Consider the following 288,358-nt stretch of genomic DNA (forward strand, 5'->3'; position numbering starts at 1 on the left):
TCCAGAGAATCTCATTTTATTCTAATGCACAGAATATGTTGGCGCTATACAAATAAAGTTTATTATTATTATTATTATAATATATGACTTTAGTGTCCCACCTCATCCAAACGCGCCCCATAGATTGCTTGCTTGTCGTATGTTAGCAACCAAAGACACACTTAACAGATGGTGCCATGTTTTGAAACACAGGCATTCTGGGATGAGGTAAAGTATTTAACAGCTAGAATTCGGGGTTTGGGCCTGCCATTTGAACCTCGGGTCTCTTTATTCCAATACATTCTGGAGAATATTAAAGGGAACCTTCATGAGCCTGGGACAGGAATGCCCATTGCCATGTGAATGTTTTATTTGGAAACGCTGTGGTGTTTCAAGATTGCCATACTTTAAAGCTCGATTCATTACTAAGCTTCAAGTCATGGAGGTGGCCGCATCGGGTCTCTTCCCACCGACATTATGCAGAGTAACAACTCTCTTCCTATATACAAAAGGTGAGGGAGAGAGTTATCAGTCTACATGATGCGGGTGGCAAGAGGCCTGACTGCTGTGAAGAAGAGTTTAAATAAGGCAAGAGTCAGGCATATGTGCATTCAATGTCTGAGTTATGCAGTATGTAAAAGGCGCGTGCTTGGGACCCATGTTCTAGTGAGCAGTGGGATTCCCAATGGTGCGTCCCCTAGCAATCAGACATTTACCATTGATCTATAAATAGGTAATAAATGTCCTTTGTGCAACAAGCTCTTTTAAGTAGTTTTTTTTTTATAGATTCAGTGTGTCTAATATGGTGTTTTGATCAGAGGTCATAAACCAATGGCTATGACAATTCCAGAATACATGAGGAGTGAAAGAAATTTTTTTTTTAACAGCACTTTCTGGCCATACAGTTTCTTTGTGCCATTTTTTAAAATTTATTTTTTTAAATACAGTTGTATTTCATGAGTTGTTCTCATGAATTTTTCCTCTAATATGAGGTCTATAGGAAAACAGCTGAAAAAATGCTGAGAAAAAAACAAACAAAAAATTACACCTAAAGCATTATGTATTTTGGAAAGAATACTATGGACCCCAAAAAGGTGAGGAAAAATGCTCTGTTTGCAGTGTCTTTTATAACTCCATATTGAGTTAACAACTGGCTGCAGTGCTATTTGTCACGTTTTTTGCTTTTTCTAAAAAAAACACTGTGAAATAACTTTAAGATGTATAACCATAGAAAATACTGAAACAGACAAATCTCCCACAGAAATGAGCATGTTCACATGACTGGTTACATCGTTAGCGCTTGTTAGTTTTGCAGACAAGTATTTGCAGTATCATGATGCTAAAATTAGAATACTCATCTGCTGTATTAAAATTCACTGCTGGTGACATAAGTTCTTCCTCGGCTTCACGGAAGGTTTTTCATTACCACAATTCAAACAGAAGTACATAGACAGGTAGTGCACTCTCTACAAACAAGGGAGGCAATGGTGATGGCACATCTTTAGGTAAAGTGCTTATTACTTGTGGTACGTATAAGTAGTTATTCAGGCTTTAAAAATTCAATATCTGATCAGTGGGTCCCATCACTCAGGACCTCCACGAACACATGAGCACGATCCTGTCAGTGCCCAGAAAGCCATTTTTATAGTGGCCGTTCCGAGTACTGCAGGTTTGTCCCAGTGACTTCAATGCAATATTTCTGTAGTATTCAGAACAGCCGCTATTAAAAGAAAAATTCAATGTTAAAACACTGACAGGATTATGTTCAGGTGTAGACATTGTAAAGGCTGCAGAACTCTTATCCCAGGACAATATATACCAAAAAGTATATTTTAACACAAGGGTACATACACTCTCCTAGCATTCACCAAATTTCATAACTTTCCTTGGTGTAGAAATCATACACATTCACAGTGGCAAGACAGTAACACTCAAAACTGTTCTTTTGTGACAGGTTCACACTACACACACTCTGGACAGCAGTTCACCATCTACACATTTACTTGCAGATTTCTTACCCAAAAACATACTGTCTGTCAGATTCGTTGACACTGCCCTTCTTGGCGAGTGACGGAGACAATCTCAGCCTCAGGGCTTATTCACACGAACGTATATCAGCAGCATTTTCAGGGTCGGACGATATACATGATCATCTGATGCATTGGATTCCTATGCATCAGTTCAGATAGCTGATTTTCCTGTGTGTAAAAGTCGGTGAACCGGAAAGGATTGCGCATACGGTGCGCATTCCAGTCGGCCTTTTTTACGCCGGCCCGGAAAAGATAGTTCTGAACTATCTTCCAGCTGGAATACGGCAGCCAGTCCCATAGACTTCTATGGGAGCTGCCGAAAAAGGAGGTGGGAGGAAGTTTAGCAGAGGCTCTGCTAAACTCCCTCCCACTTTCTGGCTGCAAGCAAGTGAAGGGTGCGGGACAGGGGATTAGCACACTAGCTCCTTCCCTGTCCTGTCCCCATCCCTTGCAACAGCCAGCGAGGTGCGGAGAGGGGGTGGGAGTTTAACATACTAGCTCCTGCCCCTCCCCTTGCTGACAGCTGACGAAGACAGGGAGGCAGTATAGCAGAGCTAAACTCTCTCCACCTGCCCGACGGTATTCTGGATGCAGCATATACTTGCCTCACCTGAGTCATCTGAATGGGCATATAAACTGCAGATGCAGCTGTGACTTGGTCACAGCTGCCTCTTGTCCATGTGATTTTCGGCCGTGAGAATTGCAGCGGCCGTGTAAGGAGCCTTGAGAGAAAGACAAATAATTTTGTAAGAAATAAGGTTTCTTACCTTTTGTTTATAGAGCACTATGTCTGTCCATACTGGAAAAGAGAAAATCACTGCATTCTTCGCTGGGATGTGGAGTGAGATCCGGTCGTGCCTTACGTTGAGTGCCAATTGTTAGAGCAAATAAATATTTGCTAATTGGTATCCCAATTATTGTTTATATTTGCGTTTGAAGAAGCTTACAAATCACACACACATTGGAGGTGATTGGAAGTCATCTGTTTAATTCATTAACAGTCAAAAGTATATATACAAAAACATTTTTGTAACGAGCCTAGAACACGTCTCACTTGTAATAATTAGAATTTATTATAATTCATATAATCAGTTATTAAAACTAAACAAGAGCACTGACATCTTGGTTGTCAGGCAGGACTTCTCTCAGAGCGATTTGAACCATGTCTCATGAGATTTCTGTAAAATGGCCTTCTCATGGAGAACAGGCGATCATAGCATCCAAGGTTGTGTAGTCTAGTTCCCTTGACTCAAAGTATTGAACAGAACGGGATATACTGACCGAGCAAGGTTGGGTACTAGATGTAAATCTGAAAAGTTCTCGTAATGGAAAATGTCAACAATATGATGGGATGGGCTGAAGCATCCAAGATACAATATAGAGACATATTTATTGCTCAAACATATCACAGCCTCTTCAACCAGCTGATCAACAAGGATCCCACTCTCCAGCTGTTGATGGACAATTCTCAGGACATGCCATTCTTTTTTTAAAGCCTTAGGCCTCATGTCCACGGGGAAAATCAAACCCGCTACGGATTCTACATGGAGAATCTGCAGCGGGTCCCTCCTGCCCCGCGGACATGAGCGCTGAAAATAGGAATTTAAAAGAATTTACTCATCCGGAGCGGGCGGGGAAAGTCTTCTCTTCCTCACGGCCGGATCTTCTTTTTCGGCCGGCGGATGAACTCGTCACGCCGACGGCACGTCGCCGGCACGTTGCCGACGTGCCGCGCGCATGCGCCGGGCACATCCGTCGAGCCGAAGCAAGAAAGATCTGGCCGTGAGGAAAAGAAGACCTTCCCCGCCCGCTCCGGATGAGTAAATTCTTTTAAATTCCTATTTTAGGTCTCCCGCGGATCCGGACGGCTTCCATAGGCTTCAATAGAAGCCCGCGGGAGCCGTCCCCGCGGGAGACCTGCACGAAAATGGAGCATGGTCGAGATTTTTTCATGCTCCATTTTAAAAAAAATCACTTTTATTGACCATCCGCGGGTATTTATCTACCCCGCGGGTGGTCAATGCATCCCTATGGGGTGCGGCTCCGCGGGCAGGAGAAGAGTTCAAATCCGCTGCGGATTTTAATTCTTCTTTTGCCCGTGGACATGAGCCCTTAATGCCCCTTTTAATTTTATCTTCCTTGGTGGATATTAACGTTGTTTTCATATGGGTTTTCTTAATTTTTTTTGATGCATGTTAACTGCAAATCAAAAACTACTGCTGAAAAGAGCATGTGTTTTATTGTTCGGTTCCTAGTTGATAGGCTTCTACGGATAAACCGCATTGAACGAACTTGAATTTACTACTTATTTCACTGATAAAAGGTTTGTGATTGCTGACAGTGATGAGCAAATCAGTGCATCACATTGTAGGTTATCTAATAGGGCACGCATCAAACTCAAGGCTTGTGGGCAGAATGCGGCCCACCACATAATTTTATGTGGCCCACGATGAGGTCCAGACGCATTAGTACCAGCTCTCCTCTTTCCCTGGGGGGAGAGGTTAGCGCTTGGCTGAGGAGGCGGCGCCAGCATAGGGAGTGGGTATCATCTTTGATCCTGAGCTCTGGCGCATACCTCCACAACACGCAGTTCAGCAACTCGCAGGCGGTGGTACAGCTCTGACACCCCTACCCAGGCATCCTAGCCCCCCTCCAAGGTAGGAAACTCAGAGCTAAAGAGGTGAAAGGGGGATACCCACTATCATAGTGCATAGAGCGCCATATCTATGTTAAAGAGGTCTTTCAGGGTTTTTTAGGGTCAGCTTCTGGGTACCCCGCCTCATCAGGCGCCCACTGATGGCACCGTATATACATAGGGGAAAGAGCGGAAGCCATGTAACTGCAAGCGCAGCTCCCATTGATTTTAAAGTGTTATTGACTTTAATCAGCAATTTTGGACCAAAATAGGACATGCTGTGATTTTTTCACACATGATAAATACGTGTCTGAATATCCCAATACAAACTGCTTGCATTGCGTGTGTTAAAAAATACAAACATAACATGAACTACAAATACACCCCTGTGAATGAGCCCTTATAAATGGCCCTTTGAAGGCAACCACATAATTCTGATGTGACCCAAGGTAAAAAAAAAAGTTTGCCAACCATGTACTAAGTTGTGTATAGGCAAGTCATATCCAGTGTGGAGAATGGTGTAGGATTTTGGTACAGATTTGTCATGGATTTCTCACTTTGCATTTCAAATGCTGCAGCTACTGTTTGCACACCATGTGGATGAGATTTATTATAATACCATCTAAATAACTTGTACAGTAAATGCTCATTCACAGTACATGTGAATGTGCCATTAGAGTTTCTCCGCTGTACACTGTACTGCCCTCCACATATGCTACGAAAAGTTGTTTCTTTGGACACCAAGTGAGTTTGGCTCAGGTTTTTTTTGGTACACTGTGTGAATTGTACAGGTCACTCACAAAACGGGCTTAAATTAATAAATGGAATAAGAGAACTAGAATACCCAGAGAGGCTATCAAAACTGCGACTATTTACCCTGGAAAAAATATGGTTAAGGGGGCGACCAAATAACTATGTATAAATACATGAGGGGACAATACAAGGGTTTCTCCCAAGATCTGTTTATACCCAGGACTGTGACGGTAACAAGAGGGCATCTGCTACGTCTAGAGGAACGAAGATTTCATCACCAACACAGAAGGGGGTTCTTTACTGTAAGAGCAGCAAGACTGTGGAACTCTGTGCCTGAGGACGTAGTGATGGCAAAAATCGATAGAAGAGTTTAAGAGGGGACTAGACATCTTTTTAGAGCACTATGATATTACGGGATATAGACATTAGGTGACCAGCGGGGTTGTTCATCCGGCTCTTGGAGTTAGGCAAGAACTCAAACATTGATCCAGGGATTACTCTGGCTGCCATAATGGAGTAAGGAAATTTTTTTTCCCCTCCAAATGAGGTCAATTGGCCCTCATCTGGACCAACAAGGGGGTGGTGGTGGGGGGGGGGGTTAATAAAAGGTTGAACTAGATGAACATTGTATTCATTCAGCCTAACATACTGTTATTATAGAAGAAAGCAGCCATGTATTTTTAACCCCAGACAGCCACTCACACACTAGCACATTTTACCGACAGAAGATCACAACTGTAGTGATTGACACAAAACCACCTCGTATTCATGGGGACATCGAACGTGCGAGACATTGGACTGCGTTTCAGAGCCTAATATTGTACTCACCTGCGTGAATTAAGCCTCAGTTGGATATTAACTGATTTGAACTAAGGCTAATTTAAGACAGACGAGTGCGATATTATGCTCGCCAACATGCAATTTCCCAGCGGATACGAGGCATTTTTACATCAAAACTTCCTAGCACCGCTTTGGGGAAGTAGCGACTCTTCAGCACACCTGATGTAGAGGATCATGGAGTTTCCCCCATCATTTTCAATGGGGAAACCTAGCACATGGTGCGACGATGCCGTTGGCCCCATTGAAAACAATGGGCGATGTGGGAGTATGCACAAAAATAGGACGTGCCACGATTTTTTTTTGTACATCGCAGTGCATTGTGGGGGAAAAAGTAAACATTTTAATAAAATAAATCCCTCATGTGTATGACCCCATTCAAAAGAATGGGGTTCTTGCAACGCACAAATCTCACATGAGTTTTAGGTGAGAACGGCCTACGTATACGCTCATACAGAGTTTTCACATGTGTAAATTCTACCTCTAAAAACTGCAGCAACATTCATGGCTTTCTGTTGCGGTTTTTGCCATAGATGCAAACACAGATTGAGCTCTGCCAATGGGCAAAAATCCACATGCGGAATTCTAACACATTTTGTTAGGATTTGTGTATTTAGTGTGTGGCCTTCTTTCACAGTGGCCCAGAAACACCAGAAGGTTGGATACCCCTGCCATAGATTAAAATGAGCAATATTGATCTGTAAATACAGACAAATAGGACTTTCTGTGTTTTTTTATTTTTTTCTATATCTGTCTAAAAAAAATGCTCATCTGGATATTCCAATACAAAAATCAATGGTATTGTATGCTGTCCGTAGAAAATACAGACCAGAAATGCGCCCATATGCATGGACCCTTAAAAGGAGTTTTCCAAGAGTTAAAAACCATAAATAAATTAATTAAATTATATATATATGAATAGACAGATACAGTGAAGCTGCTGAATAGGTGGAGCTGGCTAATTACCATTCAGCAGGGGCAGCCCAGCAATTAGCACAATTACATACCATTAACGCTCGTGTAATAGCGCTGATTGTTGAGCTGCACCTGTGCTTGCAGGTGCAGCTCGGCAACTAGGAAAGCACGAGCGCAAGTAGCTGACAGTAGCACTTGTGTAAAAGCACTCCAAGGAGCTAACCTATCTATTTGAATGCTCACTAACTCTATATTCTAGTGTTAGCACCCAAGAGAAGTGTTAGCTCTTCCCTAAGCTGATGGGATCCTGCAACAATTTTGGTATGAAGTGTGTTTGAGGAACTGGGTAGTAGACCCAGGCTGATAGGGAAGGACACTGTACAAGGCAGTAGTCAAATGTTCGTATGAGAGTTACGCTCGAGCACACACCTATCTTTGTGCTGTCCAATATTCATGGACCCTGTATATTATGAATGCTGTTCTCGCCTGTGAAAATTGTTGAGAATAATACATGCAGCAATTTCTTTCACATGGGACTAGTGGTTTAGTTTGAAGTTCGTGAGGTCATTTGCTTTGCTATGAAGAATAAAAAATAGATTATACCTACCCGATAATCGGGTTTCCAGGAGTCTCCACGACAGCACCAATTGAGATTGCCTCCTCCTGATAGGAGAGGAACATACTGAGAGGTTAAAAGCTCCCCCCCCCTTCCCCACTTTCCTCAGTGGATTCTAACGAATTGCCGGGGTAGGAGCTCAGCTTAAATTTTTTCCCTAACTGGGCTTTTTGTTTTTCTATAATTTCTTTACTACATTCTTAGGGGGGGAAGGTACGGGTGCTGTCGTGGAGACTCCTGGAAATCCGATTATCGGGTAGGTATAATCTAGGTTTTCCCCAGTCATCTCCACGACAGCACCAATTGAGATGTACCAACTAAAGTTTTTCCCTAGGGTGGGATTGCTGCCGAGAGGAAGGCCATGTCCTCGTCCTGCTGCACTTTTACCCTATAGTGTTTAACGAACGTGTGGGGTTTCTTCCAGACTGCGGCCTTGCATATCTGCTCGACCGAGGCTGAGCTATGTTCGGCCCATGAAGATGCCACTGCCCTTGTAGAATGGGCTTTAAGAGCTAAAGGGATTTCCTTCCCGAGGGCCTTATAGGACTCTATGATGGCTAGGCGGATCCACCTGGCTACGGAGCTTTTTGCTGCTTTGCTCCCTTTATTTGGGCCACTGAACTGGACGAACAAGTTGTCGTCCCGTCTCCAGTGACTTGTCGCATCTATGTAGCCTAGGACTGCTCTCCTAACGTCCAGGCAGCTTAGGGTTTTTTCTTCCTCGTTTTAGGTTTACTAAAAAATGAGGGGATTATTATGTCTTGGGACCTATGAAAATGTGATACTACTTTTGGCATAAAAGCAGGGTCTGTTTTAAATACTAATTTGGTGTCCGAGATTTTCAGGAACGGGTGGCGAATGGACAAGGCCTGCAGCTCGCTAACCCGCCTTGCAGAGGTGATGGCTACTAAGAAAATGGCCTTGATCGTAAGCATTTTTATGGGTAGTGCTTCGATCGGCTCGAATGGTACCGCTGTCATGGCCCTTAGAGCCCAATTAAGGTTCCAGTCTAGAAAAAGATTTATGGGCTTAGGCCGTAATCTAGCTGCTGCTGTTGGGAACCTGTTGACCCATCTGTTGTCTGCGAACTTTGTGTCACATATGACGCTAAGGGCTGCGACCTGGACCTTCAGGGTGCTTGGAGAGAGGCCCATCTCTAGGCCCTCCTGCAAGATTAGAGGGATGTCCGGGATAGAATCCCCGCGATCCCTTCCCTGTCTCCATGAGGAAAACCTTCTCCAAACTTTCTGGTAGATAAGGTGTGTCGTCTTTTTCCTGCTGGACATTAACATTTCTACTACTCTCTCTGAGAATCCCTTCCCTCTTAGTGAGGATTCCTCAAGAGCCATGCTGTTAAGTGAAGCTTGTCTAGGCCTGGGTGGTTCAGTGGCCCCTGCGATAGAAGATCTGTCCAGGTAGGAAAGGTGACTGGGTCCTGGACGCTCAATGTTGCTAGAAGACCAAACCAACTTCTCTTGGGTCAGAAGGGGGTCACCAGGATTAGCGTGCATACCTGGGTTCTGAAATGTTGTAAGACTCTGGGGATCAGCGGTATCGGAGGAAAGGCGTACGCCAGCCCCTCTCCCCAGTCTTGGTCTAAGGCGTCTACTGCTGTCGGATGATCTCCTGGCCGGAGGGAGAAGAAATTGCTTACTTTGGCATTCTCCCTGGTTGCGAACAGGTCCAATTGTGGGGACACCCACCGGTTGGTCAGGATTCTGAATGCCTCCAGAAAGAGAGAGACCATGCTCCTGGGTCTATTTGCCTCCTGCTGAGAAAGTCTGCTTTTTGGTTTAGCGTCCCCTTCAAGGGGGTTGCCGTGATCGAGAGGATCCGGCCCTCTGCCCAGTGGAAAATTTTCTGCGCGATGTTTTGCAGGGCGGGAGACCTTGTGCCCCCTTGGTGTCGTATATGGGCGACCGCGGTGATATTGTCTGACAGTATCTTTATATGCTGGTTCCGTAGCGAGTTCCCTAACTGCTGTAGGACCTGCCATACGGCCTGTAGTTCCCTGTAGTTTGAGGACTGTTCTTTTGTCCTTTGAGGCCATGGGCCCTGAAAGAACTGGTTCCCCACATGCGCTCCCCATCCCCAGGCGCTTGCGTCCGTTGTGATGTGAGTGGCTGGGTTTTGTAGCCAATGAACCCCTCTCTGCAGGTTCGCTGGGGATGTCCACCAACGCAGGGATGTTTTCACCGTGCTTGGGATGTACATTCTTGTCCCTAGAGAGGACTGTCTTTTGTCCCACGTGGATAGGACTGAGGCTTGCAGAGCTCTGGTGTGAGCCTGGGCCCATGCTACTCCTGGAATGCATGACGTCAAGCTTCCCAGGAGAGACATGGCTTCCCGAATTGTGCATGATCGTCTCCGTAGGAAGGTTTTGACTAGCAGTCAGATTTTTTTGTATTTTTTCCTCGGGTAGGCAGGAGCATTGCGATTCTGAGTTGAGCGTTATGCCCAGAAACGTCTTTTTCTTGTCGGGATCTAAGCTGGATTTTTCCCAGTTTATGATCCATCCTAAGGACTGGAGAAGTTCTAGCACTATCCCCAGGTGTTTCGTTAGGAGTTCTCTGGACTCTGCTATTATTAAAATATCGTCCAGGTAGGGTATTATTAGGACCGACTTCTTCCTCAGGTAGGCGGCTACCTCTGCCATAATTTTGGTGAAAATTCTGGGTGCTGAGGAGATCCCGAAAGGCAGGCATCTGAATTGATGGTGCTCTATTCCTTTGCCCATATCCACTGCGAACCTTAGGTATTTCTGGGACCCCTCGTGGATCGGTACGTGGAAATAAGCGTCCTTTAGATCGATGGAAGCCATGTAGGCTCCTTTGGGAATCAACTTTATCGTTGAGGAGACGGACTCCATTTTGAATTTTATGTATCTGACGCAGGTGTTCAGAGGTTTCAGATTCACTATCACCCGCTGTTTCCCGCAGGGTTTTCTTACTAGGAAGAGCCTGGAATAATGGCTCTGGGTTGCCTCGTTTCGTGGTACGGGGGATATTGCGTTTAGTTGTTGCAGGTCCCGAACGCTTTGCCTTAGTAGGTGTAACTGTTGTCCTGAGCCTCCCGTGATAAAGAATTTCCTTCTGGGGAGGGACACCAGCTCTATCTGGTATCCCTGCTGTAAGATCTTTGGGATCCATGGGCCTTCGCAAATCGTGGCCCATTGATCCACAAAGCTCCCCAGCCTTGCCCCTACGGGGATGGCGTCAGGGTCTCTGCTTTGGCTCCCCCTGGTGGGGGTTAAAGAGGATATTCTTTCCTCTGCCCCCATGGGGTAACTCCAGCGTCCTGTCTTGCCCTTGCCTCGATAGGCCTTGGGCTGTTGCACTGGGGCCCGGAAGAAGGTCTTCCCTCTCTGTGGCTTTTCTTACGTGAATCCCTTCTTTTTGTCGGCCGCCTTATCTAGGATCTTGTCTAAGTCCGGTCCGAACAAAAACTGTCCGTAGATCGGGAGGGCGCATAGCTTATTTTTTGAGGCTAGGTCGTCTGACCACGATTTCAACCATAACAGTCTTCTGGCTGAGTTAGACCGGGCTGTAGCTTTCGCCGAGAGTTTGACAGTTTCGGCCGCGGCATCCACTAGAAAATTTGTTCCCATACGCAGAATAGGAAGAGAATTTAGGATCTGTTCCCTTGGCGTCTTATTGGTTAGATGCAGCTTCAGCTGTTCTAGCCATACCCCCAGAGTCCGCGCCACGCAGGTGGCTGCGATCCCTGGCCTAAGTATGTTTGCCGCTGCCTCCCATGATTTTTTTTAGAAGGCCCTCAGCTTTGCGATCCATGGGATCTTTTAACTGTGCGGCGTCCTTAAAGGGCAGGGTTGTCGTCCTGGCTACTTTGGCCACTGGGACGTCTACCTTGGGTACCTCCTACCAGCTTGCGCAAACTTCCTCCTCGAATGGGTACCTTCTTTTTACCCCTCTAGCGGAGGAGCCTGCGTCTGGTTTCTTCCACTCTTTTTGGATTATTTTGGTGATATTCTTGTGGACAGGGAAGGTATGCTTGCGCCTCTCCCCTAGTCCCCCGAATATCTCATCGTGTAAGGTACATGGTTCTCTGGGCTCTTTCATTTTTAGTGTAGCCCTGACTGACTCAATCCATTCCGTTAAGTCGTCTTGATGGAATAGGTATCGTTTGTAGTCCTCATCATCGGAGGACTCCTCGGCTGCCTGTTCCTCTTGCTCCAACCCGATAGAACTCTCGGAGTTGGAAGGCTCGTCGGGAACATACGCCTTTTTCTGGCGTTTCGCTGGCGGCGCCAACTGTGACATTAGGGCTGATCTAACCTCCTCTTTTACCAGCTTCCTAACGTACTCCATGAATCCCCCCGATTCCTCTTTGACTAGCCTAGGTACACACGCCTTGCATAGAGGCCTCTGGTATGTAGCTGGCAGTCTCGTCCCACACTCCACGCATTTTTTGAGTTTTGGTCTGGGGGGGGGGGGGGGGGGGGGGGGGGGGGGAGGGAGGGAATGTCTTTTTTATCCCCCTGACAAAAAGAAAGCATTTTTTGCGGGTAAATATGCAATTTTTCCATAAACAATATACTGGATATTTGCATTTGTATTTTTGCCGCACTGGCTACTTACGGCCGCTGAGGTTTCAGCTGTCTCTGGTGCTGGAGCAGTCATTTCTGTATCGGTGCTGCAGACACCTTGCGACCTGTAGTGCTGGTCTCTTCTGGCTTCTCTCAGGTTCCTTTATTTTTGAATTTTCGAACTCCTGCGCTAAGCCCCGCCCCCTCCGTGCGTCTCCTGATGCAGGCGCGATGACGTCATTGCGCTGGAAACGCGACGCCCCGCCGTCAAAGGGCTTCCTGGAGCGCCGCGCTGTAACTCTGCAGGGAGGAGGAGGGGGACTGAGGCTCCCGCTTTGTACCCCCCATAGGCCGCCGCGGGAGGAACCTGGCCTGGGGGTTACCACCCCATGTGGTGTCCCGGGAGTCGTCTGGCTTGGAAGGGAGGACAGGCTGACCCACTGCCCTCCGATCCGCGTGTAAGTAAATCCTGGCTGGCTTCTCCACCAGCCCCTCTCAGAGATCCTGCCTCCTGGCAGGACAGGAAGACACTGAGGAAAGTGGGGGAGCTTTTAACCTCTCAGTATGTTCCTGCCCTATCAGGAGGAGGCAATCTCAACTGGTGCTGTCGTGGAGACGACTGGGGAAAGCAAATTGAGGCCAGTATTGTACCTTAAATCAAGTTTTCCCGAGTCGTCTGCACGACAGCACCACCTGAGATCGCCTCCTCCTGATAGGACAGGAACACACAGAGAGGTTAAAGTCTCCCCCCCCTTCCTCAGTGTTTTCCTGTCCTGCCAGGAGGCAGGATCACCGAGAGGGGCTGGTGGAGACGCCATCCTGAAGAGTCTTACCGCCGGATCGGAGGGCAGTGGGTCAGCCTGCCCTCCCTTCCTGCAGAGCGGCTCCCAGGACGGCACATGGGGTGGTTCCCCCGGGTCAGGTTCCTCCTGCGGCGGCCCATGGGGGGTTCAAAGCGGGGCTGCAGCTCTCCTCCTGCGCCGGCTTAGGACCGAGCGCGGCGCTTCCTGGATCCCCTTAACGTGTGTTGGAGGGGGCGGGGCGCCGCACCTCGTGACTAGCGCGATGACGCCATCGTGGCCGGCTCCGCTGGCGCATGGAGGGGGGGGGGGGCTTAATCTTAAAGGCGCCAAATTTAAAAAATAAAACAGGAACCTGAGAGAAGATGGCGCAGATCAAGTAAAGGCCATTCGGTGAGTGGTTGGCTTACTGCCCCAAGAGTGTCTGCAGCACCAGCAGTAAAACATGAGTGCTCCAGCACCAAAGGTTGCGGAATGTTCAGCCGCAGCGGGAACTGCAAGTAGCCAGTAGGGCAAACAAGCATGCAGATTCTTATATGTTATTGTGAATGTTGCATCCTTATCCGCAAAAATTTTGTTTATCTGCCAGGGGGATAATAGGGATGCCCCTCCCAGAACAAAAGCAAAAAAATGCGCAGAATGCGGCGCAAGACTGCCGGCTACGTATGTGAAGTCGTTATGCAAAACATGCATAGCCAGGCTAGTCAAGGAGGAATTGGGGGGATTCCTCGAGGATGTCAGAAAGCTAGTCCGGGAGGAGGTACGGTCAGCCCTGACAACTCCAAAAACACCACCAACGGGGGCATCCAGGGCGAAACGCCGAAAAAGGGCGTACAGCCCAGAGGAGCACTCAGACTCCGAAGAGAGTTCAGTGTCAGAACCAGAAGAACCAGTGCTTGAGGAGTCCTCAGAAGAAGAGGACTACAAGAAATACCTCTTCCATAGAGAAGACCTAGCGGAGCTCATCAAATCGCTTAGAGCCACGCTTAAAATGGAAGAACCCTATCGTACCTCTCCCACCTTCCCTTGTCTGTTAAGTAACAGAAGAGAATTCATACACAATAACATTGTCTTTCATAATGTTTTTTTTAATAGTTGCAACAATAAGTTTGAGACGTGAATTTCACGCCACTAATCCTACATGTTAAGTAATGTTATACATGCAACATAAAATCAATAAAATATGTTGAAATAAAATGGAAGAACCCAAAGAACCTCGCACCATGCAAGACAAAGTCTTTGGGGGATTAGGGGAGAGATGGAAGCATACCTTCCCGATCCACAGCAACATCTCAAAGATGATACAAAAGGTGTGGAAAAAACCTGACGTGCGATCTTTCTCCTTTAGAGGGGTTAATAGACGCTACCCGTTTGAGGAGGAGGTATGCGCAAGTTGGGAGGAAATACCCAGAGTGGACGTCCCAGTGACTAAGGGTGCTAAGAGGACAACCTTGCCCTTCGAAGACGCCACACAGCTGAGGGATCCAATGGATCGGAAGGCGGAGGGCCTACTGAGAAGATCCTGGGAGGCAGCCGCCAGTACACTCAGACAAGGGGTTGCAGCCACATGTGTCTCTAGAACTCTGGGGGTACGGCTAGAGCAGCTGGAGCTACATATTTCAAATAAAACGCTGAGGGAACAAATCATAGATTCCCTCCCTATCTAAAAATGGACACAAGTTTTCTGGCAGACGCAGCGGCGGAGTCGGTGAAGCTCTCGGCAAAAGCAACGGCCTTAACTGATTCCGCTAGAAGGGTCCTGTGGCTAAAGTCATGGTCAGGCGACTTAGCTTCGAAAAACAAATTATGTTCGCTCCCATTTCATGGCCAGTTCCTCTTTGGTCTGGATCTGGACAAGATCCTCGAGAAGGCATCCGACAAAAGGAAAGGATTCCCGGAGGAGAAACAGCAGAAGGGGGAAGACCTTCTTTCGGGCCCCAGCACAACAGCCGGAACCGTATAGGGGCAAGGGCAAGACAGGCCGCTGGAGTTACCCCAAGGGGGGTAGAGGGAGGAATTTCCAAACAGAAGCCCTGACACCATCCCAGTGGGGGAGAGGCTGCGGAGCTTCGCTGATCAATGGGCCTCAATTTGCAAGGGCCCATGGATCTCGGAGATCCTACAGCAGGGATACCGAATCGAACTGGTGTCCCTCCCCAGGAGAAGATACGTTACTACCAGAGGTCCAGCGCAACAACTGCACCCGCTCCAGCAAGTGGTTCAGGACCTACTACGTCTAAATGCAGTGTCCTTCGTGCCTCAGAGAGAAGAGACCTGGGGGCATTACTCCAGACTCTTCCTAATAAAGAAGCCGGGCGGAGAATCATGCATGAGAATAAATCTAAAACCCCTGAACGTCTTTGTCAAGTACCGGAAGTTCAGAATGGAGTCGATCTCTACAACAGTGAGGTTAATACCCAGGGGAGCCTACATGGCATCTATCGACCTGAGGGACGCCTACTTTCACGTGCCAATCCACAGGGACTCGCAAAAGTACCTAAGGTTTGCGCTAGAGATGGGCAAAAGGACGAGACATCTCCAGTTCAGATGCCTGCCCTTTGGAATCTCCTCGGCACCTCCCATTTTCACAAAAATCATGGCCGAGGTAGCAGCCTACTTGAGGCAAAGATTCTGATCGTCCCCTATCGATTCTGATAGTCCCCTATCTGGACGACATCCTAATTATAGCCGAGTCCAGAGAGCTTCTAGTAGAAAACCTGGCACGGGACTCAACCTGCTTCAATTCTTAGGATGGATAGTGAATTGGAAGAAGTCCAGCCTAGACCCCAGCAGGAAGATGGTGTTTTTGGGCATAACGCTCGATTCAGAAGCTCAATGCTCCTTTCTCCCCGAAGCAAAAGTGCAGAAGATCCGACAGCTAGTAGAATCCTTTCTTCGGAGACGGTCATGCTCAAACCGGGAAGCTATGTCTCTCCTGGGAAGCCTGACATCATGCATCCCGGGGGTAGCATGGGCTCAGGCGCATACCAGACCTCTGCAATTGGCGGTTCTCTCAGCCTGGGACGGCAAGCAATCCTCACTAGGAATGAGAATGCAGATAAGGAACTCAGTAAAAATATCCCTGCGCTGGTGGACATCCCCAGGAAATCTGCGAAGGGGGCTCCACTGGATACTGAATCCGGCCATGCAAGTCACGACAGACGCAAGCTCCTGGGGGTGGGGGGCGCACATCGGAGACAAGCTCCTGCAGGGTCCATGGCCACGGGGGATGAAATACCAGTCCTCAAACTACAGAGAGCTACAGGCGATTTGGAAGGCCCTCCAGCATCTGGGGGACTCCGTAAAAAAACAGCACATAAGAGTGCTATCAGACAATACCACCGCAGTCGCCCATATTCGACATCAGGGGGGCACGAGGTCGCCAGCCCTACAAAGCATCTCACAAAGAATCTTTCGCTGGGCGGAGGGCCGCATCCTCTCACTATCAGCAATTATCTCTTGGAGACAGGAGAAGGACTCCTCGAGCAGCGGTGCTGACATTCCATTAATCCTGGATTTGGGCCTCTCCCCGAGCACCCTAAGAGTCCAGACGGCAGCCCTTAGCGCCCTATTCGACACTAAGCTAGCGGGAGACAAGTGGTTCAGTAGATTCCTGACAGCGGCAGATAGGTTTCGACCGAGACCTACAAATATATGTCCCGACTGGAACCTAAATTGGGTCTTGGGGGCTATGTCTGCGGAACCCTTCGAACCATTTGAGGGGCTCTCAATAAGAATGCTCACAATTAAGACAATTTTTCTAGTGGACATTTCCTCAGCGAGACGGGTCAGTGAGCTACAAGCCCTATCCATCTGCCACCCGCGCCTCAAGATAACCGATACCAAACTAGTCTTCAAAACAGACCCGACCTTTTTGCCTAAAGTAGTGTCACCATCCCCTCGTTCTTTAACCACCCCAAAAACGAGAGAGCCCTAAATTGCTTAGATGTCAGGAGAGTGGTCCTCAAGTACATCGATGCCACTGGTCCCTGGAGGCAGGACAACAATCTGTTCGTCCAGTTCTCAGGCCCTAACAAAGGGAAAAAAGCAGCTAAAAGCTCTATAGCCAGGTGGATCCGCCTGTCCATTAACGAATCATATAGGACCCTGGAGAAGGAGGCTTCCTTGGCTCTTAAAGCCCACTCCACGAGGGCAGTAGCGACTTCATGGGCTGAGTATAGCTAGGAATCCATGGAACAGATATGCAAGGCAGCAGTGTGGAAAAAGCCACACACCTTTGTCAGACATTATAGGGTAAAAGTGCAGCTAGACGAGGACATGACCTTTGGTCGTAAGGTCCTCTCGCCGGCAATCCCACCCTAGAATAACTTTAGTTGGTACGTCTCAGGTGGTGTTATCGTGGAGCCGACTCGGGAAAAGGGTGATTATACCTACCCGATAATCGGGTTTTCAGGAGTCTCCACGACAGCACCCGTACATTCCCTCCCGAAAAAAAAAAAGTTAAAGGGTATATACGTTTAAAAGAAAAAAATAAATAAATACCAGAAAGGTAAAAAAATTTTAACTTGCCCTAGAAGAGGACTTTTCCCTACAGCAAATAAGAGGCAATTCACTCCCTCAAAATAGGCAAAAGCCCGGGACCCAATGGCTATACCCCACGCTTTTTCAAACTTCTGGAGGAAAAATTAGCTGCCCTGATGCTCAATGCATTTAACTCCATATCAAGGTCATGCCCCTTTCCAACACAGGCCCTACAAGCAGTGATCACTGTAATACCTAAACCGGGCAAAGACCCAGCCGCCTACGGTAGCTACAGGCCGATCTCCCTTTTAAATATAGACACGAAAATATTTTCAAAGATTCTGGCCACGCGCCTCCAGGCGTGCATCCCGACCCTGATACATAGAGACCAGGTGGGCTTCGTCGCAGGGAGGGAGGCAGGAGACAGCACAATAAGAACATTGGCCCTAATGTCTAGAGCTCGCAAAAATGGGGAGCCCTTATGCCTACTCTTGGTTGACGCCGAGAAGGCGTTTGATAGAGTGAGTTGGGGATTCATGGAGGCGACACTACAACGTAACGGTCTCGGCCCCAGGATTATGGACTGGGTGATGGCATTATACAGAGACCCCTCAGCCCGTGTCAGGATTAATGGCCAATTATCACACCCAATCCACATCCACAATGGCACCCGGCAAGGCTGTCCCCTGTCCCCCCTCCCTGTACATTCTGGTGATGGAGACATTGGCGAGCGCACTCAGGACGAACCCCAACCTGCAGGGAGTTATAACGGGTGACAGGGAACACAAAGTAGCCCTATATGCAGATGATCTGCTAATCTATATCAGAAATCCAAGAATAGCACTCCTAAACATCCTGGAAGAGTTTAAAAGATTTGGTAGGTTATCTAACTTTAAAGTCAATCTGAACTGATCCTTAACGTGACTCTACCAAACGCAGAGGTTGAAACCTTAAAACCATCTCTCCCATTTTTATGGAAATCTGAAGAGATGACGTACCTGGGAGCAGTTATCACTACAGATCTGGATAAACTTTTCATTAAAAACTACATACCTCTTTTAACTAAACTGGAGTCAGACTTTAATAGATGGAGGGTAGTCTCCTTGTCCTGGTTCGGAAGGATTAGTACAGTAAAAATGAATACCCTACCAAGGTTCCTCTACATCCTTCAGACAGTCCCAATCGCCCTACCGAGCTCCTTTTTAACTCGGATCAGGAAGGCGATCATGAGCTTCATTTGGGGAGGCACCAAACCTAGGCGCAAATGGAAAGCACTAACCAGCCCAAGAGAGTCAGGAGGAATGGGGGGTCCCGAATATATCCCTATACTATAGAGCGACTTTATCCAAACAAATCCTTGACCTTATACACGGTAGATCGCAGAAGTTGTGGGTGGAGACGGAGCAGGACCTGACACTTCCAGGGCAAGGGGATAATATGGCTACCAGGAAAAGGAAAGCACAAAGGGCTAGGACTCTCCCCGTTCATAGAGGACATGGTGACGGCCTGGATAGGCCCGGCGACTAAGATAGGCCTGATCCAAAGGCCAGGCCCACTCACACCCCTGGTAGGAAACCCAGATGTCCCATCTTTTCTACGAGGCTCCACTCTAACTGACATGATCCCGAATACAATCCCAAGGGTGCGGGATATGATATCCAATACCGGCCTCAGACCATTACGCGAGATACTCGGGAAACAGCGGCCCCATCCCGGAGCGTGGTTCCAGTACCTGCAACTATGCCACTATGTTGGCTCACTAGGGGACACACAACACTTGAAACGTCCCATTACCCCTTTTGAAAACCTATGCATCTCAACCCCCACAGACCATGACAAAATCTCAAATCTATACCGGATGCTCATAATTGAAGACACACAACATTGCAATAGAGCGCTGGAGCAGGAATGGGAGAGGGACCTGGGCATAACACCCCCAGAGGAGTCGTGGACAAAGGTCTATACTCTGACCCACAAAATGAATGCTTCTAGCAAGCTACAAGAACTTAACTACAAAATACTGTCTAGATGGTACCGAACACCGGAGAGATTGTCAAGGATGTTCCCCCAGTATCCGGATACCTGTTGGAGATGTAGGACAGGAACCGGAACATTTGTACACATATGGTGGTCTTGCCCGCTGATTTACCCTCTCTGGCAGGAAATTAACTCTTTACACCTCAGTCTGTAGAAACCAAATACGGCTGACCCCTGAGATTGCACTGCTGTCAATGATCCGAGGCTCCCTGGCACAATCAAAACGCTCCCTATTTAGATTCTTTATCCTGGCAATGCGCCAGATAATGCCAAAAAAATGGAAATCTTCCACTCCCCCCTCTAGACTAATGTGGCTAGAGGAATTAGATCACATAAAATACATGAAGGAGCTCTGGGCCAAAGATGAAATGAGACATGATAAGCACCACACTATTTGGATGCCGTGGAATCAGTTCCGCTTCCCGGATAATCTCGACTTGTGGCTCGAAAGGGGGGTACTCCCCAACACAGACTTGACTACTAATCCCTCTGAAACCATAAGCCCTTAATATGCAAACTCCATCTTATAGGATGACACCCCCTCCCCCCCAACACCTATCCCCCACCAACCCTCTTACCTCCACTATATTCTTGCTCTTCCCTTCCCCCTTTCACCTCCCCCTTTTTCTCGTTCTTCCTACCCGCCTAGTGTTTTCTTTTGTTCCTTTTTTTTCTTTATTCTTGCCATAGGATGTTATCATATGAGACTTGTTTGTCTTGTTTACTTTAATTGACTAGTAACTGGAATTTGAGATATCAGAAAACTACTTGAAAGTTACACATTACAGAAATTATTATTACAGTTAATGTTACTGTTTAAAAAAAGCCTGTTTTAGAGACCAGAAAAGTAGGTCAGACAACGCAAGACAATTTTGGTTACTGTAAAAATGTTTATTTGATGGAAATGACACTAGTTTTGTAACTTTTATTTCTACACAACAGACAAAAATAAAAACTTTTGAACCTTAAAAATTTTTAAGTTAGCTCCTACCCTGGCAGTTCGTTATAATACACTGAGGAAGGTGGGGGAAGGGAGGGGAGACTTTAACCTCTCGGTGTGTTCCTGTCCTATCAGTTGGTGCTGTCGTGGAGACTCCTGGAAACCCGATTATCGGGTAGGTATAAATCACCCTTTTTTTTCTTCCCTTTTACACGGGACCATTGCGAAAACTATAGCTGCATGGCTTTTTTTTCCCCCTAAATGTATCACTTGAATGGCCTCTAAGAATATATTTACATGGGCGATTTTCCTGTGCAAGTTCTGTTTGATTCCAAGATCAACAGAACTCACACAGGTAAAGAACCCATTTATTTGAATGGGTTAAGTCACACGCAATTTTTCTCTTGGACAGATACGGATTTTATTTTATGTTTTTTCAAACTTGGACCAAATCAATTTTTTATTTTTGGCATTTCTTTTGCATTTATCCTGTTCATTTTGGCTCAGACTAGCTGCGTTTTTAAAGTTTCAGCCTACTGATCATGCCTACACAATGAAGAAGAGGTGCTGCATAGCCTATCTGTCCCAAGTAGACAAAAGTAGTGTGTATAGTTCTGATATGAATATGCAATAATGTAATGCGCAGAGCAACAGTGAATATTGTCAATGCCCTCACTGAACAAAGCTACACACAAAAACAACCCCCCCCCACCCCCCTCAAAAAAAAAGGCAGGAGACACAAAAATTAGGTTATTAAAAATGTGTGAGAGTACATCAAACTTATCCAAGTTTTGCCTACTAAAAAACATAAAAAAAGAATCCACAAGCAAGACACGACATTTTTAGAAACCCCATTTATTAAACTTCTGTAGGTGTCATGACAGGCGCACAGTACGAGAATGACAGTCTTAGAAAAAAGGAAGCAGTGGCATTAAAAAAAAGCAGAAAAGTTCTGTAATGTATAAAAGTAATTTTTCCAATTTTGAACAGAAAGGTTTTTGATTGTTAAAAGCATTGAATATACTAAACAGATCTGTTGAAATCTCAAATAAACATAAAAAGAAAAACTAAAATCCAGCCTAGCTTCCATAATAACTCCAAAAAGCTAAAATGAAATATTTTGTTTCTATTAACTGCATTGCTTCCTATCTAACATTCCTGCATTATCCATCATTTGCCATTGACATTAAATGGGATTTTTTTTTCTTTTAAACCAGACATGCACAGTAGTTTGAAATAAAATATTAATGGAAAACATTTCATTTAAAAGTGGACTTGTAAAAAACAGCAAATTATTCCAGCCTAAAACAAAGAACACCCAGACATATTAAACAAAAACGCAGCAAAAAGTAAAAATTAAACAATTTAAAAATTTGCTGACATAAGCAATTTAAATTCAGAGCAGTAAGTCTTAATAACCCTTTTCTTAAAGAGGAGTCCAAATACAATGAAATAGGACTTTTACTTTCTTTTAAAGGATATATGTTTTATATCTATTAATTTAATTTATGGGTCAAAAAACAAATACCTCAAAAAGACTCAACCAACTGACAGTGATTTTTTTAATACTCATCAGTAATGGAGCTGCTAAAAATGCATATATCTGTTTATATAAATTGCTGTACATCTATACGAATGCTCTATTCCAATAAACCGGATGATCAAAAAGGGCCATAAGAAAATTACAATTAAAAAAAAAAATTAATAGTTCTGACCTCAGAATTTCATTACATCCCCTTTTTAGTTTTTTGCTGGTTTCGTGGGGAATTTTTCAGGACACCTCGAAGACGAAGGTAAACGCCTGTTGACTCAGACATATTTTCAAATTCAAATGGTGTAATACCTTCTGCAAACTTACTCCTATCTGGAATTCTAGTACTAGACGTGTCAACATATGCAGCCTCTTCTGTGATGGCTTCTGTATCTACGCATTTCTTGTTCTCGTCAATAGAGTCATTGGGCTCTGTAACAACTATCTCCTGGACATCACCGCTTCCATTGGGTTCCTTCTTAAAGGATTCTTCCTCTTCAGTAGTCACAGAGACATTTTCATTAGATGCTTGTCCAAATGATTTGATGGCAAGATTGGAATGCTTTGATCCTTTAATATTTTGGCAAGTCATATTCCTCTCTGTGCCACTGTCCATTTCAGCTCTGCTTGGAGAAGAGGAAACAGAATTACCATTTAATGGTGTATGAATATCTGAATCGCTGTTTGTGCTCTCTGCATTTTCCAGAGCTGCCCTGATTAAACGCTGTTGTTCTTCCAGCTCTTCCAAAGTCAAAGTGTCTTCATCCATGGAATCCAGAGTATTGGCTTGTGAAAAAAAACTATCCCTTGACTGAAGTAGTGGGGAGCCTCTAGAAGGAGTATGAGGAGGTGTTCCTTTTGGAAGAGGTGGGGGAGTTGGTGTCGGTGGAGGAGGGGGTATGAAATTTGGAGGAGTTGAAGGAGGGGTTCCACGAGGTAGTGGTGGTGGAGTACTGTATGGAGATCCAGGGGGAAGAGGTGGCTGAAACTTAAACCCCCGGGAAGGGGAGCAATAAGACGAATCAAGATCTAGAAATGAATGCATAGTAATTCTGTTAGATATTAGAATACACAAACAGTATTATAAAAAGGTGGGTAAATAAATATACATTACTTGTATTCTAAAGGAAAAAAAACAAAACAAAAAAATTAACGTTAAAAGCTCACCTACTCCAGATGACTAAAAGCGCTTCCACACAAAACGATTTATCGTTAAAAAAAAACTGTTTAAATGAGCAAAAACAAACGATAATTGTTCAGTGTAAATGCAGCCAATGATTGAACAAAGAATTGTTTGCTTTTTGTTCAATTTTTGCAGATATGAAGAGTTTGCTTGTTGGATAATCATTTAATACTGATCGTTCAGTTGGTCTCATTTACTTATAAAGCGCATATAAAATGACTGAACTATTTATCGCATGAACGTGCCAACAATGTATCTGCCTCTATAATCAGGCTGCCTTAGCGAACTCTGACATAGCTCGTTGGTCAAACGATAAATCATTTGGTGTAAACGGATCCTCATGCCCAACGTCCACGGGCAGGTCTGAATTGCGGAATCTGCGCGGGCACACCCGCAGTACAAGCCGCCCATGAGGAAACATGGGTGTCCGCCTCTGAATTAAAGCATGCAGATTTCATTTGCAGACCTTTTGGTTCGGAAAACAAATCGCAGCATGCTCCATTTCAGTGAAGTCAATGGAAGCAGTCTGACTGCAGCCAGTCAGCAAGTAACATTGTGGACGGGACGCGGGTTCCACGGTAAAAGCAGGAGATTCAAATAAAATAAAAAAATCTGTACTGTGCATGTCCGACGGCAAGATGTGTGGACCATCCGCAGTACAGATAACCCGGAAGAAAAGGAGTCTGTGTGGACACTGCTGCCTGCACGCACTGGTACAGAGGGTCTCCCACCAAGCTCAGAGGGCTAGATTCTGTTCGCAATTCTGCATGCGGAATCCGACCAACCTGTGGACATGAGACCTTAGAATAAGATGGCTTGTGTGCACATAAGGAACAATACCATATCTGGCCATTATATGACCTGTAAGCTCATTGTTTAAAGAAAAAAAAAAAAAAAAGCACCTGGAAGGAATTGTTGTAATCAAATGAAACTGATTGTAATGCTGCTATACACAAGAGATTACAATAATCAGAGCAAAAGGATAATTTTTTTTTTAGAAGGGAGGCTCTATCTAGTACCCTGTTGGGCTACGCGGATGGAGGCATACAGGTACCGTATGGTATCCTGCAGGATATCGGACCATATTTGCTGTAACTGAGCCTCTAGATCGTGCAAACTTGTAGGCTGTTTAAGTTGGAATCCCAGATGGTCCCATACATGTTCTATTGGTGACAAATCTCGGAACCAGGCAGGTCACAGAAGTGTGAATGTTGTGGGGATATTCCTGTGACATCTGTGTGCGGCTGAGCATAATCCTGCTGGTAAATGCCTCCTGAAAGCCCTGCCATGAGAGGCAACAAGTGTGGCTGCGGGATATCCATAACATATTACTGAGCTGTCATTGTCACTCACACCACTTATAAAAAGGTGACTGTTATATGCGAGGATTCCATAGACCAACAAACCAACAGTGGGGGCAGTATGCAGCTCTACAGCAAAGGCAGGATTAAGGAGCTCATTCCTAGGCCTCCGAACACCAAGATGGTAGTCAGCGCACACACCAAAGCTGGATTAATCGCAGAAGACAACCAGATTCCACTCTGTAGTTCTGTTTAGTCATTCACGAGACCACTACAAACGGAGGCAACGATGTGTGGGTGTCAAAAGGCAGAACACATAATGGGCAGCGTGAGACCTAATGTCTTTCAGCCAAGCGCTTGAAAATGGTTCTGACACCCAAAGGAGCCTATAACGATGGGGCCATTTGTCTCTGCATGGCGGACAACGAAACAATGTTGGTGCTGCTCTTGCTTGTTGGATGATCAGACAATTCGCTCCACTAGTGATCTGTAAAGGGTGTCCTGAGCCAGGTTGCCTTGTGCGCGTGCCTTAAGGCATGCCCTGGCCCCAACACCTGTCAACAGTTTGGTCAGAACAGCTCAGGTGGCGGCAATTCATCGATACGACCATCCAGCTTCTTGCATTCCAATAATGCACCTCCTCTCAAAGTCTGTAAACTGGGTGAAATCTCTTCAGTTGCATCATAGAAGCATGTTTAGTGGTCAACAATCATTACAGAAGCAGAAAAAGAGGTCTACTACACACAAGTAGTCTCTGAGAGGCTTTTTATAGGCCAAGGGTGGAACCACTTTCAGGGCCTGGTGTAGCAAGACCGTTCATCTAATCATTTGCATATCTGCCCGAGATGTAACTGCATGGCAAGTTTTGCAGCAAAACGACAACTCCTTCTAGGTGCTTGATTTTCTGACAAAGTATATATTGAATTTTTAGCAACCTTCCCCTTCTTGTAGGCAGCAAATCTAATTGTCAGATGTCCCTGGACTCTGCTTAGGAGTGATTAGAAAATAGCTGCTATATTGTCTCCCATATACAGTAAACACAGAAGAGGAGATCATTCTCCCGTATCTCTCTGCAGCACACCTCAGAAGCAGCAGCATGGAGGACTGTAGCTGAGCAATGTACATGTGAATCCAGCTCCAGGGTGAAATACAAAACTTACTATAAGCTGCAGCAGCAAGTATGTCTCCCTGTGCTTGGTATTATTGCAACTGCTCTCTCCTCCTACCTTAGAGGTTTTATGTATGGAATTATTCTCCCACTGAGGTTTTGCTACCAGGAAAAAACATTTCTGTACATATTGCACATGACCAAGCCAGAGCGGCTCTATATAAGGGAGTGGCATAGCCTTTGTGTCCTGGGGTATAGGCTTCTTACAAATGGCTATGTTGTGTGCATGAGGCCTTAGGATCAAGACAGAATTGGTTCATAAATATGAGTATTAGGAGAAAGTGGCCAACTTTCAGCTATGTTTTTCAAGGCCCATAGCAAACTGAAAACCCTGATCTTCTAATTCCCAGAAATGTTTAAAATAGGTTTTCCCATACCTGAGGCTACATCCATATCCACTGGTGACCACCCTTGGCTGTTTCCAGATGTCTTTTGTCTTTTCCTGTCAGAGCTTGATTGAGATGAAGATCTTTTCTGTGCGGGATTCTCGGTTTGCTGTGATGAAAAGATATTTTAAATATGGCTGCCATGGTCACAATTAAAATGCAAAGTTAGACACTGAAAATGCCACACCGTTGTGTAGGATTACTCCTGCTCCATGAGAAAATAGGAGTTTTTGTTACTTACCGTAAAATCCTTTACTCAGATGTTCATTGGGGGACACAGCTAAGACCTTGGGTATACCTCCTGCCACTAGAAGGCAGACACTAAATAAAGGAAGAGTTGACTCCTCCTACCAGCTATACCCCTCCAGTAGCCGCTCAGCTAAATCAGTTTCTACATCAGTAGTAGGAGAGGAAAAGCTGAAAGGCTAACTGAATATGTAACTTGAAAACAACACACAAGTTAACAAAGTAGTGAAGGGGGGTGGGAGGCTCAGAACAAAGGGCCAGTTTGGAATCCAGGAGGCATTGAAAAAGGATCGGTAACATGGAGACTTGACCCTTTAATTAGCTGAAGCTCTACCCGATATGCTTGCCCAAGTGGAGGAAGGATTCTGGGAACCGAAAAATGCATGGTTGCAAATGATGCTGCTCAAACATCTACGATTCAAGAGGAAGGTAGTTTCTTGGTCCTGAGCATTGTCCGGATAACTGTGTCTGCGAATGCCCTGGATCTACTGTTTTTCCTGAGAAAGTCCGCTGGACACGGATTAGATGACTGGCCAAAATCTTGGACCAATGAGCCAGGCACAGGTGGATGGCCCACAGTTTTAGAATGTTAATGTGAAGGGACGATTCAGAGTTGGACCCTTGTCTCTGCACTATCAGGGTGCCTAGGATCCTCCCTCCCAGCCTGATGCACTGGCATCCATGGTTATCACTTTCCAGCAGAGGGGGACGAATGAACTCCTCAGAGAGGATGGGTGCCATCTGAGGAGGGAACGACTGAGGTAGAATCAGGGACCGATACAGGGACTCGTGTAAACTGTTGCAGCAAGTTAGGATGGTTTGTTGAAGTGAGCTTGTATGGAACTGTGCATATGGTATGGCTTTGGACGAGGCTACCATGAACCCCAGTACCCACATGCCTTGGCGGATGGAGATGGAAGTTCATAACCATAGAAATCGAATGCGTTGCTGGAGAAGAGATAGCAAGTTGAATTATGTTGAAGTACAGGCCAAGAAAGATGAGCTGCCGTGATGCGAACCAATTGGACTTTAGACAATTGAAGACCCCTCCCTGAATCACTTGAGTGTCAAGTGCCATCTTGAGACTCTCCTCTTGGGCCCTGAAGGACGACGCCTTAATAACTAGATCATCCAGATAAGGGATCACCGCTATGAATAAAGGTAAAGAAGAAGTGCCACAACAGCTGATAGGACTTTTATGAACACTCAGGGGGCTGTTGTCAGACTGAATGGCAAGGCACTGAATTTTAAAAGATTCGACTGGACTGCGACTTGAAGAAAACGCTGGTGTGACTGACGAATTGGGATGTGGAGAGAGATATCAAAAAATGTCCATTGGTGATACATATTCACCTGCTCCATGGAAGCAATCACCTCCAGGATGAATTCCATATGAAAGGGACATACTTTGACTTTATGTTTGATAAGCTTCAAATCTAGGACTGGATGAACCGATCCATCCCATTTGGGGGGCCCTCAAACAGGTTGGAATAAAATCTGGTAAACATTACCAGAGAAAGGGAACAGAGACAATGCCACCTTGGATAAGCAAATCTTGAATGGCTCGAAGGTACTGGGAGAATCTGGTTACATCGGAAGGTGGGGGAAGAGGCGAAAAAGCACTCTGGAGAGGTGGTGCAGAATGAAAATCTATTACGTATTCCGATGAGACGATCTGGAACACTCAAGAATCTTGGATGCGAGTAGCAGGAGACGGCAGCAATATATAATGCACCAATAGTGTATTACTGATGACAGAACTGCATGATATATAAAAGAACATGAGCCATGGTCTAGTAACAGAATGCACTAAGTTACTGTACATCCAGAAAAAGGTTTAATCAAGTGAACATTTATGGTACATAGTCAAACAAACACACACACACACACACACACACACACACACACACACGCACACCTATAAATACTTACATCAGGAAAATTCAAAGACAAGAAACTGGCAAAAACTTCTTTTTGGTGGTCTGCTTGCATTGGAATGGACCCCAAATTCCTCCAGTCCTGAAAAGAGAAGTAAATCAAACTGAAAATATTAAAAAGGGCGCACTCCCTTTGTGAACCCTTTACATGTCGTGATCTACACAGATTGCAGAATGTAGTTGACTAACATCGGGGGATTGCTGTTCCTGTATTGCTGTTCGCTATTGCAGTGGGAGCCTAGCTATCGGTAACAGGCGGCTCCCATTGCGGGGAGGGCACCAGCTGAGCTTCTGATCCCTTGCTGTCCACATGACATAAGTTTACGTTCCATTGTGTTAAATACCCTGCAGCCAAAAATAATCTATTTTTTCTGGCTTCTGTGGTCCCAGGAGAGATCCTTGTTATTGTTTATGCTGAGGATCTGGGGGGCATGTCTGTTTCCTCAGCCAAGCAGATTAGGTATAGAGCTGAGCCCTGCGTTTGTGTGTACAGTCCCTGCCCAAATATTGTATGCTTCTAGCAGAATGTACCTGAGAATCAGTGCCTTCAACAACCCTCGAATAAAGAACAGTAGAGCAATAACTTTATTGTCACAGGGAAGGGGTGTGGAGGTCACTGCTTTAAATAACAGGTGAACAGTGACTACAATCACCATGAAAGAGAAGGGTAGAGAGACCAAAATCAGATGTTAGCTGGAAACATGGACGGGGCTGCTGTGTCTTAGTCCATGTTAATGCAAGGTTACTGGGACTGCTTTACTAGATGACTTTGCCAGTCACGTGACTAGACGAAAACCAGGGAAATTGGCGCATCTGGTACGTAGTAAGTGGACTGAAAAGTTTATGCAAGCATGATAAGGAAACCTTTAAGCAAAGTAAAAGTTAATTTAGACAATCCTTTTGCTTTTGCAATGCTTTTGCTACATTCTTTGAATTAAAGCAGAAAGTCTATACTTCATATCACATATTGAGGTTTCATATCCATTTAAGGGTGTACAGAGGCTAAATTACAAACATTGTGTCACTTTCCAAATATAGCTAGACCCAACTTTATGTCCCAATTCAGTGGCCCTAATCACTAACTCATGTTGCCCATATAAATGCTGTAGAAATAACCTACACTGATTGTAAGACACTGAATATTTTTTCTATAGCACTCTCTGTGGATATGGGTTTTAACTAAATGGTTATAATCCACACCTTAAATTTCTGAGCATAAGATATGTAGGGGCTTAAAGGCCTTTTTACATACGATTATCGCTAAAACGGTCAAATTACTGAACGAATTGCAGACATTTTTGCATAAAATTACACGTACAGATAAGGGTTTTTAATTATCTCTATTTCCCTCATTAGCCAAGTAAACTCAGTATTAGTTTCCTCAGGTGGTTGTGTGTTTATGCCAGGGATTATCTGGCCAGCAGGATTCCATTGTCTTCACCTGGCCTGAGTCTCATTGTGTCAGCAAACTGCTTAAAAAACTGCACAAATTCCATTCAAACAGAAGGTCTTTTGAGCAGCCTGATGACTTTTTATGCCGGCTAAAAAACAGCGCTAAACAACATAACTACAAGTGAGCGAATAGAGCACGACTATCCGTGTTTACACGCAACTATTATCAGATATGCCAGGCGGGCAGTGCGTGATATTGGAAAGGTATATTGCCAGTTCTGCAGAGCTAAAAATATAATCGATCCTTGCCAGCGCACTGTGTCCCGGGGAGTGACAGGTGAACTCCCGCACGTCGGGGTGTTTAAACCGCCAGAGATCGATCCAGCTGACACTTTCGATTAGTTGTGTTAGGGAAGAGCTTTGGGTGGGGGACATACTAGGGGATGTGTGGAATCTATCTTCGGCAGGATCCATTACCATATTAAAGTCACCTAGGCAAATCACCCACGCCGAGGGGTATTGATGTGCATATGTTATGGCGGATTGTAGGAGATGGAGGTTGCTGTGGGGCGGGTTGTAAATAGATAGGATAACATAGGGTTTGGAGTCTATTTTGCCGAATATGAATATAAACCTTCCTTCGGGGTCCCTGCGAATATTGATAGGGTTCCAACGCAATGACCTATGAATGAGCACAGAAACGCCCCTGGAGGAGGAGGTATGAAAGGAGTGGGAAACCCACTGCACCCATGGTTTGGCAAGGGCGTCGGCCTTTTCCTTAATAAGGTGGGTCTCCTGCAAGCTTATAATATGTGGGTTAATTTGCCGAATATAAGTAAAGACCGCGGGGGAATAGGGGAAACAGTTATAAAGACAAAAATGCTATAAAAATATGTAAAAGATGAAAAGTTGAATAAAAATATTTCCAATTAAAAAAAAACAAAAAAAAAACGCTCTTCGCTTGAGCACGGTACCGAGACCCCGGACATTCCAACTAAGACATTTTAAGGTCATTGCTGGCTATGTGGACATATAATTGGTGTTATCTCTGTGGCCCTGGGATAAGGAGGAGGGAGAAGGACCTGCGAGTGTTGGGAAGGGGATTGTGTCAGTACAGACCTGCTAAAAATATTATTAGAGAGCAGATTGCAACAACTTAAACATTTAACCCTTGACATCTTGCTTAATTTCGGCATAAGTGTCAAAAACAACATATGAAAAATAAAACAATTTAGCTACAATCTGTTTGGAAGTAGCAGATGTTACTCTAATAGGGGGGGGGGGGAATATCCCGATGGCCTATAGGGGATCGTGGGTGTCGCCAAGTCCCGTTGGCAATTCAAAGATATCATCACCCCACGTTTTCACCGTCTATAGGTCAGAGGGGTATCGGTCGCATGGATTATGACTGGATTTAAAGTCCTGCCATAGATGCTGCGGGATTAATCGTCCTTCGGCATCTCCGGGTGCATGTCCAGCCACTCCAAGGCCTCAGTAGGAAAACCACCTTTCCTTGGGTTACAATGTGCAGGCGGGCCAGGTACGCCATTGAGTAAGGGATATTTCTTTCTTTAAATTTTCTCTTTGCTTCTATGAATGTGGCTCTTTGCTTTTGTAACTCGGCGGAAAAGTCAGGGAATATGGAAATTGTAGCATTGTTGTGTTTTAATGGGCCCTTTAATCTAGCTTGGCGAAGTGCAGCGTCACAATCTCTGCAATTCAGAATTCTTACTAGGAAAGGGCGCGGGGGGGGGGGGGGGGGGGGGGGCTCCTGGCTGTGGTGGTTTTGCTGGGACCCGGTGGGCTCTTTCCACTGTGAAATGTGTAGAGAAGGCTTCGTCACTCAATAAGGATTTCAGCCAGGTTTCGGCGAATGTTTCTGGGTGGGAGCCTTCTGATTTCTCGGGTAAGCCTATTATGCGTAGGTTATTGCGGCGCGACCGGTTTTCCAGGTCGTCCATCTTGGACTGGCAAAATTCTGCTACCCGTGTGGCTTTTTTAACTGCCATAGAGAGCGGACGTAGGGAGTCTTCTGCATTGGAGATGCGGTCCTCAATTTCTCGCATTCTACCTCTCATGTTCTGTAAGTCCTGTCTCAGTAACGAAACATCAGACTTTATCTCTTCTATTTTATCGGTGAGAGAGGATTTGCAGGTGTTGATTGCTTCAAGGAGCTGTCGCATGGTCGGTTCCGGGGGTTGCCCGCTCTCGCCTTCGGGCTCTCTCATCTGGGTAGGTCGTGTTGATCGCGGCGTATGGTTCGGGGTTTCGGAGCGGGCAAACTCTTAGCTTTTCTGCTGCCGAGCCGCTTTTGGCTCGTGTGCTCATGATGGGGGACGTAGATTGGTGTAGTGGGTTATGGGGGTGAATGTTTTTTCTTCTTTTCCGGCCTGAGATTTTGTAACGGGTTAATGCGCGTCTTACAGAGTTTAGATGTTATCAGCTAGAGTCCTTGTAATTATGTAGTTGCGGTGGTTGTTAGAGGGTAGAAGTCTTTACCCGCTTAATATAGTACGGTGTAAAGAGTATCAAGGGTTATTGATTGTAACAAAGGCCAGGGAGCGATGCCGGCGGTTTGGTGTGACTTTGCCGGGTTTAGATATTGTTGGTTATAGAGTCCTTGTAATTATGCGATTGTACTGGCTGTTAAGGAGTAAAGGTTTCTGTCTTTTCCCGTTTAGTGTAGTATAATATTGAAGGTATCAAAGCTGTTGCTTGTGGTAGGCACCTAACGGCAAAGTCAGCAGTTTGATGCGACTTTTATGGGGTTTAGATGTGATTGACTATCCAGTCCTTGTAATTATACAGTTGCAATAATTGTTAGAGGGCGAAGGTCCCGCGGCCCGGGTCGCAATTATACAGGATTTGGCTAAGCCTGAAACTGTTTGCGGTAGGGGGGTGGGAGATGATGCCGGCCCCTTGCCGCAATAGACGCAGTTTAAGGTGCAGGGAGCGTTTTATTTCCCCCGAGTTCCGCTGCTTGTCGGGTAGATGGAGCCGTGAGCTGAGTCAGTCCGCCCCTCGCGCACTCCCCAAAATGTTGTTGTATAATGGCGCAGGCGGCTAAAGGTGTCTTTCCAAGGGGTGGTGGGAAGTCTATTGTTGTGGACTGTTTGCCCTATGTGTAGCCCCAGAGGGGTCAATGTCCTTTAGCAGGTGTATTATCCCCCAGCCCCCGCTGGCTACTCACAATTTCGCCGCCGACTAAGCAGGGCCGGGTCCGGGAAGGAGGATCCCGCAGCACGAGGTCCTCAGGGTCGCCGGCTGTCAAGGAGCGGGCCGCAGGTAGATGACCGATGGGGTGGTCGGGCCGGTCGCGGCTCCCGGTGGGCTTGTTGCTGTCTGTCTAGCAGCTGTAACGGGTGAGGGGGGTCCCGGTCCGCTGGCGAGGCGGCTCTCAGAGCCGAAGTCGGGGCTCCGTGAGGTGTCTGGCACCGCTGGCAGACAGCGGTAGAAGATTGCAGAGCGGCCGGCCGGATGAGCTGCGGTGTCTGCGCAGCTCTCGGAGCAGAGGAAGGAGTCCAGAGGCTGCCAGCCGAGCAGCCCCTCCCGTCCAGGAAGGGCCAATCTCCCGTTGCTGCAGAAGATCTCCGGGGGCACGGGGACGGGCGGCAGAGCGGGCGGCGGTCCTGGCCGGGACACCGCAGCGGGCACTCCTCGCCGAGGGTTACAGAGCGGGCCTCCCAGCCTGGGAAGGTAAGTCCCGTGCGGACCGCGCCGGTGCAGGCAAGCGGGGGTAGGGGTCTCGGGCGGCGGGGCAGCCGAAGCGGTTTGCAAGTCGCGGTCTGTCCTGCGGTCCCAGCGCAGCGGCTCCTCTTCCAGGGGTGGGTCACTCCGTCCTGCGGGTCGGGGTACAGCTCAAGGGGTCTCACTCAGCTCGGGTGGCGTCCGGTCGGCGGCAGCAGGGAGGGGAGGATCGGCCCAGGCAGGACAGCTGGGTCCCGGGGGGAGACCCGCCGTGCAGGCTGTGTGCAGGTAGGCGAAAGCAAGTCCACGGGTCCCGATCCGGCTCACAGGTAGGAGATTGGAGAGGTCGGCATCAGGCTAGGCGTGGGAAACCAGCAGGGCGTTGGCGTCGCTCCTCTTCCTCCCCGGTCCACAGCCCCGTTATAAGTGTTAGGAGGCTTTAATTGCTTCCAGTCGCCCCCTCAGGGTCTAGAGGTCCTTAGGCAGTGTTTTGGATCTCAGGATCTGAGTATGGCCAGGATTTTTTCAGGATTTTGGATTTTCCCCTGGGGAGCTCTCCTCACATGCGACTGTCCATGTTGGTCGCTGGCCACGCCCCCCACACGCAACTATTATCGTTCAATTTCGGCCATGTGAACGAATTTTCAGCGAGAATAGTTTCATGTTAACGCTACAATTACAGTGTGAATTACTATAAAAGCGTTGTGGGGAGGGACCCTAAAAACAGGTTAATTACAAAAACACACAAAGAAAAACAATCTATATATTACTCACATCTGCAACCCCGGATGAAGGTGGTGTATTAAAGCCTGGATAGCTGATTAATTTAGCTATATCATAAGATACTGGTTTATTCGGTAATGCCTCTTCTACAATCTCCCCATCACTATTATCTACAAAGCAAAAGACATTTTTTATTAAATTTTAGACCAGAAAAGTGTGTTAACAGGTGGAATGCAAATGTACCATTATAATCCACCTGACTGACTGGTAAGTTTGGATGATTGTTTACCTCTTCCATCATAAAGAGATAGTCCAGAAGTCTCCAGCTCTGCATCTTTCAGCCAACCGGGTGGGTAACCTAGTTCACGCATTCGATATATAAATGGAGGCAGATGTCTGTCAGAAATTCCAAGGGCCTCTTGAAGCTCCTCACTATGTATTATAAATATCAGTAAAAAAATGGTTTTGTAGGGAAAAAACAAACACAAAGTTCAACGGGCTCTGTAATGCAGTAGTAAAACAAGCTATAATGAAAGAGGAGGCTTTATTCCTTGGCATTGAAGAAAACATATCTATGCTATGTTTTGGTTTGGCGACAGCCCAGTAGATTTAGAGGAGCTGTTCCACAGTTGGCATTTACCAGCCATTAACGGGATAGGTCTAAACATCTAATCCCTGGAAGCCCCACCAATAACTAGAATAGAGATCCCAATGCAGTTGTACAGGAGTTTAAATGGAGCCGCAGTCAAGTTTATAGGAAAGAATGGGGGACTCGGGAACCCACTACAAAGTGATCAGCAGTGGTCAGACCCTCTGAATAAACTATAAAATGTGGATTGCAGAAAATACTTCTCTAAAAAAGGTTAACATTACTACATATCACAAGAAAGAAACAGTTTTCTAAGAAATTGTCCCTAAAAGAGGAGTCTCAAATTTATCAATTTTGGATCAATCCTTTGAATGTGAGACAGAATGGGTCATCGGGTCCAACCCCCTGCTCAGTGCAGGATTCACTCAATCATCCCAGACAGATGTCTGTCCAGCCTCTGTTTGAACACTTCTATTGAAGGTGAACTCACCACTTCAGCGATCTGCAAATTTCTATATTTCACTTAAATTGTGGACTAGTTAGAAAACCGTTAATATTCTTTAACTGTAAAGCCTAATAACCTACCTAATAACACCAGGCTTAAACTTTCCAAACCTCTCTGCTACTTCTTCAGCATGATAACGTTGCTGGTAGTTCTGGTTACCAGATTCAGCACAGGATTCCATAAACTCTCTTCTTTTCATGCTAATGTGCGCAAAATCACGAGGCTGAAAATAAGATTATAGCAGATGAGGAACACACAGAAAGCACAAATCAGCTTCCAAAATTCTGATTGTAAAATGGAAATAAAAAAAAAATATGGCTGCACTTGAAAAATGGTAGTAACTGAGAAGTGAAATATATGTGCGTAACACCAACATGAGTTAGTAAAAAAACAAAAAGCAGTTTGGCTCCCGTTGATCGAACCTCTGATTAACATCTGTCCCAGTTTACATTTGGAGTGGTAATCCTCTTTGACAGAGGAATCATGAATGTTTTAAATTACTACAGATTCAGCAAAAGTCACAAATCAGCAACTAAAACAATGGTGCAAAAAAAAAAGAACAGGCTTTTCTGAAACACAATTTGGCATCAATTGTTCTAATTGTTTAGCCTATGAAATACTTTAAAGGGTTTTCTAGTTGAAAAAAATAGGATTTTTGTTACTTACATTAAAATCCATTTCTCGTCACATTCATTGGGTGACACAGCAAGACCTTAGGTATAGTTCCTGCCACTAGGAGGTGGACACCAAGCACAAATAATTCATCCCTTCCACCAGTTATACCCCTCTTGCATGCACTGAGCTAAATCAGTTTGCATGAAAGCAGTAAGGGAAGTTGGCTTGTTGATGTTAGCAGTCTACTCTTAGATGAAGGATAGGACAACTGTAACGTGGGACTTAATCTGCCATACTATGCTGGTTCTCTCTGATACGGCAGTGGCAATGTGGGTGTGTTGCTTGGTTGCCAAGGAAGACCATTGCTGCCACATCTCCAAGTGATCCGGAGTGGAGAACTAACTTCCTTGTGTCTCTCTGGTGTCAGAGACAAAACGAAGGCCTGAAGGTACAGGATGATGATGATCAGCAGGAAGAATTCTAGCAGGATCTATATCACAGGAGTCAAAAAAAAAAAAAAAAAAGCCAGAATTCCCTGAAAGGGAAAGTGATCTCACTAGAGCGCAAACAGTGTGGAAAATCAAAGTTAGTTAGGGGGCCCGTTGCAGGTTTTGCATTTGGGCCCAGGAACTTCAAGTTACGCCTCTGCATTAGGCCTAGTGCCCACGGCCATGACAGGCTCCGCAAGCGGAATGCCGCAGCGGAGACCATCACGGTGCCCCCCCCCCCCCCCCCGAGACCCCATACTCACCTTCCGATCCGCTGCCCCACATCCCATGCCCTCGCGCATGAGGCATCGGCAGTGTCATGTGACGTGCTGGCACCGTCATATGACATGCCCACAATGCCACATCATGCGGGCGGGAAAGCGTTTTCACGCTATCTACCGCTGTGCTACAGCGGAAGATAGCATGACGGACGGCTTCCATTGACTGCATTGGAAGCTGTCCGGCTGCGGCCAATACAACATGCCGTGAGTGAATACGGTTGATTTCACTGGGCGTAATTCCATGGTGCAATTCCGCACCGTGAGCTTGCCGCCATTAAGTTCAATAGAACCTAATAGCTGCGGGGCAACGCAGAAGATTACCGCCGCATAATGCGCGGCGGAAATCTGCCCGTGGGAATTAAGCCTAAAGGCGTTAAGAGCAGGGCACCAGCTTAATTGTGCTTAGGTAGCAGCTATAGCTAAAGTCTTGCAGTGTTCCGAGAAACTTGTTTTCATATACTCCATTAGGAAATTCTGAGTTAATTGAGCAGGATCATCCATTCAGGATCCAAATCTCTTTGGCCAGGGAGGAGAGCAAACAAAGCATCTCTCATTGTGGATCCATTGTGTATTACATAAAAACCCACTGATATGAATGAGTGCTATGTAATGCTTTGGGTTGTGGTGGCGCTTTTCACATGCATCTCTTTTACAGGCCAATATCTAACAGCTTTGCACAAACTATTTTACCATGTTATTTTCAGGACACATGAAGCCTTTTTTTGTTAAATTAAATATTTTTCAAAAAAAAGTCTAAAAAAGTGTGGAAAAAAAAATTTGTCTTTAGATTTACTTTTGTACATATAGAAGAAATAGGCGGGCATATTTAATAATTGTAGGGACCACATATAGTTTTTACCATTTAGTATATATTTAATAAATCGGCATGCACAATTGTCAAGGGCATTTTCATATGACTTACTTTATGGCCCCAAAATGTCATTGCAATTAATTAGTACTAAAACTTCAGAATCAGTCCAAAAAAAAAAAGATATAAAAATTCACCATTGAGAAAAATAGGACACCCCTGGGTATTCGATAAGGCATATATTGGTAAATAAGTGCTTTTCAGTTATTGTCTGTTTGTTTTGTACATCAAATCTAAGGATGTGCAGAAGCACAAGTGCACTATGAAGTGTCATAGAGGGGCAGAGTGTAAAATTAAAAGGTTTATTTTTCTTCTTTTAGTTTTGTTTGACAAAACAAAAAGTTCATCACAATGATCCCCCCCTTTCTCTTAAGACCCATGTAGACCCACCGATTCTTGCTCATAAAACGCTCAAAGCCGTCTTTTGAGAGCGAATCGCTGGGTCTAACTGCACGGACATTGTGCAGTTTTTGTTAACGAGTCGTTCAACAGGCTGAAAGAGAACGATGAGCCTCATCAATGCCGCACGGCGAGTTCACAGCGATATACCGCTGATACTATTGTTTCAGCTGGTATCCCGCTCAGAGAACACAGCTAGGAGTATGAAGAAACAGCGGTCCAGCTGTCTTCCACATACCCCGCATGGAGTGCACAGATGTATACCAGCTGAGCACTGCGTGAACACAGCTGGAGTATGAAGAACTGGGTGCTTTGCATACCCAGCATGGAGCGCACAGCTGTATACCAGCTCTGTGCTCCGTGAAGACAGCAGGAGTATACAGAAGACAAGCGTCTCTGCTTGTCTTCTGTATACCAGCTCGGAGCGCAAAGCGATCGCTCAAAACTGTCAAACTGACGTTTGAGCAAATTTTGAGTGATCACCTTGCCCTGGTAAATGCACACAACGATTATCTCACAAAAGATGTCTTGAGCAAGAATTGTGTCTAAAAGGCATTCATTTTAAAACAATTAACATGATCCTGCCTTTATAAACAAAACAGTGAGAAAAGATTCTGGTAAGAAATATTTTTTAAAGTGGTTTATGAAGTCAAATTAAAATTGGGCCTTATTATAATAAGTTTTAAAACCTTTCAGATGTACAGGGTTGGTATGGATACCATTATGGACAAAAATATAAGCTAGCACACTTTTTGCCTTTTTTACTGCAGATATGCCACCTTCTTGAGGGATTTTTGCTCAGAGCCTCCGAACTCTAAATTCAGGGGCAACACTGGACCTAGATTTTGGAACAAGAAGTGTTCATAAATCATTTCCTGGTATGCCAAGAAAAGAATGGGTGCCACCGGTCATCACAAAGGAATAGTATAATATAAATTGACAGTTCTTTGCGCCAAACGTATAATCTCATTATTATGTATGGCTTTAACACCTGGTCTGACAGGTCAGTACCACCTATATATTTGTTGTATTCAATTATGCAGATAAGTTTTTGTTTTTCTGTGGAAAATCATTTACCGATACGGTGGCCTCACTGTGTACAGTACTCAACATACAGAAATCTTTCTTGTCTCTGTAGCGTAGAGCCAGCAAGTTAAAAATGAGGCTGCTGGACTTTGTGTTAAGTCTGAGACTTAGGCCCCTGTCCATGGCTGAGGCAGAATATTGCTAGCCTTACTGGAGATTGTAGAATGCCATTTCTGTCTCTGTGAATAGTGCAACATACACCTGTATTTGCCACTTGTAAGGAGTCAGAACAGAGGGATGTGGGTGCAAACAGTAATCCTCCAGATAATTTTCCCTGTGGTCCCCAGTTGTGACAGGCACCATCGAGCATACATTTTGGCAACTCTGCAATGGATAGCCCGTGATGCTCTTACACAGCTTATACAATTTAATTCCATAGGAATATACTGATAGAATCACAGTTTACCTTTAAATGACTAGAAACTCATTTATGGTAAGATTTTCACCGAGTATGCAGTGTCAAAACTTGATTTAAGAAAAAAAAAAAAAATCTAAAAATAGGATACATTTTCTATGATCTGTCATAGTCAGGGGGATTCGTTGGAGGAGCACTATTAGTCTCAGTGCATCCTCTATGACTGCCGATAAAGAGGGGGGTGCTGTGAATGGGGTTTGCTTCCCAATAAGACCTTACAGTGGGTTTCTTCACAAGACTCATAAAAAAGTGTCAGTTTAACAAATTTGTCCATTCCCTGTATATCAGTGGATATCCATTTTTGTTACCTTGAAATGGTTAAAAGACACGGATTACTTACCGGTAGTCCCATTTCCAGGAGTCATCACGACGGCCCCATTACATATGGAGGTTGCCCTCTGACCCAGGTAGGGACAGGAAGAGTTTTAAAAGCACCTCCCTTTCCACCCGTGCTTCAGTGACTTATAAATTATTACGGTGGACGTTTACTAAACCAAATTTTACCTTTATTCGGTCATATTTACATTTGAAGAACATAAATTATTCTTAAAGGGGAGGGAACTATGGACCGTCGTGATGACTCCTGGAAATGGGACTACCGGTAAGTAATCCGTGTCTTTCCAGAGCGTCATCCCGACGGCCCCATTACATATGGAGTATACCAAATTATACGTGGCCCTAGGGTGGGACCACTGCCTGAAGGACTTTACGTCCGTAACTCAGGTCTTTGTCCGACTGGACGTTAACCCTGTAATGTCGGGTAAATGTATGTATACTCGACCAGGTCGCCGCTTTGCAAATCTGCTCGGCAGACGCCTGGCCTTTTTCTGCCCAAGAGGAGGAGAGAGAGCGGGTGGAGTGGGCTCTAATTTTCCCCGGAGGATCGAGACCCCTGGCTTTATATGCCTCTTGGATGGCGGTCTTGATCCACCTCGCGATGGTGCTCTTAGTTGCCGTCTTTCCTTTTGCCGGCCCCTGAAATTGAATGAAGAGGTTATTATTTTTACGGAAAGAACGGGTGGCCTCTAGGTACGCTAGAACAGCTCTCCTAACGTCTAGGTTATGAAATTCTCTCTCTTTCTCGTTGCGGGGATTTTGACAGAAGGAGGGCAGAGTAATCGTCTGCTCCCTATGAAATTTTGACACTACCTTCGGAAGGAAGGCTGGGTCTAGTCTGAAGGTAATCCTGTCGTCTTGTATTACCATGTATGGTTCAATACAATGTAATGCTTGCAATTCCCCTATTCTCCGAGCCGACGTTATGGCAACTAAAAGGGTAACTTTTAGTGTGAGCAGCCTCAGAGAGTTGTGAGAGGGGTTCGAAGGGGGGGTTGGCAAAAGCTAGTTAAGACTATATTTAGGTCCCAGGTAGGAAAGGTTTCTCTAACAAAGGGTCGAAGCCGTTCTGCCCCTTTGAGAAACCTACGCACCCAGCGGTGTTCTGCCAAGGGAAAATCTAGATAGGACCCTAGTGCTGCTGTATGAACTTTAAGGGTTCTAGGACTAAGGCCTTTTTCTAGGCCTGCCTGCAAAAATTCCAGGATTACGGGAATGTCAATTCCTGGGATTTTCCCTGGCTCTATTTTACAGAACTCTGAATTTTTTCCATATCCTATCGTAGATAGCTGTCGTGATAGGTTTCCGGCTATTTGTTAGGGTAGTAATTACATTATGGGAGAGTCCCTTCCCACGCAGTATCATGCTTTCAGCATCCATGCTGCTAGCTTCAACTTCTCGACCCCTGGGTATGTTAGTGGGCCCTGGAGGAGAAGATCTTCTACGGCTGGTAGTAGGAATGGACCCCGGATCGCCAAGACTTTTAGCAGGGGATACCAGGGCCTTTTGTCCCACATAGGGCCAACTAGTATGACTGACGCCCGGCTGGTTTGGATTTTCCTGAGGGTGCGGGGGATCAGTGGGAAGGGAGGAAAGGCGTAGGCTAGGTCCATGTCCCAGCTTTGGGACAGGGCGTCTACCCCGCGTGGATTGTCTCTGGGGTTCAGCGAGTAAAAGTCCTGGCACTTTGAATTTCTCTTTGTGGCGAACAGGTCTATCTGTGGTTCTCCCCACTGGCAGATTAGTTGGTCGAAGACTCGCTGATTCAGTCCCCATTCTCCTGGATGAATGCTCTGTCTGCTCAGGAAGTCGGCAGCGACGTTTGTGGACCCTTTTAAGTGGATCGCTGAGAGGGACAGCACGTTGGATTCCGCCCAGCGGAGTATCTCTGTTGCCAGTCGTTGCAGGTGCGGGTGTCGCGTTCCCCCCTGGTGACGAACAAATGACAGAGCTGTCATATTATCGGTTAGGATTTTGACATGCCTTCCTTTTATAAGGGGTTCTGCCGCCTGAAGTGCTTCCCAGATTGCCCTTAGTTCTCTGAAATTGGATGAGCGTTTAGCTACTTGGGGGTCCCAGATTCCCTGTAGATTTTGGTCGGCTACTTGGGCTCCCCATCCCGTTTTGCTGGCATCTGTTGTGATGGGTACGGTAGATTCTTGTGACCAAGAGGTACCTTTGCTTAGGTTCCTCTGTGAGGTCCACCAGCGTAGGGACTCTTTGACTCGGACGGACAGGCTCACCTTCTTATCCAGGGATGTCTGCCGTTTGTCCCAGTTGGCAAGGATAAATCCTTGTAGTTGCCGGGTATGGGCTTGTGCCCATGGGACTATCTGAATGCAAGCTGTCAGAATGCCCAGCACCTTCATTGTTTCTCTAATGGAAACCGCCGTAGCCTGACAGAAGGAGTTTACTCTTTGGGTGAGGTCTTCCTTCCTAGATGATGGAAGCCGGGATTCCTGGATGTGGGAGTCTAGTAATACTCCCAGGTACACCTTTTGTGTACCAGGGTTCAAGTCGGACTTCTGCTTGTTAACTATCCACCCTAAACTGTTTAGGGTGGACAAGACCATGGATAGGTCTATACGCATGGTCTTCTCCGTCCTTGACACCAACAAAAAGTCATCCAGATATGGAAATATGCGGATCTGGTTCCGCCTGAAATAGGCTACCATCTCTATTACGATTTTCGTGAATACCCGAGGGGCGGTGGAGATTCCGAATGGAAGGGCCGTGAATTGGTAATGTTGGATCTTGTCTCCCTCCCGCAGAGCAAACCTCAGGTACTTGTGATGGGCTGCCGTTATTGGGACATGGTAATATGCATCTTTAAGATCTATGGTGCACATTACACTATCTCAGTCTATTAGTGGGACGATGGATCTTACTGTTTCCATCTTGAATTTTTTGTACGAGATAAATTTATTTAGGACTTTAAGATTAAATATAGTCCTAATGGAACCATTCGGTTTTTTTATTAGAAATAGGGGGGAATAGAATCCCTCACCCCTTTCGTAATCGGGGACTTGTGTAATGACCCCTAGGTCCTTAAGTTCCTGAACGCCTTTTATGAGGTTCCCTTGTTCCTGTAGGGACCCCGGGGAGGTTATAAGGAATCTCCTAGGGGGTAGCGAGTGGAATTCAATTTGGTACCCTGCTTCGATTATTCGGAGTACCCAGGGGTTAGACGTTACCCCTTGCCACTGGCTTAGATAGCCCGCTAATCTACCCCCTGTCTGTTCAGGGGAGGGTTGGACTTCCTTACCCCGACCTCCCTTGGGGTACGACCATCTTCCAGTCTTCCCTTTCCCTTTAACTTCGGGAGGAGGCTGGCGCGTCCTCTTCGGGAAGGATGGTTTCCTGAAAGGTTGTCTGTCGGGCAGGGTTTTACTCTTGTCGCCGACTTTTTCCAGGATTTTGTCCAGGACGGGCCCAAACATATATTCCCCTTGGAAGGGGATGGCGCAGAGCTTATTTTTTGATGTGATGTCTGCGGCCCAAGTCTTCAGCCATAGTGCCCTTCTTGCTGAGTTGCTGAGGACTCCGGTTTTTGCCCCGTATCTTACCGTCTCCGCTGATGCGTCAGCCAGGAAGGCGGTAGCCATTTTTAAGAGGGGGAGACAGCTGGCCAACTCCTCTCTGGGGGCCCGATCCTTTATGGAGGCTTCTAGCCTGTTTAGCCAGAGCGCCATGGATCTAGCCACTGAGGTTGAGGCTATGTTAGCCTCGATGGTGAGGGATGTTGCCTCCCAGGCCTTCTTCATTAATCCGTCGATTTTTGTATCCATCGGATCGGATAGCTGGGAGGTGTCCTCGAAGGGCAAGAGGGTCTTCTTGGCCACTTTTGCGATTTGGATGTCCACCTTAGGGGTTTCCCTGTACAGGCGGACGTCCTCGGTAGCGAATGTGAGCCGGTTTCGGATCTCTCTTGGAACAGTGATCCTTTTTTCCGGTTCCTGCCATTCGTCTGTGATCACTTGCTGCAGCGTCTGGTTGACTGGGAACATGATCTTTCTTCTAGATCGGAGGCCGCCAAACATCTCATCCTGGATTGTTCTCGGCGGGTTATCTTCCTCAATTTGCACTGTTTCCCTCACCGCCTTGATGAGGTGCGCAATGTCGTTTGATGAGAAGTAATATTTCTTCTCGTCTTCTATGGGAACTGGCGGGTCCTCTAATTCCCCTTCGGACAGGAGCTCCAGTGATTCACCGGAGATCGAACTCGCCGACTCGGTCTGTCTAGGTCTTTTAGGGACCCGTGACGGACCTGGCTGGGCCTGGGGAAGGGACGCCATGGAAGCCTGCAGCTCTTCCCTTATCATGCAGCGGATATCGGATTTGAATGCTGCTTTCTCCTCTGCGAGAATTTTCCCCGTGCATCTGTGAAGGCAGAGCAATTCACTGTTATAGCAGTGCAAGCGTTGGATTCAGGAGCATTACTTGCGGTAATACACTCACTCCTCGCATAGGGTTTTTTTATAGCTCTCCTCGAGCCTTTTGTTGCAGAGGACGCATTTTTTCGATTTTTTCCTCGGGTCCGTTTTCTTTGGACCCTCCTTATCCATCTACCCATGAAAGTGGGGGAGAGGGGAGATAAGAAAGGGAACATATATGCATCCGCTGTACAAGTGACCATTTGCGCATGTTTTGGCGTATAGCCTACTTACAGTTGGTAGGGTGTCAATCTCTCCCTCACGTGCTGAGCTGTTGCGGGTAGACATACTCACATACACTTGTTTGGCAGTCAGCAGGAACCTCCATGGAGTTTAGCCTGCTTTTATGGGGAGGATTTTCAAATTTGGCGCCATTTCCGGGTTTTCGCCGGTAGCCACGCCCCCTACGTTGTGCGCGTGACGTCACCACGCCGGATGACGTCACCGCTATGCGCCCGAGGTCCAGTGCCCGAACATGCGATCCGCGCGAGGGAGACCAGCGCTACTGAGGCGACTGACGGCTCCGTCGGCGGCGCAGGTCGGGGTTGCAGGGACTCTTGAGTGTGCGGCCCCGACCTCTACCCCTCCAGGGGGGGCGCACAGCGTGCGGTAAGTCTTCTTTGCCTCCGCAGCTTCCTATCTCCTGCAGCTCTGGAGCTGCTCCTCTGTCCCACCGTAGGGACAGGAAGACACTGAAGCACGGGTGGAAAGGGAGGTGCTTTTAAAAAAACTCTTCCTGTCCCTACCTGGGTCAGAGGGCAACCTCCATATGTAATGGGGCCGTCGGGATGACGCTCTGGAAATAAGTTTTCACAACAAACTGCGACACATAAGTTTGTCTCCCTTACCAGTAACACAAATTTTCATTGAAAAGAAGGTGAAGAACTTAGCATGTGTAAATAACATTTATCTAACAAGCTTACTTTGGGACAGTCCTTTAGTTGATGCTCCTCACAGCCACAATTGAAGCAACATGGTTTAGGTCTATAACAAATGAAAAACACTCAAGTGAAACATAATATTGGTTGGATTGATGCAATGCCAATTTTAATTGTCCTGCTTCCTAATTCATCTTGAAGGTTTACAACTGTATGTATTAACTGTGGAATAGGCAAATTTCACAAATTGCAGATCCTTAAAAGGCAGCCAATATATATTTTGAATGGGATCCAAAAAACTGACAAATATATAAAAATTTCCCAGACTTGGAAAGTTAGTCTTGGTTTTGGATGCAGAAAACAGCAGCACACATTAAGTAATATAACCAACAGGGTGTTTGAAGATAAAGCTTCCTTTCAAAAGGTGTTTTTTGGGAGGATTTAAAATTTCACAGAAGACAAATAAGTGGATTAAAAACTGAAAGAAAAAAAAACAAAAAAAAAAAACACCAAAAAGACAGCACGAAGAGCACTCATCTCCTAAATGCCACATCTTTCCAGGGTCACTGGTCCTGTCACTCCAGAAAGTTCATACATTGGTCACTTGACTGCTGCAGCCAATTACTGGTTTAGCGGTCACATGAACAACGATTTGGTTGTGACCACTGCAGGAACTTCCAGGACACTAAAGCAGCAAGTGATTTTTACTTTAACCCTCAACTTTTTTTGAGGGAGGTATATTAGAAGGAGCTGCACCAAATATAAAAAAAATATATATGATTTTTGTATTTGCTATTAAATCTCTTTCGTCTAATAGGGGACACAGCCTAATGCCATGGGTATAGCTACTGCGACTAGGAGGTGGACACCACGCAAAAAGTTATATGTTAGCTCCTCCTACCAGCTATAGTCATTCTGCAGACGCCAAGGTAACCAGTTTGTTTGCAAGCAGTAGGAGCAGTAAGTAGGCTAGAAACTGGTCAAAACAATTGTTAAAGAGAAAACCGTGAACATTAAACAATGTAACAGAGCTCAGACCCCTATACATCTCCAAGGAGAACAATTCCAGCTTGAAAGAAGGGCCTGACTTAGTTGCTTAGTCCATTCAGCAGTGGCCCTATTAAAGGCAAATATTGGCCGAAGCGCTGAGCCCACAGCCTGAAAGGGAGCCTTGGCAAGGAAATAAACGTTGTCCTGTACGTCCTTCAAGTATATGCATCAGCCTTAGGCAATAGAGTATGTGTATAGAAATAGGCCACGGGGGGGAATACACCACTGGTAAAGAGGCCACTTCACCAAATCCTCTAGAAAGGGATACATGACATGCAAACTCTTAGGTTTGGTAAAGGGTTTGTCGGGAAGGTTCCATTTCCGGGCTAAAATATCTTTGAATGCCGTATGGGCAGCGAAGACTTTCAGGGTAACATTTTGGGAACCTAAAAAAAGATAGCTTCCGTAGATAAAGTTGGCGGCTAGTCCTTTACCGGAAGGGTCTCTTTCACGGCCACTATCAGACTATTGACTTAAAAAAAAAAAAAAAAGAGCTTGGTAGCCTGTTCCTAATCGAGGTCAGAGTCTGAACGAGACTCAAAGTTTCCCCCAGAGCGACATTAGTGTCTGGAAAAGAGCTCAGAACGTCCTCCTGTAAGACCTGGGTGATATGCTGAAGCTGATGGAAGGCTCTGAGAGACGAAGCCTAGCCCATTTCCTAGATGTACCGTGTGGAGGGTCGTGGTGTGGCAAAATCATCATAGTCAGACACGCTTAGTGGCGGTTGATAGAAATAGTGGTCCAGACGGTCTATGGGGTCGGATGCAGACCAAGAGGGAGTGATCCCATTCAGGTTTGGCAGATGGAGGAGGTTGGACAGGAAAAAAAAAAAAAAAGCTACATAATAACGCCAACTGTCCGCATGACTATTTGGTACTGCAACGAGCGCAACCAAATGCATAGCTCTGGCTGGGCCCTGAAGTCAGACATAGTGCCGAGTACTGCACACTAGCGTGTAGAGCGCAACTGAATATGCTTGCTGCAGAAGGAGCAAAGGAGGATGGGAGCTTGCGGAGCAGTTAAGCCCATCATACACATGAATAGCCATAGGGAGCTCATCAGGTACACTACAGGTCCCAGTTTCAGCAGAGAGCAATGTGCTTATGCAGAGAGGAAACAAACAGGACCTGACGGCAGGAGGGAGGCAAGCAAGAAGATTGTAGGAAGGGCAGGAAGCTGCCCCACCAACAAAAACCCCTATTGGTCCAAGAGGGTAAGGAGCCTTTCCTCACCGGACATGCCCTGCTGTAGGCCGCTGCCTTAATTTGAGGCCTGGAGGCTGCAAGTGCCACAGACACCGCAGTGGGAAGCTGCCCCCTCAGCCCTGAAACACCCCATGGAAGAAAGTGCCTCTTGAGGTCTGAGCATAGATATCGCCAGGTGCATGGCAAAGTTGCACCAAAGAGGAGATGGGGTGCCGCGCTGTCCATAAGACTAAGCCCCCATCGCTGATCCCCTAAAGAACTGAAGAACAGAGGGGCCATTACAACCACCACGTCTGAGTGATTAGCAGCAGACCCTTTCCCAGCAGCAAGCACTAAGCGGAGTCCCTACCAGATGTATGCACCGGAGAAGTAGGTGGTGGATCAAGTAGGAAAGAAGGATACTTACCCATTTGCCAGCTCCCAGTTGTGTTCGCCTGCCTTTGAGTAGGAAGGGAGTGCTCCAATGTGAGGGGTTACCAAAGTTGACCATGCCTGCTTGCCATCTTACTCAGGCATGGTCAATAGAGGTTAAATCCAGTCGGTTCACCCTCCTTGGTGGGGTAAACAGGGACAGTCTACTGCCAACCCTGCTTAGTGTCTGCATCCTAGTGGCAGTAGCTACACAAATTGTCATAGGCCATGTCCCCCAATGTAATGGACAAAACAACTTATCACCTATCCATAAGAAAAGTTATAAAAGTCTAATTGGGGTCTCCCACCGACTGCACCATCAGATTGAATGGAGAGGAGGTAGAACATGCAATGTGCCAGTCCATTCATTTTAATGAGACTCAATGGAAAATATCAAGTACAAGCAACCACTATTATCATTGAATCTCCTCCTCACTGTGGTGGTGGAGTGAGCCTACAGTGAATAGGAGGGGATACATGGGAACGCCTATGGATAGGTGATTCAAGTTGTTTTTGGCACAACACGTTTAACAGGAATAAGCCCTAATCTACCTGCAATCGACAAATGCATTGACAAAAACGCATACAAACCTTTTTGCTTTTACTGGTACTTGAACTTCTTCACCATCTAGAGACAAAATCTGAGCAAAAACTTGCTGATATCTTTATTAGAACATATTAAGGGTTTAATTCCTTGTTTTAAAAGAATAGACAGGCAATGAGATATTGCTATATACATTACTTTGTTTTTTATTGATATGGCAAGTTAAAAGGATATAAGTAAAGGGGATGTCTGCTTTCAGTTAATAGAGAATGTGTCACTTGAGAGGCAACTGCTTTTCGTTCTTATTGATTTAAATGGGCGAATTGTAAACCTCAATATCCTACGCAGGGGAAATTAAGAATCATCAGCTGCTTACCCCTTACAGGTGAAAAAGATTTTTTTTTATTCTTCTGCTGACAGCTGTATGATGACATTTTTTGCAGGATGAGCTGTATTGTTTTTAAGTGACCCTGTTTTGGGGTAATCATACTGTAATGTACAAGGCAAATACAATTGAGAAGTACAAAAAAAAAAAAAACAAAAAAAAAACACTGATTCAATGGAGAACTTTGAAATATATTAAAAGAAGTCAGCCTATGAGAGATTTAAAGAGCCTGTTACCAACTTTTAGCACTAGAAGCTCATGGGCTAAAAGTATGTGAAGCGCAGAGTCCAGAGATGTAAGCTTTATACTTACCTTCCCCACCATTTTCCCGGTGTTAGTGCTGGAAGCTGCCACTAAATGAATTGAGCTGCACTGCCAGGTAGGTCCCCAATTATAAAACTAAAAGAGGCAGACTACTTAGCAGCAAGAAAAACTTGGATCCCCAAACTGTGCGCTTCACCTACTTTTAGCCCATAAGCTTAGCTTATAATGCTGAAGATAGGCGACAGTCTCTGTAAGAAGAAATTGTGTAGTTGACTGATTTGTAGAAAAACTTAGAAGGTAAAACATTAATGCTGCTAAAGCATAAAAAGAGGGAAAAGTGGCTATATCCATCAAGTAGGGGGGATAAAACATTCATCAGGTATATCACTGACAGAAGAAAAACTCTGGAAGTAAAAATGAGGATAATTATATTAATTGAAGTAAGGCCATCCCTGACCATTGGAATAACTACTTTTCTTTGGTATTTTTAGGAGCTAGTTTTCAGAATGATTATACGATTGGGCCTGGCATTATCTCTAGTTGTAAGGGCTTCATATCTAGTGTTTATGGAGAATGTTGCAGGTGAAGGGTTAAAGTTAAAGAAGGCAATGGGTCCAGATGGCATCCACCCCAGAGTTCTTAAAGAACTCTTCAGTTTGCAATTGCTGCACTCTGATTTCTTCAACTTATCCCTTCTAACAGGCGATGTTCCTGATTGCTGGAGGATGGCCAATGTTGTACTCCTCCACAAGAAGGGGAGTAGAAAAGCAGGGAACTAAAGGCCAGTTAGTTTACGTGTGTTATTTCAATTATTAGAAAAGCTCCTGAAAGAGGATATTTGAACACTTAAATACAACCTATTGTATCCTAAGCACCATAACTGTATTGAAGGCATATCATGTTATACTGATCTCATTGATTTCTTTGACTATGTCACAAAAGTGGTGGATGAAGGGGGTGCTGTGAATATCGCCTATCTGGATTTCAAAAATTATAGAGGTGTGGACATTCATAAGTCGTCACCTGATGCAACAACACTTCATAATCAATTTACATACGGCTATCCCATGACTTTTGGCCTTCCAATTTATAATACTCTGTACCATCACAGAATTGGCAGTTATCGCAGGGTGCCAAGCCCTACAAGTCATCACTGTGCCATAATATGGCAGCACACGGGAACTGTGTGGCTTCCGCGATCTACTACAATAGTGCGGAAAGGGGTTAAATAAAATTTAAAAAAAAATAAATAAATTAAAAAAAAATGGTACCACATTAGCCACCCCACTAGAATGGTGTGTATGAGGGGTGAAAAAAAAAATTTGTCTCACGATCACCTGCTTAAATATTTTAGATTTCAAACGAAAATTAAATGAAACACAAAACTCTAGAGCGCTTAAACCACATTTCACGTCCTTAGATCAAAAGCCACAAGTGCATACAAAAAGGAGAAACACAAGTTTTGTTTGCAAGCAGTAGGAGCATTAAGTAGGCGGGCTTATACTCACCTGGTCTGCGGCGTCTTGATGCCTCGTGATGGTCTCAGGCGGCGCTGCGGCAAGCTGACATATCTGTGTCTTTCTGGTAAGTGGGGCTTTGATTACCCCGCCTCCAGCAAAGCAAGTGCTGTGATTGAATCAAGCACCAGCCAATCACAGCTGGCGCTCGATGAGCCAATCACAGCCATTCAGTGAGGTCATTCACTGAATGGCTGTGAATGTTGGGAGCGCTGGTTGTGATTGGCTGGTGCTTGATCCAATCACAGCACTCGCTTTGCCGGAGCGGGGTATTTAAAGCCCAGTCACCGGAAAGAAACTGAAATATCAGCGCGGAGCGCACTGCAGCTTGCTGCAGCGCCGGAGACCTTCGCGAGGCATCAGGATGCCGCAGACCAGACAAGTATCGATCCCCCCGCCCCCCCCCATGTAAGTCAGCTAGGGCTTACTTTCGGTGGAGGGCTTATATTTCAAGCCTCCTTTAGAAACCGGGGTAGGGCTTCTTATCAGGGGAAAACGGTACATGCGGATATACCTGAGGGTTGCTCTATACACACTGCAGTGATCTGCTGTAACCACATACCCTGTGTACTTATTGTTTCAATTGACAAGTGCAGGTGCCACCCGACAATTAGTCATGATCTGCATGTATTTATGGCAGATCACCGTAGAGTGTACTGATATTCTTACGCTTTTGTCATGCTACAGGTAGGAATTGTAACTTGACATGATAATAAGGTGTTTACCACTTAATGCAAATGCAGCTTCATGTTAGAGGATACTTTGGAACTTCCCATCCATCAGTTAACTGTGGGTTCTCATTCAGGAGAGGCTGCCCAAGCTTGTCAAGGCAGAAATTAGTAAAATAAAGAACACTTCCAACAACCTGCAATAAAAAAAAAGGGTAAAAGTCCAGTTAGCCATTTTCATCAAACATCTTTAAACCTACACAGAAATCAAACTTACAGGTTTGCGATTTACTTTCTTTTGGGTTAAGAGGGTTTTTTTCAGCCTCTATCATATTTGCACATAAAGCATTTAAATCACAAATCACCTTCTGCCAGGAATATGTGGACATTTTACAACTCTGGTAGCCAGGGCAAGATTTATACTTTTGACACAAATAAAAACCTTAATTAAAAACAAAACAAAACAAAAAAAAAAAACACATGCTAAAACTCTATATCAATACATTTTCTAACATTAGATACTTGTCAAAATGGCGCTCAGCACATTGACACAAAATTGCATATAAGTGCATTTGTCTATAAAGTGTCACTTTCCATTAAAGAATGCTTAAAAATGTATACTAGTGTCCCAAAATGTCACCCAAGAAATAAATTAGATGCACAATACCTCCTACAAATAAAAAAGTTCAGTATAAGAGTTCAAAAAATTGCCACAGTTGAGCTTCCTTCACACTTTTTCTATATTTATAAACAGAAGTACAATTTGGGAGATTAGAATAGTACCCCTTTCATTACACTTACACTGAAGGCCTCCTTAATTTTCTTAATTGCATCCATACTAGAGATATCACTGGACTCCAAAGAAATACTTGATGGCTGAAAGAAAGGTCAGACTGGTTGAGTATAATTCGAAAATCAGTAGATTGGTTCAACATTTGGCCAATACTACATTGACTCGATGTTCACTACGCAAACAAAAGGTTTGGAAAACTGGTGGTAAATGTCTAAGAATTGTCAAGCTGAGGATTCGGCTTCAACTGCTCGCCGTCCACGGCTTGGTCTTCCACGTTTTGGGGACATGGCAACAGTTAAACTGATAAGCACTTGATGAGAATGTCGCTTAGCAATGCTCGACTCTCCCTAGCGGCGCTGCTGGCTGAAGCACAGCAACGCCGCTAGACTTAACATGGGAACTTTGTCATTGCCTGACCAATCACCTAATGTATCAAACTCATTTTATGGCGGTGGAGAGAAGATCACAAACCTAATGACACCAAAATCATCCACCAAAGGTCACGCAAAGGGGTCAAAGTGTGGTGCAAAAAAAATCCTGTAGGCTTTTATATATTAGAAGTTAGGGGGCTATTATAGGAGTGCTACTAATGCTCATGACTTGCCGTTAATTGCCAGACTAAATCTGGATTTGCGACTTCAGCTCGTCCATTACTGATAAAGCTTGAGTGATAGCAGTGGCTACCAACACTTGGGAAAAAGCACCCTTATCCTTAACCCATTTCCATGTCATAGTAGTACACTGCAGCCGCTACATAGCGCATGCTGTCAAACTATTAAGGTGCAGTGATAGCATGTGCTTAGGAGCCATACGAATGCCATCATTTGCAGGTGACATCTATATTATACAGCTGATAGCCTGCACTGGTTGCCATGGTTGGAGAGGACTCAGATTCCAGCTGTTTAACTCTTTAGCAGTCAACGCTGACCATGGCATTTAAGTTAACAGAAGATGGCTCCTTCTGTCACCCCCCTCAGCCCCCGCAATGTAATCCAGGGTGCTGATGGGTTGCCATGGCAGCCAGAAGTCTAACAATAACCTCCAGGCCGCCTGCCAAATCCACAGTACCAATACACTGCAATACAGAAGTCCTGCTGCACATTATAGGAGCAGAGGATCAAATATTCAAGTTACAAAAATAACTGAAAACTGATGAAAATCCCAAAGATTGGACCTATGCCCCTTACCTCCCTCTCCAATTATAGTCTTATAATATCATAGTATTATGGCATCACTTTTTAAGAAGGAAACCTATAATATATAAATGATTTAAGAAAAATAAGACTTTATGCCAGAAATTGTAAAAAATAGTCTTACCTGAGGCTTAACATTAAATATTGTCTTTTCAGGGTCAGTTTTCTTTTCTTCTTCATGCTTTTGGACGAGGTGTGAAACAAAGTCTTCAATTTCTTGATGATACTGCCTAAAGAAGAGTAATAGTCATACAATTAGGCTGCCTGTCCATGGGCGATGATCCGCCGGCGGATCACGCTGTGTAAAGCTTTCCATAGCGTTGCTATGTGAAGCGCAGGGTCGGCGTCCACGAACGGAGAATCATAGCGATTCCTCGCTCGCGGGATCTAAATCGCGGCATGCTGCGATTGCCGGGCTTCTCTGCGGTGAGCCTATCTGTTAGATAGGCTCACCATTGAAACCTGTCAGCGCTCCCAACTCCTCCCCCGCAGCAGAATATGGCTAGCGATATTCCACCTCGGCCATGGACCGGAGGCCTAAGGCTGCTGATAGGGGCTTTTCCATTGAATAGTTTGTATACAACTCGCACAGTAAAAACTGCAACAAAACAACTTAAGATAAAAGGGATTTCCCAGGTTTAAAAGATTGATGTCCTACAATATCGTGAAGAGAGGTCATCAACATTTAACAAATATGTTAGGGGGAGATTATAGAAGTGCTAATGCTTACGACTTACCGTTAATTGCTGGACTATATCTGGATTTGGGACTTCAGCCCATCCATTATCGATGAAGCGTGAGTGTTAGTGGTGGCTGCCAACACTTGTGCAATATATCAGTGGGAGTCCGCTGCCTGGGACCCCTGGCAATCAGCTGACTGCTGGCGCTGCAGTGTGACGGAAACACAACTCTATGTGCTCAGAATAGTAGTGCAGGCACAGCTCGCATTCAAGTGATCGGGGACTGTGCCTGCAGTACCATTACAGGCCACTGCACAGTGTACAGAGTGGCATTTCAAGCAATGTGCTGATCGCGCGCAGGTAGGGGGGGAGGGGGGGGGGGGGGAAATCCAGACCAGTAGATCTTGTTTACCTATACTGAGGATAGGTCATCAAAAGTTTAAAGTCTCATACAATAGATCAAACAACTTACTTTGAAATGACATGATTCATAAATAAGATCTGCAGTAGTGGTCCATCAAACTTATCTTCCATAGACAAGCCACTAAAAGATAAGGAATAATCATTTTAATTGTGTGAAAGACAAGATGTAAGGGGCTGTTCAGGACATACAGAAGGAGTATTCTGTTGGCCACATTAACCCTTTAGCTACCAGCCATTTTTTTTTATCCCAGCGTTCCAAGAGCTATAATATTTTTTTATTATTAAAAACAAACAAATATAGAAGCATAGTATTTCTCATATTGGTACTCCTGCACAGAATGAAGTGAGCATGTCCTTTTTACTGCAACATGAATGTTGCAAAAGCGCAAAAGGGCGTACCTGCGGTTTACATTTCACCCCACTTGAAAACTTTGGAACAGTTTTCCAATACATTATATGGTGCCATTAAAAATACAACTCATCCTGCAAAATAAGAAACCCACATGGCTATGTACACAGCAAAAAAAAGAAGAAGTAGGATGATGAGTTTTTGAACAATGGTAAATCTGTCCTTGGCTTCCATCTGATCTCACCTGTAGCTCTCCAGCAGTGCAATGGAACTCTAAGGCTGCCCATCTATGGCCGAGGCGTAATATCGCTAGCGATATTCTGCCGAGGGGGAGACCCGTTGGGTCTCTGTGGTGAGCCTATCTGACAGGTGTCTGATAAGCGCGTCTAATGGAAGGAGAAGGCGGCTTTGGTCGGCGCCATGGAGACTGGGACGCCAGCACCGGAGGGGCAAGTGTATAACTTCTGTATGGCCAATATTTAATGCACGATGTATAACCCCACTTGCTATCGCGGGACAACCCCTTTAAAGAGTTAGGATTCTGCTACAACTCCTTAAAGCCAGAACTGCTGGATGTGGCTCTCCAATGTACGTTATGGAGGGATCTTCTATAGCGCCTTTACAGGGCTGACTGGTCTGTCTATGGGGGATTTTACACTGGACAACCTGCAGATGCCAGAGAGGTGGTCCCAGAGATAACCACCATTCCTGTGCTTTTACACAAACGATCATCGCTAGTGAATGGAGGTAGAGGGGGCTGGGAACTGTCCCACCTGCCTCCACACAAACGGATTTTAACTGCCGAATCCGTGATCGGCACCCATGCGTAAGGTCCACTGTAATAGCTGCCCACTGGAAGGCATTGGCTTCCACAGCTTCAAGCAGACAAGCGGATGCGGTTTCCAATTTTTTGCGCAAAACACAAAAAATATATATACACATTTTTTCACACAGACGGGCTCCATTGATCTCTATAGGAGTGTTTGAACTGAAGTACATCCGGAACTGCAATGCGGATGGGCGCAGATTTTAATGCGGTAAGCTTGCAGGTTGCTAGGAGACATAATAAAATTAATGGAAAGAAGCACGAAATTGGCAAAAAGACAGTGCAGGACAGCGGTTCTCATAGTGGAACACCCCGTTGCCCACCGCAGTATCAGGGTATTGGATATCCCAAGCCCACAGGGCAGTATGCCGGTCTGCAGGCGGCTCAAAGCACTCACCACCAGAAAAGCACAAGAATGGCGTCTGGGCATTAACTTTCTGACGTTATCCCCTGCTTGTGATAGTTTTCCGCGGCCGATAGGCTGTGCATCTGTGCAGAAAAACAATTGCATCTGCAATCGCCCGCAAACACTTGCCGTTCATTTCTGCGAAGAATCGCAGGTCTTCCGCGGCGGAAATCAGCTTCGTGTGCAGGCGGCCTAAGCAGGCAGTGCTTCATAGGCGAATGGCTGCCTGTTTAAAAACTGAAGGACAGTTCAGCTCATGTAAGGAAATAGAAACTAAACGGCGAGCGCAGTCATCGATCAGTCGTGCGTACATTTAGACTGAACGCTTCCTTCAGATTGTCGCTGGTGTAGAGGAGCCCCAGGGCAGAGTTCACACCTGCGTTCTAAAGGTCTATTGACTGACTGTCCTAAAACATACAAGTGCTGAACCCAACACGTCGCTGCCGCTGACCAACAGGCACCGCTAACTCCATAGACAAAAATAGCGCAACGTGGGGCATTATTGCGTCCATAGCTCTGAACAGACGCTGTACGTGTATATCCAATATCAGTACATCACTTACGCTGCCGCACATCACCGGGTCCCCCCATTCCTGCAGGGTGGACCCTCCCCTACAGTATATATCAGCTAACCCCGGCCCCGTCCATCCCACCGTGCGGGGGGTGCTCGTGTCCTACCTGGGTCGGGAGAGAATGGTCAGCCTCCTCCGCAGCTCCAGATGTGCGCGGCTGGTTAAGGAAGCAAGCTATAAGTGATAAGCGCAGCGCACACAGCAGCGGCCGCGCTAGCGCCGCGCCGACACTTCCCCTATAAAGGATATTCTCCGCCCGCAGCTGGCTGATGGTTTCTTCGCATCTGGCGAGCTGCTCCTGGAAGCTGCTGGACTCCGCCTCGCTGTCCTCCGTCTGGTCAAACCGCACATGAACCGCTTGAGGAACCGCATCATCGTCCAACTGCTCAAAGAGCTCGCTATCCCCGAACTCCACCTCCGCCATCTTCCAGACCTCCGGTCATAGAGACGTACCATAGAGATAAAGAAAGCACGTCCCGCGACGTCAAATACGTGCCGTGCGCGGCGGCCATCTTTACTTCTGGCATGAGACTGAAGGCCAAATCAGAGAGCGTCAGACTACAGGCCTGATTATAGTCTTCTTGCAGCGCAGTTCACCTCCTATATCAGGGTGGTCGGAGCCTCCATAATTCTGCGTGATTACTTTAATCTTTTCAATGATTTATAAGTTAAAACAACCCTTGTGTTTTGGGGCAAAATTCTGTCCCTGGCTGAAGGAAGCAAGTAGTTCATTATCTGCACTCGTTCTTCTCTGATGTCCGTCCAATCTGCTGGTTTGATGGCCAACGCAATCTTCAAATGACCTAATCCTCACAGTACATTGGTAGGGTAAGGCCACCTGCACACGGACGGATTTGCAATGCCGAATCCGGAACAGGCGTCCGCCTTCAGACTCTGCAGCAAATACTGCCCATAGCATGCTATGGAAAAAAACTCTTTTTCCTGCACACAAGTGGAAATCAATTGCGATTTTCCGCTGGCGGAAGAAAAATTGCAGCATGCTCTGTTTCTGTGCGGATTCTGCATGGACGGCTTCCATCGGGTGTTGGCTGGGTACAGCGTCGGATTCTGCTGCAGACTCCGACCCAGTTGTGTGCAGCTGGCCTTAGACTACCAATGCACTATATCTGCTCTCTGATTGGCCAGTGCTGCTCACATTACCAGCACTAGCCAATAGTGCAGTGTGCATTGGCTGCATAGAAAATGGCAGGGCCATCTTGGATGGCTGTAAAGTCGGGACCAGAACCAGTGCAGGTAATATAGTCCCAACTCTTCCAGTCCCACAACAGAATTTTTCCCTGAACCTAGAGGATCATTTTAAGAAACAATAAATAACAAATATTTGTTCAATATGTGGCATCCATTGTACATTGGATACAGTCAAAGACTAGCGTTCCAGGCCTTCAGCGCTCAGGCTAGGCTCCCAGGCCTACGACTGGCTTCACACGGGCGTATTTGTGCATGCAATAAGCAGAGAATAAGAACCCATTGATTTCAATCGGTCGTTCACATTTCCGTATTTTGCACGCACATTTCAGTCATGCAAAAAAAAAGAAAATGGAACATGCTAGTTTTTTTGCATATTTTCACCCCAAAGGTCCCATAGAAGTCAATGGGTAATGCGCAAATGCATGCACAATACACAAGGAGATGCGTAAAACACTGCACTTGCAAGTAGAACGCATTTGGAACTATTTAGCCATTTTAATCGCTGTGTTTTTGCTGCGCGCAAATGAACATGCCTTATAGGGGCAAAAAGTATAGTGAAATACACCAATGCGCATGCAAAAAAGCATTGTTCATTCCGTATATGCAGCGCTCAGACACACACAAATGCGCTTATGCTGGTGTGAAGCCGGCCCAAGGGTGCTATTACAAGCGTGTATAAAAAAATCTGCACAAAAAAAAAAAAAAATCACACTTAAAAGCTTGTTTTTTTAATACGGCCACTTGTTTTGCATAATTAATAGTAATTATTTTCAGTGATGTTAAACGCATGGAAATTTCCAAGAAACACTTGTTTTTTTTTAATTTGTAAAGGAAAAACATAAACGTGTAATAACCCCCTTAAGGCACCTTTCACACATGGGGATTATTTCTGCAACATGCAGCTATGACCTCTTTTTCATGAGCGACAGCGATACTGCAGCTGTGCTCTGTGCGATATCGCAGCAATATTGAAATTTTGGGGCCCTCTTTTGTCAGGAATTTCGGGGGGCTTGAAGTATAAGCCCTACCGTAAAAATAAGCCCTGGCTACATTTAAAACAAACAGAAAAAACAATACATTACCTAACAGACACTGTCCGCTCTGCTGCACTTCTCCACAGCTCTGGTACTTATTTGTAGTCTTCAGTCACGGCTTCCTGGTTAGGAGGTTCATGATTCCTGCCTTCAGGAAGCGCTGGCTCTGATTGGTTCTCGAGTGCCGCAGCTCAGCCAATCAATGCAGCGCTAGAAGAACAAATCACAACCATTCAATGCCACTGCATTGCGGAATATACCCTCCTGCAGGATATTCAGCACCAAAGCCGCACTGCTAATCTGTGGATTTTGATGCGGAATTGAAAATAGCAGATTTAGGCTGGGTTCACAAGGGATGGATTTGCCATGGAAATTCCGTGTGGAATTTTTGTGCGGCAACTAATCACGGGATTAGCCAGCCATGTGGACGAGATTTTGCAAAAATCTCATCCACACGGGGCAGCCAATCTGTCACGGCAAAGCCGGGCAGAAATGCCGCGGGTTTTGAAGCTGCGGCTCTCCTGTGGAAATCTTGTGGCTTTTCGGTGCGGCCGAGCCACGAGATTTCCACGGAATTTCTGTCCTGTTGGAACCAAGCCTAAGGGCTTCCACACGTGTGTTTTTTAATGCAAATGTCAATTGGGCTTTCTAATGTTAAAAACGTATCGCACAAAAATCTCAAAGCACTAACTTATGGGCCCTCTAAGGCTCCTGGGCTTGGGTGCAACCGCATCCCCTGCATCCCTTATAGTTACACCAGTGGGTCAGGTTTAATGCCAACTATTATGCCAAAGAAAAACTCTTGCCTATAGTAATATTGAAAATGAAAGTTGCTGTGATTGGTTACTATGGCAACAGAAATTGTTTTTCTTTATGGCAGCTGACATAAAGCTGCATCATTAACTGCAGGGCGCAAGTGAGTCAGAGTGCTGGTCATGTGACCTAGAGGCCAGAAGAAAAGTGCAGAATACACAGTCTGGACGGGATCAACTACAGAACTGGATTCTTTGCAGCAGAGGTCAGCGATATTGTGATCGTTTTTCCCCCACCACCCAAAAAATAAAGTTCTTCTTATGGGCATCTTTACACTACCGTGTTTTTGCAGGTGTTTGTGTGCGCAGAATCTATGAATGTAAAACACAGAGAATAGAACCCATTGATTTCAATGGATTCGTTCTTATGAGCTGGTTTTGCGCATATGGAAAAAAAGAAGGCCCTGTTCCATTTTTCTGCATTTTGTGCAGTAAAGGCCCCCATAAAAGTCTATGGGAGGTGCGCAAATACGCAAGGTGTAGCATTAAATACTGCACAAAATGAGAGGAAAAGAAAACACCTGGACCTTATTAAGCAAAATAGCATATTAATCCATGGAAAAATTATCACACATATGAACTGTCCCTGCTTGCACAAAAAGTACAGTACTATGCGCAGACACGTGTGCAAACGTACCTCTATCCAACATCATTCATACGCAAACACATTGCGCTGTGGTGAGCGTATTTAGAACACTTTTCAAGCATCTATTGTAGCATGCTGACAGTTTTCTTTCATAAGGCCCCCTCTCCACGGCCGTGACGGAATATTGCTAGCGGGGGAGCAGAGGGAGAGCTTCCAGGTCTCTGCGGTGAGCCTATCTGACAGACAGGCTCACCGCGGCATGCCGCGATCTGAATCCCCCAAGCGGAGAATCGCTATGATTCATTACTCGTGGATGTCGGGGCTGTGCTTTCCACTGTAAGTCTATGGGAAGCGTTCACTGCGTTACCCACAGCCGGATTATCGCCACGGGTAACGCAATAAACTATAGTCCGTGGACAGGCAGCCTAAGGCCTCATGTCCACGGGGAAAATAAGATCCGCTGCAGATTCTCCATGGAGAATCTGCAGCGGGTCCCTCCTGCCCCGCGGACATGAGCGCCGAAAATAAGAATTTAAAAGCATTTACCTATCCGGCGCGGGCGGGGAAGGTCAGCTGTTCCTCACGGCCGGATCTTCATTTTCGGCCGGCGGATGAATTCCTGGCGCCGGCACGTCGTCGACGTGCCGCGCGCATGCGCCGGGCACATCCGCCGAGCCGAAGCAAGGAAGATGCGGCCGTGAGGAAGAGGAGACCTTCCCGGTCCGCTACGGATGGTAAATACTTTAAATTCCTATTTTAGGTCTCCCGCGGATCCGGACGGCTTCCATAGGCTTCAATAGAAGCCCGCGGGAGACCCGCATGAAAATGGAGCATGGTCCAGATTTTTCCATGCTCCATTTTTTTTAAAATCCCTTTTATTGACGATCCGCGGGTATTTATCTACCCGCGGGTGGTCAATGCATCCCTATGGGATGCGGATCCGCATGCGGGAGATCCGCTGCGGATCTTAAATCATATTTTGCCCGTGGACATGAGCCCTAAAGAAGATATTGCTGTACAGTATTTGCTATGGATTTTCCACAATGCAACTCTACACAGAAAATCTGCAGCATTTACAATACGAGCCCTGTGGATGAAACACGGTACTGTGCAAAAGTTTTAGGCAGGTGTGGAAAAAATGCAGCACAGTGAGAATTATTTTCAAAAACAGAAGGCGTTTGATTGACTTCAAATTTTTCCTGCAGCAGGACAACAATCCCAAAACATACAGCCAATCTTATGAAGTGTAAAGAACAAGGAGTCCTGGAAGTGATGATATGGCACTCTCAGAGCCCTGATCTCATCATCGAGTCTGTCTGGGATTTCATGTAGAGACAGAAGGATTTGAGTAAGGCTGCATCCGCACTGGCTACAAAATCATTGCTGCAATGTGAAACCCATGGTTTCCAATGGGTTCTTTCACATGAGCAATGTTTTGTAAGGATATTTTGTAACCCGTGCGGATGCAGCCTTAGCCTATATAAACAGATCTGTGGTTTATTGTCCACGATGTTTGGCATAACCTCCCTGCTGAGTTTGTTCAAAAACCGTGTGCAAGTCTACCTAGAAGAAGCGATGCGGTTTTGAAAGCAAAATGTCATGTCATTTATTTTCCGTTAATTCACAAGGAATTTAGTTAATTGAAAAAATATATATATATTAGCACTTCTATTTCTGCAAGCATTCTTACTTTGTCGCACTTTTTCCACATCTGTCTAAAACTTTTGCACAGTACTCCATAAGAAATCACAAAACATTCACTGGGGAATCTGCAGCAACATTGCCGCACACTGCAGATTTTAGATCCAATGTCAATTATTTGCTGTGGATTTGAGCACAGATTTCACAACAAACGAGGGTGTGAAATACACCTGTTACATGTGGATTTTGATGAGGCTTCTGGTGAAGATACACACCAAAGTCAACAGTGTAAATATGTTTGTGTATGTAACCTAAATATCCATTAGACCCCATCACACACAATGTTTTCAGTGTTTTAAGGTGCATTTCAAATTTGATTCATGGCACTTTTTAAAATTTTCAAATGCTCATTTTATGGATTTGTTGCACGCTTGAAGGATTGGGCTCACCAATGACGGGCAATGAGATTGACAGGTCCCCAGTGAGTGACTTGACCTGCACTCCAATCACAGAGCTTGCTTATGTAACCAGTATAGGTCCAGGATCAGCCTGCAGGAAGCACTAACAGCTGGCTGGACAAGTGGGCAGAGGATGCAGACGGCTGTGACTGGTGTAGCAGTGATGTGAGAGGAGGCATCACGGACTGCAGCCATGGCAACCCTCATATGTTTATTGCCAATATACTTTGCATGATGAACAAACCATAAATGATGTTCTGTTTAAGGGTGTGTTTAGACAGGACATTCTCTGCATATGAAACACTGAGATGAATCCATGGCAAAATTTGAAGGAATTACGTCCACGGGGAAAATCCGCAGTATAGGTCAATTTACACTGTGGATTGCTTTCCCCAGCGCGTGCATGAGATTTCTGTAAATCTGATCCAAATTTATGGCACAGAAACTATGCCCTGTGTTAATACACCCTTAAACTGTTTATATGCAATCATCACATAGATACTAGCAAGACATTATGCACATGCACTTGAATCTACTACCTAGTTTGCTAATTCATTGTAGAGAACTGTATGGCTTCCACACTCAACCAGTGTGCTGTTAAATGCTCTTGTACCTTTTTTGGCCAAACAGAAAATATATATAGTTATACACAAACTATATTTTTAGTCACATTCAGTTGAACTTTCTTAAAAGGGAATGTATCTCATTATATATAATTAGTATTTTTATAAAAAATAAAAAACAGATAGTGAAACATTCCATTTTTCTAGGCTCTGCCATATCCTTCAAGCCACACGTAAAAGCCCTCGCCATCTCTAATATTTCTCGGATAGGCTCCTTCCTCAACAAAAATGCTACAGCATTCCCTGCCTAGCCTCTTGCAACATCCCTCTCTGTGGCTTTCCATCTAACACCCTTTCGCTCCTCCAGTCCACCCTCAATTCTGCTGCCTGACTAATCCAGCATTGTCCCTCTGCTAGTCCCTTCATTGGTTATGTATTGTCCAGAGAAACCAGTTTAAAATATTTAGAATAGATTGATTCAAAAAATGTTCTCTGCGCTCAGTTTGACAGGGCGATGCTGCGAGGCAAAAAAATCACTGCATGTCCAATTTTTTCACGTCTCTCGGAACACATTGCCCATTGTTTTAAATGGGACAGTGAAACATCGCATACCGTGCGATGTGATGCTTCCTAATGAAGTCAATTGGAAACATTTGCCACACGTGAAACAAGCGCGGAGTTTTGGAATTTCAATGAATTGATGAAAGGCGTTTTTGCAAGGAAAGCACCTTGTGTCCATGGGTAAAACACACGTTGACAAGAGCTATATTGGACTGTGTTTTTCGACCAGATATCGTGCTTGCCCGTGTGAAGGTAACCTTATACTACAGAAGGAAAAGAGGCACTAGAGTATTCTGATATGTCTGTTTATTCTCCAACACTCCTTTTTTGCTTGCTTATGGAATAGAAGATACAAGCAATAGAATGCATGGACAAAAATTATTTGAATTAGTGACAAGCACCTTAGCAAACCAGAGTCTTTGTTAATTGAACAAGATTAACCTAAAACACAAGTATAGTATAAAGGATGTAACGTTTGTATGTATATATAAAATAAAAAAAAATAAAAAAGCCAACCAAAAAGGAAAAAAAAACAGAAACCCCACAGTTTATATGAAGGCCTTTTTTTAACATCTAAATTTACAACTGTATAAATCAAAAGTGTATTGAAACTATGTACTATCTCAACAGGAAACATCTAAACGAAATGTAAACATACCTAAAAACACACAGTAATAAACATCTTTATCAACATCCAGAACTCTTCTGGCACAAATTGTGTTTGTGGAATTTTTTTCACAACATTTGTGTACATTTAGCAATGATATCAGACCTGCTTAAAGAGTCAAAAAGCAGTAAATATTAATGAACAAAGCTTTATGCTTTTAGATGTCCAGATAGTAAAACAAGTAACCTTCTATTGTCATTTAATGGAAACAAAAATCTGATATCACTAACACCAGTATCACTGATATTTACAAAAATCATTTTTTTTAATAAGTTAAAGTCAATGCAACATCCATGCAAGCTAGAAGTCTAGCTTTTTGGTTACAAGAACATGAACTATTGAAAAGTTCCGAGAAGTGAACGTGAACAATCCCTTTTCTAGTTTTTTTTCTAGGCCATATCCATTCCTCGCATTGATGATGTAAAGCCCAAGCCCATGCCTCTTTGTGTATGGGTCTGTGATCTTGCCATTTCATATTGAGCATCTAGGTTTCTAAAAACTTCTTCTTGTTGCTTCAATGTTTTGAAGCTTTCTGTGGTATCTACAGCACTTGGACCAGCTTCTTCTTCATGCTAGTAATAGAAAATAATATATGTATTACATATTGTCAGAATTACCTGTTCATTATATACAACACTACTGCATACATGGTGTGACATCTTTAGGTCTCTTAAACATATAAAAATGAATCTCAAAAATCAAAACAAAAAAACCCCCAAACGTATAACTTAATTGAAAATAAAAAGTTAGGATGCAAAATGCTTTGCAATTTTATTCAACACAAGGGGGCATTTATGTACATTTTTGTATGCCAGATTTCTGGTGTACAAATTTGTGACTTTATTTGAATCTTATACTGGACCTCCCCAAATATTCAAAAGGTGGATGAGGCTTAGCACTAGTGAGGTGTGGCCATGTATAGCCACATTTACGATCAGTTATGTGAGGAACTGGTGTAGAATTATAACTGAAACCTATGTAGACTACTTAGACTGGTGAATGAAATACTGGTTTAAGTAAATATGCCCCAGTGTCCCCCCTTACTACAGACAATGCTGAGTGGTACACGGCATCAGATACATCATCCAGAAGCATTATACATGGCTACATTCCTTAATATGTAACCAACTGTCCATTCACACTTAAATTTTCTCCTACAGCTCTGGATTCCATTTTACAGTGTCTTTTGGAATATTTCCGAATCTATACCCCTGATGGATGCCACTATATAGACACACACTGTGGTATTCATCACCCATAGGCTTCCCTTGTAAAAAAAACAAAACAATATATACCATGCAGTATATCCTTTTCTAGCTGCCTCTGTATGGAATAATGCAGCTATTTTCTCTAAAGCACACACTATAAGGCCATAACTGTGCTAATGAAAACCTATTTAAATCAACCAAGGACTCAACAGTGTTTAGCTGAATTCAGGCGGCCTTATGCGAGCTGCGCCGAGTGCTGTCTGGTTTGCAGGGGCAGTGCACACTGCATGTCCTATTCTCATTTGTGACATAAACAAGAATAAGACAAGCAGTACTTTTTTTTTCCTCCTATGGATTATCAGTCCAAGTAAGAGAAAAAAAATGCTTGTATATAGCCTCATAGGCTATAAATGGACCGTGTGCAGTCAGTGAAATACCTGGACAGCAAATGGATGGAAAATATCCCCGTCTAAGTTCAGCATTAGGTTGGCCATACATACGGATTGGGGAGTTGGATTTCAACTACTCAATCCTTTTGCTCTCAAAAAGAGAAGCCTTTCTAGCAAGCAACACTCTCCTCTCCTTTCATTTAGAACGCTTGCATACTGGCGCAGACCCCTTTATAAATTTGTCGCATCCTTTGTGAGATTTGTATGTTTTGTAACCTATCCTATTGAAAATTTCAATAAAAACGGATTGAACATAAATTTGTCGCATTTTACTCCAGTGGGCATTGTAATAAGACTGGCGTATAAAATGGCAATCTTTGTAAATGTGCCCCATAGTTTTCAATTTACTCATACATTTTTAGCAGAAATGACAGGCACAGCACACTTAAAATAAAAAAGCTAGTAACAGATTGTCATTTCATGGGGAACGCCAAGAGTTTACTTAATCCATAACTTGTCTTCACTGTCCATATTTTATAAAACTAGTCTTAAACACCTGTTTAAATAAAGAAATTCAACTAACCTTTATTCCCATTAGCTTTCTAAATTTTACATTTTGGTCCTTGTTTCCAAAATTGAGTTTCTCCCATACTTCCGCAGAGTGTGACTTGTCCTGAAATTGGAACAAAAAATATAAGCAATCAAAGCAAAAATATAAATGCAAAAAGTTCCATTATTGCAGAGGTTTCCTCCACTGACGTTACAAAGACACTTTCCTTTAGATGGCATTTCTTATTCTATCAAGAAACAAGTTGCCCCTGTTTTTAAACAATATAACTGACTAGTCTTATTGTGATATATAGCTAAGAAGCAACTGACTTACAGATACCCCCTACTTCAGGACAAAATTCTGTCCTGTGACCTGTGGGGTCAGGGTATATTACCTGCACCTGTCCTTCTCTGCCATCCGCCCGATCCGCCTGTAATGGTTCTGGTTTTTGGCCTTTCAAGATGGTCCCTGAAATTTTCCATCTAGAAAATGTGCACACTCTGCACTTGTCTGATTGACCAGTGTTGACCATATGAGCTGCACTGGCAAATCAGAGAGTAGGTGTAGTGAATTGGTATTTTACCATACTAATGTACTATTGGGATTAGGTAATAATATAACATTTGTATGGTGCCAACTTATTCCGCAGTGCCTATTAGGTAGTCTGAAGATTATGTTGGCCATCTTGGACAGATGGAAATGGGACCCAAAAATGGAACATTGAAAGGACACCAGAGAAAAACTGGTAATCTACCAGCTGCCCTCTCTGGTCCAGGACAGAATTTTTTTCCCCACAACCAGAGGGTCACTTTAATAGGGAACAATGCTTTAGTGATCTTAGACAAAAAAAACAAACAAAAAAAAAAAAACGACTAGTAAAATTACAGAAATTATATATTAAAAAATGCAGCCACCTTCACAGGTGCACCTACTAAATTTCTGCCCTTTTAACCGAATTGCTAAAAGTCATCATTGTGACCCAATTAAGTAATTCTTAGGTACACTGTTAGGAGATTTGCATATTTTTGTTTCCCTAAAATAACTTTATGCTATGGAGGAGTTTCCTATTGCTACCGGTAGTTGGGCATTTTCATAAACACTCTTTTCTTACCCCTTCTTTCTTGCCTTGCCAAAGCATTTTCCGCTTTTTCTCCTGCTCTGCAAATCTCATCGGATTTACGGCTGCTGGATTATAATAACTAGGAACAGAAATTCCGGTTTCCGCCAATGCCTTGGCCTGTAATGCAGCCATTTGAGCAGCCATAGCGATTTGAGGAGTCACCTGAGTTCCAGAAGCCAACAATGCTGCTACATTAAGCACAGACCCACCACTTGCGGCAGCAACTGAAAAGACAAAAATTTAGAAGGTATGAAATGTAAAAAGTTGTTACTTGTGTTTGAATATCTTACAGCGCTATGACTTAAGCCAGTGCCGTCTAAAAGTATATTAAAAGTAATGTCAAGCTACACTTACCACAGATACCATAAAACAAACTAAACAAGGTTTTGTTCTTAAAAGGGTTTTCCAGGCTATTTTTGATGAGCTGTCCTCAGGAGAAGTCATCAATAGTTGATCAGCTAGGGTCTGCCACTCAGAACCCTGACCAGTCAGTTGTTAGGGCGCCCGCTGTCAGCAGCAAAATACACAGGGTATGGATTGGAAGCTGATGCTGCAACCCGTGTAGTGGCCAGCGTTTGCAATTTCAGACAAAGTTCTGATTTTAATGGGAGTTGCACCTGCAATTACCAGTACGAGCCACTACAGAGGGATCAAAACATTAGCTTAAGCTCTGTACTTTGTGTGTATTACCTGTGATAACTAGCACCCTCAGCCACAATCAACTACTAATAATCTCCTTAAGCACAGACGTGCCCACGGAAAAGATGTTATGAGTTCACACAACAGAATTGATGTAAAATTTTGGTTGTGGAATGCAAGCCAAAATTCCGCAATCTAAGTGAAGGGAGTTTTAACAAACTCCATTTACTTACAGTGGAAGAAATCTGCAGCAGAAAACAGACACGTTGTGCATTTTAAAATCCACAGCATGTTGCGACATGGAAAAGAGATGAGATTTTCACAGTAGATTTCATGTATAGCAAGGAAGGAAATCTGTACAAAAAAAAATTCCACTGAAAATCTATAATAAAGTCGCCTGCAGATTTACTATGTGATGTGTGATAATAGTCTGAAAAGTGTAACTGGTCTGTCAAACTTTTGTCATGTCATAGAAACATATCAAAAGTTTTGATCAATGGTGATCCGGTTGGTGAGATCGAAATAAAAAGCTAGAATAAAGCAGCACAAACACTCAAGTGAATGCTGTCCCTGCTCACTAGCTGAAGACAGGCTCATGATGGGTCAAAAGATTTTGAAAGTGGAATTACAATTTAAGCTGGAGGTGAGCTACCCAGCAAACACTACACTCAAAGCTAAGCACTTATTTCCCTAAATTCCTCTCTAGGGTTGTGTTCTAAGGAGGAATAGGAGCCTAGTGTCCACTGTACAAATAACTGATAGGAATAGATGCAATTTTATCCAGTCTAGGCAATAGTCTGCAAACTGAATAGTGCAAAACTGATACATTATATCAGTGAAATGCTGCTGATATACATAGCTGACAAAACATTGCCTAGATTGTATAAAACTATCCACTTCTACATTGAGGACAGGACAAGCTATATACAGGACTTCAGTCTTCAAAAGCAATTCAATTACTGTAATTAACTATGAAAATGGTGAGGAACTGAAACAAAAGGATATTAAAAAACCTGTACAAATTTTCATTTATACAGCAAGTATTATTTACATAAAACCTATTTAAATAAAAAGGTATGAAAGTCTGTGAGCACCTAACTACTCAAATATTTTATAGATGCCAGTATGCCAAAACAGTGGAGCTTTAAAGGGAACCTGTCAAGTAAAAGATGCAGGCTGATCTGCAGGCAGCACAAAGAGCAGATTGATATATAGTTCTGTGGGAAAAGATTCAGTATAACTTGTAATTTACATCCCTGCAGGCAGTCCCATCAGCGATTGACAACAGTTATTGTATGATTTGATAGAGATAGCTGGACTGCATACCGGACACCTAAGCATAGAAAATTGAAGGATTTAAATGAATAAAATACAAGTTATACTTAATCTCTACTCCTAAAACTATATTGCAATCTGCTTAGCTCCATCTGCTCTATAACAGGATGTCCACACATAGGATTGCATGTAAAACTTGACAGGTTCACTTTACCTTTTCCATTAAGACATTCAATACACTTAAAGAACATTTTTCATAGAAATTTTAGACGCTGAAATAATGTGCAAATTTCCTTTTTACCTGCTGCTATTTCTTGCTGTTTTTGCTTTTCTACCATTTCTTTTTCACGCTGCTCTTGGAGTTTCTTTGCCCTCTCTAATCTGAAATAAAGGAATTATAGCTGTAAATTTATGTTACGGGAAAAAAATAAAACACACACAAAATACCTTCTTACCTTCTAGCCAGTGCTTCCTGTGCATCCATAGCAGTATTTCTTCCTCGAAATGGAGGTGGACTAGGCGGTGTCCGGCTTCGGCTCCTACTGTGTCTTCTAGGTTTGTCAACTCTCTTCTTTTTTTCGCTACATAAAAAGGAATTGAAAAAATAAAAAATAAAATGATGCAAAAATGGAAAGTTAAAAACTCTACAATCTGGAAGTTAATGAATGAATTCTGAGACCCACCGACTCCTGCTTCTACTCTTACTCCTATGGCGGTGCCTGGATCTAGATCTTGAACGAGAGCGTGGACGCCTTTTTCGATCTCTGCTCCTTGATCTGGACTTTCTCCTGTCACGGCTTTTACTACGATGCCGCCTATAACAATAAAAATTCAAAAGATGCAATTCCTTTAATTACTTTACACAATTTACCTTATGCAGAACAATTTACAAACTTCTAAAGATTATAAAGTTGGCTTCAAATATCCAAACTTGGTCAGACTTTATGCTGGAAACATTTTTACAAACATCTATGTTCTACAGGTTAAACAGAACTGTATATTCAGATTTTACAATGCCAAGAAACGGGCGCAAGTATGCAGAATAAAAATGACAGGTCAAGGACTCTGCAAAGCTTACCTATCACGTGATCTTGACCTGGAATGACTTCTCCCTCTAGATGATCTCTTTTCTTTCCGTCGATGCCTTTCCTCTCCGTTTTCTGAAGAATTAAGCCTCTCCCTCACTTTGTCTGAATGTTCTTTATCAAGGTCATCAGATCTGTGTTTCTTTGAGGATTTTTCTTTGGATTCATATCTTCTTCCCTGTTTTAACAAGAAGTTGGTTCTTTCAGGAAAATAGTGCAACAAAAAGAGTTAGTATGAGTGTCAAATGATTGCCATATGTTGTGATGTAACTTCTGTAACCTTAGTAAAGATTTAAACTAAGGCTTCATATCTGGAAGTTAATATTGGTACCTAATCAGTGTGTGATAGAGATAGACTATATATATTATGTATATAATAAATACATATATACATATGTCTTTAAATTAAATAGCATGTGCTCAGATGCAATGTATCTCAGTAGCACATAAATCAAGATTTTTAGGTAAAACGTTTTTTTTTTCCTATTCTAGTTAATTCTGGTTGATGGTTTTCCCAAGTTAAACATTAAGAACTTTGACTCTGATTCTTGAATTATGAGCTCTACCATCATGCGGGGGGGGGGGGGGGGGGGGGGGGGGGGGGACCTTAACTAAGTATCAGAAGGAGTAACTACATACACTGAACTACTTGTTTGTGTAATCTGAGAACATAATTGTAGTAAGGAATTCTGATATATAATGGAAAACTAACACTTTGGACAAACAAAAGCGTGTAAAAACATAGGGCCTAAAGCCTAGCAAATGAATCCATAAATATCTGTGAAAATAATCTGCATTCTTTTCACAAAGACATTATACATTTGCATGAACCAACAAACTCACAGTCTAAAATGAGAAATCAAATTTGGTAAATTGAAGAGCAAGGTGCAAGGACTATCACCTGAGAGTAGCTGAGGCCAATGATTGGCCGCAACAGTAACTTGCTTAGATTTCATCTGATCAACGGCGCAGATGTAAATGGAGACTTTTGGCGACATTTACAGCATTCCACACTTTTGGGAAAACGTTTTCCTCCCAGTGGACAACCCCTTTAAAATCAGATCTCTATCTCTAATGGAGAAAAAGATGACCATGACAATTAGGTGGGATAAACAAGTTTCTTGCCACTGTTGCATGCTGTCCCCCTATAGGACACCAAGTATATGCAAGAGATCCATGTTAAGCTCTCATTGGGGCAGGATTACATTGGAGATTTTTATGTTTGAAAATTGTCCAATAGAATCCGCAGCAGAAATCAGAGCCAACCTTCCAATTTCTGCTAAAGATTTAGCCCCTTTTAATGGAGAAAATCTACACATGGAAACTGTAGCAAAAAAGACATGCATTTTTTTTTCGTAACATGTATGTCAAACTTACGCTATAGAAGCTATTGGGTGGATTCCAACTGAAAACAATGGGATGCGGAAGACTTGCGAATCTAACATGTGTGAATAGGACCCTGGAGTCCTTGCATTCTTGAAATCAGTGATGATCCAAAATTACAGATTTCACTAAAGTGATATTCATAGATGTGTTTAAGAAACAGTTCATTTTGACCAAACATACCCTTTGGAAGATGAAAATACAACTGAGAAGTATGTGGGATGTGATCTGTGTAACTGGAGAACACTACACCATGCAGGGGCAAATGAACTTAAAGGGGTTTCCCATTACTTAATATTGCTGCAGCAGTTACAGGTCCTGTTCAGCAACAACCAGGAAGTACAGAGCGGCTGGGGAGCAAGTTTGATGAGAGATATGTATGCCATAATTACGTAGACATTGAAATATGGGGCTCCCTAAGAGGAGATGTAGTAAAATGATACATATGTGAACACAGATGAAAATGATTAACAGAATGGCTAACAAGGATGTCTTTCAGTGTAAGGTTCACCAGCTTTACTAAATTTGCAGATTATACAACATACATCTTACCAAATGCCATTCTCCGACACTAAAATTAATTGGCATTAGCACATCTGCTCTTTAAAAATGCACCAAGTAGCGATGACCTAATGTAAACAGATATATATTCTGTATAGTACTGCAAGAGAATTATACGGCGCCATAACGACAGACTATATATGATGACTAACGCAATCATGCATACCATAAATTAAGCTACTTTTGCCAAACAATAACTCATCTAAAAGGGAATGTATTTTTTTTTTTTTTTAAATACTTAAATGTTTCAAAAGTAGAAATGTATTTTTTTTGTCCGGTGTAAAATCAGGCCCATATTTATTCATATCCAAAATCAGGTTTGCAGAATATTATTAGCCTACTTAAAAAATGGCATCTATTTAAAAAAACAAAAGCACCTATCCACAGAGTGGTGGCATCTGATATGTGGGGATCTCAGTGTCCAACCACTGGGACTCTTAACCATCAAAAGAATATGGGTCTTGTGTCCCCCTATATGAATGGGGTGCAGCAGAGCACACACGTTGCTCCATTCATCTCTAGGAGTCCGCCAATGAGAAGCAGAGTACAGTGTTTGGCTATCCTCAGCAGCTATACCCCTTCTGCAGGCATGGAGCTAAATCAGTTTGTAAGCAGGAGAGAGGCAATTAACACACGGATCTTTGAGTATATACTGAAGGCTAGTAGTAATACCATTGCTCTTCCCAGAAAGTAAAAAGTAAAAGGTTTGAGGCTGCCTCATCTTGCCTTTACTGCGTAATCCTAGATCCTGAGCTCTACATTACTCCTCCTATGGATGGGGGTAATGAGGCGGATTATACTCAATTATACGCGAGTCTATTAGCGCTACATTACACCTATTGGCTGGGAGCAAAGAGGTGATATATGCTAGTCATGCAGAAAACCATCTCTTAGTGCTACACTACTCCCCTTATGGAAGGGGATAACTAGGCTGTATATGGTCAACGCACGGGAGTCAGTTCCTCAGCACATTAACTCCGCCTATGGAAAGTAGTAATGAGTTTGTATATTTCCACCATGTGGAATCTAGTAGTGCTATATTACTGCTCCCATGGAATGGGGTAATGAGGCGGTATATGCATGTAGGAGTTTGAGAACCATATTAACTACAGGAAAAACCTATGCTCTAGGCAGTGGTTCTTCTCACAGACATGCAGGTGGCAAGATGGGGTTTTTCGATGTGCAGGATCGGTCCTACTCTTAGCTGGAGATACCGGGGAAAGGCTGGAGCATCATCTGGCCAAACAAGTAAGACATAGGCTTGGTCATCTTGGTGTGGTGCAACATCGCCACATAAGTGAAGCCTGCCCATTGCGGAGACCAAGTGGCGAATCCAACGTAGTTCAGAATGACCCCTTGATGATTTTTCAGTAAACAAACTGAACGCTGGTTCTAATTGAGGTAATGGTATGGACCATAGGTAAAACATACTGCCTCTAGTCATGGACATTCACTAATAAAGGGGTGCAATATCCTGAAGGTAGGATAATACCAAGTCAATGCTCAGAGGGGACAGTGCAAGCTCTTTTTTCACCTCCCTGGTCTAAAAATCAGATACCACACTTGATCGTACTGATTCAAGCACTGTTCACCCTCCCCACTTGGGGATAATCAGAGAAGTTCACTAATTCCTGATTCCAACCTAGAATGGAAAAAGGAAAAATAAAAAAGGAACAAAAAAACTGCAGAGCAGGATGTTTGCCTCCTACAGACACAAAGCTAAAACGGCTTTCGCTTGGTGCATGTAAAGGGGGTAGAGCTGGTAGGAGGAATTAACTTTGTTTAGTGTCTGCCTCCTAGTGACAGGAGCTACACCCAAGAGTCTTGCTGTGTCCCTCAATGACACAGATGAGGAAATTAGATACCAACTGAAGAGTTCTCACTATAGAAAAGGAAATGTCAGCCAATTATAAGGCTTGGTGCCAAGTGTGAAAACACCAAGCTATCAGAATTTTTTTCTTTTTTAAATATACATTTTGATGATATAGACTATTAAAAAAAAAATCATCAAAAATTTATAAAGAAAAGGTTTAATTAAAAAACTTGATTTAAACAATAAGTCATTTTCTGAAAACACTTTCCTTTAAAGATTCTTTTGTAAAATAGTTTTGCCAACAGTTAAAAATAAATTTACCCCATATGAATTAATAAGGATCAAAGCTCTGCAAATTTTACATATCTATATATCATAACATTGCTTTCTGTGCTTTACGTATAACCCTTTACCTACCACTCTTCATTTTTGTTTTTTCCTCCCCACTTTAAAAAGATAACTAGGGATGAGCGAGTATACTCGCTAAAGCACTATTCGCTCAAGTAATGTGCCTTAGCCGAGTATCTCCCTGCTCGTCCCTAAAGATTCGGGGGCTGGCGCGGGGCGGGGAACTGCGGGCAGGAACGGAGGGGAGATCTCCCTCTCTCCCCTGCTCCCCGCCGCAACTCACCTGTCAGCTGCGGCGGCCCCCGAATCTTTAGGGACGAGCGGGGAGATACTAGGCTAAGGCACATTACTCGAGCGAGTAGTGCCTTAGCGAGTATACTCGCTCATCCCTAATCATAACTCTTATTTATCCAACATAGATGTCTGAGGGCTGTTTGTTTGCCGGACGAGTTGTATTTTTCAATTCTAAGGAATGATATAGAAAAACGAAATTCCGTCATCTTTAGAGGGGTCTTGTTTCTACGATGTACACAATGTAGCAAAAAAAAAAAAAAATCACATAACTATTCTATGAGTCAGTACAATTACTACGATATCAGATTTATAGTTTTTTGGCGTTACCACTTTTAAAATACAAAATATTTTTAAGAAAAAAAAACAAAAAAAAGTCTGCAGCCACCACTCATTTTTCCTTTGATATAGTTGGAAGGGGGGGGGGGGGGGGGTCGTTCTTTGTAGGACTTCTTGTAGCTTTTATTGGTACCATTTTGTGACTTTTTGATATTACATTTTTTCTTGGAAACAGGATGACCAGAAAAAAAAAAACAGCAGTATTACAGTGTTTTTTCCTTCTTTCTTTTCTGACATTGTTCACCCTGGGGTAAATAATGCAACTTTTGTAGATCGGACTTTTATGGACGCAGCGATACAAAATATGTTTTGGGGTATATTTAGATTTTAAAAAAATTTTAAATTAAAAAGGTATAGGGGACAAGAATAGTGATGAGCGAGTATACTCGCTAAGGGCAATTGCTCGAGCGAGCATTGCCCTTAGCGAGTACCTGCCCGCTCGGGAAAAAAGGTTCGGGTGCCGGCGGCGGGCAGGGAGCTGCGGGAGCTCTCTCCCCCCCCCCGCTGACTGCCGCTACTCACTGCTCCCTCGCGCCGGCACCCGAACCTTTTGTCTCGAGCGGGCAGGTACTCGCTAAGGGCAATGCTCGCTCGAGCAATTGCCCTTAGCAAGTATACTCGCTTATCTCTAGGCAAGAACTTGCGACTATTTGATACCACAGTTTTACATTATACTGCAATCTGACAGGCAATCTATCAAGCCACACCAAGGGCATTGCTGGATAAGCAATCTGCAATGGCAGCCCTGGGGGCTTTCAGAAGCCCTCCAGCTGCCATGGCATTCGAGCGGCACCCCACGATCTCATCGAAAAGCCAGGAGAAAAAATAAAAAATAAATATTTAGGACTACCAAAATATAAGAAAGCTGCAGACATAAAAAGGCACCGTCAAGTCACTGTTCCTCCACCTTACAACAACCACATACGTAGTCTCAACTAGAATGGAAAAAAAAAAGCATTATGATTTTTATATTTTAGAGATTTTGAGAAAACAGATTAATGCATAATCTATTTAGAAATGTTTCAAAGAAACAAAGAAAAAGACATCCCTTAAATAATTTTGTTTAAAAATCAAATATTAAAATCCCTAGAACAGCGGCAAAAAATAAACTAACATAAAAAGTTGTAATGGAAGTGACACAATGAACATTGAGAAAGGTTTCACAATGTTTTTCAGATAAATAGTGTTTTTTTTTAGCTAAAAAAGCAAAACTACTTGTCAGACTTTAGTCACAAGTTAACAAGGAAATATTAAGCACTACAAACAAAACAATATTTGCCGCCAATTACTATTACTTTTAGTGCATTTTTAGGGACAGAGGCTTTTCAAAAATAAATAAAAAATCCCCCCCCCTCCCCACAGGCTTCTCTGTAAGGCCCATCTCACATTTGAATAGCGAAATCCGCAATAGTCACCTACACAGGCAATCTGCGGTATTCCATATTCATTCAAAAATTAGAACATTCAGCGAACGCGACTTCTGCTCGCGGAAATTAAATCACACCATGTTCTATTTTCTTGCGGATTACACATGGATGGCTTACATTGAAATCAATGGAAACCGTCAACTCACGGCCTATTCACAATTAACATTGCGGATAGATCGCAGGTACCCGCGTCATCACCCAGCGATGGCGCAAGAAAACCAGCGATTTGGAGAGCAAAAAAATCTGTACTATGCATTTTCGATGACGCGTCAATCTGCAATACAGATTTAAACAGGTACGCGTAGACGTCAGGCAGAGACAGGGCCGGATTCCGCTGCGGGCTCCTGTATGCGAAATACGAACCAAGACTGGAAAAAACACATTTTTAAATAGTCTGCACAGAAAAACATTTTGTAAAAAATATGACATTTATGACTTTTTCCCAGTCTAAAAGAGCACTGCAGAAAGTATATGGGAGAATGCACACATTTAAAAAAAAAAAAAAAAAAAAAAAAAAAAAATCTAGTTTTTTGTGTGCTACATGGACTTCAGCTGCAGGCACACCGGTAGCCAGAGAGTGGGAGAGCTTAAAAAAAAAAATAGAAATAGAAATCACCCAGCTTCCTATCATCTTCCCCAGGAGCACCAAACTTAGTTTATGGTGCTGTAGGGAGATGACATTACTTTTAAAAAGGAGTATTTTGAGACTTAAAAAAAATATATATATTTTATTGAGGATTATGATTAATAGATTGTCATCAGGGATGCGCTGCTCAGATCACTGTTAATCAGCTGTTATCCTAGGGCTGTTGGTTGGTACTGCAACACAGCTCCCATTGAATTTAATGAGAACTGAGCCTGCAGTACCAACCAGGGCCACTGTGTTATCGTCAGCGCTTTTTGCTTCCTGCGCTGATCACAGTAACATCTGTGATCTTCTAGTGCTCCGTGGAATAAAAAAAATAAAATAAAAATTTTATATATATATATATATATAATTTTTTTTTTTTTTAAAGACTTAAGCTCCATTTACACAAGGGTAATAGCACTAACGTACATGGTGGTTTGGACACCTACTCTTCTGCTATTGTCGGCAGGAAGTTGCTGTTTACACAAGTGCACTGCCAACAACAGATAATGTTGGTGCTGCATAAAAGATGCAATCACCTAAAAAATAAGCACTGGTAAGTCTTCAAAAACCCCTTTAGAAACAAAATTCCTGGAACAACCCCCATACGTAGTCAGCTGTGGCCATTTTCATAGTATATTTGGAAAAAAAGATATTCTAATAAGCATAATGGGTTTATCTTTCACACTAAAACAATACAAATACACATACAAAACATAACTTGCTGTAAATACATCTAGGAGAGAATTCCACCTTGAGACAAATTTACAAGCTGGATTTTCAGGTACCTGGATACAACTGATGTCTATTTGCTGTAAACATTTATCTAGACAAAACAGCTGTCATACCCCCCAAGGACAAGAAAATAAGTTTGTCCAGTAGATCGACTAAAGGTGGAATTCCCATTAAACAGTTCACTCAATGTATTTCATTAGGCAAGTAGGAGGTTGAATAACTGATAGTTACCTTATCATGAAGTAGGCTTATTATTTTGCTATCTGAGTCTGCAGCGTCTTCAGTTCAGTCTCTTCGTGCTTTAGCACGCTGAGTATGATTTATTATAGAAATGTTATCATGTGGTCGAAGCACAATAATCAATTTTATATAAACGCTTCCTATCATGATGATCACCAAAAATACTGTAAAATATTAGTCCAGCTTCCAGCATCAACCTTGTACCACTGTTCAGCACTTGTTCTATAGGAAACTGGGTATCCACATTACAAAGGTAGAACAAAGTAATGTAATGAGATAGCATCCCACCTATAGTGAATATGTGCTAAACCCACAGTAAGCCCATTAGGTGGTAACAAAACGTCTTCAGAAACCCAGATTTGCTGGCTGTATGATTCATTTAGATACTGCTGAAGCTGTAATAAATACAACGTCGGGCTTCTTATAATAGGTGAGCACCTGTTGCAATAATCTGTAATGTGGTGTCCAATAAATACCATATAATTCCCCAATGTACTTACCATTTAGTAAAAATAATTCCTACATAACATACACAAAAAACAAGTTACACTACAAGATGTTAATTACCTCTTTGCTTCTGCTCCTACTCCTGTGCTTCTTTCCATCATCTATAAAGCATAAAAAAATTGCACAAGTGAATTAGTTTCCAGAAACATTAAAATAGAGTTTAACGATCACAATTAAAAGGGCATGCATGACTGTGAACTGAATTTCATAATGTTCAAATTCATCCAAAAAAGCAACTCTGCAAAACTTCATTAAAACAGAGTCTGTCATTTTTTATGAGACCCATAAGCTAAACTTATGCTGAACCCAGGAATGCGAGTATACTTACCTTCACTTGTGGTGTGCTGTCAAAGCCACTGCGGCGTGCATCCAGCAGGCTACATGGTGCAAGCATAGAGTGAAAGGACTAGTCCTTTTTATTCCATGTGTGCTTAAGCAGTCCGCCAATTGCATGAAGTGGCAGCTGTGATGGTGCACAGCAGAGAAGGCCGGATTCACACTGACAAATTTGCGCTCAAAAACTCTGCACGCAATAATCAGAAAATAGAACTCATTAAGTTATAATTGGCCTTTCAACGGCTGAGAGTATTGGTGCACGTTTGTTTGACCGTGCAAAAAGTACAGTAAAAAATGCAGTTGTGCGAACAAACTTTTTGTCTTCATAAGCAGCTCTGACATAACTTAGAAGTACACTTTGAATCATTGTCTTGCTGTAATATGGACCCCTGACGTATACACCAGAGGGTATTGCATGGCATACCAAAATGCTGCGGCAGCCCTTTTTGTCCACTGTGCCAGTTCCCAACTCTGGATCGAGCAAAAGAGCCCTAGACAATGACATATCCTCCTCCATGTTTGACAGTTGGAGTCACACTCAGGAACCATCCTTTCACCTATGCGACAGCATGTAAACAACCTGTATGACGTACCAAAGATGTCACATTTTGATTCATAAGACCTTCTTTCACTCTTCAGCAATCCATAAAAAGTATGCTTGGCCCAGGCAAGTCTTTATTTTACAATCTTAGTAGTGGCTTTCTCACTGATATTCTACCATGCAAACCTGCAAATAGAAGTCTTCTCTTCTGAAATGGAAACTTGTTTATTTTTTGCTGCATTACGCTGTGCTTGAAGATTTTGGGCTGTGAGGCGCTGATCATACAAACTGTTGACTCTCAAAAACTTGGCAACTGATTTTGTAGTGGACTTTGGTCTGCTGGAGCCTTTCCTGTAAGAGTCTCCTCCAGCTTCCAAGTGCCTTTTGATGGTATAGGAATCTGTACTGACTGCTACAGCAATTTCTCTGTAGGACCGACCTACACTTATAATGGTTATAACTATTTGGGTCTTCTTTGCTTAATTGCCTTTTTCTTACCACTATGGTAGCAATTAGAGTTGAGCGAACGTACTCTGCTGAGCTTGATGCTCGTACGAGTATTAGCGCACTCAATGGTGCTCGTTATGCGAACGAGCACCACGGCGTGTTCGAAGCCGCCCCAGTTTTTGGCTCCTCTCCGACACAGCGTGCACCAATGGCAAATTTTTTGGCTGGCAGGCGGGGGAGAGGGACAAAAATGCTCGAGTCTCCCATTGTAGTCAATGGGGTTCGTTACTCGAGTAGAGCTCTCGAATTTTACGAAAAGCTCGACTCGAATAATGCGGACCCGAGCATTTGGGTGCTCGCTCATCTCTAGTAGCAATGTGCTCTGTGCCTTGAAGAGTAAAACTGCCTGAATCCTGCCCTAGAGGGTGCTGTAATGCAGTCTGTTCCAACACTGGTTATATAGAATTAGAGGATTTAAAAGTAATCTGTAAAAGTTGAGCCACCTGAAGAAATAGTTTACAACCAGATTCAAACCATTGAACATTTCACATTATTTGTTGGGCTTAAAGTGTTTTAATGTAAAAAATACTAGGAATAATGGAGGCGTTGTAAAGCTTTTGACTGGAAGTGTACAGCTGTCCGCTTGTTGGTTGTATCTGAGACTGCATTGTGCCAATAACTTACCAGTCTTCCTTTTATGCTCCCTTGAACGTGAACGGGATCTTGAATAATGCCTATAAGCTCTAGGTGACTTTGATGGGTCACAATGCTCCATACGTTTTTCTAATGTTGGCGACAAGCTTCCAGGAGATCCATCATCTCGCTCTGGATCACTAGACTATTTAAAAAAAAACCAAAAACAATTATATAGTCATTTCTATTCCAGTCTTTTCGCAATGTTAGGGTCAGATCATCAAGCAAACACGTGCAGACCAACAATGGGCATGTTGGTCAGCGTTTCTTCCCATTGTTCACAAGGAGATAATTTGCAGTATGGAAACAAACGATTTTTAACACAATTTGCCCCTATGAAGCCATTCCCTTGCTCAAAATTCTCCACTTCTTTACCCAAACTTAAATCCTTTGACTAACCCCTTAGTGGCGAAGCCTTTTGCACCTTAATGACCAACTAATTTCATCGTCACATTCCTGGAGCCATAACTGTTAAATTTTTCCGTCGACAGTTTCACGAGGGCTTTTTATTGGCATCATTTTTAGTTATGTATTATAGGACTTATTTATTTTTAGGGGGATTGGGGAAAAACATTCTGCCATTGGTTTTTTGGATTTTATTTTTTATGTTCACAAAATAATGTTATAATCTCTAGGTCAGAACAATTCCGGCGATACCAAGTTTATACAGTTTATGTTTTTACATTTTTTCACACTTTTTATTTTTTTTAAAAAAATTAGCTTTTGTGCCTCTGCATTCCAAGAGCTATGGCATTTTTTCCATCGACTGGGCTCTATATGGGCATGTTTTTCGCGGGATGAAATCTAGTCTTCATTTATCCAATTTTTGAGAACATGTAACATTTTGATTGCTTTTTATTCAATTTTTTTCTAAAGGCAAGAGTAACAAAATTTGTACTTCTGGCATGTTATTTCTCTTTTTTATTATTTTTTTTATACAGCGTTCACTGCAGTATAAATATGTTACAATTAATTTTCTATCAAAAAAAATATAGAATAGGTCAGCACTTCCCAATAGAAATCCATAGGTGCACACTAAAGAACCTTACATTATTTAATGTTAGTATTACAGGTATGTATATTTCTGATACGGTAGCAAGTGTATTCTGAGTCCTGTTGCACTATTATATATCTACCAAAGGTTTTTTTTGTTTATTGCTGCATTCAAAGATCTTTAAAATTTTTCTTTGCCAACAGTGGTATGTAGGGAGTTTTTTTTGAAGGATGACTTGTACTTTTTAATCGCACCATTTGTTGACCCATGCAACGTTTTGATCACTTTCTATTCTGTTTTTTGTAAGGCGAAATTAGTCATTTTTGCTGTGTTCAAATTATGGATAATGTCATGTTGAGTATTAATGAAGTTGTTATGTTGAGTTATGTGGTATGGAAAACACTAAATCACTGGACAGAATTGAAATCATCCTAATGGTTGATAACATAAGTTCTTGTGATGTGACTGAGGCTTTCGATCAAGAACACCCAGGAAGACGGCCGGCCAGTAAAGGCACTGAAACTGATTCAGAAGTTGAGGGAAAACGGTAATGTCCAGGACAAACCAAGAACTGGTAATTAAATATGGCTGCCACTTATGTGTCTTGCGGATCCTTACGACAGGTGGTTGACTCACACAACCCTGCAATGTCGTTCTCCTGGTGCATTCCTGTGGACTCTTCATGAGAAACAGCCTAGCTGTCGACACCTGGGGATTGGAAACATGGCTCGGACGACCAGTTCTTGGTTTGTCCTGGGCACTACCAGTTTCCCTGAGCTTCTGAGTCAGTTTCCTGACACTTCGTGCCCTCACTGGCCGTCTTCCTGGGTTTTCCTGATTCAGAGCCTCGGCCACCTCACATGAACTTCTGTTATTGACCGGGAGAAGCGCCGCGGAAAAAAACGCGGCGGCTTTGAAGCGGCCCGGCTGCTCGCTCTTTCGCTGCAGCCGGCGCTCCCATAGAGGAGAGCGCGGCCGCAACAGAAAGAAAAAAAGACTGGATTAACAACAGGGGATTGGCCGTCCCGTGTGGACGAGATTTCTGAGAAACCTCGTCCACATGGCTGGCTTATACCGAGATTAGCGGCCGCAGGCGGATTTGCCGCGCGGAAATTCCGTCCGGAATTTTCACGGCAAATCCGCCCTGTGTGAACCCCCCCCCTTAAAGGGGTTTTCTCATTAGAAAAACAAAAACAAACAAAAAAAACACAATACTTGCCTCCCCCCCCCCCCCCCGATCTTCTCCTGGCTTCTGCAGTCCCCCGATTCACTTCACCTCCAGCCACCCAGATCCTCTTCCGCCCGTTTGAGCATCCATTCTCGGCATTCTTCTTCTTGCAGGTCAGTGTAGGTTACGTCCCTGTGACATAACGCTCACTGACTAGCAAGAAATGCTGATCTATTGTCAAGACTGTGCATGTGCGCTGTCTCGCCACGAGTGTTGATATACTATTGTTGTGAGACAGAGTGCATGCACAGTCTGAGCAATAGCTCAGTACTCCCTGGTAGGCAGTGAACGTTACATCACTAGTGACCGGGTACACTGACCTGCAGGAAGGAGACTACAGAGCATGGACGCTTCGTCACCGGATGAAGAATCGGGCAGGTGAGGTGACCCGGGGGACTACAGGAGCCAGGAGAAGATCAGCGAGGAGAAGATGTGGTAAGAAGACTGATGGGGAAGGAATAGGTAAGTATATATACTTTTTTTAAATAACAGAACCCCTTTAAATCAAGTATCCAATGACTCCTTTTCCATGGAAGTTTCTTGGGTTGAATCCAAGATGGCTGCCACAGACGGCCATAGTACCATAAAGTTTCCCCCACCCATCTAAGTGTTCTATGAAGTTTGCTACTTGTAACATGTTGTTCAGAAGATATTCCAGGTGGCCCGGACTGTCGAGTCACCCTGAATACTACAAATACCAGTCAGAATATTGCTGTATGGAGGCTATGGCTTCGCTCGCTGCTGTGAAGGTTTGGGTAGGGCCCCCGTTTCCTTTAGCGGAACCTGCAGCGCAGCCTACACCACGACAGACCCCATCAGAAGCAACAGCCAATGTTGGCGTCTAGAAGGAGGAATCCAACATGGCCGCTGCTTATATAAGCCAGCAGAAGAGGTAAAGGGGGGTGAAGGACGTCCAGACCGGAGAGTCCCAACACCCACCGATAGTCTAAAGCCAGAACCATCTCCGCAGACGCCGCTGACCGCTGGGAGGGATTGTCAGGTGGGGGGCCGGAAGGAACTTCTCCCCATTTAATGTTGGCTTCTACCTCTTATTGCCCTCCTCTGGATGAGCCCTGGGGCAGCCGGCTGGGCACGGGTCTTTGGCCTGGCACACTATGGATGCGGCCCAGACCAGCGTTATCCCGGCCCAGTGAGGCTGTACCCCCAGCTTCTACCCAATAGGAGGGGCAGAGCAGCCCCCGTCTATACCCCTGCAGTCCGCGGATGGCGGCGGCCTACAGCCTCCCAGCACTCAGGGCGCACATCACTGCGGAGAAAGGACCTAAAACCAACCGGATAAGGATAGAAGAGTCGGGTAATAAGGCCGAGCAGGCCGCAGGGAACATGGCGGAGCCGCGGCGCCATCTTCCCCCAGCTCTAGAGGCCTCGCAGCCCCCGTCCAGCAGGGTGTATCTGTGCCTACCGCCATAGTCTGTCTCCAGCGTTGTCTGTCTGCCTTCTGGCACGGAGTCCGGGTCTCGGGCTGCTCCACCTGCGCTCACACGGCACAACGACGACTGCACGAAGCGGGCGGGGCGCGAAGACCCGTATGTGCAAACACAAAGGAAGCAGCCTGCGCGCTGAGCATTCTGGGACGGCGGCCTGACGTCACGGCACCTAGCAACGTACGTCACCGCTTCAAGCCCGCCAGATTCAAGGGAGCGAGGCGTCCGCGCCCGGGCAGGTACGAGAGCAACGGGCGGGGGCGGAGGGCTATAGTGACAAACTGAGTGACGGAAATCTGCCGGCTGAGGCAGGGTAGGGTGACATAGTGATGGAGGACTGTTGGCTGAGGCAGGGTAGGGTGACATAGTGATGGAGGACTACCGGCTGAGGCAGGGTAGGGTGACATAGTGACGGAGGACTGCCGGCTGAGGCAGGGTAGGGTGACATAGTGATGGATGACTGTTGGCTGAGGCAGGATAGGGTGACATAGTGATGGAGGACTACCGGCTGAGGCAGGGTAGGGTGACATAGTGATGGAGGACTGTTGCCTGAGGCAGGATAGGGTGACCTAGTGATGGAGGACTGCCGGCTGAGGCAGGGTAGGGTGACATAGTGATGGAGGACTGCCGGCTGAGGCAGGGTAGGGTGACATAGTGATGGAGGACTGCCGGCTGAGGCAGGGTAGGGTGACATAGTGACGGAGGACTGCCGGCTGAGGCAGGGTAGGGTGACATAGTGACGGAGGACTGCCGGCTGAGGCAGGGTAGGGTGACATAGTGACGGAGGACTGCCGGCTGAGGCAGGGTAGGGTGACATAGTGACGGAGGACTGCCGGCTGAGGCAGGGTAGGGTGACATAGTGACGGAGGACTGCCGGCTGAGGCAGGGTAGGGTGACATAGTGACGGAGGACTGCCGGCTGAGGCAGGGTAGGGTGACATAGTGACGGAGGACTGCCGGCTGAGGCAGGGTAGGGTGACATAGTGACGGAGGACTGCCGGCTGAGGCAGGGTAGGGTGACATAGTGACGGAGGACTGCCGGCTGAGGCAGGGTAGGGTGACATAGTGACGGAGGACTGCCGGCTGAGGCAGGGTAGGGTGACATAGTGACGGAGGACTGCCGGCTGAGGCAGGGTAGGGTGACATAGTGACGGAGGACTGCCGGCTGAGGCAGGGTAGGGTGACATAGTGACGGAGGACTGCCGGCTGAGGCAGGGTAGGGTGACATAGTGACGGAGGACTGCCGGCTGAGGCAGGGTAGGGTGACATAGTGACGGAGGACTGCCGGCTGAGGCAGGGTAGGGTGCCATAGTGACGGAGGACTGCCGGCTGAGGCAGGGTAGGGTGCCATAGTGACGGAGGACTGCCGGCTGAGGCAGGGTAGGGTGCCATAGTGACGGATGACTGTTGGCTGAGGCAGGGTAGGGTGACATAGTGACGTTGGACTGCCGGCTGAGGCAGGGTAGGGTGACATAGTGACGTTGGACTGCCGGCTGAGGCAGGGTAGGGTGACCTAGTGACGGAGGACTGCCGGCTGAGGCAGGGTAGGGTGACCTAGTGACGGAGGACTGCCGGCTGAGGCAGGGTAGGGTGACATAGTGACGGAGGACTGCCGGCTGAGGCAGGGTAGGGTGACATAGTGACGGAGGACTGCCGGCTGAGGCAGGGTCGGGTGACATAGTGACGGAGGACTGCCGGCTGAGGCAGGGTAGGGTGCCATAGTGACGGAGGACTGCCGGCTGAGGCAGGGTAGGGTGCCATAGTGACGGAGGACTGCCGGCTGAGGCAGGGTAGGGTGCCATAGTGACGGAGGACTGCCGGCTGAGGCAGGGTAGGGTGCCATAGTGACGGAGGACTGCCGGCTGAGGCAGGGTAGGGTGCCATAGTGACGGAGGACTGCCGGCTGAGGCAGGGTAGGGTGCCATAGTGACGGAGGACTGCCGGCTGAGGCAGGGTAGGGTGACATAGTGACGGAGGACTGCCGGCTGTGGCAGGGTGACGCTTCTGTGAGTTCTGTTAGTGTCTATATTTACATCCTCCCACATTTGTCTGCAGCATACATGAAAGGAGAAATTAACCCTAAGCTACATTGTGTAGGACCCGCTGTCTGTAATGGTGTTTATTGGGCTTCCAGCATGTTGCGTTGTTTCATCTGGGATTTTGTGCTAAATCTTCACTCGGAGCTGCACATATGAACAGCACCGCATTAGACGATTGTTCCTTGTGGATCCCGCTTTCAGCGACTCTGACAGAACCCCGCAACAAAAACATCATGGGAACATGGGGTTACGTGATGTGAACACACATTTGCTGGGTGGTTGAATACACTCATTCTCTTCTGTTCGATGCATAGTAGTACTTGCCCTTGTAGGCCTTATTCACACCGGTGGGTGCAGTTTGTTTAGTGAAGATCTGACCAATTTCACTGTTAGACTAACTTCATACTGGCGAGCAAGAAATGTAGCCCTGCATCCCACCATATGCATTCCCCATAGATGCAGGGATTTTCATGTCAAAACGGCCTCCCATCACGTTGGAGAACAAGCAATCCTCTGCTGTAACAGTCTTTCTTCCTTTGTTTTCAGTGGGTGACCCTTTCATCCCCTGTAAGCCTACTGCACATGGCCGGGTCGGATCCCGCTGCGAGAATTCTCGCAGCGGGATGCAAGCCGTGCCCCTGCAGTGACCACTGCGCCTCCCCAGAACATGAGCAGAGCTGGCGCGCCAGCCATAACTTTTCTGTGTGGGCCTCTGTGAGGCTCGCACAGAAATAGGACATGCTGTGATTTGTTTACTGCGCGCGTTTTCACGCGGTCAAATCGCAGCTGCCTGCATAGGATTGCAGTATCTAATGCAATCCTATGGCAGTGTGCACGGGCGGAAATTCTGCGGGAAATCCCGCCGTGGAATTTCTGCCTATGTGCAGGCGGCCATAGCCTCCCCTGCTATTTGTCCATCCCCTTGCAGCAGTGCAAGCTTTTCTGAATGTGGGGCATTTGCTGCAGGGGGGATTGGCTTCTACTACTTTTTTTCAGTTGCTGTCAAATAAGTTTGTTTTTTCAATAAAGCTTATTAGCACACCTGTCTGGGGCACTTCCCATTCATGGTGATGTCACTGCAGGGAGAGAAGCACCCCTATGGATAGGGGATAACTTGCAATCTTGGTACAATCCCTTTAAATACTCATGTATAAAAGACAAAAGTATATGTAGGTGATATTTCTATTGGCTAAGCAGAAAACATTTATATTGGCAAGCTTTTGGAGCACAAAGGCTCCTTCATCAGACACATTATGTATAATGTCTTGATGTAACATTGTTTCAACATTATTCTCTCTGTTGTTTATTTGTTAAACCTTTTGTGCTTTGAAAATGTGCAAATATAATTTTTCTGCTTAACCAATAATGTTATTTACTTCTGTTTACTTTTATACATTTTTTTTCTACAAGAGTGCTTATACTTCACATAAACTGCAAAAAAGAAAAAGGAACCAGCCGTCCATTGACTAATACAACCTATGATGTAAATGGCCTGTCCAGTGCCGCCCTCCGCTGTCACCACTTCACTTAATTTGCAGGATTTTTATAAAGAGGCTAACTCATAAAGTATAACTGTATAGCACCGTTCTATACTAGATGATTTTGATTGTGTTTGGTCTGTATCGGTGATTCTTAATTGCAAGCCACGTCTTCAGTATATGTTTGTTCTGCCGCCCAGGTAGTGGCAAATGTTCTGCTGCTTTCCCCAGCAATAAGCAGGTGACCCCCTGTACCATGAGTGCTCTGTCTGATCCCAAAGATCAGATTAGCTGTTGGTGTAATAAAAAGGAACTCATCAGCACTTTTGAACCCCATTATTGGGCTCAAAGGTGAGGGAAAAGGGAGAATTTGGAGCTGTTTCATACTCACTTGGCGTCCTGTTCTATCTAAGTTTCAGCAGGGCCCCTTTTTTGTCTCTTTGTGTCCCTGCTCCCATGACTCTCCTACTGCTCTACTTAAATTTTCCTGCTTTTGGGCATGTTGCTCCTTTTGGAGACTTGTACCGCTCAGCGGCTAGGGGTGGTGGGATTCCACTCGGGCCCCCTATGGAATTGGTGCAGGTAGTGTGGGGTACATGCCTCTGCTTACCCTTTACTTCCAGGTGTGCTGTCTGTATTCGTTTCTTTTGTCCGTCGACTGATTGCTGGCCACCGATTCAGTTTGTGTCCTGGCTATGGGTTGTCGCACTCGTACCACCCGGTGTGCGGATGGTGCCGGGAGCCACAGGAAGTACACTGTGGTCGGGTGATGTATCCCACTGCTGGGAACTCTGCCCATGCCACGTCTTCCATCTAGTGCTGGCTTGCGCCTGCAGTTTTTCCTATTCCCCCACTGTGCACAGTGTGGGGGATAATTCCTTGCTGATGAGATGATGGCCATGCCTGTAAATTTATTCCCTGGCTTCTGGTCCAGTAAAGCCACTCCCTGGGGTGGACATAATTAATACTCAGTTTCTCTGAAAATAAGACCTACCCTGAAAATTAACCCTACCATGATTTCTACGGATTTTCGGGAAGGCTTGAAATATAAGCCCTATCCTAAAAATAAGCCATTGCTTCATTGCATGAAAAAAGGAATACATTACCTATCAGGCTCGGCAATGCCGCAGCTCTGTCAATTCATAAGTCCCGCCTCCACAACGCGATGGCTATGATGTGGTTCTTTGACTGCTGTTCAGCCAATCAATGCAGTGCTCAATGAACCAATCACAGCCATCACATTGGTTTATTGAGAGCTGCATTAGATGGCTGAGCAGCGCTCGAGAACTATCAGAGCCATTACTTCCTGGAGGCGGGATTTATGAATCCTGGAACCAGTAAGTGATCTTTTGTTGGCGGATAAGGGACTGCAAGAAGCGCGCCAGGGAGCTGGAGTGACCTGGACTGAGCCTGCTAGGTAAGTATATTAAGACACCCTCTCCCTCTGAAAATAAGACCTAGTGTCTCTTTTGGGGAGATAATTAATATAAATCGGGGTCTTTTTTTCCCCTGGGGAAACAGTATTTACAGTGCGCCATTTTTCCGAGGCTCCCTTTTGGCTCTTGGTCTCCTTCCTTACTGAGCTCACCCTCACATCCTCTTTCTTGTTCCCCACACTCAGTTTTTACAGATTGGGCTTGCTGAGACTTGTGCCATTTCCATGCAATAGAGGCGACTCCTTCACGCAGGTTTCCTCCAGTGGTAGACCCCGGAACAAAAGTAGGTTTTCCTGGTCGTCATCTCGACCGCCCCATTTACAATGAAGGTTGCCCTCTGACCTCGGTAGGGACAGGAAGAGCCCTTAAAAGCACCTCCCTTTCCACCATGCTTCAGTGTCTTCCTGTCCCTACAGTGGCCAAATGAAGCAAGCTCCAGGGAAGATCCACTTACCGGAGGCACGTAGTGCTGAAGATTCCCTGGAGGGAAGAGGTCGGGGCGGCATATCATAGTAGTTCCTGCATCTCCGACCTGCGTCGACACGGAGCTGTAAGCCGCCGATGCAGCGCTGGTCTCCCTGAGCGGGTCGGCATTCTTGGGCCGCCGCTGTCACGACTGGATAGTTCCTCCTAGTTCCCATCTCCCCCATTTTCTGTATGGGTTAGATGGATAAGGAAGGTCCGAAGGCTAAAGTGGGCTCCAGAAAAAAAATCTAAAAAATGCGTCCTCTGTAGTAAGAGACTAAAGGATAGCTATAAAAAAAACCCTATGTGAGGAGTGTACTGGGAAGATCCTAGCGGAGGAAAGGGCGGCATTTAAAACCGACATCCAGTGCATGATTAAAGAGAAATTACAGGCCTCTATGGCATCTCTCTCACCCTCAACCGATCCCGCACGGGCCCCCAAAAGGTCAAGGCAGGTGGAGTCGGTGAACTCTATCTCCGGCGAATCCCTGGAACTCCTGTCAGAGGGAGAACTAGAAGATCTGCCATTATTGCCAGAAGACGAGGAAAAAATATTATTTTTCCTCGTATGACATAGGGCACCTCATAAAAGCAGTGAGGGAAACTATGCAAATTGAAGACCACTCACCCAGGACAGTCCAGGACGAAATGTTCGGGGGCCTCCGGTCAAGACGGAAAACCATGTTTCCGGTTAATCAGACCCTGCAACAAATTATTGCAGACGAGTGGCAGGAACCTGAGAAGAGACTGTCTGTCTCAAAAGAAATCGGGAACCGGCTCGCCTTTGCTCCCGAAAATGTCCGCTTGTATAGAGAGACCCCAAAGTCGACATACAGATCGCAAAGGTGGCCAAGAAAACCCTCCTACCCTTCGAGGACGCATCGCAACTCTTGGACCTGATGGACAAAAAGGTCGATGGTCTGATGAGGAAGACCTGGGAAGCGATGTCCTTTACCGTCGAAACTAATGTTGCGGCAACATCAGTTGCCAGGTCCATGGTCCTATGGTTAAATAGGCTGGCAACATCAATTAAGGACTGGGCTCCCAGAGAAGACTTAGCCAGCTGTCTTCCCCTTCTAAAAATGGCCACCGCCCTTCTAGCAGACGCATCAGCAGAGACCGTTAGATAGGGTGCAAAAACCGCGGTCCTCAGTAACACCGCAAGAAGGTCGTTATGGTTAAAAACGTGGGCAGCAAGCAGGAAAGAGAGAAAGGGGAGACACCCATATACGGCGCCCGCAGCGACACCGCCCCCTGGCGAAGCCGACCAAACACCAGCACGCCCACACATAGGGCAATGCGAGTACCAATATTGATGTACGACAACAGCGCGTCACCTACCCATACCCCTACTTCCCCTTCCCCCACAACCACCCTCTGTTTTGATTTCTGCCCTGCTTTTTCTGCTGACATCTTCTCAGTACTAAACTGATACTTTCCTTTGTTATAAGTTTTCACCAGCTACGTAGACAAGTTTTAATAAAATAAAAATTACAAGGACAACACAATCCAAAAACAGGCTACCAAATCATGCAACGAGCAGGAGAGAGCCAATGTTAGAAAGTATGCTAAATGGTATCCATTGTAATGCAACAAGAAATGTTTTGTGCATTTAACGTGATATGTCCTAATAAAAACATTTTGAACCAAAAACGTGGGCAGCAGATGTAACATCTAAAAATAAACTCTGTGCCATTCCACTCCAAGGCGAATACATGTTCGGGACCATCTTGGACAGCCGGGCGTCAGTGATCTTAGTCGCCCCCATGTGGGACAAGAGACCCTGGTACCCCTTACTAAAGGCTTTAGCGATCCGGGGCCCACTTCGACTACCGGCCATGGAAGATCTCCTTCTCCAGGGCCCTCTAACATACTCGGGGGTCAAAAGATTGAAACTAGCAGCCTGGATGCTGAAGGCGTGATACTTCGAGGGAAGGGACTTTCCCACAAAGTAATTACTACCTTGACCAAAGGTCGTAAACCTGTAACTACAGCTATCTACGACAGAATATGGAGAAAGTTCTCAGAATTCTGTAAACTAGATCCAGGCAAAATTCCAGATATTAATATACCCATAATCCTGGAATTCCTCCAGGCAGGCCTAAAGAAAGGCCTTAGGCCAAGAACTCTTAGGGTTCAGGCAGTGGCATTAGGATCATACCTAGATTTTCACTTGGCAGAACACTGCTGGATTCGTAGGTTCCTTAAAGGGGCAGACAGACTTCCACCCTTTATTAGGGAAACCTTCCCTACTTGGGACCTGAATTTAGTCCTAAATAGCTCCTGTAAACCACCCTTTGAACCCCTCTCCCAACTCCCCCTAAGACTACTTACGCTAAAAGTTTCTCTTCTAGTCGCCACAACTTCAGCCCGGAGAGTAGGAGAATTACACGCCTTATGTTGTGTCGAACCACATATGCTAATACAAGATGATAGAATTATATCTAAATTAGACCCAGCCTTTCTGCCGAAAGGAGTGTCCAAATTCTATAGAGAGCAGACAATTACTCTGCCCTCTTTTTGCCAAAACCCCCGTAATGACAGAGAACGAGAGTTTCACAGCTTAGATGTCAGAAGGGTCGTTCTAACGTATTTAGAGGCTACCCACTGTTTTCGAAAAAATAACCTCTTTCAGGGGCCGGACAAAGGAAAGACTGCATCTAAAAGCACTATTGCGAGATGGCTCAAGACTGCCATCCAGGAGGCGTACAAAGCTAGGGGTCTCTATCCCCTGGGGAAAATCAGAGCCCACTCCACACGCTCCCTCTCCCCGTCATGGGCAAAGAAGGGCCAGACGTCTGCCGAGCAAATCTGCAAAGCGGCCACCTGGTCTAGTCTGCATACCTTCATCAAACACTATAGGGCTAACGTCCAGTCAGACAAAGACCTGGGATATGGACGGAAAGTCCTCCAGGCAGTAGTCCCACCCTAAAGTCGCCTATAATTTGGTATTACTCCATTGTAAATGGGTCCGTCGGGATGACGACCTGGAAATATATGAATTACTTACCGGTAGTCCTTTTTCCAGGAGTCATCACGACGGCCCATAGTTCCCTCCCTTATAGAATAATTATGTTCTTTTCAATGTAAATATGACCGAATAAAGGTAAATTTTGGTTCAGTAAACATTGTCCACCGTAATAATTTGAAAGTCACTGAAGCATGGTGGAAAGGGAGGTGCTTTTAAGGGCTCTTCCTGTCCCTACCGAGGTCAGAAGGCAACCTCCATTGTAAATGGGGCCGTCATGATGACTCCTGGAAAAAGGACTACCGGTAAGTAATCCATATATTTCTCACTCAAGGCAATGATTTGGATCCCCTGCATCGCCCGGGGGCGCATTTGGAAGATTCCTCACGAGAAAATAGTCACTTATAGGATCAACTCTCTAGGTTTACCTCTGATTCCGATCTAGACGAACAGGCTTCTAAACTCTCCGCTATGGTGGATAGGCTGATAGTCACTGTGAAGTATTGCCTTCAGGTATCAAATCACATGTACTATGTGAAGGGTGACATTTTCCTTCAGATGCCAAAAACCTTCCCCCCTGATGAACAGATTGACGATGTATTAACCAAGAAATGGAACCTTTCTTGATTAATACATCTTAGGTTTCACTAAACCTAAGCGTCTAGACCTCATGTACTCTTGTCCGAAAAAGTTAGTAACAAAGTGGTAGACAGTAGATCCACCAGGTCCCATCTTGCCAAACACACTACCCTCCCTATGGCAGATGCTTCGTCTTTTCAAAACGGGCATGATAGAAAAATGAAATCTCTAACTAAAGTCTTTTGAGGCAGTGGGTTTGGCATTCATGTTATTTTTTTCCCTCTACTTGGGTCAGCAAAGCCACTACTGAATAAGTTATGATTTTGTGAAAGTGGAGAAAAAAACAAAAATGATTGAATTAAAAAAAAAACAAAAACAAAAAACGTTGTGTCTCAAAGGGGTTCTGTCAGCAAAATCACTTTTTAGGTTGGGCCTTGCATCCTGTCCTGCATTCCCGTACAATCTAACCTGTTGAAAGAGAAAAAAAAAAAAAGTAAACTCTCCCTTGTTTACCTGTCGCATGAGGGGTCCTCTCCCAATGGCTCCGGGCTAACCTGGCCGCGTCTAACCTTTGACATCCTCGGAGAGTCGACCGCAAGTGCGCCAGAAAGGTGGACGCATGCGCACTCGTCGTCGACTCTGACGTCAGAGGTTAGGCGCAGCCATGCCAATCAGTGGGCGACCACTTACCCGGGCGGCAGTTATTCCCCCCCCCCCACCCACCCACCCACCCACACACACAGGTGAGCATGATATCGAGCTGTGAAACTCTGTCCAATTACACGCTTGCCATCATGCGAGGTACTTGCGGATATGAGGCGTTTTCTGCTAAGAATGCCTCCCATCACTTCAATACAGTTGCGGGGGGCCGACAAGTGTTTTCAATTGGAAACATCGCACTTGTGCGCCGTGCAATATGTTTTCTGGCCCCATTGAAAACGATGGGCAAGGTGCTATGAGGGAACACCCAAAGTTAGGACGTTCAAAAGAATGGGGTACATATTCGTGCGTCTCACAATGCACAAATCGTGCATGAATTTCTCGGCCGTGTGAAAGCAGTCTAACGTAGAGGTAAAAGATAATATTATGGCTGCCTGCTGCTGCCTCTACAGTAGGTTTAAAAGGTATTATTTTTAATGCAAAATTTAATCCTTAGGCTAATTTGTATCTTCACAGGAAAACACATCATCAAAATGTGGAACGATATTGAACTTTTAGCAAATGATGATACTGGAAGTTGCCGTTTAAACATTGGCTCTCGTCAAGAAAGTGGCTCAGCTTTGTATCAAGTGGACACACTACTTAAAATCTCATCAACTGAAAAAGTAAGTCTTCTTATGAGTGCAGTCCTTTTTGGCAAATTATTTTAACTGCTTACCGCCACAGAACGTAAATGTATGTCCTGGCAGAGGGGTACATTTACGTCCCGTAGATAGTGTGCGATCAGGAGAGATCCTGCGCTATCCGGCAGCGGAAGCCGGCTGTCACCGATACCTGGCCTCCCGCTGCAACAGTGGGGGTGCATCAGAGCAGTGACTCCTGCTGTTAACCCCTTCCCTGCTGCGATATGTAAACTGTTCACAGAGGGAGCATGCTCCCTTTGTGTCATCATCGGATTCTTGCGATATAATCGCGGAGAGCCCGAGGGGTGCCATGGCAACAGGATGCCAGCTACTGGGCATGAATGATCTCTATAACAAGCTATAAGGCATTGCAGGACAGAAGTCCTGCAATACCTTATCATAGTGATCATAGATGTGATTGTACGAGTCCCCCTAGAGCAACATAAAAACTGTTAAAAAAAAAAAAATAAAAAATTTAAAATTTACAATATATTAAAAACTATAGTTTGCTGTGCACAAAAACAAGCCCGTATACAGCCATGTCGAGGTAAAATAAAAGTTATGGCTTTTGACAGGTGAAGATAAAAATCACCAAAAAAATCGTTGCGTTCTCATGGCCAAAATAGTTTTGGGATGCAGCTCCCATTCTCCTGGGTCTCCTGTCTCTCTGCTGAGGAAGTCTGCTCCACCCCCAGTATGTGGACCACCAGGAACGCTGGAAGATGATCCCCAGCCCATGTAAATATTTTTGCTGTTTCTGCCATGACTTTCGTACTGCGGGTCCTACCTTGACGATTTATGTATGCGTCAGCCTTAAGGGAATAACCCTTTCTCATTTATAGTCTGCACTCCTATTTTGGAGGACATTGTCCCAGTCAATAAGGTTAAGGGAGTCTTTGAGCTGATTAAACTTTGCTTTCCTAAAGTTTAGCATTTTCATAGCTCCCAAATAAAACTCCCTTTTGAAAAATAAGTGAAAATTTTATTTTATTATGGTCACTATTTCCCAGGTACCCCTCGACTTGCATCAGTTATTCTCTCAGGTCTGTTCATGAATATTAAGTCCAAAATGGCCGTCCCTCTAATTGGTTCTTGTACAAGTTTTTTCCCCGGACTAATTCCTAAAACTTAGCATTTATTGATATTCACTAAATAGGCTACACAATGAAACAAGACATAACATAAGTTTACCCACCACCCAGACAAGAGAGATTCTGGCTCAAAAGCTTGGCTAGGCAGTAGATAAGAAATTGCGTTCTGTCTAGGAGCACAAAAGAGTCAGATCCACTCCAAAGAAAAAAGAAACCGTATAAGGGCTAAATAAAATTCAATATTGTGGTTTAGGGTAACCAGTAGAGCAACCTGCCATAAAAATTACCACCGAAAGACCACCCCAAGGTGTTGCTTCCTAGGGGTGAAGAAACCCTAGTTGGAGAGTAGAAGAATTCAAACCGCTAGTGTCGCAGAAAAATATCATATAGCCCCTACTTTTCTGCAAAAGGAAGTGTGTGTGTGTGTGTGTGTATGTGTGTGTGTGTGATAAGCCTACAATAGTACACTGTTTCAAATTAAGGACTGATATTGTTTTATGGTTAGAAGATAACTAAAAAGCTGCAAAATCCTCTGTACTGAAGGACTAACTAACTCAGAGATGTTATACCAGAAGAGTTCACTAGATTGACCTCAGACATATGGTCAATGTTGGTTTCTCAAACAATTCTAGTGACAGTGTTGAAATTACAGTTGATTCCCATGCCTCAGTGAAACCGCTCTTGCACAAGTTGGGTAAAGTAATTTCTTTAGTTATTGAGAAAAACATGTTATCTTTGAGATCCGCAGGCTTCAGCTTCTCAGTTTAGATCTGAATAGTAAAAGTCCCCTTAATTACCTCCTTGTGATTTGCTGCTTCATCAATTGGCGTCAGAAATAGATTTTCAGTGGTTTATGTTATGTTTTGTAGCCTATAGAAAAACCCCTATGAGGATTTTATTGTGTGTGTATGTATATATATATAGAAAATATATATCCCTACCCATAGAGACTCCACATCCTTTATCTCCCTCACATATATCTCCCTGTAGTTTGGTCTTTCAATAGAATTTTACATAAAGACAAACCCGTCCCCGTTTCCATTTTTTTTCTTCTTTTTTCTTTAACGATCCCTTCTGAACAGACTGTAGCTCTGTTAGTTTACCACCCAATCACAGCTTTCATTCAACCAGGTCTGTAATTCCCGCTATGTCATAGTTTTCTTCAGACATTAACCCTTTCCAATCCATTTATTTTTTCTCATCCATTCTCCAATAAAATAAATTGGAGCTGGGGAGAATGGATGAGAAAAAATACATTTTCCCTCCACCCTCCTGAATTGACAGAGTTCAGGAGCGTACAGGTGCTCACTGCACCGTGGGGGGAATGCGGAAGTAATACTTCCGCATTGCATTCTCCCTTCTGCCTCCCGGCTCGGTGTTCATGTTACCGCTGGGGTCAGGTGGCACACAGCGGTCACATGATCGCCGGGCCGGGAGGCAGAAGGGAGAATGCGGAAGTATTACTTCCGCATTCCCCCCACGGTGCAGGCTCCCGGCTCGGCGTTCATGTGACTGCTGGGGGTCAGGTAACACCGGCGGTCACATGATCGCCGTCTGGAATCTCTCTGCATTACATAGCACTAATTGAGCGCTATGTAATGTGTAAAGGAGAAGGCAGAAAGGGTTAAAAACCCTTTCTGCCTTCTCCTCGGGGGTCCTTGATGAGGATCATTGCAGGAGTTGAGAGAGCTGTGGAGGAAAATGATGATGTCGGGGCAAGCCCGACATTAGATTGGTAAGGGTTAATACTTCGAATTTGTCAACCTAATTAGTCAGACTTCTAGCATTAGTCACCATACAGTTTAGAAGGCTGTGGTTGATTTTTATTTTAAGTGTTTGTTTTTTTTGTTTTTGTTTCTTGTTTTTTTAACTCTTTATTGCATTTTCATATTTCAAGACAATCAACTGTTCTGCCAGTTCTAACCGTTACTAATCCCTCCCACCGCCCACCCCTATTTTCTCTACTTAGTCCCAGATCACTGTCTACATAGTAACATAGTATGTTAGGCTGAATGAAGACAATGTCCATCCAGTTCAGCCTGTTTTAACCCTTTCCTTGTTAGTCCAGAAGAAGGCAACTTTTCTGACTCCACAATGGCAGCCAGAGTAATCCCTGGATCAACATTTGAGATCCACAACTCTGCTGGTCACCTAATATCTATATCCTGTAATATCCTAGTGTTCTAGAAAGACATCTAGTTCCCTCTTAAACTCCTCTATGGATTTTGCCATCACCACGTCCTCAGGCAGAGAGTTCCATAGTCTCGCTGCTCTTATAGTAAAGAACCCCCTTCTGTGTTGGTGATGAAACCTGCTTTCTTCTAGACATAGCGGATGCCCTCTTGTTACCGTCGTAGTCCTGGGTATAAATAGATCATGGGGGAGATCCTTGTATTGTCCCCTCATGTATTTATACATAGTTATTTGGTTGCCCTTTAACCATCTTTTTTCCAGGGTAAATAATCCCAATTTTGATAGCCTCTCTGGGTATTCTAGTCCTCTCTTTCTGTTTATTAACTTAGTTGCCCTTCTTTGAACCCCCTCAAGCGCTGCAACATATCTCTTCTGAGCACCAGTGTCCAGAACCGTACACCGTATTCCATGTGGGGCCTGACAAGAACCTTATATAGGGGAAGAATAATGTTCTCGGACCTTGCCCCTATGCCTCTTTTAATGCACCCCAAGACTTTATTTGCTTTCGCAGTGGCTGACTGGCATTGATTGCTCCAGTTAAATCCACAGTCCACTAGTACCCCCAGGTCTTTTTTCATATCACTTTTCCCTAGCAGTACCCCATTTAGTGTGTATTGGTGACATCAATTTCTCCTGCCCATGTGCATAACCTTACATTTATCAACATTGAACTTCATTTGCCATTTTTCTGCCCAAGTCCCCAGCTTAGCTAGGTCCTTTTGTAGTCGTACATTGTCCTCCGTTGTATTAATTATCTTGTATAATTTTGTATCATCTGCAAATATTGATATTTTACTGTGCAGTCCCTCTATCAGGTCATTGATAAATTTATTGAATAGGATGGGCCTAATACTGAGCCCTGTGGCACCCCACTAGCAACGGTGGCTCAATCAGAGTACAAACAATTTATTATCACCCTCTGCTTTCTATCTCTGAGCAAGTTATTTACCCAGCTACACACGTTTTCATCCAAACCGAGCTGTCATTATATATATCAATCTATTATGCGGCACGGTGTCAAAGGTTTTAGAGAAATCCAGATATATGAGATCAATAGACTCTCCTCGGTCTAGCCTAGAATATACTTTATTGTAGAAGCTGATTAAATTGGTCTGACATGATCGACCCCTCATGAACCCATGCTGATGAGGGGTTATACTGTTGTTTTCCTTGAGGTATTCTACGTTGGCATCTCTCATAAACCCCTCAAATATTTTTCCCATTATTGAAGTGAGACTTACCAGCCTGTAATTACCAGGCTCTCTTCTTGACCCCTTTTTGTATATCGAAACCACATTGGCAATGCGCCAATCTAGTGGTACAACTCCGGTCTCTATAGTGTCCATAAATATAAGAAATGGCTGTTTAGCTATCATGTCACTTAGTTCCCTTAGAATCCTTGGGTGTATTCCACCTGGGCCCAACGATTTATCAATTTTAATCCTCTTTAACCGGCTCTGCACTTCCTCCTGTGTAAAGGCCTATTTACACGGCCCGATGATCGCTCAAAGATCACTCAAACGACAGCTTTGTTTTTAAACTTTTCCCATTTGTCGTCTGTGCTTTTATTTTTGAGGACGCTGTCCCCGATGATGTTACCGACGATAGTTCTAAGCTGATCAAATTTTGCTTTACTAAAGTTTAGTTTTTTTGTCGCTCCTTGATAGGGCTTCTTATTGAATAAAAGCTGGAAATTAATTATATTGTGGTCACTATTTCCCAAGTGTCCTTCAACCTGGACCCCATGATTTGGTCTAGTTTGTTTGTTACTAATTGCTAGTTACTAAGTCCAGAGTGGCCCTTGCTCTAGTCAGCTCCTGCACTCGTTGGAAAAGGTAGTTGTCTGTAATCGTTCTCAAAAACGGATCACCATTGTGAGATTTGTAGGTTTTGTCTTCCCATATTATATCCGGATAATAAAAGTCCCCCATAATAATTACTTCATTACGGTTTAACACCCCTTCTATTTGCCTTAATAATAAGGTTTCTGGTGCTTCTGTTGCTTTTGGTGGCCTATAGAAAATCCCCATCAGGATTTTGTTATTTTTTTTCTCCCTGTATTTCTACCCACAGAGATTCCACGCTTTTATTTCCTGCACCTCTATCTTCTCGTAGCCTTGGCATTAGGTAGGATTTAACATACAGACAAACCCCTTCCCCTTTCTGTTCCCCACAGTCTTGTTTGAAGAGACTGTAACCCAGTAAATACACTGCCCAGTCGCACTTATCATCAAGCCATGTTTCCGTTATTCCCACTATGTCGTAATTTTCATCAGGCATTCTCGCTTCAAGCTCACCCACTTTACCGATCAAACTTCTTGCATTTATTGACATAATCTTCCCCTCTAACTCTCTGGTTGTCTCTAGCAGTCCCTAGTTTAAACACTCCTCCAGCCTTATAGGCATCTTCTCCCCCTGCACAGCTGCACCCCCTCCTCCCCATTGAGATGCAACCCATCCCTGCGGTAGAGCTTGTAGCAAACAGCAAACTGAACCAAAACCCCTCCTTGCTACACCAACTCTTTAGCCACTTGTTAACCTCACTAATCTCCTTCTGTCTTTCTGGGGTGTGCCACGTGGTACAGCTAGTATTTCAGAAAATATTACTTTGGAGGTTCTTGCCTTGAGCTTACATGCTAATTTCCTGAAATAATTTTTAAGGACCTTCCACTGACCTCTAACTTTGTTATTGGTGCCAATGTGTACTATGACCGCTGGATCCTCACCAGCTCCTCCCAGCAATCTGTCAACCCGATCCACGATGTGTCGAACTCGGGCATCAAGAAGACAACACACCGTTCGACAATCCTGGTCTTTGAGTCCCCCGGTACCAGGTCTTGTCTCCCCTTGGCGGACAGAGGCCAAGGGGAGACATGCTGCAGCATTGCTAATCCTGTAATGGCATTCCCCTCATCTGCCAACTTTGCAAACTTGTTGGGGTGTGCCAGTTCAGGACTAGTCTCCCTGTATCTCTTCATTCTACCTCTTCTAACTGTCACTCAGCTAGCTGCCTGCTTATCCTGCTCTCCCGAATTACCATCTTCTCCCACGTCTGCCCCAGTGAGCAGCAAACTCCTTTCCATGTTGCCAATGAATCTCAGTGTGGAAAGCAATGCATTTTAGGTCCAGGATCTGGGCTTTCAAATGCGCAAAACGCTCATATTTTGTACAGCAGTTTGCATCTTCATTCAAATGGCTGTTCATGAACTTGGCGTACACTGGACTGCATTGTCAGTCAAGGAGCACATTCTAAATGGGGATCATACAGATAGACTAGATAAAAGTAATATATGCAAAAAGTCAAATGGATAAGCAGTAATTAAATACAAGTGACTCTTTCAAATTCACTAATCCCAAGTTGCACATTTAAGAATACATTACACTTAGAATACACCTACGCATGCTAACTTAGCCTTGCTTTATACAGCACTTATCTGTAATACTTCCTCTGTTTGGAAAGAACACAGGAAGTTCCATAGATGCAATTCATCACACCCTGATTTGAATCATAGAATTGTAAAGTTGGAAGGGAACTCCAGGGTCCTCTGGTCCAACCCCCATGCTCAATGAAGGATTCACTAAATCTTCCCAGATATTTTGTATAGCCTGTTTTGAAGACTTCCATTAAAGGAGAACTCACCACCTCCTGTAGTAACCTGTTCCACTCATTGATCACTTTCACTGTCAGAAAGTTTTTTTTTTTCTAATATCTCATTTGTGTCTCCTCTTTTTCAGTTTCATCCCATTGCTTCTAGTCTTTACTTGTGCAAATGAGAATAGGGCTGATCCCTCTGCACTGTGACAGCACATCAGATATTTGCAGACCGCTATAAAGTCTCCTTGCAGCCTTCTTTTTTGCAAGCTAAACATTCCAACATCCTTTAACCGTTTCTCATAGAACATGATTTGCAGACCGCTCACCATCTTGGTAACTCTTCTCTGAAGTTGCTCTAGTTTGTCGATGGCTTTTTTTTTAAAATCGGGGTGCCCAGAACTGGACACAGTATTCCAGATGAGGTGTGACTATGGCTGCCTTCACAGGGCGACAAAATCGCACACGAGATTTGTGCGTTGCGAGTCGCATAAATATGAACCCCATTCTTTTGAATGGGGTCATACACTTGAGCGATGTTTTCCTGCATGGCACCGCGATGCTATGCCGGAAACATATCGCAGCATGTTCTGTCTTGCTGTGTGCTCTCGCATCGCAGTGTTCATGAATCCTACACTGAGCAGGGGGTTGGAACCGATGACCCTGGAGGTCCCTTCCAACTCTACCATTCTATGATTTTTTTTTTCAGTGGGGCTGGTTGCAGCATTGCACCACGTGTTAGGTGCACGTAATGTGATATTTCCCGTAGATAACAATGGGAGAAACTCCTCAAACCTCAGCTGCGGCTGACAGCTGCGGTGGAGGTTTCCTTTATCACCGAAGTCATGAGAGGCTGTTTTGACATGGAAACGCCTCTCATGCTCAGGGAATTCACATGGTGAGGAGCATTATACGGGGGTGGAATTCACGGAAACCTATTGCGTTCGCCCGTGTGAAGTTAGCCTAAGGAAGAGTAGAAGGGGATAATTACCTCCCGTAATCTAGACTCTGTGTTTCTCTTAATACCTCCCAGAATTCTGTTTGCCTTTTTTGCTGCATCACACAGCTGACTCATGTTCATTGTATGATCTATTAGTATACCCAAGTCTTTTTCACATGTGCTGCTGCTTAGCTTAATTCCTCCCATTCTGTATGTAATTTTTTCATTTTTATTGCCCAGGTGTAGGACTTCACATTTCTCCATGTTAAATACTATTCTGTTAGTTGCCGTCCACTATTCAAGCTTTTCCAGATCTTTTTTGAATATTCTCTCTCCCTTCTCCAGTGTTAGCCATCCCTCCTAGCTTTGTGTCACCGGCAACTTGATCAGTTTCCCCTCAATTCCCTCCTCTATATCATTTATAAAAATGTTGAACAACACTGGGCCTAGGACAGAGCCTTGTGGTACCCCACTTGATACATTCTTCCGCTTGGATGTGCAGCCATTTATGACCCCTTTTTGAGTATGAGCGCTCAGCCAGTTGTGAATCCACCTAACAGTTGCCTTGTCAATCCCATATTTGGTCATTTTTTTTCAATAAGTATGGTATGAGATACTTTGTCAAATGCTTTACTAAAGTCAAGATATACGTTATCCACCGCATTTCCCTGATCAACCCAGTCGGTGATTCTGTCATAACTTGTTACAAACCCATGCTGCCTCTGGTTAATTACTCGATTCTCATCCATGTAAACCCTTGAGTAACATTGCTCTTAAGTTAAGCTGTTTTCAACTAAAGTCAATGTGTCAGGGCAGCGGTGGTCCCTCAAATAAAGTTGCATTCCTTTAGATATGGACGCCGACTGCTCCATGACCCCGGGTGCCGCTCAGTGAGCCGACGCACAGCTGATGCCGGTCACTTCCTGCTTCTCCTGCATCAGTGCGCGCCTACTCCTTCCACTCCCCACTCCACAGTGCCGGTTGAACGTTGCTGTGTCTGCCTGCCTCCTGACACAGTACAGCAGCTGAATCCCCAAAGTGCTGGCTGAACGCTGCCTGCCTCCTGAATCCCCACTGTCCTGCAAAATGTAAGTACACTAAAGAAACGTTTGCAAATAAATACTGCAGTCCTATGTCAAAGCACAGATAACACAGTGATACATACTGCTAATGATGTCCCTGCAGTCCTATGTTAAAGCACAGATAACACAGTGATACGTACTGCTATAATGATGTCCCTGAAATGTTAATTTATTCTTAACAGTTGTGTTTTATATTCATTCAGTATATTGTTTTTGGTACAGTTAGTCCCCGATTTACGAACAGGTTCCGTTCCAGGAACCTGTTCGCAAGTCCATTTGTTCGCAAGTCCGAACAAATGGTTGTATGGAGCGGGATCGCGGGTGGATCCCGCTCCATTCAACGTCGGGTGCCGTCTGTTCTTAAAGCAGGCACCCGACGGCAGCAGTTCCGACGAACCGCGCCGCTTGTCGGAACTGTTAACACTTTAAATACCGCTCTGACAGCGGTATTTAAAGTGTTAACAGTTCTGACGAGCAACGCGGCTCGTCGGAACTGCTGCCGCCGAGTGCCCGCTGTAAGAAACAGCCTGCACCCGATATTCAGGGGGCCCGTACAGCGTCCCACGATGAGATCGCGGGACGCTGTACAGTTGCTAGGCAGCCGGGGACCTCCTGAAAGGCCCCAGGGCTGCCTATGCAGAGTGCCCATCAAGCGCACGGCTTGATAGGCGCTCTGCATAGACAGCCCTAGGGCCTTTCAGAAGGCCCTTCGGCTGCCTAGCAACCGCACAGTGTCCCGCGATCTGACCGGACAGGCTTTTATCACGCTTGATAGAAGCCTGCACAGTATGATGTAATGCCATAGCATTACATCATACTGTGCAGGACAGTTCGTATCTTGCAAAATTTGTAAGTCGAATGTTCGCAAGTAGGGGACTATCTGTATTAAAGACCAGAGTTATTCTCTATTAAATGGGGTTTGGTGTGTTTTTTTGGAATGTCTAGAACCAATTAATTGGATTTACATAAATTCCTATGGAAATAATGTCCTCAACGAACATTGATTTCTACTAAAGTCCATTGCTTCCGGACGGATTTTTGACATAAGTTGAGGTTCTACTGTACTTGCATACATGCTGTTTAATAATTTGTTCAAAGATCTTTCCTGGGATATAGAGCTCAGGCTCACAGGCATGTAGCTTCCTGGATCCACCTTCTTCATTTGTTTTGAAGATAGGGATAACAGTTGCCCTTTTCCAATCTTCTGGGACTTCTCCTGTTCTCTGGGAATTTTCAAATATTACGGCGAGTGGTTCAGCAATTATCTCTCCTCTTTCCTTTCCTATCCTATGATGTAATTCAATCTGCAGACTTAAACTCATTTAAGTTAACCAAGTGTTCCCTCACATCTCTGCTTATACATGGCCTGCATTCTTTTATTCCTCCAATAACCCTGAAACCCACAGATAATGTGCTTTTAAATGTAACAATGTTTAAGAATAAAATCCTCCAATATACCCCCTCAGCACAATCTATTTAACCTGTAGGAAAGAAGACAATATAGCACAATGTGTAAGCTAAAGTATTACTATGTGTTGATATAAGCACAAATAAATGCAAATAAAATGGGAAAAGATGCACTCCAGCAATTCCACTAATCCCAAATTGCACATTTAAGAATAGTACACTATGAATTCAGCCACGCATGCTGTTTGGAAAGGATTCTCATTGTCACATTGCAACAGCCTAACTTGACATAGCAGGGCTTGTGTTTTGGGGGGAACAAGTCATATTTTTCTTTTAACAGCACCACTCTAGATATATCTAATGTGTTGTATAACTTTTTTTTTGGGGGGGGGGGGGGGGGGGGGGGGAGGAGGAGATGAGAACTCCCCCCCCCCCCCCCCCCCCCCCCCCAAGAACAAGAAGGAAAAAAATTACCGTTTTGTTTTTACAGTGTTAATATTCAGTAAAAATAACACAGCATTTTTATCTGGATCAGTACCAAGGATACCAAGTTTATAATAATTTTTTTGCTACTTTTGTATAATAAAAACCGGTTTTGTATCTAATAGAGGATGGTATTTTATTTTTTTTCAAAGACATCTTTTTTTTTTTTTTTTGCCGCCATCTTCTGCGCGCAATAACTTTTCTTTTTTTTTTCCTTTCTGTCAACATAGTTGTGCAGGGGCTCATTTTTTTGCGGGACATCCTGTAGTTTGTGTTGGTACCATTTTGAAATACATATGACTTTTTTTTCTTGGAGACTGGGTGACCAAAAAAGTCCATTTCTGACGTTCTTTTTTTTTTTTTTTTTATTCGGATGAGATAAATAATGCATTACTTTCATGGATCTGACTTTTACAGCTGCAGCGATACCAAATATGTATTTTTGTTTTATAATTTAGATTATTTTATTGTAAAAATGGCAAAAGGGTTTTAAAAAAATTTTTTTAATTACTTTTTGTTTTTTCAACAATTAGTTAAACTTCTTATTTTTACTTACTTTTTTTCTTTGTTTTTAGTCCCCAGTGGGGAAAACAACTAGCGATGCTTTGTTTGCTCCTGCAGTATGATGTAATGCCAGAGCAATACATCATACTGTGTTCTGGCAGGCAGTCTATCAAGCCACCCCACGGGGTTGGCTTAATAGGCATTCTGCCAGGACAGCCCTGGGGCCTTTCAGAAATCCCCCAGCTGCCATTGCATCAGCATGGCTCCCTGCGATCTCATCATGCGGGGGCTGTACGGGACCCCAAACATTGTTCGGGGGATTTAAATGCCGCATTCAGATTTGACAGCGGCATTTAAAGGGTTAACAGCTCCTAATGAGTTGCGCAGCTAATCGCAGCTGTTGCCGCCGAGTGTCACCTGTAATAAACAGCCGACACCTGGGGTGAGTAAAGGGAGGTCGCTCCGCAATCGCCCTTCATACACGTCCTGCAGTAGCAGGACGTAAAAACACAGTCACTGAGGGGTTAAAAATACCCCTTTCTGGTTATTTGTCTTTTTACATTTTATTAGGTTTTTTTCTTTGTTTCTTTTTGCCTAATTTGAAATAAATAGATTTATACGAAGATAATGGGAGGAATGAAAGTGACGAGTGAACCATAATAAGGAAATAGTACAAGAGATCAATGTTTAATATTTTGTTTCCCAAGGTGACAATGAAAGTCATATCTGTAAATGCAAAGTTTTTGAAAAATATCATTGTATTGTTTTAAGATGTACTTTATTTCCGTAATATTTTTTTTATTGTAATAGAAAATGCTTACAAAAGCTCAAAACAAAAAAGACGAAAAAAAACAACATAGAATACGGCAATGCTGATTCAAAGATCGGTAGCATTTCTATTTTTCTGGCAACAGAGCTGTGTGGGGGTCTTGTTTTTTTGTGGACAGAGTTGGAGTTTTTATTGGCACCGTTCTGAGGTACATGTGACTTTTGGATTGCTTTTTGTTGAATTTTTTTTTGGGGGGGGGGGAGGCAAACAGAAGGAAAAATAGTAATTCAGGTGTTGGCCTTTAAAATTATTTTTATGACGTTCACCATGTGCGATAAACGGCAAAATATTTTCATTGTCTTGGTCATTACAAATGTGTTAATGACTACTATGTGTTGCTTTTTTAAAACCTTTTTCTGGTAGTTTATCTATTTAGAAAGGTTTGTTTTTTCGTGGGGAAAATGTTATTTTGTTTTTTACTGCACACAGAGATTTTGCCCAGGTAACAGAGTTTGAGAGGGGGGTGCATTATTAAAATCTGAGAAGCTTGATGATGAATATTGACAAATGTTTCCCCACCTGGGCCTGATAACAGGCCATTCCACTCAGACTGTTAGAAGGTGTTGGATCAGACCAGTGGATGTGTGAGGGCACACAAGGTGATTGGGCTCAGGATACCCTTGGCAGACCACCAGTAGAGGATCGTCTATCAAACACGAGCAGCTCCATCTGTTTCGCTGTCAGACATCCACAGACAAGTGGCACCATCGTTTCAGGTCACTGTGTCTGTCGGAACCTTTATAAAGAGCTTGGCTGAAGGATATTTGGTCTCATGGCACCAATTATGTGTACTGACTTTGAGAATCCATCAATCGTCACCTCTGTTTGCAGTGATGTCATAAACAATGAACTTGGACAACTGCAGAGTGGAACCGGGTTGTCTTCAGCAACTAATCCAGGTTTAATTTAGGCACTCATGAAGGCCCGGTTTGTGTCTGGAGATCTAAGGGGGAGTGTTTTAATTCTTCCTTTGCTGTGGAGCTGCTGGTGTGATGGTCTGTGCGCCCATCGCATACGACAGTCGGTCACTCCTCGTAGTGGTCTGAGGGACAATGACAGCTCAGCGATATGTTCAGGATATCCTGCAGCCACATGTGTTGCTTCTCATGGTGGCTTCCAAGAGGCATTTTCCAGCAGGATAATGCTCGGCCGCACTCAGTAAGGGTGTCACAGGAATGTCTCCACAACATTGTCGCACTTCTGTGGCCTGCCAGGTTACCAGACTTTTTGCCAATAGAGTATGCCTGGTGCCATCTGGAAAGCCAACTTGGCTTACTAGTTTGCAGGATCTACAGGTTTAGTTAAAGCAAATGTGGACCAATATGTCACAGGATACCATATGGAGCAGGTATGCCCACCCGTATCGCATCTTGCATCCATGCTAGAGGCGGCTCAGCAGGTGCTAGATCCTCCCTTCAAGTGTGTAATTTTCAGCAATAAATTACTTTCTCTGATATTGTAATCACTTACTTATATCAACATTACAATCACATGTATAAAGTGTCATTTAATTCTGACAACTTCTAGGTGCTTGATTTTTTTAATTATTTTTTTCTTCTTTTCATCTTTTGTATTTCTGTGTACCACCCTACCCGTGCTCACCGCTGTGCTAATGACCTCAGACTAAGTTCCCCTTTAAGGGCTCACTCACACAGGCGTATAGGGGTTGCATATTACACACGTAATATGCAGTCCTAAAAGCTCATTGATTTACATTGGGGTATTCAGACATGCATTTTTTTTCATGTGCCTAAAAAAAGCGCATGTCCTTTTTTGATGCGTATTACACACATAGGCTATGGGGGTTTCAAATCCGCATGCGACCGCTAATCCCGGGATTAGCCAGCCATGTGGACGAGATTTCTCAGAAATCTCGTCCACACAGGACGGCAAATCCGCTGCGGCTAAGCCGGCAGAAGCCGCTGCTGCAGCGCGGATTTACCGACCACAGCATGTCCATTTTTTTTTTCCCGCTGCGGCTGTGCTCTCCTCTATGGGAGCGCCGGCCGCAGCGGAAGAGCGAGTGGCCGGGCCGCTTCAAAGCCGCCGCGGGTTTTGCAGCAGTGGTTCTCCCGGCGGAAATCTCGCGGTTTTTCGCTGCGGCCAAACCGCGAGATTTCCGCCGAGAATCCGCCCTGTGAGAACCCAGCCTTAATTAACATTGCAGGGACATCATTATAGCAGTACGTGTAACTGTGTTATCTGTGGTTTGATATAGGACTGCAGGGATATCATTAGCAGTATGTATCACTGTGTTATCTGTGCTTTGACATAGGACTGCAGTATTTATTTGCAAACGTTTCTTTAGTATATTTACATTTTGCAGTACAGTGGGGATTCAGGAGGCAGGCAGCATTCAGCCGGCACTTTGGGGATTCAGCTGCTGTACTGTGTCAGGAGGCAGGCAGGCACAGCAACGTTCAGCCAGCACTGTGCACTGTGAAGTGGGGAGGGGGAGGAGTAGGCGCGCGCTGATGCAGGAGAAACAGGAAGTCACCGGCATCAGCTGCGTATCGACTCACTGAGCGGCACCCGGGGTCATAGAGCGGTCGGCGCCCTTATCTGAGGAATGCAACTTTATTTGAGGGACCCCCGCTGCCCTGACACATTGACTTTAGTTGAAAACAGCTTTACTTGAGAGCAATGCTACTCAAGGGTTACTGTATAAATCTAATTTTTGCAGTCTATGGAATTTGCACTATAATGCAATTTTGAGATGGTGATTTCTGCAATGTGGGTTCTATAGTTTCCACTGTGACTTTTCTATATTTATAAATAACTTTTCTCCTTAACCTCTTAGGGACTGCCCATGGACTATAAACGTCCAGATGGTCCTTTCCTATCTCTGCAAGGACATGTTAGAATATCCCTCCAGAGAACCCTTCCTAGAGCCCACCCCAACCACCTCTCTGCAATGGCTGTACGGTTTTGCTGTCTAATGAGATCACAGAGTTTTGCCTGGAAACCAGTAAGCATTTCAGCCGTGTGATTGCTGTTACAGCCTGTCACAGCGATCACATTGAAAAAGCCCTGGATTCCCACCTCTCCATCTCAGAGCTCCAAGGCCCGGCTTCTTCTCTTCTAATTCTGCGTCCCAGCTGTCAACAAGACAGCTGAGGTAATGGAGATCTGTTCAGAGACCCACAAAGATTTAGTGTGGACTCATTTAGATATGTGATCATTGTGACAACAAGTCACAGTGATCTCAGAGAACTTTATTTGTAAATAAATTAAAGGTGTTTTCCAGGCAAAACACTATTTATGAACTATCCTCCGTATAGTTAATCAATAGTTGATTGGCTGGGGTGCACTTCTCAGGCTCCCGGCTGATCAACTGAGCGGGCATGCGCCGTTAGTGCCATCATACATAGTTTGGAGCAGAAGCCGCTGCTCTGACCCCTGTGTGGTGGCTGACGCTTGTAACTGCAGGTCATAACCCAGGGGTCGGAGCAGCAGCTGTGTGTTGCAGCGCTGATATCGGGTGCAATCTGCTGATCACCTGGAGTCCTGAGCAGCGGACTCCAGATGATTAACTATTGACATATTCTGAAAATAGATTATACCAATAATGTTTTGAATGAAAAAGGCCTTTAATAGTACAGATGGTGAGAGTAAAACTGCAGCAGAAATCTGTGGCTATTCTACTGCAGATTTTGCCATGGATCTGCTCGCAGATTTAACCCTGTCAATAGGCAATATCTGTGTGCGAGATTTCTGACACAGTTTTGCGCTGATTCGAATTAAGAAGTGACATGTCACTTTTTTCTGCAGATCCGTGCAAAAACACCTCAGAAATTCTGCCTGTGGATTTTGCCCATTGAAAGGGCTAACTCCCCATGTATATATGCAGCAAAAAAAAAAACGCACAATAGCCGTGGATTTCTATTGCGCCTTTATAGTCAGTTTCCTTGTTTGTCACTTTTGGGGTCGTTGACTGTTCTTATGCCAGATAGCGCTCCTTCCCTTCTCCCCTCTGCCATGCACCCAAAACAGCTTACATCCACATATGGGGCATTTCCGTACTCAGGAGAAATTGAGTTGCAAATTTTAAGGTACTTCTTTTTTCTCTCCTGCTGCTCCTCATGGAAGTGAAACATTTGGGGATAAACCAAATATTTGGAAAAAAGTAGAATTTTTCAATTTCATCGCCCAATGTAAACAACTTCTGCAATGCACTTGTTGGGTCAAAATGCTCACTACATCCCTTGAGGGGTATTGTTTCCAAAATTGGGTCATCTTGGGTAAGGTTTCTTATATTTTGACCCCTCATGGTCTCCACAAGCATGAAATGGTGCATGAAAAAAAGTTGTAATAAAGGACAGGCCTGAAAATTCACAAAGTGTTTCTTTTATTTTTGAGTCATGTTGTGCACTAGAGCCACATATCGGATATTTGTGAAAACTGTAGACTCAATGTAATAAGATTTGTTTTTGTGATAACTTTTTTTATTTTTCATTGCGCTTATTGTTCTTTGGGTCAATATGATTATGAAAATGCCAAATATATTATACAATGTGGTGTTTTTGAGGTTTTTTTTTCCTCCTTTCCTTTTCCTTGAGATGTAATCCCCTGCCACCACTTTCATGCCGCGATCGCTATTGATTGTGGCTTGTAATGGGTGATATTGTCGGAACAGTGGTTTCTTCACTTCTGGCCGTTAGCGCAGGGTCCCGACTGTCCTTTTCCTTACACAGGATTTCCGTGTGGTCTTAGACTAGGCTGCCATAAAAACACGAGTGCCTAGCCTAAGGCCTCTTTAGTGACCACCGTGAAAACATGTACAGCCGGTCACTATTGGCTTAAAGCAAAACCTTTCAGGATTGAAAAGTGGGGTTTGATCACATAGGCCATAACTGTTTTGGGTGAAAAATTGCTAAATGATTAAGAAATGTTCAGAATAGTTCTGATGATTTTTTTCACTTTTACTGTAATGATACTGTTTTATAAATGGGCTGCAGATCAAAAATTGTTGTGTTTTTATTTGCTGGTTCTACGCTTTTTTCTTTCAGGTTTCCGTCAACCCTAAACTTTATGCCTGCAATACAAGTGAAGGATGTATTATTGTTGCAGACAAATCTGTATGTCTTCTTGACAGTATTTGCCAATCTCTTCTGCTTCAGCTACAGTTTGGTAAGTCTTTAATGGTTAATAGAAAACGTAGGGAGGATTTAGGGATATTTTATATTTCACAAAGTATCTGAGGGGCAAAAAGAAAAAAATATTATATAAATATAATTAAAATATAATGTTTTTTCAAATACTTTTTTCCATGCCCAGTGAAGAAACCTAAATAGTCTTGAAAGCTTGCTCTCTTAACCTCTTAGTGACGGCCCAATAGTCTTTTTATGTCCTGCTGTTGCAGGACGTGTATGGAGGGAGATAGTGCCGCTATCTCCCTCCATGCAGCACGAGCGTCAGCTGTTTATTACAGCTGACACCCACAGGCAATAGCTGCAATCGACTGTATGGCCGATCGCGGCTATTAACCCTTTAAATGCCGCTCTCAATTCTGACCGCGGCATTTAAATTCCCCGAACGTTGTTCGGAGGTCTCGTACGCCCCCCCTTCCCCCCACGGTGAGATCGGGGAAGCCTTTGGGGTGGCTTAATAGACTGCCTGTCAAAAAGCAGTGCGGTAGCATTACGTCATACTGCAGGATCGATCAAAGCATCGCTGGTTGTGGTCGTCTAGGGGGACTAAAAGAAAGTGTAAAAATAAGAGCAAAAAAGTTTTACTAATTATAAAAAAGAAAAAAAAAAGTGTAATAAAGGTAAAAAAAAAAACCCTTTGCCTTATTTGCAATAACAAAATAAAAATAATAAACCAAAAATACGTGTTTGGTATCGCTGCGTCCCTAAAAGTCCGATCTATCAAAGTAATGTATTACTTACCCCGCACGGTAAATGTGGTCCGAAAAACAAAAAAGGTAACGAACGCCAGAAATGCATTTTTTGGTCACCCTATCTCCGAGAAAAAATGTAATAAAAAGCGATCAAAAAGTCAATTGTATGCGACAATGGTACCAACGGAAACGACAGGATGTACCACACAAAATGAGCCCTCACTCAACTATGTCGGCGGAAAAATAAAAAAGTAATTGTGCGCAGAGAATGGACACAGAAAATAATTTTAAAAAATTATCCTAAAAAAAAATACAAGTAGTACAGCAAAATAAAAAACTATACAAGTCTGGTATCATTGTAATCGTACTGACCCATAGAGTAAAGTTATCGGGTCATTTTTGTTGCAGCTTGTACGCCATAGAAAGATGGTGGAATGTCGTGTTTTTTTTCTATTTCTCTCCACTTAGAATTTTTTAAAGGTTTTTTTTTAGTACATTATATGGTACAGTAAATAGCACCGTAGAAAAATACATCTCGTCCTGCAAAAAACAAGCCCTCATACAGCGACGTCGATGGATAAATAAGAGCTACAATTTTTTAAAAGGGAAGAGGAAAAAACTGGAAAATGGGGGGAAAAAAGCAAAAATGCTCCGTCACTAAGGGGTTACCATTGTTTCTTTTATAGATATCATAACTGCAATAATATTATTTTGTTTCTTTTACTGAAAGCAATAACACTTTGTATGTGACTGATAGAAATGGCTCAGTTCCATTTTTTTATGTGTGAGCGAAGTTATTATTAAATGTTAGGAAATATGTTGATGCTATATAAAGATGATTCTTATTGTTCTTGCAGATACTGAAGTAGATGTTGTTGGCCTTTGCTTCGAAGGACAATTTCTGTTTGTTGGTGAGAGAAATGGCAACGTTCACCTTATTCATGTACTGTCTAGACGGATCCTAATGACCAAAGTAGGTTTTAGAGCTTGCTGGTTTGTTGCTTTAGCTCCCTTTCAGTCATGTTCTGCAAATATAGTTCACCCGCTGTACAAATAAATGATAAGTTTCACAACTTTGGGCGTAGTTTATGATGGGTTGTTTGGAACTATCAGGGTGTATAAATTGCATATTTTTGTACTAGGAGGCGCAGCAACTCATAAGCTCTGGATCACTGTGCCTGCGCTTTTGATAGACGGATCAACAGGTGATGATGTCTGTAGACCCACGCTCATTGGACACTAGCTCTTCTGGCCACTTAGTAGTGCTATCAGCTGAAACTCTCTGTCACTGCGCTGCTCACTTGCATAACCTGTCGGCATTTCGGCCTTAGGCCCCCTGTCCACGGCAGTTGCTATGGAAAGCATCGACACCTGTCCACGAGTGGAGAATCATTGTGATTCTCCGCTCGCAGCAGGCAATTCACAGCATGCTGCGATTCTCCACGGTCAGCCTATCTACTGCATCGCCCGTGGACAGTCAGCCTTACTCCTTATCTGTGTCTCCAGCACAGTCTGAGGGCTGAAGACACAGAGTCGGAATTGGGTTGCGACGCTATCAGGTTATGTGAAGTGCAGTGAGAGGAACTCAAACTCCCTGTCACCGCTGCTCAGTGACATAACCCTGCAGCTTCAGAGCCCAACTCTTCCTCTCTGTCTTAAGTACTGGAAACACAGATAATGAGTTGGAATGCAAAGTAACATGTACTTTTGTCTGATAGCACCACTGATTGGCCAGAAGTACCATAGTACAAGGAGGTATACAGTACAGACACAGTGTCCCCCATCACCCCAGCTTGGGGACCAGGGTCACTGCTCCCAGTGATGTGTAAAGACAGCCTTACTGAAAGCGAAGTCAGAGGCTGCCAAAGGCCGATACAAGGGGAGAAAAGATGCTGCATTCTGTGAAGACAAGAGGCGGAAGGGACAGTATTTACATGGGACACTGCTTCAGAAGTCAAACTGCGCATTTACGAAATTTGAAAACAAATGTCACTCTGAGGGCTTTTGCAGATGGGCGATTTTGTGTGCGTTTTTGCGCATGCAAAATCGCTCCTGCAAGTCGCAGAAAGTAGAACTCATTGATTTCAATGGGTTCCCTTACATTTAGCTTTTTTGCGCTGTGTTTTAGTGCGCAAAAATATACGCAATAGACTCTCTTTTTGTGTGAATTGGCGCACTTAAGTCACTATAGGAATCTATGGTGGTGTGCAAATGCGCTCCCCATCCTCACGAAATCTCATACTGAACTGCTGATTTTGCGGTGTTAAACGATAACATCGGGGACTCATTAGGCTGCTGTTCGATAATGGTGTGGGTGTGTCCCATGCCGATGTGAAGGGGCCCAGCAGCGTAGAAAAAAAACTGAAGAATGGGCGATAAGTGCACGATTGCCAGTAAGAGCGCTCCCTTCATAGCGCAATTACTTCATGCTATCATGAACGTATCTACGCATACGCTCGTCTGCAGGAACTCTGGACCTGGAGAATATGAATATGCATTAGAAGCGCAAAGCAGAGAAGACTGGAACAGAGAGGACATCAACAGAAGAATGATTGACAGGAGCTTTACGGGCAAATTACTAGCCATGGGGTAAGTATTAAAAGAGAATAAAAGCAGTGCAGCTCTCCTTGTCCCTCACAGAACTACAGGTTGAGCAATTATAGTAATGGAAATCAAAATATTGCATTTCCTTTTTGAGTGGTAAGTCACTATAATTTCTATTATACATAAAGATATTCAGGTAGACCGTTTTGTTTTGTGGTGCTCTTCCCACATGGCTTTGTCTGTTTTTGTTTCCGTAGCAGCCAATCACTGCGCAGCTTTCATTTCTCAATAGTAGAATAAAAAATAAAGCTGCTCTGTTTGTTCTTTTATGTATCTGCTCCGTTGTGTTTAGTTTCCATTTGTGTTGTGTTTTATTTTATATAGATGTTGGCCCAGAATGTTGGGGAAAGCAATGAACAAACATTTAAAAGACTTCTGTTAGAAAAGGATGCTTCAGATGAAGGTTTGCATACTAACCATTTTTTCCATAATCTGGTGCAAGAAGAATTTCATTAAAAAAATCTTTGCTATAGAGCTATTAAAATGTAAAGTGGATTTGCAATTTTTTTTATTAGCTTTATTTTCTATATTATGAGGTTGGATTCATTTACTACTGTAGTTTTACTGAATACTTAACTATGCTGTACTAGTGGGGCTTGATCCTCAAAATAATTACTTTACTTGTTGGACTCCAGTTAGTGCAGTTCAGCCTGGTGGTTAGCTCTGATGCCTTGCAGCGCTGAGGTCCTGTGTTCTTATATGACCAAAAGCATGCAGTTTATATGTTCTACCTCTGTTTGTGTGGGTTTTCTCATTTCCTCTCACACTGTAAATAACATACTATAGGCGTGTTTACATGTAGCGACTTTGGTGTACATATTTGTGTCAAAATCTGCACTGTTGCTGTGGATTTTAAGGCGCATCCACAGCTGACTTCCTCTTCATTTGATATAATGGAATCTGCTGCATATACATGTCAAAATCCACAGTACAAAATATTCTTAGTTCAGTCAAGTGTCTATAGTTTAGTGAAGGAACCTGCAAACAGATCTATGTCTCGTGGAGACTTATCTCCAGAGGTGATCAAAGGATCAGGGAGGTGAAATTTATTGAACCCGATCCTTCTTTACCCCAACATCATCTTTTGGGGAAAAAGTCAAGAGGTCTCCATCCAGTCCTGGGAAAATCAGCGGGTTTGGACAACTAGAGTCTAATGCAGTGTTTCCCAACTCCAGTTCTCAAAGTACAACCAACAGGTCATGTTTTCAGGATATCGTATAGTAAGTCGATGTCTGAGGTACTGGCAATAATTCCATCACTTATGTAATACTGAAGAAGTCCTGAAAACTCGACTTGTTGGGGTGGTTTGAGGACTTGAGTTGTGTATGGAGGCCTCAAAGGCGTTTTATCTTGAGTATAATTTTTTTCCCCAACAACTGGGTCCATTATAGGCTAAAAAAAAAAAATAGATCCTACTTGCTTCCTTTCGGACCCCGAAAAATGTCTGTCTACCCGGAAGCCAGGGCAATGTAAGATACTGTGCTCTGCATTAGGGGTCCGAGGAGAGGGGGAAGTATGATCTATTTTTTTTTAATTTTATAATGGACCCAGCTACAGGAAAAACTTTTATACTCCTGATAAAAACCTTTCTAACTCTAAGATTGCCTTACGTTATTTCATTAAAACTTCATAGAACATTTGTTGATGCATTCTTCTTCACTGCAAATGGTCAGGGTTCTGTATGGAAATGTATTAATAAAGGCTTCTGCCCTTCATAAACTCAGTCATTTTTTATAACCAATACATACCCTTTGACTATGCAGTGATATGTTAAGGAGATAGTGTATCAATTTTTTAATAGGCTTTAGAGTGGACAGAAATGAGTTTTTATGTAATACATATCCTAAACTACCTTACAATTCCATTACTGTTTTGCTTGTTTCCTGTAGGTGTTTATCATATGTTTCTTTTGACAACCAGAGGACTCTACTGTATCATGTACTTTCATATTGCAAAGATAAATGATGGTATGTATATGTACACTTTCCTTAGATTTAAAAGTTTGCTTGTTATCACTATTTTGTTGTCTGGATGTTACTTTTGATTTCAGATTGCATTTCGGTTAAGCCCCCTGCGGAAATTCTGCAGCGAGATTTCCAGCATAATTTCTGCCCGTGCCCGCCTGCATAGGATTGCATTGCAAAACGCTATCCTATGCACACAGCCGCGATTTGTCCGCCTGAAAACACACTTGGAAAACAAATCGCAGCATGTTCTATTTCTTTGCGGGTCTCGCAGAGGCCCGCACAGAAATGTCAGTGGTGATGGGCCGGCTCCTCTCTGCACATGCCCCGGCTGGCCGGCAGCCGACGCATAGCAGAGAATGAAGACGCCAGGAGCGGGTGAGCCACAGGCCTCTGCAGGGGGCCTTAATTAGCAGTTAATTACTTTGTGTATATGATGGGGGGAAAAAAATCATACCTGTTTAAATTAAGGAAACTTTTTAATCGAAATGTTTCATTACATTTTTTTGTAAAAAAATTAAGCATCAGAAAAACACCCACCTGCTGTTATTATTGAAGGGCCTTTCTGCTTTTTGTATACCTCAATAAAGGTTCCGAAGTAGTCACACCTTTTTCAGTCTTGCTTCTCTCCCTGCTCCCCTGAGTATGTGGAGGGATCCCTGGTGTGGTGAACTATATGCTCCTGAAGATAATGCGTCTTCCCTGCTTGCCAGAAAAAATGGCCAGGCAGTTGCAATTATGGTAACCATATCTCACCTTCTTATTACTTGCTCAGCATATCTTTTGACATCACAGAAACTTCAGAAGCTTCTGGCTCGCCACACCAGGGATCCTTCTGCTTCACTAGAAGAGCAGAGTAAGAGGCAAGACTGACTGAGTGCGACCACCATGGAGCAGTTACTGGGGTGGACTGGACATAGAAAGGCTCTTCAATAGAAACCGCAGATGGCACTATTCTAACATTAGTCCTGGGTATCTGAGGATAGAAACCTTTTCATAAATGTAAATACAAAAAATATTTAGAATTATGGGCTGCATTGAACTATTATCAGTATTTTTCGTGGTATAACCACTTTAATGTGAACAGATCTTAAGTGGTTTATTTTACGTTTGTTTCAACTCTGTTGTCTGTGGATTTACTCTAATTGCTGAATTTGTTTTTACAGCTGTTGAGAGTATGGACATTAGTTCTGCAAAAGAGGTGAATTTCTGTTATTTTTATTACAATTTTTTAAGCTCTTATGTTGTATTGAGTAATTGTCTATCTTTATTGAACAGCTTGAAGGAAAAATCAAGACCTGCTTTATTTCAGCAGAAGAATATCACACAGATGGCTGTTTAAACTTGTTAATTGGTGATCTGAGAAGTGACATTCATCTAGTTATAGGGGTAAGTTTAAGCAAACTTAAAATACATTTATGTTCACAGACAAAATATTAAATCTTAAACTTAAAGCCAAACTTAAAAATAGGTTTTAGGTAAAACCTAAAATCTGAATTTAATAATAAAGAATATTGGGAATAAGCACTGCCACACTCCTCTGAGGCCTGTTCTGGGGGTGCATAGGGGGTAGGTGGTATACTGCTATATTATGAATTTTCAAGAAGCACGGTCTTGTAGCTACAGTATGCTGCTTAGGAACTCTGCTTAAGATCACTTCTGTTAGGAAAAGTTCCTCAAGGTAAGGCAGAATGAGGGAGTTGTGAGTACCTCATAAAGTGTTAATAACTTATGTCATGAATACAAATATTTCTGACATCAAATCCTTCCCCTACTCACAATTTGCTTTAGTTTTTGCTACAGTTTTCTCCGGCTTAAGGCCGGTCTCACGACCAGATTTGAATTGGGGATTCTACCAGCACATTATCTGCTGTAATACGCAGATCAGTTAAAGGCATTGATTTATGCATTTCCAATCTGTTATCTATTTTACCACATATATTCGCTAATTAAAGCCCATTGTTCTCTATGGTTGAGGATATACCCGCATTCCATACGCAATTACATTGCGTATTGGCAGAGGGCATCCACATCATCATCATTAATTGATGGTGCGGGAAATCAAAACAAAAAAATGGTGTATTGCAAATGACTGCCTGCGTGAGTTTGTGGTCATGCGCTGTACAATTTTGCAGCTGTATGCAGGGTCACAGCCGAATTTACAGCTGTAATTCACTGCGGGAGGCCCACAACGGATACCACTTACAGCCATGTGAGCAAAGCCTAAGGGTTTTATATTGATATAGCAAAACTTTATGGTATTAGGGATATTTTGTTCTGCTGATCTACATTAAAATTTTATCAACACAGCACCACTTTGTAACAGATATAGTCCAAAGCTAGATTAAGTGACACTCCTTCACTTGCAGGTGGTGTTTTTTTGACAGTGACAGGCGATCATGTCTGTATATAGAAAAGTATTCTCCTAGGCTTACACTAAGCTTGTGTAGGGATCCCAGGGCATCATTTTAATAACCTGTTGTACAGAAGCATACCTACTTGACTATTTTTGCTATAAACTGAATTACAGGCTTGGAACATTCACACTAGGGAGAGGTTGTTTTTTCTTTAGTTTGTTTTTTAATTAAGTGTATGAGCTAAAAAGCATATTTTGCATGCAATAAAAAGTACTGCTGTGACAAAATAACCATGTTTGATGATTGACACTTGCGTTATTAAACCAATTGTAAACCTTTTACTTTGGTTTTCTCCACTAGGGCATAGGGGACTATGCGATCTCAAAATGGAAGATGGACCCTGTAAAAAAACATGTTGCAGTTCAAAACCTTGTTGATTCCAGTATGCTTCTAGGTAAATATTAAGAGCAAACTGAAACTAGATCCCAAGTTAGGGTCAGGCTTAAAATTCTGTTTGGTGAGAAATTGAACGTAAGGCCTCATGCCCATGGCCAGGTTGGATTCCGACTGTGAAATCTAACAGCGGAATCAGACCCGGCGCCCCCAGAGACCCCTATACTCACCTGTCCGGATCTGCCATTAAAGCATTGGCCGGCGCTCATGACGCGCCAGAGTTTGGGTATGACGCAGATTCCCGCGATACTTCTGTTGTGCCCATAGAGCGGAGTATTGCGGGACGGACGGCTTCCATTGACTACAATAGAAGCCGTCCATGTGTTTTTCCGCACAAATTAGAACATGCTGCGATTCTCTCCCCCCCCCCCCCGCCGTGAGCGGAAAATCGCAGCTGAATGCCGCTCATGGGCAGGGGAGAATCGTTGCACACAGCATGTCTATGTCTGACGGCGATTTCCGCAGCGGTAATCCATCTGTGGGCATTCGGCCTGAGGTGGTTTATTTCTGCTGTATTGGAATTTTCTGAGAGGAGGAAGAGGGTGGTGGTGGTTCTTAAGTTAATGTAGCTCGGCGGTTATCACTTTGCCTTGCAGTGCTGGCATCCTAGGTTCAAATCTCACCAAGGACAACATCTGCATGGCATTGTAAAACATCATGTAGATGTTGTCTTTGATAAGATTTGAACCTAGTACTCAATCACAGCAAGCTAACAGTGCAGGCCACTGAGCCACAATGCTTCCTATTTCTCTGGACATGAGGAGAAGAAACGCAAAGAGAACATACAAACTCGATGCAGATGTTGATCTTGGTCTGATTTTAATTTTGGACCCCAGCATTGCAAGGCAGCAGCACTAACCACTAAATCGCCATGCTGCTTACTCCTTTAGGGAGGGGGAGAACTAAAAGAAACACAGAGAACATTCATACTTCATGCAGATGTTGTCCTTGGTCAGATTTAAAACTAGGACTCTATTGCCACAAGGTAACAGTGCTAACCACTGAGCTACCATGCTGCATTTTCTTCTTTGGAAGGAGGAGAAGAGCAAGAAACACAAAGCATACAAACTCCATGCAGATGTTGTCCTTGGTCAGATTTGAACCTAGGACCAGCGCTTCAAAGTAGCAATGCTAACTGTTCAACCACCATGCTGTTTCTTCCTTTTTCCTCCTTCTCCTTCTTCTTTTTATCCTCCTCCTTCATTTCCAGAAAAGGTAGAAGAAGGAAAAAGAAGCTTCGTGGCCCAGTGGTTGGCACCATCACTGCCTCGCAGTGCTGGGGTTCTAAGTTCAAATATCACTAAAAAACACATCTGCATGGAGTTTGTATGTTCTCCCTGTGTTTTTTCTTCTTGTTCTGGAGTCAGAAGGAGGAGGGTGAAAAAATAAACAGCAATAGTAATTGGCACTGTTGTCTTGCAGTGCTGGAGTCCTAGATTCGAATCAATTAATGACGACATCTGCATGGAATTGGAAAATTGGAGTTTTCCAATTCCATGCAGTTGTTGTTCGTGGTCAGATTTGACCCTATTACCCCAGCACTGCAAGGCAACAGTGCTATCCACTGCGCTACATCCATTGAAGAGCCGCCATCACCGCCACCAGGAGCTGGCCGAAATGAAATTTTGAAAAGTTTGGTCATGTTTAGTAAAGCGATTCAGCTGGCCATGTGGGATTTGATAGTAACTCCTCAAATCTATGCACGCTTTTAGTAATGCATACATGCACAGACAGCTTCCTTTATTTCTCTCCAATCCAATAGGATGGTATCACCTGGCCTTTTATCATTCTTTACTGTATGACATAACAACTGCTTTAGCTACCACTGAGTTACTTTCCTGAATTTATAAATTTTTTTTTTATAAGGTGCTAAAAAGCTTCAAGTTTTTGACAATTTGCTGTTTATTTTGGATGAAGATGTAAGTATGGTTAATCTTGTGTTCATAAAGTCCCGTTTATGTATTTTTTATTACATCTTTTAGCAGATTTCATACAGCATCTTGAATTTTAATCTATTTCAGGGCATTTTGAGTGTGTGGGATGTTTACACCTTGGTCTTGGTGTGGGATTGGCCTTCTTGTCGCCTGTCAGATTTTTTGTTAACAACTGAGGGAGATTCTTCGTCTTCTGTCACCCGGTATGAAACTAGATTATTGAATATTATGTACAGTATATTATACCACCATATTGTTATGGTGTCTAAATGCTATGTTGTGGTGACATACATTTTTCATGTGGTTTTATATATACATTATTTTTTTTTTGCAGACAAAGAGATACTAACCTTAAACTTATAGTTTTGACCTTTCCCAATGAAAAACAGGTAAATTTGGTTAATCAAATGGTTTAAAACTATTTTTCATATAAAAATGTTTGTGTTATAAGCAGTATTTGCATGCGTGTGCACTCACACTCACATATGTGTACACTCTCTCTGTGTTAAAATTTTTTTTTACTTTTTTGTGCCATGCAGCAAAAAAACATATTTATTAAATACACAAGCGCACATTTATCAAAACTTTTACGCCACTTTCTTGGTAAACATTTGTGACTTTTTAGCATTCTAGCCCAGCCTTGACACTTTGTCTGATAAGTAGGCGCGGCTTGTCATTAGGGGGTGTTGTTGCCCCAGACCAACAGATTTCTGTATAAATTACGCCAGAAATGTACACCATGTTGGACATTGATGACAAGATACATTGAGATGACGGGATGCGCTGAATACATGAAGATGCCTGAGCCTCTTAATGTATTAGGCGCACTGTGCGCCCAGGGAGTGCGTGCTAAGTCTGGCGTCACAAATGGGCAACCCATTTAAGATAATGTGTTAAAGTCTAGTCTTGGTCTAATTTCAGATGAGAAGCCTTGCAGTGTATTCTTTGCCCACCATGAATCACTTGTATTCAATTGAAGTGTCAGATGTATGCACCCTTGTTCAAATTGGTACCACTATGGTAAGTTTGTCTTCACCTCCAATTTTTGGAATGCTTAGACATGTTCATGTGTCATTATAGCTCTGAATAAGACTGAGGCAAGATAAATTATGATGGTGCTGCTTTCTTGTAAATATTGTGTAATTACTAGAGATGAGCGAGCACCAAAATGCTCGGGTGCTCGTTACTCGAGACGAACTTTCCGCGATGCTCGAGGGTTCGTTTCGAGTAACGAACCCCATTGAAGTCAATGGGCGACCCGAGCATTTTTGTATATCGCCGATGCTCGCTAAGGTTTTCATTTGTGAAAATCTGGGCAATTCAAGAAAGTGATGGGAACAACACGGAAACGGATAGGGCAGGCAAGGGGCTACATGTTGGGCTGCATCTCAAGGTCCCACTATTAAGCCACAATAGCGGCAAGAGTGCCCCCCCCTCCCAACAATTTTTACTTCTGAAAAACCCTCATTAGCAAGGCATACCTTAGCTAAGCACCACACTACCTCCAACAAAGCACAATCACTGCCTGCATGACACTCCGCTGCCACTTTTCCTGGGTTTGCTGCCCAACCCGCCCGCACGACCCAGTGTCCACAGCGCACACCAAAGTGTCCCTGCGCAGCCTTCAGCTGCACTCATGCCACACGCTGGCCTCATAGCCACACCACCCTCATGTCTATTTATAAGTGCGTCTGCCATGAGGAGGAACCGCAGGCACACACTGCAGAGGGTTGGCAGGGCCAGGCAGCGACCCTCTTTAAAAGGGGCGGGGCGATAGCCCACAATGCTGTACAGAAGCAATGAGAAATCCAATCCTATGCCACCTCCATCAGGAGCTGCACACGTGGGCATAGCAATGGGGAACCCATGTGCCACACACTATTCATTCTGACAAGGTGTCTGCATGCTCCAGTCAGACCGGGTTTTTTAATAAATAGTCACAGGCAGGTACAACTCCTCAATGGGAATTCCGTGTGCACCCACAGCATGGGTGGCTCCCTAAAACCCACCGGCTGTACATAAATGTATCCCATTGCAGTGCCCTGGACAGCAGAGCTAACGTCAAATTAAATGCAGGTGGGCTTCGGCCCACACTGCATGCCCCAGTCACACTGGGGTTTTTTATAAGTAGACACAGGCAGGTACAACTCCCTATTGTGAAGTCCCTGTGGACCCACAGCATGGGTGGCTCCCTGGAACCCACCGGCGGTACATAAATAAATCCCGTTGCAGTGCCCAGCACAGCTGAGGTAACGTCAGGTTTAATGCAGGTGGGCTTCGGCCCACACTGCATGCCCCAGTCAGACTGGGGTTCTTTAGAAGTGGACACCTGCAGTTACAACTCCGTGTGGACCGACCGCATAAGTGGGTCCCAGGAAGCCACCGGCGGTACATAAATATATCCCATTGCATTGCCCATCACGGCTGAGGTAACGTCCGATTAAATGCAGGTGGTCTTCGGCCCACACTGCATGCCCCAGTGTGACCGGGGTTTTTAATACATAGACACTGGCAGGTACAAATCCCTAATGTGAAGTCCCTGTGGACCCACAGCATGGGTGGCTCCCTGGAACCCATCGGCGGTACATAAATGTATCCCATTGCAGTACCCTACTCAGCAGAGCTAACGTCAGATACAATACAGGTGGGCTTCGGCCCACAGTGCATGCCCCAGTCAGACTGGTAATATGTACCTTAACAGTAACCGCGTTGGTGGGAATGTGGTGGCGACTGCGGACCTAGTGGCTCGGTTTTATTTAGTTGGTTTTCGGAATGTGGCCAGGATTAAGTGGACCGTGGCGGGGGGATGGTGGGGCGGCTCTCTTGTTGTGTCGGTAAAGGTGAATTTCTTGGACTGCCACCAGACGGACCAATGCAAAGGTATTTGGCAAGAATGTTTTCATTGTTGGAGGAGTAGGGGGATGTTTTTGAGGCACTACGTGTCCTCTCCACGTGTCCGTGGTTATATGCACCTTAACAGTAACCGTGTTGGTGGGAAATGGCCTCGCCACCATCATGTCTTTGGGAAGCCTCCGTTTCCACACCCCAGTAACATAGCATTAGCAGCGGTATAGGTAGAGCCCAGAATTAGTAACATTTCAGCGGTAGCATTAGGGACAGGCCCCAGTAACATATCACTAGCAGCATTATAGGGGGAGCACAGTATTCGTTTCATTTCAGTAGTAGTAGCAGTCAAGACAGGCCACAGTAACATTCCCGTTGCAGCAGTTAAGGGAGATAACAGTCTCTTTCACATTTCAGTAGTTGCAGTATAGACAAGGCCCCAGTTACATTTATGTTTATGTAGCAAAAGTGTAGGCCAACCCCACACACCTTGCTGTACCATGAGTGCAGGCGAAGCCCATAAAAATTACTAGGATTACACTGTAGGCGAGGGCCCAAAAAAATTGGTGTACTAATGTAACTCAGAAAAATTGCCCATGCCCAACCAAGAGGGCAGGTGAAACCCATTAATCGCTTTGGTTAATGTGGCTTAATTTGTAACTAGGCCTGTAGGCAGCCCAGTTAAAATAAAAATTGGTTCAGGTGCAAGTTTCAACGCTTTAATGAGAATTGAAACTTAAAAACATTGTTTAATAAAGTAATATGACTGAGCCTTGTGGGCCTAAGAAAAATTGCCCGTTCGGCGTGATTACGTGAGGTTTCAGGAGGAGGAGCAGGAGGAGGAGGATGAATAGAATACACAGATTGATGAAGCTAAAAGGTCCCCATTTTTGATGGTGATAGAGAACGATGCTTCCATCCGCGGGTGCAGCCTACGTATTATTTAGGTACCGCTGCTGTCCGCTGGTGGAGAAGAGAAGTCTGGGGAAATCCAGGCTTTGTTCATCTTGATGAGTGTAAGCCTGTCGGCACTGTCGGTTGACAGGCGGGTACGCTTATCCGTGATTATTCCCCAGGCCGCACTAAACACCCTCTCTGACGACGCTAGCCGCAGGACAAGCAAGCACCTCCAGGGCATACAGCGCGTGTTCAGGCCACGTGTCCAGCTTCGACACCCAGTAGTTCTGGGGGGCAGAGGCGTCACGGAGGGCGTTCGTGCGATCGGCTACGTACTCCCTCACCATCCTTTTACAGTGCTCCCGCCGACTCAGCCTTGACTGGGGAGCGGTGACACAGTCTTGCTGGGGAGCCATAAAGCTGGCACAGGCCTTGGAGAGTGTTCCCCTGCCTGCGCTGTACATGCTGCCTGATCTCTGCGCCTCCCCTGCTACCTGGCCCTCGGAACTGCGCCTCCGGCCACTAGCGCTGTCGGATGGGAATTTTACCATCAGTTTGTCCGCCAGGGTCCTGTAGTATAGCATCACTCTCGAACCCCTTTCCTCTTCGGGTATGAGAGTGGAAGGGTTCTCCTTATACCGTGGGTCGAGCAGTGTGTACACCCAGTAATCCGTAGTCGCCAGAATGCGTGTAACGCGAGGGTCACGAGAAAGGCATCCTAACGTGAAGTCCGCCATGTGTGCCAGGGTACCTGTACGCAACACATGGCTGTCCTCACTAGGAAGATCACTTTCAGGATTCTCCTCCTCCTCAGGCCATACACGCTGAAAGGATGACAGGCAAGCAGCATGGGTACCCTCAGCAGTGGGCCAAGCTGTCTCTTCCCCCTCCTCCTCATGCTCCTCCTCCTCAATTCGCTGAGATATAGACAGGAGGGTGCTCTGACTATCCAGCGACATACTGTCTTCCTCCGTTTCCGAGCGCAAAGCGTCTGCCTTTATGCTTTGCAGGGAACTTCTCAAGAGGCATAGCAGAGGAATGGTGACGCTAATGATTGCAGCATCGCCGCTCACCATCTGGGTAGACTCCTCCAAAGTTTCCAAGGACCTGGCAGATGTCTGCCAACCAGGCCCACTCTTCTGTAAAGAATTGAGGAGGCTGACTCCCACTACGCCGCCCATGTTGGAGTTGGTATTCCACTATAGCTCTACGCTGCTCATAGAGCCTGGCCAACATGTGGAGTGTAGAGTTCCACCGTGTGGGCACGTCGCACAGCAGTCGGTGCACTGGCAGATTAAACCGCTGTTGCAGGGTCCGCAGGGTGGCAGCGCCCGTCTTGGACTTTCGGAAATGTTTGCTGAGCCGGCGCACCTTTACGAGCAGGTCTGACAAGCGTGGGTAGCTTTTCAAAAAGCGCTGAACCACCAAATTAAAGACGTGGGCCAGGCATGGCACGTGCTTGAGGCTGCCAAGCTGCAGAGCCGCCACCAGGTTACGGCCGTTGTCACACACGACCATGTCCGGTTGGAGGCTGAGCGGCGCAAGCCAGCGGTCGGTCTGCTCTGTCAGACCCTGCAGCAGTTCGTGGGCCGTGTGTCTCTTCTCTCCTAAGCTGAGTAGTTTCAGCACGGCCTGCTGGCGCTTGCCCACCGCTGTGCTGCCACGGCGCGCGACACCGACTGCTGGCGACGTGCTGCTGCTGACACATCTTGATTGCGAGACAGAGGTTGCGGAGGAGGAGGGTGGTTTAGTGGAGGAAGCATACACCGCCACAGATACCAGCACCGAGCTGGGGCCCGCAATTCTGGGGGTGGGTAGGACGTGAGCGGTCCCAGGCTCTGATTCGGTCCCAGCCTCCACTAAATTCACCCAATGTGCCGTCAGGGAGATATAGTGGCTCTGCCCGCCTGTGCTTGTCCACGTGTCCGTTGTTAAGTGGACCTTGGCAGTAACCGCGTTGGTGAGGGCGCGTACAATGTTGCGGGAGACGTGGTCGTGCAGGGCTGGGACGGCACATCGGGAAAAGTAGTGGCGACTGGGAACCGAGTAGCGCGGGGCCGCCGCCTCCATCATGTTTTTGAAAGCCTCCGTTTCCACAAGCCTATACGGCAGCATCTCCAGGCTGATCAATTTGGCTATGTGCACATTTAACGCTTGAGCGTGCGGGTGCGTGGCGGCGTACTTGCGCTTGCGCTCAAACAGTTGCGCTAGCGACGGCTGGACGCTGCGCTGAGAGACATTGCTGGATGGGGCCGAGGACAGCGGAGGTGAGGGTGTGGGTGCAGGCCGGGAGACGGTCGTGCCTGTGTCCTGAGAGGGGGGTTGGATCTCAGTGGCAGGTTGGGGCACAGGGGGAGAGAGGCAGTGGTGCAAACCGGAGGCGGTGAACGGCCTTCGTCCCACCTTGTGGGGTGCTTGGCCATCATATGCCTGCGCATGCTGGTGGTGGTGAGGCTGGTGGTGGTGGCTCCCCGGCTGATCTTGGCGCGACAAACCTTGCACACCACAGTTCGTCGGTCGTCTGCACTCTCAGTGAAAAACTGCCAGACTTTTGAGCACCTCGGCCTCTGCAGGGTGGCATGGCACGGGGGGGCGCTTTGGGAAACAGTTGGTGGATTATTCGGTCTGGCCCTGCCTCTACCCCTGGCCACCGCACTGCCTCTTCCAACCTGCCCTGCTGCTGCACTTGCCTCCCCCTCTGAAGACCTGTCCTCAGTAGGCTTAGCAAACCAGGTGGGGTCAGTCACCTCATCGTCCAGCTGCTCTTCCTCCGAATCCTCTGTGCGCTCCTCCCTCGGACTTACTGCAATTACTACTACCTGAGTGATAGACAACTGTGTCTCATCGTCATCGTCCTCCTCACCCACTGAAAGCTCTTGAGACAGTTGCCGGAAGTCTCCAGCCTCATCCCCCGGACCCCGGGAACTTTCCAAAGGTTGGGCATCGGTCACGACAAACTCCTCCGGTGGGAGAGGAACCATTGCTGCCCATTCTGGGCAGGGGCCCGAAAACAGTTCCTGGGAGTCTGCCTGCTCCTCAGAATGTGTCATTGTAATGGAGTGAGGAGGCTGGGAGGAAGGAGGAGCAGCAGCCAGAGGATTCAGAGTTGCAGCAGTGGACGGCGTAGAACTCGGGGTGGTCGATAGATTGCTGGATGCACTTTCTGCCATCCACGACAGGACCTGCTCACACTGCTCATTTTCTAATAAAGGTCTACCGCGTGGACCCATTAATTGTGAGATGAATGTGGGGACCCCTGAAATTTGCCTCTTTCCTAATCCCGCAGCAGTCGGCTGCGATACACCTGGATCAGGAGTTCGGCCTGTGCCCACACCCTGACTTGGGCCTCCGCGTCCTCGCCCGCGTCCACGTCCTCTAGGCCTACCCCTCAGCATGGTATATTACGAGTAGAGCAGAAACAGAACGCTGTAATTAAATGTGCCGCTTATTGGCCTGTGGTTGGAGGCTGACTTCGCTTACGGAACGCACAGCAGAGCCAGGAAACAATTTTGCGCACGCCTGTAGTGAGACGTAGGTGCGTAGGACTGAGCTAGTGGAATTCACAGCGCAGAAGCAGTCAAGTCGTCAAAGGGCAGTGGTACGCCTTAAGTATTTGGCTTCCCTTTTTTTAAATGGTGAGCTGAAACAGCAGACAGATACTGTATGCAGCGTATATTATGTTTACTGTTTCCTTTTGGCGCTATCACGGCGGTGATGTAACGAAGACAGCAGAGCCAGGAAACAATTTTGCGCGCGCCTGTAGTGAGACGTAGGTGCGTAGGACTGAGCTAGTGGAATTCACAGCGCAGAAGCAGTCAAGTCGCCAAAGGGCAGTGGTATGCCTTAAGTATTTGGCTTCCCTTTTTTTAAATGGTGAGCTGAAACAGCAGACAGACACTGTATGCAGCTTATATTATGTTTACTGTTTCCCTCTGGCGCTATCACGGCGGTGATGTAACGGGCACAGCAGAGCCAGGAAACAATTTTGCGCAAGCCTGCTGTAACGCTTAGCTGCGTATTAATTAGGACTACTACCCCCATCAGACACGCAGTACACTGAAGACGGTCACAGGCAGCCCAAATTTTAGTATTTTTCCCCAAATTTTTTTGAAAAAGCCCACTGCCTATATAGACAGTATATCTCTTTCACCTTTCCCTCTTCCCCTGCCTCACCAGTACTGCCCCTATACTGAGTAAAATGACTGCAGACTGAGGACGCAATGGTCTGCACGCCTGATATACAAAAAAAAAATAATTGTGCAACACTGCTAAAAGCAGCCTCAACAGTACTGCACACGGTCAGATGTGGCCCTAAGAAGGACCGTTGGGGTTCTTCAAGCCTAAAATAACACCTAACGGTCTCCCTATAGCAGCAGCAGCATCACCAGCACTTTTCTTTATCTTTGTCAGAATGCATGTGTGGCGAGCCCCGGCGGGGTAGATTTTAATATTCGGGTGACACCTGATCTCCCCAGCCACTCACTGCAGGGGGGTGGTATAGGGCTTGAACGTCGCAGGGGGAAGTTGTAATGCCTTCCCTGTCTTTCTATTGGCCAGAAAAGCGCGCAAATGTCTCAGAGATTAAAGTGAAAGTAACTCGAACATCGCGTGGTGCTCGTCTCGAGTAACGAGCATCTCGAACACGCTAATACTCGAGAGAGCATCAAGCTCGGACGAGTATGTTCGCTCATCTCTGGTAATTACTGATCGCTAACGTTGTAGTGATAGATTATAAGATTGTTTATAGAAAACACTCTTGGAGTTTAGTTATTGGTTATGCAGGTTAATTCACACATATCATGTTTTGTCTGCGTTAGGACACAATATATCTTCTTGAGGGAATATATGACAACCCTGAAAGGTAAATTCCCATATATTACTTTCTCACATCTTTGTTTTATGGTTATGTCATTTATGATTACATGATTCTTTCCAGGTCTTTCGACTCTCCAGTCACTGTCCTTGCAATGAGATGCTTAACAGAGGCTTTACCTGAGAACAGGTATTTACATAATGTTTATACAGTATTCAAAGTGACCTTTTAAGCTCTTCCTGCCGTAGCCTAACTTTTTTTTTCTTCTGCCCGTTTTCCAGTCTTCCAAGAGCCATACCTTTTTTATTTTTCTGTTAACATAGTTGTAGGCGGACTTGTTTTTGCAGCATTTTAAAACATTTTTTTTTCTTTGCGCAGTGTAATGCGGAAAGAAAATGCATTTGCACAATGTTTTCGGGTTTCAATTTTATGGTGTTCACAGTGTTTTTATCTGCTTCTGCTGTAGTGGTCAATATCGCTCTCAGACAATGATTGAAGAGTAGTCTCTTTGCTGGCATTTAAAATTTCAGTTGCTCGTTAAAGTTAACATGTTGTTTTATTTTATTTTTTTGTAGGTTAAGTCGTTTATTGCATAAACATAAGTTTGAAGAAGCTGAAAATTTTGCCATTCAGTTTGGACTTGATGTTGAGGTATACGTTAAATCAATGTTTTCTTTTTGTTTGTATATTTGTATGTATTTCTTTGACATCAAAACAATTCTGTATTAATTGATGTTATGTCCACCTTTTGACCTATTGGGTCTACTATAGGGGGGGTCACTATTACTATTGGGACTACTATGGGGGAGGGTCACTGTACTACTGTGGTTACTGTTGAGGTTACTGTTGGCTAGTCATTTAGTTTTCAGCATGCAGAACCTGAACAGTCCTCACTCCGTTGTTCAGTCTCTGCAAGCATTTACATGGGACGACTATCGTTCAAATACCTGCAGAAATGCGGGTAATTGAACAACTCTGAACGATAATCATCCCGTGTAAAAGAGCCTTTTGACTATTTACCTTCACTGGCATAATGCACACACTTTGCAGCACTGGCTATACAGATAATAACAAAAGGAAGTCAAAGCCTTGCAGCACTTTTTCTTCCGGTAAAAAGCCAGACAGACCCCATTATAGTCGAAGGGGTCTGTTCATTTCCCGCATAAGAATGACTCGTTCGGCCAGGGGATTCCCCTTTCTTCCACCCCGAACTGAGCAGGAAAACTGAATCCCCGCTGCAGATGTGAAGGCAGCATCCCCTTTAAGACTCAGAAGCTAAAATCTTTCATTTTACCTTCCAGTAGGTGTGAGTTTTGCTTTTGAGTCCTACGCCCACCTCCAGAATTTGGGTCTTAATAATGAGCTTATGTAAAACAATGTATGATTTTCTAACATGAAGATACTTTTTGGGGTTTTTTTCGCCTTAAAAATAAATTCTCATTTTTGAACAGCTTGTTTATAAAGTAAAGTTGAATATTGTACTCGAGAAATTGGCATCAGCATCTGTTGGTTGTTATGGCCAAGTCCTCTGGCAAGAACTTGTGGATGAGGCTAAAGGCAATCTGCATAAAATTAAGGTATCTAGACTTTTATTGTGTTCTTAGAATATTCCTTTCAGTATGCCTTTATCATCTTTCTTTGCTTTAACCACACTCTTATTTCTTACATTTTGTACATTTTTCCGCTAGGATGACAGTTTTGTGGTCCAGTACTGTGTCAATGCCCCATGGCCTACCTATGAAACAACACTTGACATGCTGAATTACGCAAAGACCAGAGTAAGTCAATTTACTAGAGATTTTTATTTTTGAGGGGGAGTTTTTCGTAGAATTTCACATTAAAGGGTTTTCTGGGCAAAAACTCTTCATGAGTTACCCTCAGGATATGTTATCAATAGTTAATCACCAGGACCGGCTACTCGGGATTCCCTGGCAATGAGCTGATCACCTGGCCCGCTATCAGTACATCAGGGGCTTGATATGCATCCTAGAGGTACAGAAGAGGGAGTGCCCCTAGCTGGCCTCATTTCCATTGAAATCAATGGTTGCTGAAGCAGTTATTACACTTGCGCATCTGTCCCCGGTGTCGACAAGGGAAGTGCTGGAAATGGAATAGCTATTTTAGTTCCCATTGATTTAAAGTGATGTGAAGCCAGCTAGGGCACTTCCCCTACCATCCCCTATGATGTACATCCAGATTGCTGCACCGACAGCCGCTGGGTGATCAGGTTTTCGCCTGGTATTCTAAGTAGCGGGTGCCCAGTTAATAATTATTGATGACCTATCCTCAGTTTATACCCATAAAACACCTTTAATGGTTACCTCTGTTTTAATCTATTTAGTAAAGTAACAGAAGTTATAATTGCTGCTTTCCCTTGCATGTCATCCCTGTTTCCTTGCCTGCAATATCTAGGAATAATAATTTTCCATTGTATGTTTTTTTTTATTTTTTCCTCCCCCTTTTCATAAAGTATTGTTAATGTTATTACTGTACTACATTGCATACGTACACACAGAATTTAGCCGCACATAAACGCCAATAGACATGTGAAATACCAAGGAATGCACATCCAAAATGGTGGAAGCCAAAATAAAACAAATATGCAGGTGCATGTTACAGTAGATATATTGCATACATGCAGACCAGAAGAGCATACTATAAGGGCTCCTGCCCACGGATGTTTGCTGCGAAATCTGCGGCGAGTGTCTGCAACGCAGATCCGCAGCAAATAGCGTCCATAGCATGCTATGGGAAATCGATTCTTCCTGCACCCTTGCGGAAAAATCGCATCATGTTCCATTTTTTTGTGAATTCTGCGTGAATGGCTTCCATTGAAGTCAATGGAAGCTGTCCGATCCGTAGCCCTTCCGCAATCACATTGCGGAAAGGTTGCGGATTCTGCGTCATTGATGGTCGATGATGTGGGAAAAGCAGATGGTTTATGAGAGCTAATGGGATTCTGGTGCTTGGCTAGATCAGAATAAAAATCTATTCAGAAATGGCACACGCTCGCGTCACAGTCCAATGGCAGCTGAGAACAATTGATATAGTGGGCCTCGTAAGAATTGTAGCGAGGTTTCCGGGACAACAAATGGAGCAAAAGCCTTATTAACCCTTTCCAATCCACTGTCTGACGTCTGAAGACATTCTGATTAAAGGCAGTACAGCTTTCAATGTCGAAAGACGTCCAGCAGGGTATTCTAGCTGTATATTACTGGCTGCTCTGTTTTTGGGGGCCTCTCCAGCATGTCCCATACAGCAGTACTGGCTCTAGCCAGAAGATGGCGCCATTGTATAATGGCTGAAAGAGAAAGCCCCCTAGGAAACCCTGAATCCAAAACTGGATTGCAAAGGGTTAAATGTTCCACAGGGTTTGCTTACTTTGCATGCTCTGATTCATGGAGGACTTGTGCACCGACCTGTTGGGGATTTAACAGGTTTATAAATTTTGTTATAAGGGATGTTTTGTATTGGTGCAATTCTCTCTCGTACACTAATCAGTTGATCTTCGTTACCCACTGCGGGTTGTTGGTGGGTGTAATTGCTCTGGTGGGTGATAGGTATTCTGTACATATCATTTCTCCCTTTTATACATGACTGAAAAGTTTACATAACAATTGATGGAAATTTAGAGACATTGAGGGGGTCATGGAGCGTATTCAATATACCCCTACATGGGATACCGTTTGGCTTTAAACGGGTTTCTCAGATACTGTTGGGAGTGGGCATAAAATCATTTGATCAATTACAAATGGACTATGATTTACCACACTCGCCATTCTATAAATATTTACAGCTAAGACCCGCTTATCAGGCACAATCTATGTCCAAAGAGATAAAGATCTCCCATTTTGTAGTGGCTGACATTATTGGCACATCTACCTCCGCTGCAGGGAAGATATCTGTATTATATAGCCATTTACAAAGAAAACTTAAAAAATCCACTGATGACCAAAAATAAATGTGTGGCAGATATTGGTCCTATTGAAGATTTGCAATGGGACACATTTTTGTGTATGACTCCCAAACTATCACCGAGTGAGTCGCATAGGTTATCACAATTGTACTTAATGCAGAGTGTATCACACCCCCCGCTTTCTTACATGATATCAGGGTGAGAGAGGACTTTATATAAGACTTGAACTGGGGGACTAATGCATATGATGTGGCGCTATCCAAAGCTGAATAGATACTGGGTAGAAATACACTCCTTAATCAATACTGTATATAAGGTTAACCCGGACCTTTCTCTATTAATATGTGTACTCTGTTATGTAAATGATTTACCAGTAAAAGAACAAGAACAGATAGCAATAGCGAGACTACTTTATATTGCAAGAAAGCGGATGGCCCAACACTGGCCAAATAAAAATTTCTCTACAATTGGATAACTTAAAACTAAAGTCAATTGTCTTTTACCATGGAAAAGGGGGATATATCTCAAGCATAACTCTGGCCATAAATATGACAAGATGTGGAGGAAATGGCTGAGTACCGCTGGTTTGACGCCTCTGAGTTTAGCGGTTAATGTTTAGATTGTAGTGATAACCCGGCTTAAACACACTTGTTATATATGTGTTCTGATATGCGGTACTGTAATAGGATTGAAAATGTGATCTTCTGGTAAAGATATTCTATGGGATGTATGACATCTGTGTGTTTTACAGACTTGCTTTTCAGTACTCCCTGGAGGAAAGGACCACGCTTCAGGAATTCAAGAACTAAATATTATCTATCTCTATGGACACTGTGTAATGAGAGAGATATCTGACACCTACTACATTTACTGCTTATGTTGATCCAAGTTGTTCTACCCACAGAATATTAGGGAGAAAAGAGAGCGGAGGGGGTATATAAATGTTTGCCTTTGTTTAAAACAAATGACAAAACTTTTATCATTTAAGGTGACTTTGAATTATAATTGTAGCTTGATCCTTTTCCAATTTCTGTTTTTCATTGTAAAATGCCCCGTGGTGGTATTTTAATTTTAAAAGGAGACCATTCCAAAATTAAAACATTTTTTTGAGCACTTGCTAAACAATAACTAAGTTAAAATGCATATCTGATCTTTTTCTCATCTTTTATATCTGGAATTTTGATTTTCAGATTCAGAGAAAAGAGGACAAGACTTTACCAGAATTCTCAGAAGAGATTCCAGTTTCTGTAACCGATGTAATATACAAAATTGTGTTTTAGAGTTATACTACGACGTACTGTATTTGCCACTATTTTGTTAATTTTTTTCTTTGCTTGTAGGTGTTAAGAGCACAAGCAAGATTAACAACATTTTATGGTGCATTTGGTCCTGATAAATTCAAGTTAGTGGAATTTTGTGTAAATTTTTAAATGTTTTTTGTTTGTTTTTATAAATACTTGGCTTACAGTGTTTTGTCTCTATTATTTAGTGGCATTGCATGGATAGAGTTCTTAAACAACAATGATGTGCTAAAGGATATTCTTTTCCAGTTGGAAGAGATGAATTTGTCTTGCGCACAATATCTGTGGCTTAGACATCAGGTAAGAAAGTGGTGAAGACCTTTGAGCAGCCTTCATGGTTGGTTTCATTCATTACCACAATTTATTTCTCCTCTTTTTATAGGCAGAGTTTGAAAGCAAATTTGATGAGAAAATGCTAGAGAAGCTCCTGAGCAAAATTCCTGCAAATATTTCAGCACAAGAACTATGTCTTTGGTTTAAAAATATATTGATTCCATTTGTAAGAAGAATTGTGCCAAAAGGACAGGTATTTCATCTTCATAGAGCGAGTAACGTTATCACATATTTTGGTTTTTGATCTTCTGTCTGACAAAGTGATAGATTTCAATCCTAGTATATTTAGACTTGTTTGTAATCATATGGAAATGCTTGTGCAGTAGTGGTGTCCCATCCAATTAGATTTTTTTTGTTTTGACGGAATTGGGCAACAAAATTACCAGTAATTCAAAGAAACATTGTAGCTTAAATCAATGTATAAGACTGCATGTGGTGTCTCAAGTTTTCTTTATTTTCTGCTTCCATAGAAAATTGTGGCAAAATGGCTGGAACACAGAGCAAGAGCTTTAGAACTAACTGATAAGGTAATAGAATATAATACCCTTTAATTAAAGATTGTGAAATAATTGTGAAACTTCTGCAATAAGTTATTAAAGGATATATAAACATTGGGCTTGATATTTACTGAAGCCTACTTCTAGTCAAAAATAATCTCTCATGGGTCCTGAATTTTGATGTTCTGTACTCCTACATCTCAGTCTTGTATTCTCAAAAATCTGTTTTTACTCTCAATTTAGCACGTATGTCTGCAATGTTGCATTGACACAAGCCAACGGTGCTGAGCTATGATAAAGAAAACAGCAAGCAAAGGGACTACAGCACTCTAAAGCAGGAAGGATGGGGCGGGGGGTTATGAGAGTTATGTCCATTTCCTTGCTATAGCCTTTTTGTCAATGCAATATGGGCTTATTGTTTTCACGTAGCAAATTTCTATAGTTGCCACATGCTGAACAGATCTGGCAATTTATTTTTCTTTTAATTGGGTAATCACGTCATTATACTTGGAAATGACTAGGAATTGCAGACTGTGATATATCACATTTTCATGTCCATTTTTTTTCTAACATTCTTACAATAGCGTATTGTAATAAGAGTTTGTTTAGTTAAATATTTTTCTGTAATTTTTTCATTAGGCTAACTGGCCTGAAAATGGCTATAAAATGGCAGAAGTTTATTTTATTTCTAAAAATCCTGCAGCTCTTGGCATTGTTTCGTCTTGGCTTTGGATACCACTGGTGAGTGTTGGCTATATTTTAGACCTACCTACTGTTAGAATATTAATTGTGTCAAAGAAGTATGTTTTCTACATGGCAGATTATACAGTAATGGGAAGATGGAACAATACCCCTACACTGCCACCTACACTGTTTTCACGAAAATAAGACCTACTCTGAAAATAAGCTCTACCCTGATTTTTGGGGGGAGGATTTTCAGGGAAGCTATAAATGTAGGCCCTACCCCGAAAATAAGCCTTAGCTGCATTACAATTTAAGAGAAAAAGGAATGCATTATCTAGCAGGCTCAGTAATGCCATTGCTCAGCCAATTCATAAATTCTGCCTTTACAACGCAATGGCTGTGATTCATTCTATGACTGATGCTCAGCCAGTCAATGCAGTGCTTGATGGACCAATCACAGCCATCACATTGGTTCATCAAGCACTGCATTGGTTGGCTGAGCAGTGCTCGAGAACTAATTAGAGCCATCGCTTCCTGGAGGCGGTATTTATGACTGTAACCAGGAAATATTCTGTGGGCTGTCGAGGACTGCGAGAAGCACATTACAGCTCCAGAGAGCAGCGGAAGGGACCTGGACCAAGCCTGCTAGGTAAGTATAATAAGACATCCCCTGAAAATAAGAGCTAGTACCTCTTTGGGGGCAAAAATTTATATAAGACAGTGTCTTATTTTCAGGAAACCACGGTATTGGAAGGCAGCATTCCTGCAAGTCCATGTCATGGGTTTTTGTCACTCATCAGTGTACAGTAGGTTTCTGGCTTGGCTAATGAGAGGCCCAAAGATGTGGGTCATGTAGCGTATTGTTTCTAGGTGCTGTTCCTGATGGAAGAATATACCGTGTAATATTAAACTGGTTACTAACATAGTATGTTTGTCTGAAAAAAGAGATGTGTCCATCTATTTCAGCCTGTAACGTTATAGCCTTGTGGCATTTGTGTAAATTGCAGTGTAGCATAAGGGAGTCTCTGTTATAAAATCATGCAGAGTTCAATTGGCCGACACGGCAAACTTGATTGTTGGGCATGGTAGTATCGCAATAACAGCTCACTTATAAATGCCTGTATGATCATTGTGGCAATAGAGTTATCTCCTTATTGGTGTGGCAAATATATACAGTTCTGATGTATTCCTGATGCATGGATATTGATGGTTAAATACCTTCTGCAGAGCTTCCTTAAGATATAGTTCCGGGGTTTACCTGCATCTCCTCCTGTGCAGAATACTTTTCCAGAACAAGTGCTTGTAGCGCTGCTTCTGCCTCCCGTGGTCTCTCCTCAAGCTGTAGCACACAATTCCGTCACTCCGGCCTCCTTAATCTGCAGGGGGATGATGCTCATGACAGAGCATACACTCAGCAGCTCCTGTTGCCAGCTTTACCCTCCTCTAGCATAGGGTGTCACATAACTTTTTTTGCCTGCTATGCACTGTCACTTGCCGAGAGCATACACTCCAAATGTCAAAGTATCCTTTTTTTTCCTTAATACTATTTTTATTGAAATTTCTTTTCAGGAAAAACAATTAACTTAACAGAACAAATTTGAGAGGTAAAAACTCAATTCTTTAACATAAACTCAATTAAAAATGCCGAGATATTTAAACAGGCACTGAAAAAAAGTGTATACTGTTTAAAATAGGCACACATGTATACAGAAAGAAAGTGAATATGTATTAAGAGTAGAGTGTCTACCACTGCTGAACATGACAAAAAAAATTAACGGAAAAAGAAAACAGAAGTAAGGGTTATTCAAATCAAAGTACAGTGGTGCCTTGGGTTAAGAGTTTAATTCATTTTGTGACGGAGCTCTTAACCCAAAACACTCGTAAGTCAAGTCAACTTTCCCCATTGAAATGACTTCCGGATCACAAGCTCTCCCACTGATTTCAATGGGGATGATGTTGCCCCATTGAAATCAATAGGGCGCCGGCACCCCCGCAGTGATTTTCGGGGAAGGGCTTTAACTATAAGTCCTTCCCCGAAAATCATCCCTAGCTGTGGTAAATATATATATACTCACCTGTCTGCCGGGGGTCAGGCACGTCTAGCTGCCGCTTGTTCTCCCTGCACTGCTCTGAAGCTTTTTAGCAGGCGGGGATTACAAATCCAGAGAGAACAAGCAGAGGCTAGACACGCCTGAGCCCCGGCGGCAGACAGGTGAGTATATTTTTTTTTTTACTACAGCTAAAGATTATTTTCAGGGAAGGGCTTATATTTAAAGCCCTTCCCTGAAAATCAATGCAGGGGTTACCCGCAGGCCATTGCTTTCAATGGGGCTGCCGGCAACAGCAGCGGCAGCCCTATTGAGAGCAAGGCTCTTAACCCAAGTTTCTTCAGAGCAAAACTTCAGAAGAGAGCCTGCTCTCAAGTCAAAAAGCTTGTAAACTGAGGTGATCTTAACCCCACGGTATCACTATTACATCATTAATGTCCCATGGGGCTTACAAGCCTAGCACCACCAGCACCCCTTCTTCAGCTGAACAGTATAGGAAGTATAAATAATCATAAGGGATTCTTAGCAAGGTATTCTGTCCAAGGTGCCTAGGATGAAAACGTGAAAGATTTTGTAACCTATCTATAAAAATATAATTATTCCATATGATATGTGAGATTAATCTTGCTCACATAGTTGCATATGTGGAGATTTACTTTGATAAGCTGAGAAAAAAAGAACAATTCTAAAATATAGAAATGCCTTTTGGTAGTAGAGTACAAAATACGCAAAGGAAGGGTCGAGATAGGAAACCTAATGCTGCCAGATGGAGACAAAATTTGTAAACTCGGTAGGGTATGAAACTGTAAAAGCTATATCAGAGGTGCCCCTAGGATGGTTGATTCAATTGAGACCCTTTTTTTTTTTTTTTTGTAAGAGGAAGGGGTCCCCCAATATTTGATTTTATCTACAGTCATTGCGTAAAAATAACATTTAACATTGTGGGCCTTCATACCTCCTATTTCGTAGGGTTTGGCTAAAGTAGAACATTTAATTCTAGCATGAAAGCCATCCCAAATGAAATTAAGAATCGCTTGGAGTTTTGTAAAGAGCGTTTTGGATAGGTATCGCTATAGTTTTAAAAATTTAGAGGAGATGTGGCAAGACCATCATTTTGACCGCTGCTATGCTTTCCACCCAGGCAATAAAGGGTTTTCAAAAAGATGTAGGATATGGTTAAGTAAAGGCAAATAATTTTTTGTAAATGTATGGGCTTGTTAGATTAATACCTAGATAAGTTATTGAATGGTCCTTTCATATATACGGAAAAGAGTTGATTATATGTTTGGTTTTCTCCTCAATCCCAACATTTCACAATTGGGATTTTATCGTATACTATGATATTTTCCAAAAGTTAAACAGTACAGATTGGATTTGTCTCAAAGAAAGTATAGGATCTGTTAGTGCCAAAATAACAACATCAGCATAAAAGCCCTATTTTGTGCTCCTGATGACCTAATTTAATTCTTTAAATGTCTTTATTAGATCTAATTTGTTCAGCTAGAGGTTCCATAAGTCGAGCAAAAATGAGGCGAGAGTGGGCAGCCCAATCAAGTTCCATTAGAGATTGTAAATGGGAAATTCATCCAGATGAAAAAAACCTGTGCAAATAGTGTTGAGTACAATGACAAAATCACAGATTTGATGGTGCCTAATAAGCCAAATTTTTCTAAAGTAGTAACTAGATATCCCCAGTGGATCCAATCAAATACATTTTCTGCAGCCATTGCTAGAAGTAAAGGGAGTACGCGACCGAGCTCGGCAGTTCTAATAAAGTTCAGGAACCAACGGGTTCCATCAGGAACTTGCCTTTGTGGAACAAAACCCCCTTGATCTGCAGCAACCAATGTTGGGAGGATAGAAATAAGTCTTTTACTGATAATTTTAGTATAAATTTTAATGTCCGTATTAGAAATGAGCGAACGTACTCAGTAAGGCAGATTTCGCAATCGAGCGCCGCGATTTTCGAGTACTTCACTACTCGGATGAGAAGATTCGAGGGGCACCGTGGGTGAGCGGGGGGTTGCAGAGGGGAGTGGGGGGAAGAGAGATTGAGCTCCCCCTGTTCCGCGCTGCTACCCCCCCGCTCCACCACGCCACGCCCTGCCCCCCCCCCCCCCGGTGACCCCCGAATCTTTTCACCCAAGTAGGGAAGTACTCGAAAATCGCGGTGCTCGATTGCGAAATTGGCCTTACCGAGTACGTTCGCTCATCTCTAGTCAGTATTTAATAAAGAAATAGGACGAAAATTAGCTGGGGAACTGGTTTCTTTGGCATGTTTAGGCAAGGTAACATTAAGGGCCTCCAACCTTTCAGGAGGAAAGGCACTGCTATTTATCGCCTCATTACATACCGATACCAAATAAGGAGTCACAAGAGAAGAATATTTTTTATGATAACTACTGGAAAAGCCATCCGGGCCCGGGGATATAAAAGGTCCTAACGTTTTAATAGCCTCTAAAACTTCAGACATAGAAATTGGTGTAGAAAGAGAGGCCAATTGGTCTGTTGACAGGTGAGGGAGGTTAATGCTCTGAAGAATTTACAATTTCTTTTGACTGGGGTTGTTACATATTTATGTTTTTTCTTAGATTAGAAGAATAATATGAGGCAAAGGCATTGGCGATTTCTTGAGGATGGATACTTTTATTCCCCTCAGAATCCCAGAAAAAATCTCATGCTTTCCCTGGATTTAAGACTCTTAAGTTGTTTGGCCAGTAGTACCCCAGTACAGTTGTTATGGGCGTAAAATTGCATAATAATTTTTTTGAAAAGTACCGTATATACTCAAGTATTAGCCGACCCAAGTATAAGCCGAGACCATAAGTTTCACCACAAAAAACTGGTAAAACTTATTGACTCGAGTATAAGCTGAGCTATACTCGAGCATATACTAGGTTAAAAAAAAACCCCATACTTGCCTACCAGCCGGAGTCTGTCTGTGCGACAAGCTGCTTGAATTCTCCCTGCTGTCATCCCCTCTGCTTGGCTCTGTCAGTGCTGTGTAAGTAAGTGCTGTGATTGGATTGAGCACCAGCCAATCACAGCTGGCGCTCGATCCAATCACAGCTCTTACTTATACAGCGCTGACAGCAGGGGATGACAGAGCCGAGCCAAGAGGACGTAGGGGGATGACAACGGAGAGATTTCAAGCAGCCTGCCGCAACACCGCTGGAGGTTTTTTTTTATTTTTAAGCCTTGCCTTACTCAAGTATAAGCCCAGGGGGGCTTTTTCAGCACAAAAAAAATGTGCTGAAAAACTAGGCTCATGCTCGAGTATATACAGTAATATATTTTGCAGCTACAAGACTCTGGAGCTTGGCGAGTAGTTTAAATATTTATTCTGTCCTGTGAGGTGTGTGATTGGCGTTTTTTAAAGATGATGTTAATTTGAGAGGTCAGGAAAGTTAATTCCTGCTCCTCTTTCTTTTAGCTCTGGAACAATATTTTAAAAACAGGCCCCTCATGTAAGCTTTATGGGCATTCCATACTGAGAAAACGCTAGGGACTGACTGAGTTAATGGTAAAAACCGCATTACAAGTTCGGTCTTCAAATTAGATTCATACTCTGGATGTGAGAGAATATATTCATTAAGTCTTCAGGGGAACAGGGGGAAGTGAGAATGTTGCTCAAATATTGACAGAGACACTGGTGTGAATAATAATTTGGAGGTATAAACAGATCTAAATGTAAAGAATAGCTCCATAATGTAAATAAGTATCAAAACCTTGAAAAGTATAAGAAAATAACATCGCTAAAGTACTTATTAGTTAAAGGTGACAACCTGGTTGCCGACTGAAGACAATTCTGTGTGATTCTGGCTGGAGATTTATTTGTTGAAAGAGATGCAGCTTGGTCCACAGGAATGTCCCATTTCTTCAAGAGGGGCAGTCCAACTGCTACGGTATATGCTATAAAGGTCGCTCTGTTCGTTAAAAGAAAAAACTTAGTTGGGAAGCCCTATCTGTACGTAATATTGGCACCATGAACAACTAAAGTAACTGGATTTAATTTCGACGGCATTGCAGTGTTGCTGGAGAAAGATCAGAGAACGTTAATATGGCATAATATGGTGCCGGTAATGATCCTTTTCGCCGTCCCAAGTTTAGTTGTTTTTCCTTGGTCTGCTAGAAATGAAGTAGAGTTAGGACGTCCCATGGAGCAGTTTTGGGGACTCTGTGAGCTCTATCAATGGCATAATCCAGTGGAGTTAGAGATGGAAGCAGCGTTTGAAGAAGTTGAAGTAGAAATTGAGGAAGGTCCCCAGGGGTCATGGATTCCCGAATCGCTCAGAATTTTTGGCATAGGTAGGAGACCTCTTCTTCCAGGGCATTATGGGCATCCACCAAGTCATTATTTGCAGAGGAAAATTCACTCTTTTTGTTGTTCCACATGAGCTGTATGTGTAGTGAGATGATCCAAGTTATATCGTAGTTGAGATGAAATTTTTTTGCATATCTCTACAGATCTCTTCCTAAAGAGACAAAAGCAGTTACTTACCGTGGTCCGTCAGCTTATGTGTTTTGGCCAAAATACTAATGAACACCCACATTTTTCAATACAATTGTAGAGTATCCGCAGTAGCAGAATTAGATACTTTTTTAGAGGAAGGTCCCTTTGAGAGCTAGGTGAGGCCTGTAAAAAGCCTGGAATAAACTCTTAGTGACTTCCCAGTAGGCGAGACTATGTTCCACAGTTTCAGGTGAAGAGCAGCCTGCAGAGGGTTGCCATGTAGGTGAAGAGCACTCTCAAGATGTCGCCATCTGATCTTGTTCCGGGCTGTTATGAGAATCCATATTTCCAATGGTGCTATGTGGACCAAAAGGGGAAAAAAAACTGTAAGCTTTCTAGGTGCTGTAGATTTGGTACACTTTTGGACCATTATTAACTGGTATAAATAATTATTGCAAAAAAAGATAGTGGTGCTTCTTTTTGTTGAGGATATACAGTAGTAATCTCCAGCAAATTTCTGTCGTGGTCCACAAGTAAATGGGTCAAAAGTATACTCTAAGCGGACTCTCTATCCCACGAATTAGCCCCTGCGCCTTCTCCTTGCGCACCCCTAAGTCTACTTCCTCATATCATAAAACATCCCAAGACCTGGACGCCAGAGAACCTCTGGAACATTTTTGAAGGGAGATCAATCTATGATCTACAAAACATCATCCATGAGGAACCTAATGTTATTATAAACTCCCTAAGTACACCAAAGAAACTGCAAAATCTCCACATCGCACACATAGAGAACTCAATCGCCAATTGTAAAAGAGAATATCCTTCCTGAAGACCCACAACAGAATTTGAAAGGTTAATAAAACCTCAAGATTCAGAGCACAGGAAAATTTCTTTTCTGACCAAACACTTCACATCAACCTACGCAGTAGGTAGACCTACATATATCTCCTCATGGGAGACGGAACTGAACATAAAAATATCAGATACAGAACTCAAAATGATATTTAAATCTTCTCATGGAGTCTCCCCATGCGTTTGCCTCCAGGAAAATCACTACAAACTTCTATCTAGATGGTATAAAACCCCAGAATGGCTATTCACCTACAAACTCTTAGATTCAGATAAGTGCTGGAGATGTCAGGAAAATACTGGCACCTACATACACATTTGGTGGAACTGTGGGAAAATTAAACCCTTTTGGTCAGAAATTGAAAGCGAAATGGCAATAATTCTCAAAAAAGCAATTCTCCTAACCCCTGACTTAGTAATATTAAACAGACCGAATAAGACACTAAATCCCTTAAAGGACAAACTTGCCGCATTTATGATAGCGGCAGCTAAAGCATTAATACCTATACACTGGAGAAACCCTGCTCCCCCTTCCACTAAAATGTGGAAAGAAAAGATTAACCAGATCTATCAGTTCGAGGAGATTCTCAGCTGGTCAAACTCGACATACACTGCATTTTTGGCCACCTGGTCCCCTTGGGTAAATTATTGCTCCAATACCATAATACCATATACAGGTTTAGCCGACCCGTGACCCACCGGCGAGATATAGGTTGCTCCAATTTAAGAAGCAACAGGTGATACGCCACCCAGGTGGTGGCCTCTCCGTATTCCCCCGACGGAGATGCGACGACTTGCCCAGGTGCGATCGGGAAGGTTATCCTTAAATCCGATGGAGAAGTAGAAAAATTTTATACATTCAAAGATAAACGCATAGAAGCTGATGCCTCATGCAAAGGCACAGATATTATGAGTAACAAACTACAAAGTGGAGTAAACCACAGAATAAATGATGGATATCTCTGCGGACAACAGAGTTCACCCCCCCACCCAACCTCCCATATTTACCTTACCTTACCGCGCCCCTCCCCCCTCTTCTCTTCTCTCCCTGCTACTCTTCTCCCGCACTTTCCTTTACCCTCCACCCTACTTATTACGATTTTTCTCATCCAACAATTAGTGAAGTTAAAGCAAAGTATAGGTGCATGAACGTACTCAGGGAATGGTCGTTGCTGCCCGCTCTGGCCCGGGAAATAAAGCCTTAAAGCCTGGATACTGGCCCGGGGGGGTAGCGGAGACTATCTCAGTAGCCAATAATATTCTCAGTAAATAGAGTAACATACGCATACATTTGGTTAGAACCTTCATATATCGCCTGATGTAATGCTACAGTAACATCAAAATGTAAAATGTACCTGTGCAATGTTGAATTTAATGCTGAAACACCCTGTATTGAAAAATTTCTTCAATAAAAAATTGAATCAGTAAAAAAAAAAAGTATACTCTAAGCGTAGCATGAAAAATGATGGAGACTGGTTTTGAATCATCATAAGAGCTCATTATAAATAGAAATGAGAGTTTCAGTCAATCAATTCATACCTTGTGAGGAGAAGTAACTGTTTTATAGGAGGGGAATCTATTTGGCATAGTGGGGGAATGTAATAACCCTGGGAACCCAGCACCAAGGTCCCCAGTCAGTACCCCTGCTAGGCTTCTAATGTATTTCCTTAGGGTGGTCTGTATTTATGAGCGGTTCGGCCTAGAACCTATGTTCTTGCTGCCGGCTCCGCAGCTTCACCTGCAACTGTTCGTGCGGCTCACAGAGTTCCCCACAGGGGATCAATTCCAGGGCTGGAGATCCAAAAGCATCCCTTTTATACACAGTCCACATGAAGAACATGGTACATGAGCACTGCTGTATATTCGCACTGTCGCGGACCATTCATCGTGCAGATCCCCACATGCCATAGCATCAAAGGTTGAACATTTCTCTTAAACTACTGTGTGTGATAGCATCTGCACAGTTGCTGTATCTAACCCTATGTATGGTGTGTCACAGTGTCTGCCCAGCAGATGTATCTAAGGCAACAGAAAAGCTAAAATCGACCCTGCGTACAAAGATTTAACTAGTTTGCACTCTCCCACGGAATAATTCCTAGATCTAAGTTTTTAAAATCCTATCCTGTATGAAGCCAGGCCCCCAAAAAGGCACTCCCTTTATTTGACTTGGATGATATTTTGGGGGGAAAAGGGTTCCAAATCTAAACAAATGTAAACTTTTTACATTAGAATTATGATACCTAAAATTAAGGACCTGCACAGAAGGACCATGTGATCACAGGCCTTGCAGGATTAACTGCGATGTAATTGTCAATAATAGAGTTTGGCCACTAGGTGGTTCATTAAGTATTTCACAGCTGTGATTCAACTCCTGGCACGGATCTGTGATGATGGGTGAGGAAAGGATACAAACACTCATGTGAACAAATCTAAAAATCAAAAGATAACAGTGATATATGCTGGAGGAGTTGGATCCCCCACTTTTAAGAAGCAAATTCTGCGTGGGGTTTAAATAAAGAAAATTTCACCTCCACACTATGCATTTTTTAAACTACATTAACGAGCAATCATGGATGTTTTCCGCTTTATCACTATTTATTGGAATTCGTTTTCCTTATGTTACCACATTTATTTCTTAAATTTGTTGATACTTTATTCTAAAGTATGATTTAAGACATTTGTTGCCATACCTACATTTTAGAAAGAAGATGGCGATTGTGAAGAGGTGCAACAGTTGATGAAGCTTGTCACAAGTCTGCAGGAGCTAGTGGATCTGTACAGGAAATACAACTGCAGAATTGCACTTTCTGACTATGAAAAGGTATTGATTAGAGTTGAGCGAACGTACTCTTCCGAGCTTGATGCTCGTTCGAGTATTAGCGTACTCGATGGTGCTCGTTACTCCGAGCATCACGCCGTGTTTGGCCCCGCCCCAGTTTTTGGCTCCTCCCCACTGTGACGTGCCTGTTTTGGCCCCACCGCAACGCAGCGCGCGCGTCAATAAGAGAGAGAGAGAGCGCGAGCGGGACCCGGCGTCCCACATACAAAATTGCTCCAGTTTCCCATTGTAGTCAATTGGGTTCGTTACTCGAGTAGAGTTCTCGAATTTTACGAAAAGCTCGACTCGAATAACGCGTACCCGAGCATTTGGGTGCTCGCTCATCTCAAGTATTGATGTTTGAGGCCTTTGATTCCGTCCTTTATTTCATTGGAAAAAAAAATGTCTTGCATATTTTGCTACTTCTTTGAAACTAAAGCCACTTCAAAAGGAACTTGTTTCTTCCTGATAAAGCAAAGCCTTTTATTGGTTTATTTAAAAACAAATGAGAATAGAAAAAAAGCCGTATTATGGTCCCAGTATGCTATTATCTAAGCGGGGAACCCTCTTTAACAAGGACAACCCCACAATCAAACTATTCCCTAGTAAACCATATTCTAATAGTGATAAAGGATAAGAAATAACAATTGCTCCAGGAGAGAAACATAGACGCTTATATAACACACAATGTTCCAATAGTGGCTAGTCTAGAACAAATTAGCCATACATCTCTATTATGAACAGATGTAGTGATTCTGGGATAATGCCACTATTGGTCCAAAAACAGAAAAGTTAAGACATGTGATACACAATATCCCAATAAGAAAAAGTCTAGAAAAGGTAGTCAGCCGTGTATCCCTTTTAAAGCCAGCTGTAATAGTTCTGAATAATAAGACAACAGCCACTAATAGGTCTGATAAAGAAAGTCATTCATAGTAATGTAACATACAGTTCCTTATTGATATTACTGTATGTTACATAACTTTGGGTGACTTTATTTTTCAGACCTATTAGTGGCTGTTGTCTTATTATTCAGAACTATTACAGCTGGCTTTAAAAGGGATACACTGCTGACTACCTTTTCTAGACTTTTTCTTATTGGGATATTGTGTACTACATGATTTTTCAGTTTTTAGACCAATAGTGGTGGTATCCGAGATTCATTATATCTTGTCATAATAGAGATGTATGGCTAATTTATTCTAGACCGGCCACTATTGGAACATTGTGTTATAATAAGCTTCTGTGTTTTTCCCCTGTTCTTATTGTTATTTCTTATCCTTTATCACTATTAGAATAGGTTTTGCTTGGGAGAGATTTGAGAGTTCGGTCATCCTTGTTAGGGCGGGTACTGCGAGTACTAGGATTATAACAGTGCTTTTTTTCTATTTACCTTTGTTTTTAATTGAATCAAATGTTATGTTTTATCAGAAAAAAGGGTTTCCTTTTGAGGTGGTTTTGACGTGATTGTGTATGGATTATTACTGAGACTAGTTTGGTGCAAATTTTGATTTTTAGTTTGTAGCTATTTTCATTTTGAATATCTCTTTGAAACTACTCAATACAAATTTCAGGAAACCACAACTACAATTGTGTTCCGTATGTTGGATAAAGTCTTGGCCCCCGAACTAATTCCAACCACATTGGAAAAGGTCATTAGACCTTATATGCATCAGCATAACCTTCAGGAAGAAGAACTTTTGCTTCAGTATATTAAGGTAAATTAAGAATTAATAATACATTAAGGTAAATAAGAAAAAATAAACTGTCTGTATAAAATACACAATGTTTTGGTCATCTTCTCTTTTTGTGTGTTCCTAAGGATTTGCTAGAACACTGTAGCTCTCGTTCTGCATCATTGTTTGAAACTGCATGGGAGGCCAAAGCAATGGCTGTTATTGGTTGCATGTCCGACATCGATGTAAGTAAACCCATTTTTGAAAGGGAAGTTCAGTTTTTACAGCCAAAGCCTAATTAGATCCTAATAATCTCGTAGGAAGAGTTCTGAACTCTGTTTTATGGCTAAGGGTGCAAATCTCTACATGAATGGCTCTAAGGCCCTGTTCACATGGAGTATTTTCACAGCAGATTCCACACTAAAATTTTTGTTTAGAATGTGTACCATTTAGCGTTCAATTGAATGCGCTGAAAATCCACACAGTAGTTGATTCAAAACAGAAAAAAAGAATTGACCTGTCACTTCTTGATGCAATTTCTGCATCAGAGAGCTGCCTGGTGATTTTTCTTTTTGACTAGGGCTAAATCAATGTGCGTAATCACATGCAAATCTGCGGCAGTACTCAGAGGCTCAACTTTCAGGGGTAATTTGTTTTTTGAATTTTTCGTGCTTGAAAGCGTTGACATATGAATTCTAGCAACAGTTTTTGCAAGTTTTTTGAAGCAGCTTTTCAGTCTGTATTCCACAGTGAAAATCTCTCCCCGTAGAGAGAACAGAATCCGCAGTGGAATCGGCGTCAAAACTAACATGTTGCGGATTTGAATTCCGCACCGCATGTCAGTTGTCGTTTCCACTTTTCTGCTTAGTCTTAGTTTTAAAAAATGCAGCGGAGGGTCCGCACGGAAATTCCATGGCAATTCTACCCCCGTGTGAACTCGGCATAAGAGTTTTAAAACTTTTTTGAAAGTTGTGTGTTATCGCCCACCCCACTTTTTTTCTTTCTTAAATCAATCATCCCTCTGAATTATAGTGCTGGCTTGGGGGAAAAGTGTCTCTGTTTCAGAAATTCTATACGTTTTCAAAAATTCTAAAATTGCATAAACCAATTTGCAGTTTTACTATTTTCAATGCAGCTAATATTCGATGCTGTACTTCAAATTATGTATGGTGCTGTGGTACCCTGGAGTGATGCAATTGAACAGCTTGTAAAGCAACACCTGGAGATGGATCATCCTAAGTAAGACTTTTACAGTTATATATACTATTCTATTTTAGTAAAGATTGGGAAACCTGACATTCATTTTAAGGCCCAGCTGTACATGGCTATAATGTCTGCAATACCTAGACCAACACTGTTCTACAAAGATCACCATAAATCCCTACTGTGTGATCTAAGGTTAAACTGACATAACTGTGGGATCCATTACAAAGCAACTCTGTCTTATTAGTCATGGGTTTTATAAAAACAGAACCCTAGCAACATCTAGTGCAAGACATATGTGGTGATAATGAAAAGATCACAGCATTTTTCATTATTTTTAATTGAATGTGTTTCTATATAATTTGTAGAGTAAAATTATTAAAGGAAAGTTACAGACTGATGGAGATGAACAAACTTCTACGAGGCTATGGAATACGGGGTTTTAATTTTGCCATTGATAAACAAATCATGGTGAGACACTAATGTGTACATAACCACATACAGTTTACATAACCATATACATTTAACTTGCAGATTGTGCTTATTCTTTTTTAATTTTTTTTTTAGGTTTTAATTAAATATATCTTAAAGCAGGATTCACCTTCATCTTTGGAAGATGCTTTAAACATTGCCCAGGCTTATAGACTACCTACAGTAGAGATATACATTTTCAGAATTGTACAGCTAATTTACATGAACAGAGTAAGTCTAACTAAGTTCCTTTTACAAACCTTTTGAAAATTTATTTTTACCATTTTATATATGGATGTATATATGTTTAGATATAGAAATGTATATGTTTGTGTGTATAATATATATACCCACACAGAAAGAGTGACCAGTGACTAGAGATAAGCGAGTGTACTCGGTAAGGACAGATACTGGAGCGAGTATCGTCCTTACCGAGTACCTGCCTGCTCGTCTGCAAAGAATCCGGTGCCAGCGTGGGTGAGCGCTGTGTTGCGGGAGTGATCAGGAGGGAGCGAGTGGGAGAGAGATTTCCCCCTCGCTCTCCCCCGCTGGCACCTGAATCTTTGCAGGCGAGCAGGCAGGTACTCTGTAAGCACGATACTCGCTCGAGTATCTGTCCTTACTGAGTACGCTCACTCATCTCTACCAGTGACTAACATTGATCATCTCATGAGAATGGCAGCTGCATCAGCGGTGTTTAAATAAAGTAGTAAATCTTTATTGCTCCATGTTAAAAACAGGCAACGTTTCAACTGCTATAGTCTTTCTCAAGCCTGGCTTGAGAAGGGCCCCCTGCACACAGGCGGAAATTCTGCAGCGAAAATTTCCGCCTTATCCGCCTGCAAAGGATTGCATTACAATACGCAATCCTATGCAGACAGATGCGATTTGTCCGTGTGAAAATGCACATGGAAAACAGAATGCGGCATGCTCTATTTCTGTACGGGTCTCCGGCAGCCGGCAAATCACACAGCCAGAGCCGCGGGAGAAGGTGAGCGCCGCACTGGTCCCTGCAGGGGTTCGGGTCGGGTCCCGCTGCAACAATTCTCGCAGCCGTGTCCAACCCGGCTGTCTGCAGGTGCCCAAAGACTATAGCAGTCGAAGTGTTACCTGTTTTCGACATGGAGCAATAAAGATTTACTACTTTATTTAAACACCGCTGATGCTGCCACTTTTTGCTATTGTGTAGGCGTTGGAGGGGATTGGAGGTCCATGATCCCTGGACCGTGGCTCTGCATGATATTAAAACACACCTCTGCTTGAGACTGCATACTGACTGAGTGCTGCGGGACTTGTGGACTATAAACCATGAGAATACAGCTGTGATAGGGTGGAATATATTAGGCAAGAAGTAAAAAAATAGCTCTTGGAGTGAATGTGTTTGAAGCAGGAAAAACTGCCAAATTTAAGGTCTAAGAATATTCAACAATAAAAGAAAACAGCAAGAGGACAAGCAACAAAAAGACCAAAGAAGAAAACAAACAAGCAATACAAGAACTGTTACTATTGGCTACGACAAAGCACATTGTTTAATTAGAGACAGTTTACCCAAAGAACTGAACACTGAGAGAGAGATCTTAGGGGGGGAGGGAGAGGGGGAGGGGGGAGGGAAGGGGGGGAAACCAAAGTTATGTAAGAAATGTTTTAATAATATGTAAAAGGTGAAAAAAGTTTAATAAAAAACACTTTAATTAAAAAAAAAGAATATTCAACAAGGGCCAAATTGTAATGTCTAGACTGATGCAGAATATCTCCAAAATGGTAAGTCTTATGGTGTGTTCCTGGTATTCATTGGTTATTACCAACTGCCAAAAGTGGTCCAAGAAAGAACAGCTGATGAACCAGTGACAGGGTCAGAGTTGTTTTGGCGTCAAGATGGGAACCTGTTCAATATTAATGTCATGGCTGATTGATGTCTAATTATCACATATATGCTTGAAAACATTAAGCATTCAGGAAAATGTTGTGTCTGCAGGGACATGAATGCCTAAACCTTTTGAAGTCCATCTCTCCTGCTGAAGCTGATGTAACTGTGGAACGCTTGTGTTTGTGGGCTAGAATAGCGCTGCAAGAGAATCCTGGCAGTTCTGAAGAGGTAAAGCAGATCACTTATTATCGTATTTTGAGGTCTGATATAGTATAAAAGCCACCATTTGAATAGGCTGTTGAAGTATGTTTACACTAAAGTAGGGGATGACTACTAAGGGTATGTTCAGATGGTGGAATTGCATCGGAATTTTTCCAGAGCGATTTCCGCCTTAAAAAATCTGAATCTGCGTCTTTTTGCTGCAGTTTTTGGCACAGATTTGCCCTGTTATTGGATAAAATCCACAGGCAAAATTCCAAAGCGGGAGCGTTATTTTTTTACAGCGTAATTTCGCAAGAGCCTTTTGCCCATTGACAGGGCTAAATCCGTGTGCAGATTTGCACCATGAACCACTACGGAAAGCCGAGGATTTTGATGCGGTTTTTGAGGAGGAATCAGCTGTGGAAAATTCTGCCACGTGAACTTACCCTGAGAGGAAAAATGAAAAGGCAAAACTTTTGATTGTAATGTATCATTTGTATGTTTACTATATTTATTACTGAAGCAGTGTATCTCTAGTTATTGCAGTGCAAAACGGATCAGAAAATGATAGCGAAGACAATTGTAGATATTCTGAAATTCCATGTGTGTTTTCTGAAAGGTTAGTTGTTTTCTCTACATCCTGCATTTTGTTGACTTTTAATTTCACCCCTTAGTTAAAGGGGTGTCCCGCGATAGCAAGTGGGGTTATACACTTCTGTATGGCCATATTAATGCACTTTGTAATCTACATCGTGCATTAAATATGAGCCATACAGAAGTTATTCACTTACCCCCTCCGGTGCTGGCGTCCCCGTCTCCATGGCGCCGACCGAAGCTGCCTTCTCCCTGGATTAGACGCGCTTGCGCTGAAGGGGCCGCTCTGGCGTGCTCGCGCCGCACAGGTTTTCTGCGCATGCGCAGAAGACCTCTGCGGCGCGAGCACTCTGGAGCCGGACAGAAGAGGCAGACAGCGCAAGCGCGTCTAATCCGGGGAGAAGGCAGCTTTGGTCGGCGCCATGGAGACGGGGACGCCAGCACCGGAGGGGTAAGTATATAACTTCTGTATGGCCAATATTTAATGCACGATGTATATTACAAAGTGCATTAATATGGCCATACAGAAGTGCTTAACCCCACTTGCTATCGCGGGACAACCTCTTTAAGGCCTATTTACACTGGACGAATGTCGGTCAAACGATGCCCGACACTGGTCCCCGCGTATACTTGCTCCTGTACTGTTACACATGAGCGAGTTTCCCTGGCTCTCTGACACAGCAGCCAGCAGGGGGGTTGGGGCGGCTGGAGGAGATTCCACTCCTCGCACTACCCCGCCCCTCTCTATTCATTTAAAACATTGGCCGTTCAGTACTGAAGTGAACAGTACTAAACGATCCAGCTGCACTGGAGCGAGTACACACAGGGACAAGTGTTGGGAACCGTTTGCCCGACATTCGTCCAGTGTAGATGGGCCTATTTTGCACGTTAATTACCATGACACTATTTTTTTTGCTATAATTCTCGACTTCCTAGAATTATAACATCAGTCTTATTCTTTCGTCTACATATCTGTATTAGGGTGTAAGTTGTATTTTTAATGTCTTTACTGTGGGATACATATAATGAATTACATCTTACCCTTTTACCTTTATTCTGCAGGTCAATGCAATTGCAGCAATATCAAATTAATTTGGTTTTTCTGTTACTTTTCCACAATAACAACACTTTAAAAAATTGTATTTGCATCAGTTTATTCCAAGACCCATATCATTTTTTCTATTTCCGCCAATAGAGCTTTGTGATGTCCTGTGTTTTGCAAGATGAGTTGTAGTTTCCAATGGTGCCATTTTGAGTTACAAGCAACGTATTGCTCACTTATGTTTTTTTATTATTGCATTTTTTGGGAGGCAGATGAATGAAAAGGGGGACTTCTGGCATTTTTTTTGGTTCAGGGTATTCACTTTGTGGTATAAATTGCATGTTAACTTTATTCTTTGGGTCAATAAAATTATGGGAGTAACAATTTATTTATTTTTCACTATTTTCGCACAATAAAAAACCCTTTTTAAAAAAAACGAAAAAACTTGCATTTGCATCACTGCATTGCATAACCCATAACATTTTTATTTTTCCACCAACTAAGCTGTATGATGTCGGGTTTTTTTTGTTTGTTTATATATTATATATATTATACAGTGTGTGTGAATATAATTATTATTTATAAAATTTACAAAATGTTTTACTTATGTCTTGAAAGGATTGTGCATCAGCATTGTTGTATCTGAATTGTCACCAGTAGGAGGCAGGCAAGATCAAAAAATTGGCTTAGACTTGTCCTTATAGTGTACTGATAAGCATTTGATCATTTACTTGCAGTTTTTTCTGTTTCTTGACTCTCCTTTTTGAGAAAATTAAATTTAACATTTTATTTTTATAGAAACTGTTTTCGGCTTACCTTATGCGATATTGTCTTCAATGGCAGTGCATTAAATGTACAGTATTCACTGTCCTCCCAAATCTCTAATTAATGACTTGTAATTTGTAGAGAATCCTCTGAAAAGTGAAATATGTGAAGCAAACTTAAAAATGTTTGAAGCAATCCACAGTTTACAAGTAAGTGTTTCTTTTCTTTTAGCTTTCAGTGGATTTTTGGGAAATGGAATGATTGAGACTTTTAATATGTAACGTGGAAAGAGAACATGATCCTCTCTTCATATAAAGGTTTATGTGAATTTTCATGGAATATTTACCACATTTTTTAATGTAGGGTTTTAAAGTCTAGACAGTGCTAGAATCCCAGTAGAGCCGTTACTAGTTATGATGTAATTAGTAGTTTGTCTATTTTTAATAAAAGTAAAAGCAAATTTACAAATGTGGCCAGGGGTTTCTGGAACCTTGATATTAATCAACTCTCCTTGTGTTAGACCATCTATATTATGTTTAATACGTTTTTATTAGAACTTTTGTATAAGTTTTACACACCAATACAAAAAAAACCAAAACGCAATAAATAGCTGGTCCCGCAGGACCGCGACAATAACATCAAATTTAGAAAATAACATGAAAAAAACGAGAAAGAAACAGAGAATAGAGGAGAAAGCGAAAAGGAAAAAGAAGGGAGAATCGTAACAAACAGGGCATTGCCAGGACTTGTATTCTGCTAGGTACTACCCTAGTAAACCGTACTTGGATATTGCTCATTGATAAACTGGGACCACCGACCTGGCAGAACCCTACACTAACATCTTGTCTGCTTTAACTCCTCCTAAATTACTAGACAGAAAATAAAAATTAGCAAAAAAAAACTAGTAGGTCCTCAACTGAGAAAAAGGGACAACAAATAAAGAGAACATCCATCAGCAATTGGATTTTTTTTTTTGGGTGAGGGCAGGGTAAAAAAAATGTATTCTGTTTTTTTGTTTTAAGCTTTAAATGACATTCTTCGTGCCATTGAAAGTTCTTCTACAACATATTAATGCATAATATAAATTATAGGAGCCATAATTATTGTTTCACCAACTGAACACACAAAGGCCCATTTAGACAACGATTATCACTCAAAATCCAACTTTTGAGTGATAACCGTTGCGTCTAAATGTGCGGCCATCGTGAACTTTTCGTGCACTATTCATTCATCTGTGATTTCTAGTAAGCTAGAAATCACCGAAGACTCTTATCAGCGCCGCACAGTGATTTTTCTCAGGCAGCGCTGATAGTATTCTTTTAGCTGGTATCCCGCTGGCAGTTCTCAGGGGTGGGCCAGCCGCCACTGCTGCCTCGACGGTGATATTACAAAAACCTCTTAGTACCTTTGGGGACAAACTACTAATCTATTCACCCAATTGGTGGCTACATTTGTGGAGGTGGGTTCATAGCCTCTCTTAAAGGGGTTGTCCCGCGCCGAAACGTGTTTTTTTTTTTTAACCACCCCCCCCCCCCCCCCGTTCGGCGCGAGACAACCCCGATGCAAGGGTTAAAAAAAGATCACCGGACAGCGCTTACCTGAATCCCCGCGCTCCGGTGACTTCTTACTTACCCGGTGAAGATGGCCGCCGGCATCTTCTCCCTCCGTGGACCGCAGGGCTTCTGTGCGGTCCATTGCCGATTCCAGCCTCCTGATTGGCTGGAATCGGCACGTGACGGGGCGGAGCTACACGGAGCCCCATTGAGAAGATAAGAAGACCCGGACTGCGCAAGCGCGTCTAATTTGGCCATTAGACGGCGAAAATTAGACGGCAACCATGGAGACGAGGACGCCAGCAACGGAGCAGGTAAGTGAAAAACTTTTTATAACTTCTGTATGGCTCGTAATTAATGCACAATGTACATTACAAAGTGCATTAATATGGCCATACAGAAGTGTATAGACCCACTTGCTGCCGCGGGACAACCCCTTTAAGCCTATCAGGGCGCCCCTGTAGAAAGAAGGTATGTCCTGGAGAATCCTCCAATTGCTGCTCTGGGCACCCTTTTCCTGAGCTGCAATGGTTTACCATGCTTTCCAGGGTTAAAGCCTGCCCTCAGCTCCTTTTTTTTCCTCAGGTCCTTTTCCTCTCCAGGTAATTTTCTTCTTTTTTCCTTATCTCAGCATCCTAGCTCACCTAGGCTGAGACCTGAGACCATAACTCTGTGGGTGTTGGCAAAAGTCCTGGCTCAGTGATGCCCTTTCTACGCTCAAAGTGTAGAAAGGCCTACCATAAAAAAATACAGCTTGTCCTGCAGAAAAAGAAGTTCTTATACAGCTGTAAATGGAAAAATGAAAAAGTTATGGCTCTCGAAAGGCGGAGACAAAACGAAAATAAGAACTGAGATGGTTCCAGTCCAAAAGTGGTTAATTTACTTGTTTCTAGTGTAATTTTTGTGAATCTGATGAGCTGCAAGCGGTCATACCTCCTACTGCTAAGCTTTGCTTACTACTTTTTATTTCTTTTTTTTTTAAGTGGCAGGACATTTTTGCATACAAGATGCCATGTGACAAAATGTGCAACTTCTATACGCAGGGAGCCATGTTTAATATATTTGCACTATATCTTCATACGTGAATGAAGTGTTCTTGTGATGCAGGAGGACAGTTTATCTACTGTAGCAAATCTTCTTAAAGTTGTGTAGCACTAGATATCATATTTATCTCCCCCCCCCCCCCCCTCACCCAAGCTGTTCAAACTGCTTTGTTGGTAGTCCCAAAACGCAGATTACTATATGCTCTGAAGCCTGCAATCTGTTAGTATCTTGAAGGTTAATGTAAAGCATAAGTTATTTTTATGTTTTGTAGGAAGATTTTGATATTTTCCTTTCACTTGAGGAATACGAAAACCGATCTTTGGTGTCTCAGCTTAGAGAAGAGCACATTACAGCTTATGAAACTACAAAGTCTAAGTTAAAATCTGAAAAGACACCAGAACAGAATTCGGGTCTTGATAAGAAATCCAAAGTGCCTTCAACAGAATCCAGACTTTACAGACTTGCTTTACTCTTGCAAGTCACAGAGCAGGAGCTTGGTGCAGAATTGGCCTTAAGGGCATTAGCTGCTGGAAAGATTGAGAAGGCACTGCAGATTTGCAGGTATGATTTGGCACAAACATATTAATTTTTTTTTGTCAATACTCTATACTTATTCCATCATTACCATCTAACTTTTTAGCATCTTAGATATTTATTTACCTCCATGTATTGCTTTTCAACACATTAGTGACCACCTATATGCCTTTTTACAGCGCCAAGAATGGGCTTTCTTCCAATGCATGTGCCTTTTTTGTGGTTACATTGGAAGATTGTCATGGGTGTCTTGTGTTGGATATAGTGGGAGTACAGCTGTCAGAAGACAGCTGGGCTACTGCACTAATTGCAAGGATTGGTGCTAAAGGTTTAACCCTTTAGGTGTAATGGTCAGTGTGACTGCAGCATCTAAAAGGCTGAGAGAGGGAGTGTGTTCTTTCTATACCTATAAGAGCCTGGGTAATCCCACTGTGGTGTCCTATTAGGCCCTGCCAGAGGCAGGATCTAAGAGGCTTGTAAAATGCGTGGCAGTACTAATGTAATGCTATGTATTCAATGAGCAATCAAAGCTGAGGAAGTTCAATAATGAGAAAAAAGTTAAAAGTAAAGCTAAATAACAAAATAAACCCCACACAAAATTGGAATTGCCACATTCGTAATCACACTTAAAAAGTTTGCACATCGTTAAGCCTGCACAGCAAACACCATAAAAAGCAAAGATATATATATAGATAGATAGATAGATAGAGAATTTGGCCTCAATTGCTGTTTTTACATATTCCTTTTCACAAAAACAGAACATAAGGAAATCAAATAGTCGTATAAACCAAAAAATGATACCATTGAAAACTACAGCATGTCCTGCAAAAGAAAAAAGCCTTCACACAGCTCCGTCAGCAGAAGAAAAAAATGTTATGGTTCTTTGACTGTGGCGATCCCCAAATGTATATATTGTATAAAAAAGTGGTTTTAGTCTGCAAAAATAGCAAAACATGAAAAAACTATATAACTTTTTGGTATTGCTCTTATGCCGATTCAGAGAATAACTGTATCATTTTATTTATACCGCGTGGTGAAAAAAGACAAACCCCCCCCCCCACCCCTCCCAAAAAAAACAAAACAATGGTAGTAATTCTTTCATGTACTGCAATCCTGTTTTTGATAAGAAGGAAAATACGACCATGTCAGTCTTACGCCATTAGAAATATATTTCAAATAGAAATTCCTCATGATTTTTTAATCACTCTGGTCTTTTTTTGTTAACTGATGTATCTATGCTAGTAGATTGCAATCTTATTGCTACAATATTCTACCTATGTCTATTAACTTACAATTTGTTTTTCAGTGATTTGTATGAGCATCACCGTAATGCTCAGACTGCACAATTACACTTTCTTGCTTCACAAAAACTTTGTCAAATGCTGGAAGCAAATACTCCAATGGTAATTCCCCCCGGAATGAATCTCCCTTCTGTTATTTACCAATTGTCCTGTAAGGCATCTACCATATGCAGTCCAGGTGAGATCTAAAACAAAGTCTGGAGACCAACCATTAAACTAAAGAAGAAAGCACATATTCTACAGGTTTTTTTTTTCTTTTTAATGAGCGTTGAATATAAATCAACGAAGTAAATTCCCACTAAAAATCGATCGTGTTGCTATAACAGTTGCTATAAGTAAAATGTGTTAAGATGACATTTTAATTGCAACAGTTGAAGCGGTGAGGAGAAAGAAACGGAGTGGGGTTGAATGGCAGATTGATTTCTGGAATGACAGGTTGTAGTCCCTCAATAACAGTATGTGAGATAGGGATGAAAGGTGGAAAAAAGGGATTATAGTTATAAATTATTACATATCATATATATACACACACACGCATACTCAATGGAATAATTTTAAGCCGATTTTAAGTTAGGCCGGCAGCACACAAACGGGTCTGTTTCCGCATGCGCGAGTCCACAGTGGAATCTGAATCCTACCGCGGCCGTCGACTCTGCAGACTTCCCTCTCTTCATCTTTATTACTATTGCGGATGGCCGCGGCTACTCGCGACCTGTCCGCAATGTCAATTGTGGATGAGCCGCGGGTTGGACGTCTTCCATTGACTTCAATGGAAGCCATCCATGCGGACACCGCAGAAAAAATAGAGCATGCGAAAATCGCAATTCCTTTCTGGGAGTGTGCAGAAGAAAGCGATTTTTAGATGGCATGTTCCTGTTATAGTATTTCCCCTCTCCCTGGATGTCCTAACATTTTATTAACTTTTTGAAACAAACATTAAAACTCTCTATTACTAAATAATAACCCACGATTTAACCCCCCCCCCCCCCAACGACCATCTCCTCTTTACGACCAGTCACGTCATTTTCAATATTACCAATTTATTCATATTGTCCTGACTGTAATGCAACGTTGTATTGGTGAACTGCGTCATACATTCCTTGATTTCACTGGGACTAAGGAATTTCTCCATTTTTTTTTTTGAAAAACATTTTGGGGCTTGGGATTCCACTATCTCAATTCTCTCCATTTTCAGAAGAGGTTTTAACTGTTGTATGACCTCATTTATCCCTGGGGGTTTGGCTTGTAGCCAGCTATGCTTTCTTTCTATTTACAGCAATTCCCAATAAAGGCAAAAGAAAAATGAGAAAAAGATTTAAGCCATATTAGCGAAGCTAAATCAGCTGCAGCGTTGCATAGGATTCCAATGATATCGCTACCTGAAAGTCAACAAGCATTGTAATTGTATTTAGAGCATAGACCTTTTCATACTCTATTAAAGTTGTTTACCTTGGGTATTAGATTAAACTCGGACTATCCAAAATGTTACATGGATAGAGCAGATGTCATGCATATGGTCTGGGACTGTGGAAAATTGTGTGAATTTTGCAATGTGGTACTTGAGATTTTCTGAGACCTTGTATATTGGGCATATTCTTTTGGAAATTCACAGAGCTTTGTATCAGGTGCGGAAATTGATTACTGCCCATTGGATGCAGCTTACTTCACCACCACCCCTCCCCCGGATTTAGAGGCTGCTTGACTAAGTCCTCATGTCCACTAGCTAAATGGAATTGCGCATTCCGCAGCGGATTTTGCCCATAGGGAATCATTGGCCATCCGCGGGTCCATTAAATTGATTTTTGCACCCATGGATGGCATTTTAAAAGCATTGCATTTTTCATGTGCGGGAGAAAAAACGCGGCATGCTCCATTTTGCCGCGGATCGGCAACATTGCTATCACATTGATAGCAATGTGTGTGGATATCTGCATGTGAAAAAAATACCATTTAAAGCAAATCTGTGCGGAATCCGCAGCAGATTCTGCGCGGATTGTATTTTTCAAGTGGACACGAGTCCTAAAGGGCCATTTACAAGGGATGATTATCACCCAATATTATGGGGATGATTATGATTTGTTTACATATAATTATGATCGATTTGTTTGGATTTGCTAATGATATGTTCTATGTATAGATAAATGTTTTGAAATTAAGGAGTACTTATATGAAAAAGTATAATTTCAATAAAAATGACCTGATTATAAAATGTTAGGTTGCTTTTATACGGGACGACCTGTCGAGCGCAGATGCCTAACAGGTCATCCCAGAAATGATTTTTCTTGTACTTTTACACAGGAACGATCAACGCTAGTGAATGGATGCGGACTGCCGTGAAGATCATTCTGGCTTGCCCACCTCCATTCACAGTAAATGGGCAGTGGTTCATAGATGAACGACTGCCTGTTTACACAGGCCGATCCGTTGTTCAGCTTCTGCAAACATTATTTCGTTCGTCATTTAATTTTTATCTTTCGTTGTGCATGCATTTAGACTAAGTGATAATTGTTCAAATTCCTCCTGATCGTAGGAATCTGAACGATTCTCGGCTCGTGTGAAAGGGCCCTTAGTTCTGATCATTCCTCAGACAGCACTGAAAGGGTTAAGGTCCTCTGGTGTCTAAATGGACAGAAGAAAAGACAGTTGGCATAATTAATAAGCTCACATAGCCTCCTTTAAATACTTTGGAATCAAAGAACAAACCAGTGTTTTGTTTTTCTTCTTATTGGACAGCTGGTGTCCTGTTACCTCCTGGACAGGTGTCCTCCCATCCTGGGAGTGGTCCCTAAGCACCAGCAACTGTGTCCCCTATTCATTATTATGACTGTTCTCTGTCGGTCAGAATACTGCCTGATTGTGGGACTGGCCTTGCTAGCAGCACCATCTCGTTGTACTTCTACAACTGTGCCCACTTACTGCTGTAAATTCTGCTATTTGCAAGCATTGCCATATAGCAGATCTGTTAACAACACATGCCCTTAACAAAAGCACACTGGATCTTTGATCTGCACATGCATTCACTGTTCTCAGCCTTTGGCTCTGTTTTGCATGCCCAAGATTATCTAGTCTTGCAAGATCTTAGCTCCTATTATTTTCGGACGCTGTCAGATTCCAACACTCTGAACACTCTATCCTGAGAGATGAGCTAATCTATGTGCAGCCTTGTATTTAGCAGCCTGTTTATGCTCCTCTGGAATCAGCTGGCTGAGGATGGTTTCACATCTGCGTTAGTGCTGTGTTTAAGGTTTCTGTTTCTCTTCTAAGTTTTTGGAGGCTGTAAAACTGAAATAAACGGATCAGTTTTTTCCCCATTTATTTTAATGTGTTTTCAAAAAAAACCTGAGTGCTTTCATTTTGCTTCATTTCCATTATGCTTCAGTTTTTTGACTGGAATAAAAACGCTGAGTAGTTTCACATCTGCGTTGAGAGTTCTGGTTTCCTGCTCCATTCGGTGAGCAGAAAAAAGGGAATCCCCTGCCCTAAACGGGTCCATCTTATGATGGAACTGAACAGACCCCATTGAGTATAATGGGGTCTGTTAGCTTTCCCCTCAGCTGCCCCACTTTTTGCTGGAAGAAAAAGCTCTGCGTGCAGCGCTCTTACTTCCAGTATTTTGTGCCGGAGTTGCAACCGAATCTCCATTCGGAGGTTCTAATGCAGATGCAAAACCACTAAGTAGTTTTTCTTCTCTGTCTACATGTCCACTCATAAAAGCAGGGAGAGAAGAAAAATATCTAGATCTAGATTGTTAAAAGTTCAACCAGCTATTTCCCAAAGATTTATCGGAAAACTTGTGTCATGGTTGCATATTTACGGAGGATAAAACACCATCTTGTTCAGAAGCTAAGGAGTTCTTTTTGTGGTCTTAGTTATATTGACACTTTTAAGCAAGTAAATTCTTCACATGGGAAGAAAAAATCCCAAGTGATTTGTGGTTTAGTCTCCTCTGATTCTGACTCTTTACTATCAAGTCTGTCTAAAGGTTAAGGTCCATTGGACTTACGGGCTCTGGTCTCCCTGATAGTGCCTATCTTTTTCAGAAAAATGTTGAATTTATCAAACACATTAAAGGGGCCGTGAAAACAAATCTACTACCGTATTTTCCACCCAAGAAGGGCAAATTCCTTCCAAAGTATTCTTAGATATATATTTGAGTCTGGTTAAAACCTGAAGAAAAATTTTGGCGTAACTTCCAGATTTCAACTTGTCTGTAAGTTTAATCCAAAGTCTGGTGAGGACTGGCACCTTCCACTTAAAGTTGTTCTGGCTGTTGGCAAACTGTCCAAGCGTCCTATATTTACTTTTGAGCAGTCCTTGCTTTCATGGGATTATATGAATCATAAAGTAGACTCCCTATTGAAAAGAGTGTATGCTACGTCAGCGACCAGCTGTTTAAAGCCTCCGTCCCAGTAGCTTAGAGCCCTCAAAATATGTCTCAGCCAATTATCTAATAACCCGCATGGATTTAAAAACCTCTGCCCTAGATACACCTTTCTGCAGGTTAGGAAAAATACAGCAGAATTCCTTTGCAATTATCCCCTGGATACCCTCCGTCTAACCTTCAGAAATTTGTCTCTTTCGAACATCTTCTAGACATTCTTTATGGACTAATGAAATTATCAGAAGACATTACTTTAAAAACTGACTTTTGTGCCCTGCCATTAACCCAAGTTCTCTCTTTGGTCCCACAGTTAAAGATTTTAGAGTCACTTAATAAGTATAAAAAGGTGTCTCTTCCTCATCCACCTAATACACAAACAAGTTTTTCTGTTAGCGATATAAAAGACTAAAATCCAGAGGCACCTTGAGACCACCAGAAATATAAGGAAACTTGATGGCAAGAAGCAACTCCATGAACAAAGGCTTTCTCTCATCCACAATTTTAATTACATATGACCCCAGATACAGTGCTCCTCAAGTGCGCGCAAGACCTTTATGCTTGTCAGTGTGGTTAGAGAGGTCATCTGATGCTTCAGTCACTGCCATCATTTCAGTGGTCTATGTGCTGAAGTTTTTCTCATTTCCCTACTACAGGTTCTTTCTTACTTGCCACTGCAATCCAGTTGTGGTGTCCATTCTGCAAGATTTCAGCAACAGGGATGTGTTGGAACCAGTTCCTACTCATCGTTCGTTGTCTGAAAAGCATTCGGGATTGGCGTCTACTCGTATATCTCACATTCCTATATCAGAAAGAGAAGAGCAGGTGTGTATGGCGATAAATACCAAACCAAAAACCCCCCAGTGCTTACATTTTGTGATTTTTTTTTTTGTGTGTGTATGTATGTATATGTGTATGTATGTATGTATGTGTATGTATATGTATATATATATATATATATATATATGTATGTATATATGTGTGTATGTGTATATATATATATATATATATATATATATATATATATATATATACACACACATATAATATAGTCTTGAACTCGCTGATATGCTTGAAAAAGGCTCTGCAATGAGCCGAAACGTGTTGCACTTTATGAAATAAATCTTTTCCTAAGTAGATCACCACTACTGTCTGACCAATTGGGATAGTCCCCCTGCTGGGATAATCATTGCTTTTCTGGATTAGGAGAGAATTATTATTCTCTAAGGAGGCACCCCTGTGAAGTAAGTGCTCTCTACTTCTCCATTAAAGCACCATCTGGGGCGCTATTTTTTTTGTTTGTTTAGTTTATCGCCATACACACCTTCTCTTCTATTTCTTTTTTGGCTATATATTGATATATGCCTGGGTCCCTCATCGATGCTCTCCTTTGTGTGATGTTTATAAGACTAGTACGTGCTTGCTGACCAGGATTGTGGATGTACCAGAGTTCCCCCTACCTAGGCGAAACCCGGCTGCGTCAGGGTGAGTCACATAAAAACCTTTTGCCGCCCTATTTAAAATATCACGTCTGAACATTCTCTGACCCAGCTCTGGACTGCTACCTTCATTGATTATTGTTTCTTCATATCAGAAAGAGGAAATTCAAGATGGAATCCATCAGTTCTAGAAGTACGATTCTCCAGTCAAACAATTTCCTCTCTACTATCAATCTCAGGGACACATATCTCCATATTCTGATTCTGAGAAACCACTGAAGACTTCTCAGGGTAGCTGTCCTTTTACAAGGTTATCTAATATATCTGCAGCCCACATGTCTTCCCTGCAGACTTCAGCTCTGAGAGTTTTTTCATAGGTGGTTGTCATTGTGTCAGAAGCCCTGAGATTGCAGGGAATTCATTTAGTCCCGTTTCTAGATCACTGATCAGTGAAAGTCTGCTTTCTAGACCAGCTTTATTAACACTTTCAGATGACCATCAAACTTCTCCGACAATAGCTTTCTCATGAATGAGGAAAAATCTCACTTCTTTCCCATTAGGGAAATCAAGTATTTGGAATACATTAACACATTTGTCAATGAACTTTAGACTCTCCCATAAACGAGTGAAGAATCTGATAGTGGGAATCTCCCTTAGCAATCTCTGTCCAGGCTTCAATGAGACTCCTGGCCCTACTAACATTTGCTCTGAAAGTGGTACCCTGGGGACGTTTCCACATGAGAAAACTGACATTTATTTCCTGGAGTCTGAAGGCAACACAGCTTTCTACCCTTGTATTGCTAAAATGTACGCCATAGTTATTTGTTTTTGTGCGGTATTTAACCCTTTCCAATCCAATTATTTTTTTCTCAGCCATTCTCCCTAGCTCCAAATAAATGGGAGCTGGTGAGAATGGATGAGAAAAAAATACATTTCCCTGCATCCTCCTGAACTGACAGAGTTCAGGAGGGTGCAGGTGCTCACTGCACCTTGGAGGGACCTGCTTACCTGTCCGGCGTCTTCCGCATTCTCCCTTCTGCCTCCCGACTCGGCGATCATGTGACCGCTGGGGTCACGTGACACCGGCGGTCACATGATCGCCGGACGGAATCTCCGTGCATTACATAGCGCTAATTGAGTGCTATGTAATGTGTAAAGGAGAAGGCAGAAAGGGTTAAAAACCCTTTCTGCCTTTTCCTCGAGGGTCCTCAATGAGGACCAGTGCAGGAGTGTATCTGCACCCGATGTGTCTGACGATCGGGTGCAGATGCACTCCTGCACTGCAGTGTCGGGCCTGCCCCGACATCGAAGCTGTGGAGGGAAATTATGATGTCGGGGCAGGCCTGACATTGGATTGGAAAGGGTTAAAGAAGACTCATTGTGAGCTTAACAGTTATGCACATTGCCTTGTCTTCTGTCCAATTGGACTTCAGGAAATTAAAAAAATCAGGTATGCAAATTTTGACACTAATTTGCTATGATCTTTGTATTTCAAGGGGCATAGCCAGGGATTAATTTATATGTATGAAAGTATTCCAATGACAGTAGTAATAGACTTGGTCATTTACATTCTCTTCAACTCAATTATTGATGCACTGATCTGCCAGAAGGACATGTGACTCTGTTAGTGCTGTAGATCACATGCTCTAGATCTGACTTATGATCTTCCTTGGCTGTCTGCCTTCCCCTGTGTACAGTATGTGTGATCATGATGTCATGTGTATGGGCTGTCTCTAATGCGATTTCTCAAGAGCACAGACTAAATATCAACAGTCATTAAACTAATGTGAGTCAGTCCTTGTACATGACATCTGGTGCTATTTCTAGGAGTTGCAGATAACTTGCTAATTCTGGGGGCCTCCCTAATCGCCATTTAGAATGTGTGCTCCATGATCAACAGTGGCAACCAGTGTACATCTTGTGCCATGTATACAGTCCTTGAACAGCTGTTCGAGGGTGCATACTATTTTATGAAATGTGAGGATGTTGAAAGTAAGTGAGCAACTTGCAACACTGAGATCCATTGGCAACTTTGAAAGGAGCTTGCTACTCGCTGGGGGGGATGGTAGAATGGGAGTGCAGGATGATCAGGCTGCTAGCTGGGTGCAGAAGGGGTAAAGGGATGAGATCTAGGGAGTCTGGTCCTGAACTGGCACACCCCCAACAAGTTTTCAAAGTTGGCAGATGAGGGGGATGCTATTACACGATTAGCACTGCTACAGTATGACATGGTGTCTGACTCCCAGGGGAATGTCTACTCCAGTAAAAAGGGGAATAGGAGCGCAGGGCAGGCTAGACAGGTTCTGGTAGTGATAATTATTAGGAGGAGAGACAAAGACTGGGATCGTGAAACAGTGTGTTGTCTTCCTGGTGCACAAGTTCAACACATTGAGGATCGGGTTGACATATTACTGGGAGAGGCTGGTGTGGATCCAGTGGTCTATATTGGTATACATTGGCACTAATGACAAAGTTAAGTCGCCAGGATCATCCTCCACCCCGCTCGAGGAAAGTTCGCTCTCTGCCAATAGAATAGTAGTGCTCCACTCGATGCAGGCTTGAGTAATTGCATTGATAAGCTGTAGAGAAAAAAACCTAACGTGATAGAAGAAAATTTTAACTGCATTTTTGAAATTGACATGCCTATTTTAGTTTAAATCACCTGAAAAACTAAAGTTCAGAATTGTTCCCCAGTGTTAAATGAATAGTAAAAAGATAAATATTGAAAGTGGTGTCCCTTAAATAAATGTAGAAAAAATTATAGAGGCTGATGAGGAGAAAGCAAATCTATTCGTTTTTTTTTTCTCTAGTGTGTTCACAGAGGAAAATGAAATGTCAGATGAGATGCAGAGTGATAAAGTGAACTCTCTAGGCCCATTTACACGCAAACACAATCTTTCAAATGATTGAGAGATTGACCGTTCTAGTGATCATTTTGCATAAAGTACTAATGGGCACTAATGCCCATTAGAACTTTAACAGCTTCATTTGCATGTAAGTGAGCCTCTAGCAGCTGTTTTTAAATCCCAGCATGTGGTCTGGACTTTGCACTCAGCTTTATTGTCTTTGCATGGGCTGCCAGCTAAATACAATGTAATCAGCTGCTCTCGCGGAGAACACAGCGTGCAGTCCCTGCTATCTCTTCCTGGCTGAATGGTAGATTTTAAACTCCCCTAAAAATTATCGTTTAGCCCGAAGAGTGAAAGATGGAAGTGTTTACACACAACGATTATCGCTCAAAAGCCATCGCTTGAACAGCGATAATCGTTGCGTGTAAATGGGGCTTAAATTTCAGCAGTCTAACCCATGAAGAAGTTAAGAGCCGCCTTAAAAAGATTAAAATTTTAAAATCACAGGGTCCCAATGTCATACACCCCGGGTTGTAAAGGTATTAAGTTATGTGATAGAGCCTTGTTTCTTATATTTATGGACTCTGTCTGTTCCACTAGATTGATGCATAGCCAGTGTGGTGCCGATATTAAAAAAGGGGTAAAAAAGTAAGCCTGGAAACTATAAGCTGGTAAGTCTTATGGCCCTTTTACATGGGCCAACAGGTAAATGACTGCATGAGCGCCAACGTCAGCCATAAGATTGTCAGCACTCGTGCAGAGTGTTTACACTTACAGACTTAACCGCTGGATCGCGGTAAGTCAATGACAAAACCTGTGAACAAAAAGTGAGCTGTTTTTGTGCATTTACACTGCACGATTATTGCTCAGATTCGTTCATTTGACTGAGTCGCTGCATTGACCAATTCATAAATGCCACTTCCACAAAGCGATGGCTGTGATTGGTTCATCGACTGCTGCTCAGCAAATCAATGCAGCGCTCGATCAACCAATCACAGCCATTGCATTGGTTCATTGAGCGCTGTATTGCTTGTCTGAGCAGCGCTTGAGAACTAATCAGAGCCATTGCTTCCTGAAGGTGGGATCTATGAATCCTGTAACCAGGAAGTGATCTTCTGTGGGTGGCCAAGGACTGCAAGAAGCACGTCAGAGCTCCGGGGAGCAGCGGGGAGGGACCTGGATCGAGCCTGCTAGGTAATGTATTCCTCTTTTTTTTTTTTTGTAATGTAATGCAGCTAGGGCGTTTTTTTGGGGTAGTGCTTATATTTCAAGTCTCCCCTAAAACCTATAAAAGTCCGGTTAGGGCTCCTTTTCAGAGTAGGCCTTATTTCTGGGGAAACAGGGTATATCAATGGCCACAGATTGTATAAATCTGTTGATGAATCCAATAAAGTCTTACCATCACTAAGCATTGTTTGCAGTCAATTGTTGTTGGGGTTTTTTCTGTTTACATTAACGAGCTTTAATCGCTTCTGCAGTGCATTTACACTGAGAATATAATGTACTTTTTCCGTTCTGATTTCTTTTGAGAAAATAATATCCTAAAACATAACCTTTATTGCTCATTACGCGATAAAAAAAGTCCCGGGAATCATAAACACCAAACAAACTAGAATAAGAAATTCACCATCAGACTCCCACCTGATCTTACTATTGTTCTCGCGTCTAGCCTGAACATCTATTTATCAAGTGACTTATTCACATTCCAGTCTCTATCTCGAGTATGCTGGTTATTGACAAGTCAGGCCTGTATGTCTGTCCCGACAGAGGCGTCTTCTCATATACAGCTAGACAGCTATGGTGATCTCCTAATAGATATGCTAATTTGTAAATTCCAAATCATATGTCACATGTACTATATTGGGATATAAGGTATACTATGTTTCATATTGCATCCTTGTGTACGGGTATTTCCTTTTATTTCAGACAGACATGTAGTCTTGTGATTTTATACGTTGCACATAAAAAAAGGTCACTAAGTCACACACATGTTTACAGCATAATGTGTGGATGCATATGTGCCATAGTGACTAATGAAATTATCAATCTTATCCCCTCTATTCACTGGATCTTTATCTCATTGCATGTAATACCCCATTTACACTGACAGATGATCGCTCAAAAGTCGCTCAAACGATAGTTTGAGTGACAGTTTTGAGCGATCATCTTTGCATACTCTACATTAGCTAAGTAGCTACTATAGAGCTATGCAGGTACAGCTGGACACTGCCGCTATCTCTCGCCGAACAATACAGCTTTTTTGCATAAAGCTGTAGTGTTCTCCACGCTTACCGCCCATGCCCCGCTGTGAATTAACAGTGGGACACAGGCAGAAAAAATCTTATCAGCGCAGCCGGCTGTGATAACGGCCTGCTCCACTGATAACAGCTGATCGCTCAATTCAAGAAAACTTGAAGTGAGTGATCAGCAACTCGTACATGAAAACTGCACGATGTACGTGCATTTAGACAGAATGAGAATCGGTCAAAAGATTCTTTTGAGCAAATTTTGAGCGATTCTCGTTGTGTCTAAATCATCCTTAAGATTAGGCTATCTCCCAGATCTCCAGCACCAGGGCCAATAGTCTTGTGCCCCTTTTTGATGTGTTTAGGTATCGGGGTATAATATGAAGCTGCAAATTTTTGTATCAAAGGCAGGTTTTTGTCATATATACATGATCACAGATTGCTGTCATCTCCCACACCTCCAGCACCAGGGCCAATGGTTTTGTGCCCCTTTCTGGTGTGTTCAGGTGTTGGGTTACAATATAAAGCCGCAAGTTTTTGTTTCAGAAAGCGGGTTTTTATCATGTATGTACTTATAGGTTCAACACGTTTCGTTGACTGAACTCCTCCTCAAGTACCTGTTTTTTTAATATTTTTATTAATTTCTTCTTTCTCTATATAAACCCACAATGTGGGGGGTTACTATTCCCTGTACTGTCGCTCATTGTAATGATAGTATGAGCAGACCACAAACCATAAATTGCTGATATATACCGTAACAACGGCTTTCACGCTAGACAGTGTGGCTTCCCTCTGCCCCTGAATAAAGTGACCCCGATAGCCTAAAGTCTAATGCGTACCCAAGGTTTCCACCTAGGTGTTCCCTGCCTAAGCTCTAGTTTTCCTTTTGTATGGGTACCATAAGCTGATGCTTCTTAATTGCTTTCTAATGAACTACCTAGGCTAATGCTCAATCTTCAATAAGAGAAATAAATGAAAACAAGCCAGGATCCTACTGCACATTGATGAGGCGCAAAACCCCCTGAAACAACTGTCTGTATGGATTCTGGCTTGGTTTTCAATCCCCAATCATTGCTCTACAGACTTGTATAAAGTGTCAAGCATTGATTTGAAGTAATGCTGACGTCCAATAGGTGGCGCTGCAGAGGTATTGTTCCATCTTTTTTATTTGCATTTTGGTATATACCGTATGACTTACTGTATAAGACAAATTAGATCCAGAAAGTGTGTGAGAGGGTTTTTTGCCTGACTTGATTTGTGAGTACAATAGATTGACCTCTCTTACATTGTAGTAGATTTTAGCTAAAAGCATAAAACATCTATAAAAAATATATATGCATACGCCTACAAATTTTCAGATATACTAATAAGTGACATTTTAGTTTTAGTTATTTTAGTGATATCTATTCTTATTTGAAAATGTTGTAAAATAATTAAATTATATTGTAATATCTTTTACAGATCTCTTGCTTGATGCATTGGAATTATGTAAATATACTCAGATAGCCATGAAACTTTACAGGCAATGTGAAATTGAAGACTACGGTTTTACATCTAAAGTAAGTTTTATTAAGTGTCTGGGTTTTGATTTTGCCATGTTTTTTGTTGCTTTGCATCTACTTCAAAGATTGCAGGAACCCAGTGTGGTGGATGCTGGCTACCTGCTTATATTCTAATAGCATAACCCATGGGGTCGATAAAGTAGCCCGCTTCTTTATACTTTTTCTTCTGAGACTATAAGTAGTGGTGAAATTATCTGTTTTTCTTTGCATTTATGCAATGAATTAAATTCCTTTTTTTTAAATAAAAAAGTTGCCAAATATTAACAAGTAAAGAATACCCTCATTTCAAGTTTCATCTGTCTTAACGTATGTCTGCCTTCACAGAATGCCAGTTTTGGAGGTGAAAGAGACCACTATGAAGAGTGGACCTATGAAGATTTCTTCAATGAAGATGGAATTGTCCTCGATCCATTAATTGTTCTGCCAGTTGCCTATGACTTGGCTACTGCTTTTGTTCCAAGTACCGATGGTAATGACATGTAATTAAATGTTATAGTGAAGAAATCCTTCATTGATATTTCCTTTCACCTAATTTTACTTTATAGATCGTAAAGATTAATTTATGAAAATGTGCTTTGGTAGAATTGTTTACGAAGAAGGATCTGCATTTCATTTAGAAAGACTAACCTATTTGCTTTACAGGTAGAAAGCTATATCCTTTGGATTGTGTGAATCTGGCCAACAGTCCTTACATTATCGGTAAGACTGGTATTTGCTTTATTCCACTTTTTGTACATTTATGTAATAATGTTGTATACAGTAATTTTGGTCAAGTCTGGTGGGTAATTTACACTGTTGACATGGTTCTGAATGCACCGCATGTGTGCTGCATTTTATTTGCAAAAAATCAATGAGAAATCTGCAATGAGGCAAGGGTATCTTGCTAAACTGAAAATCTGAAGCACGCCTTAAGGCCACTCCCGCAAAGGCGTTTACAAAAACGTGGCGTTTTAGAAATACGTTTTTAAACACGTTTGACAGCGTTTTTAAAAACACATAAGCTTTTATATATATATATTTACATCTACAGCAATTATGCCACAAACCTGACTCTATATTGTGGTGTTTAGATTCTGTTCTTACATTTTATGCTGTCCAAGTACATCATAGAGTGGTTTCCAGTGGAATCCTTTTGGTTTTGTCTGCGTTTAGATCATTTTGATGGCAAGAATAGTGCTGCATGCTCTCCTTATTCTTGCCTTTAAATTTGATGGGATTGCCAGAAAAGTCTTCTTTTTTTGAATTAAATATTTTTATTAAACGTTTTACAATTTTTTTTTTCCATATTATAGAACACTCGTAAAACATATCTACTGGGGGGAGACTGCTTAGATGAAGCGTATATCGACCAGCCGTGAAAACGCAGGCCGATATACGCTCGTGTAAATAAGCCCTAGAGCTCAAGAAAAGCATCCAGGCCCCTTTTAAACACTCTTGGCGAGTTCGCCATCACCAGTCTTCAGACAGAGTTCCATAGTTTCACTTGTCTTACAGTAAAGAACCCCCTTCTATGTTGGTGTAGAAACCTTCTTTCCTCTAGACGTAGAGGACGCCCCCTTGTTACAGTCACAGTCCTGGGTATAAACAGATGATGGGAGAGATATCTATACTGGCCCCTGAAAGATTTATACATAATTATTGGGTCACCACTTAGCCGTGAAAAAGCAATGAAACATAGAAATAACCCTTAATAAATGTGGTATTGCCCTAATTGTACTGACCCACAAAATAAAATTCATGTCATTTTAACTGCAGTGTGAGCGCCATCATCCCCCTCCCCCCTTCATATTTCAGCATTTACATTTTTTTTTCATTTCACAGTGTTTAACATTTTTTATGGTTTTCAGTACATTTTATGCAATAAATGATACCACTAACAAACAAAACTTACCCAACAAAAGATAGCTATGTCTGTGGAAAAATAAAAAAAGTTACGGCTCTTGAAAGGCAGAGATGAAAAAACGAAAATAAAATATAAATGCTTTAGTCTTGCAATATATAGTTATTTTTCAGTGTTGCCTATTACGCCCTGATACAAGCAGGCCTTACTAGACAACCATGCCTAGGAGCTTTCAGTAGGCTATGTGCTGCTATGCTAGGAAATCGGCACTCCATGATTGTATCCCAGAGGTACCAGAGGGAGACGCACCCCCTCCAGATAGCTGTTTAGATTCAGTCAACTTTAACCCTGGTATCTGAAGCGTTAACTGCTGCTATTAGAGCTAGTTCCAATCGCGGCGGTTGCAAACTATCAAAAATAGCGGGTAGCTACAGAGTATGGAGTGGACTCCGTTCCCGAGCCCACCGCACACAACCTTCGAGCCCACATGACGTGTGTGAGACAGACAGATATTGATCGTGAAGGGTTTAACAAAGAGAAGGAAGGCTCAGTGGAATCTTACTATTACAGTGTAATCGCCTTTAATTTGTATAACCGTAACATGTTTTTACTCATGATACTTTTATTGCATTTATGTTAACAAGTATTTTGTAAGAAATGGATTTGTAATGTATTCATCACAAATTGTTTTTGTGATTCAACAGGAGAAAATGCGCTGTTGCCTGCTAAGACCCCTGTCATTGCATTGCTGGAAAATTTGCAGGAGTGCAGCCAATGTGAACTTATCCTACAACTCATGATTTGGACATTTGGTACCTGTCTACAACATGGTGTGTCAAATAATATGGATAATCATTTGAGTGTAAAGGTATAGTAAAATTTGTGTCAGCTAACATACAAGTTTAGAATCTATGGTCTCTCCTTCCAACGGTAGACTTTAAGAGTGTCTCCAATGATGCTGGCTACTCTGGAGCTTTGCAGGAAAGGCTTTCTATTTTTACAGACCATCAGCTTTTCTAATAAAAATTTGGGGAATGCAGCATTATTGGAGGTACACTTTTTGTCTGTGGATTTCTATTTACAGTAATGTCTCCAAATGATTTTTAAAAATAGGAGGCAGTAATCTATACCAGTTTTATCTTTTAGTTGTATGATGAAAAAGTGATGGCAGAAGCAAAAACATTTATAACAGTAATGGGAGAAGAAACGGTTTCACTAATAAAGAACACTGCAGTAGCATTATTGCATAAGGTGAGAAGGGATGATGATGCTAATGTTTTTATACCAAAAAATACCAAATGGCAAACACATCGTACAATGACCTAAAAGAAGAAGTACAAAACATTAAAGGGGTTGTCCATGTTAGACCTCAGTATAAGTAATTATTGATTGACAGGGATATGTCACTTGGATCCTAGCCGATGGCAGATGTTTGCCACCCTCTGTCTGTGTGTTCAGAGCTGGAAGCAAACTACTCTTTAAACTTTGCACCACCCCAGCTTGGTATTCAATGGGAACAGTGCCTGGAATACCAACCTAGGCCTCTGCAAAATATATGGAGTGGCTTGCTTTTGCTTCTGTACACACTGAAATCGGCCCTGCAAACAGTTGATCTTAATAAGATTTAAGTCTGTAAAAATATAATGTTTATCCTTTTTTTCTGAAATTAAGGATTTTCATACCTTAAAGGGAATGTATTATCAGAAAATCACATATTAAATAAAGTTTTTCTGTTTAAAAGACCATTCTGTGGAAAACTTCTTCGTTTTCCTGGGGTGCAGTTGGCATACAGGGCATATTAGGGGGTGTTAGGTGAGCCGTCTTGACTTCCACAATAGTTCTTATTGCAGATGGTCAGGCTCCTGACTTGTGTGGTTGTTTTTGTGATTATCTTAGGGGAAAGCCTGTGAATATGATCATGCTTGACAGGGAGGGAGACTGTAAATTTGAGGATACTGGTGGGGCGGAGCCTGTTAACATTACACTGGGGAAAAGCGTGCTAAAATTATATTGGGCGAGCCTTAGATTATACTGGGGAAAGCCTGTGAATATGAGCATACTCAAAGGTAGCCCCCCAGTATAACTATACCTTGGCCTGCCTGTGACTATCATTATACTGTCTGGTGGGGGGGGGGGGGGGGAAGAGCTGTAAGGATGATTAAACTGCCAGGGGATGAAGGCCTTTGAATATTGTGTGTTGTGGTGTGGTGTGTGTGTGTCCCCTATAAATATTCTTTTAACACAGTTGGATGGGTGGCAGATTGGGAATATGATTATACCACATAAGGGTTAACCCCTGATCACGCTCTATTCAATTTTTTCTTTGAGACAGCACTATTGTGGGGTTATGGTTTTTTTCCTGCCTCTGTCATTTAATCGTGTTTGATGGGTATATTTATTTGATTGAGACAGGTTTTCAATTGTCGAGTGGTGGATTGTAACCTTGCACTGGCGTACTGCTCCCTACTCCCCAAGAAGGAAGTGTTTGAAAAGCTTTGGGATGTCATAAAGAACACATGGCAAAATTACAGCAAGATCTTGGTATGTTAAAGATCATATAATGTAATGGTTCGGAAAGATTTATAGGTTATGTTCACGTGTTCCAATTGAAGGGGTGATGTGTGTTGCGGATCTGCATAAAAATCCACACCAATGGTTCGGATTTTGACACCGAAACGGACACAGATTTTGATGCACATTTTCTTCTACAAGAAATTCACACTAAATCTGCTACTTGTGAACGCACACATAAACTTGGAATATTGCATTAAGTATACATCATGATGAACTCTTTTATAGGCTGTAGCTGTGGTTGGAGCTCAGCTTGCCCACGTTTACCATGAAAATGAAGAAAGAATCAAATTTCAGGATATTATTACTGATGCCGAGTGGGGCATCCAGCTTGGCAATATTGGAGTAAGTAAAATCTTGAAGCAGTTATATCTGGCAGGTGATGTTGTACAAATCCATATAAATTATAATCATTTCTATAATAGCCCGGCTACCATTTGATTTGAATGCATGTACTTTTGGAAAATAGTCGTAAATTTTTTGTTGTGTTCATCAGTCATCCAAACTTTATATTTTATACTTGTACTTTTGGAGGACTTTTGACACGTCCTAGAGACATGTCAAAAGTATTGATTAGTGTGGGTCCTGCTGACGAGACCCCTGCTCATCCCTGGAATGAGGGGACTGCAGCTCTCACCCCAATTGCTGTACCACCTCGGCCGTCTTTACTCGTTTACTTTTTGATAAGAATATCAGAAAGTTGACATATTTGTTGCATTAGAATACAATTTCTGTACCGTGACATAAATATTTTAAACATGCAATGCATTGTTGAATAGTCATTAGACTAATTTTCCTTCTTACAAAAGAAAAGAAAATAGTTGCCAGGTTAATGTAGTTCGTCGCTTTAGTACTGGATATCAACTATGAACCAGAAACTAGAAACTTGTGTGTCCCACTTGGAGGCTTCTACTAAATGGCAAAATGGTCTATTAGGTAAAGGAGGGAGGTTTAAGACATGGAGATATTTGGAAGGCTGGTATGTGGAGGGATTTGTATGCTAGTTAGTTGAGGGATGATTTGTCAGCCAAATGTTCCATTTTGATATAAAGGGATCGAATGTTCCATTTGTGACTGCCAGCATTTTTTCATTGGTGCAGTTGGACTAGACTATAGAAGCTATTTGTTTTATTGCAGAAACGTCATAGCTTTTCCAGTTGCATGCTCTTGTAAGACGAGTGGTGTGTAGTATATGGCAGATAAATAATTGTTCTGCATTCCAATGGGAAATTATCTCTCCCTAACAGTAGAAGAGCCAAACCAGGTTTGTTTTTAGTTGCGTAGAGGTGGAGTGTTTTTAATATTTTAAACACCACCTTCCTTAGGATGGAGATTAGGAGGGCAGCTCCAGAAAAAAGGGAGCAGTGACCCTATTTGTCCACAGTGTCTCCAACATTTAGGCGATGTGCGAGTATAGTATCATCTGAACAATAATTTATAGTACTGTTCATGGTGGGGATGTGCGTGCTGTAGATTTTATGGCCCATTTTAGGGCAGTTTGCCATTCTTATAGGGAGAATTGGCTTGAGAGGTCTGTTTCCCATTTCAGGAACAGTACTGTTTTTTCCTTTAGAAATATGTCGTCAGATAAAAATTTGTAGATTTTGTTTAGTACGATTCTTGTATTGGTTAAGGATATTAGATATTTGGTCTTTTAAAATTGTTTAAATATTGATTTGCGTGGCTGGGTGCTTCAGGCAGCTGAAAGCGGCCTCCTAGAAATGTATAGGAAGCTTCTATACACCTCTATGATGGCAGTCTTCAGTTACTGGACACAGACGAAAACGAGTGAACATAGCCGAAGAGGTACAGGGCTTGGGTGAGCACCGCAGCCTCTTCTATCTACAGTTACATGATTAAAACCTTTACATTTTCACATAATCAAATATTTGTTTTGCAGATTTCTTTTCAGTCTGCCTTTAGACAAAATTCTCAAGAGAAAAAAGAGCTCATTTCCACGTTAGTTCAAAACCCTCATGTAGATACAGCTCTTATTTTGAAGTATTGCAGGTAAATACTTGCTCGTTATACAGAAACTGCTTTTATCGATTTTATGTCAAAAATTTACATATTGTACTTGTGCTTCATATTTACCAGCGCATTTATGTTGGACTCTGATGCTGCCCTCCAGCTTTACATAGAGACTGTACTACTTTTAAGTTGGAAGAATAGCCATGGGGATTTTATAGTAGATCCTGATAAACATTCTCAGCTGGTGGCGAAAGCAAAAGACATCATTCCTCTGCTCAATAGCACCCAAGACCTTGTTGTTCGTCTTAATGAAATTCTACATAAGGTAAAAAAAAAATACACCCAAACACACATTTAGTGCGCCATTTGGTGAACAGGAATATTGGACAGAAGGGTATACAGGATGGTGAGCAATAGACTTAAAGTCAAATGTATGTTAATATTCTAAGCAGTCCTTGTTCTCCTTGAAACTTCAAACATTTTGGTCAATTTTATTTTTTAATGCAATTCAGTCTATTCAGAATTATTGTAGTTTGACTTTTTGAAAGTATTTTAAACCCTTTTTAGGCTTCTTTCACTCAGTCTTTTTTTTTCTTTTTTTTTTAATTAAGTGTTTTTTTATTAAACTTTTTCCACCTTTTACATATCTTTATAACATTTTTTTGTATACTACTGATTTCCCCTCCTTCCCTCTCCCCCCCTGAGGTCTCTCTCTCAACATTTAGTCCTTTAAATGACCTGTTCTTGTGTGTTTACAGTCCATCGTCAGTCTTTTTTTTCTAGCTTTTTTTTTTAGGGGGAAAAAAAAGACTGACACCAGAGTAGGACAAAAATGCAGATCTACAAGAAGACACTCCAACATGTATTCGAAGTAAATCCACAACACTTGTTAAATATAGCCTTTACTTGTACTTTTGATATCTTAAATGCAAAAATAAAATCTTTAAAAAAAATACCCTCTGTTATATCAAAGCATACCAATAAAATTCATTACTGGTGACATTTTAGAGGAGAAAACGCCTTCCTCAGAACTAATCTTGCCTAGGCGTTCCCCTCCTTTTACAACAGGTAATATATGAACCATATAAGAACTACGTACAGGATTACAAATGATCTTCTCGATTTGAAACACTCACATTCAATTATACTCCGATATATAAATTTGATATCATAAGAAACCAACTCAAAACTTTTCATTTAGCAAAACCATCAAACAAGAAGACTGAGCTTATTGCAACCAATCACAGCGTAGCTTTCATTTCTCAAGCCAAGAGGTAAAATGAAAGTTGCGCTGTGATTGGTTGCTATGGGCAACAAGGGCAGTCTTACTGGTAGACCGTTTTGCTTAGTGAGGCCCAAAAAGTTTTATTCTGCCGTAGTAATTGCTTAGGGGATATAATACAAAATGCCTGTCTATGAAGGCAGGAGAGCGTTTTGTGGTTTTAATTTTCATGTCTACCAGTCTGTTCGATAATGATGTACGCTAGTAACAAAGTTTGGTGAAGATACACCCAGAGGGCACACAATTGGTACTCCAATTTTGAGGAAAAAAGTTGCATCTGTAAGCGGAAATCATCCTGTCATCCACTAGTAAGTGTGGAAACAATGGAGCATATCCATGCAAGATTCATACAAGTCCTCAGAAAACCATCGTCGGAGCAAGCAGAGTATTGGACATCGAGCAGCCGACTGTGAAAGATTCTGCGCCAACGTATGCGATGTTATCTATACTAATTGTAAATGTAACAGGCCCTGAAACCGGACGACACAGCGAAGCGCCGTTCTTTCTGTGAGAGTATGCAAACTCTAATGGAAACGGATGGTTTTGTGGAATCTTTAGTCTTTAGTGAAGAAGCCGCCTTCCACCTCCCAGACAGAGTAAGCAAACATATCAGAATCTGGAGGAGGGGAACCCTCTTGAAGCATGAAGTGCGACTCCCCCAAGGTGAATGTGTTTTGCGCTATAACCTGTAGGAAAAGTGAACAACCCCTTCTTTTTACATCAGGAAACAATCATGGGGATTTCGTACCCAGACATCCTACAGATATGGCTTTTGCCGTAGCTGGAACAGGAAATCCCAGGTTTCATTTTCTGGCAGGACAGGACACCGCCACCCAAGTTCATGGTGAAGTTAGAAGTGAGCTCAATAGGCGACTTTTCAAACAGATTGGCCTGCAGGTCGTGACTTTAGTGAACTACCTCCCCGGTCTCCACATTCCGCTCTTTTTTTTTTTTCTGTGGGGGAGTGTTGAAGATAGTCTACATGCCACCCTTTCTACCCACCATGCATGAGCTGCGAGGACACATCACAGATGCCATTGTGCCACTCAATCGTGATGCGCTACAACATGTACGTCAGGAACTTATTTATAGGCTTGATGTGTGTCAAGTGCCTAAGGGAACTTGCATTGAAACAAATTTTGAGGTTTGTTTGCATTGATATCAAATTTATGCATCTGAAAGTCATTAAACATGAGTTATGAGTGTTTAAATCGGGAAGATCATGTGTAGCATTCCTGTATAAATGTTGCCCACCTTCAAAAAGCTGGAAATGCATAATCTCATTATATAATATATATTTTTTTCTTTGCTGTACTACTTAAAAAAAAATAAAATATCTTCGAGGAAAAATTTACATTTATTTTTTTGCAGCCATCTTCTGCAGTTTAGTTAGTTACATTTCTAGGTTACTTGAAGGAGGGGTATGTATATGTTAAATGGAGTTTCCCTGAAAATTAAAACATTTTCAGCCTAAAATATAAAACTAGTAAACTTGTCTATATACTAACCTTTTTGATTCCCCTGTTACCCTAGTGCCACCACAATTTGTGTTGGTCAAGAAACAGGTTCGGAGATAGACTCAATGTGTGAATGCAGCAGGTAATCACCATTCACCATAATATGTTGGTATGCTGCCACCATGATTGGACACTGCGGGAACACAAAGTGACATACATAGAGACAACACATATGTATGGAGGCTAGTGGGTGTTCTGGGAGGAAATTGATTAGATAACCCTTTTGAAGGTTGATTTTAAGCATGAGTTTGAATCCATTTAATTTCCCATAGACTCAAATGTCATTGACTGTTCTCACTACACATAAAATTGGAGTACAAATTATTGGTCTTTTATTAACAAAAGCGTGTAAAATACTTTATTTTAGCTGGATCCTTATGATTATGAAACTATAGAAGGAACTCTGCAAGTGATGCTTGCTGCAGATGAGAAGAATACCAATATCTCACTAAGCCAGGTAATACAAAAATACATTACTGTTTTGATTAATACCATTTTCCATGTACAGCGTAGTCCTGCGTGTATTGTGCAACAGTATGATGTTACAAGGTGTGTTCAAAGTAAAGTTTTACATTAATAAATCTTCTATTTTGAGAATTTCAGTACTACTTCTAAAAAGGTTACAGCTGGGTCTCTGAAGAAAGAATTTAGTAACTATTTACTTAATATCCTATCATCTCCCTTCTATCATTTGCTGCTTTCAGACAGATCTCGTTTACCTTAATGAATTACAAAAGAAATTATGGAAATATTCAACAACCTCTAGTGCCAACCATAAGCCAAGGTTGTAGGGCTATGGAGAAGTGGTTCTAAGACATTTGGCTGGATGTGGACCTGAGCCTTTAGCCTCTTAATGACGCAGCTCTTTTTCTTTTTTCTTTTAAAACACTTTTTTCTTTTTTGTCCCCACTTTCAAACTTTTTTATTTATCTGTCAATGTAGCTGTCTGAGGCAAGCCCAGATTAAGGCTGCCCACAGTACGGAGCAGTCAATTATGATGGGGCCATCATATGCCCTGCATGCCCACCTCCCCAACCCCATGGAAACACTGAGGAGAGTAATGCGGAGAGTGCCGTGATGAGTTTTCGGAACATACCCTTTTTACGTTAAGCTACGCCCTTTGTATCCCCTTACAGTAGTGGTGCTTGCTCAAGACCACTTTATAATAATGGTATATCTCTAAATTATAGTCAGTTTGTCAGTTACCAGCTCTACATTCATTACAGTGCAGTTACCTCCAGTGATCACAGATGGCGTCATGTCTGATTGGTGGTGGTCTTCCTTTTCTCTATCGGCTCCCAAACCGTCACAATGGCTCCTCTCAGCCCAATTTGTCTCTGCAGAATTCGATACGCAGAAATCTTTCACTCCTTGCTTTTCAATCATCTCCCCTACATTTTCCACACATGTACACAATCCACAATGTCCCAGATAGTCATTAGGTCCCATGCAGTAAGTGCTGTTTTTAGTGCCGTCCTCACAGTAAAAATGCCCCCTATTCTGCCCTCATAATTGCTAATGCCCTCTATTCTGGCCCCATAATTGCTAAAGCTTTCTATTCTGGCCCCATAATTGCTAATGCCCTCTATTCTGGCCCCATAATTGCTAATGCTTTCTATTCTGGCCCCATAATTGCTAATGCCCTCTATTCTGGCCCCATAATTGCTAATGCCCTCTATTCTGGCCCCATAATTGCTAATGCCCTCTATTCGGGCCCCATAATTGCTAATGCCCTCTATTCGGGCCCCATAATTGCTAATGCCCTCTATTCTGGCCCCATAATTGCTAATGCCCTCTATTCTGGCCCCATAATTGCTAATGCCCTCTATTCTGGCCCCATAATTGCTAATGCCCTCTATTCTGGCCCCATAATTGCTAATGCCCTCTATTCTGGCCCCATAATTGCTAATGCCCTCTATTCTGGCCCCATAATTGCCAATGACCTCTATTCTGGCCCCATAATTGCTAGTGCCCTCTATTCTGGCCCCATAATTGCTAGTGCCCTCTGTTCTGGCCCCATAATTGCTAGTGCCCTCTATTCTGGCCCCATAATTGCTAGTGCCTTCTATTCTGGCCCCATAATTGCTAGTGCCCTCAATTCTGGCCCCATAATTGCTAGTGCCCTCAATTCTGGCCCCATAATTGCTAGTGCCCTCTATTCTGGCCCCATAATTGCTAGTGCCCTCTATTCTGGGCCCTATAATTGCTAATGCCCCCTATTCTGGGCCCTATAATTGCTAATGCCCCCTATTCTGGGCCCTATAATTGCTAATGCCCCCTATTCTGGGCCCTATAATTGCTAATGCCCCCTATTCTGGGCCCTATAATTGCTAATGCCCCCTATTCTGGGCCTTATAATTGCTAATGCCCCCTATTCTGGGCCCTATAATTGCTAATGCCCCCTATTCTAGGCCCTATAATTGCTAATGCCCCCTATTCTGGGCCCTATAATTGCTAATGCCCCCTATTCTGGGCCCTATAATTGCTAATGCCCCCTATTCTGGGCCCTATAATTGCTAATGCCCCCTATTCTGGGCCCTATAATTGCTAATGCCCCCTATTCTGGGCCCTTTAATTGCTAATGCCCCCTATTCTGGGCCCTATAATTGCTAATGCCCCCTATTCTGGGCCCTATAATTGCTAATGCCCCCTATTCTGGGCCCTATAATTGCTAATGCCCCCTATACTGGGCCCTATAATTGCTAATGCCCCCTATTCTGGGCCCTATTATTGCTAATGCCCCCTATTGTGGGCCCTATTATTGCTAATGCCCCCTATTGTGGGCTATATTATTGCTAATGCCCCCTATTGTGGGCCACATTATTGCTAATGCCCCCTATTCTGGGCCACATTATTGCAATGCCCTCTATTTAATTTTTTTTTCATAGATCAAACTTTGATGGACATAGTGGTACCAAACGTGTTTTGTTTTTAGTTATAAATATGAGAAAAGGGTGGTTGTTTTTTTTTGTTTTTTTTTTAAAAAAAAAAACCCATTCGACCTTTTAAATTTTTTCTAATTAAACTTTTTCTTACTGCTTTTTAACTTTGAGCTTGTGATTGTTTGATCACTCATACAGAATAATACAATACTGTAGTGCATTACACTGCATACTAACAGGTAGGCAATCAGTCGTGTCTTCTCTAAGGTCCTTCAGAACGCCCGAGGCTGCCATGGCAACTGAACAACCATTTATGGTCTCATCACAAGGTGGTCCGTTTTGGACTCCAAAACACTGATTGGGGCATTTAAATGTCAGGGTCAGTATTGACAGCGGTATTTATTCACGCTGACTGCCACTTTTTGAGGCGGGTGTCAGCTGTCAAAGATCCCGCTCAATACAAACCCGGCGCAACCATGACATAAATGTATGCCCTGGGCATTAAGGGATTAAACCTACATTGAAAAGCAATTGTCAGGGCACCTTAGGGCCCTTTTACATGGGACAACCTGTCAGGCACAGATGCCCGACAGGTCTTCCCAGCGATGATCATTCCTGTGCTTTTACACATGAACAATCTTCGCTTGGTGAATGAAGGCTTAGCGGTCCGTAGATCTTACCATTCACAGTTAACAGGCAGTCGTTCATAGTTGAAAGACTACTTGTTTACATGGTCAATTCATCATTCAGATTTTAGTCATTCATAAACTGAACGATGAATGAATTATTTTGACATTTAACCCCTTAACGACTGCCCCATCGGGAAACTACGTCCTCAGAAAGTGGGCCTTAATCCTAGAGGACGTAGTTTTATGCATCCTCTTTGGATTGATGCCCACTTGCCTGAGGACGTGACAGCTCCATGCTGTCGGTGCCCGCAGGTAGCCGACAGCATGGAGCTGTCATCCCAGGATGCGGGCAGTCCCCCCCGGCATTGCGATCGGCGCTAGCCAATGGCTAGCGCCGATCGCAAAAAAGTAAAGAAAACTGTCAAAAAAGTTAGTTCTTCAGCTGCCCTGCTGGATCGGCTCCACCAGGGCAGCTGAAATTACTTACCCGGCTTGTCGGCGGTGTCCCACGGAGATCTCGTCCTCCAGGACCCGCCGGCGGCCTTCTGCGCATGCGCGCCAGGCGATGACGTCACGCGCATGCGCAGAAGCCCGGGAGCCCCCGGCAAATTTAAAATCTCCTGGCTCCCGGCTGCTGAAGGTAGCCGGGAGCCAGGAGGTGTTACCGGGGACCGCTGTGAGCGGTCCCCGGGCCCGCGATCGCCGCTATCGATTAGATAGCGGCGATCGCAAAAAAGTTGAAAAAGTAAAAAAAACGTAAGGTTTCACCTCCCCTCATGGATCCGATCCATGAGGGGAGGTGAAAATACTCACCCCCGGTCCTCTGCGATGTCCCGATGTCCCGGGACCCGAAATCCCGCTCTGCGCATGCGCGCCCGATGATTGACATCGGGCGCGTGCACAGAGGGGCTCGAGCCCCGGGAAATTCAAAATCCCTCTGCTCTTGGCTGCCATGTGTAGCCAAGAGCAGAGGGATGTCACTGGGGACATGATCACTGTCATCCAATGGATGACAGTGATCATGTAAAGTAAAAAAAAAAGTGCAAAAAGTTAAAAAATAAAAATAAAAAAAGGGGTAAAAAGTAAAAAAAAAAAAGTGCAAAAAGTTAAATAAAAAAAGTTTTAAAAAGTTGAAAAAACTTGCGTTTCATCTCCCCCCACGGATCATATGCGTGAGGGAGGATGAAATGACGTACCTAAGGCCCGCGGATTTATCCGCGGACCTTACCCCAGCTTCTGCGCACGCGCCCGTCGCCAATATGGCAGGTGCATGCGCAAAAGCCGTGGTAATTTAAAATCTCCCTGCTCCTGGCTACAAAACTTAGCCGAGAGCCTGTAGATTTCACGGGGGGCCGCGGTGAGTGGTTCCTGATCACGTGTTCGCCGTTATCCAATGGATAATGGCGATCACGTAAAAGTAAAAAAAAGGTGAAGGTTCATCTCCCCTCACTGATGCGATCGGTGAGAGGAGATGAAACTTTTTGCCGGAGGCCTCCGTATTTGCGCCCCGACACAATCTTCTTCCGTGAACTTTCCCGGATTCTGCGCATGCGACCGCCGGTAAAACATCGGACACATGCGTAGGAGTCGGGGAGCCCAGGAAATTTAAAATCTCCTTGCTCCCAGTGACCAACGGTCACCGAGAGCCGGAGCAGTGACGGGTGGCCTCGTTGGGCGGTCCCCGGTCACGTGAAAAAAAGGTAGCGATCTACCTTAGGTCGGTCTCACATGACCGGATAGGAATTACGGATTCCGCATGCGTCTGATCCGCGGTAATACGCAGATCAATCGCATTGGATTACCCAATTCCGCTCACAGTGGGTCGGAATTGCGTAATCCACTCGCAGAAAAGAGAACGCAGCAGGTTCTATTTTACCGCGGATATCTGCAACATAGAGCCTATTGTGCTCCATGGTCGCGGATATACCCGCTGCCCATACGCAACTACCTTGTATACGGGCTGCGGGTACCCGCGTCATCGCTAAGCGACGGTGCGGAAAATACAAACAAAGAAAAATATATATACTGCGTATGACCGCCTGTGTGAGTAGGCAGTTATGCGCAGTACATTACGCGGCCGTACGCAGGGTCACAGCCGGGCTCACAGATGGGATCCGCTGCGGGCCTCCGCAAGCAGATTCCACCTACAGCCATGTGAGCCCGGCGTTATTCAGACCGCTACCTGTAATACGCAATTTACAAGAAGCCCCGGGAACGTTCGCCTTCCTGCAGTTCCAGGAGCAGCTTGTTGAGCGCCTTCTGTGTGAGACCGCCGCATCTCATTAAGCTTACGGAGACTCACAGAGCGCCACTTTTTACACCCCATACCCGCTACTGAGGTCAAAAATTACCCCCAAAAAGCATGAGAGGAGGGGGATACCCGGTTTTATAGCCCCATGTACCCATCCCAACCAGCCTCCGTAATTACCCTTGTCTTTGGAAATATTACACAGTTCACATTATTACTTTTATCTAAGATTTGGGTAACGCCGAAAAGGGCGGAGCGGTAGGGGTGGGTGTGTGTGTGTGTGGGGGGATATTTTTTTAAGGTGTCAATTTTTATTCCGTACAAGTGGGCAATGGGGCCTGGAATGTATTCAGTTGTGCCCTGCAATCCAACGGGTGTTCCCTCCATTATAGGCCTTGCCATGTTTCCTGTAAGTAGATTAGGGCCACAATGGGTATGTTTCTGAACACGGGACAAACGGGGGTATCCATTTTGGGGTGAACGTCTTCATTCCTATGTACACTGTACAAAAAAAACTGTTTTTAAATTGACAAAATTGCCAAAAAAATGAAAATCGTAATTTTTTCCTTCTGCTTTGCTTAGATTTATTCAAATACTGTGGGGTCAAAATACGCAATACACCCCTAGATGAATTCATTAAGGGGTCTAGTTTTTAAAATGGGGTCATTTGTGGGGAGGTTTTATCGTTTTGGACGCTCAATGGCTCTATAAGTGGGCAATGGGGCCTGGAATTTATACCGTTGTACCCTGAAATCCAACGGGTGCTCCATCCATTATAGGCCTAGCCATGTGTCCTTTAAGTAGATTAGGGTTACAAGGGTTATGGTTCTGAACACGGGACAAACGGGGGTATCCATTTTGGGGTGAAAGTCTTCATTCCTATGTGTGCTGTACAAAAAAACCTGTTTTTAAATTGATACAACTGCCGAAATAATGAAAATTGTAATTTTTCTCCTACTGCTTTGCTTAGATTTATTCAAAAATTGTAGTGTAAAAATACACAGTACACCCCTAGATAAATTCGTTAGGGGGTCTAGTTTTCAAAATGGGGTCATTTGTGGGGGCTCTCTGTCGTTTTGGCCGCTCAAGGGCTCTACAAGTAGGCAATGGGGCCTAAATCACCTTCATGCTAAATTTCTGTTCTGAAAGCCACCGATTACTCCTTTCATTTTGGGCCCCGTTGTGCATCCAGACAAAAGATTAGGGCCACAATAGGTATGTTTCTGAACACGGGACAAACTGGGGTATCTATTTTGGGGTGCAAGTCTTCATTCATGTGTGTGCTGTACAAAAAAAGCTGTTTTTAAAATGACAATTGACAAAAAAACGAAAATCACAATTTTTTGCTTTTGCTTGAATTCATTCAAAAACTGTAGGGTCAAAATGGGCAGTACACCCCTAGATAAATTCGTTAAGGGGTCTAGTTTTCAAAATGGGGTTACTTGTGGGGGTTCTCTTTGATTTGGGCCGCTCAAGAGCTCTACAAATGTGCTATGGGGCCTAAAACGCCTTCAAGGAAAATGTATGTTCTGAAAACCACCGACTACTCCTTTGGTTTTGGTCCCCGTTGTGCATCCAGACATAAGATTAGGGCCACAATGGGTATGTCTCTGAACACGGGAGAAACAGGGGTATCCATTTTGGGGTGCAAGGCTCCATTCATGTGTGTGCTGTACAAAAAAAGCTGTTTTTAAAATGACAGAATTGACAAAAAAACGAAAATCACAATTTTTTCCTTTTGCTTTTGCTTGAATTCATTCAAAAACTGTGGGGTCAAAATGGGCAGTACACCCCTAGATAAATTCGTTAAGGGGTCTAGTTTTCAAAATGGGGTCACTGGTGGGGGCTCTCTTTGGTTTTGGCCGCTCAAGAGCTCTACAAAAGTGCTATGGGGCCTAAAACGCCTTCAAGCAAAATTTATGTTCTGAAAGACACCGACTACTCCTTTCATTTTGGGTCCCGTTGTGCATCCAGACATGAGATTAGGGCCACAATGGGTATATTTCTGAACACGGGAGAAACGGGGGTATCCATTTTGGTGTGTAAATCCTCATTTTCATGGGCTCTATAGGAAAAAAATATGTCTTTAAAATGACATATTTGCAAAAATATGAAATTTTATTTTTTCTCCTCTAAATTGAATTAATTCCTGAAAAAAACTGGTGGGGTCAAAATACTCATGACACCCCTCAGTAAATACATTAAGGGGTGTAGTTTTTAAAATGGGGTCATTTGAGGGGGTATCTATTATTCTGACACTCATGAGCCTTTGCAAACTTGGTTTGGTGCAGGAAAGCAAAGTGTTCCTCAAAATGCTGAAAAGTAATGTTAAATTTGTATGTCCTCTAAATGGTTAAAAAAAACACAAAAGTTTTTCAAGTGTGCATTCAGAATAAAGTAAACAGATGGAAATATATATCTTATCAAAAATTTGTACAGTATGTTTGGACATATTTGAGCTATTATGGTTGAAAATGTGAAAAAATGACAATTTTTTCAAAATTTTTCCAATATTGGTACTTTTAATAAATATACACAAATTATATCGGTCTCTTTTTACAACCTAAATGAAGTACAACATGTGGTGAAAAAACAATGTCAGAATCACTTGGATATGTAAAGCCTTTATGGAGTTATGCTACGTTGAACGACGCATGTCAGATTTCCAAAATTTGGCTCCGTCACTAAGGCGCAAACAGGCTTCGTCACTAAGGGGTTAAAGCCTTAAACCATATGTCCTTATGATGACATTTCTAGTGTGTGTTATATATAGATAGATAATGAGGAAAGCCCTCGCTGACTCACTCACTCACTGACTGCCTGACTCACTCACTCACTGATTGACTGACTGACTGACTCGCCAAACGTTCTCCAACTTCCTGATGTCGTAGAAGCATGAATTTTGGCACAAGCATAGATTATCTCCAAAATAGGAAAAGTAATTGGGTCCCAACGCGATTATTCAATTCTAGCGCAAAAGAATTAGCGTCGAAATTTAACGTACATAATCTAAATCTCTCACTTCCCAATGTCATAGAATCTTAAAATTTGGCACGGGCATTGAATATGTCATAAATAGGAAAAGCTAATGGGTCCCAACTCGATTATTCAATTTTAAGCGTAAAAGAATTAACGTCCAAAATTTACGTATGGAATCTAATTCTCTCACTTCCCGGTGTCATAGAAACTCGAAATTTGGCAGGAGCATTGATTGTCATAAATAGGAAAAGCTAATGGGTCCCAACTCGATTATTCAATTCTATGCGCAAAAAAGAATTAGCGTCCACATTTTGCGTACGGAATGTAATTTTCTCACTTTCCGGTGTCATAGAAACGTGAAATTTGGCACGAGCATGGATTATGTCATAAATAGAAAAAGCTAATAGGTCCCAACTCGATTATTTAATTTCTATGCGCAAAAGAATTAGCATCCAAATTTTATGTACGGAATGTATTTTTCTCTCTTTCCGGTGTCATAGAAACGTGAAATTTGGCACGAGCATTGATTGTCATAAATAGGAAAGGCTAATGGGTCCCAACTCAATTATTCAATTCTATGCGCAAAAGAATTAGCGTCCAAATTTTATGTACGGAATGTATTTTTCTCATTTTCCGGTGTCATAGAAACATGAAATTTGGCACGAGCATGGATTATGTCATAAATAGGAAAAGTTAATGGGTCCCAACTCGATTATTTAATTCTAGTGCAAAATAATTAGCGTCCAAATTTTATGTACATAATCTAAATCTCTCACTTCCCAATGTCATAGAAACATGAAATTTGCCATAAGCATTGAATGTCATAAATAGGTAAAGTTAATGGGTCCCAACTCGATTATTTAATTCTAGAGCAAACGAACTAGCGTCCAAATTTTACGTACAGAATCTAATTCTCTCACTTCTTGGTGTCATAGAAACATGAAATTTGGAACGGCATTGATTATGCCATAAATAGAAAAAATTAATGGGTCCCACCTCGATTGTTCAATTCTAAGCGCAAAAGAATTAGCGTACACATTTTACGTACGAAATCTAATTCCCTCACTTCCCGATGTCATAGAAACTTGAAATTTGGCATGGGCATTGATTATGTCATCAATAGGAAAAGTTAATGGGTCCCAACTTGATTATTCAATTCTAAGTGCAATAGAATTAGCGTCCAAATTTTACGTATGGAATCTAATTCTCTCACTTCCTGATGTAATTTTATATAAAGGAAACGTTGCATGGTTACCTCCACGTGGTGTTTCCTGGGTAACGCAGAGAACTATGCAAAATGGTGAACGTATGTTTTTCCCGGTATCTCTAAGTAACCACGACTTCATAAGATTTTCCACGTGAACACCAAATTAACACGGGCGAAGCCCGGTATATCAGCTAGTGTGTGTGTATATGTCATATAATATAAAATTAGTGTGTGTGTGTGTGTGATTGTGTATGTATGTGTGTGTGTGTAGATAGATAGATAGATAGATAGATAGATATAATTTATTGAACAGAACTGGGTCCAAAATGGTATTTTAGGCTGTATAGGGGTAGAGATAACAGTAATATAGACTATGATTTTTCTTCCGGATGTCACTTACAGCTTCTCCCTCCCATAAATACAGACAGGAAGAATTTTTCAATGCCTTCGTTCCAGTGTTCAGGTAGAAAAAAAAAAAAAATTTTTCCATCTCTTCACACGATTGCCTGTCACACTCTGGAGGTCTCCTCTGTGTATTCTTGCCACTTTTATGCCAGTCTGACGCTTGTCAGACACCATCTTGAGAGTAAGATTTTTTAACTTTCAATCAGTCCCATGATGCGTCAGCAGAGCCCTAGCAGAGACTATACCATTTTTGCCTGCAGGGGAGGACAGTTTGAATATTACCTTCTGTACTCACCTAAAACAGTTACAGACCATAAATATACAATGAGGAGGATGAGCTGTGATCTACTCTATTATAACTGTGTGACCGGAACTGTGTGATTATCAGTAACTGTGACATGAGACTGTGTCACCGTCCACACAGTTTCAGTGATAGGTGAAACTGCATCATATAGACTGAGAAACTGACTAGAAAATGAATCAATTTTCCAAGTAAATCCTAGCTGGTCTGAAGTGAGATCACATGAACATCTGAGGAAAAAAAGGCTGGGCAATTCAGACAGAAAGAAATAACTAACCAAGGTATCATTAGCTCACTTGTATATACTGGGGGGATAGCTGTATAATGAGTGATTTAAAAAAAAAAATCATTGGAGTAGCCTTTTTAAAAATTGGGTGATCATAGACTGGCAGAGTTGGAAGGGACCCTCCACGGTCATCAGGTCCAACCCCCTGCTCAGTGCAGGATTCACTAAATCATCGCAGACAGATACCCTGTTTCCCTGAAAATAAGACTGTGTCTTATATTAATTTTTGCTCAAAAAGACTTAACTTTTTTACATGTATAGCTGCCTGGACACTATTTTAATTGACCTTTTTAATTAACTGTAAGCAGGGCTTAATTTTGGAGTAGGGCTTATATTACCAGCATCCTCGCAAATGCTGAAAAATCATTTTGCATCTTCAAAAATCCTGGAAAATCATGCTAGGGTTTATTTTCAGGGTACCCCTTATTTTCAGGGAAACGGGTATTTGCCCAGCCTTAGTTTGAACACTTCCATTTAAGGAGAACTCGCCTAATTGGCTAAAGGGGGCAGATCCTCCTGGAGCCTGAGAAATTTACTATAATTTACACCAGCAACTGGAGTAGGTTATAGCACAAGTCTACACCAGCTCGCAGCTGGCATAAATTTGATTTTCTGTTGCTTAGACGGCCTTCAAATATGTCAAATTCATTAAGAATTGTGTGCCTCTTAATAAATTTGGTGCGTCATGGTCCAGTGCATTTCAGATTAAGACTGACATGAAACAAGTCTTCATAAATTTCCCTGTAGAATAAAGAAGTAAAACTTTTCATGTTGTAAAACCCAACTTCCAACAAGTGCTGTGCCCCAGATATTGCACCTAGAATAACGAGCGTTGTGTCATTTGAAAGCATATATTTTGAGCTTTATTATGAAAAGCCCAAAACTGAAGCCATGTGCCTGGCACTTATATTCTTGCTACAGTTCACATCCTAACACATGCATCTGAAGTACTACCAGATTCGTAATCTTGATTATGTTTGGGGGTTTTTTGTGTCTTTTTTTTTTTTTTTTCATCATAGCTATATAAATTGTAATGTTCTCCTTATTCTTGCAGGCATTAAGTTTGGTTAATCTTCTTAAATCATATAAGAGAGTTGCACCTCCGGCTGATATTGAACATCAGTATATTTTAGAGCATGATATCGCAATGTCAAGCGCTGCACATATAAGACTACCTTTTCATTTACTTTTCTTCACAACATCGACAACTTTTTGGAGCGTTATTTGTAAGTGCTGCATGTTTTATCTAACAACCGTTGGCCTTTAGAACTCTATTATTTTTTATACAATTTTTTTTCTTACATTCCCTTTTGTTTCAGCCTCTGAGCTAAGTGAAGAGTCATTCCCAACACTGCTTCTAATTTCCAAACTTATGAAGGTGAGTTTTGCAGTTATCCAGTATGGTTTATTTTTGGTATTGAGTTTAAAAGTCATGTTTTGTTTTTTGGGGTTTTTTTTTAAGATTTGTACCATTTTAAATTATTTTACTACAGTCCAAAAAATAGAGAGAACACATGATCCTTACATCTTATTGTCAAAGCCGAATAGCGCTGTTATTGTGTTCTCCCTACAGGCTCATTTACATGGGACGACTGTCGGGCAAACGATGCTCGATACTCCTCCCTTCGCATACTCCCTTGTGAGCTTGTGAGCTAGTATCGCTGGCTCACAGCGGGGCAGCTGCCGGAGATTTCTCTCCTTGCTTTCCCCCACCCCTCTCCATTGACTTAACATAGGGATTGTTCAGTACTGAACGGCTGCTATTTACACTGAACGATCATTGTTCAGCTCATCATTTATGCTGCATAAACCTTGGACGATGAGCTTGAACGATCATCATTCAGTGTAAATAGTAGCTGTTCAATATTGAACGGCCGCTATGTTAAGTCAATGGAGAGGGGTGGGGAAGTGCGAAGAGAAAAATCTCCTCCCGCCCCCCTGCTGGCCGCTCCGTGAGTGAGCCAGTGATCCTAGCTCCCTTGCAATAGTACGGGAGCGTGTGTATGCAGGGACGAGTGTCTGGCATTGTTTGCCCGACATTCGTCCCATCTAAATGGGGCTTTAGAAGCCGTGCTTCTAGCAGATAAATCTGTAATGCGGCCCACCATAGATCATGCCTAACTCGTCTGTTTTTGTAAATACTTGTTTTCTCCATAAAGCAACAATTCTAAAGCATCTTTTCTTATCATGCTCTGCTGTACCGTTACTTTGTTATTCTTCCTGAATATTTTTAAATATTCTGAATAAATTGACACCTAGGTATTACCATTCCTCTTGTCCAAGGGGTGTGTTCCTGCATGATCCACCACTGGCATCACAGCTTGCACTGTGTCACACAGTGTAGAGACATGCCCCCAACTATTGAGAGACAGATGTACATTTTCTCATTCATTTCTAGGAGGAATAGCAGAGGAACAGCACAACATAGAACTCTAAGAAAAGATGCTCTAGAATTCTTATTTTACTATTAAGCATTTTTCTAAAATAGATCTGCCTAAGGGTCTGATACGAGGCCCTTGTAGGCCCACTTGAAATTAAGTGCTTTTACACAGTTTAATTAAAATGCCTACCAAAATCCTCAGTTTTCTATAAAAATTCAATATAACTGACCATGTCTTATGGCTGGCTTCTTTTTTTTTTTTTGCTTGACATTCAAATTGCAACAATTTGGTAGTCTTGTTTTTTTTTGTTTTTTTGGGGGGGGAATCTTGACTAAGAACGTTTTCCTTTAAACATAAAATGCTGTCATATGAATGTGTTGAAGTGATTGTAGAATCTACAAACATTTTATGTAAGTTGTCCAGCTGTGCATTTGTCTGTGTCTGACACTGGTTTTGCACATTTAGGTTTCACTGGATACTCTGTACATGACAGCAGTGAAGCATGTTTTTGAGAAAAGTTTACGACCCAAAGCATTGAAACTGAAGAATAATGAATGTTCTTCTCTTATCAACAAAGAAACTGCTAAGACTGTGCTCGCTATTCAGTCGTACCTCCAGTCTATCAGTAACCCAGAGTGGGCAGTAGCTATTGCTCATAGGATTGCACAAGAACTTCCAACTGGTTAGTTACTTTTTGCGGTTATATGTTAATGACTTTATCAATGCATTTTTTTTTATTTTGGATAAATTAATAATGACTTTGGATTTGTTCTAGGACCTGATAAAATTCATGCATTAAAATTCTGTCTCCATTTGGCTGAAAAGTGGAAAATGAACACATCTCCTAAAGTAAGTAGAATAAATTCTTAATATAGCTGGAAGGCAATAATTCCACTTAATGGCAAGCATGTGTAAGACCGCTTTCACATCTGTGTTTTGGCTCTGTTAGGGCTTTTCGTATCTCTGTTCCATTTTTGGAACAGCGAAACTGAATTTAAACGGATTCGGTTTTTTTCCAATTGAAATCAATAATGGGGGAAAAAAACTGAAGTGTTTCTATTTGAATCCGTTCTGTTTGACTTCTGTTTTTTTTTTTACATGACCAAAAAATGCAGTCTGCAGCTTTATTGGTCCTGAAAAAAAATCAAACTGCATGGATTAAAATAGAAATCTTTCTGTTTTTTCGGTTGTTGTTTTTTCTATCATTGATTTCAATGGGAAAAAAACCAATCTGTTTAAAATTTATTTTAACTTCACTTTCTGTTCCAAAAATGGAACAGTGTAATGGAAGGTCATAACAGAGGCCAAACACAGATGTGAAAGGCGCCTTAACCGTTTAAAATATGTTTTTGAGTAAAGAATTAAAGGCAAGTTAATGAATATATGAAGCAGTATTCAAATACCGTATATACTCTAGTATTAGCCGACCCGAGTATAAGCTGAGACAATAAGTTTCACCACAAAAAACTGGGAAAACTTATTGACTTGAGTATAAGCCGAGCTATACTAGAGTATACACTAGGTAAAGAAAAAACCTCCATACTCTCCTCCCAGCCGGCGTCTGTGTCTGTGCGACAAGCTGCTTGAATTCTCCCTGCTGTCATCCCCCGCCATCCTCTCTGCTTGGCTCTGTCAGTGCTGTGTTAGTAAGCGCTGTGATTGGATTGAGCGCCAGCCGATCACAGCTGGAACTCGATCCAAGGGGGATGACAGAGCCGAGCAAAGAGGACGGCGGCGGATGATAGTGGAGAGAATTCAAACAGCCTGCCGCACCGCCACCGGTGACACAGACTTCGGCTGGGAGTGGAGTATAGAGGGGTTTTTTTAAGCCTTCCCTGACTCGAGTATAAGCCGAGGGGGGATTTTTCAGCACAAAAAAATGTGCTGAAAAACTAGGCTTATACTCGAGTATATACAGTAATTTTGAAAATTGTGGTGAATCACATGATTTGATTTAGCGAGAAAGTGGGTATTGTGGTCATGGGGCTGCAGTATAGTCTGGATATAGAACAAACTAAAGTTGTAGTGCCATTACTTCCAAGTCCCTAAAACATACTGAACCTGAAATTACAAACTAATGTAGATGCTTTAACAATAGGCTATATTATCAAATGCAATGTTCTTGGAAGATTACCCAGATTAGGTTGAAAGGCCACTCTATATTACTCGCTCAACACATATAATAATTTCCAAAATGGCAAAAGCCTTTCTTTGCAGAGAGATGAGAAATCAAAATTTGTAGTAAGAACCCCCTAGTGTTTCAACTCACGCCCTCATACTGCGTCCTTCTTCCTATGTGTTTAGTGGTGAACAGGGATGCCCCATTGCTGCTCTTACTTACCTAGCTTTGGACGGTGCAGAGGAACCCCCACTCATAAACAGGCTTTCACATAATTGTTAGCGTCATCTTTGGCTGTTAGAAGAGATGAAGGCGAGCATGTGCAAAGGCATTCTCTTCCTCCTACAAGCGGTAAAATGAACACACAGGCATGTTTATGGGGACAGCAGGTTGAATGTCCAGGTTTACACACTACTTCTTGTGCATCTTGGCAATGGGAGAATATTCAGCAAATATGAGAAGATACAGCTTACTGAAGATCATGTAGTGCCATGGTGCTACCCATGCGTATGCCAGGTATGGGTAGGCGACACCAGTGGGGGAAGAAGGAATGGAAAATAGAAGAACAATAGTGATTTGTTATATCTAGTGATAGGTATACCATTGTACAGCATTACTGTATGAATGGCAGTACTTTGGTTTAGGGTTCGTAGGATAACCATTTTAATTCAAATTCCCTGCATTTCTTTGCCTTAAAAAGCTCCTTGTTGCTTTTCGCAGTATGTTCGCAGTCATTATCCATCCACACTGTTAAATCAGTTTTGCAGCCTTGGACTCTGAAAAATTGCATTTACTGTATAGAGTTTATTATACTCCATTAAAGCTGTTTAACATGGGCATTAGAATAAACTCAGACTGTCCAAAATATTATATGGATGGTGCAGATTTAATTCAGGTAGTCTGCGATTGTGTAAAAGTACGTGAATTTTTTGAATGAGGTATTAGAGATAATGAAATATATATCTTGTCGATATTGGCCATAATTCCAGAATTTGTATATTGGGTATTGTGGGTAGGCATACTATTTTGGGAACTCAAAGAGCACTGCACCAGCCATGGAAGTTAATTACTGCCCTTTGAATGTAACCGGATGACCCCCACCCCCTTCATACAGTAGGAGATTTTGTTGCAAAGATAAGAGGTTATATCCTTGGAAAGCATGATATATAAAAGAGTCTGAGTAAATTTGAGGAAGATTGTCTGATATATATGTATGATGGATAGTTCACATCAAGTGCTGGTTGCATGGAGGCATCTTAGAAAAGCTGATGGGATTTGGAGGGGGTGGGGAAGAGAGGTAAGGTGGTGGAGAAGAGTTATGTGGGAAGAGTTATGAGAAGAGGCTGTGTATTGGGATCTTGCACAAGATTTATCTTCAGATGCAAACCATTGTTGTTTATATTCACGAAGACCTCTCTAGATTATAGATTTAGGCCTCTTTCAGAGAAAATCACACAATTTGTGCATTGCAAAACACACTAATAGTACACGAATATAAACCCCATTCTTTCGAATGAGGTCATATGCATGAGCTTTTTTGTTTTGTTTTTTTCTCCTGCATCATAGTGCAGGGAAAAATCGTTGCACGTCCTATCTTAACGCATTCCCTCGGAACGTCTCGCCCATTGTTTTCAATGGGGCATGAAAAGACATTGCAAGGTGCATACGAGTGCAATGCGCCGTTACCCATTGAAAACAATGGGAAACATTTGCCAAACTTATGCCACATAATTGCAACTCTGAAGTGATGGGAAGTGTGTTTGACACAAAATCGCCTTGCATTTGTGGGTGCTTCACATGTTGCTGAGCATGATATCGGGCCAAGTTTCACAGCCAGATAGCGCGTTCACTCATTTGAAATTAGCCATAGACAGTAATCCCTGCAGCTTGTGTACAAAATTGGATTCCAGTCTGCCAAACAGTTTTTATTGTATATTGAGGTCTCCACACTTTGTAGACACCCTGAGGCTGGGTTCCCACTCACCGGAAATCTCGCTGAATGTCCGCAGCAGGACCGCACGGAAACTCTGTTTCAAAATCCGTGTCATTTGGTGTGGGTTGGAAGTGGCTTTTCAGCCTGTATTCTGCTGCGGAGACGTCGATACAATTGACACGTCACAGATTTGAATTCCATGCCTCATGTCAGTTTCCATGCGGCTTTTCTGCAGCAGACTGTCAGCAGCGTGTAAAAGAGATTTCTTTCAAACCTAGCCCACTTTTCTGCCTATTCTCAGGTTTAAAAATGCATGTGTAAATTCCACGGCAATTCCGCCGCATGTGAACCCAACATCAGAAGTAAGCACACCAGGACCCTTTTTTTTTTTTTTTTCTGCATATAAGCTCTTACAAAAATGGACCAAACAGATTCCAGTTTCCGTTTTTTCAAAGCAGATTGAAAGGAACTCTATCACCAATTTTGTTTTTGTTGATAAAATATTTTTTTAATATTTTTAATTTTTCTAATGTTTTTCCTTTCTAATTGTTATTCTTTTGTTTGTAAATGACTGGTGCGGCCATCTTTCGTCAGCTAGATTTAACAGCATAATCCTGTCTTCTCTACAGAACAGGATGTATCTGCCTATTATTAGGCTCTGTGCTCAGTGTGCAAAAAGCAAGATTTTAGGATTTTGCTTTTTAAACAGACTGTGACCGAAGCTTAAAAGAAAATCACAAAAAAAAATTTATGTAACATATATATCCATAATGATACACATGTGTTGTTGCTTTATTATTAATTATGTTTTAAAGGAAGACTCCTATGAAAGAGCTGAAGTACTGATAAAGAAGCTAAGCGTACAGTACCAACGATCGGCCACAGAAAATGTACTAATTACTCACAAATTAAACACGCCAGATTTTTTGAAACAGATCGGTAAACCAGCAAACCTTATTGTTTCACTTTATGAGCATAAAACTGTGGAGGACAGAATAAGAATCCCAACTGGCAGAGATTATCCAGGTTTGTACAAATGAAATACTTTCTTTGTATTGTCACGTTTCTTATTTAGTTTCTCAAATACTTCTTGCAATGTAACATGTACTCCTTTTACAGTAGTGTGCACTAAATGGCATATATATTTTGCTTAGACAGAACTATTGACTGTTGTTAAAGTAGCATATGTGGGCTTCTACAATAGCTCTATTTAATCTAGACATTACAATCTACTATTACCATTTTGGTTATTATTCTGTATGATTTCTAAGTTTTGTACGTCACGATCTGTATCATTGCATATCTACCAATGAAAAGCTGTTCAAGCGAATTACCTGTATTATTGCTCAACTTCATGCAATATATTTGAAACTAAATGGCAAAATGTTGTGATCCATAAATACATTTTATAATTATTGATTGTTACACCTCAGCCCTCTGGGTCAAAAATATGTAGACTGAAACTTTGCCAATCCTTTCTTTTTGTTTTTTGTTTTCTATAACAGATATCCACGCAGTAGCAAAGCAGATAGCTGAAGTCAACAACTTGAGCATGAACAAAATTCGTGACCTGCTCCTGGATAAATGGCTGTGCCCGAATACACTACCACATGCAGCTGTGAGTATTAAAGGTCCTTGACCCCACTTGTGCAAATATAATACCTCACACATGTTCAATGACCTAACAACAAGTCATCCATTAACTATTTTAATTTTATTGATCAATACTATTCAAACAACATTTCTTAAAGGGAATTTTTCTCCATCTTTTAGCAGTCTTCACTAATATCACCATAGGGTAGTGCCTGTCAAGCCGATTACATTGATATGTCTGCTGTATGTATCTGTGCAGTAGTTTAGGAGAAACTGATACACATAACAGACATATTAGTCTGGCAGGCTCTACTTTCTACTTTTCTTAGACAGGGGTGCAAGAAGATGGTCACAGTCTCTTTAAGGTATGCACTATAATTGCAATAGAAACTGAAAAGCAGCAGCAGAAGTTTCCCTGCATTTCAATTATAGGGGTGCATTCACGTGTGGTGGATTTTGGTGCAGATTCAAAATGAAATCTTCACCTTTTTTGTGCGGGTTTTGGCTCTAATTCACAGCAGATTCCATCCTTTCAATTGAAGGGGTGGAGTCTGCTGCAAATGCACATCAAATTCTGCAGGTTTTGAAGCAGTGTTGGACTCGGGTTATCCACTGCAGAAAATTTGCACCAAATCCGCAAATTGTAAACTCACCCTAAAAGTAACGTAGTAAGCTAGGCTGAATGAAGACAATGTCCATCTAGTGCAGCCTGTTTCAACCCCCTAGTTAATCCAGAGGAAGCCAAAAACCCCAAGGGGCTGAAGCCAATTAGCCCATTTGGGGGAAAATTCTTTCCCGACTATATAATGGCAATCTGAATAATTCCTGGATCAACCTTTGATGTTTCCTACCGGAATGTAAGACCCGGAACAACCCCCCCGCTGGTCACCTAATGTCTATATTCTGTAATCTCCTTATGCTCAAGAAAGACGTCTAGTCCCCTCTTAAACTCCTCAATGGATTTTGCCATCACCACGTCCTCAGGCAGAAAGTTCCACAGTCTCACTGCTCTTACAGTAAAGAACCCCCTTCTGTGTTGGTGATGAAACCTGCTTTCTTCTAGACGTAGCAGATGCCCTCTTGTTACCATCACAGTCCTGGGTATAAACAGATCATGGGAGAGATCCTTGTATTGTCCCCTCATCTATTAATGCATAGTTATTTGATCGCCCCTTAGCTGTCTTTTTTCCAGAGTGAATAATCCTAATTTTGATAGCCTTTCTGGGTATTCTAGTCCTCTCATTCTATTTATTAATGTAGTTGCCCTTCTTTGAACCCCCTCAAGCACTGCAACATCTTTCCTGATCACTGGTGTCCAAAACTGTACACAGTATTCCATGTGGGGCCTGACAAGTGCCTCATATAGTGGGATTACATAACAAGTCCATATATGCAATGGGTAATTTTGCGTTCCTCCATTGCTGAGAGGGGTGCCCTTCATTTGCATCTTTACTATTTCTGATCAGAATGGTTTAATGTGGTTTTCTGGGAGTTTTAACTTTTTTACAATGGGTAAAATAGAAAAGGAGGAAATATTTATTTAGCATCTGTATGCAATAATGTGCCAGCATCACCTGATGTCAGCATGGACAGAATGTAATTTCGGCAAGCTGCAAGGGATTTAATTTTAGTGTGCTCCATTAATAAGTAGGAGGACCTGTGAGTGGTTGCACAGGAAATGCACAGAACTATTAGGCCTCATGTCCACTTGAAAAATACAACCCGCACAGAATCTGCCGCGGATTTGCTTTAAATGGTATTTTTTTTTGCATGCAGATATCTGCACACATTGCTATCAATGTGATAGCAATGTTGCCGATCCGCGCGGAATCCGCGGCAGAATGGAGCATGCCGCGTTTTTTCTCCCGCGCGTGAAAAACGCAATTCTTTTAAAATGCCATCCGCGGGTGCAAAAATCAATTTAATGGACCCACGGATGGCCAATGATTCCCTATGGGTAAAATCCGCTGTGGAATCCGCAATTCCATTTAGCTAGTGGACATGAGGCCTTAAGGCCTCATGTCCACTTAAAAAATACAATCCACGCAGAATCTGCTGTGGATTTCCACGGCGGATTTGCTTTAAATGGCTTTTTTCCCCTCGTCATCATGACAGCATACACCTGGAGGTTGTCCGCTGGACACCTGTTGGGGCAGGAAGCGGAAAATACAAAAGGTAACCCCCACCACCGGCTCACTAGTGTCTTCCTGTCCCTACAGGACAGTCCAAGTGGAGCCTCCAGGTGTATGCTGGAGGTAAAATGAAGAAAGAAGACTCCCATGCAGCCTGTCCGCCCGTGGGGGGACGACTCTCTGTTCGGGCTGGCAGGGTTTGCGCGGGTGAGACCCTACGTGGGGACCCTCACCCGCAGGATCTACCCAGTACTGTTCCCCCTGTGGGAAAATCCCCCCCCAGTACACTGCCCAGTGGTGTAGTCGTGCTGGTAGGAAGCAGCCCCGGTACCTGCGGGGATCCACATCTAGACAGGTATGCCAGCGTGGATAGAGGCGCTTGGGTGCGGGTCCGGTCGGCGGGCGCACGGCAGCGTCTCCACGTGTGTCCTAGTCGGCGGCGTCCCGGTGTATGCAGTGTATCCCTCAAGTACGGCGCGGCGGCGTGACGTCAGCGTGGCGGGCGGGGCCTCGCTTAAAGGGGGCGTGTCGGCGCCAAATTTGAAAATTTAAAAGGCTGGATTCCCCTGCATCTCTCCTGTCTGCACCTTACTGAAGATGTCAGCCAGAGAGGACGCTGAAAGCAGCCTGCTGGTGAGTAGACCACCTTTGGGGTCTGTACCGGGGGAGGGGGGGGATTTAGAAAACAAGTCAGGTGCTGCAAGTCCTTTTTTGCGGTCTCCGTCTCTTAGGACAGAGAGGCTCAAAAGGTTAGAGAGGCCAAAAAGCGAGTGCGCAAATGTCCGGTTTGCTTGCGGCGGCTAGAAGAGGGCCACACCAAGCCACTATGTGCGGACTGTACGGAGAAAGTGGTTCATGAAGAGGGCTCCTCGGGCATGTCAGACATCCGATCCATGATCCGCGAGGAGATTGAAGCCTCTCTCATCTCTTTCTCTACCGCCCCCCACGAAAAGGGTAAGGCGGTCACGAATAGAAGAGTCGGACTCTGAGGGGGGACTCCTAGAAGATTCTCCCTCAGAATCCATGCCGCCCATGGAGGATGCAATGAAGTATTTCTTTTCATCGGCGGACCTGGGTCAGCTGTTAACCGCGGTCCGGCGCACCATGCAGGTGGAGGAAGAGGTGCCGCAGCAGCCATCCTTTCAGGATAGCCTGTTCCGGGGGCTCCTACTACAGCCAAAACCGTCATTTCCAGTTAATGACATCTTAAAACAGCTGATCCTGACAGAGTGGAAGCAGACAGATCAGAAATTCTTCCTGTCCAAGGAATTTAAGGATCGGATGGTGTTCACACCAGAAGATATCGAGTTCCTGGAAACCGTCCCTAAGATAGATCTGGCGGTCGCCAGGGTCTCAAAGAAAGCAGCCCTCCCCTTTGAGGACATTTCCCAACTGCGGGATCCACTAGATACCAGAGTGGATTCCGCAATGAAAAAGGCCTGGGAGACTGCGGCCCTGACCGTTAAAGCCAACATCACGGCCACATCTGTGGCGAGATCTATGACGGTCTGGTTGGACCAACTCCAGACGCTGATTTCTCAGAGGGGCTCTAGGGAAGACATCTCCAACCGCCTTCCCCTCCTCCAGCAACCGGCTTTCTGGCAGATGCCTCTATGGAGTCGGTGAGGTTCGGGGCCCGCTCAGCAGCCCTCTCAAACACAGCCAGGAGGGCTGTCTGGGTTAAAGCCTGGACAGGGGATAACGCTTCCAAGAACAGACTCTGTTCCCTGCACTTCCAAGGACACAGAATCTTTGGGCCTTCCTTGGATACACTCCTAGAGAAGGCATCGGATAAGAGCCAGGGACTACCGTCGGAGAAAGCCTTCAAGCGGCCTCCCTCCTCCTACCCTCCTCCCTTTGTTCCCTCTAGAACATACAAAGGGAAAGGAAAAACCGGACGCTGGTCCTATCCCAAAGGCGGAAAGGGTGAGAATCCGCCTTCCGGGATCCTGCAAGTAGGAGGTAGGCTGAGAGGGTTCGCCCTTAAATGGAGTGAAGTGACCTCCAATCCCTGGGCCTTACGCCTAGTCTCGGAAGGTTATAAAATTGAATTTTCCTCCCCTCCTCCCCGGAGGTTCGTGGTCACCCCCTGCCAGTCACCTTCGTCTGCTCAGGCCCTCCAGTTGGGGGTGCAGGAGCTGTTGTCCCTAGGGGCCATCACTCGGGTTCCCGCAGAAGAACTGTTCAAGGGGTGCTACTCCCCCTTGTTCCTCGTCAAAAAACCTAACGGGTCCTATAGGACCATAATTAATCTGAAATTCCTGAATAAATCTATCTCCTATCAAAGATATAAAATGGAATCGGTGCGGTCAGCAATCCCCTTAATTGCTCCAGATAGTGTCATGGCCACCGTGGACTTAAAGGACGCCTACTACCATGTCCCTATACACACAGATACCCAGCAATTTCTGCGATTCGCCCTGGTGATAGATGGGTCTGTTTCTCACTTTCAATTTACATGTCTGCCGTTCGGGATTTCCTCCGCACCCCGGGTGTTCTCCAAACTGGTGTTAGAGATGGTGGCGGCACTAAGGACTGACAAGGTGTTGATTGTCCCATACCTCGACGATTTCCTGATCGTAGCAGGATCGGCTTCAGAACTCCGGTTCCAGGTCAACTTCACACTTCGTCTGTTCGAGTCGTTGGGCTGGATCATCAACTCCGTAAAATCCAGTCTTCTGCCCGAGCAAAAGAAAAAATTTCTGGGAGTGATTCTGGACTCACACCGCCAGTGCTCATCCCTTCCCCTGGAAAGGGAAAAAGCGATCCAGGACGAGTGTCGGGCACTTTCGCTAACCACCAAAGTCTCCCTAGGAGAGGCATGAGGGTCCTCGGCCTCATGACATCTTGCATCGGGGTAGTCCCTTGGGCCCAGTTACATTGTAGAACTCTCCAAGACTTTATCCTAAACAACTGGGATAAATCCCCCGCCTCCCTGGATCGGAGCGTCGTCCTTAGCCACAAGATAAAGTCCTCCTTGGAGTGGTGGATGTCTGTCTCTAACATTGCCAGAGCCACGGTTTGGTACCCCGCATCCCCAGTATCCATCTTTACTGACACAAGTGCAACTGGCTGGGGGGCCCACTTAGGCCGTCATTACGTCCAAGGGGGCTGGAACCGTGAGGAAGCTACTCAATCCTCCAACTACTAAGAACTATGCGCTGTCTGGAAGGCCATTCGGGGCTTCGAGACAAAGATCAGGGGTAGACACATTAGGATCTTTTCGGATAACATAACAACTGTGTCCCTCATTCGCCACCAGGGATCCACGCGGAACCCTCGACTCCAAGACCTTGCAGCGAAAGTTCTCGGGTGGATAGAGCAGCGGACACCTTCCATCACAGCGTACCACGTAAGGGGCCCAGAGAACTCCACGGCGGACCATCTCAGCCGCAGGAAGATAGACCCCGGGGAGTGGACTCTACATCCACACGCATTCCAGTTAATTATAGAAAGATGGGGGACACCAAAGGTGGACTTGTTCGCCTCCTGGGAGAACACCAAGTGTCCCCGTTTTTTCTCCAGGGGAGCAGACGGGGACTCCCTGGGAATAGACGCACTATCCCAGGCTTGGGATTGGGACCTTGCATACGCCTTCCCACCCATCCCCCTGATTCCTCTGGTCCTAAGGAAAATTCAGGGGTCCCCAGGCTCCGTTATCCTGGTGGCCCAAGAGACCCTGGTTGCCGCTCTCTCGACACAGGATCCTCTACATCTGCCACAGAGAGACGACCTCCTGCAGCAGAGTCCCCTGATATGCCCAAAGGTCCGACAGTTCAGACTGGCGGCCTGGAAGCTGAGCGGGTAAAATACCTGAGCCAGGGCCTATCAGGGAGGGTGACCACTACTTTATGTGAGAGCCTCAAAAAATCCACCAGAAATATATACTCGAGGGTGTGGGATACCTTCTCTAGGTGGTTGGGGCAATAGTATACATGACCTCCAACAGCCTGACATTAACAAGATATTGGAGTTCCTACAGGATGGTTTGGACATGGGGCTAAGACCTGGTACCCTTAAGGTCCAGGTGGCCGCCCTTGGGGCCTTCTTTGACTTTCCCTTAGGCGACCATAGGCTGGTTAAAAAGTTTCTGAAAGGGGCAGTTAGACTCCACCCCTTTATAAGGGAAACCATGCCCCCATGGGACCTGAACCTTGTTTTGCAGGCCCTCTGCGCACACCCCTTTGAGCCCCTGGAAGATCTATCAGTGAAGATCCTCTCCTATAAGGTTGCCTTTCTAGTTGCCATCACATCCGCCAGACGGATCGGGGAGATCGAATCCCTCTCTATTAGGACCCCGTACATGACCACCTTCCCAGATAAAATAGAGTTCAGGCCTGACCCCTTTTTCCAACCGAAAGTTCTCACAGACTTCCACAGAGAACAGCGAATAGTACTTCCCTCCTTCTGCCAGGAACCCCGTAACACCACGGAGCAGAGGTTCCATAATCTAGATGTTAGACGGGCAGTCCTGAAGTATTTGGAGGTCACACATCCCTTCAGGAAGTCTAACAATCTCTTTATTCAATTTCAGGGTCCACGCAGAGGAGGGGCCGCTACTAAGGACTCCTTAGCACGTTGGGTCAGGAGGGCCGTAGAAGAGGCATACAGATCCCAGGGGATCCCACTCCCGGGTGACGTTAGAGCCCATTACACTAGGGCGGTCGCCTGTTCCTGGGCAGAGAGAGCCCAGGCGACAACCGACCAGATCTGCAGAGCCGCCACATGGTCGAGCACTCATACCTTCACTAAACACTATCGCCTGGACCTGGGGGCCAGCCGTGATATGGCCTTTGGGCGGAAGGTGCTACAGGCAGTGGTCCCTCTCTAAAGCCCTTGGTTGTTGGCACTTCTCCAGGTTTATGCTGTCAGGATGACGAGGGGAAGACAGGAATTAGGTCCTACCTGTTAATTCCTTTTCTTGAAGTCATCCTGACAGCATAGGGGCTTTTCCCTCCCCGAGTTATTTTTACGTGAAGTAACGTATTGTATTATGGTTTCTGTATTACAAATGATTGGTTAAGCAAAGCCGGGTCACTGTAGTTATTTGGTACACAGTGGTGAGCCGGTGGTGGGGGTTACCTTTTGTATTTTCTGCTTCCTGTCCCAACAGGTGTCCAGCGGACAACCTCCAGGTGTATGCTGTCAGGCTGACTTCAAGAAAAGGAATTAACAGGTAGGACCTAATTCTTGTCTTTTTTTACATGCAGATATCCGCACACATTGCTATCAGTGTGATAGCAATGTTGCGGATTCCGCGGCAAATGGAGCATGCCACGTTTTTTTTCTCCCGCGCATGAAAAACGCAATTCTTTTAAAATGCCATCCGCGGATGCAAAAATCAATTTAATGGACCCGCGGATGGCAATGATTCCCTATGGGCAGAATCCGCAATTCCATTTACCCAGTGGACATGAGGCCTTAGGCCTCATGTCCACTAGCAAAATTGAATTGCAGATGCTGCATGCGGATCCCGCGGGTGAAATTTTGTCCATAGGAATATCATTGGCCATCTGCAGTCAATTAAATGGAATTTTGCACCTGCAAATGGCATTTTAATTGATTTGCATTTTTCACGCGCGGAAAAAAAAAACCCCGCAGCATGCTCCATTTTAGTGCGGATTCCGTGCTGATCGGCCACACTGCTATCACATTGCTATCAATAGGTGCGGATATCTTAGGCCTCATGTCCACTCGAAAAATACAATCCGCGCAGAATCTGCAAGATTTCACGCGGATTTGCTTTAACCCTTTCCAGTCCAATGTCGGGCCTGCCCCGACATCATCATTTTCCTCCACAGCTCCGATGTCGGGGCAGGCCCGACACTGCAGTGCAGGAGTGGATCTGCACCCGATCGTCAGGCACATCGGGTGCAGATGCACTCCTTTACTGGTCGTCATCGAGGACCCCCGAGGAGAAGGCAGAAAGGGTTTTTAACCCTTTCTGCCCACTTCTTTATACATTACATAGCGCTCAATTAGCACTATGCAATGCATAGATTCCGGCCGGCGATCATGTGACCGCCGGTGTTACCTGACCCCCGGCGGTCACATGAACGCCGAGCCGGGAGCCTGCACCGTGCAAGGACCTGCTTACCTGACCGGCGTCTTCCGCATTCTCCTTCTGTCTCCCGACCCGGCGATCATGTGACCGCCAGGTGTCACCTGACCCCAGCGGTCACATGATCGCCGAGCCGGGAGGCAGAAGGAGAATGCGGAAGACGCCGGTCAGGTAAGCAGGTCCCTCCCTGCACCCTCCTGAACTCTGTCAGATCAGGAGGGTGCAGGGAAAATGTATTTTTTCTCACCCATTCTCCCAGCTCCAATTTATTTGGAGCTGGGGAGAATGGGTGAGAAAAAATAAATGGATTGGAAAGGGTTAAATGTTTTGTTTTTTTTTCATGTGATAGCAATGTTGCTGATCCGCGCAGAATCCGCGGCAGAATAGAGCATGCTGCGTTTTTTCCCCCGCGCGTGAAAAACGCAATTCTTTTAAAATGCCATCCGCGGGTTCAAAAATCAATTTAATGGACTGCGGATGGCCAATGATTCCCTATGAGCAAAATCCACTGCGGAATCCGCAATTCCATTTAGCTAGTGAACATGAGGCCTTAAGGCCTCATGTCCACGGGAAAAATCAGGCCCGCCGCGGATTCTTCATGCAGAATCCCGCAGCGGGTCCCTCCTTTCCCGCGGACATGAGGCCTAAAAAGATGATTAACTTACCTGTCCGGACGCTGCGGATCTTCCCTCTGTCGCGGCCGGATCTTCTTTCTTAGGCCCCGCGGATGTGCTCTGAATGCCGGCAGCGTGCACTCCATTTTTTTTTTGTTTTAAACTCCTGCTCTCTCACGCCGGAGAGCAGAAATTCAGCTGCGGGTGTGCCGTGGATCCGGACGGCTTCCATAGGCTTCAATAGAATTCTGCGGGAGCCGTCCCTGAGGGAGACCCGCACTAAAAATGGAGCATGTCGCGCGTGTTTTCCCACACACGCAATCCGCTCCTTAGGGGAAAATGACATGCGCAGGTATTTAACTACCTGCGGGTGTCCACTGCATCCCTATGGAGTGCAGATCACGCTGCGGGAGAAACGCTGTGGATTTTAAATTACATTTTAGCCGTGGACATGAGGCCTTAGGCATGCTTATTGCAATCTGTGTTATTTTCCAGACTTAGGCCTCATGTCCACGGGCAGGTTGGATTCCGCCTGCGGGAGCTCGCAGCGGAATACGACCCTGCCCGCGGCCAAGGAGCCTGCTTACCTGTCCAAGTCTTTTTCTGTACTGTAGATGTATGTATGTGCAGTAGAGGTTTGTTTTTTTTTCTGTTTTTTTTTTTTTTTTAAACTGCTGATCTCTCACGGAATCCATGGGCCATTGCGGATGGCTTCCATTTACTTGATTGGAAGTTGTCTATGCGGGAACCGCAGCAAAAATGGACCATGCTGCGATTTCTTCTCTGCAAGCGGAAACCGCAATGGGTTTTCACTCGTGGACATGAAGGATGTTTTTTCCATAGCATGCTATGGGGGCTTATTGTTGCAGAATCTGGAGGGGGAATGCCTGCTCCGGATTCCGCAGCAAAAGTCCGCGCATGGACATTGGGCCTACGCCACAGTAAAACAGTTAAAATCATGGAAATCACCTTTATCTTTGTAGGTATTAAAGCATGAATTTTATTTTATTGTTGTTTTCATGGATGCCAATTGAAGAATTTGTTTTGTTTTTTTTACAGAAAGACAAAGATATATTGGGTGACATTCAGGGAGATGAGGATCTCAGCAGGTATGCAATAAACTGGAATTGTGTCTGATCTTTTTTAATGGGGTTTGTCCAAGGCTCTCATTCCCATTCAGGTGAATAAAGCTGAACTGCTATACTAGACACAGCCCATGGACAGACTTGACACTGCAAACACCGTAGACCATTTTTCCTAACACTTGATAAACCTCTTTAAGTTAGCCATACACAATAGTTAGCTGTCAGCTGCATGCATGATTAGCTGACAACTCTCTCTCCTGACTTCCCCATAAGATACATATAATGTATGCATATAACTTATCTCTTGTGGGGAAGAGAGGAAAAGTGTGTTGAAATCCAGCCATCCTCCATCCTGTAATCTAATACGTATGGCTAGCTTAATACACCTTGTTGTTTTGTAGCGAACAGAAGATTGTACTGTTATCATTCTCTATTTCTTCGGTCTTGCAGAGTTATTTATCTTCTCCAGCAATGTCCTGTAGAGTTTAGTTCAAGAATGCTGTACACAATCGCCACATCATCTACATCTGTAAGTATTGTAGTTTTGCTTGCTCTCTTTACTTAGGACTTTAAATGATTTAGGGTGAATTCACACCTGCATTAGGGCTCCGTTTGTCTCTTTTCCATTTTGGGGATAGAGAAGCAGAAGTCAACGTTTCCATTTGTTTCCCTATCACAAAAATGTAAAGGTTACTGTTTACTTCTATTGTTTCCCTTTTTTGGTCTGAAAAATTGTGCTGCAGACTGCACTATTTTCCGTCCCAAAACCGGGATACCTAGTAGAATGGAAACCAACTGAGACCTCCATTTGTTTCCCTTTTTTTTTTTTTTGAAAACCCACTTAAATCAATGGGGAATGAAATGGGAACATTTAATTCCTTTTTAATTCTGTTTCTCTACTACAAAAATGGAACGCAGAGACTGAAAACCCTAAGGGCTCCTACCCACTAGCGTTTTTTTAACGCTGCGATATTCCTGCATTTTTTTAACGCAAATGTCAATGGGACTTTCTAATGATAAAATCGCATCGCACAAAAATTGCAAGTTTGTGCTTCTACGATTTTTGTGCAATGCGATTTTAACATTAGAAAGTACCATTGACATTTGTATTTAAAAAAAAAATGCTAGTGGGTTGAAGCCCTAAAGCAGGTTAATTCACCCGAAAGCAGGTTAATTCACCCTTATTCGCATTATGTAATGGTAAAGTTTTATTCACAGCTGTAAAATTGCAAATCAAAGAGTATATTAACAGACAAAATCAAACAATTATAGAAAACTAGCTGTTAATTTGGTGCAGGTGTTTTCCTGTTTGCACAGAAAATGTTCATGAAGTCATAGTTACTTCAGAGGAACTGAGGAATAAAATATCTGTAAACATAGAGGAGCATTTAGATTCTCCCCAGACTGCATGTACGGAGGTCCCTTTGCAGAATGTACCACACCTCCCATTCTCCTCACTTTTTACCCTTAAAGGTAACACCCCTTTTTATTAAAATTTAACCGCAGACTGGAGGTTGCAGCCCTTTCTTAGCCTTAAGGGCATGCTCCATCCCTGCAGTCCATGGCCGCTTCCTTATGTACTTTACAGCTTTTCAGTATATGCACACAGAGGTCAGTTAGATTGTTCTCCGTGTATACACATAGAGGTGAAGTAGTTTTTCCTCAGTATATGCACACAGAGATCAGTTAGATTGTTGTGCCAAATTTCACGCTTGTACAACACCGGGAAGTTACATTACATAGCGATGCACTTACTTTTGCACTTAGCATTGAATAATTGAGTAGTGACCCCTTTACTTCTCCTATTTAGGACCTAAAGAATGCTTGTGCCAAATTTCACGCTTGTACGACGTTTTAATTGTATTTTTTAGTGGATGGGCAGCCAGTGCAGTGACTAGCACAGGATGGAGGCATCAGTATAGCGATTAGGCAAGAAATGAGCCTGGCTGCTGCATTCAGTATTGATTAGAGAGCGTAAGACCAATTAGCAGTGAGTTGCAGTAATAAAGCCAAGATTGGATCGCAGCAACAGCAGGCATTTTTGTCGTTTTCCTAGTAAAACAAAAAAGTTCTTATTCTGGAGATGGTTTTGAGGTGCAGGTGCCATGAGCATACAAATGAATTGGATTAGAGTGAAAGAAATACCGGAGTCAAACATGATCCCAAGACAGCAGGCGTGCTGCCTAGGAATCATGGTAGCACCACACCCTGCAATGGAAATATCAGGTTTAGGTTAGTAGATGGCAAAAACACTATGGAACCGTCATGCTGGTTATAAAGTTATCGGAGCTCACTGCATAAATCTGTTGCCCTGGCTCCACTGACTTTTTCTTATTTTCATACTTTCCTCTCTTCACCCGTACAGGTTCCTCTTATATCCAGCTCCCGGCGCTCAGATTATGCCAAGTCGGTGGTCCCCACTACTCACAGTCAATGCGTGACGTCAGAATCTATTGACAGTCTGATTTCACTCATTGACAGCTGTGGGGGCTGGATCTAAGAATTGCCTGTACAAATGAGGCTGTGTGAGGGCATTGTTTTGCGAGGTAACCTGTCGTTTCTATGAGTAGCATTTTCTAATGCAACTTTTTGATTGCTTTTATTTATTTAGTTTGTTGGGTTTTTTAGAGGTATTATGATCAAAAGCTATTTTAATTTTGGCTATGTGTAATATTTTTTTTATTTTGTTTTCTATATGCACTGTCTTAGATAAGTAATGTGATATTTTAATAGTTTGGACTTTTATGGATATGGTGATGCCAATTATGTTTTGTTTTTTTATTCTCTAGTTTTTTTTTTAATGTGAAATGTAGGGGGTGAATTCTTCTTATTTTTTTAAATCTATTCAAATATTAAACTTTTTTTAGCCTCCACAGGAGACTTTAACTTTTGATCATTTGATTGCTTCTACAATATACTATATGTTTTGGAGTATATTGTATTTTTAACATCAGTTTACTAAGGCTTTTTAGGCCTGATTCCATGGCAGGCCTTGGGGCTTCCACTAGTCTCTGGTCTGCCATGGCAACCATCAACACCCCATGATTGCAAGAGGGGCTCCCCTTGTTTACTTGCTTAGGTGGCCATGGTCAGCTGACTGTGGCATCTAAGAGGTTAAACCGCTTTGAGCTGCGTTACTTGCAGCCATTATCGGTGGATGTCAGCTGTTTAATACTGCTGTCTTCTGCTGAGTATTGAGTGTGTTATGCTTCCACTCCTGTTCCATATAACCCTTGGCGCCAAGGGGCATACATGGGGCTATCAGCTGATTTCCCTGGGTTCTGTTGCTGGTTACAGTTGTCTTCGCAAAACAATTGGCACCTGCCAGGCATTTCTACTGCAGCAGAAATATGTAGTATTATATCGCTGCCTTTCTAGACCACCGGTATGGGAGCTGGTTGTAAAGAGCGACTCTGGCCCATAAAGAGAGATCCCTACCTCTGTCCTGCCCACGTGTTCTAATTTTCATGAGACAACCCTAAAGCAGAAGACCATTTATAGAGAGCACATTGAGCATATGTTCATACGTAAACTGAGTACAGGCTCACCAGTGGGTGTTTCACCCTTAAGGCTTATTTACACCAGCCGATGATCGCTAAAAAATTCGCTAACTGGCAATCGTTTTAGCAATAATCGTGCGTGTAAAGGTGTGCTCATCGTCCGCTTTTCGACACTGCTAGCTGATTGTTAAATTCAAGCTAACCTAAAAATCGGCATTCACTTTTATCAGTAGTTCTCCACGGGGAGTGCTACTAGCATTGTTTCCCCCATGGAGAACTAAGGACCTGAGCGCAGATAATGGCCTCGGGCTGAGTAGCTACTTAAATACCAATTAATTTTTATGCAAAATGATCGCTCAAAGCTGTCACTCAAACTGTCCTTTGAGCGATCATTGGCTTGTGTAAACCAGCCTTTAGATGTGTATCCAAAAGATAATGATATTTCTATTAATTAACTCACAGGTTACATAATGGAATGTGTGTTTATAGGTAAATATTTCTTAATGTCTTTTAGTTAGATAATAGTATATATGTTTGGATTCACATAAGGAGTTCGTAAGAAAAGCTGTTTAGCATTGAATTGTAATTAGAGATGAGCGAGTATACTCGCTAAAGGCAATTGCTCGAGCGAGCATTGCCTTTAGCGAGTATCTCCCCCGCTTGAGACTGCAGGTTCGGGTGCCGGCGCGGGGGAGCGGTGAGCAGCGGCTGTCAGCAGGAGGGAGCGGGGGGGAGAGAGGGATCTCCCCTCCGTTCCGCCCCGCTCTCCCCCGCAGCTCTGTGCCCGCTGCCAGCACCCGAACCTGCAGTCTCGAGCGGGGAAAATACTCGCTAAAGGCAATGCTCGCTCGAGCAATTGCCTTTAGCGAGTATACTCGCTCATCTATAATTGTAATGCTTTTGTTCTGTTAATTGACATATTGAGATATTGCATTTTTTGTCTGTTTGTTCTTCTACAGCCTATCGGGGAAAACAAATTGACTTTTGCTCACAGAAGTCGAGCTCTTCAATGTTTGATCCACGTGGCTGACACAGAAACTGTGGTATCGCTAGTGAAGCAACCTATTAACCAAGTAAAGTAAGGAAACAGAATGTTATCTTGATTTCTTTTACATGTGATTTCTCAATTCAAATGCCTTATGTGAAACAGACTTGAATTTTTTATATTTAAATATTTTTATTAAACTCGTTTCCACATTACAAAGGGTAAGCTGATAATATGCGTTGTGTTATGATGACATTATGAATATAAATGTTCAATAAAATGTAATAATTTTTCCCTGGGAATTATTCTATATAGCTCATCTAATCCAGCTTAAATACATACATTCCAAACTTCTCCCCATACAAGTTTCATCAGGATATTGGGTAAAGGGGGTTGTGGGAAGAAGGTAAAAGAGATGTTTGTTTTTATATTTATGTATTGGGGGGAGAGGAGAGAAGGGAGGAGGGGGTAACAATAGAGGCTTTCAACCAGGCCTCTAATAACCAATAACAATTAACCTGTCTGACGCCAAAATGATCCTTAGATATATTTTGAGTGTTTTGGGTTTTTTCCCCTCGTGCTATTATCTCCATTCCAGTACACGGGAGGTCTCAGGACCTGTTACCACACAATGATGCACGGGTCTCGCGCCCCACCTCCCAGAACACTCCTATGCACTGTTTATTGGCAGGTCTCCCACCATCACCCTCTCCAAGTACCAGCAAGTTAGTGTAAAGGACTCCTTAATAGCTTCTTTTACCCGTCAAGGCAAAATCTCAATGAATCTTTCCTATATTTCAAAAAAATTTTGAAGCTGTGCTTCTTTTGCTAATGTTGCCTCCGCCCCATCCATGCGCATGAGGACAGATAGTTTTTCTATAAAAAGTCGGAAAGGGGGGCGGTGATGTGTCAACCCACGTCTGCAGGACTGTTCTATCCCCGGCCATAGCCACCATGTGTAATAGTTTTTGATTGCATGATGTATATCTGATTTCGTCCTGGATAATGTGTCCTAAAATTGCCCATGTCAGGTTAAACGGACAGGCCGATGTTAGATGTGTGGTAGTGAATCTAAATACTCTGATCCAAAAGGTCTGAACTACAGGGCAATCCCACAGACAATGATGGAGACCCACCCCAGTCTCTCTGCAGCAAAAGCACTAATCGGTTGTGAACATTTCCATCTTAAATTCCCTAAGGTGGGGGGATGTATGCCCTGTGGTAAACCTGTAAGGTCATCTCTACGTATCAGCTTGAGGGGAGAACACGCAAGCTATATTTCAAGGCCTTCAGTAACTGCGATATTGTTAAATCCGGAATATCAATGGTCCATTTATTAATGGCCATTGGAGAAGTAGTGTGATCTATGAGCGTATGGAGCAGACTGTATATTTTTGTTGTGTGCCTCCCCATGTCCGGGGAATGGGTCAGATAAATGTTATCAGGCAGTAATCCCTCCCATGGCTGGATGTTAGCAAGCACTTTTTCAATATAACTTTTGGCTTGTAGGTATGAAAAGAGAATTAGGTGAATCTTTGGGTATTTGTCTTGTAATTCTGGAAGGGTTAACATCTTTTGCGCTTTTTTTTGTAATAAGCAGCCTATGTTAGGTATACCTCCAGACCTCCATCGTAGGAATTCTCCCCAAGGTGCGTTGCTTTGGAAACTGGGATTATTTAGTAATGTTAAGAAGGTAGAATAGTTAGGGTGTGAAGAGGTCTGTTTTCGTAAATTTTGCCATGCCTGCCATGTTAAAAACAGTAGGAGATTATCTCTGCAGTCTCTTGGGATTTTCTGATATGTGAAATGTAAAAAATTTGGAAGCTCAATCCCATGAAGGAATTTTGACTTGAATTTTTTAAATGCTATGGACACCATTGGGGCAAGTTTTTAATTATATTGACTGTATTATGGGATAAAAACATACTTTTCAATTTGCTTTTTGCACTGATTGTCAAAAAAAAAATCAAGCAACTAGGAGGAGTTGTCAGAATCAAATTAAACTTTCTATGGGTGATTGTAACATTGATATAACGAAGTGTCAGTAATAGAGCAAACGGTCATTTATTGCGGAAAACTGAACACTTAAAGGGAGGATCTAGTACCTGGTTGGTCCACTTCTAGCCTGGATGCAAGATGTGATACGGGAAGACATGGAGGTATACAGGCTACATATAGTATCTTGTGGCATATCAGTCCACACTTGCTGTAACTGAGCCTCTAAGTTGTGCAAATTCCATAGGCTGTCGAAGTTTACATCCAAGATGGTCACAAACATGGTCTATTGGCGATAAATCTGGCAACCCGGCAGGCCACAGAAGTGTGGCAATGTTGTGGTGGTATTCCTGTGTGTGGCTGAGCGTTATCCTGCTGGAAAATGCCGTTTGGAAGTCCTGACATGAGAGGCAATACATGTGGCTGCAGGATGTCCTGAACATATATCTGAACTGTCATTGTGCCTCGTACAACCACTAGGTATGAACAAATGTCGTATGCTATGGTTCCCAAGACGATCACACCAACAGGGGGCAGTGTGCCACTCCACAGCAAAGCCAGAATTGACGTTCTCACCCCTAGGTCCCCAGACACGAACACGGCCGTTGCCAGCACCAAAACTAAACCTGATGACAATCTGGTTCCACTCTTTAGCAGTCCAGTTTCGTCGTTCATGACACCACTGCAAACCGAGGCAGCAGTGGGTGTCAAAGGCAGTACACTTGATGAGCGCTGTGAGACCCAATGTTCTTCAGCCAAGCGCCTGGAAATGGTTCTAACATCTAGAGACAGGCCTGTAACGATGGTGCCACCTGTCTCTAGATGGTGGACAACGAAATTGTCAGGAATCGAACCCGGGACTTCCTTTCCTCTTCATGTTGAGCTATCCAGCTCTCTGGATAAGCTCCCTTGCTGAATCCTTGTTTCTGGTTTCTTGCTCCTGATCTAGTCCCTGCCTATCTGTTCCAGCCCTGCCCTGCTACTAATTAGGGCTCCCTATAAAAGCCTGGCCCTGCTACTCCCTCAATGTGTGATTATTCTGCTTCTCAGCATTGCCTAGTTAAGATCCACTTCTGCCTGCTCCTCTACTATTGCATCAAAACCTCCTGATACCAACTTCTAGCTTCCCATCTGAGTACGTGACCCGCCTCATCCCTTGTACTGCAAACAGAGACTTCCCGTTGCTGACCTCTGGCTTTCCATCTGACTACATTTCCCGTCTCATCCCTTGTACTGCAAACAGAGACCGCCTGTTGCTGACTCCTGGTTCTTCCCTGACTACTCTCCTGACCTGTGGCTGCTACACAGCCTGAAGCTCAACCCCAGTGCCTGAAGCCGCTACAGAAACAGCTGGAGCTGCTCTTGCTTGTCGGATCATCAGGATATCCTCTCTACTGGTGGTCTGTCAAGAACATCTTGAGTCCGGTTGCCTTGTGTGCGTGTCCTCCCACATCCTCTGGTCCACCTCCCAACAGTCTGGTCAGAACGGCCCAGGTGGCGGTCACTTCACTGAATCATGTTCCAATAATGCGCCCTCTCTTCAACTCTGTTAACTGAGTGAAATCTCTTTGATTGCGTTGTAGAGGCGTCTAGTGGTCAACAAGCTCTATACAAGTGGAAAAAGACGTCAAGAAGCCTCTGAGAGCCTTTTTATAGGCCAAGGGCAGAACCATTTTTAGGGCATCAGGTGGCAAGACCGTTCATCTAATCACACCACAACTCGAATCATTTGCATATCTGCCAGAGATGTAACTGCATGCTCAGTTTGCAGCAAAACAACACTTCCTTCTAGGTGCTTGATGTTTTTTGAAAAAGTGTGTATTAAAAATGTTACACTGTTTTGCTTGCTCATTACATGGCAAGCTGCAGAATATCATTAACCTTCAATGCTGTCAGACTCTGACTGCTCAGTCTGCAGCCCCTCCTGTGTTCTTATCTAAGCAGAATTCTAATAAAATCAAAGGTGATCAACTTTGATTTGATCAGAATTGATTTTAGAAGCTCAGGATAAGACAAGAGGGTCATATACAGTGAGGGTCATTTAACAGATGTTTTGTTAATGGAGTTTTCACATTGGTATCTTTTCTAGGTATTACCTCAAGTGTTGCATCTATCTATCAGAATTTGAAATGTTGAATATTCCATATACTCTTGAGTCATTCCATAGCAGTCCCAAAGAGGGAATGATAAAAGGCTTATGGAAAAACCACAGCCATGAAGCCAGGGTGAGTGTAATGAAGATATCGAAGGAGTATTGGTGTAGTCCAATGTGCTAATCATTGTTAGCTTTCACTCTAAAAGCGAAGGTTACAGGTCTAAAGCTGAGGTCACAGGGGGGGAAATCTCGCAGAATGTCCGCAGCAGGACTGTGCGGAAATTCCGCAAGATTTGCAGCGGACAGGCTGTTTTAATACCCCAATATTTTCAGACTGGATTCCGCTGCAGAAATCTCTCCCCATAGAGAGAAGTGAGTCTGCAGCTGTAACTGCGCCAAAAATGTTTACGTTGCATGTCAGTTTCCGTGCAGCTTGTCCAAAGTGGACGGTCTGCATCATGTGACCAAGATTTTTGCTAATCTCGACCGACCACTTTGCTGCTTAGTCTCAGTTTTAAAAATGCATGTGGAATTTCCGTGCAGAGGGTCCACACGGAAATTCCGCAGCATTTCCGTCCCGTGTGAACCCAGCCTTTAAGTCCTAATTAGGCAGCATTAGTTTTGCATTATGATCTGTAAGGGTTGATCCATGGAATTTGTGGGGCATTTTAGAACACGCAGTCATTTGTTTGTATTGCTTTTATTTTATATCTCTTACACATCAACAAAAAGTGAACATTTTGCATGGAAGACTATTACTAATACGTTATTCCCAGTTATTGCATCAGGATAGAGGGCAAAGTTTACTTACCTCCAAATAATGTGAAGCAAAGTGGGGCAGATTTACTACTGAAATTGTTTCAGCTTTCTGGCACAAATTGTACCAAAAAAACTTTCTTGCATGCTTCGCTCCACATTTATGTTGCATTTTTTATACCTTTTTGGCTGCATCTGAAAAAAGGCATGACTTTGAGAAAGGGCTGTGGCCTAAATGCGATATTGTGAGCAAAATGTTGTCACTAAAATTGGGTGTAAACTAAACCAACTAATAGGTGATATAAAGCTAGAAAGAAATATCTAAATATAAACCAGATGTATTATCAGAATAAGCCACTGTAATAAAGCTGTTGTAGTTTAAAGGCCCATTTAGACACAACGATTATTGCTTAAAAGCCCTCTTTTGAGCGATAACCGTTGCATCTAAACACTTGCCTATCATGCACTTTTCATGCAGTGTTCGTTAATCGCTCACTTCTAGTTTTCTAGAAATAAGCGACAACTTTTATCAGTGGTGCAGGCTGATATCTCAGCTGGCAGTGCTGATGAGATTCTCTCAGTTGGTATCCCGCTGGCAGTTCTCAGCAGGACACCAGCTGAAAGCACGGAGAAGAAAGGAGCTGAATACAGAAGACAGTGCTCCAGCTGTCTTCTGCATACCCGCTCGGAGCGCTCAGCTGTATACCAGCTGAGTGCTCTGAGAACACAGCAGCTGTTTACAGAAGACAGCACTCACGCCGTCTCCCGTATACAGCGGGAGCCTTCATTTACACATTAATAAGCTCTTAAGTAGCTAGGGGCCACTTGTCTTCTGCATCTAGCTGTTCTCTGTTCGGAGCGCCCAGCTGTTATACAGCTGAGTGCTCCAAGCGGGGGATACAGAAGACAAGCGGGGCCGCTTGTCTTCTGCTTCCAGCTGTTCTCTGCTCGGAGCGCCCAGCTGTTATACAGCTGAGTGCTCCAAGCGGTGGATGCAGGAGAAAAGCGGGGCCGCTTGTCTTTTGCTTCCAGCTGTTCTCTGCTCGAAGCACCTGGCTGTTATACAGCTGAGCGCTCCGATTGGGATATGCAGAACAGAGCTGGAGCGCTGTGTTCTTCATACCCTGCGTGTGTTCAGAGAGCGGGATACAGCTGAAACAATAGCATCAGCTGTAAGACGCTGTGAATTCCTGATAAGGCTGATCGTTGTCTTTCAGCCTGCTGAAAGAGAACTATCAGCGATTCCTTAACAAAAACTGCACGATGTCAGTGCAGTTAGACACAATGATTATCGCTCAGAAGACTGCTTTGTGCGATTTTTAAGCAATAATCGTTGTCTAAACCAGCCTTAACTCTTATTGCTATACAGATTTGATGTTTTATATCAGAAAAACAGCACTCCACTCCTGCAAAGTTCTAATCAAAGATTAATTATCATAGAGCATTCAAATTGAGGTTTAGTGCCTGAGACAATGTTTAGGATCACACTACTATTAGTTGCTTATCTTGCTCAGTTTGACTAGATTGTTATAGGCAGTTTATGATGTTGCTATGGAATTTTATACATGAAACATAATCACTTCATACTTTTTTAGGCGGTGAGATTGGTAACAGAACTTAGTATGGAATATGAAGTTTATGACCCACAACTCTGGAGTGGATTATTGCAAAAGCTGCTTGCATTTAACATGGTAAGCTGGTACTTGACAGTCTCTAAATGTATAAATGCTGTAATATTCATGTCTACAAATCCCATATTTGGAATATAAATTAAGGCAATAATACATGTATACAGCAAGAAAATTAAAATGAGCTTCCGATATAAAGAAACAACATTAAATTTATTTGAAAGCAGACTTTTTCATTCGAAGACCTGCTTATTTCCATCTTAAGGAAATCTTCAAGTAAATAATAGTAAACAAACACAAAGCACAAATATAGTAAACTATATAAAACAAATAGTATTTTATATTTCTTTTATAGATGTCTTATCTCAGAAAAGTGTTAGTAGCCATTACTGGCATTCCCTGCCTCTGGGAGGTATGTATCTTTTGCTTTTTATGATTATCATATAAAGGTATCTTTCCTATGATCATATGTTAATAAATTGTTCAAACTGTATTCTGAATGTTGAATTTTATTTACAGGTGCCAAACTTCAGTAGGGCATGGCGTAGTGTTGTACTGGCACCATTTGCTTACGGTATGTTGGCTTTAATATTACCAAAAGGTTTGCATATTATTATTACTGCTGCTATCTGAATATTTAATGTATTATTTTGCTTTTTAGCCTCTTGCCCACCAAGCCCATCACACCTTGAAGAATGCTACCAGTCCTTTCTGGTGTTATTAAAGTGAGTGAAATATAATATGTAAGGTATATGCCTGGGAAACTGTAATAAATTTTTTACTTAATTGTATTGCAAAATGGAGTTAGTGCAATTTCCAACTCTATATACAGGGACAATATTTGCTTCCCATGTAGTGCATAACATACAAAAAGCATATTGTAATTCAATCTTTCTTTTTTTTAAATGCGTATAATGAACATAAAGAAGTTGCTTGAGGGTCTGACTACTGGGACCCTTCACAATTCTGATATTAAAGGAGCCACAGCTCTGGTTTAGCACTACTGATCACTTACTGTGCTGAAAACCGCAGCCCCCTACACATCTTGTGGCCAGAAGTGTCACAATCAGGGAAAACATTGAAAATTGCGCCACACTAAACCCACGCTGCTGCCCTTTTGCTCTCAAGGTCGTGTAGGTCCTAGCGGTTGGCTGGAGCCACACTAATCGTAGTAATGGCTTATCCTAGGAAAATGCCTCTACTTTGATGGAAATCGCCCTTTAAGTTACAGGAAAACCCATCCAACATATATTGAATCAGTAATCTAAATAATGCTTATTAATTGCTGTTAATGACTTTAAAAAGTGGGGTTTGCGTGAGTTATACAATTTAAAAAACCTTTATAATGTATATAATGGCCGGAAATTTGCCTAGTTGTTTAAAATCCTAGATGAATTCCTCTGCAATCAGCATTTGTCAGATGCTGCAGGTTGCTGTGTCTTTGTGAATGACGTATACCACACCTTGGCAAGTGATATACTGACAGTAGAATTCTGTACGGAACAGCTGGCTTATTGGATGTTCCACTTTCTGGAGACAGAGGTTTGCTTCATCGAACACTTTGTCTGCAGCATGAAACAGCTAATAAGCCAGGTTCTCGTACACAGACTCTGCAGTCCATACACCACTTGCAGTTATGATGTGCACAGATTTCGCATAGAAACAGTGATCTGCAGAAGCTGTTTGCAGGGGTGTACATTAAAAATTTCAAACAACAAGGAAGCAAAATCCAGTCATTACATGCATTATAAAGTTTCTTAAAATCACATAGCCCATTCAAATCCCACCCCAAAAAACCATATGTACTCTTTAACCCCTTGAGGACCAAGCACAGTAATTACACAGCACTTGGTCCTGGGCTTTAATCCCTGCCGATAGCAGATGTACGGCAGGATTAAAGCCTCTGTTCCTGCAATCAAGCAGGAGCAGGTCAAGTCCTGAGCTGTCAGGCTCAGCAAAGGACCCAGAGGAGAAGGGAGAATTTCTTTTTTAGCTGCTTCTGCCTTCTCCTTTCCCGACTACATAGCACTCAATAAGCTCTATGTACTGAAAAGTGGAAGTATTATTTCCACTATGCGACCCAGTGATCACATGACCGTCGGATCATCCCTGTTAGAGCAAAGCTGCAGGGTCCTAGCAGACCCTGATCAGCTTTACTAGTGATTATTGTCACTACAGGGGGATGTTTTGCCCTGTAACTGTGGCTCCTATGGATTCCGCAGCAACAGTGGAAAAGTGGGAACTTTAAAAGAAAAAAAACAAGACAATGTGAATAACCCCAAAGGTCTTATATGATGTCACAAGGGTAAAAATAAAGTAACAAAAGTTAGTTAAAAAAAAAACAAAACTACAGAATAAAATAAAAATATATACATAAAGAAAATGACCCATTATCAACGCCGCTGTATGCGCCCTGTAATCCAAAAGCATACCTATTATATATCAAAATGTTCAAAACAAAATGAGGAATCCATTCCCATATTTTATTTTGGCATAAGTATACTAATTTAAAAAAATATTGTTAAAAAATACAGCTATAAATTTGAAAACCCTTTTTTTTTTTTTTCATTTTTATCCCCAATAAACTAACAAACGAAAAAAAAGTCAGTGAGAAAAAGATATAAAAAATAGCCCTATGTGTCATGGGAAAAAAACATAGCCAAAATAATTTGCTGAAGGAAATAAAATAGGGCATTAAAACCACATTATGGGTAAAACTTCTAAATAGTGTGTGGTCCTTTAAGACCAGAAAAGCCTGATACTTAGGCTGGCTCCACATGGGCGTTTGTATTTTTGGGCAGATGAAAAATGCAGCGATAGGGCAAATGTGTGTCGGCTTTGTAAGGTGTGTCGTCGGGCCTTTTTGCTCCCGAATCGAACAGACCATGGCTTCATATGGCACCATGGGCGCAAAAAAAGGTCCAAGAATAGAACGTGCCATGATTTTTTGCTATCGCAACAGAGAACACATCACAGATGTAAATGAAACCATTGAAAGACATTGGTTTCATTAATCTGCATTTCTACTCACTCTCGCATAGAGCGAAAATCGTCGTGTTTTAGCGCCTATGTGAAGACACCCTAAACAAGTTAAGATGAATGTCTAAAAATGTTGGATCTTCCTGGAACTGAAATACATTCTTCTGGAATAGACTTTCAAGTTTAACTGTCCTTCTCTTTGTGTTGGCCATACATTTTATCTTGGCTTTGCTGCAGCCAGAGGTACAACATATATAATTGTTTTCTGTGTTTGTTTTTTGGCTTATGAAGGTGCCCTGTTCTGGCTGATCTGGACCTTGTAGGAATTGCTAAACAATATGCCCAGATTGATCTCCCCGCATTTACTTTGGGTTGTCTTTTACTAATCCCAAATGTGGAAAAAAGGGAACAACAAATTCAGGTAACTCATCAAAACTGAATTATTTTTATTTTCTAGCGGCAGGTACGTTGTTCTACATACTGTATGCTTGTTCTTCCTATTTGGCTACCACTGTTGCTGAGATAGTGAAGGACTTGTGGATGTCCTCTGCAGGGATCACAAGCAGCACAGCAGAGTCCTGCACACACTGATCACCCCCCGGTCATGTGACCCTGGACCCATCCCACATAGATGACTGATCACATGATGATGACATCATCACAGGTGCTGTAAGCACACGGCTTTAATATGGGCTATTTTGGTGTGTGCTACGCACAAAATAATAATCTTGATTTATGTAGCGCCAACATATTCCGCAGCACTTACAAGACAAGGGGAATGAAAACAAAACCACGGTTACATAAAGTAATCAACTGATGGAAACCATAGGGGTGAGGGTCCTGCTCCAATGCATTTCCATACTACAAATAATGGGGTGATACAGAAGGTAAAGTGGCTATAGATGTGCACAGTAGGGCGAGGTGGAGAGTGAGGGATGTTATACTCATAGACAATAGTCAAATTCGTCTGTATAGTGGCTAAATCGGTATGACTGCAAGGAGTGGTTGGTAACTGCTAGCAGGGATTGCAGTCTGTAGGACAGGGAGCATGTTATCAGGCGGAGTAAAGAGGGTTTAGATTAGGGGATATGTTATGCTTCCCTGAAGAAGTGCATTTTTAGAGCACGCCTGAAATTTCGTGTGCCAGTGATTGCCCGGATAGTTTTGGGTAGCACGTTCCGGAGGACTGGTGCTGCTCTGGAGAAGTCTTGGAGGTGGGATTGAGAGGTTCGAATTAAAGGGGCACTTTGTCTGATTTTGTTTGCAGCGTGGAGGGCGCAGGCTGGGTGGTGAATTGAGATGAGGGAAGCAATGTAGGGCGTTGCGGTGCTGTGGAGTGGAGTGCTTTGTAGAAGAGGTTGTTGCTTTTTTTATGTGACAGAAACCCGCTGTGTGAATATGCAGCTGTGAATAAACCCATAGAAATTAATGGGTTTTATTCACTGCATATTATGCACTGCACATTTAGACCTTTGTGAATGAGCCCTCTAGAGATTGGCATTGCATGTCAATTGTAGTTTTGATTTCTGCCATTTTTTATAATGCTGCTATGTACCTTATGCAGCGTCCAAGGAGCGGGCTTACAGCCAAGGAGGTAGCCGGGTAGATAACGACCTTGTCACTGGGATCTACCATCTCCTCCCCTGGGGGTAGCTCGGGACCCATCAAAGTTACTGCTGGGGAAGATCACAGAGAAGGCAACTGAGAGTTACCACCTTTGTTCACGCGTGACACCACCGTTCTGTCCCCTGCAGTGAATCTTGATGATTGAATAAAGTAGTCCACACACAGGGAAAACGTTTTGGACAAAATCGGGAACGGTCGGTAATGTCCATTTACTGTAACTTGATAACTTCAGATGACATAAACAGTCTGGCATAGATACAACAAAATAAAGTGGTGCGACAGGGAGGATTCTCGGGGTATTCTGAACGATCTTCAGTCCTAGTTATCTGCGTGATCCCACTCCCGGCGACTGTCTCACTCTCTACTGGTCAACACTCATGTTACTTGTCTCCTCCTTTAGCCGTACAGCGGTCCTCCTCTCTCATTCGGTGGTAGCACCGCCATATCCCGGGTAGACTACGCCTAGGCTGGGCGTAGTGGAATTGCTCAGCTCCCTCCATTCTTCTCTTATGGACCGATATCTGTCTGTGTGGCTCACTCACTTGCAGACTCAGACTCCTAACTGCAAAGTCTCCTCTCGCTCTCTCCTGAGTAGACTGACAGACAGACTGACTTGACTGGACTCTTTTGCAGATTCCAGACGGACTCACTCAGGCCGACTTGCTTGCATTGGATCTTGTGAACATATATACATAGCACAATCACATGACTCACAAACGATACACACAAAACGTTACATTTTCCAGACATAACCCAGATATTAACCCATTCAATCCTGTAAAGGTGCAATACACATAACTCAAATGCATACTACACATAGGACACGGACAAGACAATGGCACGAGACAGACACATAACATTATGGAGGAGCCCCATTGACTGGGGCCACTACAGTTACATCACTTAACTCTTTCCCCGGCGCGATGATCTCCCCGGTGGTGCGGTAAGCTGCTTCAGACTTCTCCCCGCTGTCATCTCCCTGCTCGGCTTTGAATTCCCCCACCGTCAGTGCTGTGTGGGTAAGCGCTCTGATTGGATTGAGCGCCAGCCAATCACAGCCGGCGCTTGATAAACCAATCACAGCCATTCAGTAATGTCATCCACTGAATGACTGTGAATAATCGAGCGCCGGCTGTGATTGGCTGGCGCGCGATCCAATCACAGCGCCTACATACACAGTGCTGATGGCGGGGGATTTCAAAGCTGAGCAGGGAGCTGACAGCGGAGAGAATTCTCAAACAGCTTGCCGCACCACCGGGGAGACCATCGCGCCGGGGACACAGATGCAGGCTGGGAGGTGAGTATTGCGGGTTTTTTTGTTGTTGGTTGTATTTTTTTTTATTTTTTTTTTTTAATATCTCACTCGAGTATAAGCCGTCGGGGGCTTTTTCAGCATTAAAAAATGTGCTGAAAAACTAGGCTTATACTAGAGTATATATGGTAATATATTGAAAACCTAAAAAAAATGAGTTGAAATGGAAATAAAATGCACTTCCACCATTGTTTTCTGGCTTTTGTTTTTATGGCGTTCGCTGTGCAGTAAAAATGACATGCTAGCTTTTTACTGTGGATTTTTAGGATTACAGTCTTACCAAATGTTACAAAATAAGCCTTTTTTAATTTCACTTCCTGTCACCATATTCTGAAACATGTCATTTAGTTTCCGTTGACAGAGCGGTGTGAGGGCTTGTATTTTGCATGGAGGCTGTAGCTTTTATTGGTTTTGTTCTGGGAATTAAACAACTTTGTGATCAGTTGTTGCTCCATTTTTATTAGGAAGCAGAATGACCAAAAAACAATAATTCCAGCATTGCGGGGGGGTTTATGGCATTCCTTGTGCGGGATAAGTAACGCAATTGTTTATTTAGAAGCGGTTATACCAATTTTGTAATATTTGTATTATTATTTTGTTTAGATTTTTTCATGATAAATGGGAGGTGTTTTTTTCACACTTAATATTTGTGGGGTTTTCCTAAATGTTCGGGATCTAAGTGAGTCTGCTGTATAACAAAGCTGTCACCTGCACTGTATGGAACATGCTCAGCTTACAGAGAGTCCTCTTGCTCTGTCTATATGGTATTTGCTGGCATATCAATTTTGCATTGTATGAGAGAGCACTTTCCGATACAGTGAGCCACTGCTAAAGAAAAACCATAAACCTTGCAGTATACAGTTTTTGTGTGTTGTGGTTTTTCATTTTTACACTGTGGCCAATCAATGGCCAAGGGATGCTGCTGTATGGCTATACAGTGCATATGGCAGGGAAGATTTATGAAGTATACCTGTGATGCATACAAATATAGTGATGTGAACAGATCCTAAGCTGGAAAATTGGATGAGGCTCAATATGTGCTCTCAGTCACATATCTCAGTAGTGCGTCCTTAAAAAACCCTTGGGATTTTTTCCCCCTAAATTGCTATTTTAATCATGGTTGGTAATAGTTGGTATTTATATTCCTTTTAATGCAGGGCTTTTTAAATGCCTGCAGTCCAGAAGCTGTTTTACTTCAAGCAGAGGACTATATGAATACTGGAGAAGTGGCTGGTGTGGCTTCACAGGTGAGGCTTCTAGATGTACAAATATCATACTCTAAAGGTGCATTCACAAATTGTGGTTAAATTTAGTTTTTTTGTCATGATTACAGCAAAATTGTTGCAAAATGCAGCATTTTATGTGAAAATATGGTCAAAAACTAGTATTTTGCTATGATTTGCGGGTAATCGCTGTTTTTAAAAAAAGTGACTTGACTGCAGCATCTGAATGCATCCTTAAGAAATACCAAGGAGAAAATCCCTATACCATGGACCACCCTCAGGCCCTGCACTAGACACAACACAGTATATGAGTTGTGGCTGTAGTGTTACTTTTATATGAATCCTGGCAGAATTGTAAACCGCTTTAAAGTCCTGAAGACCAGATGTTTTTTCAATATTCTGTCAAGTTCAAATAAAGCTGTTTATTTCTATTTATTTTTCTTTTAATTTTTGTTGCAGATGAAGGCACTAATTTTGGACAATATGATCGAGAAGAAGCAGTTAGAAAAGTTCTTAAAAAGTAAATGCTGTGTCATCTTGAAGGCACATGTAGTTAATGCTAATCGTGTGAAAGAGCTTGCAGGTTACCTTGCAGACAGAAGATGGTAAGTCACCAACATGGTAGAAATAAAGACATAGCCCGGCCTTACTGTCTAACATGTGGGTTGCGCGTGAATCTGTCATGGGCAGGCTTGCAGCAAGTATGCAATGACATACATATTTGCGTGCTGCCAATCTCCATACACTATCTTGGCACGTATGCGCGCATAATCTGCGTCAAGATAGAGCATGCTGCAATTTTTCTTGCACAAGTAATATGCTTGTGGAAAAAAACGCAGGTATGAGTGGCCCAATAGAAATCGATGATCTATTGGCATGTCACATACATGAAAATTCTGCGCGCAACGTGCAATGACAATATGCTCGTGTGAGAGCGTCCTTAAGTGTTTCCCAGGAATATTTATAAGAATCAGGTTGTTAGTTAAGGCCCATTTAGACACAATGATTATCGCTCAAAAGCCATCTTTTGAGCGATAATCATTGTCTAACTGCATTGACATTGTGCAGTTTTTGTTAAGCCGTCGCTCACCGTTGTCCTTCAGCATGCCGAAAAACAACCATCAGCCTTATCAGGAGTTCACAGCGGGATACAGCTGATACTATTGTTCCTGGAGAGCTCTGGTCTAAATCTTATGCCCTGACATGTAAAATAAGTATATTACTTAGATTACAGGAGCTCAACTTCATAATAATTTCTTAGTATTATACAATCCCGGTAAAATTACATAAAATATACCCCTCGGTCTCTGATCACTGCTGGAGGTGTATGGTAGACAGGGGCTCCATGCTGCACATATGGTGGGACTGCCCCCTCATCGCCCCCTTGTGGCAAGATGTATCCTGACTATATCGAACCATTTGTGCTTCCTCACTGCAGTTCACGCCAGAGTTGGCGCTCTTATCTATTCCCCTGGGCCCAGTCTCTCAGCTCAGAAAGGCACTGCTCAGGCACTTCAAAATGGCTATGCGGCAGATTATCCCCAGGGATTGGAGAAAGTGTCGCAATCCCGCGGGTAACGTGGCTGGACGCCATGGACTTCTTGAAATATATGGAGGAGCTTTTAAATGTAACGACATGGAAGCAGAATGCTCTAGATTTTGTGCTACATCTGGATAGAGCTCTAAGACTCTCTCTCATGTCATGGCTGGAGAGCGGAGCGATGCCATGAGACACCCCAGGTGATTGAGTACAGAAACTCGAAGGAATCCGATGATCAATTTTGGTCTTTGGACCTGGAGTACCTTCCTGTCCCTAACCACTTGTACTGTCCCCTCTCTGTGCTTTCTTTTTTCTCGCTCTTTTGTTCTCTAACCCAAATTTTACAAATACAAGGCTATATAGAACTGGACTAAATGGGACAAGAGGAAAGGGGGTGGTGCTTAATGGGTCTTCTATAGGGGCCTCAGACGACCAGGGGGGACCCACTAGTGAGGGAATCATTGGGCGAGACCTAGAAAAGGTTGAAATGTTTATTCATGTTCTATACAAGCAATGAAGGAACAGAAGAAGACATCAAACATAGTAATATCAATACATATGTGAAAAATGTCTCTGTATTTATAAAAATGTTCAACAGCTAATGCCCTATCTTAAAATGTTGAAAGTAATTTACATACGAAAGTTCAATAAAATCTCTTTGAACATAAATGTAGCTGTGTTCACAGTTTCATACACTAGGATGTATGGATGGATGAATAAATAGATAAAAAGTATTTGCACTGTCTGAATATGCAGTAATGGTGCCCACCCCAGGACTCTGACCTCAGGTTACTTCAACAATGAAAAGTGAAAATCAGAAAGCACTTCATATACATGATGAAAGGAAAAGTGAGCCTTTTATTAACCCATCCGTGCCAATGCAGGGTTTTGTCTTTCTCTCTTGGAGCCTCGAGAAAGGCTCCAATATAGAGATCATCAGTCCTTGAATGCTGAAGTCTGTAATTGGCTTTAGCCAGATTTGGGCGTGTAAGAGTATGGTAAAAAATTACGCAATGCCCATTCCGCAAATGCGCACACAAATACGCATACTCTGGTATGACACAGGCCTTACCGAAAGTATTGCTGATTATACAAGTAACTGCAGTATTTGGTGTCTAATTATAAAAGGAGTTGTAATTTTGTAGTCTCTGATGTTGTTTTCTGGTTATATCGTATAGTTGGGATGATGCTGCTGAGCTTGTAACAGAATATATGAAGTATCGTGGGAAACCTTTACCAAGAAATGCTACATCCCTGGAAATTGTGAAGGTAAGAATAAATGGCAACCCACCTGTTCCCCCAAATACACACTTGTGCATTTTTCTTTCCTGGTGCGTTTCTATTTATCGTCTTTTATTTGGTTTGACCTAAAGGGCTTGTTCACATGGGCATATGTGTACAATGCTGCGGGTCTCCCGCAGCTTTGTACACATTACAAACGATCACTGGAAACGGCCATATACTTACTGATACAGGAGGGCAGGCATGTACACCACCTATCCCTCAGCATGCCGACAGCCAAACTGTATGCCTGCATGCTCAGGGATAGGTGGTGTGCCTTCCTGCCCTCCTGTATCAGTAAGTATACGGCTGTTTCCAGTGATCGTTTGTCTGTTTTTATATTTCCCTTTCAGTGATACTTTTTTTTGTACACATTACAGTCCATATGCTCTGCCGGCAGAGACCGTGTATCGGCTGCATATAGAACTGCTCACACTCTCAAATGTCGCAATCACGGACATGACTTTTTTCTTTTCTTCTTTCCTTTTGAATTCGTCACTCTGTTCAGCGCGGGGATGCTTATGGAACCACTGCACATACACACTACATGCATACTAGGGCTGCGTATGATACATAGAGAAATGGGGCATGCTGCGATTTATTTCTCCTGCGTTTCGATATGCATTGCCCACAAGCAGGTGTACACTGAACAATGAAAGTCCATTGACTCCATTCACCGTGTGTTGCACATTGGAAATCTGGTGCGTAATACGCGGTGACTTATGTAAATAAGCCCAAACAAATGCAAAGCATTTACTAACTTTGTATTATTATATGATATGTTTACGATTTATTATTTGTTTTTTTTAACAGGGATATCTAAGTGATCAACTGTGATGATATTTGGAATTGTCTACAAAGGAAACGGAAAAACAAAATCTAACTATATTTTATAGTTTTATTAGGTGTACTCTAATTGAAGTCTGGTATATCTGCACATCTCTATTTTCACTGAGGCAGTTATTGTCTATATAATCAATTATCCAAGCCCTTCACAGATGTAGACACTTAAAATAATAATCTTTATTGAGCAACTCGTTAAAAATTAGAGGGCTACCATTGACAGACTAACACAATACTACAAAGAGACACAAAACTCTGACTCCACTGGGCTGAGATTTGATTTGAACCACAGTTCAAGAGGAGAGGTGATGGTCTGTGGCTTGCTGAACCACAAATGATTGAGAGAGCACATATCTACACTCACCTAAAAATATATCACTGGTTATCCACTCTCCCATGACACACATAATTAAGTACTTGACTTAAGACACAGTCACCGCCATTTGAAGGGTGTCCTTTATATGTGTTTGATCATTTTGTATCTTGAACATTAACCTGTTCCCACTGATATATAGTCTATGTATGCAAATTTCAAGAATATATAATTTCCCCTTCTGTACATATTTTTGTTTACTGTTTTGTTTACATCTTTAAATGTCATTTATGCAGTACGGTATATATAATATTGCAATAAAGCAGATTTAATACTGTTCATTGCTTACCATCCTTGATTACCGTAGAGAAATATTTGTTGTGTTTTTTGTTTTTCTTTTCTTCAATACATGCCTCTTCTATACATGCCCCCTTCCCCCGAGCACGCTCGGAAGAGAAGGCAGTTACTCGAGATGAGCGAGGCTCGCCCAAGTAACTGACCTTACCGAGCGTGCTCGCTCTTCTCTAGTTGTGATGTTAACTTGACAGGCATCTTGTAGATAAATCATGATGGGATTTTTGCAATATGTTCTTCACTGGTAATTATTTCATTGTACCCAGTTTGTTGGTAAATTTGTATGTGCGTTTTAAAATGTCTTGAAAAACGGAACTTGAAATGTAAATGGTTACTGGGTTGAGCTTACTGTTCGAGAGGCTGCAAATACTTGGCTAGATATATCAAGTAACTCGCACATTGTTAAATGTTTAGAGATAACCACTATTATAGTTGGCACTGTACTGGGAAGAAGACGGATGATATAAAAAGAATGCTACAAATGTTATAGCTTTTATGGTTCTCCATTTTCTCACGCTTGTCCTTGCTCCTTTTGAGCTATTTAATGATACTGTCTGTACTTAGCAATATGATAAAGAGGGGAATTATAAACATATAATTCCAGATTATTAGAACACTTTTATCCAAGTTTTAACTTAAAACTTTCACAAAGCATTGGTTGTAATCTCTGTGATTAAATGTCATGTAGCTAAAATGTAGTCTGTTAGTCAATATAATACTCCATAGCAAGACTCTGATGAGTAGGCCTTCTGGAGTTCTTTCTTGTATTGATTTAGTTGAGAGGGTAGATTTGGATAGGATGAATTGCCTATTTACTATACTGTTAAGGAGATACTTGCTGTTCTAATAATGGATATCATGAAATACATAATCCTGGATGGGATGTCACCAAAGTACTAATCTTTACCCTTCAGGAAATATTCTGCTCGAAATGGAAGACCAACAATTAGCAGAAAATCTTGTAGTGAAACATGAAAAAGATACATGGTGCTGGTGTTCCAGGAATGGATGAAGAAAAAGAAGATCCAGATAACAACGCTGTTTCTAAACAAACCAAGACAGAATTTCATGGATAGTACTATGCCGTGCTCTTCCGTGGTTGCTGAAGCCTGTGCTTGGCTGAGCAATCATATGTGCAATGTATGGCATGTGACTGTCTACTGGCTTCTGGGTCCCACTCGGGCACAAGTGCTGGTCTTGAAGCCTTTGAAGTAGGGGAGCATGCTTTTTGCTTTCATATTTCTTATTTTACACAACTTTGCCTCTGAGAAATGGTTTTTAATGCCCCATAAAAACCCATTTTTAACTTTATTTTAAACATTTTTATTTTGTGGTAGGAAAACCAGGGAGTACAAACATTTCAAGCTGTATCAGTGACACAGAAGATAGTAATCTCAATATCACACATTAACATTTCCCTTTTCTCCACACAGAATTTTTAATGGTTGCCTATCTTGAGTCATGAATTATGTTTTAAAAAACACGTTTTATTGAAAAGTAAATAAATTACAACTTCTTTTGTAGCATTGTAGTACATCAAAAGGCATGACAGATTAACGTACAGCTGAGAGCCCCCCCGAGAAGCCTTGAATAACTGGAACCTGTGGGCATCTAATGCACTTTGATGATGAAATTCTGCCCTTTCTCTGCAGCCTTAGTGGAGTAAGGTAGCACTGGTGTACAATGTATAACACTATCATTTTGTTAATAGCTGCAGGAGAAACAAATAGGGTATGCTAGTAAATCTTGGAAGGAGTCTGTCAAAGATGGTATCCGTTTTCCATTTCAGCAGGGTCGGGGGAGTATTGTGAGAGGTCTTTGATGCGATTAGATGGAAGTACAATGTAGATATGAGGCCCTGTGGTCCTTAGGAGCATAGTAAACCTATCAGGAGGTAGTGTGATATAGAGAGTCCAGGAGATGGGAATTGTGTCAGTAGTGCGTGTCTCATTTGTATGAATCTGAAGAAATGGGGAAGAAGAAGTTCGTATTTAGCTTGTAGTTCAAACGAGGAGAAAGTGTTAGAAGTGTACAGATCATCCAGAGTTCGTATTCCATAGTTTTCCCACCCAGAGGCTTCCTGCAGGGGAAGCCGTTCTGTTAGACCAGTGTTATACCATAAGGAAATGTCAGCCACAATATTGGCAAATTTATTGATTTAGATGGTCTCCATACATTAAAGACCAGTTTGATGTATTGGGAGTGGTTTACAAGGTAGCGAGGAGGGAAACTCCAACACTGGCCACAAATTAGGGTTTTTTAGCAAATGAGCTAAATGTGACTGAATTAGAGAGCCGGTCATCTCTCAACCAGCATCTTAAGTGGACCAATTGGCTAGCAATGTAATATAGGAGCAAGTTTGGTAGAGCAGCCCAAGCCTCCTGCCTTTTTTTAGTTTCGGTTGGGAACTTCCCCATATAAAAGATGTCATGAGCGAATTCATTGACCTAAAAAATCAGGAAGGTATTACTATGGAGGTGTGTTGCAGGACATAGAGGCTTTTTAGCCAAACTATCATCTTTATCAAGTTGATACACACAGCCACCGAATTTGGCAAGGATCCCCAGTGTTTAAACTTAGTTTTAAATAAGCCTATCAGAGGGTATACAATCAAATCTATGGACCGTCCAGAGTTATTCAAGATCTGTACTCCTAGATATTTAAAGGCATCAGTAATCTGGAGACCGCATAGCGAGTCATTGTTACAAAACGGGCTTGTTCTAGAGAGCGGCATCAAGGCAGATTTTGCCCAGTTATATGGAAATTCGAGAAGCCTCCATATATGGATTTATAAGTTCTATGGCATGCCTAAGAGAAGATTCTGGGTTTGACATGAATAATGTGAAGTCATCTGCGTAAAATTGGCACTCGATCCTCTCGCTCCCCTATGACCACACCCTCTGACAATAGACTCCTCCGAAGCATTATGGTCAGAGGTTCTATAGCCGGGGCAAAAAGGAAGGGGGATAGAAGACAGCCCTGCCTTGTTCCCCTATGTAGCTGGAAGTATGAAGAGCAGGAGCCATTTACCGATACATATGCCCGGGGTGATTTACAAAGCAGTGAAACCCAGTAGAGATGAGCGAGCACCAAAATGCTCGGGTGCTCGTTACTCGAGAGGAACTTTTCGCGATGCTCGAGGGTTCGTTTCGAGTAACGAACCCCATTGAAGTCAATGGGCGACCCGAGCATTTTTGTATATCGCCGATGCTCGCTAAGGTTTTCATTTGTGAAAATCTGGGAAATTCAAGAAAGTGATGGGAACGACACAAACGGATAGGGCAGGCGAGGGGCTACATGTTGGGCTGCATCTCAAGTTCCCAGGTCCCACTATTAAGCCACAATAGCGGCAAGAGTGGGCCCCCCCCCTCCCAACAATTTTTACTTCTGAAAAACCCTCATTAGCAAGGCATACATACCTTAGCTAAGCACCACACTACCTCCAACAAAGCACAATCACTGCCTGCATGAGACTCCGCTGCCACTTCTCCTGGGTAACATGCTGCCCAAACACCCCCCCCCCCCTCCCCCCCCCCCCCCCCGCGCACTACCCAGTGTCCACAGGGCACACCAAAGTGTCCCTGCGCAGCCTTCAGCTGCACTCATGCCACACGCTGGCCTCATAGCCACACCACCCTCATGTCTATTTATAAGTGCGTCTGCCATGAGGAGGAACCGCAGGCACACACTGCAGAGGGTTGGCACGGCCAGGCAGCGACCCTCTTTAAAAGGGGCGGGGCGATAGCCCACAATGCTGTACAGAAGCAATGAGAAATCCAATCCTGTGCCACCTCCATCAGGAGCTGCACACGTGGGCATAACAATGGGGAACCCATGTGCCACACACTATTCATTCTGTCAAGGTGTCTGCATGCCCCAGTCAGACCGGGGTTTTTTATAAATAGTCACAGGCAGGTACAACACCGCAATGGGAATTCCCTGTGCACCCACAGCATGGGTGGCTCCCTGGAACCCACCGGCGGTACATAACTATATCCCATTGCATTGCCCATCACAGCTGAGGTAACGTCGGGTTTAATGCAGGTGGGCTTCGGCCCACACTGCATGCCCCAGTCTGACCGGGGTTTTTAATACATAGACACTGGCAGGTACAACTCCCTAATGTGAAGTCCCTGTGGACCCACGGCATGGGTGGCTCCCTGGAACCCACCGGCAGTAAATAAATATATCCCATTGCATTGCCCATCACAGCTGAGGTAACGTCAGGTTTAATGCAGGTGGCCTTTGGCCCACACTGCATGCCCCAGTCAGACTGGGGTTCTTTAGAAGTGGACACAGGCAGTTACAACTCCGTGTGGACCGACAGCATGGGTGGATCCCAGGAAGCCACCAGCGGTACATAAATATATCCCATTGCAGTGCCCATAACAGCTGAGGTAACGTCCGATTAAATGCAGGTGGTCTTCGGCCCACACTGCATGCCCCAGTCTGACCGGGGTTTTTAATACATAGACACTGGCAGGTACAACTCCCTAATGTGAAGTCCCTGTGGACCCACGGCATGGGTGGCTCCCTGGAACCCACCGGCAGTAAATAAATATATCCCATTGCATTGCCCATCACAGCTGAGGTAACGTCAGGTTTAATGCAGGTGGCCTTTGGCCCACACTGCATGCCCCAGTCAGACTGGGGTTCTTTAGAAGTGGACACAGGCAGTTACAACTCCGTGTGGACCGACAGCATGGGTGGATCCCAGGAAGCCACCAGCGGTACATAAATATATCCCATTGCAGTGCCCATAACAGCTGAGGTAACGTCCGATTAAATGCAGGTGGTCTTCGGCCCACACTGCATGCCCCAGTCTGACCGGGGTTTTTAATACATAGACACTGGCAGGTACAACTCCCTAATGTGAAGTCCCTGTGGACCCACGGCATGGGTGGCTCCCTGGAACCCACCGGCGGTACATAAATATATCCCATTGCATTGCCCATCACAGCAGAGGTAACGTCAGATTAAATGCAGGTGGGCTTCGGCGGTACATTAATGTATCCCATTGCAGTGCCCTGCTCAGCAGAGCTAACGTCACATACAATACAGGTGTGCTTCGGCCCACAGTGCATGCCCCAGAGAGAGTGGTAATATGTACCTTAACAGTAACCGCGTTGGTGGGAATGTGGTGGCGACTGCGGACCTAGTAGCGCGGTTTTATTTAGTTGGTTTTCGGAATGCGGCCAGGATTAAGTGGGCCATGGTGGGGGGGGCGCTCTTGTTGTGTCGGTAAAGGTGAAATTCTTGGGCTGCCACCAGACGGACCTATGCAAAGGTATTTGCCAAGAATGTTTTCATTGTTGGAGGAGGAGGGGGATGTTTTTGAGGCACTACGTGTCCTCTCCACGTTTCCGTGGTTATATGCACCTTAACAGTAACCGCGTTGGTGGGAAATGGCCTCGCCACCATCATGTTTTTGGGAAGCCTCCGTTTCCACACCCCAGTGACATAGCATTAGCAGCGGTATAGGTAGAGCCCAGAATTAGTAACATTTCAGCGGTAGCATTAGGGACAGGCCCCTGTAACATATCACTAGCAGCATTATAGGGGGAGCACAGTATTAGTTCCATTTCAGTAGTAGTAGCAGTCCAGACAGGCCCCAGTAACAATTCCGAAGCAGCAGTATAGGGGGAGCACAGTATTAGTTCCATTTCAGTAGTAGTAGCAGTCAAGACAGGTCACAGTAACATATCACTAGCAGCAGTATAGGGGGAGCACAGTATTAGTTCCATTTCAGTAGTAGTAGCAGTCTGGACAGGTCCCAGTAACATATCACTAGCAGCAGTATAGGGGGAGCACAGTATTAGTTCCATTTCAGTAGTAGTAGCAGTCTAGACAGGCCCCAGTAACAATTCCGAAGCAGCAGTATAGAGGGAGCACAGTATTAGTTCCATTTCAGTAGTAGTAGCAGTCAAGACAGGCCACAGTAACATATCACTAGCAGCAGTATAGGGGGAGCACAGTATTAGTTCCATTTCAGTAGTAGTAGCAGTCAAGACAGGCCCCAGTAACAATTCCGAAGCAGCAGTATAGGGGGAGCACAGTATTAGTTCCATTTCAGTAGTAGTAGCAGTCAAGACAGGTCACAGTAACATATCACTAGCAGCAGTATAGGGGGAGCACAGTATTAGTTCCATTTCAGTAGTAGTAGCAGTCTGGACAGGTCCGAGTAACATATCACTAGCAGCAGTATAGGGGGAGCACAGTATTAGTTCCATTTCAGTAGTAGTAGCAGTCTAGACAGGCCCCAGTAACAATTCCGAAGCAGCAGTATAGGGGGAGCACAGTATTAGTTCCATTTCAGTAGTAGTAGCAGTCAAGACAGGCCACAGTAACATATCACTAGCAGCAGTATAGGGGGAGCACAGTATTAGTTCCATTTCAGTAGTAGTAGCAGTCAAGACAGGCCCCAGTAACAATTCCGAAGCAGCAGTATAGGGGGAGCACAGTATTAGTTCCATTTCAGTAGTAGTAGCAGTCAAGACAGGCCACAGTAACATTCCCGTTGCAGCAGTTTAGGGAGATAACAGTCTCTTGTACATTTCAGTAGTTGCAGTATAGACAAGGCCCCAGTTACATTTATGTAGCAAAAGTGTAGGCCAACCCCACACCCCTTGCTGTACCATGAGTGCAGGCGAAGCCCATAAAAATTACTAGGATTACACTGTAGGCGAGGGCCTAAAAAAAATTGGTGTACCAACAGTAATAATGTACCTCAGAAAAATTGCCCATGCCCAACCAAGAGGGCAGGTGAAACCCATTAATTGCTTTGGTTAATGTGGCTTAATTTGTACCTAGGCCTGGAGGCAGCCCAGTTAAAATAAAAATTGGTTCAAATACATATTGAACCATAAAATAAAAATTGGGTCAGGTGCAAGTTTCAACGCTTTAATGAGAATTGAAACGTATAAACATTGTTTACTAAAGTCCTATGACTGAGCCTTGTAGGCCTAAGAAAAATTGCCCGTTCGGCGTGATTACGTGAGGTTTCAGGAGGAGGAGGATGAATATAATACACAGATTGATAGAGCTAAAAGGTCCCCGTTTTTTATGGTGATAGAGAACGATGCTTCCATCCGCCGGTGCAGCCTACGTATTGTTTAGGTACCGCTACTGTCCGCTGGTGGAGAAGAGAAGTCTGGGGAAATCCAGGCTTTGTTCATCTTTATGAGTGTAAGCCTGTCGGCACTGTCAGTTGACAGGCGGGTACGCTTATCCGTGATGATTCCCCCAGCCGCACTAAACAACCTCTCTGACAAGACGCTAGCCGCAGGACAAGCAAGCACCTCCAGGGCATACAGCGCGAGTTCAGGCCACGTGTCCAGCTTCGACACCCAGTAGTTGTAGGGGGGCAGAGGCGTCACGGAGGACGGTCGTGCACTTGGCTACGTACTCCCTCACCATCCTTTTACAGTGCTCCCGCCGACTCAGCCTTGACTGGGGAGCGGTGACACAGTCTTGCTGGAGAGCCATAAAGCTGGCACAGGCCTTGGAGAGTGTTCCCCTGCCTGCGCTGTACATGCTGCCTGATCTCCGCGCCTCCCCTGCTACCTGGCCCTCAGAACTGCGCCCTCTGCCACTAGCGCTGTCGGATGGGAATTTTACCATCAGTTTGTCCGCCAGAATCCTGTGGTATAGCATCACTCTCGGACCCCTTTCCTCTTCGGGTATGAGAGTGGAAAGGTTCTCCTTATACCGTGGGTCGAGCAGTGTGTACACCCAGTAATCCGTAGTGGCCAGAATGCGTGTAACGCGAGGGTCACGAGAAAGGCATCCTAACATGAAGTCAGCCATGTGTGCCAGGGTACCTGTACGCAACACATGGCTGTCCCCACTTGGAAGATCACTTTCAGGATCCTCAGGCCATACACACTGAAAGGATGACAGGCAAGCAGCATGGGTACCCTCAGCAGTGGGCCAAGCTGTCTCTTCCCCCTCCTCCTCATGCTCCTCCCCCTCCTCCTCAACGCGCTGAGATATAGACATGAGGGTGCTCTGACTATCCAGCGACATACTGTCTTCCCCCGCCTCAGTTTCCGAGCGCAAAGCGTCTGCCTTTATGCTTTGCAGGGAACTTCTCAAGAGGCATAGCAGAGGAATGGTGACGCTAATGATTGCAGCATCGCCGCTCACCATCTGGGTAGACTCCTCAAAGATTCCAAGGACCTGGCAGATGTCTGCCAACCAGGCCCACTCTTCTGTAAAGAATTGAGGAGGCTGACTCCCACTACGCCGCCCATGTTGGAGTTGGTATTCCACTATAGCTCTACGCTGCTCATAGAGCCTGGCCAACATGTGGAGCGTAGAGTTCCACCGAGTGGGCACGTCGCACAGCAGTCGGTGCACTGGCAGATTAAACCGATGTTGCAGGGTCCGCAGGGTGGCAGCATCCGTCTTGGACTTGTGGAAATGTGCGCTGAGCCAGCGCACCTTTCTGAGCAGGTCTGACAAGCGTGGGTAGCTTTTCAGAAAGCGCTGAACCACCAAATTAAAGACGTGGGCCAGGCATGGCACGTGCGTGAGGCTGCCGAGCTGCAGAGCCGCCACCAGGTTACAGCCGTCGTTACACACGACCATGCCCGGTTGTAGGCTCAGCGGCGAAAGCCAGTGGTCGGTCTGCTCTGTCAGACCCTGCAGCAGTTCGTGGGCCGTGTGCCTCTTCTCTCCTAAGCTGAGTAGTTTGAGCACGGCCTGCTGGCGCTTGCCCGCCGCTGTGCTGCCACCCCGCGCGACACCGACTGGTGGCGACGTGCTGCTGCTGACACATCTTGATTGCGAGACAGAGGTTGCGGAGGAGGAGGGTGGTTTAGTGGATGAAGCATACACCGCCGCAGATACCAGCACCGAGCTGGGGCCCGCAATTCTGGGGGTGGGTAGGACGTGAGCGTTCCCAGGCTCTGACTCGGTCCCAGCCTCCACTAAATTCACCCAATGTGCCGTCAGGGAGATATAGTGGCCCTGCCCACCTGTGCTTGTCCACGTGTCTGTTGTTAAGTGGATCTTGGCAGTAACCGCGTTGGTGAGGGTGCATACAATGTTGCGGGAGACGTGGTCGTGCAGGGCTGGGACGGCACATCGGGAAAAGTAGTGGCGACTGGGACCGAGTAGCGCGGGGCCGCCGCCGCCATCATGTTTTTGAAAGCCTCCGTTTCCACAAGCCTTATACGGCAGCATCTCCAGGCTGATCAATTTGGCTATGTGCATGTTTAACGCTTGAGTGTGCAGGTGCGTGGCGGCGTACTTGCGCTTGCGCTCAAACAGTTGCGCTAGCGACGGCTGGACACTGCGCTGAGAGACATTGCTGGATGGGGCCGAGGACAGCGGAGGTGAGGGTGTGAGTGCAGGCCGGGAGACGGTAGTGCCTGTGTCCTGAGAGGGAGGTTGGATCTCAGTGGCAGGTTGGGGCACAGGGGGAGAGGCAGTGGGGCAAACCAGAGGCGGTGAACGGCCTTCGTCCCACCTTGTGGGGTGCTTGGCCATCATATGTCTGCGCATGCTGGTGGTGAGGCTAGTGGTGGTGGCTCCACGGCTGATCTTGGCGCGACAAACCTTGCACACCACAGTTCGTCGGTCGTCTGCACTCTCAGTGAAAAACTGCCAGACCTTTGAGCACCTCGGCCTCTGCAGGGTGGCATGGCGCGAGGGGGCGCTTTGGGAAACAGTTGGTGTATTATTCGGTCTGGCCCTGCCTCTACCCCTGGCCACCGCACTGCCTCTTCCAACCTGCCCTGCTGCTGCACTTGCCTCCCCCTCTGAAGACCTGTCCTCAGTAGGCTTAGCAAACCAGGTGGGGTCAGTCACCTTATCGTCCAGCTGCTCTTCCTCCGAATCCTCTGTGCGCTCCTCCCTCGGACTTACTGCCCTTACTACTACCTCACTGATAGACAACTGTGTCTCATCGTCTTCGTCCTCCTCACCCACTGAAAGCTCTTGAGACAGTTGCCGGAAGTCCCCAGCCTCATCCCCCGGACCCCAGGAACTTTCCAAAGGTTGGGCATCGGTCACGACAATCTCCTCCGGTGGGAGAGGAACCATTGCTACCCATTCTGGGCAGGGGCCCAAGAACAGTTCCTGGGAGTCTGCCTGCTCCTCAGAATGTGTCATTGTAATGGAGTGAGGAGGTTGGGAGGAAGGAGGAGCAGCAGCCAGAGGATTCAGAGTTGCAGCAGTGGACAGCGTAGAAGTCTGTGTGGTCGATAGATTGCTGGATGCACTTTCTGCCATCCACGACAGGACCTGCTCACACTGCTCAGTTTCTAATAAAGGTCTACCGCGTGGACCCATTAATTGTGAGATGAATGTGGGGACCCCTGAAATTTGCCTCTTTCCTAATCCCGCAGCAGTCGGCTGCGATACACCTGGATCAGGAGCTCGGCCTGTGCCCACACCCTGACTTGGGCCTCCGTGTCCTCGCCCGCGTCCACGTCCTCTAGGCCTACCCCTACCCCTCAGCATGGTGTATTACGAGTAGAGCAGAAACAGAACGCTGTAATTAAATGTGCCGCTTATTGGCCTGTGGTTGGAGGCTGACTTCGCTTACGGAACGCACAGCAGAGCCAGCAAACAATTTTGCGCACGCATGCACTGTGACGTAGGTGCTAGTGGAATTCACAGCGCAGAAGCAGTCAAGTGGCCAAAGGCCACTAGTAGGCCCTAAGTATTTTGCTTCTATTTTTTTTTAAATGCTGAGCTGGTACAGCAGATAGATACTGTAGGCAGCGTATATTATGTATACTGTTTCCCTCTGGCGGGATGACGGCGGTGATGTAACGGTGACAGCAGAGCCAGCAAACAATTTTGCGCACGCCTGCACTGTGACGTAGGTGCGTATGACTCAGCTAGTGGAATTCACAGTGCAGAAGCAGTCATGTGGCCAAAGGCCACTAGTAGGCCCTAAGTATTTTGCTTCTATTTTTTAAAATGCTGAGCTGGTACAGCAGACAGATACTGTAGGCAGCATATATTATGTATACTGTTTCCCTCTGGCGGGATGATGGCGGTGATGTAACGGAGACAGCAGAGCCAGCAAACAATTTTGCGCACGCCTGCACTGTGACGTAGGTGCGTATGACTCAGCTAGTGGAATTCACAGCGTAGAAGCAGTCAAGCCTGCTGTAACGCTTAGCTGCGTATTAATTAGGACTACTACCCCCAGCAGACACGCAGTACACTGAAGACGGTCACAGGCAGCCCAAATATACTATTTTTCCCCAATTTTTTTGAAAAAGCCCACTGCCTATATAGCCTGTATATCTTTTTCCCTGTACCACTGTCCCTGCCTCACCAGTACTGGCCCTATACTCTTTGCAATGACTGCAGACTGAGGACGCAATGCTCTGCACGCCCGATATACAAAAAAAAAAGTGCAACACTGCTCACAGCAGCCTCAACAGTACTGCACACGATCAGATGTGGCCCTAAGAAGGACCGTTGGGGTTCTTGAAGCCTAATATAACTCCTAATGCTCTCCCTATAGCAGCAGCTGCAGCACTGTCCCTGATCTCTGTCAGAATGCATCTGTGGCGAGCCGCGGGCGGGGCAGATTTTAATACTCGGGTGTCACCTGATCTCCCCAGCCACTCACTGCAGGGGGGTGGTATAGGGCTGGAACATCACAGGAGGAAGTTGTAATGCCTTCCATGTCTTTCTATTGGCCAGAAAAGCGCGCTAATGTCTCAGAGATGAAAGTGAAAGTAACTCGAACATCGCGTGGTGCTCGTCTCGAGTAACGAGCATCTCGAACACCCTAATACTCGAACGAGTACGCTCGCTGATCTCAAAAGCCCAGTTAACAAAAACCTTGCCAAAACCAAACCCTCCTAGTACTTGGAGTAGAAATGGCCATTCAATGCTTTTGTGGTGTCTAGGGAAGCCAGTACCCAGTTTGTATTTGTGGCCTCTCCTATCTGCACCACTACCTGTACCCTCTATAGGTTTTCCCAAGTGGATTTCCCAGGAAGTAAACCTGTTTGGTCTGGGTGCATTACATCTAGGATAATGGAATTGAGGCGATTAGCTAACATTTTAGTCAACAATTTGTAGTCTATACTCAGGGGAGATATTGGCCTATATGAGCCACAATCGAGGGGATCTTTGTCTGGTTTTAGCAGGAGTGTGATTTGTAGCTTCATAGAATGATAACAGCACAGATCCCTTGTTGTAGGCCCCATTATATGTAGCCAAAAGGATGATTAGTAATATATCTTTATATGTAACATACACTTCTACTCGAAGGCCATCTGGGCCAGGGGGTTTTCCTTCAGTTATGTCGGAAAGTGCTTCCGACAGTTCTGGTAATGTGAATGGGGCGTCCATAAATGCTTTTTGATCTGGAGTAAGACTTGGAAATGGAGTGTTGGACAGAAAATCATTCAGTTCACTCTGGGAATGTTGAAACCTGGTATTATTGAGGTCACTATAGAACTGTCGGAATCTCGCTCCATTGAAATCTCTGTCAAGGAGGGCCTCTCCTACATCTGACCTCATGCGTAATATCGGCGGAGACGCAGAGTTCTGATGGACAAGATGAGCAAGCAGACTACTGGATTGATTACCAAATTCGTAGTATTTTTGTTTGGCGAAAAAGCTGGCTCTATGCCCTTTTTCCTGTAACAATATTAAGATTTAACCATTGGTCTCTGTTGTGAATTCATAACATTTTTATAACTTTAAGTAAATAAACATTAAATAACCTAAAGCCCCTTTAACTTTATCATGTAGAAACCTAACCATATGAGTGAACGCAAACAGGTGGACGATATACTAGAAGGACCAGTCTGCACTGCCCTGTGTCAAGGACCAGATGGATCTGGGTTACAGGTTCTTTATTGCAGGGAGCTAGATGATTTCAGCTCATCTTTTCCTTGACTTCTTAAGGCATTTGGCTTAGTGCTTACAAGTCTCTAATCACTGGACAGCCTACTGTTTGCTTCATTGCTGCTACTTGGAGGCCCCTTCTGTTGTCACTCGCCTACTGTTTGCTTCATTGCTGCTACTTGGAGGCCGCTTCTGTTGTCACTCGCCAACTAGACTTTTCACTGTCCCATCCAGCCTTTTCACCAGACAGAAACTCCTCCTAGCACTGCAGACCTCAGAAATGGAGGAAATCATATTGTTCACTGGCAATATTCTGACCAGGCGACGGCTATCCCTAATCCGGCAGGTAGCCTTGGTGTTCCTCCTGTTCTCACCCTCACGCGTGCTCTGGATCACTTGTGCGATCTCCCAACAAGTGATCACAAGATATGCTTCAGTTAGTGAGACATACTTCTGTGTAACTGTAGCCCATTCATGGATAGTGACCAAATGGAGGTTTTACTGATGGACGGACACCACCTCACAAAGCCTTTAATATGCAGTGAGCAGTGTTGTCCCCAGCCAAAAGCAATCAAATATTTTGGACTTCATTAAGTAAAAGTGATACAGAATTATATCTTAGTTTATTTTATTCTTATCTGTGTAACTTCATTTATCAGATATGTTATTTTACTTTAAACCATCAACTATACTAAAAGCACTGAATAGCTGTTTCAGGGTATGACCACCTGGGACATATACGCTGCAAGGTGGGACTTCTCAATCTTTTCTACTGGGATTGCACCAGGTGGAATATTGGAATTCCTAGACCTTACCACTGGTACATGACATTTTTACCTCAATATATATTAAAATTTGTCTTCTAAACCCAACAGAGCAATTAAAACAAGCATAAAAGGAGTGTAGAATCCCTGGGGATGGCAGGAATGAGATTCTGCAGATTCAGGATAGGCACAGAGGAAACCTCCATCGGAGCAGTTTGGTGCTTACCCACGTCGGGCTGGCTGACATCTGCTTTTGCTATAGAAACTAGTCGCCCATAGTATCAGTACTGGTGGGAGCAAGCGCACACTTCTTGCGGAAGGACTTAGTGAAAAAGAAGACACTGTTCCTGAATGCTGATCACTTTAATAACGGCAGTAACAAATACAAGTCTCTGTCTGTACAGGCCATCTGTGTGTAGTGCAGCTGACTCTCTCACATTGGGGCACATTGTTCTGGTCAGTCACTGGTGTTGCACTTAGGCCCCCAGTATCGTTGTTCTGACTCTGAGGACAATCTGCAAAGTCTAGTAGTCTGGGCTCTTGGCCTGTTTTCCGTACTTCCTCTCTTTTTAGCACTAGGTAGAGATAGATGTCTGCTCACAAGTAAACTGTCATTCACAGGCCAGGGCGCTGTAAAATAATGATATTAAACACCCTCTATAAGAGGTTTTTGTTTTTTTATTTAACTTTTTTTATAGTCATTTTCATATTAACAAAACAATAATATATCACAGCAATGTAACATAATACTACTTATATACATTCACATATATAAGATTTATGTCTTCGGTTCATTTCAAAACCATTAATGACCAATTCCAGATTCATGTAAAGCGTTCTCGGGTTTGTTCTCTGTCACGTTCCTCTATAAGAGTTTTGTTGCTAAAGCAGAAATTGGTGCAGCTATAGAAAGGATTGATATGTGATTAACTGTATGTCAAAACTATGTTGCACCTGCTGAGCATCGCCAGCACCTGGGGGTCTCAACGTGAAAAGCACTGATCTATACAAAGAATGATATCTAAGGATGGTACACCCACATGTAGCAATATTTCTACCATAGTACTTTAAAGTTTTATAATAAACTTTTTTCTATCTGCAACAGTTTGTTGCATTGTATTTGCAACATTGATTAAACATATATTTGACTATTTTTTAATAGTTAACTATATTGAGGAAATAAAACAATTCAGAGTGAAATGCTAATACAAGTTTGATTGCAATGGAGTATGTTGAAAGTTTGGAATTTTGATCTATATATTACAATTCAGTCTCTAGGCTGCGACACAGGGGACCCATATTGTATGCTTGTTAACACATACCTTGCCTTACAAGATGGTGAATAGGCTTGGTGTATAAATGTACACAATATCTGCAGATGTAGGTGAATCCATCTATACATGTTCTCTGGGAGCTTGGCTCAGGAAATTAATTACAAGAGATAATTAAGGCATTTCATTACTTTCCAAGCTGGAAAAAACAGTAATTGATTTCTCAATAATCCCTTTTAATACAACCATCTACAGTAGGGATCAAAGGAAAGATGTAGTAGTACTGGTGGAAAAGTAAATGCAAATTAGAAGTTTTAATAGAGACTTGATCCAATGTCCTTCAATGTATTATTTATTCACCAATTGCTAATAGGTTAATAAATAAATATGGAGCGCTAACCCTCTTTTTCTCTTTTCATTTTTACTGTAGGGATCAGTTATTTGATCTGATAACTCTTCAAGCTGTTATATCCAAAATGCATATCCTTCAGGGTCTCATGCTCATAAGGTGTTTGTATAGTGCAGTATATTGTGAATTTGTACTACAGTATATCATGTCTAATACCTTTAGCGCTTTATGATGAACGAAGTACTCTAGTCATTCCATTAGCCTCTAAAAATAAATAATGATGTGTACTTACTTTATGAGAGCCGTTGATACCTCTTGACTTGCTAGCTTGCAGTGTGGATCTCATGACACACAGACTTTTTTAGTAAGTCTTGCAGCAGTTTTATTATGCACTAAGCAGATGTTTTTAAGTATATAGTTTTTTTCCCCATTGATGTTAGTGTACATAAACAGCAAGACAAAATTCCCTAAAAGATCCCTTTTTATGAAAAGTTAACAGCAACTGCTGACACACTGTTTCTCTTAAACATGAATGGAAACTAAGCAAATAGTCCTGATATCTGTCCTGAAAGAATATCAACATTAAAATGTCTAAATGCCATTTTTAATCTCTGTATTTAGGATATCAAGCCTCACCTTACACATATGATATGAACAATCTGTGTCAGAAATGCTCTTTAAATCATATAACATTTGTTATCTTGCTGTATAGATGTTGCCTACCACAGTGACCTTTGTTTCTGGATACCAGCATGAACACAAGATTTACATTAGAGGATGCTGATCATAAATGGAGCGTGTACAGCATGTCACTACCAGCTAAAACGCACTGTGCATATGACTTTACTTGTTTTTCTTGTGTGATAGCATATCAATTGAACTTGATGTCCTTTGGCAGATATTGACTCTTCCTTATTAAGCCATTGATGTTAAATCTAAACCAAAATTAATAATGCATAGCTAGGAAAGTGTTGCAATAATCAATTTTCTGTTAACCTTTTGATTACATTGAAGTTAATGCTTTACCAACAAAGTCTTCTGTGTGGGTAAAAATAAACTGTGATAAACCACCATGCTAATCTTGACACAACTAATTAGAGGAAGTCATATACTTTTCTGTCCTTAGGCAGATGGTGACAGATAACTAGCCTATAGCCATGTTTTTGAATTGATACCACCCGTTATGTACAAATCTGCAACTATAATTTATTAAATAACATTTCTATGATTATTATTAATTTTAAATGATACTGATAGGAAGAACTGCATGAAAAAGCAAGAAAGCCCGGATTTCTGCATTGATTGCTAATTAAATGAGGTCTGATTCTTATCTAATTCATAATTATAGAAAAACACAATCTAGCTAAACTAATAACACAAACAGTTGTACTATTCATGTCTTTTATTGAACACAATAAGTAAACATCAACAGTGCAGGTAGAAAAAAATGTGAACCCTTGAATTTAATTATCTGTAGATCCCTCCTTAGCAGCAATCCCCACCCCCAAATGTTTCCTGTTGCTGCTACTAAGATTTTCATAACATCGAAGAAAAATTTTAGGCCACTTCTCCATGCAAATTTGGCTATACTATGAGGCTCACAAGATAAGGGAGTCTAGGGCCTAATGCTTCCCCCACCATCAGTGCACTTGACGATTCACTGGGCCCCATCCCCCTAGGCTCCCATTACTGGCGCAGCTCAGTGAAGGGTCAACTCCTTGCACAACAAGCTACAATGCACTGTATGTTCTAACACCTAACATAGCGAGCACTACCTTTTTTTTAGTACTTTGTACTACAGTTCTTATGTATGATCAGACCAGATAGACTAGTCTTCATCCCACATGTACATCAGTAGGCCTTGGATGAACATGATTCTGTCACTTTCTTTTTTCTTCTGGTTGTATTTCCTTGAATCACTTTTGGTCAGTACTAACCACTACATAATGAGATCACCCAAGCAAGACCTGTCTTTTGAAGATGCTCTGACCCAGTCATCTAGCCATCACAATTTGGCCCTTCTCACATTTGCTCAGGTCTTTACGTTTCTCCATTTTTCTAGCTTCCAGCACATCAACATGTAGAAATGATTATTCATTTGCTGCCTAGTGTATCCCAACCCTTGAGAAGTGTCATTGTAATGAGATAATCTAAGGCTTAGTTTTGGGGGCAGGGGGGTATATTCCCCAGATGCTATTAGGAGGGATACCAAGGACTTAAAGGGTTTTTCATGGAAATACTATTGATGACCTATCCTCAGGATAAGTCATCAATAGTTGACCGGCTGGGGTCCGCCGCTCAGGACCCCAACCGATCAGCTGAGTGGGCGTGTGCTGACAGCGCCATAATAGAGGTCGGAGTGGAAGCCTCTGTGCTGACCTCCCATGTAGTGCCCGGTGCTTGTAACTGTAGGCACGGCTCCCATTGATTTCCCATAATGGCAGTCAGAATACTCCCTGGATCAACTTTTGATTGTTCCTACCTCAACCCAAGACCCAGATCAACAACCCTGCTGGTTATTTAATGTCTATATCCTGTAATACCATAGCGCTCTAAAAAGACGTCTAGTATCCTCTTCAACTCCTCTATCAATTTTGCCATCACCACATGCTCGGGCACAGTGTTCCAAGTCTCACTGCTCTTACAGTAAAGAACCCCCTTCTGTGCTGGTGATAAAACCTTCTTTCCTCTAGACGTAGAGGATGCTCTCTTGTTACCATCATAGTCCTGGGTATAAACAGATCATGGGAGAGATCCTTGTATTGTCCCCTAATGTATTTATACATAGTTATTTGGTCGCCTCTTAACTGTCTTTTTTCTAGTGTGAATATTTCAAATTTTGATGACCTCTCCATCTTCCATGTGAGGCCTGACAAGTGCCTTATATAGTCGAAGAATAATTTTCTCGTCCCTATACCTCTTTTAATGGACCCCAAGACTTCATTTGCTTTTGCAGCAGTTGCTTGGCATTGATTGCTCCAGTTAAGTCTACAGTCAACTATTACACCCAGGTCTTTTTCCATATCACTTTTCCCTAGCTGTACCCAATCTAGTGTATATTGGTGACATACGTTTTTTCTGCCCATGTGCATGAACTTACATTTATCAATATTGAACTTCATTTGCCATTTATCTACCAGCTTATCTAGGTCCATTTGCAGCCGCACATTGTCCTCCGTTGTATTAATTATCTTGTATAATTTAGTATCGCATGCAAATATCAATATTTTACTGTGCAGTCCCTCTATCAGGTCATTGATAAATATATTGAACAGAATGGGGCCTAGTAGTGAGCCCTGTGGCAGCCCACTCAGAGTATGAACGCTTAATTACCACCCTCTACTTTCTATCTCTGAGCTAGTTCTTTACCCAGCTACACACGCTTTCGCCCAGACCGAGCTGTCTCATTTTATATATAAACCTATTATGCGGCACAGTGTCAAATGCTTTAGAAAAATCCAGATATACGAGATCAACAGACTCTCCCAGGTCCAGCCTAGAACTTACTTCATTGTAGAAGCTGCTCAAATTGGTCTGACATGGTCAACCCCTCATGAACTCATGCTGAGGAGGAGTTATACCGTTGTATTCCTCGATGTATTCCAGGATGGCATTTCTCATAAACCCCTCGAATAGTTTTCCAATTATTGAAGTGAGACTTACCAGCCTGTAGTTACCAGGCTCTCTTTTAGACCCCTTTTTTGTATATTGGAACCACATTGACAATACCCAATCCAGTGGTACATCCCCAGTCTTAATAGACTCCCTAAATATAAGAAATATCGGTCTATCTATCACCTCATTTAGTTCCCTTAGAACCCTCGGGTGTATTCCATCTGGGCCTGGTGATTTGTCGATTTTCATCTCTTTTAGCCGGCTATGCACTTCTTCCTTCATTACGCAGGTAATATTTAGCAGGGGATTCGTTTTATTCACCAGTATCCCATGTGGAATTTCATTTTCACTCATGAATATATTTGAGAAAAAAACTATTTCCCAGGTCGTCTCCACGACAGCACCACCTGAGACCGCCTCCTCCTGATAGGACAGGAACGCGCCCAGAGGTTAAAATCTCCCTCCCCGTCCTCCCCTCCTCAGTGTTTTCCTGTCCTGCCAGGAGGCAAGATCACCGAGAGGGGCTGGTGGAGACGCCAGCCTGAAGAGCTTACCGGCGGATCAGAGGGTAGTGGGTCAGCCTGTCCTCCCTTCCTGCAGAGCGACTCCTGGGACGCCACATGGGGTGGTTCCCCTGGGCCAGGTTCCTCCCGCTGCAACCCATGGGGGGTTCAAAGCGGGGCTCCAGCTCTCCTCAGACGCCGGCATGGGACCGAGCACGGCGCTTCCTGGATCCGCTTAACGCGTGTGGAGAGGGGCGGGGCGCCATGCCATGTGACTAGCGCGGCAGGCTTGGCCGGTGCTTGGAGGGGTTGGAGCTTAAATTTAAAGGCGCCAAATTCAAAATTAAAAACAGGAACCTGAGAGAAGATGGCACAGATCAAGTAAGGGCCATTCAGTTTGGCTTACTGCCCCAAAAGTGTCTGCAGCACCAGTAGCAAAATATGAGTGCTCCAGCACCAGAGGTTGCAGAATGTTCAGCCGCAGCGGGAACCGTAAGTAGCCAGTGGGGCAAACAAGGTCATGCATATTCATGTACGTTATTGTGAATGTTGCATCCTTATACGCAAAAATTTTGTTTATCTGCCAGGGGGATAAAAGGGATGCCCCTCCCAGAAACAAAGCGAAAAAATGCGCAGAATGCGGCGCAAGACTACCGGCTTCGCATGTGAAGTCATTATGCAAAACATGCATAGCCAAGCTAGTCAAGGAGGAATCGGGGGAAATTCCTCGAGGACGTCAGGAAGCTAGGCCGAGAAGAAGTATGGTCAGCTCTGACGACTCCAAAAACGCCACCAACGGAGGCATCAGGGGCAAAACGCCAGAAAAGGGCGTATAGCCCAGAGGAGCACTCGGACTCTGAAGAGAGTTCGAGATCAGAACCAGAAGAGCTGGTGTTCGAGGAGTCCTCAGAAGAAGAGGACTACAAAAAGTACCTCTTCCGTAGAGAAGACCTAGCGGAACTCATCAAATCCGTTAGAGCCCCGCACCATACAAAACGAGGTCTTTGGGGGATTAGGGGAGAGACGGAAGCATACCTTCCCGGTCCACAACAATATCTGCAAGATGATACACAAAGAGTGGAAAAAACCTGACGCGGGATTCTTCTCCTCCAAGGGGGTTAAGAGATGCTATCCGTTCGAGGAGGAGGTATGCGCAAATTGGGAAGAAATACCTAGAGTGGACGTCCCAGTGGCTTAGGTGGCGAAGAGGACAACCTTGCCCTTTGAAGACGCCACGCAGCTGAGAGATCCAATGGATTGGAAGGTGGAAGACCTACTAAGGAGATCCTGGGAGGTAGCCGCCAGTACACTCAGACCAGGGGTCGCAGTCACGTGTGTCGCTAGAACCCTGGGGGTATGGCTGGAGCTGCATATCTCAAATAAAACACCGAGGGAACAAATTATAGATTCCCTCCCGATACTAAAGATGGCCACCAATTTTTTGGCGGATGCAGCGGCGGAGTCGGTGAAGCTCTCTGCCAAAGCAATGGCCCTAACCAACTCTACCAGAAAAGTCCTGTGGCTAAAGTCATGGTCAGGTGACCTGGTATCAAAAAATAAATTATGTTCGCTCCCTTTTCATGGCCAGTTCCTCTTTGGTCCGGATCTGGACAGGATACTAGAGAAGGCATCAGATAAAGAGAGGATTCCCGGAAGAGAAACAGCGTAAAGGAAAGACCTTCTTCCGGGCCCCAGTACAACAGCCAGAACTGTATAAGGGCAAGGGCAATACAGGCCGCTGGAGTTACCCCAAGGGGGGCAGAGGGAGGAACTTCCTCTTCAACCCTCATCAGGGGGATGCAACCAAACAAGCCCTGACACCATCCCAGTGGGGGCGAGGCTGCAGAGCTTCGCGGATCGATTGGCCTTGGTTTGCAGGAGCCCGTGGATCCCGGAGATCATGCAGCAGGGATACCGAATCGAACTGTTGTCCCTCCCCAGGAGAAGATACATTACTACAAGAGGTCCAGCGCAACAACTGCACCCGCTCCAGCAGGCGGTTCGGGACCTACAACGTCTAAAGGCAGTGTCCTTCGTGCCACAAAGAGAAGAGACCTGCTGGCATTACTCCAGACTCTTCCTAATAAAGAAACCGGGTGGAGGCTTACGCATGATAATAAATCTAAAACCCCTGAACGCCTTCGTCAAATATCGAAAGTTCAGGATTTAATCGATCGCTTCAGCAGTAAGGTTGATCCCCAAGGGAGCCTACATGGCATCAATCGACCTGAAGGACGCCTACTTTCATGTACCAATCCACAGGGTCTTACAAAAGTACCTAAGGTTCGCGCTAGAGATGGGCAAGAGGACAAGACATCTCCAATTCAGATGCCTGCCCTTTGGAATCTCCTCGGCACCCCGCATCTTCACGAAAATCATGGCGGAGGTCGCAGCCTATCTGAAGCAGAGATCGATTCTGATAGACGACATCTTAATTATAGCCGAGTCCAGAGAGCTCCTAGCAGAAAACCTGGCAATGGTGCTCAACTTGCTACAGTTTTTAGGATGGATAGTAAATTGGGAGAAGTCCAGCCTAGACCCCAGCAGGGAGAAGGTGTTTTTAGGCATAACACTCGATTCAGAAGCTCAATGCTCCTTCCTCCCCGAGTTAAAAGCACAGAAGATCCAAAGGATAGTAGAATCCTTCCTTCGGAGACGGTCATGCTCAATCCTGGAGGCTATGTCCCTCCTGGGAAGCCTGACATCATGCATCCCGTGGGTAGCATCGGCTCAGGCGCATACCAGACCTCTGCAAGCAGCGGTTCTCTCAGCATGGGACAGCAAGCAATTCTCACTAGAAAGGAGAATGCAAATAAGGAATTCAGTGAAAATATCCTTGCGCTGGTGGACGTCCCCAGGAAATCTGCAAAGGGGGGTCCACTGGATACTGAATCCGGCCGTGCAGGTCACGACAGATGCAAGCTCGTGGGGGTGGGGAGTGCACGTCGGAGACAAGCTCCTACAGGGCCCATGGCCGCTGGGGATGAAACACCAGTCCTCAAACTATAGAGAACTACAGGCAATCTGGAAGGCCCTCCAGCACCTGGGGGACACAGTAAAAAACCAGCGCATAAGAGTGCTATCGGACAATACCACGGCAGTAGCCCACATTCGGCACCAGGGGGGCACGAGGTCGCCAGCTCTACAAGGCATTACACAAAGAATCTTTCGCTGGGCGGAGGGCCGCATCCTCTCATTATCAGCAGTACACTTGAAGGGATCCCTGAATCAGAGGGCAGACTTCCTCAGCCGAAGGCGTATAGACCCAGGGGAATGGTCTCTATCCCAGGAGGCATTCCGGATCGTGACGGACAGGTAGGGTCTCCCACAGCTGGACTTGTTCGCATCCAGACAAAATGCCAAGGCAGAGAACTTCTTCTCCCTCAGACCGGAGGACCGCCCAACAGCGGTGGACGCCCTGAGTCAGGATTGGGGAGGAGAACTGGTGTACGCCTTTCCCCCAATTCCGTTAATCCCAAGGATGTTGCAGCACTTCAGGTCACAGGCATGCACCCTGATCCTAGTGGCTCCCTTTTGGCCAAGGAGGAGCTGGTTCAGCCTTCTAAAAAACCTGAGCATCCAGCAGCCAGTCACCTTTCCGGCTCAAGCGAATCTACTAACACAGGGGCCTTTGAACTACCCCGATATAAGCAGACTCCATTTAACAGCCTGGATACTGAAGAATCCATACTGAGGGGCAGGGGGTTCTCGGACAAGGTAGTCAGGACACTAATGGCAAGTAGAAAAGAGACAACCAACCGCATCTACCAAAAAATCTGGAAGAGGTTTACCTCTTGGAGGCAGGGGAAGGACTCCTCGAGCAGCGGCGCTGACATCCCATTAATCCTGGATTTCCTGCAGGAGGGCCTGGATATAGGCCTCTCCCCGAGCACCATAAGGGTCCAGACGGCAGCCCTTAGCGCCCTGTTCGACACTAAGCTAGCAGGAGACAGGTGGATCAGTAGATTCTTGACAGCGGCAGACAGGTTGCGACCTAGATCTACCAACATATGCCGATACTGGAATCTAAATCTGGTCTTGGGGACTATGTCAGCGGAACCCTTCGAACCAATTGAGGGGCTCTCAATAAAAATGCTTACAATTAAAACAATCTTCCTAGTGGCCATTGCCTCAGCAAGACGGGTCAGCGAGCTATAAGCCCTATCCATCCGCCACCCGCTCCTCAAGATAACAGACACCAAATTAGCCTTCAAAACAGACCCGACCTTCTTGCCTAAAGTAGTGTCTCCATTCCATAGGGCCCAGAACATAGTAATCCCCTCGTTCTATAATCACCCAAAAGATGAGAGAGCGAGAGCCCTAAACTGCTTAGATGTCAGGAGAGCGGTCCTGAGGTACATCGATGCCACAGGGCCATGGAGGCAGGACGACAACCTGTTTGTCCAATTCTCAGGCTCTAACAAGGGGGAAAAAGCGGCTAAAAGCTCTAGCCAGGTGGATCCGACTGGCCATTAGCAAATCATATAGGACCTTGGGGAAAGAGGCCCCCTCGGCTCTTAAAGCCCATTCCACGAGGGCAGTAGCGACTTCATCGGCCGAGCATAGCTCGGCATCCGTAGAGCAGATATGCAAGGCAGCAGTGTGGAAAAAACCACACACTTTTGTTAAACATTACAGGGTAAAAGTGCAGCTAGACGAGGACATGACCTTCGGTCGTAAGGTCCTCTCAGCAGCAATCCCACCCTAAAATAACTTTAGTTGATACGTCTCAGGTGGTTCTGTCGTGGAGACGACCTGGGAAAAGGGTGATTATACCTACCCGATAATCGGATTTCCAGGAGTCTCCACGACAGCACCCGTACATCCCCCCCCCCCAAAAAAGGAATAAATAAATACCAGATAGGTAAAAAAATTTTTAGTTAGCTCCTACCCCGGCAGTTTCGTTATAATACACTGAGGAGGGGAGGACGGTGGGGGAGATTTTAACCTTTCGGTGTGTTCCTGTCCTATCAGGAGGAGGTGGTCTCAGGTGGTGCTGTCGTGGAGACTCCTGGAAACCCGATTTATCGGGTAGGTATAAACACCCTTTTAATAGATTTGCCTTCCCCATCATCTTCTATGATTTATCCTGCATTATTTGTTAAAGAGCCAGTGCCATAATAAGTTTTCAGTTTTGTCTGTTATCAGGTGCCCTATAGAAAACCCCTGTCATAATTTTGTTATTTTTCCCTCCCCGTATTTCTACCCACAGATTCCACGTGTTCACCTCCTTCACCTATGTCATCTCGTATTCTTGGCATTAAGTAGGATTTAACATAGAGACATACCCCTCCCCCTTTCTGTTTCCCTTGGTCTCTTCTGAAGAGATTGTAACCCTGTAAATTCACCGCCCAATTGCACTGGTTTCTGTTATTCATACTATGTTGTAATTTTCTTCAGACATTCCTGCTTCAAGCTCACCCACTTTACTGATCAGACTTCTTGCATTTATTGCCATACAATTAATACAGCTGTTGTCATTTTTATATTCATTATGCTACTTATGGTTCTATTAGCTGTTTTGTCAGTCCAATTGGATTTCATGTCAAGTGACATCACCATGAAGTTTTGAAATTGCAGGTAATACTGTGTGACTGTCGGTAGAGGGGGATTTCAGCGTATAGTATTGTGTCAGGGTTACTAGAGAGAGCTGCAGCATGTAGAACTACGCAACAGCCCCTAGAAGCAGCTCCAAGTTTGGAAACGGCTGAAAAATGATGATGGGCCTAGGAGGAGAGTATGCCAACTGGTAAGGGTGGCTTTTAGAGATGAGCGAGCATACTCGATAAAGCAAACTACTTGAGCGAGTAGTGCCTTATCCGAGTACCTGCCCGCTCGTCTCTAAAAATTCGTCTGCCAGCGCGGGTGACAGGTGAGCTGGGGGGAGAGAGGGAGAGAGAGATCTCCCCTCCGTTCCTCTCCGCTCTCCGTCCCCTGCCGGCACCCGAATCTTTGGAGACGAGCGGGTAGGTACTACTCGCTCGAGTAGTTTGCCTTATCGAGTATGCTCGCTCATCTCTAGTGGCTTTACAAAAAAAAACTATCAGGAAAAAAAATCTCTCAAATTACTGATAGTTGTCCCATGTAAACACGGGAGTCGATAGCAAGAAATTGCTTAATAGTCACTCATCACTTCATTTTAGCGAGCGAATTCTCGCTCAGTGCAAACATGCAGTCGTTTATCTTTGACAGTGGTCACAGTGAATGAAGGTGGGTGGCCAGAAGAGATCCCCAGCATGCTCCGCCACCATTCATTGAACAACTATTGCTCTTGTGTGAAAGCACAGGAGCAATAAGCCTTTGAAGAACTGTCTGGCTCCTGACAGTCATTCCATGTAAAGTAACCCTAAGGGTCCATTCCCACAAGTGAGAGCAAGTCATGGCCGACATGCTGGGGCGTGACTTGCATAACACAGCACATGGGCACTCTGTCCATGTGCTGGCTAACATGAAAATAGAAAAAGCTGCAATCTTTCTGTCTTGCAGCATTGCTGTGAGAGAACATTAGTCCATGGAAATACACCAATTGCAAATGGGTTGTATTTTTGTGCGAGTTTTGTGCATCTCGCGCATGTGAATGCCCCCTGAGTATGTGATTGTTGCTATTTTGTTACAGCAACAAACTTAAAGAAAGCAACCAATAGGCAAAAGAGAAAACGCTTCTAAGTGGGATTTGTCGCATTATATTCTTCACTGAAAGAGGGATCTCGTATTTAAGTAATCTGGAGAATCAGATAGATTGTTTCTAACAAATACACTGTTTAAAGTTTAAAACTTTTCCCAAGCCAAACTAAAGATTAGTCTTGAAATATTCATTTATTAAGAGTGTGTTTCTGTGATACTGAGGTTCTCTTATTAATATGAATGCATAAACATCAATAGACAAAATAGTCTAGGGACACCCCAGTTCAACATCAAAAAGATCTGTCAAGTACATCCATTTTTATTGGTGTTTAGCTATTGGTGTCGCTTTAAGACTTGTTTTTATTCCCAGATATTCTTTTGTAAGAACTAATTTTGAGAAATGACCTCTTACATATTTTGATGTTTCTCTTGTAACCCTAAACAGACCTATCAACCTCTCTGATATAATTTACAGTGGCTTAATCTCAACAAGGATGTAGTCATGCTTAATAATGATCTATTCATTCTGGAAAATATCTTTTCCGTTATGCTATACTGCAAAAGCTAATTTTAGAAAAAGATAAAATATTCTGCTTTGCTCTTTCGATCCTTTTCAGCAATATTTTTACCTTTTCATATTAATCTGGAAATAACCCTTTAGTTCTCTATATCTGAATTTAGAAAATGCTAAACTGAAAGTTCTATAGAAGGATCTAGAAAATATTCAACGTTGGTCAACTGGCATTTGCCAGCAAGAAAAGCAGATTACTCTACCAAAATGTAGGTGCACCAAAGTATGTAAAACTGTGTAGCAACAGAAAGGCCAAGCTGTTATGTCCAGAGTTTTTTTTAAAGTGGTTGTCCACATCTGAACTATTGATAACCTGCCTCCAGGACAGGTAATCAATAGTTAATTGACGGGGTCAACCACTTGGGACCCCTACCGATCAGCTGTTGACCAGGCTGCAGTCAGTGTATACAGAGCCAGAAGCAGAAAGCGCTGTTCCCTTTGCAGTGGCCTGGGTTGGCATTGCAGGCACTGTTACCATTGAATTCAACTAATCCTGGACATCGATGCCCAGTTGAATTGCTGCTTTGATCTTGAAAAATCATCAAATAATTAATTGAGTGAGCTTAAAGGGTTTTTACTACGTCAGCAAATTATCCTCTATCCGTAGGATAGGGGATAACTTGCTAATCAGTAGGGGTCCGACCACTGAGACCCTCACTGATCCCAAGATTTCTGGCAAGTCTTGAAACATTGGCAGCAGTAGCCACACATGCACGCCACTTGTTCATTCACTTCATTCACTTGATTGTCAAGCTCAAGCACTCTGTAATCTCCAGTACTCTGAATAAAGTGAATTAAGCAGCAGTGCACATGTGTGGCTACTGCTGCAAGCACTTTGGGACTTGCCGAGGACAATATCTTGTGATTAGTGGGGATCTCAGTGGTTGGACCTTTACCAATGATTAAGTTCTTCCCTCTCCTGTAGATAGGGGACAACTTGCTGAGATGGTAATGTAGTGTACAGAGGTTAATGTGCACATGTGTTCTGGAAGTTTCTGGATCTATGTAGTCTTGCATTTCTGTATTTTTCCACTGTATTCTATGTGTATTAATATGGTGTGTATTGCACCTTTGCAGCACTGAATGGGTTACTGTCTGGGTTATGTCTGGGAAGTATCTATTTGTATGTCATGTGACCTCTTTATATTCATGCTCAGAACCTACAACCTCGCTCTCCACCATGCCAAACAAGTCTACTTCAGCTCTCGTCTCCTCACTATCGCACAACCCTAAACGTCTCTTTGATACTTTTCACTCCCTTCTCAACCCTAAACCGCAGCCCCCTGTGACGGATCTCAGTGCTGTAGAGTTGGCTGCTTACTTCAAAAAAAAAATTGATGACATCCGTCAGGAAATAACTTCCCAATCCCAGACTAGCCCCGACCCTAGTCTTGTCAGCACTGCATCTAGCTCCTGCTCACTGTCTGTACTCAGACCAATGACAGAGGAAGAAGTCTCCAAATTGCTCTTCTCTGCTCGCCCCACCACCTGCGCTAGCGACCCCCCTCCCGTCACACCTCCTCTGATCCCTCTCCCCAGTGGTCCTCTCCCATCTCACCACTATATTCAACCTCTCTCTGACCTCTGGCATCCTTTCCCTCTTCTTTCAAACATGCCATCATATCCCCACTGCTAAAGAAGCCAACTCTTGACGCGACTGATGCTGCCAACTACCGACCCATCTCTAATATCCCCTTCATCTCCAAACTACTAAAACGCCTGGTTTACTCCCGCCTTGTAAGCTATCTATCAGAGCACTCTCTCCGAGACCCCCTACAGTTTGGCTTCCGACCTCAACACTCGACAGAAACTGCCCTTACAGGGGAATCCAATGACCTACTGACAGCCAAATGGAGGGATGATTACTCCCTAATGATCCTCCTCGACATCTCCGCAGCATTTGACACTGTTGACCACAAACTCCTTCTCAGTATGCTTCGCTCCATTGGCCTAAAGAACACTGCTCTCTCCTGGTTCTCCTCCTGCCTATCTGACCGCTCTTTCAGCGTCTCCTTTGCTGGCTCTACCTCCCCTCCTATTCCCCTTGCTGTTGGGGTCCCCCAGGGATCGGTCCTCGGCCCCCTCCTCTTCTCTATCTACACAGCCTCTATTGGCCAAATCATCAGGAGATTTGGCCTTCAATACCACCTGTATGCTGACGACACCCAGCTATACACCTTTTCCCGTGACATCTCTGCACCTTTCCTCCAAAACATCACCGACTGTCCGCTGTCTCTAACACTATGTCCTCTCTCTACCTAAAACTAAACCTCTCTAAAACTGACTTACTGGTGTTTACACCCTCCACTAACCGACCTCATCCTGTCATCTCCATCTCAGTGTGTGGCGCCACCATAACTCCTAGACAACATGCCCGCTGCCTTGGGGTCATATTCCACTCTTATCTATCATTTACCCCCTACATCCAATCTCTCACCCGAACATGTGAGCTGCACCTCAAGAACATTGCAATAATCCGCTCTTTTCTCACTGTGGACACGCTAAAAACACTGTTGCCCTCATCCACTCTCTGCTTGATTATTGCAACGTGTTGCTGATTGGCCTCCCCTGCTCCAGACTCTACCCCCTCCAATCCATCCTGAATGCGGCAGCCGGGCTCACCTACCTGTCCAGCCGCTACTCGAACGCCTCTGCCCTGTGCCAGTCACTGCACTGGCTGCCCGTTAAATACAGAATTCAATTTAAACTTACTACCTTCATCCACAAAGCCCTCCACAGCGCAGCGCCCCCTATATTGCCTCCCTCATCTCAATCCATCGCCCAGCCCGGGCTCTCCGCTCTGCTAACGAAACCAGACTGAGCGCTCCTTTAATTCGAACTTCTCATTCCTGCCTCCAAGACTTCTCCAGAGCAGCACCGATCCTCTGGAACGCACTACGAAAGGCTACCCGAGCAATCCAGGACTTGTAGAACTTCAGGCGTGCTCTAAAAACGCACCTCTTCAGGGAGGCATACCGCATTCCCTAAACAAACCCTGCTGTACTCCGCCTGATAACATGTTCCCTGACCTACTGACTGCAATTCCTGCTAGCCATCATAAACCGCTCCTGCAGTCATACCGTTTCTGCCATCACACAGCCAAATGTCTGACCATTGTCTGTGTATAGCATCCCTCACTCTCCACTTCGCCATACAAGGTACATCTCCAGCCCTTTACCTTCTGTATCACCCCATTACTTGTAGTATGTAAGCTCGTTGGAGCAGAACCCTCAACCCTATTATTTCCATCAACTGATTACTATGTAACCGTGGTTCTGTAATTTTTATTTTTTGTTGTCTTTCTGTATTCCCCCTGTCTATGTAAACGCTGCGGAATATGTTGGCGCTATACAAATAAAGTTACTCAATAATGGCTTTACCGATCATTCCTGGTTTGGCATATTGAATTCTTTCCCGTGTGTGGACTCTTATTTATTCTCCGGAGAGATCACCGCAGAGGAAGGAATGGTGGCGTTACAAGTGACAAAGAAGAACCAAGGTAATCCACTTGTTGGTTTCCTATTAAATATATAGTCTGCCCGCGCCCCTTGGACGTGTCTCTAGTTACCTCCGGGTGGGAGACGGGGGAGCCACTGTAACAAGTGAACAACTCTACCCCCACTGTCTCCTTAGCTGTGGCCCACTCTTTGGATGCTGCAGTAATACCCCTTTAACAGCTTTTACTGTGAAAATACTGTATATATTCCATAACTGAAATCATAAATAACTAGACATGTATTTCATTGTATGTTTCATAAAATTCAGTCGGTTAAGAATTACACAAAGGCCATTATTTTGTTTTTGTATATGAGTTTTTATTCGTTAAATCTCTGAACAAACAGAAATAGTTTCTTGGTGTTTTTTATGTTTTGTTTTGTCTGTTAATGTATTAATTCTACCCATCTATAAGACTAGTTAAAGGGATTATCTGGGACTTTACTTCTGATTACCTTTAATCAAGATAGGTGATCAATAGCTGATCAGTGAGGGTCCATTGCTCGGGATGCCAGGCAATTAGCTGATAGCAGGCCATTGTCAGTGGGGATGGAGTTGGATGCTGACTGCTCCATCCTCATTGCAGCAGCTTGGGTTTGTAATTATAGGCACAGTTCCCATTGTATTATGGACATAGCTGCCAGTTTCTGTCTCCATCCCTACTGACAATGGCCTGATATCAACTGGGAGTCTCGAGTACTGGAATCTTGCCAATCAACTTGTCCTATTGATGACCTGTCCTATAGAGAAGTCATCAAATAATCAAGTCCCAGAAAACCTATAATCACCAAAAAGTTTTTGTATCAATATAAACCAGAAAGTGAAATATGTTTCATTTTTCTAATTGGTTATTTTTATATCTATGGAAGACAATTTTGCATTTCTGCAATTCTTTTCTAGAAATTTGTAATTAAAAAACAGGATTTAAAAAATTGATTGCCAGTTAGGATAAATGTATAATGACTGATTACAATAGATCCTCAGAACTAATAAAAGTATATGAACTGATAAAATGGGTGTTTCTATCTATTATAATCTATATTAACAAAAAGAAAAGAAATTTGAAGCTATGAATATAAACGTTCTTTAAAGCTGCTTACGAAGTTACATTTAAGAGATATAAACTCTTCATCTATACTATAAGAAATTTAACTTATAATTGAATAGATTGATGTATACATTGCTACTGTTAATTGAAAATGAGTGGGTTCAATAGCTAAACATATTGAAGCAATCATAAAAATAAAAAATGATACAGGATTTATTTTAAGCTTCCAAAACTATATTGTGCATTGCTAGTTTACCAATTAATACAGAAAGCAAATCATACAACATAATTTATATACAATATAGCAGTGGATAGAATACAGTATTACTTGTTGTGTAAGCAACTGGATATATTGTTAGAGGTTTGTTCTATTTCTTAGTATATCATTCAGCCAGTTACATTTTTATCCGAACAGATCTGCACTACTGGTGGTGAAACCAAAATGTAAGTGTGTACATAATAGAAAAGTTTGGTAGATTATGTCAACATGTTAAATTAAATTTGCAGTCATGTTATACTTTATAGTAACTTGCATTTTCACTTAAGTTATTTAATTTTGAAGGGTTTAATTAGTAAAATAAAGCCATAGCTGCGGTTACAAAAAAAAAGCTAATACTTGCAGGAATGAACCCCCATGAACAAAGAATGCATAGATGGATAAATGTCTTCATTCCATTGTGTGACTATTGTTGATTGTAACGTTGTTGGTATTGGTAGCCATTGCATCTGATTTAAAAAATTGGTTTGAACACCTTATGATCTTTCGGTAAAATATGTTGAATGAGGGGCTGGAGAAGAAGTAAACCAAAGGGTTGCACATACTGTTTGTATATGTTAAGCAAAGTGTAATATAAAATGCTGCATCTATGTTCTTGTATATGCTGCAGTCATTCCTTTGTGGAGATGCCAAGAGCCTTAAGATTTCGATCCTGGTGGACACGCTTGGTAAAAAACATGCAATGAACAGAATTACAACAGATATGACACATTTGACAGCTTTCTTGATCTTTGAATCCCTGTACAGGTTCCTCTGTCTGAGTCTCCAAATGATGCTGCAAGAACAAAAAAGGACAATGCACAGAGGGAGGAAAAACTCAAGAATAAAGATCAGATCATGGCCGCGTGATGTGGCAGGACACACCATAAAGCTGTCACAATTTGTATTGCTCGATGTATCTCCTCCAGAATGGTCTTTAGTGAGAATGAAGGCAGTTATTGCAACTGTCATAAGCCATAGAGCACATGAAACAATGGCAGCGGACTTTGTGGATAAGGAGTTGATTTTATTATGTGGATGAACAACTCTAAAATAACGATCCAGTGCAACCAGAGTGAGAAAGAAAATGCTTGCTGCCCTGTTCATTGCAATCATAAAAAGGATTACTCTGCAAGGGCCATCTCCATAAATCCAATGCTTCTGCTTGAGATAATAGTCTGTTCTGAAGGGAAGGCAGATAATTAGAAGAAAATCCGCCATAGACAAGTTGAAGAGATAAACTGTGCTGGCCTTCCATGACTTGATGTGGAAGCAAAATACCCATAAAGCAATGCAGTTGAAAACAGATCCCAACACAATGGTTAGGATTAGTATAGGAGGAATAAGGTATAAGAAAACTGGTTCCTCAAAGAAACAACAGCTTAAGTTGCTTTTGCTTTCGTTGTTTTGAAGTCCTTCATATGACATTGTTTAGACGGTGTTGAATTTTCAAACAAATGCCAAAAGAATTCTCAGTGCCAATTTTGACCCTAGAGAAGAGGAATTCATTTTCTGAAGAAAACCCCCAAACTGATTATAATTAGCTAATAGACTATGTGTTTTTGTATATGAGTCATTTTAGAGATTACATGTCTACTGTGGTTTTACAATGAAATCACTTAGACCATGCATCCAAATGTTCTTGTTTGCAGTATGGGTGTTTTTGTTCTACTTTAAGCATGAATACCTAGGTAACAAAGATTAGAAACAAGGATAGGAAGTCAATTTCATATGTAGTCAAGGGCCAAGATCACATTTATTATTTTTTCTATGCCTTTCCAATTTCTGTTTACCATTACTAGATAGAACATGAAATGTCCTTGATGTGAAGTGGCACTGTGAAATTCACATGTTTGCTCCAGATTTAATATTGGAATACTGTATGGTTCAATTTATGCAAATTTATTTTGTTTGTTTATTATTACAACATGGAACAAGTGGCAGTTGTGATATGATATGGGATTGCAGTATTGATATGTGGTTTCATTGTAACATCATGGCTGGTATATGGCTGAAATGATTAGAATACTGGCAGTGCGGCACATGAAGCATGTATGAGTACATTATGTGAATGAATATTTTGGTTCTCCTGACCATCTATTGGTACTTGAAGTGGTGAGGTAGAAATCCTATGTAGTTGGGAGCTTTCTCAATCTGAGATTTTATCTATTACAATTTGGTTTAATTTTTATAATTGAAAATATCTGGCTATATATTATAAATGTCTAATGAATTAACAGCAGGGATCAGGGTATCTACGATCCCAGCAACTGTGGTCATGTGTTGCCTGTCTTAGACAGCTGACACTCGCTGAATAGAGTGGGCTCAGCTCCCAAGGCTGCTCAATATAAACTCCACATACATCTATTGGTGTTAAAATAGTTAAAACGGAATTAAAAAACTTGGATAAAACCATGCTACTCTGGGTACAATGTATTAACTCAACTAAAATGTCAATTCTGCCACATATCCTTTATTTGTTAAAATGTCTCCCTATTGATGTTAAACCCTCAATTATGAAATATTTACAATAAACTATTTTTAAATTCATCTGAGAAAACAAAAGACCCCACATTGAACAGAGAACAATGTTCTTTCACGAAAGAGTGCGTAGAATGTCTGTTCCTAATTTCCATAACTATGTTTTGGCAGCTTAGCTGTCACAGATTCCCCACATGCTAGCTGAAGCAGAGGCTGCATTAAGGGGTCAAATTGGAACCTTCTCTCATGGCGCCCTTAAGTTTAGATAACCTGTTTTGGGATAAACATGTCTCTAATTCCTGTGTGAAAACCATCAGGAACCGCACTAAAATGGAGCATGCTGCGATTTATGTTCCAGACGCCATGTTTCTCTTTAGGGGGCTTGAACTGCGGATCGTATGCAGTAACACAGACAGAACTTGTATGCAAAATGAACCCAGTCATTTGAATGGATTCATTTCTATGAGTTATTTTAATTTGTACCCACTGTCGGAGTTTGAAAAATTGCTGCATGCCGCATTTTCATGCAAGTATCGCAAGAGAACGGAACATTAAATATGTGGTGTCCTTCATAGCACACGCACATGGTGACCGTGAAGGACAGATCAAGAAATCACATCTAGATTGTCCTGTTGAATAATATGAATAAGAAAAAAAGGCATGCTGTTTTTACTACATTACATCATTCTTTAATTAACCCCTTAGTGACGGCCCAATAGTGTTTTTATGTCCTGCTGTTGCAGGACGTGTATGTAGGGAGATAACGCCGCTATCTTCCATACAGCGCAAGCGTCAGCTGTTTATTACAGCTGACACCCACAGGCAATAGCCGCGTTCGGCCGATTGCGGCTATTAACCCTTTAAATCTCCCAAACGATGTCCGGGGGTCTCGTACGGACGCCCGTGGTGAGATCGGAGGAGCCGTGCAGGTGTCATGGCAGCCGGGGGCCTTCTGAAAAGCCCCAGGGCTGCCTTAGCAGACTGCCTATCAAGCCATCCCCGTGGGGTGGCTTGATAGACTGCCTGTCAAAAAACAGTATGACGTAATGCTATACTGCAGGAGCAATCAAAGCATCGCTGGTTGTAGTCCAAAAAAAAAAAACCTTTTGCCATATTTGCAATAAAAAAATCAAAATAATAAACCAAAAATACGTGTTTGGTATCGCTGCGTCCGTAAAAGTCCGATCTATCAAAGTAATGTATTATTTACTCCGCACGGTGAGCGTGGTCCGAAAAAAAAAGAAAAAAAGAACGCCCGAAATGCACTTTTTTGGTCACCCTATATCCGAGAAAAAATGTAATAAAAAGCGATCAAAAAGACAATTGTATGCGAAAATGGTACTAGCGGAAACGACAGTACATACCGCACAAAATGAGCCATCACACAACTATGTCAATAGAAAAATAAAATGGTTATTGTGCGCGGAAAATGGACACACAATAATTTTTAAAAATTAAATATCTTAAAAAATACAAGTACAGCAAAAAAAAAACTATAAGTTTGGTATCGTAGTAATGATACTGACCCATAGAATAAAGTTATTGGGTAATTTTTGTTGCAGTTTGTGCGCCGTAGAAACAGGACGCACCGAAAGATGGTGGAATGTCGTTTTTTTTTTTGTATTTCTCTCCGCTTAGAATTTTTTAAATGTTTTTTCTTTAGTACATTATATGGTACAATAAATGGTACCACTGAAAAATACAACTCATCCCGCAAAAAAACAAGCCCTTATATAGCGACGTCGATGGATAAATGAAGGAGCTATGATTTTTTTAGAAGGGAGGAAGAAAAACGAAAATGGAAAAAAGCAAAAAAAAGCTCCGTCACTAAGGGATTAAAATAACACTGTGATGCATCTATATAAAGGGAAAAAGTATGTTCAGGCTGTACAAAGCTGCACTTATTTTTAAATTTGCAGTACACTATGGGGCAAATTTGAAAATACTGTCTAAATAAGGCTGCCTGTCCACGGGCGTTTTTGCATTGCGTTCCCTACGGCAATAATCCGGCCGCAGGGAATGCAATTCACGCTTTCCATAACGTTGCTATGGAAAGCGCAGCTCCCCTGTCCACGAGCGGAGAATCATAGCGATTCTCCGCTTGCGGGCGGCAAATCGCCGCATGCTGCGAAGTGCCGCGGTGAGCCTGTCAGATAGGTTAACCGTGGAGATCCGTCAGCTGGCTCCTGCTCCCTGGCGGCAGCTCCCGCGGCGGTGATCCGCCATGGGATATCGCAACGCCCATGGACAGGCAACCAAAACAGTGCTAACTTACAATAGACAGTCTTAAAACGTGCCAGATTGATCACACTGAATAATTCTGGATGAAAAATCTGGCATAATTAAAAAATTATTGCTGCATTGACTTATATATAGTGGAACTTTGTCAACGGTCATGCATTTTTAAGCATGATTGTGAATGCCAAGATTGGCTACATATGAAAACATTTGTTTCACAGTTGCAAAGATGTTTGGACAGGACAGGACCACTTTAACCGCAAATGTCAAACTTTTTACATTTCTCTAGTGAAACCATAAAATCTCCAATTTACATAAATAGTTCCATTATCTTCTGAACATCTGCATAGTCGTTTGCTTTTCCTGTTTGTACCTAAATGTTTAAGTAAACCACAATGAGAAATGTTATCTGATAGTAACATGCTGTATTTATGTAATTACTATTTGTAGCATTTCTCTTTTTGTGTAAAGAATAATTTTCAGAACCCTAAATACTTTGAAATTAAGCAGCTAAATATCACATCGCGAACCCCAACTGGCTTTTTCAATGGTTCGAGAGGAGATATATACCCATAGACAGTATGTTACTTGAGGTATTAGTGTATCTTGATGCCACCATGAAGTCCTGATGGAGTCAAGATTGATGGGGGTGACACCCCCTGAACCTGATAGGCTGCACAGCAGGCTTCCACATAGGTCTTGGAAGGGCACTAAAAGTTGCCTTGAAAATACATGGAGTGGTACGTGGTGCAAAGGCACCGCCAAAGCTCACAAGCCCTTCCTGCCCACTGAGACACAACATGGCTGTAGTTATTTTTACTCTGGCAAAAGCGTTCTGAGGCTTGTTTACCGACACCGCCGCTCCACAGTAGTCAAAGGGACCCTCAAAGCATGTAATCAGCACATACTGGCGGCAGCAGGGAGTCCACAGCCCCGGGGGACACACAAAGCTTTATGTGGCAGCCGTCCACTGTTTCAGCACACTACACCGGCTTTGCCAGCACCCCCCCCCCCCCCCAACCACCAGCGGATGCGTCTTAACCGGCAGCTGAGCAGAAGCGAGGAGCCGCCCACCTGTCAGTGAGGGAGCGCCTGGCACGGATCTCACAGTCCAGACGGAGAAGAAGCAGGAACGGCAGCATCTGTCAGCGGGGGAGCATCATCCACGGAACTGACACTAAAGGCTGTGAAGCAGAAATGCTGAGGCTGTCCGCTGCGGTCAGGGGAGCGGCGAACACGGAGGTGACAAGGCACGCAGCGCCGGCCAAGCGGTCAATCCAGCAGATCTGAGTGAGGGACATTAGGGTCAGGGTAAAATTTGTTATGAGGATTACAGTATTAGGTGTTAAAGGGGTTGTCCCGCGAAAGCAAGTGGGGGTATACACTTCTGTATGGCCATATTAATGCACTTTGTAATATACATCGTGCATTAAATATGAGCCAAACAGAAGTTATTCACTTACCTGCTCCGTTGCTAGCGTCCTCGTCTCCATGGTGCCGTCTAATTTCAGTGTCTAATCTCCCGATTAGACGCGCTTGCGCAGTCCGGTCTTCTCCCTTCTGAATGGGGCCGCTCGTGCCGGAGAGCTGCTCCTCGTAGCTCCGCCCAATCACGTGTGCCGATTCCAGCCAATCAGGAGGCTGGAATCGGCAATGGAACGCACAGATCCCACGGTGCACCATGGGAGAAGACCTGCGGTCCACCATGGGTGAAGATCCCAGCGGCCATCTTCGCAAGATAAGTAAGAAGTCACCGGAGCGCGGGGATTCGGGTAAGTACTATCCTTTTTTTTTTTTTAAAGCCCTGCATCGGGTTTGTCTCGCGCCGAACGGGGGGGCTATTGAAAGAAAAAAAAAACGTTTCGGCGCGGGATAACCCCTTTAATTCTGAAATTTAACAGCAGTAACATGGCTTAATGTACACCTCATAAGAAATGCTACCCTGACCGTAAGCCTGCAGGTAACACTGACATTCCACACTGTGCTAGTAGGACCTGCTAGCCTTGGCCCTATCGGGAGCTGGGCGTATGAGAGTGGTATTCCCCCTGTCAAACCCCTAACTTCCGGTGGCGTCAAGATAGACTAATTACGTTACTTGAATGTATAAGGAGCATATCTTCAGGTTGCTATATTATTCTGACACTAGTGATGATTATTTAAGGTAAAAAAGGAAAATTCTGATGGAATCTGACAAGTTCACTTGATTCTCCCAATACAGTTGTTAAAACTAGCTTTTGGCCAAATCCCCTCTGAAGGGAAATTTCTCCCTTGGCGGTACAGTTTTCTTAAGCCAAAGGCACAGAAGCATATAAAAATTTGTCTGTGTTATAGAAACAAAAAGTATACCTCTTTTTATCCGTGTGCGGCTCCATATGCCACTTGTATGAGTTAGTGTATCCATTTTCTTACTTCAGTAGGTCATCTTCTTTTGGTTCAAAAATATTTTATTGTTATTACAAATGCCATAGAACAATGGTACATCATACATTGTCGTGTACACTTTTTGCAAGAATAATACATTACAGAGCATCATGAAGTAAAGTGCAGCCTAATAGCCTAAGAGTCCTGGTTCAAACTAATCTATAACTGATAAACAAGCTGATGTTTTGGTTTTAAGCCTTGCCTTTCTCCTTGCAGACAAGGACCAAACAAATAAGAAAGCCCACCAAGGAGGTAGGCAATAGTTGACAGGAAAGAAAGAAATGTAAGAGTAAAATAGAAAAAGTAAACAAGATGACAGATATTTAGAAAGAGGATAGTTATCCAGTTTGAACCCGTCACCTAACAACGAACTTAGATGTTTCTTAGATGATGGTTTAAAACCAAAGCCGCCAACTATGATGTCGTAACACCTCTTTGGAGCCAGGACTCCGCCGTAGGAGAAGCGCGAAACTGGATCCAGATTGCCCCGAAACTGTAGTACTTATCAAATTTGTTTTCATCACCTGCACACAGCTCTTCCATATATTTAAGATTATCCATAGCCTCCAACCAATCTATGCTCATTTATCCTGCAGCCTCTGTGCTGCACAGTTCTCTGTCTATACCTGTGTCAATATCCATCCTGATGACGCTACTTACAATTAGATAGTAGTAGAAACGCGTTGATGGTCTCTTCTAAGCTATCTCCTAGCACTAATGTTAGCTCTAAAAATCATCAAGTAGCTTGGCTAGGAAGAATAGCGCTGAGAGCATCAAAATATCAGATGTTCTCATCAGCCTACAGATAGCTGACTCTCTTAGCTATCTTTTCATGTGAATAATATCAACTTTGATTTATAATCAAGGAATTCACCTCTACAGATAGCATTTGAGGGCATTAGAATATTGAATGTACCTATTTATCTATCAGACAGATTCTGAGAGCTGTTTTATTTTGATCCATATGAGATCAATAATTTAAAGGGAATCTTGCTATAGATTGGAGAGACGTATTTCTCTATCCAATCACTCACTTTATGAGGGGTTTGCTATGAAATAGGCTCCCCATTTATTATATCAGAGGGGTTCCTATTATTCACAAACCAGTCAATGTACTGGTAGACCAATTACGTTTTCAACGAGATTGGTCACCTTGTCTCCTCTTATCTGTAGTAATATATGTCACTGAACTATTATATGTGACATACATGGAAATTCGCTACTTCCGAACTACCGAATATTAGTGACACTCTGTCTCAATTCATTAACACACCTAATGAGAACTAGGAGGTGTATTATAAACTATCTTGTGTATAACCCAAGGGAAAAATATAATAGAGATCAGGTGATATAACATCCAATGACCTGATATGTGTTGCATTCTGATAAGACAACACACATAGAATTTGATATTCTGTGTGAATCCCTTGGGATTTATATTACAAAGATCTTCAGGAGTCACTAACAGACAAATTGGATACATCCTTTTCCCTTTGTCATATGAGCATAGCAACTTCTATCACAGTAGCACGCACATATTGGAAAAAAAAATTTTAAATTTTTGTTTGTCTTTTATTTGTACCATTAATAAAAGTTACGTTTTATCACTTCTGTGGTTCCCCACGGTGAAATATATTTATCCTACGGGAACCTATGTGCCTCGGTGATACCCAAATAAGAAAGCCCACCAAGGAGGTAGGCAATAGTTGACAGGAAAGAAAGAAATGTAAGAGTAAAATAGAAAAAGTAAACAAGATGACAGATATTTAGAAAGAGGATAGTTATCCAGTTTGAACCCGTCACCTAACAACGAACTTAGATGTTTCTTAGATGATGGTTTAAAACCAAAGCCGCCAACTATGATGTCGTAACACCTCTTTGGAGCCAGGACTCCGCCGTAGGAGAAGCGCGAAACTGGATCCAGATTGCCCCGAAACTGTAATACTTATCAAATTTGTTTTCATCACCTGCACACAGCTCTTCCATATATTTAAGATTATCCATAGCCTCCAACCACATCAAGCTCGTAGGAGAAGTAGTGGATCTTCAACATCTTGGAATAATTTGTCTCATTGCCAAGAGAAAGAAATTTAAGAGTGATCTCTTGGTCCTAGCAATTGGACCTTGTATCACCGAAAGGAGTGCCATCTCTGGTGAGAACTGAATCATGTTCCTAATAACCTCATTATACAAAGCGTTCACCTCCTTCCAACGATCCGAAATCAATGGGCTTGACAACCATAAATGTATAAGAAAACCCATGTCTCCTTTGCATCTCCAACATCTATCTGAGTACTGAGGCAAGATCCTGGCCAATCGCTCCAGGGTTCTATACCACTGTGTGAGAATTTTAAAATTAAGTTCTTGGATTTTGTCCAACATAGACATTTTGTGCACAAGGATATAAGCTTTGGTTCAGGACTCCTCTGTCAGCTCACGACCCAGATTCCTCTCCTATCCTCTTACATAAGTCAGACCCTCCGCTTGTGGTTTTTCCTCTAGTATTGAAACCACTCTCACCTGAGGAGACCCCCCTGCTCCAACAGTTCCCCCTGTGGTTTAAGCCTTGATCCTTAAGCTAGATCTCTCACCCTAAGAATTGAGTTCTCCAGTCTGTCTAATAAAGGTCCTCCCTTGAAAAATATGGGTAAATTTGGGTTACCCACCAGTGGTATTAAAGGTCCCCGTCTAGATATCAGATGGGTCTAGAGGCATTACTTCCCCCCCCCCCTCATGTTTTAAGGAGTCTTCCAATAAATGATGATAGCTCTAGTCACCAGATTCCTTTTCCACCCAGTAACCAGGGAGCGCCTACCACCTGGCAATACGCGGAAATCTGCTCCATCTCCACCCATAGTTTTTGTTGACCATTATGGATCAAGTACATAACACATTTGCTTAGTGTAGCTATGTAATATGATGTAAAATTGGAAACGCTTACACCCCCTTGATTCTTATGTCTGATGATGATCTCTCTCTTTCACCTGCTTCACAGAGGGGGCAGTGTAGAGTCAACTAGGAAATATAAGCCCAATTCACAGACGTGATTACCACTAAAAACGTATTTTATTAAATATATTAAAAGACATAAACTGGGCACTACAAAGACAACACACAGCAACCAGGTACCTCCAGACACAGATTCGTTATAGGAGGATAAGGACCTGGAGTTATTTGATACTTGATAAGCGATAAAAAAAAATGTTTTATGATAACAAACAAAAACACTCTACCCAAGATGGATTCAAAAAAGCAAAGGATAATTCAATATAGGAGCCAAAAGAGCTGGTTTATTCTATGTGTAAACAAGGCAGGGTTACCATTTGGACTCTCACTTGTGATGGAACACTATCACTATCAGTGATCAGGACTCAGGCTCCAACAATTGAGCGTCCTGAATTGTTATGGGTGTCGACAAGACAGGATCACCATCTAGGTATTCACTTATGATGATCAGTACTTGAGTAAGACTCAGATCAGTACTAGAGTTGGTCAGTACTTATACTCTACGCGTTTCACCATTAATTTGTTGGATCATCAGGAGATACAGTACTTGAGTCAAAGGTTCAAAGGTAGAGGGAATGAGAAATCCCCGAGAGAACATCAAACTAATATATAAAAAGCTGTATCTAAGATGAATACAGCAAAACTTGTGTAGTGATCAGGATAAATATCCTTATTATAGGAGAGTTCTATACTCTCAATTAGGGCATTAAGGTAACTCTTAGGGTTGGGGGCCTGCCAAAAGGTACCTCTAAACAAGGAAGCTTATCTTGTGTGCTAGCGGTTAATAGCTAGATGATATATGTAGGTACATAACGAGAGGTGTTTATTTCAAAGTATGCCCGTCAATACACGCACAGAGGTAGAGTAGAGCGTCCCCGAAAATATGGGGGGGCACTGCTCTCAAATATCTGAGCGCTAGAGAGATGGTATAATGCTTGTCATGCACAAGTAGGATACTCAAAGTAGTTAGCGTATCGAGTTAGAATTTAGGTCATCAATATGGGGATAAGGCATAAAATTATGTCCTGATCTCCTGACCCAATTAATTGCACTTAAGCAAACAAGAATAGCTAAAGTGCTAGATTCCAACCCAAAGTGCTCGCATTAGAGGTCATTGGTGTGGAGGTATGACATTAATATAAGTCAAACTCTCCTGACCTAATTGTAGAAGCACTTTTAGATGTCCAAATTCCTCGCATAGAGGTCATTAGTATGGAGGTATGACATTAGTATGAGTCAAACGCTCCTGACCTAGTTGTAGAAGCACTTTTAGACGCTGTGCATGCTCTCAAGATAGACAGGCCATAAAGCTAGTTTCCTAGTAGTTAGATTTCAGGCAAGCAACCCCAGCAAACCCCCCAGATATAGGGCTCAAGAGAGAGCAAAGAAAAAGGTATGACCCATCGCCTTGATGGTAGGCTAGGGAATGAAAAATGCCCTATTTGGAGCTGCTTATATATCCATAGACACGCCTCCAAGGGGGCCGGCTTAATTGATACAGCCTATCGTGGCATGTCAGTCCATAAACAGAGGCTATCTGCGGCTAAGAAGCAAAGAAAATCCGGTGTAGTAGTCCCAATCCAGGAATCTGTACCTGAACAGCCCAGGGATAGATTCTGATCCTGGGGTGCAGGCCTTTAGCTTCTGGATCCATCCACCGATTGCCTATGCAGAAGGACAATGTAGCGGTGGGTATCCGGGACGCAAGCCGTTACCTAGGTAACGGAATACAGAACAGACGTCAACACGTAGCTGACGTCACTGCACACGTAGCGCGCACGTACAGCTTCTTCTGTCTGGATTCACCCACTACTTGATGTCGTTGCCTGTACTACGGCGTCCTGAAGGACACGCCCGCACATGCATGAACAAGAAAGGGGAGTGTCGAGGACCGAAGACTTACCGCGGGGCGGGTAGGAGGGACTAGACGGATGCCGGGCCGAACGGACAATCCCGTCGTAACGGAGGGAGCGGTGCCAGATAAATGAGGTCACACAGGAGGCGTGACTGATACTCAACCAAGCACAATTCTAGAGTATAAAACTCCTAATTAAAACAACATAAAGGACTGATGTCTCCCTTTTGAGCTTGTTGTGTGTGTAAGTATCTATATTACAGCCGCTGATGTTTCACAACGATATAAATAATGATGGTAGAATTAACATAGCGGCTTTAAATAAAAGTGTAGTGACCAAAAGACGTTTGGAGAAGGTATTTAGAATAAAAGAGAAAAATAAATAAATTAATTAATTTTAAAAAATTTCTCTTCTTTTTTTCTTTTCTTTCCTTTCTCTCTCTCCTCTCTCTCTCCCTTTTGAGAGAAGATAGTTGATAGGTAATGGAAGAGGCCAAAACTGTAGTAATCGCGGAAGACCCCTAAAGGAAACAGTTGAACAACAATTGTTCGTTTAGGCCAGCCGGTTGGATCGTATCAAACCGATAGATCCATCCTGCTTCTTTTTGCAGAAGCAAGGAATCCACGTCGCCCCTCCTTCCATCAGATTTTATAACTTCCATTCCCTGGAATTTCAAACAGCTCGCGTCACCTTTATGTGACTGTAGGACATGAGTTGATACTGAGGTGGCTTCTTTCCTCTCAATGTTGCCTATGTGTGCTAATATCCTGCAGCGGAATTGCTGCCTAGTTTTCCCTATGTATTGTTTCCCACACCTGCAGGTGATGAGATAGACAACATTGGTGGAGAGACAGTTGATAAAGTCCCTTGTAACATACTCTTTCCCTGTTGTAGTAGATCCAAAAGTATTCCCTTTCTTAATAAATTTGCACGCCAGGCAGTTAGTACATGTAAAGGTGCCCGTAGGGATGGAGCGGGAAAGCCAGTCACCTTGTGATTTTGGTGATTTGAAGAAGCTCTTAACTAAGTGGTCTTCGATGTTACGGCCACGTCGATAAGTCACTTTGGGATGCGTAGGAATGAAAGTTTTCACGTCTTTATCGTTTTGAAGGATATCCCAGTACGATTGGAGTATCTCGAGCACTTGTTTCTGTCCGGTATCGTAGGTGCCGATAATGCGCATGTCTGTTGACTCATCGCGTTTTTTTGGGATGAGTAACTCATTTCTATTACAGGTACGTGCATGTTGTTCAGCTTTATCCAGAATGTGAATAGGGTACCCTCTTCGTAAAAACCTCTCTCTCAATTTATGGCATTCACTATTGAAGGTGTGTTCCTCGGAGCAGTTCCTTCGAATTCTTAGGAACTGCCCCTTAGGAATGCCTTGTCTTAGAGGCTGAGGGTGGAAGCTGTTCCAAGAGAGTAAGCTGTTAGTTGCAGTTTTCTTACGATACAGGTTTGACGTGATCCTGCCATCTTGTTGAATTTCAATGATAACATCCAAGAATTTCATGGATGATTTGTTAATGTCAGCTGTAAATTTCAAATTTAAATCGTTGCTATTCAACCAAGTGACAAAATCTTGGAACTGTGGTTTAGAACCTGTCCAGAGGATCAAGATATCGTCGATGTATCTGATCCAGGTAAGAATGTTACTGGACCAGTCGTGATTGTCTGTGGAGAAAACGTATTTTTCTTCCCACCAGCCCAGGAGCAAATTTGCGTACGTAGGGGCACATGGCGTCCCCATCGCGGTGCCCCTGAGCTGGTGAAAAACTTTCTGTTAAACAGAAAGTAGTTGTGTGTTAATACGAATTCTAACAGTTGTAAAACAAATTCATTTTGTACCTGATAGTGTACCCCTCTTTGGGACAAAAAATGTGCAATAGTTCTTAGCCCCACATCGTGGGGAATAGAGCTATACAGTGCCTCGACATCAAGGCTCGCCACCCATGTATCGGGGGTAACTGAGATTCCTTCAATCTGACGTAGGACGTCCATCGTATCTTGTGCAAAAGATGGTAGGGCTGAGACAAATGGTCTCAGCAACCGATCCAGATAAATACTGGAGTTTTGTGCGATATTATTAATGCCAGATACGATTGGACGTCCTTTAAGGGGACTAGTACCTTTGTGGATCTTGGGTAAGGCATAGAATATTGCTATTCTAGGTGTAGTTGGGGTCATGAATTTGAATTCTGTATCGCTAATGCATTTAGTTTCTTTAGCTGTACACAGAATTCGATTAAGAGCTGTTTGAAAAGTATTGGTTGGATCATCTCTGAGTATGGCATAGGTGGTTGTGTCGCTCAGAAGGTCCATACACATATCAATATATTTGTTTGTATCCAACAACACCACGTTGCCCCCTTTGTTGGAAGGTTTAATCACGAGCTGCTCATTATTTTCAAGATCCTTCAGTGCTGATTTTTCCGATCTAGTCATGTTTGGAGTTTTAACATATCCAGGCTTGATTTTTTTCAGATCTCTCAGAACAAGTTTTTCAATTAGGTCCAACTCAGGACAGTTAATGACCGGTGGATTTGATTTATTGCGGAGTCTGCAGTCAGTACTAGCCATAGATGTCTCCTCTTCTAAACTCTGAAGAGCTCTAATGGCTGGGATATCTGAGCTGGCTAAACCAAGTTCCTTAGCCAGCTTGTCATCCTTAATGGAAAAATATTTTTTCCACCGGAGTTTTCTGATGAAGAGGGAGATGTCCTTTGCCCAGACGAACGGCTGAAAACGGGTCGTCGGGACAAAGGACAGCCCCCTCTTCAGAACTGCAATTTCATGACTCGTAGGTATGTATGCGGACAAATTTATGATCTTCATTTCTTCACTGATTGATGAATCACCGACAATCCCTTGGTGTACTTCAGGATTGTTAAGTAATGTCAGTGATTTGTCTGCTGATCCCTGCGCCCCCGCAAAAAATATTGTGAAATGGGGAGGTCTTGAGGAGGTTGTTGGTTAGAACGTCCTCGACCTCGATCTCGTACTGTATTACGTCCTTGATTATGTCGGGGATAGCTAGGTCTATGGGGGATTCTTGATCCCTCAGTATCGGATTGATCCGTCTCTGAGGAGCTCAGTTCTGTTCCAGAGTGCCTGTTCTGGCCAAAATATGCCCTATTTTCCTTAAAATCAGCTAGATCTCTTGTAAACAGGGAGTGTTTTCTGTCCTTAATATGTTGTGTATATTTGGAGATATTATCTTGTAGTTTTTTTTCCAGAGAGGAATACTCTGGATCAGCGAGAAAATTTTTTGATTTTTCTATCCAGTCTTCTAACTGTTTTTGATCTTTTATAAAGGTATTTTTCTCTTCTTCTAGTAGAAGCTTGATGAGTCTAAGAGAGGAGTTAGTCGTTTCAGTCTCCCACTTTTTGAGAAACTCAGTGTTGCGGCAACGGGGTGGGGGCAACACAGAGATCCTCAACCCTCTAGGTACAATTTTATACTCTTCATACTTAGACAACCCTTGTATCTCCCACCAACATCGAACATACTCCCTGTAAACTTTGGTCAATTCTTTGAAAACATATCGAATTGAGACGGTTTCTGGGCTGGGGGTATAGCCTTCTTCAGAAAACACAGCATTAGCCTCAGATACCCATTCAGTTGTACGGATATCCCGTAAAAGAAAGCCTGCCATAGGTAGGTAATTAACAACTTCACAGAGGGGGCAGTGTAGAGTCAACTAGGAAATATAAGCCCAATTCACAGACGTGACTACCACTAAAAACGTATTTTATTAAATATATTAAAAGACATAAACTGGGCACTACAAAGACAACACACAGCAACCAGGTGCCTCCAGACACAGATTCGTTATAGGAGGATAAGGACCTGGAGTTATTTGATACTTGATAAGCGATAAAAAAAATGTTTTATGATAACAAACAAAAACACTCTACCCAAGATGGATTCAAAAAAGCAAAGGATAATTCAATATAGGAGCCAAAAGAGCTGGTTTATTCTATGTGTAAACAAGGCAGGGTTACCATTTGGACTCTCACTTGTGATGGAACACTATCACTATCAGTGATCAGGACTCAGGCTCCAACAATTGAGCGTCCTGAATTGTTATGGGTGTTGACAAGACAGGATCACCATCTAGGTATTCACTTATGATGATCAGTACTTGAGTAAGCCAGTACAAATACTCAGATCAGTACTAGAGTTGGTCAGTACTTATACTCTACGCGTTTCACCATTAATTTGTTGGATCATCAGGAGATACAGTACTTGAGTCATAGGTTCAAAGGTAGAGGGAATGAGAAATCCCAGAGAGAACATCAAACTAATATATAAAAAGCTGTATCTAAGATGAATACAGCTAAACTTGTGTAGTGATCAGGATAAATATCCTTATTATAGGAGAGTTCTATACTCTCAGTTAGGGCATTAAGGTAACTCTTAGGGTTGGGGGCCTGCCAAAAGGTAGCTCTAAACAAGGAAGCTTATCTTGTGTGCTAGCGGTTAATAGCTAGATGATATATGTAGGTACATAACGAGAGGTGTTTATTTCAAAGTATGCCCGTCAATACACGCACAGAGGTAGAGTAGAGCGTCCCCGAAAATATGGGGGGGCACTGCTCTCAAATATCTGAGCGCTAGAGAGATGGTATAATGCTTGTCATGCACAAGTAGGATACTCAAAGTAGTTAGCGTATCGAGTTAGAATTTAGGTCATCAATATGGGGATAAGGCATAAAATTATGTCCTGATCTCCTGACCCAATTAATTGCACTTAAGCAAACAAGAATAGCTAAAGTGCTAGATTCCAACCCAAAGTGCTCGCATTAGAGGTCATTGGTGTGGAGGTATGACATTAATATAAGTCAAACTCTCCTGACCTAATTGTAGAAGCACTTTTAGATGTCCAAATTGCTCGCATAGAGATCATTAGTATGGAGGTATGACATTAGTATGAGTCAAACGCTCCTGACCTAGTTGTAGAAGCACTTTTAGATGCTGTGCATGCTCTCAAGATAGACAAGCCATAAAGCTAGTTTCCTAGTAGTTAGATTTCAGGCAAGCAACCCCAGCAAACCCCCCAGATATAGGGCTCAAGAGAGAGCAAAGAAAAAGGTATGACCCATCGCCTTGATGGTAGGCTAGGGAATGAAAAATGCCCTATTTGGAGCTGCTTATATATCCATAGACACGCCTCCAAGGGGGCCGGCTTAATTGATACAGCCTATCGTGGCATGTCAGTCCATAAACAGAGGCTATCTGCGGCTAAGAAGCAAAGAAAATCCGGTGTAGTAGTCCCAATCCAGGAATCTGTACCTGAACAGCCCAGGGATAGATTCTGATCCTGGGGTGCAGGCCTTTAGCTTCTGGATCCATCCACCGATTGCCTATGCGGAAGGACAATGTAGCGGTGGGTATCCGGGACGCAAGCCGTTATCTAGGTAACGGAATACAGAACAGACGTCAACACGTAGCTGACGTCACTGCACACGTAGCGCGCACGTACAGCTTCTTCTGTGGGGATACACCCACTACTTGATGTCGTTGCCTGTACTACGGCGTCCTGAAGGACACGCCCGCACATGCATGAACAAGAAAGGGGAGTGTCGAGGACCGAAGACTTACCGCGGGGCGGGTAGGAGGGACTAGACGGATGCCGGGCCGAACGGACAATCCCGTCGTAACGGAGGGAGCGGTGCCAGATAAATGAGGTCACACAGGAGGCGTGACTGATACTCAACCAAGCACAATTCTAGAGTATAAAACTCCTAATTAAAACAACATAAAGGACTGATGTCTCCCTTTTGAGCTTGTTGTGTGTGTAAGTATCTATATTACAGCCGCTGATGTTTCACAACGATATAAATAATGATGGTAGAATTAACATAGCGGCTTTAAATAAAAGTGTAGTTACCAAAAGACGTTTGGAGAAGGTATTTAGAATAAAAGAGAAAAAAGATAAATAAATAAAAAAAAATTTCTCTTCTTTTTTTCTTTTCTTTCCTTTCTCTCTCTCCTCTCTCTCTCCCTTTTGAGAGAAGATAGTTGATAGGTAATGGAAGAGGCCAAAACTGTAGTAATCGCGGAAGACCCCTAAAGGAAACAGTTGAACAACAATTGTTCGTTTAGGCCAGCCGGTTGGATCGTATCAAACCGATAGATCCATCCTGCTTCTTTTTGCAGAAGCAAGGAATCCACGTCGCCCCTCCTTCCATCAGATTTTATAACTTCCATTCCCTGGAATTTTCAAACAGCTCGCGTCACCTTTATGTGACTGTAGGACATGAGTTGATACTGAGGATTGGGACTACTACACCGGATTTTCTTTGCTTCTTAGCCGCAGATAGCCTCTGTTTATGGACTGACATGCCACGATAGGCTGTATCAATTAAGCCCGCCCCCTTGGAGGCGTGTCTATGGATATATAAGCAGCTCCAAATGGGGCATTTTTCATTCCCTAGCCTACCATCAAGGCGATGGGTCATACCTTTTTCTTTGCTCTCTCTTGAGCCCTATATCTGGGGGGTTTGCTGGGGTTGCTTGCCTGAAATCTAACTACTAGGAAACTAGCTTTATGGCTTGTCTATCTTGAGAGCATGCACAGCGTCTAAAAGTGCTTCTACAACTAGGTCAGGAGAGTTTGACTCATACTAATGTCATACCTCCATACTAATGACCTATATGCGAGCAATTTGGACATCTAAAAGTGCTTCTACAATTAGGTCAGGAGAGTTTGACTTATATTAATGTCATACCTCCACACCAATGACCTCTAATGCGAGCACTTTGGGTTGGAATCTAGCACTTTAGCTATTCTTGTTTGCTTAAGTGCAATTAATTGGGTCAGGAGATCAGGACATAATTTTATGCCTTATCCCCATATTGATTACCTAAATTCTAACTCAATACGCTAACTACTTTGAGTATCCTACTTGTGCATGACAAGCATTATACCATCTCTCTAGCGCTCAGATATTTGAGAGCAGTGCCCCCCCATATTTTCGGGGACGCTCTACTCTACCTCTGTGCGTGTATTGACGGGCATACTTTGAAATAAACACCTCTCGTTATGTACCTACATATATCATCTAGCTATTAACCGCTAGCACACAAGATAAGCTTCCTTGTTTAGAGGTACCTTTTGGCAGGCCCCCAACCCTAAGAGTTACCTTAATGCCCTAATTGAGAGTATAGAACTCTCCTATAATAAGGATATTTATCCTGATCACTACACAAGTTTTGCTGTATTCATCTTAGATACAGCTTTTTATATATTAGTTTGATGTTCTCTCAGGGATTTCTCATTCCCTCTACCTTTGAACCTATGACTCAAGTACTGTATCTCCTGATGATCCAACAAATTAATGGTGAAACGCGTAGAGTATAAGTACTGACCAACTCTAGTACTGATCTGAGTATTTGTACTGGCTTACTCAAGTACTGATCATCATAAGTGAATACCTAGATGGTGATCCTGTCTTGTCGACACCCATAACAATTCAGGACGCTCAATTGTTGGAGCCTGAGTCCTGATCACTGATAGTGATAGTGTTCCATCACAAGTGAGAGTCCAAATGGTAACCCTGCCTTGTTTACACATAGAATAAACCAGCTCTTTTGGCTCCTATATTGAATTATCCTTTGCTTTTTTGAATCCATCTTGGGTAGAGTGTTTTTGTTTGTTATCATAAAACATTTTTTTTATCGCTTATCAAGTATCAAATAACTCCAGGTCCTTATCCTCCTATAACGAATCTGTGTCTGGAGGTACCTGGTTGCTGTGTGTTGTCTTTGTAGTGCCCAGTTTGTCTTTTAATATATTTAATAAAATACGTTTTTAGTGGTAGTCACATCTCTCTTTCACCTGAGTTTACTGCTTCCCCAAATATGGGACATAGTTCTCTTCCGAATGCCCCTAAGGAAAGAGCTCAGTAATTTAATGGGTAGCGTTTGGAAAAGATATAGAAATTTGGTAAGGTTGTTCATGTTGATTACATTAATTCTTCCAAACCACGAGATGGCCAATCCCCTCAATCTAGTTAAATTCTCCTCCAAGGCTGACATAAAGGGTCTAAAGTTCTTTGAAAATAACTGCTCAAGGTTTGCTGTAATATTGGTTCCTAGTTATTTGATCCTGTCTTCCTTCCAAGAAGGAGAGAGGTTTTTAATGACTCTAACTCGGGTCTGGGAATGGTTTTGTTTAAAATTTCTGACTTACTAACCCTAACTTTAAAGTTGGACAGTCTACCGAACCTCTCAAATTCCTTCAGAATCAGGGGGAACGCTACCCTAGGATTAAATATAAACATGAGAAGATCATCAGCGAATATCGCCAGTTTATGCTCTAACAGTCCTGTGCTAATTCCTTTAATATCCAAGTTCCCTCTGAGGGCATTCGGCAATGTCTCCATCACTAAGATAGATATATATATATATAGAGAGAGAGACAAGGGACAACCTTTTCTTGTACCATTCTGAATCTGTATCTGGCTAGACATGCTACCATTCACTTGGATTTACGCCTAGGGGCCTCGATATAGGGCCATAATCCAGTTAATCAGTTTAGTGCCTAGACCTATCTTTCTTAGGCCGCCTGCAGACGAGCGGGTCGGATCCGGCGGCGAGGATTCTCGCCACGGGACCCAACCCGAGTGCCTGCAGGGACGAGCGCGGACTTACCCGCGCGCGGCGGCCCCGACTCTTTCATGTGCCGACTGCCGTGCAGCCTGCGCATGCGCAAACCGGAGCCGGTGGCCGGGTGAGTGACGTTTCTGTGCGGCGCTCTGCGAGCCCCGCACAGAAATAGGACATACCGCGGTTTGTTTGCCGCACGAGATTTTGCGCGGCCAAACCGCGGCCGTCTGCATAGGATTGCGTTTGTTAACGCAATTCTATGCAGGCTTTGAGCGGCGGAAATCCTGCGGGATTTCCGCCCGTGTGCAGGCGGCCTTAATGTTGCCTCCAGAAACCCCCAATGCACCCTATCAAATGCTTTTTCTGCATCTATAGAAAGTAAGCACAGGGAGGGGTCTGGTTTGTTTCACCCTAGAAATAAGAGACAAAGTCCTTATTGTGTTATCCCTTGCCTCCCTCCCTACAACAAAGCCCACCTGGTCCTTGTGAATCATTTCGGGCATCAGTGGTTGCATCTGGAAGGCTATCATTTTAGCAAAAATCTTCATGTCTACGCTTAAAAAGGAAATTGGTCTGTAATTTACGCATACCGAAGGATCCTTGCCTGGCTTTGGGATGACAATAATCGCCGCCTGGAAAGCCTGATGGTGAAAAGGGGTATCCCAAGCCACTACGTTAAAGGAATTAAGTAAAAGTGGAGCCAGGGTTTCTCTAAACACCTTATAAAACCTTGGCATTAATCCATCGGGGCCTTGGCTTTTACCTGCTACTAGGGTTTTCATGGTAGCCCCAGACACACAGAGACATACTGGCTAGCCACAGTGGGTCAATAAATGATATAATTCTACAGAAAAAAACATAGTTATTCATCTTTGAAGTAATATAAAATACTAGTATACATGAGCACAATTAGTATTTATTGTAAAATAGTGCAAGAAAATGAATAGTCAATATTTTACCATAACACGCAAAACTACAGAATCATTTAATCCACTTTGCTACATTTCTATCACAAACATCATTTTTCTACCTTGGTTATTATTAATAACATTGTGCTTATGATAATACGTGACAATTTATTGGCTAAGAGTGAAAACAAGTTTTTGCCTGTTATACATTGACTAGAGGCACGATGCCAACAAACTTATTTTACATTAGTAAAATTGGATCTACAATTAAGTAAAAATCATAATTAAAGTTCAGAAAAGCGACAAATCCTCAGAATAAGCACAGAACTTTGAATCGAGCATACATTGTAACTTGCTAATGGTATACAAAAGTTACACAACATTTTTTATTCTATAGTAGAAAAAAAACTTGTTAGTAAATCCAGTCTGTCCTTGTGCTGCCACGCATTAGATTCTGTTTGTTCCTTTTGTGTTTTTCAAGAGTGGTAACAGTAAATGGCTGCCATTCCATCTTATATATCGATTGTCACTAAGATTTCCCAGACTCTTGGATAGCATATTTGACAGGTTATGGGTGATATCACAACAGGAAAATAGTCTCATTATTGGATTTATGCTTCATCTATTTTTTATTACAGATTTTAAAGATTCATTGCCATCTATTATAAGGGAACTGTACATTAAATCCATAAAAAATTGCAAAATTTATTTTCTTTTTTTAACATGTTCCAAATAAAAGTTACGGTGACTGCAATAACTTTGTTTTCAGTTGGGAGAACTTTTATTTTACTAGTTCTTAAAGGTATATTTTCAACATCATATTTATGCCCCATTGTACCAGTTATACGAAATCATTTATCTTTGTATATGGTAGCATTCATCAAAAAATAATGTGTCCAAAAATATGACACTACCTTCCAAAAATAAAATACACCATCAGGGCTTATTCAAACGGGCGTATATCGGTCGGGCGTTCACGCCCGGCCAATATACGCTGCCCCTCTCTGCAAGTGGGGGAGACGGGACGGGAGCTAGCGCGCTGAGCACCTGCCCCCTCTCTTCCCTTTCTTTGCCTTCGCCACTGTTTGCAGTGGGATGGGGCGGAACTGCCGACCCCTCTTATTGCAAACTGTGGAGAGGGGGCGGGAGATCAGTGCACTAGCTTCCGTTCTGCCCCCTCCCTTTGCAGAGAGGGGCAGCGTATATCAGCCGTGTGTGAAAACCTGACCAATATATGCCTGTCTGAATAAGTCCTCGGGTGAGTTCACGCGTGACAAAATTAGTGCGGATTTTCTGCAGTGAAAAATCTGCACAAAAATCCACATCAAATTCTGCATCAAAATCCTCACCATTGGTGTAGATTTTAATGCGGATCCACAGCAGAATTCCTCTCTTTAACCCCTTAGTGACGGCCCAATAGCGCCGCTATCTCCCTTCATACAGTGCGGGCGTCAGCTGTTTATTACAGCTGACACCCGCCGGCAATAGCGGTGATCGGCTAATCGCGGATAAATAAAGGAGCTAGGATTTTTTTAAAGGGAGGAGAAAAAAAACGAAAATGGAAAAAAGCAAAAAAGCTCCGTCACTAAGGGGTGAAATTTATGTTCACACAGCGGAATTCACCATGGAACAATTCCACTGAAATTCTGCCTCTAAAATCAGTATCAAAATCTGCATCTTTTTTTACGTGGATTTTTGCACATATACACATGTGGAATTTAGATGCAGAAACTAAAAAGTGACATGATTTCATGTGGAAACACACAGATACGTATTTTTCCAGATTGAAATTCTGCACACAGATTGTGCATATTGACAGGGCAAATTCCACATACTGATCTGCACAAAATCTGCATCAAAAGAGACGTCGATTTAGAGGTGAAATTCACATGAAATTTTTCCATAGTGAATTTCGCCGTGTGAACATGCCATAGTTAAATGGGTGAAATCTGCTGCACATCTGCACCAAAATACGCAGTTCAAATTACTCTGCGGATTTTGGTGCCGATTCGCACCAATAGCGTGCATGCTCATCTTGTTAGCAGCAGTACTACTGGGAAATCCAACCATGGCCTACAAGATGCAAATAAAACATTTCAAGGATACTGGAATACCCATTCTACCACGTGAAGACTAAAAGGCCCCCTTTACATGGAATGATTATCGTTCAGTTAATTGCTGGATTGTGTGAATCTGAACAATAATTGTTCAGTGTAACCACAGCCAACAACTGAATGACAAATGATAATTCGCTTGCTTATCGTTTGTCCTTCAGTTTATGCAAGCATATAAACCCGCTGATAATTGGCCAGTATAAACAGGCAGTCGCTCATCTATGCTGATCGTTAGGACATCTGTCTGGTGCTCAAGTGTTCAGCAGTCATCCCATCTCATAGAGCTGCTAATTTGGAATGGGAAATCTGCTTAGGTGGTGGGTGAATGTACAGTAAGGCTGGGTTCACACGGGGCGCATTCTCAACAGAAATCTCGCGGTTTGGACGCAGTGAAAAACTGCGAGATTTCTGCCGGGAGAACCGCTGCTTCAAAACCCGTGGTGGTTTTGAAGCAGCCCAACCGCTTGCTCTTCCGCTGCGGCCGGCGCTCCCATAGAGGAGAGCGCGGCCGCAGCGGAAGAAAAAAAAAAAAACATGCTGCGGACGGCAAATCTGCGCTGCAGCGGCGGCTTCTGCCGGCTTTGCCATCCCGTGTGGACGAGATTTCTGAGAAATCTCGTCCACATGGCTGGCTAATCCCGGGATTAGCGGCCGCATGCGTATTTGCCGCGGCGAAATTTCGGACGGAATTTCCGCGGCAAATCCGCCCCGTGTGAACCCAGCCTTAGTGTGCCTTTTCAATATATGCTTTACATGTATTTGTGATTTTAAATATAATTTTCGCCAGAAACTAGTGTGAACTATACCAGGAATAGTAGCTTATAGCTGGCATAAATTACTTTTTTAGGAGCACTGAGATGCAACTACTGTATAAAGAGTTGTGCTCCTCTTTTTGCATTAGGCACATCTTGCATCTGTGGGGATCATATTCAGCTGGCCTTAATAAATTGCCCCCTTTATCTCCTAAATCCATACGGAATCTACAGCAATTTAATTTGCAATGCATGTAAATGGGGTATTTATGAATCATTCACATGCTGTGCGGAATAATAATAAGACCATCACACAGATTTTATCATCCGGACCCATTTTTATATGAATTTTGCACTAA

The 288,358-nt window shown here is 43.4% G+C and overlaps 4 protein-coding genes across 6 annotated transcripts; 1 reads left to right on the top strand and 3 right to left on the bottom strand.

The window, feature by feature from the left end:
• Nucleotides 1–22,000: 22,000 nt before the first annotated feature.
• On the bottom strand, nt 22,001–56,766 carry ZCCHC8 (zinc finger CCHC-type containing 8). The gene is made up of 14 exons (XM_066603310.1): nt 56,551–56,766; nt 56,410–56,450; nt 54,200–54,271; nt 53,172–53,277; nt 51,863–51,937; nt 51,155–51,258; nt 48,275–48,346; nt 45,063–45,123; nt 35,299–35,441; nt 34,414–34,556; nt 34,176–34,294; nt 28,318–28,404; nt 26,131–26,248; nt 22,001–23,130 (listed from the first exon to the last, which is right to left on the bottom strand). The coding sequence occupies exons 1-14, from the start codon at nt 56,725–56,727 to the stop codon at nt 22,298–22,300; spliced, it is 2,151 nt and encodes a 716-aa protein (XP_066459407.1). The 5' UTR covers nt 56,728–56,766; the 3' UTR covers nt 22,001–22,297.
• A 6,690-nt stretch (nt 56,767–63,456) lies between these two features.
• RSRC2 (arginine and serine rich coiled-coil 2) lies at nt 63,457–84,189 on the bottom strand. 3 transcript variants are annotated; one of them, XM_066603311.1, is made up of 10 exons: nt 84,035–84,189; nt 80,381–80,534; nt 78,433–78,473; nt 70,094–70,278; nt 69,699–69,830; nt 69,471–69,596; nt 69,317–69,396; nt 67,093–67,325; nt 66,015–66,104; nt 63,457–64,406 (listed from the first exon to the last, which is right to left on the bottom strand). In XM_066603311.1, exons 1-10 carry the CDS (start codon nt 84,038–84,040, stop codon nt 64,224–64,226), a joined length of 1,230 nt encoding a protein of 409 aa, XP_066459408.1. In that variant the 5' UTR covers nt 84,041–84,189; the 3' UTR covers nt 63,457–64,223. The 3 variants fall into 3 exon arrangements, with proteins under 3 accessions (XP_066459408.1, XP_066459410.1, XP_066459409.1); XM_066603313.1 differs by lacking the exon at nt 84,035–84,189 and adding an exon at nt 77,857–77,934 and having other exon boundaries at nt 70,094–70,300; nt 80,381–80,472; XM_066603312.1 differs by lacking the exon at nt 84,035–84,189 and having other exon boundaries at nt 70,094–70,300; nt 80,381–80,519.
• Nucleotides 84,190–84,218: 29 nt separating this feature from the next.
• Nucleotides 84,219–232,830, top strand: KNTC1 (kinetochore associated 1). The gene is made up of 64 exons (XM_066603314.1): nt 84,219–84,295; nt 94,197–94,345; nt 111,494–111,614; nt 113,184–113,299; nt 115,255–115,333; nt 116,820–116,897; nt 118,061–118,095; nt 118,173–118,283; nt 119,612–119,705; nt 121,571–121,623; nt 121,726–121,841; nt 121,973–122,027; nt 122,560–122,658; nt 130,197–130,240; nt 130,316–130,381; nt 130,768–130,843; nt 131,644–131,769; nt 131,881–131,970; nt 135,299–135,364; nt 135,449–135,510; nt 135,598–135,709; nt 135,792–135,935; nt 136,213–136,269; nt 136,879–136,980; nt 146,978–147,097; nt 148,669–148,812; nt 148,917–149,015; nt 149,906–150,009; nt 150,342–150,444; nt 150,541–150,675; nt 152,420–152,539; nt 153,050–153,131; nt 155,055–155,122; nt 157,782–158,071; nt 159,351–159,523; nt 171,719–171,816; nt 172,144–172,288; nt 172,462–172,518; nt 174,364–174,527; nt 174,806–174,910; nt 176,072–176,200; nt 176,459–176,575; nt 178,131–178,240; nt 178,328–178,526; nt 181,368–181,457; nt 192,992–193,163; nt 193,257–193,315; nt 194,784–195,000; nt 195,094–195,167; nt 199,186–199,396; nt 199,876–199,988; nt 209,830–209,879; nt 210,306–210,384; nt 214,315–214,433; nt 218,425–218,560; nt 220,782–220,877; nt 221,170–221,226; nt 221,334–221,388; nt 221,476–221,539; nt 224,085–224,214; nt 227,889–227,978; nt 228,414–228,559; nt 230,673–230,763; nt 231,589–232,830. Exons 2-64 carry the CDS (start codon nt 94,214–94,216, stop codon nt 231,610–231,612), a joined length of 6,669 nt encoding a protein of 2,222 aa, XP_066459411.1. The 5' UTR covers nt 84,219–84,295; nt 94,197–94,213; the 3' UTR covers nt 231,613–232,830.
• A 31,190-nt stretch (nt 232,831–264,020) lies between these two features.
• Nucleotides 264,021–265,037, bottom strand: LOC136628819 (hydroxycarboxylic acid receptor 3-like). Its single transcript, XM_066604913.1, has one exon. It carries the CDS (start codon nt 265,035–265,037, stop codon nt 264,021–264,023), a length of 1,017 nt encoding a protein of 338 aa, XP_066461010.1.
• Nucleotides 265,038–288,358: the final 23,321 nt, after the last annotated feature.

The sequence above is a fragment of the Eleutherodactylus coqui genome, chromosome 5 (genome assembly GCF_035609145.1).
Source record: "Eleutherodactylus coqui strain aEleCoq1 chromosome 5, aEleCoq1.hap1, whole genome shotgun sequence".
Classification (NCBI taxonomy): Eukaryota; Metazoa; Chordata; class Amphibia; order Anura; family Eleutherodactylidae; genus Eleutherodactylus; species Eleutherodactylus coqui.

Bases quoted from the DNA above. Each gene is read 5' to 3' on its own strand.
- ZCCHC8 (XM_066603310.1), bottom strand. From the start codon at position 56,727: ATGGCGGAGGTGGAGTTCGGGGATAGCGAGCTCTTTGAGCAGTTGGAC. The intron at 28,405-34,175 runs GTGAGTAATATA...TTCTCTTTTCAG, and splicing joins CTTCATCCGGGGTTGCAGAT to GACTGGAGGAATTTGGGGTC. The intron at 26,249-28,317 runs GTAAGTATTTAT...TTTTCATCACAG, and splicing joins TGTCTTTGAATTTTCCTGAT to CAAACCGAGAATCCCGCACA.
- RSRC2 (XM_066603311.1), bottom strand. The intron at 70,279-78,432 runs GTAATTAACATC...TTGTTAAAACAG, and splicing joins GTAGGAGCAGAAGCAAAGAG to GGAAGAAGATATGAATCCAA. The intron at 69,831-70,093 runs GTAAGCTTTGCA...TTATTGTTATAG, and splicing joins AGGTCAAGATCACGTGATAG to GCGGCATCGTAGTAAAAGCC.
- KNTC1 (XM_066603314.1), top strand. From the start codon at position 94,214: ATGTGGAACGATATTGAACTTTTAGCAAATGATGATACTGGAAGTTGC. The intron at 147,098-148,668 runs GTATTGATTAGA...TACAAATTTCAG, and splicing joins CACTTTCTGACTATGAAAAG to GAAACCACAACTACAATTGT. The intron at 174,528-174,805 runs GTATAGTAAAAT...TTTATCTTTTAG, and splicing joins ATAATCATTTGAGTGTAAAG to TTGTATGATGAAAAAGTGAT.
- LOC136628819 (XM_066604913.1), bottom strand. From the start codon at position 265,037: ATGTCATATGAAGGACTTCAAAACAACGAAAGCAAAAGCAACTTAAGC.